The 263,824-nt window shown below is 34.1% G+C and overlaps 1 protein-coding gene and 1 long non-coding RNA gene across 2 annotated transcripts; one reads left to right on the forward strand and one right to left on the reverse strand.

Annotated features, from left to right (window-relative positions):
- The first annotated feature begins 64,260 nt into the window (after positions 1-64,260).
- On the forward strand, positions 64,261-238,873 carry LOC123556058 (uncharacterized). Its single transcript, XM_053524194.1, has 13 exons — positions 64,261-64,635; positions 96,244-96,413; positions 164,850-165,036; positions 166,173-166,376; positions 170,358-170,585; positions 170,953-170,967; positions 197,886-198,092; positions 206,928-207,006; positions 207,376-207,530; positions 220,197-220,436; positions 237,721-237,888; positions 238,210-238,389; positions 238,860-238,873. Exons 1-13 carry the CDS (start codon positions 64,593-64,595, stop codon positions 238,871-238,873), a joined length of 1,890 nt encoding a protein of 629 aa, XP_053380169.1. The 5' UTR covers positions 64,261-64,592.
- LOC128549040 (uncharacterized) lies at positions 172,884-177,254 on the reverse strand. Its single transcript, XR_008367443.1, has 5 exons — positions 177,029-177,254; positions 175,907-176,025; positions 175,243-175,385; positions 174,770-174,866; positions 172,884-174,324 (listed from the first exon to the last, which is right to left on the reverse strand). It is a non-coding gene; the product is annotated as an uncharacterized LOC128549040 (long non-coding RNA).
- Positions 238,874-263,824: the final 24,951 nt, after the last annotated feature.

A 263,824-nucleotide genomic window follows, 5' to 3' on the forward strand; every position in this document is an offset into this window, starting at 1 on the left:
AAACTGAAAAATAAAAGAAATATAAGTTAAAATATTTCCGAGACTAAACATAAAAGGTGCACTGAGAAGTAGCGAGTATTATGTACTTTTCTAACAAGGCTTTTAGTAGGGGTATGAATCACAATTAGTGATAGCTCTAGATTCATTTTTAAGTCTTAGAACAGTTGTTGTTATTACACGAAACAACTGATAAAGTCATGTGACCTAAGACTAGAAATGAGCCGCGCCATGAGAAAACCAACATAGTGGCTTTGCGACCAGAATGGATCCAGACCAGCCTGCGCATCCGCGCAGTCTGGTCAGGATCCATGCTGTTCGCTAACAGTTTCTCCAATTCCAATAGGCTTTAAAAGCGAACAGTATGGAGCCTGACCAGACTGCGCGGATGCGCAGGCTGGTCTGGATCCATGCTGGTCGCAAAGCCACTATGTTGGTTTTCTCATGGCGCGGCTCAAATAATGATGAGATGACAAAGGAATGTAAAAATATTATATGGATTTACATTATTATTCAAGGCATATGATAGACTCTATCTTCGGTCAGGCTATACATGTTTTAAAGAGACTTAGATATTTAAATCTTACTTGCTGTATCATATCTTATTCCCTTAAAGCTCTTTGTCATCCTTATTTAAGGAAAGCTTACATAAATTATATTATAATTTAAAAGAGATATATACTTTTAAATTTAGAATAAGCATTTAAGATAATGTAATTGAGTTATTGATACAAAGTGCTTTCATGCCTTAAATGCTTGCTTATTCTAAACAAGTGAAGCCTCACGTGTTTTAGGGTGTCACATGTTTAGAATAATTATTACGAGTGAAAGCTGATGTTCTTTTGCAGTGTATAGTCATAATTATCGTTCAAAAACGTTTGTTGTATTTTCTGTCTATTGATCTTTTGTCTAAGTACATGTTAACTACCTGCTGCGATATTACTTTAAGTGACAGCTATTCAAAATTAGACATTTTGATTCCCAGAACTAATGTCTAAATCACTGCTCGAACATTACAAACCAGAGTAGAGTCTTGTGTACCTCAATAAGTTTCAAAAGATAAAGTTAAAAAGAAACACACTTTTGAAAAGGCTAATTTCCCGCTGTTTTACGACTTAAATTGATTGCTAGCACAAGTTTTGTAAACCTTTGTATTGAATTGTATAAAGTATAATACGAAACAAGAGTATGCAACTGCTGTACTTCAAGTTTGACTCAAAGGTTAATTGAGCTTATTGTTATATCATTTGTTATCATTTATATAGTATGGATTTAGAATCTTCCTGTTTTGTACAACATAGTCGCTGCGTTATGAAACTGTTTTGTAAATTGCTTGGATTAGACGGTAATAAAAATGCTGATTATTTTATTTCATATCTTGTCTCAAAGGCGTATGAATATAATACATGTATATGTGTGTCTACACGAATATCAGATTTCAAGCTTTATCCGATTCTTGCATGGGAAAGAATGAAATAAGTAATTGAGCCGCGCCATGAGAAAACCAACAAAGTGGCTTTGCGACCAGCATGGATCCAGACCAGCCTGCGCATCCGCGCAGTCTGGTCAGGATCCATGCTGTTCGCTAACGGTTTCTCTAATTAGATTAGACTATGAAAGCGGACAGCATGGATCCTGACCAGACTGCGTGGATGCGCAGGCTGGTCTTGATCCATGCTGGTCGCAAAGTCACTATGTTTGTTTTCTCATGGCGCGGCTCAATTATGGAAAAGTCTCGTATAGATTAATCAAACTATACAACAAAAATGTATGATGGATATCAATGAATTAATGCCAAACGTTTGCTAGTCATTAATGTATTAAGTCCTTTAAATGGTTTTCCGTGTCTATGAAAGGTTCAACTTAAGAGTATATTTCTCCGCCATTCTCCTATTACATTGAGAGAAGAGTCTTCTCACTAAGAGGTGAAGGCCACATATCGCAAAGTTGGCCAACCACAAATAGAAACTGTAGTGTGGAGAGGAAAGAAACAGAAGGGTTGGTTCAAATACCCGTAAACATGTACAGATATAATAGAGAGATATTATGAAAGATATAAAACAAATGGGGATGGAATAAAACGCGGGAAGAGGAAAAGGTAAGTAAAACGGGTGGGCATAAAAATGGGCTAGGACTCAAAGGGGCCGAGAGATGTAATTGGAAGTACAACATATCAAATGAAATGGACAAAAAGCAAGTTGAAAATATAAGTACCGCCTTGGAACGGTTAAAACTTGCGTAAAGGAGAGTGGGGCTTTCAAGCGTTAAGAATTTACAATTCTTCCATTCTTACACTTACCCTTTGTTCAACGTTTTGAACAAGTCAATGTGAATAAAATAAAGTCCCTCTGAGATCAGCCATCACATTATTGACAACATACCAGATGGTATAAAGTAAAGCATTAGTTAAACGTGATCTTAAAAGGATGATGTGGTGCCGCATTGGGATAAGATATTATCAAATTATTTGTGTTCTCTTTTTTTTCTACAACCGCCTTAGTCATAGCACTTGTAACCCCATGCCGGTAGGTTTTCAAAAAAACAACAGCATATTTTAGTGTATTTTTATGCACCCGATAGTGGGCATATCAAAATCGCACTATCCGTCCGTGTGTGTGTGTGTGTGTGTGTGGTTGTGTGTATGTGCTTGCGTGCGTGCGTGCGTGCGTGCGAATTCTTGTCCGGGCTGTAACTCTGACATCCATAAATGGATTATAAAATAACAAATAACGTGGCATAAATGTTCACCATAATGAGACCCAGACCCCTAGCTCTAAGGGCAAGGTCAAACTTAGAGGTTCAAGGTTGACAGGGTCTGTTTCGTGTCCGGTCCATAACTGCGGTCCATAATTCTGTCATCCATGAAAGGAGCATAAATCTTTACCATAATAAGACGATGTGTCATGGGCAAAACCTAGACCCCTAGATCCGAGGTCAATGTCACACTTAGAAAACAAATGTCAACATGGTCTGTTTCTCGCCCGGTTCATAACTCTGCCATTCAGCAAGGGATTTTGAAATTACATGGCATAAATGTTCACAAAATCCAGAACCCTAGATCTAAGGTCAATGTCACACTTAGAGTTTAAAGGTTAACATGGTCTGTTTCTTGTCCGGTTCATAACTCTGCCATCGATGAAGGGATTTTAAAATTACTTCGCATAAGTGTTCCCTATAATGAGATGACGTGTCATGGACAAGACCTAGAACCCTAGCTAAAAGGTCAAGGTCACACTTAGAAGTTAACAGTTAACATGGTCTGTTTCTTGTCTGGTCCTTAACTCTGCCATTTATCAAGGGATTTGAAAATAATTTTACACAAATGTTAACCATATTGAGAGGGTGTGTCACGCTTACGACCCGGGTCTCTCAGGTCAAGGTCAATGACACAAAATGATTCATCCCATATACAATTCTGGCATATTTTGCGCAGACAATTGTAGCATTCTTGTGCACGCTTCGGGGGCATTTGTCATTAATAGTGACATCTCTTGTTATTTGAAAACAATACCAGACTTGTAGATATCATCGATCTTTTTTCAATATTTTGTACGACATTTCAGACCGTCGGTTTTCATCTGCAATCGGCCGTATTCGAAATATATTTTGATATGCTTTATAATAAAATCAAGAAATAACATAATTATGATTGATGCATAAGATCATGTTGAAGGAGGATAAATTCTACATTACTTGCTTTTTAATCGCCGATTGAAAATTTTCAAAATGGCGGCGGTGATACAACAGCGCGACACGTGGGATGACCTGCTATTTTATCGATTTGAGTTTTTGGTGTCATTTGATAAACATATTCATGATATTACTGACAGAATCGTTAAATAAAACGCTAGGGTCGGCGGGTTTAACCTGGTAGGGTCGGGTTACCCGAAACAATAAGTTTTAGGCCTTATCACGTACGACGATTCACGCTTGAAACAAAGGATTACATTGTGTATATGCCAGTCACTTAATAAGAATTCAAAGCAACCGATTATTCGAATATATTCGAATATTGCAAACCGAATATTCGAATATTGATTTCCGTATTCGTTCCCATCCCTAAAAATGGTCTTTCTTTTATTTATTTGGAAGGAATAATAAATAGGAGAAAGAAATTACTGCCGTATCCAATCAAAACGTCATAACAGTCATATTATAAGTGAAAAATCTGGTTTATTTTAATGTAAAATAAAAGATACTATTATTATTTTTATTCACAAGTACTGTCTTTTTCGCGTATAGCTATTAAAATATAATTATCCTGCTCCGGGTAATGTGAAATCTGTCCTCAAAGTTACCCGAAGACCAATTTCAATTTCTCCAGGTAATTGTTTATACGTCTCGGAGTCACCCAAAGGAATTGCGTCAAGTGATGTCAAGTGACTCGGAAACAAAAGAAACCAATACAGGTGTGTATTTCGCTAACTGGATTTCATCTCGAGTCATTCCGAAGAATTCCTTCGAGTGACTCCGCATAAATCTTCGGAGTAAGATAGCGAAATTCCTTGACGGAAAATGGCTGACTCGCAGAAATGTCGAGTCGGAGCCTTGGTACCCATTTAAGCCATCCTCCGAGGATCGAGTAGAACGTGTTTTCCGCCTGAGCTGATCTGTATGCTGTTAGTTTTATTTTTATGCCGCTTTTTTTAAATATCGACCAATTTAAGATGGCCGACATCCAGACTTTAAAATAGCGTTTTTAATACCACCCAGTTTGAGTTTTCCACTTTCATTGCTAAGTTATAGTAGTACATACTTTGTATTAACATACCAAATTTGTATCTATCATTGTAAGTTTGAGTTTTGATGCTTTTGTTTGTGCTCTATTTCAAACATTTGATAATGTCGAAAATAGTTTAGAAGCAGTCCTCCTAAAGCATGGAATAGCGTTCTTAGATGCGATAAAAATAAAACTGGACTATTTAGTTTTCTTGCGGATAAAACAAAACCTATCACTAATGGTGATGAATATCCCCAGACAGCAGCTTATTGTCAGAGGAACAGGGGTATTGAAAATATGATTCATTTGTATATTTTAAAGTGAGAAAATATACAAAGATGTACAAAACATGTTGTGTAAAACTGTATTAGATCTCCAAATTTCATTGCTGTACCTTAAAAAGAAGAAAGTAGGTCAAAATCAAGGTCACTGAAAGTCAGTTTTGAGATGTGTGTTCAAAACTGTACACGTGGTCCAAATGTTATGGCAATATCTTAAAAAAAAGGAAGAAAGTAAGTCAGTAGGTCAAGGTCATAGTATAAGGACCATGTAATCTGCTTATTAATCTTGTCTTTTGCCAGTTTCTGTGATATGCAGGCTCCATAACCACAGACCTTCTCTCTAAATTCCAGTTTGTTTAGTTTTGCCCATTGTTTACTCGTTTAGGGCACAGCCATTTTTTTTTATCTGGGGATCATATGCCGCTTCTCATGGAATTGCACTCTTTTATCATTGAAGGTTCTATGTGCACCGCCGTATGAATACATCTGCGGATATCTCTAAATTACATTCTGGTACTTATAACATGTGTAAATGTTGAGTTCTGCTCAACCCGGGCTAGAGGGTGTGGACGGTAGCTTGCATTTGCACTACAGTTCATGAACATGCTCAATCAAACCGAGCCTGCAACATTTTCGTTTATGTCGTGTTGGGTGACCTGTGTTTTTCCACGTTTTTATTTTATTATATCAAGAAGGGTCACCAACTAGTTGTACTTAACAGCATATGAAATATGTTATAAAATTATTGAAGTTTTTCCAATATAAATCTTAACAAATAAAGAAATAAAGAGCCATTACTTAGTGAAAACTCATTCAGATAACACGTGCTTCGCACATGCATAACTACACTTTGTACCGATGATAATAATAACAAGATTTGGTTTAAACAATATTTATTAATCAAATAGCATTTAATTACAATTCATATTTACAAAAGCTAGGGATCGAGTAGAAAACTAATAAGCTTTTTAAGAAACTCTTTCCCGACAAGGTTTGATGAAAGTCTGACATACAATGACTGAGAAGTAGCGTGGACAAAATTGTTCCATGTACATATGAAGAAAAAAATTAAAGGGCCATAGATATGTAAAATATGATTTAAATGGAACATGTTTTGCACTTGTACAACTTTACTTGGTACCAATGATAATTACAAGGTTTGATAAAAGTCTCGCATATGATGACCCAGAAATAGCCCGGACAATTTTTTCCCAAATACATACAAAGAAAGAATTAATAAAGGGTCATAACTAAGTGAAAAATCATCCAAATAGAGACCGCTTCACACATGCATAACTAGGCTTGGTACTGGTAATAATGACAAGGTTTGATTAAAACTGGCAAATAATTACTGAGAAATAGCCTAGACAAATTCCTTTCACAGAAGGACGGACGGACCGGAATCCAGTATAGCCTCCAGATACTAGTATCTAGGGGTATAATCATAACCGCGCAAACCAATAAAATGATTATAGCAACAAAAATTGCCGATATTGCTTGCAATTTAGATATATGCTCCATGTAATCACGAAGAAGCCGACACTCGTAAATGTTTATTCATGCAAAGCATGCCTCATTGATAGAAAACTGAAAAATTACAATTGTGAGTTAGTTCTTGCTATAGCAGTGTACCCTGATTTGAATATTGATGCTTTGTGGCTAGCTTTTAGATTTTCTTCCGATTCATAATGTTTATAGATCACTTGATACTCGTTCAAATGCATTGCCATATTTTCATGCTTTTACCGGTTGCGACACTGTTTCTGCATTTGTCAGCAAGGGTAAGAAATCTGCATGGTAGGTATGGAATGTGTGTAAAACAGCTACTGAACTTGTGAAGTATTCCGTAGTCTCAGCGCTGCCAAAGTCACAACAACTAAGTCGGAAATGGATACATTAGAATTTATTTAGTTATTTTGTATGATCGATCAAACACGACATGCAATGTGGATGAAGCTCGACTTGATTTGTTTGCCCGGAAACAAAGAGCGTATAATGCGATTCCACCAACAAAAGGTGTTCTGAAAAACACATTAAACGAGATTTTTTTCAGGTAGGTCAAGTCTGGGGTCAGGCAACTGTTACCATGCAGCAACTGCCACCTCCGTCAATCTGGGGATGGCTGAAGTAGAACAATGTGTGGATCCTTAATTGGACGAAGTTGTCTGCTGTAGCTGAATGCAGCCAGGAGCTTCAAAAGTGTGGCTGCAAAAGGATTTTTTGTACTAGAAATTGCAAGTGCCACCGCTCAGGTCTGTTATACACAGCACATTGTTCTTGCAACTGTCAAGAAAATGACTAAATGCAGAATATGCATTTCTTTTTGCTCCGGTTAGAATACGATTTCCGATGCGTCAGTTTCATGGGTATATATAGTAAATCAACAGTTGCAGTTTCTTAAGATTTGCATTATAAGAACATACTGCTCTCGACTGTGCAAGTGCTCTAGCTGCTCTATTTCTTTACCTTTCGTGGTTTATAAGACAGATTTTCTAACGATGTTAATTTATTGCATTGAATGTAATCTGGTTGGTGATGAGCTTCAGATTTAACCATTGTTCGAAGAAAAACTGTAAGTTATAAAAACTAAGTGTTGAGATGTCTACGCCCATGAGAGTAGACTTACAAAATTGATTACAAATTAAAAGAATATGCATACTACAGATTGGTATTGTGTTCTTAAATGAAACGATAGTGTATAGATAAAAAAAATGTTATCATTTTATTGTGTTACATGCTTACCTCAAATAAAGTATTGAAAAATATATTAAAATGGCGGCTATTTTATTTTAGTGGCGGCCTTCTTGAAAATGACAATTTCAAGTAGGTCTTGATCTTATGTTAAAGTGCCAGGTAGTAACTATTCTGTAAATCTGATGCTTGAATCATCAACTGAAGTATTTTTGCAATATCCCGCTCCATTAATACAAGCAACATATAAAATGCACACATATACAAAATATGTATATTAATATGTCACAACTTTTGTCTTAGGCATACCTTTATGACATACTGAATCATAGCATACAATGTATCAAAACTGATCAATATCAAAGAAGACAAAATATATAAGAAAATGTTTCAAGAAAATTCGGTAAAAATACGCCTAGGTAGGATTAGAACCTACAACCTTGTTGTCGGCTTTTGGATAATTCTAATATATCTACATGTATGAGACAACCTCCCTAGCAACTACACCAATGGCCCGATCACGATCAACAGTTCAATTTCAAACTTTATATTAATGATAAAGGCCAAAACATAACGAACTGGGTGACAAGAGTTAAACGACTACTTGTAAAGCTAGGTTTTGAGACACACCGCATGTTTGGTGTTCAGCCCTTTTACAGTTGGACGCTACGCTTTCCTCTTTGATTGTGTCTGACGGAACAGGTGGAGGACTCTACGACAGGTAGTTCTTAAATCCGACTGGGACTGAGCTATTTTAATTTCTGTCTTCTTGCCTGTTTCGTCAGGCCCTTAAGGGTGTTTCTCTTGTTGCCCTGTCTTCTGCAAAGGCATTGAGTACATGCGTTTTAGGTTCATAAGGATGGCTTTTTATATAAATATACAATAATTTTTTTGTGTTTTACATAACATGCCTTCTGTTGCCATTGCGTATGTTAGGGTTTCACCTGGCGGGTATAACTTTTATTTACACTGTCCTATGACTTTGGAACATGGTGGGGGTAAGAGTAAGCATAAAGGTTAGGTGCACCATAAACCGGTTTAAGCTCCCGGTGGCGGTTTTGGCAGTGACCGGTCCTAGGCGGTGCCCCACTGTGTTCCTTTACTTGTTCGTTTTGTCCTAGTGTGTTTGCTTTGTGTTGGAGTATGTGTTGGGTGTGTTTGCTTTGTGTGTGCGTGTGTGTGTGTGTGTGTAAACATAGCCAACTGGGTAATTTCGTATGAACACACACCAGCAAACCGGGGATACGCCACGAACCGGGGAATTCCCCAGTTCAATCTAACAATGCCACGTTAATCCTTACCTTGAAATTAGTCATCTCTCGAAATCTGAGCCTATTCTGAGCGATTAAAATTTATTCCCCGGTTTGCAGGTTCTAGTCATACAGATATCTCACACACAATTATAATTTTATCAGAGTGTGTATCCTTCGCAATTTTCTGTAGTTCCCCAGTTAACCTGTATACAATTCGTAGTACATATACACCAAGGTTTAAATCATTATCACTGATTAAAAACATGTTTTCGTCATTTTAAGCTCATGGGTGAAATAAAAATGTTGATCATTAATTAATTACCAATTATATATGTTTTCACCTTCACAAGACGATATTATATATCTATGTTTCTTAATATCGGCTTATCGTTTCACCAGTTTACTGTTATTGTCATGTTAATAAAATGTTTGATAACAGAGTTATTGAATTGAAAATATTGTAATATTCAGGAGCATCATTTAAAATGTACAGTTTATTTATGATATATCAATATATATTCATTTTACAAACTTTCAACTTCAAGCGGTGCTTATATATGCATTGCTTTTTTCCGGAAATATCTGTCAGTATTAGGTCTATAAAGAATTCACAACGGTTAATGCAATATGTTAACAGATGGCACCACTACAGCTATATTTCAAAGTCTATAGTTGTTAAAAAGACCGTTTGAACCCGCTCAAAGAAAAGCAATATGAACGTATTGAACAATTTTTGTTCGAATTAATATACTTTTTCCACTTTTTTGGCATTTTGTTAACTCTTCTAAATCCTTGATATCATATATTTCTTTATTTACATTTCGTTAAATCTTCTAAATTATTGATACCATTTATTTCTTCATTTTAAATTTACTTATGGTAATTCATTCGGTATACAAACGGCCTATACCGATAAACTGAAATTTACGACTTTCAACTTCAATCCGGCATGAATACTTATTTTCAATGAACTTGCTAAGTATTATTTATAGGGTGCAGGTATGGGCACCCGAGCAGTTACTGGTATTTCAGCGGGATTCACACGGTTCCTGTGCCCTGTTTGGTGATTATGTGTGATTTCATAATTAAGCCAATTCTTTTTAAATTCTTCAACATTTCAAACCTTCATCTATATATCAAACAATTGAGTGGTATTTATCAATTCAATAAAAGCTATCGAATAATCTTAATTATTTCCTGTATAGGTACAGCAGTACTTTAAGATTTTTCGAAATAAAATAAACTTTACACTAAATTTCTAGCGAAAAAAAAAAAGGTTGTCGGCCAAATCAGTTCTTTTTATTTTGCCATATAACACTACTGATTGAACAATACTTGTTTATTCACAAAGCCAGTACCTTAGTTTTTTTGAAATGCAATAATTATATTTTTTCAGCTATGTTTTATTCATGTATTCTGTAAATATGCGCACTAACTTATATTTGTCTTCACCAAATAGCGGTTACTTCGAGTAAAATGTTGATTTTTACATTGCATACGTTGCATTTTAATAACGTTTAAATTAGGGTCTCGGGTTTATTCATCTTCAGCCGACATAGGTGCTTATTATTGTTAAAGGCCAAAGTTTGCATGTCTCTCAAGGCTTCCTTTTGGTTAAGAGAAAGTAATAAGTTGCATACCTCCAACTTCACTCCAACAGTTTAGCATTGAAATACAGAGTTTTTTGTCTCCCAAAGGTAAAGTAGATACTAATACCTCTCAAATTACTGTCCTGCATTTGCAAAACGGCTACATTTTTTTATGTCATTACCTCCTACGATGTTTATATAATCAGCTGTCTAATAGTAATGCAATTATTTATGTCAACAGCAATAAATACTGCAAAGCCGAGATATTTTAACACAGTTTCATTTATGAAGTATTTGTCAAATTTAGAGACCACATAAATCATAACACTAGTACATTATCTGATTGATATTATCTACCACACATCAAAGAAAAGGTCATAAGGATCTGACTCTAGTACGTTGTTAATACGGTTTAAATAAACCTAGATCATAGCTAACTCGTGCGATTATCTTAACACGGAACTTGCATGCTATTTTTCGCGCAGTTTTTGTTCAGTTATCGCCATGTATAGAAATTTATGTTATAAAAATGTTTCAACAAAGCATAGGCTACGAAATGTGTTGTACATGTCCGAAATGTTTGTAGTTTACGACGGCTCTAATAAAATAGTAATGCTGCGGCTGCACGGGTTTATTAACATTTGTCAAAATATAAAGATCGTGAGACATCAATTAAACACATGGAAAACAACAAAACAATTCTAGTTTATATTCTTATGCAAAAGAAAAAAACAACAAAAAAGAAACACACACACACACACACACACACACACACACACACACACACACACACACACGCACAAACATAATAAAATTTGATGTTCACGTTACTGACAGATATATCCTGTAGACAAATTTGTCACCAGGACATGCAACTTGAAGCAGATTATTTTAATACTTATAGTTCTACAAAACAGTCTATTATTTGCTGTATTTTAATAAGCATCTTACCTTTGTAAACTATCCCTTTTAGAATTATTTTATTTATTATAATGTTTGTCGAGGTCATTGATATATCAAGTGTTATCATTGACGGTCTCGTATAATTATACGTAAAGTATGAAATCTCAAAGTCTCAGTGCGCTACACATACCAAGGGTAATGTTTACAATACATAATGCTCATTGACCAAAAGGAGAATTTTTCCTGCCACTTACATTCCTATCTTTCAACTATAAGTATGAATATGGCATACAATTATCTGCACATGATATTTGTTTCAACTTCAGGTCCGTAGAATGTATATTGCGGTAGCACTTAATGTCGTATTTTTGGAAACGAAGAGCGAAAATGACTGGTGATTGAACTGACAGTGCTAATGAAAAAAAAAACAATAACAGTAATCTACTGATGAGTTCCCAAGGTGTCAGAAAATGCAATATGTTATGCATTGAATGAATTCCGATATCTTCATAACTTATGACACATGCACTTATCGTTAATGGAAACTTGAAAACAGAAATGTTATTGCCGGGGCTGTGACAAAAAAGGATTTTTATTGAATAGAAGGCTTTCAAATACACAACGACATGATTCATTGTTACATATAAGATTATTTCATACTTTATTCATGTAACTGACCAACACAAAATAAGACATTTCCCTATTCGATGACACACTAACGCTGTATTTATTATGAGTGCAAGTACATTTATTTTAGTTTTGAAAGTGGCATACATATGCTTTACTGGTATTATTAGCATTGAAATATTTCTTTTTTCTGGGAAACACAAATATATCAAAATCATGAAAATACTTATGACATAAAAGTTTAGATAAAACAAAAACAATATCAAATGCATTTAAAATACCTATGGCTGATTCATTCTACTCTTCCTTGATCAGAATGATTTTACACGAGCATTACTACATGAAAGTGTTATATACGTCTGCATTTGATAGAAAATACTTATATACTTTGTATTGCGGTAAATTCAGCTGTTTCTTCAGTTGTCATTCTCCTACCTTTGTAATTAAAATATATATACGTTTTCGTGATTGAAACTCTAGTAACTATTGCTTGCAATTAAATCAATTACAAAAAGGAAACTCGTCACAAAATTTGGAAAAGGATTTTCTCAGAGTGGGATCCGAACCTATGACCCTCACAAATTCTGAAAGATTAACTGTGTAAAGTAAACGTACTAGTGAAGCCTGGTTTTCTAAACATAAGATAGAAACAATAACGTCTTATACGAAAATATATTGGTAACCAAAAATGCTGTTTGTTTGATTCTTTGTTAATTTTAACTGCGATTTTGTCAGGCAAGAAATAACGATTTTCATGCAAAAATCAGGGATTGCGTATCATTGCGGAGGTTGAATGAACGATTTCCCGATATTTGATTCTTGCTTCCACATATCAAACCTGAAATTTTACTTTGCAAATGTAGGGATAATACACGTTTTTTGTGTATTAACGCCTGCAGAAGCCCTTGGGATATGTTTGTGACCGAGACCGAAGGTGGAAGCAAACGTGTATTGTCGCTATTCTTGCATAAAAAACATTACACGACGACTAAATGCATTGTTTTCATATGTGATGACTTGACGATTCCGGTACATTTTTTATTTACCATTCTTGTTGTTCTTGGAAACTGTAAACATGTTTTAAATATCCATAACCGGGGCACATAACAACGTTAACAACACTACTAAAAGCGTGATTTGACGGTTTTTGAGCATCTTATTTTTATTTTTAGTTATTACAAACGTTACATTACACATAATTTTGCATATAACTTAAAAATTTGATAAACAGGAACACAATTATTTTGAGTACGAACAAACAGAGTACGGATGAGTACGAAGCTAGTGACTAGCTTTCAAGGTTTATTATATGAATTCTGCGAAAAATCAGGTAAAACAAACCGACTCATACTAACAAAAATCATTAATATAATACCTAAAAACGGGCAATAGCACAAGTTACACGCGATACTTATTTATTCACAGTTATTTACAATAACTGAACAGACGCTTTGTAAAGGGAGTAAACTCTAAGAGAAGCTAGTGCGTACATTGATGGGGGCAGTACGTTTGGGGTTGGAAACTGATACAGCTAAACATACTACGGATTACATTGTATCTATAATGCTACAAGAAGAGGTTATTATGGAAAAAACAAGATGCAGATGCCAAATATCAGTCTGCGCAGAAATACATACATACGTCCCTGGCAAAGCATTTCAAAAATAAAAATCATGTATTAACAGCACGTGAATTGCCTTGTTTGCACACGATTTTTCTCCCGTTTATACATGGGCGGATCCAGTGAAAAAAGTAGTTTAATGCAAGAATATGCGCAAAAGTCTTTTTCTAAGAAAATCAACTTTTCGTTAGTCTGTTACCTGATAAAAATAAATGCTTTGTCACTGTTATTCTTCCTGATTTAAGGTTATATGCTATCTTATTCAAATTAATTACCTCGATATCTCTATTGTTTTCGTCTTAATTTTAACGCAAATTTGTCGTCACTCTCAGCGAGGGTCATGGGTTCATATCCTACCCTGGGAACGTCATTTTTTACCATTTTGTAATACCTTACTTTTTGAAAGTTATCATGATTAAATAGCAAACGGCACTAGAGTTTAAATCCATATAATGTATACAATGTACAAAGTATATACAGTTGTATAATAATACAATATTTCAAAGGTAGGAACACAACAACTAAAAACTATGTTTAATATTACCCCGATTGGGAGATAATCTCAGTGGTAAGTTGCCTGATATTTTTTGTTGAACTCGAATATACATGATTTCCTTAAATCCGAATGATTTTTTTAGGAACCACTAATATGTTTGACTGTTAATACTGTCTTTGGAACGAGTAGAATACAACTGCAAATGGTAGCATGTTGGTCTACAATATTGTGTCTGTAAATCAGTTCTTTTTTTTTAGAAAGAATTGAAGGAGAATGTATCTGCTTAGCACAGCTTTGTGAATGCCTTATGGAAAATTTTAGTTAAAACATGAAGAAGGAACTACAATACTTAATATCGAAGTTCAACAATTCTTGTAAGCAATGCAAAATGACTGAAACATGAAAATGATACAAACAGATACTGTTCTGTGCTATAGTATATCTCTGCATCATGCATCTAGATCGTTCTTTGATTGTTCTATGTCTTTTCATAAACAGTTATTTTAATGTAAACATCTGACATTTTTGATTAAATGTCGAAGGATTGACGTACTACAATTACTTACAAATAGAATATAGATTTTCCTCTATTGACTGACCGCCACTGTGTTCGGGTGGTTAGGGTCGCTTACTTAAAATCACTGTAATCTCTCACTGATTAAGGGGCATGGGATCGATCCCTGCAACCGACCGTATCACTTCATGTAAGGAAGATGACAGTTTCTTACGGAGGATGGGTACTAGTAGCGGATCTTTCCAGGAACGATTGTTGGGTAAACTGCCCGCTTGACATAACTGAAACACTGTTTAAAAATGGCGTTAAACCCATCAAATCAAATTAAATCCACCGCCTGACTTACTCATATATATGTTATGTAACAGGTGCTTCCGCATACACCATTTTAATAGCTAGTTCCTCGTTTCAGCTATACACACGCACCCGTTTAGTTATACACTTGTACCTCATTTAGTCTTTACACTAATTCCCCGTTTTGTTGAAACACATAATTCCACATTTTGTCGATACACAAACCCCCGGTTTGTTACACATTCACCTCAGTTGGTTTAAACACAACATTCTCCGTTTTGAATGTGAAAAAAAACCTCATTACTTCACAATTGAAGATAGCTTTACTCTTAAGCCTCGGATAATTTAAAAATGGTAAGAATAAGAGTTGATAGAAATATGATGACTGTAGCTACAGTAATAAAGAAGTTCCCAGTTGGTATGTTTATAACTTAAATCCCCGATTGGTTGCGTTTACATGTATGTGTGTGTGTGTGTTTGTGTTGGTCGTGTGCGCTGTCACGTAACATAACACAAACACGACACGAGTCTGAACGTTTTTGATGTTTATTTACACAGTAGAATATTTCGTACATAACTTTCATAATTCATTTTGTAACTTCTTAAGTCTTAACAAATGTCATATCTAAAGCCTAACTTAATCTTAATATCTACGAGACCCATTTCCGAGGTCTCAGTCCAGCCGGACTCCTAAGCCCTTCTGACCAACCGAAATATCTAAACAATATAAGCAATACTTTAACATCAGTCTGACAACTTGACGTATAAAACGTGTGGGTTTGATATAATAAACAATTACATAAATGCACCAACAATATATCAACTTGACAGGTGTGTAGCTGGTTTACAAACAATAAAATAATCTTTCATTATTTTACAGCGCGTCCGCGTGCTTGGTTAACGTTTGGGGAGGCTGCGTTTTTGGAACGTGGCTTTCCTTGTTGGATATTTATCCTTGATTTTTAAACATGTATGGCTAAATCAAAGTTTGATTCCAAAGAAGTGAATAAGAGGCATTTGGCTGACTGAATTTAATAACAGATTTGTAGATTGGACAAGAGTTTTATTCTTCAGAAAAACAGTTAGCTTCTATAGATGTTATCATTATCCGTAAAAATAGAATATCTGCATCACCTGTTCAATCTGGTAGATGGAGACAGCCTGTCTGTGTCCCTTTTAATTGATTGCAACGTTCTAATGGACGAATACCATTTTGTGCTTGTATGTAACATCAATGTATTTGTATAGGTTTGCGTGGCACTTATAAACAGTGACCCTCACCGCTGTTTTCATGAATCATGTAGCATCAAATCGTAATAATGAAATGAATGAACTAGCACGTAGAAAAATGCTATTCAAATATTCCAAATTAAAATATAACCACAAAGTCACCGCGTCTGAACGTTCAAATGCAGTATGGATAATCATATTTAAGTTGAGCACAACAACACTAATGCATCAAGCACATCACGATCCGATAATTCTATGATACAAAATTCATTCCAAATAAACAGTTATATCAATTCTGTATTTACTATATTCTTCAAGAATTGTAAAGGTGTACTTACGTTTTTAAAGGTGCAACACTATATTCTTCAAGAATTTTAATAGTGCACCTTTTTAAAGGTGTAACATTGTTAAAACAAAAATGTATGTCCTTTACTAAAAGATTATACCTTAATATATTTTAAGATAGCTGTATTATTTTTAAGGGTAGCAGTTTCCAGTCAGCAATCTGCATATATTTTAAGGTATTGATATTAATATTTAAAGTAGCAGTCCTAAGGCAGTGAGTTTTATATATTTTTAATAGATAACGAAAATAAAGTAAAATAAGGTGAAATACATCCTTAGCCAGCACTACAGACACTATCTTTCGGTTTAGCCTGTCCTGGAACAACCTAAGCATATATGACATTATACATTCCTTGTGAAAATGAACTGGTGCCTTAAGCATGTTTTATTCAGCTGAAACACTCGGCACTCTAATGTCACATATTCCAATTACAATCAGCACACCAGACATCACTGACTAAAGAGAAGACACAAATAAAAGATAATAGAATATTCTATTAAAAGATTTAAGTTTTTTTATTTATTTTCAATTTCTATGTTTTGGGATAATTGCAGTAAAAATTCTATCTATATTGTTTATTTTTTTAGTATAGGCAATAACAGTTGATATTACTATCTATAATTTTAGTTTGTCTTGAAAATAAAACAGGGGGAAGTGTTGTCATAAAACGATCTATATTATTTAGTTTCTTTTAGTGTAGACTGTGCTTTTTCATTTTTTAATTTCCGTTTGTATGGGCAATAATAGTTCAAATTACTATCTAAATTTTTTTGTTTCTCTTGAAAATAAAACAGGGGGAGTGCTAGTCTATAAAACGATTCTCAGGCAGAAAGTTCTTTTACATAAGTTATTGATTAATACAAGCCCGTTTCCTTCACCTATTTATTATCAAGGAGCTATTAAATCAGCAGCGGGCGACTTTAATCAATCATTTATCTTTACACCCAGAAGCCATGAAAAATTTTTAGCCTTGTGTTCAGACACTATGAAAACTTAAATACCAGTCTGCTTTATTAGAATACATATACATTAAATCGAAGGACTGGTTAAATTGGTTATAAATGAAATGGCACATACCTCTGAACAGTTTTCAATGACATTTTTACTTCTAAATTTCTATATCATGACGCACAGTTCGTTTCTATAATGTATCCTTTCTTGGCGGATTATAGCCGAACATGACTACACTATGGCGCAGTGTTCACAGGGGCAGCATGCAAATTTCACAGTCTAAATGGATATTTCTAAAGAAAATTCGATTATAATTATTGTAAAAAATAGCAATGAAATCATAATAATACTATGCAATTCATAATACTTTACATAAACTTGATCGAGTTGAGTTGAGTTGAGTCACAGCCTAAAACTTGGCCGATTGAACGCTTCGTCGGTATCGTCTACTTCCGGTAGGATCTCTCAGGTAAAAACACTCAGGAATGTTTATGAATTATGTCTATGTCTCATTTTGAAAGTGATCATTTATATCGTCTGCTTCGTTCACCGGAAGGCACGGACTGTAGCTTTCCTGCCGTACCACAACCGTATTTTAGTTTGAGTAAAGTGTATACTAACCTAGGGGTCTATATAAAATTTTACAAATTATCATAAGTAACTGACCAACATGATCAGAATGCCGGCTGATGTAAAAAGTTATATTGTCTGTATTAGAAAATTTAGCTATACATGTAGTAGTTATGACGATACTGGATCTGGTACTCTAACTGCCCATTTTCATCTATCACTCGACTGTCACTCGACTTTCGAATTGTGACGATAATCGATAGATACTGGTGAAAAACTATATAGGATTTAAGAGAATAGAGATTTTAAAATTTCACCATAGTCACAAGAATATGCAACTATTTAATTAATAAATTGTAAAATATCAGCATTCGGATATAGTGATTGTACCTACATTATTGCCTCTAGAGACTGTATATCTACTAAAATCATGCCTATCATATGACACTTCCTACCTGAACAAAAACTGGAAACTAAAAAGGCGTTGGGGCGGGGGGGGGGGGGGGGTGTTAATAGAAAAAAAACATTACTAGTAGAAAATCTAAGAAGGAGACCAAAAATGAACACTGAAAATTCTAGGAATTGGCATGATGTAGACTAAAAATATCATAGTGAATTCACTAAAAATTCAAGAAATGCTTTACCCGTGATTTAATAAATATCAATTCTCAGGTAGAAAGCTTTATACATATGTTTTTTGTTAATACAGGCCCACTCCCCCAGCGAAAAACATTTTATTTTGTTATCACCAAGAGATTACGCGGGACTTTAATAACATTGTATGTATTTGTATAGGTTGGCGTGGCACTTATAAACAGTGACCCTCACCGCTGTATTCATGAATCATCTAGCATCAAGTCGTAATAATGAAATGAATGAACTAGCACGCAGAAAAGTGCTATTCAAATATTCCAAATTGAAATGTAACCACAAAGTCACTGCATCCGAACGCGTTTAATATATCATGAAATGTTACTGGAACCATCCTAGTAATATTAAATCTATTGCTTTAATGACAACTGAAAATGTATCAGAAATACAAATTCTAAGTTTGTTTTATTATTATAAACTTCTGCGGCTGTACACGTGTAACGATTGTTTCCTGCTAAACGTATATAGAATGCTTTGAAACTTATATGTTTCATAGTATTTTTTAATATAATCAGCTATAACTATGGATCAGTTGTTTATGATAATGATTTAGCTGATTGAAACTCCTGACCTGTTTGTTTAACTTATGCTGTAGATTTTCGTTTCAGTAGGACACACAAGCACCTTTTTATAGTACTTTTACATAAGATTTTGACTCATTGGGGTTTTATTTTCTTTCTTTTAAAGAGAAAATCCCTTTATGTCACTTTAAATATATTTTGGAGTTTTCACTAGTGTAAAATGGCCACTGTAATCGAGAGCAATATTGTATGTTTTATTATACTAGTTTGCAAAACACTGCCTCTCCCTAGCGAGATGTCATATGAAAGTGTGCTTCATTTATGTTTCGATCTTTTTAAATGTTGCCTGATTTCAACAACCAATTGAAACAAGATCATAAATCCTACTGCAGCGTAACTTGTGCAAATACACATGCTATTTCGACATCTTGCCATGTTTTGAAATGTTTTCATTACAATGTTACATGGTGCTTTGTCAATGAGTTTTGAGGGTATGGTACAGACATACATTCTTCTTCTTCTTCTTCTTCTGTTTAATAGACATAAGATCACTTGTACGTATTATTTTGTGAACAAGCTATATGTTATGAATCAAATGCTATCAAATAGGTTTTCTTAATGGGCAAATTCAATTGATTGTGTGTATGAAATGAATTAGCTTGCATGATTCAGTCTTTGAAATAAGCGTTTTTGTTACTTTATTAAAACTATTTTCATTTATGAAACCATACAAATATACATATACAAGTCGAGTAACTGCAGATTCGAAGGAAAACAATGACCCGTCGGGTCTCGAACATTATTTTTTTCTCGAATCCACAGTTACGCATGGTTTCTTCTGTTCATAGTTATTGAAGTTCTCCTTGCAGTTAGATATAAGTAATATTTGCGGTCGTTTATGACCATTTGGTGGCTATTATACGAGAGTTATGCCGTTAAGTAAACACCGATGTTTTCCTATCTGGGTATATTTAATATCTAGTTATTTTTTGTATCTTGGTCTCAATTTTGGTACAAATTTTCAACTAGAAGTTGGCATTAAACTATGCCTATCTCAGGTTTTGCCTCGGCGGGTTTAAAATAGTCCAAAAAGTTGCGTAATTATTACCTAGTAGGGAAACGTCGGGAAAGTACCCAGAATCACAAGCTGGGACTTAGTGTTCATCGAGCTTTATGTTACTTGAAGACCTGCAATTTTCCCCTTTGCATTATTTTAGAAATAAGTGAATCAGGTTAAATATCATTTTATGATATTTTAAATTTATTTTATATCAACAATTCTTAAATGGATATCAAACATTTATTTAAAAATATCAATAGTTTTTAATCTTATTTGTATTTCTTTATGTGACACCGTTCGTTTCTTTGTTTGTAAAGTAAACGTCTATGAAGACGTGCATGCAGTTTACAGTTGTTTGGCACAGAAACAGAAGAAAATCGACACCTCATGTACATAACTTGTAATGCATAACGGTCAATTCTTCCTCGTCCACAATGCATTACTCTATTTTACCATTAGAAAAGACAAGAAAGTGTGAGTTACATTGGAAAATGAAATTGTCACAGTTTAAGCTTTAAATTCATGTGCGCATTATGTGTTTTCGATTTTATATCAATATAAAAGACAAACAAGAGGGTCATTGACCCTACAGCGCTCAGCTGTGTACAAGGCTTAAAGTGTGCTTGTATAAGTACAGAGTTATGTTTCTTCTATGTTTACCTAAATTACATACATGTCACACACACTTTTGAACCTAGGGCAATAATTTGAACAATTACGGTAGACATTACAAATCTGATATCACACTCCAAATATCAATTGATTCAGAGAAGAAGATTTTCAAAGTTTCTAATATAAAAGCCTACAGTAAATACATGTCAGATACAGGGGTGTGGCCATCTGTTGACCTTAGGGCAATAATTTGGAGAAGTATGGTATACACAAAGGGAAAAGTGACCACGCCCCCTGGCAGATATTTTTTTTGACGAATCAAAATATTTTGAACAATCTTGGTAGTACGTCACACAAGAACGATTTGTGTAGAATTATTTTAAAATCGGGCCAGCAGTTTCACACAAGAAGATGTTTAAAGTTTCCACTATATACATATAAGGAAAAGTGACCACGTCCTCTGGCGGCCATGTTTTGGACAAATCAAAATAATTTGAACACTCTTGGTAGAGGGTTACACAAGGACCATTTGTGAAAAATTATTCTAAAATCGAGCAGCGGTTTCACTCAAGAAGAATTTTTTTTAAGTTTCCGCTATATAGATATTGGGAAAAGTAACCACGGCCACTGGCGGCCATGTTCTTTGACAAATCAATATAATTTGAACAATCGTGGTAGAGAGTGACATAAGGACCATTTGTGTGAAATTATTTCAAAATCGGACCATTGGTTCAGGTGGAGATGTCGTTTGAAGATGTTTCTAGTTTTAGCTCTGGCGGCCCCTATGTACAACCAAGCTGAACCGTTTGAACAACTTTCGTAGAGGACCATCCAAGAAACTTCCACGCTAAGTTTCATCAAAATCCATTCAGTGGTTATGGAGGAGATGTCTTTTAAACACAATTGTTGACGACGGACGGACGCACGCACGCAAGCACGCATGCACTCACGTACGCACGACGGACACAGCATGTCACAATAGCTCACCATGAGCATTTCTCAGGTGAGCTAAAAATAAATGTCAGGCGCGTCAAAAAGTGAATAGTCATAATTCATTTCTTCCACTTGACTTGTAACGGCTATGGCACGTGGGGATAAACCCTTTCGAACGAAAACTAACAAATAAACGAAACATTCGAAATAAAAAGGATCATCACTTAAGGTTGATTGAAGCATGCAAAAACAGAAAGACATTCCGTTATTATCAACAGAGTTATAGTTATATTTGTACAGTTCAGCAACAAAGAGTACTATATTTCTAAAAAGCTTGAAAAGTAAAGGCCATTTCACATATACACCAAACCGAAACCTATCAAAAAAGGGAATTTATTATGAGCAATGGGTCATTTCACATATACGCCGACACCGAACCGAAACGTAATCAAATGTTATTTGCACAGTCTGAAAGCGTAAATAAAAGATATAAATTCTTGTAATTCCATGGGAGGAAATTTTAAAGGTCATATTTGATAAGAGATAAATACTTTCAGTCAGAAAGGCACAGCAAAATATTTTAGGATAATGAAACAGTAAATTGTTATTGCTGCTAGCAATTATTTCATCACGGAAATACCACTCAAATGTCAAGCGTATACATGGCATATGAATTCAGCAACATATTGCTATGTTTATTTAAAAGCTGTGAGGAGAGACCCTCCTGACCCTTACGGAAGGAAGGGGGTTACCCCTTATTGTACCTATCCCAACTCAGAGCTACGCATCTCGCAGATGAAGCCTTTACCCTCAGCTTCCCCCCTTTCCTAAATCAATAATTTCTGGATCCGTGTTTGCCCCTTACAATAAATTGACCTCTATTATCACAAACATTTATCAGAATAATGATGAATCATATTTGTCTTCGTTTAACTCAAGACCTTGGGAGTTTAACTCGCCTTGTTGTTGGCAATATTTTATAAGTTAAAAGTTTTGGATCTGTTTTTTATGTATATTTGATATATTCTCAGTGTCTATTTGTAGCAGTGAGCATAATGCCCAACTTTATAGTGCTGCCTCACTGGAATATTACCGTAGACACGTGACTTGATATCTCACCCAGTCACATCATATTGACACAGGGCTGACCAGTCCTAGTACTATCCTCTTAATGCTGAGCGCCAAGAGAGGAAGCTACTAGTACCATTTTTACGTCTTTTGTATGACGCGACGCAGGCCAGGGATCGAACCCACGACTCCCGCACTCGAAGTGGACGCTTTACCACTAGGCTACCGAGACGGTTGAGCATTGTAAGGACATAAAAATAAGTCAACGGTGACAATATAAATTTGTCGACTATCAAGTCTATGACCATTTATTTATGATAAGTCAACGTCGTTATTAATCAGCACATCACTAACAGTACCTGTAATTGTTCATTTTCGTTTGAATAATCAACAGCTTAGGAACTTGCGCTCTATAGATGGCCCCTATTTTTGAGGTCACTATGTTAAAGATCAGAGGGACATTGAGACTTAAAACATTTTCTGATCAACACCTAAAGTATACTTTAGCCTGTGGCCGCCAAACTTCTTTGGTTGTTGATGTACCTTGTAATTTGGGGTCATTGGGTCAGAACACAAGGTAAAAGTGCTCTTAAGGTTGAAAATCATTTCCTTATCAATAACCGGACACACAGCAGTAAAGTTCAATAGTTGATACATTGTTTTCATAAGATGACTAAATTGTCTCAATTGTCAAGGTAATACTGTTTCTGAGACTGAAAATTACATAATATACCATCATTGGGACACGTGTTTTGCATACAGTTATTGTCTAATAATTTGTTTTGCTACATATATATCATGTTATGAACTTCCTATGTACACAATTAACATTTTATTTCCGCAGTTTTTATTAACGATTAATTAATTTCCTGATTTGTTTAAATGTCAGACGCAGTGTTTAGTGTTTTATGGTTATTTCAATAAGTAGCATGATTAACACCATAAATTTGAATAATTGTTTCCTGCCTGAAATATTAATTATTATAATATATATCCAATACAGAGTTTCCACAATTTTATTATCATAGCATCTTTGTTTGTGCCGTGTGGCGGACGTAAAAATTCTCCCCGTACATTCAGTCAGATGTGTTATATTTCGATCTATTCAGATCTTTTAAAAAGACATTTGTGTTGTGTTAGTGATGCTGTTTATCTTTTCAGCTTGAACATTTCGGCTTGGGTGGTTCCAATACTCCCACATTCGTAGATTTGAGTATTGTTTAATCGCTCCTTTGATATGTGCCTTCATTTCAATTTCGCCTTTTGGCAGTATCTGTGATAAGCAGACTCCATAACCTCAGATCCACTCTCTAAATTCCATTTTGTTTAATTTGGCCAACTATTTTTGTGCGTCATTGAAAATTCAACGTACATCGCCGTATGAACATACTTGGGGATGTCTCTAAACTGTTTAAGCTCTTCTAAAATTTGTTTGAGTTCTGCTCATCACGGGGCTAGAGGGCATGGACGGTAGCACGCAGTTCCCCTACCGTCCATGTTCAGGCTCGATCAAATCGAACCTGCACCATTTTGTCGTGTTGGGTGGCCTGTGGAGTTTCGGCTTCTTTCCATTTTTTTCAATCTTATATAGTTTTTTTTTTAAAATCTGCATTGCCAGTTCATGGGCGGATCCAGCGGGGGGTTGGGTTGGGGGGCGTCAGGGGTCGGGGGGAGGGGGTCCCCCCAAACACCTAGAATTTTCAAAGGTAATGGTGAAAATTTTTATTAGACACAGTGATATGTCGAAAGATTCATTATAGTAGGGTGACTTTCTGGCTTTAAAAAATATGAACCTGGACCAAATATATACCAAAATGTTTGTAGAAGTCTGAAGTATATGAAACCACCGGCATAAATCAGCATAAATGATGGCGTTCTGAGAAATCCAAGAAGGCGTCCAAGATGGCCGCCAAAACATAAAAATATCATTTTTTCAGCTTTGTGGACCCCAGTGTTGCACTTAATGTTTTTAATTATGTTTTATGTCCTTATATGCACGGAAAACATTGGAATTACATTATTTAGTTGGATTTATATATATTGCTGTAAATGTTGCAAAAAGGTAGAAAGTTGTTCCCTCGGAATTGGCTGAATTTAAGGTATTGGGTGTTATTTTTAACAGCAGGTAAAAGGATATGACAAAATGTATTTGTATTTATGCTCAAATATGAAATGTAACATTCAAATTATAAAAATATATACATAGAGTTAGAAAAAAGAGATTTTTTTAAAATTCATAATCTTTTATAAGTGGGTGGGGTAATTTGACATGAATTTTAGAAATAAATGTAAATGGTTAATATGACAAGAAGCTGACATTTCCTATCAGCTCCAAGCACTGTTTGTATATATAATGTTGAAAACATGTTGTATTTGGGCAAGAAGAATGTGTACAATGTTATGTAGAATCCAAGGTGGCTTTCAAAATGGCCAAATATTTCACTAAAAATAGCCAGACTTACAATGTAAGAGCACTGAGCAGATGTTGTATTATCTTTTCTGACTTAAGTCACCTTTTCTTAACCTACACATGTTTTTATTGTTATAAACACATTAAGCGTTAATATATATAAATAAGAGCTTACATAAGTTTAACTTCAAATATTTACCTACCAGTATTTATGGAACAAACTGGGCTGTGCCTTGTTTGATCAAGAGTAACTCGTTTGCAAGTTGTCCTATGAAATAACACGAAGAATAGCTGATCATTGGGAATGGAAGAAACTGGTAAGTAGTATTGATCTTATATGTCCATATCTGTTTCATTTACTATCATTTTAACACTTATTTTGTTGCTGCAACAAATTTTGTTGGCTACCAATAATATTTTCGGGTAGGACCAGATTGTTGAGGTACAAATAGTCACATCACCGGTTAATGTTTGGAAACGGGAACATTCAAATGAATAAATATAAACAATATAGAAATACACAAAATTAAAACTAATAAAGCCTAAAAAGGGTAAATGTATAAGAAAATATTTTACAATTATTGTTCCTGATAGATTTTACAATGAAACACAATGTAATAAAATATTGAAACCCAAAATGTAAACAGTGTAATCAGTCTCAAAAATGGGGTTAAAACAAGCAGACAAGTCAAAAATACTTTCATGAATTACAACTGTGTACAACTGAATAATTTGTTTAGGGCAATGACTTCGTTAATTCAAAGGTTGTCAGTATAGGAGGGATCGCCCTGACGTCACGCATCAACACCTGTTTATCTGGTAATGGGCAAAACAAAACATTTTTACATCGTTTGTGTATGGAATCGGAACTTTTAATTTTTAATAACTTTTTCGTTCATTTGTGGAGAGGAAATGTATTCAAGACTGTTGGCCATCAATGCCCTCAAGAAAGAAAAATTTGAAAATGCTCCTGTACCACTTAGTTTGTTTTCTGATGATGGAGACATGGTGTCAACGAAGAAGTCTGATTTTAGTGAGAGGCTAGAGAAGCTTGCTGGTTCTGATTTCATTGCCCCAAGTGTTTCTGAGCCTGACTGTATTGTTTTGGATGCTATGGCTATTGTTCAAATGCTACAACCTTCTAAAGATCAAAAACAGACATACATTCAGATGGCTTCTTGGTTTTGGAGCTATATCCTTAAAAGCAGTTTGCATTGTAAACAGGTTCATGTTGTCTTTGACCGATATTTGACAGATAGCTTGAAGTCCAAGACACGCCGGAAACGTGGCAACGCTAGTACCATTGCGCCAGTTGCTATGCAGATGTTGATTCCTGACTGGAAGAAAGTCTTGACTAGCAGCAAAAGCAAGGATCAGTTAATAAAGCTGTATACAAGATATTTGACAGAAAATTTTCATATTCTGCTTGAGACAGATAAAGTTTTTTTGTGTTTCTGGTGGTATGGATGAAAAAACCCTACGAGTCTGTTGTAGTGCTGATTCTTTTGTTTATCTAATTGAATCAAGTCAGGAAGAAGCTGATGGTAGGATGATATTACACTTGGCATATGCATCCAGTCTTGGCACCAGGAAGGCCGTTGTTTTAGTCCAAACACAGACGTTTTGGTTCTGTTAACTCATCACTTCAGTAGTCTTAATATTGACACAATCTTTCTCAAAACTGGTCGAAGATCTACACATATACTAATCCATGTAATGGTTGCAAAGTTGTTGCCAGCCCAACACGATATCTTGTTACCTGTATACTGTGTTATAGGATGTGACACATGTTCCTCAATGTATGGTGTGGGTAAGAAGAGGGCATTCAAGGTACTGCTGAAATATACAGAACAACTTCATGATCTCTCCAGTCTTGGTAGTGCACAATGTTTGTCTTCCGAGTCTATGTCTGCTACAACTGCTTTTGTGGGGTACCTTAATGGGTCTTCAAACTGTCCGTCTTTGAATTCCTTGCGTTCTCGAAAAGAAGCGGGTGAAACCAAGAAAGCTACCTCCAACTGAGGACCGCTTTATGTTGCATTTACTCCGCTGTACTTATCAGATACTCATTTGGAGAAATGCAGCAAATAAAAATTTTAGTTTGCTAAACCAATTCGATTTTGGTTTCATGTTTGATCCAGATACTGGTCTATATAGCCCATACATGATGTCTCAGCCTGCAGCAGCACCCGAACTCTTACGTGGCCTAGTGTGTCTATGTAAAGATTTTTGCTCTAATGACTGCATTTGCACAAGAAATGAGCAGCCATGTACACATGCCTGTGAATGTAAAGGCTGCATTGACAACACAGATACATGCCAAAACGTGTTTACAATATTAGCTTTTGGTGCAACTGATGACTGTTAGACTTATAAATTAAAACTGTTCCTTGTAGTCTTATCCTAGGCTACTGTTTACCGTTAAAGCAAACTTTAAGTTTGCCATTTATCTAACTTTGTGTTATTCAGTTACACTACATTACATGTAGTCAGTAATACAGTTCTACAGAACTGATAATGCAAGTATATCCAAAATTCAATGAATTTATTTTATTTTAAGCAATTATAGACTCGTCGCGATTGTGTTGGATTAATGAAAGGTTACATATATTTTATAACCTTAGAAATACCACAAGGGGCGTGTATCAATAAATCGATACACCAGTACGGTACTGTAAAGTAACAAAAGGACCATGATGACCCTGTATCGTTCATCTGGCCTACTGACCTAGTTTTTGACCCCAAATGACCCAGTGTCGGATATAACCTAAAGATCAAGACAAACATTCTTACCAAGTTGCATATAGATTGAGTCAAAACTGTTGCCTTATAGAGTGTTCTCAAACTTTTCCTTTGTTTTGACCATGTGACCTAGTTTTTGACCCAAAATGACCCAGATGACTGGACCATCAAGACATAATCCAGATTCAAACCTGACCTATAGATCATCAAGACAAACATTCTGACCAAATTTCATAAAGATTGAGTCTTGAGTGTTCACAAGATTTGCCTTAGATCTAGCCTACTGGCCTAGTTTATGATTCCACATGACCCAGTTTCAAACCTAACCAAGACATCATCAAGACAAACATTTTGACCAAGTTCCATTAAGATTGAATCAAAATTGTGGCCTCTAAAGTGTTCACAAGCTTTTCCTTTGATTTGACCAGGTGACCTAGCTTTTGACTAACATAACCCAGATTCAAACTTGACCTAGAAATCATTAGGACAAACATACTGACCAAGTTTCATAAATATTGGGTCACAACTGTGGCCTCTAGAGTGTTCACAAGCTTTTCCTTTGATCTGGCCTAGTGACCTAGTTTTTAATTTCACACAACCCAGTTTCAATCTTGGCCTAGAAATCATTAGGACAAACATACTGCCCAAGTTTCATAAATATTGGGTCACAACTGTGGCCTCTAGAGCGTTCACAAGCTTTTCCTTTGATATGGCCTAGTGACCTAGTTTTTAATCCCATAAAATCAAGTTTTTAACCTGACCTAGAAATCATCAAGACAAACATTCTGACCAAGCTTCATAAAGATTGAATCAAAGTTGTGGCCTTTAAAGTGTTCACAAGCTTTTCCTTTGATCTTATCTACTAACCTAATTTTAACCCCACATGACCCAGATTCGAACTTGAACTAGAAATCATTATGACAAACATTCTGACCAAGTTTCATAAATATTGGGTCATAACTGTGGCCTCTAGAGTGTTCACAAGCTTTTCCTTTGATCTGGCCTACTGACCTAGTTTTTGATCCCACACAGCCCAGTTTCAAACTTGGCCTAGAAATCATCAAGACAAACATTCTGACCAAGTTTCATAAAGATTGGGTCACAAATGTCCTCTAGAGTGTTCACAAGGCAAATGTTGACGCAAGACGGACGCTGACAGACGACGGACAATGACCTGTCATAATAGCTCACCTTGAGCATTTTGTGCTCTGGTGAGCTAAAAACACATGTCAGTGTACCCCATCCGTTTATAAAAGCTTATAAAAGTATAGAAATATCTGTTTTCTATCCAATATGAACAAATTCTGTTAAATACAATATGTTTCAATACTTTTATGTCATAAAGTCCAATTGCCACTCATATGAATGAAATTTAGCCTTATATTGGACAATTTTCAGTGTAAGTGGCAGCCATTTTGGAAGCCATCCTTGATTTTCGTTTTCAGATAGTACATTCTTTTTGCCTAAATGTAGCATGAATGTACTATTTTATGCACACAGAGCAATCAAAGATAACAGGTAAAGTTTAATAAATAGTTCAAAAATATATATGTACCGCTGTACGCATTTATAATGTAAAACGCATGAAAAATTACCCCACCCACCTATGAAAGCTTATTGATTCAGATTCAAGTATTTAACCTCTTTTCTTATGTCATGTAACTAATTTTATTACCTGAAGGTTACAGTTGATTTCCAAGCACAAATTCATTCAAATTTCGTAACCTCCTTTGTTCTGCTGTTAAAAACGCCACCCCATACCCTAAATTTAACCATTTTATGGGAACATTTTGTCTATTTTTTGGCAATATTAATAGAAAATTCACAAAATTTACCATTAAATGGTCATATCAATGTGTATTCTTGCATATTCAAGACATAAAAATTAATTAAAATCATTATATACAAGAAAGGGGTCAATAAAATTGCAAAAAAATTATATTTTTAATTTTTGGCAGCCATCTTGGACGCCATCTTGGATTTCTCAGAATGCCACCACTTATGCAAATTTATGCCGGTAGTTTCGGAAACTTCAGTCTATTACGAACATTTTGGTATATAACTTATCTTGTTGTACGTGGGGTCCGGGTAACTTTAAAAATAAAGTCTTTTTGACTCGATTGTCACCCAACTATTAAGACAGGCAACAGAGGCTTTTTCAGTCAAGTTTTTTTGTTTAGGACATGGGCATAAATGTATATGAATTATACTGGATCTACACAAATAAAACCCAATAAAATAAAATAAAGTAATAAATAGATAGTTTCTAAAAGTGGAGACCTACTCGTGGTTAGAACTTGTAACGTTTGAGACCAAACGTCAAACATCCACATCGATAATGGCAATACATGATTTATATTATTTTTTAATAACCCTTTAGAAGTCGGCGAGCCATTGGCAGGGGGCTTAAACTTAGTCAAGGCCAATGATGAATTATTCATCCTTTTTCATCCGTACCCCCACTATGCTCGTTTTCATATCATAGGAATATTAAAAAAAAATATTGGATTTCTAATTGTCAAAGTGATGATTACATTTTTGAAGGGATTCAGATTCTTGTATTTGACTCTAAAACGCTCGAACTTCGCTCTCCGTTGACCCCGAAAAACAAAACTGTTTTTCGGGGGAGGCCCCCGTACCCCCACCAGCAAGAGGGAGATACCCCCTCCCGCACCTACCCCCATCTAGACCCCCAGGAAAAAATCCTGATTCCGCCCCTGCAGTTGTATGAATTTATTGTTGGTGTTTGTATGAAAGTGGATCATCAAGTTTATGTCATCGAGTTGACCTAAGATGCTCAAGATCACATCGGTCATGGTCATTGCATGATTTCTATTGAATCTTTAATCAGTGAGTCAAAGATCAATGTCATAGTAACTGATAGTACAAAAACCATTTCCGCTCAATATCTTGAGAACTCATTAACCTAAGAGTCTTTATCTTGGCAGGCATATTTCTCATGAATGGGTCCTAAGTTTTCAATGTAAGTTCTGACAACTGACCTTAAAATATTATTTTTGACAAATTTTCTCCGTTCTGGATTGATTTGCAATTAACCCATCTTACACTAGCAGAAAAGATATAATAACATTCGCTTTAAAGGAACAAACTACTGCTGGTCTTGGACGTGGCAATAATTTTAGTGTAGTATTTTTCATATTTATCAATATTTTGAAGTTGTGGTATTTGGTCAACAGCAAAGCGTGACTCTAATAAATATATACATTAAAAATCTTTTTGTTTTGAGAGTTTGTTGTTTTGCCATACTGCTCAAAATAAAGACTTTGTTCCTTTAAAAATGGCCGCCAATTTTAATTTGCCACGCCAATATGTGGCAAAAACAGCAAGTACTTCTGTACACGCTATCTTAAAAATTCTTTCGCAAAAGTAAAGTACTTCAAATTCTGATGCACGCCATACTTTTCAATTTGATTTTATGCCAAGAACAAAGTAGCAGGCAACATTAAAAACTTAACTTTCCCATGGGAAATGCTATTTTCCCATAGGAATGCGGTCTTTTCCCATGGGAAATCCACTTTCCCATGGGAAAATAACTTTCCCATGGGAAGAACATGTTATAAATTTTCCCATGGGAAAGTGGATTTCCCATGGGAATTTCCCATGGGAAATATATTTGTTTCTTAAAAAGATAAATCATTATCTTTTAAACTTATTCTACACCAGGCACATCATAACATGACTTTGGAAAAAGTTATTTGTCATTTTATTATTTTACAGATTTTCCCATGGGAAACCGTTCCCATATTTCGGCCATGGGAGGACGTTCCTATGGGAATCATTTCCTATGGGAAATATTTCCGATGGGAAGACTTTTAGATTATTCCCATGGGAAATATTTCCGACGGGATTGAATTCCGGTGGGAATATTTAATATAAAATAAGTCATGTGTATAATTTTCCACAGAAAAATACTTTATAAGAAACTGAATATTCTAAACTGAATAATACATTTTTAGATATGGAAGTCTTCGATACTATCGTTTAAATTGGCATCAAATGGGAAATAGAGTATGTCAAATGGGAAATAGAGTATGGTCATGTGTCTTCTACAGGCGATATTTCTTTTCACATTTACTTACTGCAAAATTACATCTAAACCACACTGCTGTGATTTGGAGTTACTTCTCGTACTAACCTAATAATGCTGGACACGTTTGAGTCTATCTTTGCGGCCAGTGTAAATCTTGATCAACTTGCACATCCGTGCAGTCTGATCATGATCTGCACTGTTCGCCATTCAGTCGGTATCCTTTTGTAAGCACCCCTTTAACAGTTAATTGCATTGTCCTAAGTGAAAGATGGACAAGTTCGTTATAGAAATTCAGCGGGGTAAGGGCTAAAATAGAGTTTAATATTCTCTCTCTTCCTTCTAATGCCATAAAATCTCCAAAGCGAATAAAACAAACACTAGCTTTAATTTAAATCCCAAATTCATACTCATATTCATTATGCATATTTCCTATAACCCCTTTTAGTGTTTAGCATACAATAAAAACACTGTAAAACTTTAAAACAAAAACAAAAAAAAAAAAAAAACTGACATAGGCTCTATTGAGTATCATCCTTCATCAAACTCGTGTTCAAATTATTTTGATCGTAGTAGTGCCCGAGTCTGCACTGTGACAGGGTCGTGCAACAGTCACGATTAAAACAAATCCACATTAATGCTGGTTTGCTGTCATTATCACATATCAAAATATAAGTATCTATATTTATACGCAGATGGTGTACTGAATTAAATCTAAAAAGAAATTGCTAATTTAAAATCTTCTATTAAATATGTGTTGCTATTATAATCCGAAACATACTTATTTCGTTCGCAAAAGTATTTTTATCTCTAAATAACACGGAGTACTTTTTTTCGGAGATTACATATAATAACTTGTATCGAAAAAAAATCTAATTCTCAATATTTACGCCCAATAAAGAATCAATGTATTCCTAATATCGAGGCTTCACAATCAGTCTCGAATTCTTATATATTTATAAGAAATGAAGCTCAGCAAATTCGGCCGAGTTTTGGTAGTGACAAAATGCGTTGCAAGGGTACATATGATTAGTTAAGGACCATTGAAACGTATTTTGGTAGGGATTTTTTTTACATCAGGGGCTGTGCTCATTTTTACATAATGCACAAAAGAGAGAGATAAAAGGAGGGAATGTCTTTTATAAAAATGGTGGGGGAGGGGGTTTGGAGTTCCCCTGCCGAGATATAGTTTTCGTATAAAAACAACCAAAATGTAGATTCCTGGGCGTTTGAAAAGGGCTTCCTATGCAATAACATTGTATTATTTTGTTGTTTTAATGTGCTATTGTTGTCGGAGGGATAACCCACCGAGAGTTTTAAAGCACGAAAATGTTGAATTCTGTAAAACGAAGTATAACTGTGAGAATGACACGTGGGTCCTCCACCTAGGTTTTTTTTTTTTTAAAAAATCCTACATAAACATAAATGGTGAATTCTGTGCGTGTTTTAGGGGTCTTAGATAAATATTTCTTACACACCGGACTGGCGTTTCCGGTGATTTCACCCATGCCGGCAACGATGTAACTCATTGCAGAGTTGGAGCGGTCTTCTGCGCATGCCCGAAAGTGAATATCAGTTGTAGCGCACGGCAAAAATATGCATAGTTTTGCATGTCCGCACGCATTGAGTGTACAATATGCATAAAATACTGACTAAAGGTTAGGGTTAGTATCAGCATGGTTACAAAATATATACATTTAAGATATTTTTCGTTCAAAAATAGTTAATCCAGTATGAACCGGAGTCTGTAATTTATACCGGCGCTCCAAGTCTGCATTGGGTCACAGTCTGCCGGCAAAACCTATCTGGCACCCCCATGCCAGATGAGTCTCGTGCTGTTAATGACAACCAAAAATACGAAAAAAGCAGGTACCTTGATAGTTTCTCTCCATTCCTTATAGTATATTTCTTGATTCAAAATACGTTGGTTTACCGTAAGAACATAACGTTACGCAACAAACGATAAAACTAAACTGGAACTTTGTTACTAGTATTCTGCGTAACGCAAAACATCATGACGTCACTTCTGCTTACGGACGTTAATTTCCCGCGCTTTGTGTTCATTCTCTACTATAAGAAATAGTGCTGCGTAGGCCTAAGTATTTCTACATGTTATTTGTAAAATACGGTATGCAAGGAAAATAATCTGCCAGAATAAAATGCTAGAATGTATACGATATGCAAGCCTCATTACCGCCCAATGCGCAGGTGCCCTCGGGACGGATATTTCTATCCGATTCGTAAACACATGACTGATATTATTATTCCGACACAAAAAGATTTTTTTTCTCTTTAAAGGCGATGGGTTTCGAGAGTCCACCACAAATATCTTTCAAACACAACGTATAAGAATGGTAGAATGTACCGGGGGCTTACTCGAATAATTTTCCAAAAACTGAATTCTCCGACGTTAGATTTAGATTTTTATTTTGGTGTATACATGCGAGTGGTGTTCTGGGGTCCTCCCCGGAAAACGCATGGAAATGGTGGGTTCTGTGTGTTAAGATGGGTTAGAAATATATCATTTACTCTGAACTGAAGCTTCCTCTGCAAAAAGGTATACAATGTCATGTATCATATTTTTTATCTACATATATAAATGCGAATGATTTTCTATAAATATTTATCGCGGAATTTGGTTTTTTCTTCATTTGTATACGACGTATTATGAGAACACCTGCGGCGGGCGGGTTGCTCGAAAGGTTGTTCACTATCTAACTTGAGCAGTTCTTATCCAGTGTTCACCCACTAAACTTGGTCAGAATGTTCACATCTCGGGCAAGCTCGATAATCAGCCGGATTGTCTAGTAGTTCTGGAGGTACACCCCTTTAATTGCTTAAAATTGCAAGTATTGACAACGTCCGCTCTTTAACTTGAGCAGTTCGTATCCAATATCCACCAAACTTGGTCAGGATGCTGATTTGCAATATATCTCGGCCAAGATCGATAACTAGTCAGATCATCTCAGTAGCTCTGGAGCTATACCACTCGAATAACTCAAAATTGCGAATGATGACAGTTTCCGCTCTCTTACTTGAGCAGTTCTTTTGTCCAATGTTCACCTGACTTGGTAATAATATTTATGGGCATAATATCTCGCGCAAGTTTAATGACCGGCAGCAAAAAGCACTTTCCTTTAGCTTTTGATAGTTCTAATGTGTGTTTGTGATTCTTCCTGCATTACGGGCGTATTTTGTGACAGTTTCGCACTCTGGTTTGAGTCTGTGAAAATTGACAAGCCTGTTTCACTAAGTAAATTGTGGTGAACAGTTGTGCCAAGTTCCTTCAGTATTTCTCGTTGTATGTCAAAGTTAGATTTGCTTTGACCTCTCTCACGTGTGTTCCTTTCGGACTGAATTAGGGTCGTTATATTTTCAAGGTCAAAAGGCCAAGGTCGGATGAGCGACTAAGTTCCATCATGACTCTCTTTGAAATAATATTGTCCATTCGTCACAAAATATTCTTTTTGTAAATCATGAGATTATTATTAATATCGTTTTGCGTTGGATGTTTATATATCCAACGTATTTTGGTACTATATTTTTGTAAAGTACCAAACTGCGTTGAGTGAAACGCATTTTGGTAGTGATTACCAAAACTCGGCCGAATTTCGGTAGCGACTACCAAAATGCGTTGCTACCATTTTGAGGTGCAACAAAGCACTGTAGCAAGTCTAGAGACCATCGGTTAGATGATATGAGATGAAATTCCCCGAGACCGTAACGTCCGCATATAGTTATTCTTCTTTGTTGTCTGCATATACCGAGGCATTTTTTTTCGATGTTTTTCGGTTTAGGTTTATGTACTATCCGGAGACTGGTTGTCTGCAAGAACAGCACAGCACCATGAATCAGTCACAGATATTCCTAAATCGTGCCAACATGTTTTCGTAATGAAAACTGTATATATGCAACAGAAAAAACAAACAAACACCTTTTTAAAAAAAGTAAGGAAGTGTAAAGGATGTCAAGTTTCTGCGCCGAGTGCAAACAATACTAAAAATCCTAATGACAGTGCGGGAACGCGGTGAATGACGTCACCGTCACACCAGCTGCCCGTAAATTTTGCAAAGTATGTAACAAGGATGATACCACTAAATGTTAAATGTTTCGAGCGATGTTTCACTTTCTTATGAGTGGCGAATATATAAAAGATAAATTCCCATTCTAGGCGGTGTCTTAATTCATATAAAGGGATGAAAATCCCGAGACGGTAACGTCCGTATATAGTTATTCATCTTTGTTGTCTGCATATACTGAGGCAATTTTTAGATGTTTTTTCCGGTTCCGGTTTAAGTACAGTCCGCAGACTGGTTATCTGCATGAGAAACAGGGCACCCCGGATCAGTTCAATAAATTCATAAAACGTGCCAACAAGATTCTTTTGGCTGCGACTAAAAACAAATCTGGTGCGCCTGTGATATATTACAGACTCCGGTATCAGATCTAAACCGGATTCAAGCAATATAAACAAAAAATATCTTAGATTTTATATTTTGTAACCATAGTGATAGTAATTGTAACCTTTAGACAGTATGTTGTGCGTATTATATTCTAAATGGGTGCGGACATGCAAAGAATTGCGCAATTTTGCCGCGCTCCAATTGGAGGTATGTGTACCGTAAGGGTTGACACAGCATGTATGGCTAATGAATTTCATGGGTTTGAGCCCATATTCGCCAGTCCTTTTAAATAAAGATAGGACAGAAAACACACTTAGACCCTGTACTTATGAAGACATCGCTATGACACTATGATCATACACTGCCACAACTATATCTATATCTTTTTACTGATCGAACTGACAATTATCTTCGCGGGGAATCGAAGTCGTGTCCCCTTGAATGAAAGGCCAGTGTGTTAAAGACTAGACCACAGATCCAATGTTTATCAGTCCGATGTAACGGTAATTTCTTTAGTCATCTTGTATGTAGCAAACGTTGGTTTGGCAGTGGTGCTGGGTAATCGCGTGCCTAGTACCTCGTTCTGCGGGCCTGTAATATTCGCATATATTTGTGACAGCGAAGTTTCCTGTGGAGTTCCGCAGGAAACATACCTGAAAAGAGCTCTGGACATACAGATGGGCGGACATAGCGATGCTCCCTGATTTCTTTCAATAAAATCATTTATACCGTATTACCTAGGCATAATTTCACATAGCGCATCATCATCCATAAGTAAGCTCTATACGTGACGATCATGCCTTTTCGACGCATAGAGCTTATCTCGCATGTAAGCTCTATGCGTCACGGTTTGACGCATAGAGCTCACATTTAAGCTCTATGCGCTGTAAGCCCACTGCGGTTCCCTTCCTGACTTACACATAAGACACAAAGATAAAGACTGCCACTGTCCGTGAACTACGTCTATACTCAACTTATCTACGTTTTATAAACTTTAAAACCATTATAATATATCAAAAAAAAAAAACAACATTTATAAGAACAACTTATTTACGACCGACTAGTAGTATTGCCAGTACACAAGTTTATTTAATATACATATCGATAAATTTGCTTACTCTATATACTTAAACCATCCTATGTACTTTGACGGTATCGTTTTTATTCTATGTTTTTAAATTGTTGCCATTCTGTCAATGTTTAATGTTTTTCTATTCTGTCTTTTATATGCATTTTCCAGCAAAAAGTCTAATTTTTATGATCGTAGCGGTATAGATTGATTTACTCATAAAACAAGATAGCTATTTACGATCGCGCTGTATGAAATTTTACAAGTAAATTAATTGCAAATCGACCGTTTTTATGCAATTTTGCTTTCTTTTACGTTAATATATTACTAAAAATGCCATAGGACTCGAGCTATATGTATTTTACTGACACATATACTGTACCACTGCGCATGACCACCGGAAGGCGATGGTAGGATGGTGAAAATGCGATGGTACGATGGTGATAACGCGATGGTACGATGGTGAAAATGCGATGGTACGATGATGAAAACGCGATGACACGATGGTGAAAACAAGATGGTATGATGATGAAAACGCGATGGTACGATAGTGAAAACGCGATAGTACGATGATGAAAACGCGATATTACATAGACATTTCACCATCGTACCATCGCGATTTCATCATCGTGCCATCGCGTTTTCACCATCATACCATTGTTGTTTCATCATCGTACCATCGTGCATCGCGGTTTAGTATTAGATAAAACGTCACGATTGTCCAAACGGAACACCGTATTTTATAAACAACTTTATAAAAGTCCGATACTTTTCCATACACAGGTTTATTTTTAGATTACACGCCACGCCTATGACATATCGATAAATATGTTACTCTATGCACTTTACTGTTCGCATTATAGTTAACAATTTCGCTTTACTGTACGTTTTTAAATTGATGGCATTTTTTCATTATTAAAGATTTTTCTATTCTGGTTTTTGCCTTTTCCAGCCAAAAGTCTCAATTAAATGATCGCAGTAGTTTTAAGTTATTTACTTTTAAAACATAATAACTAGAGATAGGCCCTAAAATTTTCAATGATAGAATTACATTAAATAAAGTCTAGAAATTAATTTCCAAGTCCTTGAAATAACCAAAAATGATTTCACAAATGTGAAGTTTATGATAGTTTTGTTAATATCAATAACAGAAGTTTTAATTTTTAATTTAAAGTTGTGATCCACAAAGAATGACAACTCTTGCCTTGGGCTAGTACTTATAAGTAGAGATCTATTAGTTTATTTCCCTTGCAATTACACAATTAAGTGGAAAATGAAAACTGTTTAAGACACAATATCATACTTTTTTGCACAACAAAATCATTAAGGATTTATTCATTTGTGTTTGATTTACCCCTCAAGACATGGTTCCTATGATTCTGTCAACTTACATATGGTAAAATATTAACTTTTAACAAGCCAATAATAAAACATAGTACCAGTAGGTAAATAATAGTGCAGATAATACAGTTTTGCTTGTATCAAAATGTCACAATAGATCCACTTTTGTAATACAGAACACCTGGTAGGATTAGTAAAGGTGCAATTATATTGATCTCTATTTCCTATGCCTATAATAACTATTTACGATCGCGCTGTATGAAGTTTTCCCGGTAATTTTACTGCAATCGGCCGTTTTTTATGTAATTTTGTTTAATTTAATGTTTATATCTTAATGAAAATGCCCTGATATTCTAGCTATATTTGTCCTTTATCAATGCTAAAAGTTTGAAGCAAATTTGTTGAATAATAAAAGCTCTACACGCGTTTCCTGTGTACGGGACACCTAAATTTCGAGATATAATTTTTAGCTAAAATTTACCTGTTTACCTGTTGCATGCTTACAGTTGCCTGTCGTCGTCTGCTTGTTTACTACACGTCATCCCTACTGGATTTACTACTAGTTTATCCTATGGTGGCCTTTTACTTATACCTGTTACTTCGGTCTGCATGTTGTTTATCTCACCATATGTCCCTAACATTATTATATATACAAATGATGGCCTAACTTTATTTTAAATAATATTTACTATCTGTGGTTACTTCTTGATTACTATTATTACATGTTAAAATTGTGTAAAATTTGGTTAAAATTGTTAAAACTAGCTAAAATTTGATCAAATCAGAGTCGGCCTATGCTGAAGAACGAAAACACAAAGACTCTTATTTCTGATTTTTCTTGTGCCTAAAGTTTTAAAATTTTGATATAAAATTATATTTAAAACTAATGTAGTAAAACCACGTGACCATCATTGCCGAAATGTAAAGTGGGTGCAAGGAAATGTCTCTTAGTTTTAAAATTGTAGTCTAAAATTATCCTTAAAATGGCTTAAAATTACGTATGTTTTCTTTAATTTTCTTTTTTTGAAAATTATTCTAGTTTAAAGATTTTAAGTGATAGTTAGAGTAAAGGTCTTTAAGCTATTTATTATAAAACAATATAAGAAATACATGTATATATACATTTATTATAAAATAAATAATATAAGATAAATTATTAAAATATATAATAATAAAAACCTCTTTCGGACTTTTCACGCTACGCTCTATTAATAATCAGCTCCTGTTACTATGTTTAATATGTGAATAGATAAGTAAACAAAAATTTAAGAGATAAGATTTATTGCAGATAGACACATTATCATTAAAGCGATGTGAAGACGCCAATTTCAAGAAAGTGTTAAAGCTATTACCACGGCCGCAGGGTCTAGCGTCCCAAGTTTCTCGCAGTCTGTGCTCCTCTGCATTCTACTGGTGAGTTGTTGACATACCTAATCGTGTTAATCATGTGACGTATGACATGAAGATCTCTCCGGACCAACTCAATCCCACAGAATTCCATTCGGCAGATTAAATTTCCTTTAAACGCGCATTTGAGTTGGGAATTTCATATGAGCGGATCAATCTTTTTTTTAATTATATTAGAAAGAAAGTAGTTAACGAATCTAAAACTCAAAACTATGTTTTAGAGAGTAGGTCAAAACTGCTTCCGTTAGGTTTTGAATAAGTGGACAAAATCTCACCTATATCGTATTTCTTTCTTTTTCTAATTTTAAGGTGTTATCAGTAGTCGCACAGTGAGGTTTAAAGGCACTGGCACCAGACCTTACCGCAAAAAAAAAGAACATATTAGGTATCAGGAAGTTAATGCTATATTTCTTAAGGCACCATCGAAACTTTTTACTGGCACACTATTGTTATGGAATACACGAGGATTGATTGTTATTTCTAATATTTTCATTGAAAATTGAAAAGCGTTTGTGACATAAACCGCTTATTTATGATATTAAACGGTCGTTCCGAGTTTATTGGAAGATTTTGTTGCCGCTGAGGGCCGGATTCCCAATTTCATCCTTCCTGGACACCATTTTTAGATGAAATGAATTTGATATAGGTGTATTGTTTTTATGCTTTATAAAGATCAAAAAGATATTTTGTCTGCCTTTGTCAGATTATGGAGAGGAGATGATAGTCCTGGAGAATTTATACACCCCACCTTCCGCAAAAGAAATATATACTTAAGTCATATCGTTTATCTGTTATCATTTTTATTTTATTTTATTTTATTTTATTGAAAAATGAACTTGAACATATTCACAATTTCGTTTCGAAGTGTATATGTCGAATACTGAAAAATAATTGTAAGTTATTATTTAAAGATTTACACTAAAAATTGAACTGGAATCTCATCTTAAAGGCCTAGATTCACTACTATATAAGTGTCCCCCCCCCCCCCCAATCCAATATACAACTCCCATCTTATCTGCTGCTTATCAGCGATTATGTAATAGCAACTGATTAGAGGGCAATTAGCACAGCAGGGACACTAACTAGACCATGAAGATGTGTGCAGTGGAGTTGAAAGAAGTTAATTTTTCTTCATAATAATTATTATTTTGATATTTTGTAGATGATAATAACTATCACTTTAATGTTATAATAATGAAAATAATAATAATAGAAATAATCATAATCATAATAATTATTATTATTATATTATCATTAGTATATTATTATATTACATATAGGATGATAGATACAGTAATAATATTGAAAATAATAATGATAATAAAACACAAGTACAGTGAAAACTTCCGAGTTCTTTGTACTGACAAACAATATTTTTCGATTTGGAAATTGATTTTCATGTATTCATGTAATCAACATTATTTGAATATAAAATTGTGTTCCATCTATACTCGATTTTCATTTTCAGTATGTTGCCTAAAGGGACTTTTATCATGCTTTGCTTTGTAACTTTGAAATTCACATTCTGTTTTTTCAATTTATACAAATGTTATATATAGTATTCTGCAAGCTTTAGATGAGTGAAAGTCACATTTTTTCAGAAATATCACAATTCTCCAGACAGAATTTGAAAAAATAAAACTTGCATATTTCTTTAAGTAAGTTCCTCATTATTTCATTATTGTGAAAATAAGTTTCTGATTATTTTATTATTGTGTTTGATCAACAAATATTTTTCTTTACATAGAAATGCCAAAAAAAAACTAGTATAACTTTAAAAGTTATCAATTATTCATTAATTTAAAATAAATTACATCTTTTCCCCTTCTCACTAATAGATACACTTGTAAGGTAGACTGACTCTCCAATAAACACTGACCCTTGTTTATTGGAGTCATACTGTGATGGTCATTAGCCCCCAACTGTGCTGGTGAAGACAAAAATCCCTTGGCCCACTGCCAAAATCTAGGCCTTTAAATTTAAAAGCCATATAGCATGTATAAGTACACCGAAGCCGGTATGGAAGATAAGATCAAGCCTGCGCTAATTAGAGGACCCTCAATTTTCATTATACAACATGATCACAAGCACCGCATGCGGTATAGCACTTTGAACTTCTTTTTGACCGGATATTGGCGGCCTGTCAGCCACAGGGCGCCTGTTCGAAATTAAACAGTTTTGCAAAATGCGAAACAAGGATTCGTTCGTTGTTTTTTTTTTATTTGTGTGTGTACTACATATACCTTTTCATTCGTTCTTTATAAAAAATTTCTGCGTGCTTATCTGTTCCCTTTAGTTTAAACAATATTTTATTCAGTATAATTACAGTTGTTACAATAATATATATAGCAACATTAAGGATTGAGTAGGAAGCTATATTAGCTTTTTTAAAAACTCTCTCCTATCTGTTCCCTTTATTCTCAACGGAATGAAATACAATTGTTTTAAATTTCTAGACGATACGCACTCAGACGGTAGTAAAGACTCTGAATATTTGATGTGTCTATAAGGTTGACAAAATCCTGCTGCTCCACCCCGTATTTAGTTATCAGAAAAACACTAGATTTAGAAACTATCAACACAGTTGTAAAATGATAATTTTCATTGAGAGGTGGTTATCACTTTTGCAACAGACTGAAATTAAAATGATTAGGAAAAATGACAGATCAGTAATAAATGGCGGGAGGTTGTGGGAGGTGGTATGTGGGGTAAGGGTGGGAAGATGTGTTTGTGTGTGTGTGTGTTACGGTGCCGTCGTAAGCATTTTCCGTTTCATATTGAACTTTCAGTTTTTCCAATAATCGGTATTATCGATTTTTGACACATTAAATAAAGAAGGATAAATTCGATTTATTCGTTATATCTTTTAAATGGTTTAAAATAACGAATTTGCTTCGGCGGCAATAGTTGATTTAATCTTTCCTCTAAATGATGATATAATTTTAAAAATTGTAAGTTTATTATTTCACTTACCTTTTGAACCATTTATGTTACCACCCTTTATTTTCCATTGAAGTCAATAGTAAAAGTCTAATTTTGGACAAAATTTAGGGCCATTTTAATTGATATATCGCTCAAAATAAGGAAAACAGAAAAAATAATCGTTTTTGCTTCGGTGATGTTGCAAAGAAAACTTAGTGCTCGACTCAACTGTGTATAAATAAAGTTAATATTTTCATTATTTCGCTTACCTTTTGTGCTTTTATACAATCACTATTACTTTTAAAATTGAGACTCGGATCGGCTCAGAAATTTCCGAAGTTTCCCGAATGCGAGAGGTAATATCTAAGCAGACGACACGTTTAATTTAAACCAGTACACTTTGTGATCTAAAGATAAATGTCTATGTCCGAGTCATTTAATGTTTTAGATCATCATTATTTATCAGTTATTAGCTCTTTTTTTATAGACTGATTTAAACTTGTTGAAAACAAAACGTCTTATCATCACATATTTCGGCTGAAAGAAGGAACAATAGATATACACAGGATTTTTAGTGAAAAAAATTGCACCTACAAGGATGAAGTTGTGTGTTCTTAAAAGAAAGTGTCACTTTGATTATTTTATTTGTTTTCTTTAGACCTTCAAAATATCACCCATGGACATATAATTATATTTGAACCGTTTCATTAGCATGTTCACATGTACATTAGAATCTCCACAGAGATCAAAAATGATAATGTGTTTAGCAGACATCTATTTAAATTATCAATTATAAACCAAAGAGCAATAAAATGATATAATATAACAATGTACATTGTAATATAATACTGTATTTTATAGTTCTTTGTTTAAACAAACTATTCTTGCTTTCCGAATCGGGCGTATAATTATGTATCTGATGAATTTTAAGATATTGTGTAAATTATCCATTTTTCAAACAACATACTTAACAAATCAATAATTTTTCATTTTCAATTTATTGTTTTGTCAAAATTGTTGAAATATTTAGATATTCCAAACAGGTACAATAAATCAAACACAATTTTGCGTACGCATTAATTGTTACTTAATTAGTGACTTTTATTACCTTTTGCGGAAATAATCTAGAAACCATATTAGGGGGTAATAAATTGTAATGATGGGGACTGATAGCGGGTATTTTGCAGCTTTATGACACTGTACACAATAAACATGTTTCGTTGAAAGAAAGGAAACATTTAATTGCAGCAATAAAATAAAAATCCATAAAATAGTAATCAATCAATCAATCAATCAATAGTTTATTTGGCAAAACATATACAATGTTCATCGCCAGTACTGTATGGTGGTGTTAAACAATTATAAAGAATATGAGAAAAGCATGAATATACATGTATAGACATACAAACATACAGGTGATAGGTATAAATTGTAATACAAGTACACAATTGCAATTTAACCTCTTAAAGCAAATGCTTTATAAATATATTTCGCTTACTTATTAACAATACCACTCTGGCAATTACTTAACAGAGTTTTAAACTTATTCAAATTAGGCCAATGACAATAATAGTTTGGTAGACAGGTATTTCGTAAATCTCTATAAAATGGACACACTAACAAAAAGTGATATTCATTCTCAATTGTATTCATGTTACACCTTGTACATAATCTAAGATTTCTGTCTATATTTCTATGCCTTCCTTCTTCTATAAGTAAATTGTGAGCTGAACATCTGAATCTAGACAATGCATTTCTGTAATTATTGTTCTTAACACATGACAAATACTTTTCAACTTGGAAATCGGTTTTAAACATACAATATGTTACAAGTTTAGGTAGGTTTCTAAGATCTGAAAACCACTGCTGTAAGAACTGGTCATATAAACACCTTATAACATTTTGTATTTGCGTATTTGACACTGATACATTATTCCATAAATATGAAAATCCTGTGTCATCTAGTAGCTTTTTTACATCTTTAGACCACTTATTTGTATAATTACCATTTTCATCACGTAAATTAAATAATTTATACATAACTGAGTCTGTATTTTTTATGACTTTAAACCAGTATTTTACAATTCTAACTTTTCGAATAACACTCATTGGAACTCGTCCAAATTCACCATATATCGTAGTATTAGTTGTTTGTTGTCTTACTTGTAAAGTTTGTTTAAGAAATTTCATATGTAACCTTTCAATATCCGGGGCTTTATGAAAGCCCCAAACTTCACATCCATAATTTACAATTGAAGCTATCATCGAATCAAAAAACTTAACTTTCTCAGATACATCGAAAGAAACAACATCAAACAATGAGTTAAGAGAAAATAAAGCTTTCATTGCCTGTTGAGATAAGGATTTCTGAGCCTGATAATAACAACCATTAGAAGACAAAGTTACTCCAAGATATGTAAAATCGTAATGTTTTATTTACTTAAACAAATTATGCTTTTCGCCGGCTACTTCAATTTTAGAGTTTAATAATACCTCGCAACGAATAAAGATTATTAAATAATATGCTCATGTTAAATTATATAATGTGAAGTAACACAATCCTACTGCAAAGGAGTAAATGACAGAATTGTGTCAAATCTAAAGTCACTGGCTTCCAGATTTAGGCTAAAAATGATTTTTCTTTAAAAGTGAATATATGATGAACATATAAAGACGAGTTTTTGTTTCTTGACTATCTTAAAAATGTCAAAAAAGTGTTATGATTATAAGGCAGTTTACCTCCGGTATCGCGTTACAAACACCTTTCATTTCTAAATGCAACTTATTCTTATATGTTTCCATAAATTATGAAAAAAAGAATAGTAATTTTCTGATATATATGAAAAAAATTCTCTTTTTTAAGTTCGCACGATCTATCGGCATATAAATATTGCTTTTCTATAGTTTTTTTTTGACACTTTAATTAAAACATGAAAAAGAAAGCGTTTAAACCAACGGTATAATCAATAAATGATGAAACTGAAGCTAAAACCTGACAAATCTTCATTTTTCAACGCAGACAGTTTATACATGTGCTTTTATCAATTAAAAAAGAAAAAGAAGAATTATTCAAGTTATGTTTTCATAGAATAAAATGCGCTTTATACAGATAACGAAAAAGAAGGAGGTAGATAATGTGTTTTTAATAATTTAATATCTATAGTTACTTTAGTTATAGCACAAAGAGAGAGAGAAACGTGGCTTCAGTAAGACCTTTTTGCCTACATATTTACAGATGTTTTTCTACCACCAGTAAACAAGTGATCATTGAGCCATTAATTAGATATAGCTTAAGGCAATAAATATCGATTTTATTGAAAACATGGTTTATGGACCCCCGCTAAATTTCGGAGATGGACGTAAATGTACGGAAGATAACGATCAAAGTTACAAGATTATCGATTTTTTCAGCAAGGCTTACCAGCGGTCGCGTTTAGTACAGAAAGTTCGATATGTCTCTTATACGTCTTCATGAAGGACGAAAAGTTTTATTTCTTCTGTTGAAGAATACGCTTTTGCATTTCATAGATTCTAAAATATCTAATTATCGTAGTTACACAATGAAGTTACATGGTTACATAATGATTATATGTATTATAAAATAACATCTGGCTTAATATAAACTTGAATTCAATCCCGCATTCAAGATTTAAAAAAAAAATCCTGAAGAATGAATCTTTTATGAAGAATTTAAAGTGTGCATGGGAATATTTGACATATAAGAAATTTCAAACTTTGCTGTTGGAAAATGTTTGAGAAGAGAATATCCTTCAGGGTGTTGTTATACTGGATGCGCACTTTTTTAGGAATAATGTGTGAACATTTTACCAATATATTTATAATTTTGAAGAAATTGTCAGGGAAAAACTCATTTCTTGCTTTATTCTGATTTCATAGGTTGTTGATACAGATTCTGTTTGTCTGGGGAAGTTATAAAGAATTTAAACTATAGCCTTTAAACAAAAGGTTTAGAAAGTTGGAAATGCAAAAACTAAAAAAAATGGTTGCATAGCAACTGTTTTCTACACATATAAACAAGTCATTAAAACGGCTCAATTTCTCTCTGTTTTGAACCAATTTGAATGATGCACATACAGGGCAAGTTACATCGACATAATATATAAAACTGGTTGTATCATTTCATTCATTCATTGTATCAATTCATTCAAACACTATTTCGAATACATAAATTTTGGTTGGAATTTCGGCCGTATTAAATATATTTCCTCCCTTGTATACCTCAAATTCTCCCAATTGTCGCCGAAATTCCAAAATACAACGTGATGTCTGGCATCTGTCTGTGCTAATGATAGATCAGCTACAATTGCACTATATGAATTGTAAATTTAGGTTATTAAAAATGATGTGTTTGATAATTATGATTTTTCTCCATTCAAATGCTTCAATATAGAAAACATGTAAATATATAAATCTAATATTTATTGAAAATAAGAAATAAGGAATTTATACTGCCGACGGCGAACTTCGGCGGAGCAAACGAAAACTAGTAATGTTTTAAATACAGCCGATATCATGTCTGTCTTTTCTTAGTGTAATATTAATGTTTAATTTTATGCTACATATTTTCATATTTTAATAGTGGCAAGCCGAGAAACGGATCACACATTTTGAAAATTAATCTTAATCTATTGTTATTTTATACCCGTATCAGTCCTGTGAACAAAACTTATTCAAGGACGGGAAGAAAAGTCACCGGTCATCTAATATGTCAAGGTTTCCATATTTGTATATACATGCACTATATTTAATCTTAGGAAACTTAATTATGTTCACACAAACGCCTGGTTGTTAAAAATATGTATTTTAAAATAGTAGAATTAGCTGGTCTAGTCTAGCTCCTAGACCATGGTATTTCTTCTTATTATTATTTTAAATTGTGGATGTAGCCAGTCTATATCCTATGTTCAGTATCATATATAATACAATCAGTTCTCTTTGAAAATCTCTAAAATAGACATACATTTGTCACTATAACTAAAACAAGGGAAAATTTACAAAAGTTGAAATTTTGCGACAAATTCTTTATTATCTGTTTATTGGTTTACCGTGGGTCTGTAATTAAAAATCGACAAGTTTCATGTTCTATTCGGACTAACGCTTAGCCTCGGAATAATGTTTGACAATTTCTAACAATTGCTTTCTTCTTGAAATTGTTGAAACTCCGAAACTCAATCACCAATATATTTATATTAGCGCGAATTTAGTGGGAATGAAGATTTTCGGTACAATAATTGTATATTATTTTTGATTGATTCCGATAATACAACTTTTTAAAACTTAATCTCACAAAGCAATACGGCATTCTTCGAACTTAAATACAGCTTACGCGCACATGACTTTCAGTGAAAACTAGAGAATGCACAAATTGCTTAGAAAGAATATTGCCAATACTGTGTACGTAAAGAAAGAAATGACATGGATGCGACAGAAAAAGCAAACAAACTTAGCACCGCTCTCTGATTTGATTTTTTTGTATAATATATGTTATATAAATGGCATGCTTTATAACAACATTAATTGAAAATCATTTATTTTCTTCAATTAAAATTCTGAGACATGAGGTTAAATAGCATTGCAGTTATATGCGCCTTCCACAGTGCGACTTAATATATCACAGAATTACCGACATTTTTTCATCATCTGCGTGCCTCGGGGCAATACATACCTTTTAAAAAAAATGTAACGATCTCGGAGATGCGACAGAGATAGATCACAGAATATTGGCAAGAGCCCATCGCAAATGTACACTCGTTTACTTTTCTTTTTGTTGTTTCCATGCTCTAATTGTCTGCCGGTATTTTTAGTTAAATATGAAGGCGATAATTGAAAACTGCAAGAATGCAATGTACAAGTCTTCAGCAAAATGTTGAGTAAGTTGCGCCCTTATGAAAGTATGTCGTTATATCATTTATATATATTCAATTTAATATGGACAGCTAAAAACGAGAAGTACTACACAACAAATCAATAAACGAGCACATGTTTGAGGATTTCAGGAGTTCTGATATCATATTACTTTCTAGCTCGGCTCTTATTTTATTAAAAAATGAATTGTCGAATTTGGTAATATTTGTAGATTATTAACCCGAAAATTATCTTAAATGAATAAGAAATAGTATGTCGTCCTTAAATCTTTATATCCACTACCTGAGGATGTTCATTATTGCTATAAATTTATCAATTTTTGAAGTAGCTGGAGTATCATTTCTCTCCGGTATTGATATTTCATAGATCTAAGCGGTGTCTATTCACGTATTATAATAAGATGATCGTGTCACATATGATGTAACAAAAGTATTATACAAAGTCTTCTGTAATACCTGGAAATCACGCTCTCGTTTTGATCTCGCGAGATATAGGCTGGCGGTGCTGTGCGAACTTACTGATTTGCAAAGTATATCATAATTCTTTATCTTGTATTCTACGCTTTAGAATAAATTTAAAATGCTTGAGAAGGCCATTAGTAATTCGAAACACCGTATCAGTATTATATATGTATTAAACTAGTATATATATATATATCAAATTGTCACTTATATTTCTGTATAGAAAAGCGTACGCATTTTAAGATATTTGAATAATGTACTATTTTATCATGCTGCACGTATGAAAAAAAAAACATAAATAAACTATTCGACTTTAATTATCTAATTTAATAAGGACGAAGTGCAGCAAGCTAAAACATTTTTTTTTTCAGCTAAGCAACTTTATCACCATGAATGAGTTGTCATATTGGATGCATTCTTTTTTTCTCCGTAACAAATTTTAAGTCCATTTATCCTCTTTTTGAAAGAGTTTATTAGAAACGGTGTAAATAGCGCATTGTAATGATTAAAATGTTCGAGCCTTGTACCGGGTCTAAAAAATGCGTGTTCATTTTCATTTTTTCGAATTAATAAGTTTTGAAAGCTATGGTTCGAGAATGTATGACTGCAATCAAGGACGTTAATATATACGTCAATTTTTGTCTTTGCGATTTTGTTATATCCCATAAAGTAATAAAAAAGTATCGTTCTAAAAACCAAACCAATTCCTTTATTAACCTTTTAACATAGTCATGAATATTATTGTGTGATCGAATCCAGTTATATAGTTAATATAATGTTGGAAAACGGCGTTCAACTCCAAACAATGATGTGATAAATATTTTGCAGCAAATATGGCATGTATTTTACACATAGATAACTATTCAATAAATCATATTTTCCCTTTTGTTTAGTAAATTAACATAAATGAAATATTCAATATACATTGCACAATTTGCATACAATGTGAAGTCAGCCCCTGCCATGATCAGTGGGCCAAAACCGTCTCTAACTTGTCATTGGTCTAAACGTTTAAAGGGCGGGTACTAACCCCCAGTATCTTATAAGAATATTGATTTTCTATAGTGGGCGGGCTTAAGAGCTACCAATATTTATCGATTTGCGCATAATTTATCGGATATTAGAGGTACCGAAAGAGTTTCAATTGTCATAGTTTTAATCGCTATCTTTTTAAATTAGATCAATCTTTAGGATATATTTCTGTTTAGAAATATTATTTTACGGCTTTTATATACGTTATATACGTTATAAATGATATAGTAAGGAAAATTCATAATTTATGTATTAAGTTAACTTCTATGTTCTCTTTTAACATTTTTAATAATACTAGTAGTAGTTGTAGTAATAATAATAATAATAATAATAATAATAATAATAATAATAATATCATCATCATCATCATCATCATCATCATCATAATATCTTTATTTATATATGGTAGCACATGAAGATAAAAATAAGTACAAAGTACAAATCATCCATCTTATTTTTAGATATGGCCGTCTGAATAATGACAACAACCCAATACAATTTATATATCACATAACCTAATTAAAATCACATTCATTCTTAGATAAATACCGCTTAAACTAGATATTGCCTTTAAGTATCCATTTATGTAATTTCCATTTATGCAATCAATACGTCAGGCATAATTATATTATAATGGTCTAGTTATAATTCAGCTGATATTAACATAGAGATTCTTTAGACGGTCAACTGTAAAATATACTTTTCATATCTATTTTCTAATGTTGGAGCGAATTACATTTGATATCTAATTCAGAATGTGTATTTTTGTTTTACATGGTTTTCAGATGCGATTTTAAAGTTGCACATCGAAATGTCCGCATAGTACCGCCTACTGTTACCAGACTCTCAAGATTCCGGACGACAACGATTTTTTTTTTTGCATTTTAAAATGTGATTCAAATGCAAGTTCAAAGGAGCGAACTCACTGGGATTTCTACGGACTAATACACAATCAGTAAAAAATGTTTTTCTGAGTCAATGTTTTAAAAACATATCAATACTGAACATTTCTTATACGTACCATTTTTGTATGAAGAGAGTCACATAGGAAAATAAAAATGTCGCTGAACTATTAAGAAAGGAAAAACATGTAAAATGACCGGTTTATATACAACTGATGTGACGATAGTTTGGCATTTCAGATAATGAAATAGAATGCTATGGTATTGATGTAAAGGGTAACTGTAAACGTTAATTTACTTTTTATAGCTTGAAAATTAAGAATATATTTATCGATTATCGATCTGCAGTTACAGAAGTATCACTCAAAATGAACACGATGTACTACCACATGCTTGGAATCAAATACTGACACTAAAACGTTAAGGAAAGACTCATTTTATAGGATGCTTTCCAGGTCCGGTTCCAGAAAAATTAAGGGCGCCAGCATATCATCGGCGGGATATGAAAGGGTACCCCAATGGCCAACTCCCTCCTGAATTCATTTGAAACTAAGTATTAAATGGTTGCTCCTGGTGCATTTGGATCTCAATTTTAAGTGCAACACTAATGATTATACTTATCCCCCACCCTCAAACGACTGGGGTAGGGGGAGGACACGAGCCTTCTGGGACCGGCCCTGGATCCGAATCTGTTTTCAATGAATGCCATTTTTCGTAAACTCGGCTCATTACTTTTTACGTCTATGCCTTTTCTCAAATATTCTATAGATCTAAATGACATTATATAAATATCATATGGCAGCGTGTGTGACATTGATATTATCAACCCGAGAACAGAATGTCACCCGAGGCGAAAGCCGAGTGGTGACATTCTGTTTCGAGGGTTGACAATATCAATGTCACACACGCTGCCATATGATATTTATTTTATTATACCGGACAAAATTAAGCACATAACTTTTTAAAAAAAAAATGTGTTTAATTCATTTAATTAAACAGTTTCATCTTAAGCGCGGTAATCGCCTGTGTACACATTTAATATAGTGACATCATTACTATATGACATTGTGTACAAGGGGGGCAATCATTTGACTAAAAACCTGAAGCAGTTATTTGCCTTTATATGACATTCAAAATATCAGTGTGGTCACATGACCTGACAGTCACTCCGGCTTGGTCACATGTCAAAAATGTTGAAAATGTTTCTGATAGTCAAAATATCTCTTTTTCTGGTAATGGGATTTTACCATTGTAGATAAAATTGAGGTATAATAATATCACTTGCCTCTCGCATCTGTCACGATCATTAACCTTATGAAAGAAAGTGTTATCCGAGTGTTGTTAGAAGAGATTAATACTCACTCATTGAACGTACACATGCATTAAATGCACACTACAAAGTTAGCTTAAACCGAACGCTAACCTTATTCACAGTAGAATATATATCAGGATCTTACATTCGTGCCTTTGTAAGACGGGGTAATGCTCGGTTTTCCATTCCACACTGTCCCGAAGGTTGGGAAAACAGCTATCGTACGAAAACAGCAGATATGTTACGAAAACAGACATGTTAGATCATTTATCTATCTCTTTATACTGCCTCACACCTCTCGCGAGTATTATGGGCAGGGTGCGTGTCGGTGATTAGTACAGAATAAAAGAATAAAAACTGAAAGACAGTTCTTTCAGCAATAGTAAGAATGTGAAAGTGATGGATGCTGTTAAAATGTTAAAAAGGATAGAGTAAAAGGATTAAAACAATTGCAGTTTACTTAGTAACTGAGCTGGGCCACTGCCTGTTTGAAGGACTCAAGGTCAGGCATGGTTGCAATATTTGGTGGTAACCCGTTCCACAAGACTGCAGTGTGGGGGGAAAAGGAATATTTCAAGTACTAGTAATCTGAATTGACTTGGACCTGACGAAGGCTTAAGGGATGCATGTGCCTAGTAAACCTGGTAGGGGCCTGTAAGTAATTGGGGAGGGAGACCTGTGTATGTGGTGACCATGCACATGAGGCATATTCAAGCTGCGGTCTGACCAATGTTTTGTATGCTAGAGTTTTGATGCTTTCATGTTTCATGTTTCGTTTTGATGTTACGTTTGATGAAAGCTAGTTTTCTGTTTGCATTTGTTGTGATTCTTGAGATATGTGTGTTTTTCTTGCCTTCCATGTTAACTGATATTATTAATAGATCTATAGCTAATGACGTCATAATAGTGCCAGTGCTATGTGACCTCACCAAAGTGCACGCTATTTCAGACAAAGTTTTTCCCTAGGGAAAGACAGGAATAGAATCTCTCTATCCCTGGCACGTGCTCGAACAAATGTATACTTTCCCTGCTAGGAAGGCAAAGAATAAAGAATCTTACATGCCCATCTGTGTTAGACGGGGTTTTCAGTACCAGAGGGACAGTGTAGAATGGAAAACCGAGCGTTAGCGAGGTTTTTTATCCAAGCTGTCCCGAGGGTTGGGGAAACAGCTGTCTTATACAGGCAACATGTTAGATAATTTTTCTTGCCTATCACGTTCAAAATAGATCGTGGAGACAAGTGGATTTAGATATTTTCTGATAGCTTTCATTTATATAGTTTTGTGACATCACAATAGTGCCAGTACTATGTGACGTCACCCTAGTGCGCGCTATTTCAGACAAGAGTTTTCCCTAGGGAAAGACAGGAATATCTGTCCCCGGCGCGTGCCCGGACAAATGTATACTTTCCCCTCTAGGTAGGCAAGAACACACATTCTATGCGTGCGTACTTACCGTGGTATGTTTAAGATATGTATTTATTTTGTTTATAAATTTAAGCATCGTCAACGTGAAAAAACAACGCAGATATTCCTGCGTATTTATTAAAATTTAATGACGTTGAGGTAGAGTGTATTCATTTACAATGTACTAGTATTTTGCGCTTTATGCCAGAATATCGTTAGCGCATGTTCATTTCGTTTTATAACATCTTCAGAATCCCTCGGAAGCAGAAAAATGCTTACATGTGATAAGAATAATCTTCCCGCATAGAATTTATTAAACTCATAAAATGCTTGGCAGAGCTTCTCATCTTATCATTTTATTCAACTCGTGCAATAAAGTCATGTGACAGGACACTCATGTAATATCCTCTACAGTGTATATAATTGCACGTGTATTTTGAAATGTGCGCACACGCAAATCAGATTTCGACCTAGATTGTACACTAAAGTTATGTATAGGCAGTCTGTTAATTCAGTCGTCCTCTCTTGTTGCAAGACGGACTGACAAAATATGATATATATGACCTGTATTTCTGGCTCATATGCCTATGTCTTCAACTTCCTTTCAGTTTTCACTAGTTTTTGTAACTAGTTTTATGAATATATCGAGTGCACGGATGCTATTCGTGAGTACTCCAGAAAAATACAGTTGGGATCATGTATATGTTTATTTAGCGGGAAACATATAAAACTATATTTAAATTCTCCTGTGACAGGTCTTTCATAAAATGAAATAATTTCATGAAATCGTCAACAAATGTAGAAATTCTCCATATACCCCTATAGAAAATTTGTATCTTTTAACGTAAACGATTTGTATATTTTAGCGAGCCTAAAATGTTGTATCATTTAGCGTTAGTTTTGTATATTTTAGCGAGACTCGATTTTGTATCATTTAGCCTTGATTGTATCATGTAGTGTCAGTTTTGTATCGTTTAACGTCAGTTGTTTCATTTAGCGAAGTTGTATCATTTTGCGTTCCCACACCCCTTTCGTTTAGTGTCGATTCCTTGTCCAAAATGAAATTAACAGCAAGTCGAAAGATTTCCTGCTGCCAGAAATTATATAGACATATCCATGTTCACGTGCACCAACATTTTAACGCACGGGTGGACAGGTGGACATATTATTTTTAAACGTGCACGCACATTCTTACTGCACTAGATATACGAGTTTACTTATACATTAATAAGTGTACGCGTAAATTTATATCTACACACGCGTATAATTTAACGCGCGCATGCGAAATTCTATGTGCTTGTATATATATATACGTGTGCGCATATACATGTTCCATAATGGGCGTTTAATTTTATGCATGCACGCTTTATTCTGAGTGCTTGTATATTTGCAAATATGCATGCACATATGAACGTACACGAGTAAATTAATATATAAGTATGTACCTACACATTTGCAATTACACATACATTTTTATTGATGGTTTGACGTCGTGTGAATGAAATAAAGCCATAAATAAACTAGTGTAATACAGTTCTGACGTCAGCGTCATTTTAATTCGGATTTACTTGGTCGCTCGTAGATATTCTAGCATAAAACATGTGTTAACAGAGAGATTCACGTGCTGTTATAAAACATTCTAATATATGCACATTCCGTGGTAAAGCGCTAAGGTATTACGGCCCATAACGGATTTATATTTCAATGGAAATAACGTCAACGTGAAAAAAATCAATAGATATCCCTCCGCATTTCATTGAAATTAAATTACGTTGAGGTAGAGTTTATATATTCATTCTGCATTCGTTTATGCGCTTTATGCTTAAATAGTTTTAACTCATGTCCATTTCGTGTAATAACATCTTTAGATCCCCTCGGGATTCTGCATATGTTGCAACACGAAAAACATGCGTTTTTCCCTACAAGAAAGAAGAAGAAATTTTGATGTTTCAGCATAATAAATCTTGCCTGTGATAAAAATTCTTCCCATAGAGCCTTTCATTTTATTATTTTATTCAAATTGTGTAATTAAGGGTGCTATAGTTATCTGAATACATGTTTTATACTTAAAATGACATTAACCAATCTAATGTACTAAACTTGTTGCAGTGATTTAGACTGAACGCCGAACACCATGTCTTTGTTGTAGGTATGGGTTCGAATATAGTATTCAAAACAATATAATATGATACGTATTAATTGAATTATAATTGCTAAAAATCATCATGGGTTCGAACCTACACGTTATGCACTGTGCATTCTTTGTTAGATTTTCTAAAGTGAATCATCAGCCGAGATGATCCGACTACCAGATCAATCTTAGTATATGAACTCGCCCAAAAGGTCATTTTTGAAAGTGAAAGTGTATTTTACCCCAATAGAAAATTTATATCTTTAAGCGTCAACGATTTGTTTTATTTAGCAAGCCTAAAAAGGATTAAATTTATAACACTTCCGCTTTTAGACACAATGTCTATAATCAAATCGTCATGGAGAAGAAACTGCGGATGGCGCCTCGCCCGAGGACCGATCTCACGACCACGCGATCTGTAGATTTGCACTGTCACTTTTGAACTAAGCAGGCTGGCTACATTTTTTTGCATAACTCTTCACTAGGGAAAAAATTCATACAGAAAATATTTCCTATTGGAACGCATTCCCATGGGAAACGCTTCCCTTGGGAACAGTTTCCTACAGGAAAGCATTCCCATGGGAAACTTTTCCCAAGGGAACAATTTCCTATGGGATTCCCAAAGGAATTCTTTCCCATGGGACAACTAAATTATCTTTTTTTCAAACAAATAAACTAGCCAGTGCTATAAAAGTATTTTTATAAAACAGGTATGATGTTTTTCTAATAGTTTATATAAAAATAAAAAAATAAGGTTTTCCCATGGGAAATTCCGATGGGAAAGATTTCCCAAATGTTTCCCATGGGAAAACACCGTCCCATGGGAAAGCCATTTTCCCATGAGAAATGCCCGTTTCCCATAAGAAATCGGCCATTTCCCATGGGAAACAGAATATTATAATAGCAATAATTATTAAAATAATAAGACTAGAATGATGAAAGTTGTTGGCTGCTATATGGTAGATATGGGCTATCATTTAGTACCATTTAAAAGTTCAAAGCTTTTGTAGAAGTACTTGACGTTTTTGCCAATTATTGTCCGTGGCAAATAAAAATTGGCGGCCATTTAAAGCGAATGTGTTTATATCTTTTCTGCTAGTGTAAGATGGCTTAATTGCAAATCAATCCAGAACGGGAAAAATTTGTCAAAAATAATTTTTTAAGGTCAGTTGTCAGAACTTGAAAACTTCTTAAAATTGTACAAATGTACCTGTATCTGTAAGTAAAGTTAATTGTGTTTAGTAAATTGTGTAAAGGGACTATATAATCAACTAACTGTATTTTTGTGTAACCTTTTAACAAAACGTTTTCCAATACATGTTTAAGTTCCACCGAGAATTGACCACTTAATAATACTTGTAAATTTTTTTATTTTTCCTGGCTTTTTCAAAATTCTACCCATCTAGCAGAAAAATATCATAGACATATTCACTTTAACCAATATGTGCATAATACTGCTTAATTTTAAATCAGCTTACACTTTTCAATGATCCCCAGACTCATTCTCGCCGGACCTGAACCCAGGACCTTCCCATCAATGTTTACCCACAACAAAAAATTGTTTTAAAGTCATCCCCACAACAACATAACATGCATAAAGTGAAATAAATCGATGATAAATGTATTTATGAGCGTGAAAATTGAATGGATTTCTTAATTAGCAAGTGATAAATCATAGTTAACAACATAAAGGCCTGAGAAGGGTTTAGATACGTTAAAATAGAGAAAAAAGTGAAGGTCTTTCAAAATATTACCACAATCAGCCAACTGGTGCCTTCAATAACTGTTTTGTTCTTAAATCTATTTAGCCAATGATTGATGCTGATTAAAGTTAAAACATAGCTCTCTGGACTGGCCATGTTGAAATTAAGAGAAAACTGCAAAAATAAAGTTACACTTACAAAGTTTTCAGAAAATTCTCGACAAAAAAAAACGTCATTTTCCGCCATTTTGACTCCCACAACAACACCTCACATAAAGACTCCCACAACAACACTTTACGTTCAACCCCCTGTACAAAGCCATTGACAGTAGAGGAACACTTTGAGGTCAGCCGGTCAAAGGTCTTGGTCACAGGGACAGTACAAGAAATTTTAATGACATCTTTACCTACGACATCCAGCCCGCCCGCTTAGCTCAGTAGGTAAGAGCGTTGGTCTACGGATCTCGGGGTCGCGAGTTCGATCCTCGGGCGGGGCGTATGTTCTCCGCAACTATTTTATCAACGACATTGCGTCTGAAATCATTAGTCCTCCACCTCTGATTCATCATGTGGGGAAGTTGGCAGTTACTTGCGGAGAACAGGTTTGTACTGGTTCAGAATCCAGGAAAACTGGTTAGGTTAACTGCCCGCCATTACATGACTGAAATACTGTTGAAAAAGGCGTTAAACCCAAAACAAACAAACAAAACCTACGACATCCCTTGGCAAGCAAATTAATCATGTGTAGTAAATGACCCATAGTGAGTTGAGGTCCGCGGGTATAGGAGTAAGTTTACATTGACCGTTAGTTAAAAGAACATTCACAATGGAACCAGTCATGGTCACTTTCGTGCGAAGTGGTCTGATGGGCGTATTGTGTGATAGTGGTAGTCACCCGTCCGTCTGTTTGCAATTTAGTTTCCGCTCAATAAAAAGTCCTTATCTCAAAGGTCAAGGTCGCATATGTTTGTCAAGTGTCATGTCAGATCTGGTCCGAACCATAACTGTAATATGCAGAAAGCAAATTTTTTATTTAGCAGAAATGTTTGTCTGAATAAGACAGTGTTGTGTGCTACTTAAGGTCCATGTCCCAAAGGTCAATGTCACACTTGGGGGTCATAGGTAGTTTTAGGGCTTGTCTTGACCAGCCTTAACGTTGAATAAAGCATTTTTTTCATTCGCAAGAAATGTTTGCATCAATAAGAGGGAGTGTCGTGTGCAAACCCCAAGTTCGTATCTCAGATGTTCAATTTACACTCAGGGTCAAAGATTAGTTAAGTGCTTGAACGCACCGTTACGTGCCTAAAACAGTCACTTTTTTGTCAGAAATGATATGATGTCGTGTACTTAGGGATCAAACGTCATTTTAGGGCTTGTCCGGGCGGTAACTTGGACGAGCAGGGAACGATATTTTTTCATTTCGCAGAAATGTTTATTTTCTTGAGAGGAGTGTTTTGCAAACCCTAGGTCCCTATCTCAAACCCCAATGTTACACTGGGGATTAGGGGTCAAACGTCATGTCAGATCCGTTCGGTACCGTAACTTTTTTTCATGGAGCTTTTATAATTTGGCTGGAGAGTTGAGTCATTAAGGCGGTGTTTCCCTTTGGCTATTAATATTCAAGTGTTTTATAACATGTGTATACACTCAAGATAAGCGGACTGTCAATTGGCGAAACGAGTGTCATTTATCATTATTTCACGGCCTGTAAACACTGGCTCGTCCTCTTTGAGGAGATGAATTGAAAAAAGAGCCAACGATACTTCCGAGGCGGCGCTAATGACCGGAACTTTAAGCAGAATGTAAACAAAGAAGAAGGGTGAGTTGATTGTTTCCTTTCTCAGTTAAATGTAAGGCCCTATTTAAAAAAATAGCCAATGTAGTTCCATTCAGAAATGATTATACTTTTTATATATGCAGGCCATTTTGCAAGGTAAATGCATTCCTTGACGTGAGAACTTTTGAAAGTTGGAAAATGGGGCAAGTTCGAACCAAAAGTGGAGATTTACCAATATATTTCGCCCTAATTTACACAAATAAGAGTAGACATACATTGTACCAATTTTTCTCATAATGGTATGTTACATTTGAATTATTTATGTGTTTTAACGGCGGGTTTTACCCCTCTATGCTCAATTTTGGCTAAGAGGAGGAGCCAAAGCCTTGGAGGAGGCGCAAAAGTCCAGAGTGGGAGCCACTGACCAGTTCTTTTCCTGGGTGATTAACACTCGTATATGGCGTTTTCGTTCTCGCATTGTAATATCTATTCCGTTTTAATGTTTGTAATTTGATGCTTGAAATTGTATTATACTACCCAAATGCACATACTCTACCTAAAATAACAAGAGCTGTCCGTAAGACAGCGCATTCGACTTTTCTCAGTGCTTGACTCTGAATTAGAGCTTTGTCAGTAAAACTTTATTAAACTTTAACCAAAACAATCTAAGTTAGGAAGGGCATAACTCCATCAAAATTCAAATCAGTGTTATAGAGATTGATTCTCCTGGTGTAGACTTTGATAGTAAATAACTATCTTAAGTTTCAAGTCAATAGCTTTGATAGTAACAGAGATAATTGACTTTATAAATAAAACCAACGCCGACGTCAACGCCGGTGAGAGTGCAATAGCTCTACTTTTTCGAGCTAAAATATGTGTATGTATCAATGCAACGGCTACACAGTTTAATGATAAATGGTCAATTTTAATGTAAATGTTTGAAAGGAATCGCAAAGAAAGGATTCTCACTTCTGTATGATATTAATTACTTTTGCTCGTTCCAGATGGCTCTGTTTAAAGGCAAACGTAGGAAAGGGTTATCATTAACAAAGAAAAAGAACGACGTAACATACAATTGTAAAAGAAGTGAAAATAAAACACAGCAAAGCACATCAAATTTACACGAACACTTTAGAAATGTAACCACGAGCACCCCAAATAAAAAGAAGCGCAAGAGAACGGCTGTCACCAGCATTAAAGTGAATACATTCAGATCTCCTTTGCACCAACAAATGTAAAGTATTATCGCCGATTGTTCGCTTGTACAATACACACATCAGGACCGGAAATGGTAATACTTCTTGCGGAAATGATGGCTATTTATTCTGCAAGGCCATTAATCAGCTTAGTGTATCTGTAAATTAAGCAAAACAGTTGTGCAATTTGACATTTGGTTTTATACTTGCTACTAAGTAAAATATTTGATTAAACTTTGAACAGCTATTTCTGGGTGCATACATGGCGCTAAATACAACGTCCACGTGACGTAAACATAATATCGTTTTGACGATTTAAGCATTGCTAGTCATGTTAGAATGTACACTTTATTTATAAAACTCCCTCGATATTTTTGCTAATATGTTTTTTTTTTTATCTTTTAAGTATATTTATGTCTTTTCTAATTCATTGAGAAACAAATGTTTTAAGAATTTATTTGAAAGCATAAATAAAATCGATTAAGGTAGTGATACTATATGATTTAAATATAAGAAATGATATTTTTCGGTATTCCTCAGAATAGGATCGGTAAATCAATGAATCGCGCTAGCTGGAAATTAAGTATCAACATACATGTTTCCTTACAAACGTTTTTTAAGTAAAATTAGAAAACTGTATTATAATTCTGTAACTGTAAGCTCAGTAACGGTCAATACCCATTTTTACTGTGTAGCATTAATTAAAAACAAAGTCTGACAGCAAATATTGCCTCAACAGATGCCATCATATTTACAAACTCCCAGTACTAAATAATAACTCAATATGACTTTGACTGCAGAACGACTGACAAACGGACAAGGATAAGACAAACCCTATATAAAACGTGCGGTTCGACGGGGGAATAAATATCTAACGTTTTCAGTTTCATTGTTATCGTCAGAATATCTGGGAGAAGTATTTTGAGTGTTAGCATTTTCATATATATGTAATCGAACTTAGTAATTTACAAGTAAACAAAAATATTTATTTAACATTTGTAAGTACCCAGTGAAGCACATACTGCAATTGCATTTCAAGACTACTAAAAAGTTAACACTAACTATTAAAAATTTCAAAATGCGTTGGACACGAAAACCGCTGTGCATTAGGAAATGTCCCTTTCATAAAAAATATCATAATTATACAACTTATAACGCCATGATAGCCTATCATTAGACAAGTGAAAAAGAAAAAAAGAAGAGCAAATATCTCACAATACATTCTAAGAAAATGAATAGGATGTTGTTACAATATCATCCATCAGATGTTTGTCACAATCAAAGGGAACCATGATAAAGCTCTGGTATGTGAGAATTAATGATACATTAAAAAAAATCTCAATTTCATGGTGCTTTGGCTCCCACTCCGGTTCTTAGCGCCTCCTCTGCGTCGATGGCTCCTCCACATGGTGTTAAATGGACATGTACGGGATAAACACGCTAGTAAACCACATAAATCATGCAGTACCAATATATGCTTTTCAGCAAGATTGATGCAGTGACTAAAAAATCTTAAATTTGTGTAAATTAGGGCGAAATATATGGGAAAATGTCTACTTTTGGTTTGGTCTTGCTCTATTTTCTAACTTTCAAAAGTTCTCACGTCAAGGAATGCATTTACCTTGCAAAATGGCCTGCATATATAAAAAGTATAATCATTTCTGAGTGGAACTACATTGGCTGTTTTTGAAATAGGGCCTTACATTTATCTGAGAAAGGAAATAATCAACTCACCCTTCTTTTTTGTTTACATTCTGCATAAAGTTCCGGTCATTAGCGCCGCCTCGGAAGTATCATTGGCTCTTTTTTCAACTCATCTCCTCAAAGAGGACGAGCCAGTGTTTACTGGCCGTGTATTTAGTGGACAAATGTTATATACTGCCCTGTTATAAAACTGAATTATCTTAAACTTGGATATGGTTCTTTACAACAAAAAGGTAAAAACAATAAACGGAATGATATTACAATGAGGTACATGTAGTCGCATTGTTCTTCAAAGCTTCCCACACAGATCTTCGAATCGTGGGGTCGTGAGTTCAATTCCCGGGCGATGCGTATTTTCTCCGTGACGATTTGATGAAAGACATTGTGTCTGAAATACCGGTAGATCATCATCCATCCGTGATTCATGTGTAAAAGTTGGCAGTTACTTGTGGAAAACAGGTTAGTACAGAATCCAGGAACACTGGTTTGATTAACTTCCAGCCGTTACATAACTGAAATATTGTTGAAAACGGCGCTTAAAACCCGAAAGAAAATATCAAGATAAAAAGAAAGAATATGGCTTTATCGTAATTGAAAAATATATATTACTTTTAAACTTTTAAATCTGATCTGGAGCCCGATTTTTTCCAGCGATTTTTGAGCTAGAGTTTTTTTTTTCAACATGTTGAAGCAAGTATTTTTTTCTTAACAATCTCAGGTGTTCCCGAGAATATCAAATTGGTCGACTCTTTATGCAAGGACCGGTCAGAACAAAGGGAAAAGTTGTTATGACAAGTACAGAGTAGCAACATGCAGCTTAAAAAATAAAAGTGAAGTGTAGATTTCCCGTAAGCACAGGGCACCCAAAACGCAGCCAGAGGATACTCGTTCAGTTATTACATAATCGTTCTTACTCTATATTGATATACATAGATAAGTAAGTAGTAAAAGATCATTAGCTTTGCATCGACAAATATGGACTCGTTCTTTTGCGGAATAACATTACGTTCCTAATGTGGCGCAATATTTCCACTACAGAACTCCAGCATAGCTTTTGATAAAAGACAAGTACCTATAACAATGAAAATTGGACCAAATATGTTGATATAGACAACATGCAGTCAGTCATAAAGCAGAAATCATATCAACTTCTTTCAATTCTAAAGGTAGATGAAAATTAGAGTTTGGTTACCGTTCAGGTTTGAACATTACTTTAATATGTTATGATACAATGTATGAACGATGGTAGACATTCCGTACTAGGTTATATCAGTGTAAAAGTTTTAAACTGGATTTACCCCACTGTGTACTTCTATTTTTATTTCCCCTTTTTGTCTTCGTTTAAGACGTGACACACAGTTTTGCTACTGGCTGGGACCAGAGGTTTATATTGTAAACATATTTGTTTGGCGATTCCGAGCGTGAATCGAATGAGGGTCATTTACTAAGTCAGCGCATAGCACTTGCTTGAGTAACGACGACTATACCAACTGCACAACGTCGAGTGCCAGTTTATACAGAAGAAAGGAAATTTACGCGAAACAGCCTATGTGCATTATGTGCAGGAGTCACTTGCAACGTTTTCCCACGATCGACCGCAATCTTTTACACTAGTAGCATGCGCAGTCGCTATTGTGCACTTACTTGTTAAAGATCAATTTAAAACTGGTAGTATGTAGAGGAAAATGTTATATTCGGAAATATTGAATTATGGTTAAAATTTATGTCATATTTTCAGTGTAAATAAATTGTTTGAGTTTTGTATGGTAAAAGACTAGACTAAGTGCTGATTTCATGTGCAGAAATCGAAAAAATGAGGGATATACTCACCATAGCAATCACTTTGCTATATATAGGTAAAATATACTATATATTCACCAATGTAAATAAAAAACACTATTTATTAAAGAAATGAATGTATATTCTGCATAATATCCTGTGCATACATAAAACTAAGACACATTTGATTTTCTTTGTAATTTTACACATAGTCATGCGGCCCTTACGGGAGGAACTCTCAGAATGAACAGTTTTACATGGGTATGCAACATATCGTGCATGTGCTATATCAATGTGATTTTCACTAATTTAAATGTGGATGTACTTACTTTTATAATCAAACATTAGTTGAACTAAAGGCTGTTGTTTAAGGTGATTTTCTTGCTCCTCTTTTTTATTTTAATTTGCACAGTCACATTCTGCTGTGGTCAGGGGAAAGCTAAAATTGCGATAGAATTATAAATCATTAACTTAGAACAATTTCGGGGACGAATAGGGTATTACACGTATATGGCTCTTCACTGCATACCATTTTTTCTGGTCGACGAGTTGTTTTCACGATGAAATAAAATAAAATAACGGTTTCATAATACTAAATTTTGAGACAGCCTATATATTAATTGCTAAACTGACATAATATACTAATAGAAGTAAACAAGCAACTACTTTTTCTGGCAAATATTTCATTCTTGCAACTTGTGCATTTTGATATACGAGGGATGTTCGAAATGAATTGCTTATTTCTATCTAGAGACTTCAAATTTCAAGTTAGCCCAAAAGGGCTCATTTCATGCCCTCGAAGTACTCCCCGTGGCTAGAAATGCAAAGTTTCAGCCGATGTATCCACTTCTTGGAGGCGTCACGGTACGCTGATTTGGGCACATTAATAAGGTACTGATGAATGGCAGATCCAAGTGCCTGTCGGGACTGGTATTTCCGCCCAGCAAGGAATGATTTCAATTTCGGAAACAAAAGAAATCACATGGGGCAAGGTCTGGGGAATACGGGGGGTGAGGCAAAACAGTTACTTTTTCTTTCTTCAAAAACGCCGTAACTATTGCGGAGGTATGAGCGGGGGCATTGTCATGTAGAAGACGGACATGTTTAAAACCAGTGGCAGGGCGTCGTTTCTGATAATACTTTTTCAGTTTCTTCAGTACTACGTCTTTGTAGTACTTTCCGGTGATGCTTTTGCCCTTTTTCACCGGCACTTTTATTGCGACTCCTTCACCAGAGAAGAAGATTGCATACAAAACCTTCTTTGCAGTCAAAGCACGTTTGGCAATTATTGGGCGTTTGCTGTGTTTAGTGGCCCAGATCTTATTGCTAACCTTTCTGACGGGCTCAAAATAATGGACCCAGGTTTCATCACCTGTGACGACTGCTTTTTGTCATATTTTGGAAACATTTGAAGCAGCTTTTTGGCCACTTTAACCCGTTGCCTCTTTTGCTCATCAGTCAACAGATGTGGCACCCATCTAGCAGAAATCTTTCTGACTTTCAAATGCTTCTTCAAAATAAGGTGAACCGTTGATAGTGATATGCCTACCTTTCGTGCAATATCACGAACTGTAAATCTGGCATCTCCTTCAATGATTTCCTTTATTTTGGAAACGATTTCTTTACGAGATGCAGATTTTGGCCTACCTGATTTCGGTGCATTTTTGATGGACTACACCAGACTCAAATTTCTTTTTCCACCGCCGAACTGTGTCATAAGACACACAAGAAGGTCCATAAGCAGTAGAAAGTTCAGTCATCAGCTGCTTCAAAGACCAACCAAGTTTTGAGCGAGCTTTGATGTAAGCCCGTATTTCATCTTTCTTGTCGACGATTCTACCAACCATTTTTACTACAGTGGTCAATGATTGCCTGTATTCAAATGGCAAATTTTATGTCTTACACTTAGTCTATCATGTATTGTGTAGGTATTGAATAACCCTATACAGGTAGGTATTGGTTTTTATCGTGCCCCACGTGGATATCGAGCTAGAGGACAATAAGCAATTCATATCGAACACCACTCGTATATTTATCATTATCATTTAATGTCATCAAATTGTGACATGTGTACGTGGAGCTCATGCTGTAGTTCAATTTAATACAAAATCAATAGAATGTAAATAAAATCAAATGCCTATGGATGCAAAAGTAAAATGTGAACCACCATTTCGGCAAAAGTGTCAATCTTTTCAGCACAATTTAATATTCATCCAATTGTCTGCTCGCCGCCATTGATGTCATACATTGGTTAAAGTTCTGCATACAAGTTAATGTCTTATTAACTACTATATCTGCTCGATTGAAATTTCACACAATGCTTCTTTTTCATCAAACCTTCTGAAATAACCTAATTAGATAACTATAATAAACTGAATACAAACTGTGTACCTTTTTGGACATATTTCTTTTTTTAACGTACTTAATGTACAAAAAGAACTCATGGTTGAAATTATTCAGATCATGGCCCTTATTTGACTATTTTTTAAAAAAGATTTAATTTTGAATGCAAGTTGTTATCATTACCTTAATAAACATCTGAATTTTAATAAAATAAATAAACCATACAACTTGCCCAGTTATGTTCGATATTGAAACTTAGAAGTTGTCTAATAATTGCGCTGTTTTGTGGACAAAATACAAAAAGTGGAAAATCGAAGAAGTTTTGTTATTAAAATCATTATCAACTTTCATTCATAGGCTTTTACTGAAGTATTGGTACAAATAAGCATTCCGCTATTTCTTTACGGTGGAGTCAACGAAATCATACCGCACAGACTGCAATAAAAGAAACCTCGCGTGACATAAATACGTCACGTGATACACGATAGCGTTTGCTACGTAAAAAGCTTTTTCCTACGACTGTCGAACTACAGTATATCCGAATATAATCAATCGGAATAAAAATTTCACGTGCGGTAATTTACAATGGCTCCACATAGGTCATATATCAATTGTCACAAAAATATGTATATTGCATTTTTACAGTTTGAGTGTATTTGTATAGCATGATGTCAGACATAAACCCAAAGTACGAATATTCATTAGGAAAAGCCAAGTTCGGATAACGTACCACCCGGTCAAACAGTAGCGCCCATAACAGTCTATCTGCGGATGTGTACATGAAACAAAATACATGTATATAGACAAGTTTCAAGTTTCAAGTTTATTGATAAAATTCATGGCCCATAGACATAAGGGCATGTGACATGCACGACATATACCACAATGTAGCATAGTAATATCAGATGGCAAGACAATTATTTTATAACCAAATAAGTTGTGCAATATCAGTGTGACATTTACTCAAATGGACACACTCACTTCGAAAATGAGATGTGGTTTTAAGCTGAAAATCCAGTTGCATTCGATCTATTGACCTCCAGGCTGAGTGGGCTTAACCATAATTTCCCTGATACAAATCACCTATCTAATTTCGTTAAGAATAACATTGAGTTGTCTCTTTGACTAGCTGAAGCAAGTGTTCGGATTGCTGTTGCGGGTTAATACCACTTAAAATAGAGATTTACCCTAAGCCCTACACAACGGAAACAATCTGTTTGTAGAGTGAAATTGTTTAGTGAACGCCGTTTGACAATCCTAATCCTGTCCAAGTTACATCAGTGCAATAGAAAAGCAAGCTACAGTCCCTGGCTCGCGGATTTTGCTTTTTTCGCGTTACCACCGGCACAAATATTTACCCTGAGTGGAAAATGGCGATGTTTTCTTCACATTGAATAACTGCTGAGGACTGATAAATCGCGATGATTTTGTAAGACCCCGCGGTTTATTATAGATAAAGTATCCACGGCGACTCGCGATGTAAAATCTCAGCGGGTCGCGCTGAATTGCGATGGATCGCGGTGAATCACCGGGAGTCATCGCGAAATCCAGGTATGATTTGCTAAGGCGCATATTTATACATATAACGAATGATATTAATATAAACTATTTGCAACCGCGTTTATTGCAGAACAATCTTAAAAACTAATTAATGTGGCTTTACATAATTTTACTTTAATTTGTCAAATACACTTTTGATAGCTTTATGCAATAATATTAAAACTGATAATTTTACTTCAATCACGAAAACGAAGACTATAATAGGAATTAAATAAAAGCCGCACCGTTATTTCAAATCTAGTCTAATTCCTTTAAATTGGTTTGCTACAATTATACTTGGTATATAAAAGTATTATTTTCATATGAATATAAAGAACGTTCTGCGTTGGGTTTTTTTAGTTACAATTAAAAAAATCACACACTACGAATTGATAAAAAATATTCAATAGTGTATCTAGACTTAACATTTAATAGATTCTTATGTATACAAATTTAACGAATATATATTTTATCAAGCTAAATTTGAACACCAATTAAATTTTTACACCGGCTATACTACACTGGTAATACATAATATCCAGGTTATAAAAAATAGAACGTGTGAGTCATTATTGTTGATGATAATTTTAGAAACATACTTCAAATGTTTAACAAATATATAATAAGAAAAACGTTCTTTTCATACCACGGGTATTATTTATAATAAACGTGATCATATATCGGCTAGAGTTGGCTAAAAAGACAATATAACGCCTGCTTGTAGCTTGCGCGTTTTAAAAGGAATACCTAGCACATAAAGAAACTTCAGATTTTTCTTCTTCATACAAAAACAAAGAGTTTATGCGCCAAATTAAAGGGTTACCTTCGTAATTTTTATTTTAATATAATAATAAGAGAAGAAAAACTGTTAGGCATTTTTTGTATTACATTCCTTTATTTCAAAACTTTCTTTATCTTTTTTCTATCTTAAATATATACATGTATCTAGCGGAATGTCACATTACATTCACCGATATAATTTTAAAAGCTCTTATATTGAGCGCGTAGACTGTTCGTATTGCAGTTTTACGGAAGTTTATACTGACCCCCCCCCCCCCCCCCAATGTACATTCATAGTAGATGAATTCTCATACCCTTAAATATTATATTTATGTACTTCTTAAATTTTGAGAGTTTATATATATTATTTTTATTATATGTTTGTATTTCTTTGTAGTTAAATAAAATATTTAAAAACTGTCAGTTTTTTAGAGAACGATTCTTATAACATGTTTGATTTTATGAGAATATATCTATTGCGAATAATTCAAAGGTATTTTCTATAATAAGAACTATTTAAAATAAATTTTGAGAACGGTTTATTTATTTTTTAATAACTGCGCATTTCAAAGAAATTTATTTCCTGATTAGATAAAAAGAATAATTGAAAGATACTTAAACTATAAACGTCCCCCATCAATTACTTGAGTTTATTTATAAAACGAATAGAATGGGTTAGAAATATAAAAATGTATGAATGAAAAAATTTTTAAGCCGTTAATGCAGGAGATTATTGTCTTGAATTTATAATGTTTTTATCAAATTAAATAACAGTTTAGGATATACATAGCTTTGTAGGGCTTTTTCGTATGCTCGGTAATCGTTGCATTCACTTTCTAATCACAGCATGGAAGGGATACTGGGTAAGTTTTGATATTCTTTTTACTTTTCATATGTTTGATTTGAGCAAACAGCAAAACTGTTCTAAAGCAACTAGCATTTAGGTCGGTCTCTCTGTCGGCGCACTTAAAACAAAGTGTTTGAGAATTGAACCTGGCAGAAGATAAAGTCGTGTTTTGAGAGTGATACTTTGGTCAAGATCCACTGATTGGGTGTTGTTATCATTTATTGTTTGAGACAAGTAATTGATATTTAAATGTAACCTAAAATGCACAAACAGATTCTGAAAATTAATGTTGATGGCCTTATCAAATTCAGTCATGTTGTAAAACTTATTATCCTAGTAGCAGCGTCAGTCCGGTTTCTTCTGCATAATCCTGGCAATTATGTTACTAATAGCTGTAGCAGGTATTGATGAGCCTTTTTACTAGCTATGTGCGTCTATGATGTAAAGTAATTTATTTCTCATCTTATGGCTTTTTATTTTCCATTTCTTTTAAAATATAATGCATTGTTTGATAATAAATAAATCTAAAAATGGAGACCGTATTGGACACTACACATCGAATTCCAGACCTAAAATACATCTAACAAAATCATGTGCTTTAATCCCAAGTTTGATGTACACGATTCGCGATTCTGGAAGTAATCATAAACGTACAGTGAAAATACATTAAAGTCATCAATCTGCCTGTCTAAATCTTACGATTTTTAAATATTTACAATTGACTGATGAGACTTTCAACCTGTGTTTTCTTTCATTGCAGAATGATTTTCCGAATTTTCACCGTGACCATGTCAGTACCGCAGAACTTGTAAAGTACTACCACAAGAACAATGTATATGTATAAACAGAACAAAATACGAGCATTTTTTTTTATAATATGGCATGACAGAAACATAAGTAAGACAGGACTGAGGCGACTAATTAGACAGCCAGGGCAAACCCCAGTCACCGCATACTTGAAAATCAGGAAGCTTCACGAAAAAGGGTTTTTTGTAATGCTGGATTAAAGTAATATGGAAATGCAAAATGTTAACCATGAATATGAGCCACACAGAGCTCTCTCCGGGTCTCCTTAAACTAAGGGATATCGAAGGAATGTAATTTAACATTCGATCCCAGGCTGCGTATTCGTAGATGTGCTTGTTATGAGCATTGTTGCAACATACATTTAATTTCAAAGACATTTTGAACAAATGGCGTTAGCATTTTACAGATCGAAAATGATCTGTGCAGACAATTAAGTATTAAGTTAATGTAATATTTTCTCGTGACGTCCATCTGGTGATTTAAATGTTATATCATAACAATAACTCTCGTTACAGGTAAACAAATATGTACTGTTCACTTGCATAAATTTGAGATTAAAACTGCATTGCAATTTATTGAATTTATTATCTGGCATTTTATTTTGCACTATTCAGTGGTATGTTGTATTTTGTTCTTTATGTTAAGAAATAGAAAAAGGCTAAAATACATTTTAAAGGGTGGGGTATTTTAAAAAAACCCAAAATCTCCTAAACAGGGGGTAACTTAATTTTTTTTCGATTTTGGGTTTTAACATAGCATTGGGCATTTTACCTTTTTTTCAAATTAAAAAAAAAGATTATTTATGAGTCGAATTCCGTGCTGATTATACAAAAAAAAATAATTGTATATGCTTAAGAACAAATCATACACATTAAGAGGAGTTTTGAATATTGATTGGGAAATAAAATAAAATACAAAAAATGTCGTGAGTTCTTTATTTTGTCACAAAAGTTTTGATCAGCTTTTTGGGGTTTTATAAGGGGTACACTGATTCAATAAAATTTGATGTGAGAAAAAAAACCCTATCCGACCGTCTCAAATTCTGCTATATTGTCCATTTCAAAGGCAGTCTAGACTGATCACAACTCAGTTTACACCCCTGGCATATCACACTGCAAACATAATTTAAACCACGTTGTTCCAACCTATGCATTGATCTTCCACCTAATGATCACATAATTTGTTCTGTATTCCACCATCATGTAATGAGCTTGTTAACTAAAGTTTACGAGTGCAAATTAAGAGGCAAAACTTTTTTTGAAGTTCGGCTCTCTTTGACCTTGACCTTTAACCGTTTGACCTCAAAATATTTATCTGCCTTGATAGCTCAGTGGTAGAGCGCCCTCTTTGAGTCTTTGAGTGTGAGAGGTTGTTGAGACTTGTTTTAGGTGGAATACAGCAATCATTGTTTACATTACACCAAATACATAAAAAGTAATACCAGCAATTCCACTGATTGTCGCGCACCATTTTAAAGGGGAACTCTCTTTTCTCATACTTTCACGGCAATCAAGAAAGAGGTGTCGAGAGTGATCAAGTTGCACAAACATTTTTTTTTTCTTTTGTTGGATTTAACGTCGCACCGACACATGATAGGTCATACGGCGACTTTCCAGCTTTAATGGTGGAGGAAGACCCCAGGTGCCCCTCTGTGCATTATTTCATCACGAGCGGGCACCTGGGTAGAACCACCGACCTTCCGTAAGACAGCTGGATGGCCTACCTCACTTGAAGAATTCAACGCCCCGAGTGAGGCTCGGACCCACATTGATGAGGGGGCAAAAACTTATATAACAATAGTTTCCCAGATATACTATAAACACAACGTTTAGCACACCTAAATGTAGGTCCCAAAAAATTCATTTCTGTCAAGCTTTTATTTTGTCCATAAAAAGACAAAAAGTGCACAAAACTTTAACAAAACCCGAACACATTTATAAAAAAAGCAATTTATTTAATTTCTTTTAGCTCACTTTACATATATCTGTCGAAAGTTTAGAGTATTTAAGACACATCAGAGAGTTTTTATATGAATATAAGCAAACATTTTTCCTACCATCAAAATTTCTTTAAACTTTGTGTACTGACTGAGAATCAAGATAAAAATGGAAATATTTTTTTTTAAATCATAGGTACCGGGGCTCGATCTTAAATTATCTGTTCTTGAAAATTAATTATTTTTTTCAGTATTTCCCGTCTTTCAAGGGCAGACAATTCATTACCAAGACTGGATACCCATGATTTGTTTTTTTTTTTTATATTCTGATTTTGATTTGACTTTCTTTTAAATAAACACAATTTAAAAAAGAAAAATCTGTCCTAAAGAAACCTTTTCCAATGACATATAGACACTGTGACAAATGTTCTTGACCATGAAAGTGACAAAAAGATACCTCAAATCCTTGTCTTTACCATGGACCACATTTCTTTAAACTTTGTTAACTAAATGAAAATGATGACTTTAATAGTTATATACGTTAAAATGCACATGTCCCTTGCTTTAATTTTGCATTATCTGCATTATCTAAATATCGTGGGCTGAGCGCGAAACTATTGTAACTGTATATAAATAAAGAACAAGATACAATAGTTTCGCGCTCAGCCCTCGATATTCCCGTTTCAAACTTGTTTCTCGGTCAGTTAACAAAGTTAAAATATATCCTGTCTGTAGGAAAATTGTTTATCTATATACATAGAGAAAACTGTCAAATGGGCCTTTAATCAGGTGTTGCTAAACTTTAGTGTTTTATATATCTAGCATTCATCTATGGTCTCTCTATAACCGCATCATTCAAATTTGCCTAAGCTGAAATATACTATCAAATTTACCTCTCCTGAACCCCCAGCCCTCTACATAAAAACAGTATTTGTATCTCTCAAATGTTTTTTGCTCTCAAGGGTTTTTACTGTACTCATAAAGGCATATTGAGGCTATGAAGTCTAAAATTATAGGTTCAACAGTCTAATTGCATATAGTGGTAACCATTTTCACATTTTCCATGTTTAAAGTTGTTTCCAGGATCTATCTAAGACAAAAGAGCTTTGGAAGTCTAAGGTAAAATCTAAATAGTTATCTAATTAGGAGTACACTCATATCAGTTTCAAAGTTTAGGGTTTTTGTGGCCTTGACCTTTAATCCCCACATGTTTAAACAGTCACTGCTCCTTTGAAATTTTTAAAGGCTCTTCCTCAAATGATCTCGCAAGGTTTCAATAATTCAAATAATAAATGAAGATGTCACATGCCCAAAAGCATAGTCAACTATTTTTACAATGTCAAGGGTACATTAGTTTGTTGTTAAGCTCAGTTTTCCTAAGGAGACACGATTGTTTGCTGATCACGTGAAGTTTGATGTAAGGCAATAGATAAATGGCTGCGCTTCCTTGCAAACGAATATAAAATTAGCTATTTTTGCAATAACACATAGATATAACTTGGACGATAATACAATCTGAGTGGTTTGGAAAAGAACCAGTTTTTTAAAGGAGCAAAGATCTTTTACCAAGCCGTGACAAAGTTTGATATAAATTATATCAGAACCTTCTACAGTGTCCACAAGCTCGATATAAGCCATGTATGTTATTTCAGAGGCAAAGGTAATTTCTTTGACATTAGGTCCCCCCAGGAAGGATATAATATTGGCAATGCTCTCCTAGTCAGCATTTAGGCAGACACATAGTTATTTGCTTCTGTATTTTTTTTTTTTTTTTTTTTTTTTTTTTTTTTTTATTTGGGATTTAACGTCGCATCGACACATGATAGGTCATATGGCGACTTTCCAGCTTTAATGTTGGAGGAAGACCCCAGGTGCCCCTCCGTATGACCTCTAGTATTGTGATCGCTTGTGCCAAGTGCTTTCAAAATCCCTTCATGGGTGTAGAATGCATAGCTCTAACATGAAACGATGTAGAAGTTAACAATTGCCTCATGGTGAGCTTGACTTAATGCCAGACACCCGGAATATGAGTTCTGCATATCGTTAAGATATGCTGACTCCTACACCAATCATGGTGGCTCACAAATCAACATTCTCATCTACTACATAAGCCCAAAGAATTTGCAGAGACCAGTAATCATGAGACTTTTGAAAATTCTAAGTGAGACGGTGCTTAAGTTATAAAGGAGAAACCATTTTCCAATTTTCAGGTCCTTGTGGTCAGAACCTTTGACCTAATTTCCCCGATATCGATACCGATCATCCACTGATAAAGAAAGAAAAGACTATGAAGTTTTAAGGTCTATAGTAGTGAATTGGTTCTCAAACTGTTAATTGGAAACAATTTTCAATGTTTCAGGTCCCAGTGGCCAGGACCTTTAACCCAGTGATCTCACTGTTGAAAGAGTCCATCTACAGATCAAGTCCAATAAGGTTATAAAGTTTGAAGGTCGTTTGTGAAAAGATTCTTAGGTTATTGAAGTGGAAACCATTTTCAATGTATCAGATCCATGTGACTTTTACCACAGTACAAGTGACACTGATATTAATAGCAGTTCTCTACTGACCAAGTACAATAAATCTATGAAGTTTAAAGATCCCATGTGGAACGGTTACCAAATTACTGAGTGGAAGCATTTTTGATATTTGGGTAACTGTAACCTTAACAACTGACGCAGTAACCCTGATATCGACAGGGGTCATATGCATATTAGCTGCAATATGTCTATGAATTTTGAAAGTCCTCGGTGAAATGGTTCTCAGGTTATTGAGCGAAAACCATTCTCAATGTTTTAGGTTCATGTGACCTTGAACTTTGACCTAGAGGCCCTGATATCCACTATGTTCATCTACTGATCAAGAGCAGTAAGTCTGTGATGTGTGAATATCATATCTACAACGCTCTTTCAGTTATTTACTAAACTTATTTTCAATTTTCTGGTTCCTGTGCCCCTGACCATGACCCAATGACTCCAAAGTCAATAGGGTCATCTATGAATCAAGGTTAGTAAGTATGTGGAGTTTCAATGTCCTAGGTCAGTGTGTCCTCGGGTTATTGATCGGAAATGAAGTGTGATGACGGACGGACTGACAGATGGATGGACATTGCAAAACAGTATGCCTCACCCAAATCCCACAGATTGGGGTAGACATAAATAATTCCTTTGCAACCTCCAACCATCTACAGATAAAGGTCATTCGTCTGTCAGGTGTTTAGTAAATCCTACCTGTAATGTTGGACTGGTACAACATACAAAATTGGTGGTTCATTGTAGTGAAAATAACGAAAGCTCTAATTCCGGTAAAATGGGTGGATAAAAATTCGTTCCTTTATGATCATTTGCACATATAACCTCATCATCTGTGAATGTTTGAAATAAATCTGCCTTAAAGTGTATGAGGAGTTCGACACACAGTAATGTGTGTCGGACAAATGGACGTACAGATAGACAGAAGGATGGACGGACAGACAGACGGACGGCCCTAAGGAAAATACAATATGTCTCCCCAAGAATGAGGGGTTGGGGAGAGAGAGACATAATCCCTACAAAGATGTTCGGGTTAAGTTCTGGAGAAGGAAGTTTCAATAGGATAAAAGCAATGTCCCTGCGCTTTTCACAGAGAACAATAACGCTAAAACCAATTATGGGATACGGCTGTTCCTTTTGATAACTGAGATAATCTGAATAATGTTCCAGTTGTGTTCATGTTTTGGTTGACCCAAATAAAGAATGAACATGCTAAAATGTCCACAAGACAAAAAGACAAAATATGATGGGAACGGATCATCTTAAGCAGTGCTAAGACAAGCTAAAAATATGAATGATTCATTTCATAATATAATTCAACAGATGTGGAAAAGACTGTAGGCTCATCATTAAATTCCGTGTTGCAGATAAAGAATGACAAATGCAAAAAAAAAATGAAACAAATTTATTTCACTAAATTTATCAATGTTTTCAGTTACCAAATACATTGTAAGTAAACGAAACTCATAATCACATTCACATATGCCATTTCATAAAACATAAGAAAATTTACAATCCAGTAATACTTAATCACTTGTGTTTAAAAAAGGGAAAGTCTTTATTTTTCAGAAGACAAAAAAATTCGGTGCTATATTTTAGCAATATTCACTAAATATGAATGATGTATGAAATTGCAAATTAATTCTCTGTGTTGATATTATATTGAAATAAGTAAGAATGACCCTAAATTTTGGGGACAACCCTTTTATATTAACATACTGCTAGGTCAAAATTTTAGTTCACCAAATAATAGATGAGCCTATTTTGCCATTCGATACAATACACTGAAATGACTTTGAACTTTAACAGTAACATGTGCATATTCATGTGTTATTCATTTAAAAACTTTAATGAACTAAACTACTTTCGGGCTTTTACTTCTTGTCTCTGACAAAAGTAAGTAAAACTGTACAAACTTTAAATGTCAAAGGAGTTTTAAACAATTCTGTGGAACATAAACTGCACATTTCTAAGGAACATCAATAACACATTTTGTAGAATATAAACAGCACATTATGTGGAACATCAATTGCCCCCAAGAATCAATAGTTGTTTAAACATTATTAAAGTCTTTGAAAATTGAGCGCACTTTATCGATATTTTCTATGTAGTGAGGGCATTTGCTTCCATTACACTTTAGATGCAAGGCAACGTGTATACCCACATGAAACATTGAAGGGTCCCTGTCATAGCAGATCATGCATTGTCCGGTCTCGTTGACATCTGAAGTTAGAAATGAAAATCAATAAGATCAAATAAGAGTTTCAGACTTTCACTACATATCATATATATTTTTTAGTTAGTTAAACGACCTGTTTCAACAATCTTTCAGTCTAATAAATGTGGTTACTGCAGCTCCTAAGCCGGGCCCAGGAGAGGAAAAACTTCAAATCAACACATAGTTCGACAGCATTGTCAGGTCGTTCTCCTCACTCTCGGCAGTTTTATTAATTTACCTCTGAGTCTTTTTGGGGAGGTTACGCCGTATTTCAGTCATGTAACGGCGGCAGTAAACCTAAACAATGTTCCTGGATTCTTTACCATTACAAACCTGTTCTCCGCAAGTAACTGCCAACTTCCTCACATGAATTATCTGAGGTGGAGGACAAATGATTTCAAACACAATGTCTGTTATCAAATCGTCACGGAGAACATACGCCCCGCCCCGGGATCGAACTCGCGACCCTGCGATCCGTAGAACAACGCTCTTCGTACTGAGCTTAGCGGGTGGGTTTATTACCTCTGAGTCAGGAATTTTAATTTGACTCAATTTTCTTGAGTTTGTGTTTTGTCACTTTGTCAGTAAAATCAGGAACTCGTGATAATAAATTTTTAAAATCTTAATAAAACAAACTCTGTCTATACATACTCCCTTTAATATACAGCATCATCTCGCAGAAAACCAAAAGTTTCTCTAAAACTAGTCAGATAAAATGAGAAAATAGAAAATAAACCTGCAATGTCTCTACTTCGCAATCTTCGTCTGCCATAGTGCACGTCGACTGGAGAGTTCCTTTGTTAACCGCTACGAAATAAATAATCGTACTTTTTCTCAGTTTTAAATATACGTCATATAAATTATACGAATTTTTGTTCGAAAAGATATCATCCCGCATATAATTCAATATTTCTTTGAAAAATTATGTTACAGTATATTAATGAAATCGTCTTTTTTATTTATATATATAACAATTTACAATTGTATATATCATGCAATATATAAACAGGTCATTTAACTTGACTTATAAATTATATAAAACGTTATTTTTTTAAAGATCTATATTAAATAAAGAGAGGTCAGTATACTATTCCGTACAGTTTAAAGCAACTGCATTCATATCATTAATCTAAAAGAGGTTCATTGATATATATGCGATTTATCTTCCCTTTTCATTCATATTTACTATCGTCAGTTTTTGGCATTTCTTGTACAGGTGAAACTCAATAATCTGATTTTAACCTGTTGTGTTATATTTCAATAACTATGCATGATTGTACGTTTATCATAATTATATTTAACAATTCGTTTGTAGGTTTTTTATATTTATAAATAAAAACATCAATTTCACTGATATGATATTTTTTTCATTATATTATTATTATGCTTCTGAAGAAATATTTGGTTTTCACTATATTTAGATATTTACTTTTAAAATAATACGGCGACAATGAAAAACAAACTAAACATATTGGAAATGGTAAGACAAAGAAAACATTATTTTATATAAAGATAGTTGTTATCAAATCTTGTCAGTAGATAAATTTTATATTACGGCTATACGTATAACTGATATAATCTATGACAAATATGTTTGAAATTATTATTATAAGGCAGTGGCTACGATTACGGTACCGTAATCCTAGCCTCCGATTCTAGGATTACGGAAGTTCCATATTCCTGGACACATCTATGAGGATAGGCTAGGATTACGGAAGTACTTGAGAGACATCAATTGTATGTTAGGGCATGCATAAATGTTATTGTAAACTTACTTATTTCACTTAAAATAGCGTGTTTTTTATGCCTGCCCTATTATTTCGTGTTATCAATCAGCCATTTCGGGTCAGTGTAATCTTAATGAAACAGGCGAAATCAACACCCGTATACATACGTTTTTCTTTCCAAAACACACTATTTTTTTTTTTTTTGAAAATTGGCAGACAAACGAAGAATTATATATATATTCTTAATAACTTAATAATAGCTAAAAATCATTTTTAAAGATATTCATTACTTAAATTTTTAGCACACTAGAGCACAAAGTGCTCAAGGTGAGCTATTGTGACCGGTCATTGTCCGGCGTCCATCGGCGTGCGTCGTGTGTCGTCCGTCGTGCGTCGTCCGTCAACATTTGCCTTGTGAACACTCTAGAGACCACATTTTTGACCCAATCTTTATGAAACTTGGTCAGAATGTTTGCCTTGATGATCTCTAGGTAAAGTTTGAAACCGGGTCATGTGGGGTCGAAAACTAGGTCAGTTGGTCAGATCAAAGGAAAAGCTTGTGAACACCCTAGAGACCACATTTTTGACCCAATCTTTATGAAACCTGGTCAGAATGTTATTCTTGATGACTTCTAGAGAAAGTTTGAAACAGGGTCATGTGAAATTAAAAACTAGGTCAGTAGGTCAGATCAAAGGAAAAGCTTGTGAACACTCTAGAGACCACATTTGTGTTTTAATCTTTATGAAACTTAACCAAACTGTTTGTCTTGATGATTTCTAGGTCAAGTTCGAAACTGGGTTATGTGGGTTCAAAAACTAAGTCAGTAGGTCAGATCAAAGGAAAAGCTTGTGAACATTCTAGAGACCACATTTTTGACCCAATCTGCATGAAACTTAGTCAGAATATTAGTCTTTATGATTTGTAGGTCAAGTTTGAAACTGGGTCATGTGAGGTCAAAAACTAGGTCAGTAGATCAGATCAAAGGAAAAGGTTGTGAACACACTAGAGACCACATTTTTGACCTAATCTTTATGAAACTTTGTCAGAACGTTAGACTTAATGATCTCTAGGTCAAGTTCGAAACTGGGTTATGTGGGGTCAAAAACTAGGTCAGTACATCAGATCAAAGAAATAGCTTGTGAACACTTTAAAGACCACATTTGTGATCTAATCTTTATGAAACTTGATCAGTATGTTAGTATTGACGATCTCTAGGTTAATTGCGAATCTGGGTCATGTTGGGTCAAAAACTAGGTCAGTAGGTCAGAACAGTGGAAAAGCTTTTTAACACTCCTAAGGCCACAGTTGTGACCTAATATTTATGAAACTTAGTCAGAAAGTTTGGCTTGATGATTTCTAGGTCAAGTTTCAATCTGGGTTATGTGGGGTCAAAAACCAGGTCAGTAGGCCAGATCAACTCTGGTGAGCGATGTATAGGGCCATCTTGGCTCTCTTGTTTATGATTTGATTTTGCCTGTCACTTTAGATTTCCATGCATATAGAATCGGGCAAAATCAACACCCGTATACGTTTCTGTGTTTCGTTTTCGCTATTTTAGGTGAAAGAATGTAAGTTCACAACATCATTTATGCATGTCTTAACATATATTTGATGCCCCTTAAATACTTCCGTAATCCTAGCCTATCCTCATAGGTGTGTCTAGAAATACGGAACTTCCGTAATCTTAGAATCGGAGGCTAGGATTACGGTACCGTAATCGTAGCCACTGCCTTATTATTAAAAGTGATGAAAAACCATTTACTTTTCATTTTTCCTCTAAATAATTAATGCTAAACTTCCTGTCAGTTTACATGTATATGCATTCTGCACGCACTGTATATAGCATTTATATAGACATTTTCTTACCTTTAAATCGCGGTGGTCCACCGCAATTCACCGGGAACCACCGGCACTTCACCGCGATGCGCTGCGATACACCGCAATCGATTTATTGGTTTTGGTCGCGGTGTAAGCTGTTAAATATATTACGGGGATGCAGGAAAAAACGCGCATCCCCGCAGCTCATAAAAGTGTCCGCGCCAGGGTCCAATCGCGGGGAAGCACGGACTTTGAAAAATCCGCGAGCCAGGGACTGTATCTATGTTACCTGCTATACGTGATAACACAGGCATGCATCTAACAGTCCTGAAATTGTTTTCTTTGATTTTCTCATATTTCTAGATATTTCTCCCATACTTTGACGCATATATACTGGTGTATTCACTTAGAGATGTTTTGGATCCAGTGCGATTGAAAAACAGATTAATGGCGACATATACCAATCTGTTCCGTAATGACTTAAGTTCATTCTAAGCCATGTCACCAGTCAGAATTCTGCGACTGGACCGAATCATGACGTCATCAAAACGGTGGCCATTTTTAAAATTAAATCTATCATCATCTTCGAATAATTGATCCGAGTTTATTTCTTTTTTATGCTAAAAGGGAGGCTTTTTGTAGTTTACAACGTGCACTTACATAATTATTTAGCATTAAGCTGTTTTGAATTAAAGGAACGCCATTTATACAATATTTAAGATATATTATGCCCAAATTTCATATTTGAATATATGAACAATTATCGCATATTATTCATGGAATGATAAAATAAACATGTTTGTTTTGTGAGTATGAAAGGTAGTGAGTTATGTTTAAATACAGTAACTACACACTAATTAATGTGTAAATACGCACAGTATGAATATGTTATGCCACTAAAAATCTGGATGTTTGTTCACAATAAACGGTTGTAACTTTATAGATATTTAATGATGATAGCAGTATACACAGTTAGTTTATATATTTACCCAAGGTAAAGATGTTTAATAAGGATTTTCCAGATTTAGATCAATACGCGATGATGAAAAAAGATGATGATAGTACATTCTTTAAAGGGGCGTAAAATAAAACAAAAGCTTTTGTGAAGTAATTTCTATGCGTCATAGTAATTAAATGTAAATTAAAAAAAATCGAAACCTGTTGATATTATTCAATGATAATAGTTTCCCATAACTGAAAACAGTAATAAAAATGGATTAGAAAGACTTAAGACCAAAACACCAACACCTCGCAGGGACTTGAACTCAAGGCCCTTCAAAAATGTTTATTAATATATTATAAAACAATTCTACAATTTGACCTTCACGTATTTTTCTGAATGAGTGAACTCTTTTCTTTCTAGTGATATCTTGTCTTGCTACTCAACGCAGATGGACACAACAAAAGAATAAAAGAACTATATCTAATACATCTTTCACATTTAGAACTTACTTTCTACTTTCGTTGTAGTTGTTGTAACATTCATATATCTTTGCTATTGAACCATTCAAATTGATGTGTCGCGAAACCCTGCAACCATGAAATATTGCTCTTCCGTAAAATATACACAACATTCAATTAATACTTACATGATGTCTTTGGAACATTTACTATCGTGTCAGAAATGTTTCAGTATCAGTATACAACACATCAATAAATTTGATTCTATTTTGTTTTATAAGATTTAACTTCTGTCTGTTAATATCTTCTTTGTAACATTGTTTTAAATATCACTGTTTAACACCTGTAAAGATATATCAAAATGTCTGATCACAATAAGCCCCAATAGCATAACATTGGAAACAATGTATGATATGCTCGAACGGTGGCAAATTGTATCCTTGCACATATGCAACAATTTTCTACCATTCGAGAACTCATTTAATATCATGATCGTGATTTCTTCGACAAACATTGACTTTGCATCTTGGTAAAGATATTGTGATAGAGCCGCGGCAAAGGAGCACAATGGATCGGTCTAAAATCAGATACGAAACGATTATTGTGCTAAAGCAATAGAGTCAAATGTGACTGAAAAAAAAAACGCCCTAAGTAATACCTAGAATGATCCTTTTAGGAAAAAAAACTTATTTGTTTCCTGTCAAGAAAGGCAATATCGCAAATATTAGTTGTTGAAAGAGGCCAATGGTCTGTGGGTGAAAAATTATGGCAATCATAACGTCTCACTATATTTCAGAAACGTCTATATTAGGCAATAAACACAAAATATGCCAAGTTATTGTCGATGAAAAATACATAGCAATTCTAGTGTTTGGACGGAAACGTTCACATTTAAGATCTTTCATCAACAGCTAAATTCCTCAGGAGAAAAAGGTTACTCATCCCTCAGGCTGGTACATTAGATGATTCTTGGTCCTTCCAAAGTGAAAATTTGAACATTTCTTGGGCAGAATTATTCTCTTTCAGCTCGTCACAGAATCTTGTATGCTCGACCCTTACATGTACACATACATCTACAAACCTACTCCTGGACCAGTTATTCGTGGTCATCACTTATAACATTTACAGGTTGCAGTCGGTGTATTACACATTAAACATCAAGAAGTACAGAACTAAAATGCTTCTTACACGGGTTATATATTTAATTCGACTAAGTTTAGACTATTAGAATCAGGAAGATAATAATAAGCAACCGCTCTCTAATAAAGGTGCCTGTATTCCAAGAAACTTGAATGACCGCCATATGTTCTTTATGTCGTTGACAATTATCATTTAAAAAAAGACAATTTCGATAGTAAGAATTATGTCATTAGAACTGTTATGAAAATCCTCCAAAAATGTTATTAAATGTTGTACCAGCCCTCGACCACTGATAAAATTATCCATAATCTTTTAAGGGTATTCCGAATGCCAGACAATGGCAAATGTTTGATCACCGGTTGTGATACCCATCATGAAAAGTTTCCTTTGCATAGACTGGGCTTAAATGACAGGCGTATTCTAAAATGACGGTAACAATCGAAATTATAGACTTTGGAAAGTTGATTGTTAAATGTCTCCATTATCATCCAAAGAAGTTTTGAGATCCTATGGAAACTATTAATCCTTAAATTCTGAAAGGTTTCCATCAATATAAAACTTATCTACCGGGAACGAAACGTTCGAAGAAAGGTCGGAATTCTAATCATTGCATTTAGTTAAGTGTGGATATTTAAAATAATTGTGTAGTTCAACGCGATACGAATGATGGGCCAGCAAATTGGTATATGATAATGTTGATGTGTAGCAGAGAATGAGCTTTGTTCCATAAAATGCTACATAACTATCGCAATTGGAAAGTGTACATAACATTGCGATAGTTTAAAGCACACATAAAAAATAATATGTTGAAATATAGTGGATGGGGTAAGATATACTTTGAAAACTTCGCTTTATTTGTTTATATACTTCAATATGGTTAACACATTGACAATAAATATTCTAGAATGGAAAACCAAAGATAGTAAAATAAAGTTTTGCTGTGTAACTTCAATAAATTATAAAATTCGCTAAGTTATAATTTCAAACTCGGCCACCATTTTGATGACGTCATAGATCGGTCCAGTCGCGGAACTTGGGCTTGCAACATGTCATTTTATGACCTACTGACATGGTCTAACAGTTTGGTATATGTCGCCATTAATCATTTCTTTCCGATCGCATGGGAATCCCTTTCTGAATACACTATTTCCAGCAACAGTTTTCTCAACAAATTTTACGAAATTTTATGAAATGCTGTGGATTTTAACAATTTAATAAAATAGTCTTCTGTTTGTTGAGTTGACAAATTCTACCAAAAATGTCACACTTCTCCCCCGTGCAAGTTTTGCCTGAGATAATAGAGAGTTTGAGATTTCAACCTTAGCCTTCCCCTTCAACGTCTCTTGCAAAGTTAACGTATGAAGTTGAAGTTAGATTAAAATTCCTTGAGATTTCAATATTTAGAATGTACTTTACTTCTTTTTATCCGCCCTTTCAATTTATCCGTAATTATGATCGTTTTTATGTGCATTTTGACATCAACGGTATACAACGGTATCGGCACACCGAGTTTCAAGACCGAGTTTCTTTATAAAATGTAAGAATAAAAAGGGGGGATTGACCCTCAACGCCCTTCTGCCAGGCTCTGGGTACGTGCATGTAAAGAATGGAGTTATCCCATACGGCTTACAGGAAACTTCTCGCATCATGATGCCATAGATCTGAAATTGTCTGATACTTCAGAAGAATTTTCCGTCTTACTAGTACCATTTTATGTTTATAATTAAAACGCAACTGTCGTATAAAGTGTCAGACAGAAGCGGATTGTTTTTATCTGGAAGTGAAAATAAAATGTTCCACCAAATGATAATTGCGCCTAATTATTTATTTTTCAAGTAAAATGACATTCTTGGCATGTGCCTCCATCCAGGTTTCAGTCTTTGATGCCAAGTATGTGAACAGAGTAGATGAAAAAAGACTAAAAATTTGACTTTCGTGATTTCACATCTCACGTTCAAAACTTCACTTCATACGTCAAAAAAGCCCTTCTAGTATTATCAAAATCGCCGGGGGACACAATTATGAGGTAGACGTTAAAGTTTGAAAAAAATCTCAATGCTTCTCAAAATCAGTTGATTACTTCTTGTTTCTAGGTTCAATTCAATAGATTTAGTTAAAACTATTAGCCATACAAAACTCCATTATTCTAATACTTATTGATAGTGTTTCGCATCAAATTTAGTCTTATTATACATATGGATAACCGAATAACTTAATAAGCAGAAATCCTGAAAAAAAGCTTTTTATTTCACATATTAAGAAAGAGAATAAAATCTGGAAAGTAGTCTTAGGCTTACTTGATATTACATGGAAAACATTAGTAGCAACGTCTGATATAAATAAAATACACGCATATCGGTGACGTGTTACCCAAAATATATATGAGGGACGTTGAAGGGGAAGGCGAAGGTTGAAATCTCAAACTCTCTACTATGTGCATAGCCACCTACGCTTACAATAAAGTTTTAGCGGCGTTGTCTATATTTATTTTTCAGATACTTTACCCAGGATCTTTTTTTCTGCTCAAATAACTCTTTTTCAGAAAATGATATCAGAAATATTTTTTCAGACTGCGTACTTTGATAAGATTAAAAAGATAGTGCCTACTTGAAGATTGTGCTTTCAGTTACAATGCCTACGTAAAATGTTACAAAAGTTTCTCTCAGAAATATTCACGTGAATAATTTAATTTATTTATTTTGTTGGATTTAACGTCGCACCGACACAATTATAGGGCTTATGGCTACTTTTCATCTTAAATGGAGTAGGAAGACACTAGGTGCCCATCCCTGTATTATTTCTCCACGAGCGGGCACCAGGGTATAACCACCGACCTTTTGTTAGCCAGCTGGATGACTTCCTAACATGAAGCCTCGAGTGAGTCTTGAACCCACTTTGATGGGGGGCAAGTGATTTGAAGTCAGCGACCTTAACCACTGGAACACGGAGGTCCCTTCATATGAATAAAGAAATCCGTATAGGTTATACACTATCACAAAATTGATCATGCAATAGAACTTTTTTAATGTTGTATTGGAACAGTATGTATACTTATGCATATCAATTAAAAGTTCAGCTTTTACTCTATAACAGAGATGCAAATACCATGAAAAGTATAAAATGGTAAGTCATGACCAGGTATATATACTAAACATATTGTGAAGTTTTCCGATATAATTACTACCTATTATTTATCCCCCCGCCAAAGGCGAAGGGGATATTAGAAATGCTCTCCGTCCGTCCGTCCGTGCGTCCGTTTGTCCGTCCGCAACGATCATTGTCCGGAGCATAACTCCAAAAGTACTGGAGGGATTTTCTTCAAACTTCATACACTGATAGAACACATTGGGAGGAAGTGCAGTGTGCAAGAACACTAACTCTACCTTGCCTATTTTTTGAGTTATTCCCCTTTATCATATTTTCTTAAAACATTTTGTCCGGAGCATAACTCCAAAAGTACTGGAGGGATTTTCTTCAACCTTCATACACTGATAGAACACATTGGGAGAAAGTGCAGTGTGCAAGAATAATAACTCTACCTTGCCTATTTTTTGAGTTATTCCCCTTTATCATATTTTCTTTAAAAAATTTGTCCGGAGCATAACTCCAAAAGTACTGGAGGGATTTTCTTCAAACTTTATACACTGATAGAACACATTGGGAGGAAGTGCAGTGTGCAAGAACAATAACTCTGCCTTGCCTATTTTTTGAGTTATTCCCCTTTATCATATTTTCTTAAAAAAATTTGTCCGGGGCATATCTTCTTCATGCATGGAGGGATTTCGATATATCTTGGCACAAATGTTTACCACCACGAGGCGGAGTGTCATGCGCAAGAACCAGGTCCCTAGGTCTAAGGTCAAGGTCACACTTAGAGGTCAAAGGATACAAGAATAGAAACCTTGTCCGGAGCATTTCTTCTTCATGCATAGAGGGATTTTGATATAACTTGGCACAAATGTTCACCACCACGAGACGGAGTGTCATGCGCAAGATCCAGGTCACTAGGTAGGCATAAGGTCAAGGTCACACTTAGAGGCCAAATGTCAGATACAAGAATGACTTTGTCCGAAGCATTTCTTCTTCATGCATGGAGGGATTTTGATGTAACTTGGCACAATTATACACCATCATGAGACGAAGTGTCATGAGCAGTTCCCTTCTTTAGAATTAGTTCCCTTTGTTGTTACTTGAAATAGCTTTTATTGTAACTTTTTCATTACTAGTCGTAAGGAAAAATCGAGACCACTTTTCTGTAGTACAGCAAGCATGCTAAATCTAATTTTGAGGTGTATTTTGACCAATCTCTACCTGATAAAGATTTTTGTGTGGACTTGCAATTCCATTTGCAAATACAGCTGCTAGAGTAAAGAAATTTGCTTTGACGGGCATATATTGTGACATTCTGGCACTCTTGTTCCCTGTTAGCTTTCCATTCCTTCTTTTTACAGTAGCCATATATAGAAAAACATCATAGCTATACTGTTCATGAAAATTAACAAAATTTAGCAGTAAACCACCTCACTACTGACTTATTCTTTCTTCCACATTTTAAAACCCCTGATGCGGACCACAACTAAACGGTTCTTCAAAGCTTTTCCCAAAATTAATACTTTCAGACACTAACTTGCCAGGAACTTTAGACTTCAGTTATAATATGCCCGGAGGGGGGATTAGCCATGTGTAACATGGCTCTTGTTTGATTATGAAATAAGTGAAAACTTAACCCCCTTTTAGACTTACAGCAGCTATTCCTTAGTAAAAATAACAATAACAAGCATTTAAACAGTAAAATTTTTCCACAAACATTAGAATGTTCTTATCAGTTATTCGACAATAAGATCTCCCCATACTGATACCTCTTTAATTCCATTTGTATTAGAATGTCTGTCACTCACCCGAACCTTAACACATGTCAACTTGCTGTCGTGAAGATTTCATAAACAGTGTAAAAGTAATACATCTATATTATATGCATTACTTAATTTAAAGGTTCATGTTATTAAATCCCTAGTTACCCCACCCCCCTCCCCCCAATCCTTTGCCAAATACGCAAGCGTGACAAACATTACAAAAGAAGACAGAAGTCCCATCATATTAACCCCACTCTGACAAAATACTCCAAGGCCTTTAAATATAGCACCAAAAAGCAAATGCTTATCGGTTCTATTTGGAATCAGTTACTTTCGATGGCGATTCCCTGTCAGGCAGAAACAATATATTCATGAATAACTCCGAAAACTGTGGTGAAGATCCTCTGAAAGGCAAGGATCTTTCTCATACTGACCCTGTCGAAGAAGCAAATATATTCAATATCCAGTTTGAAGCATTATACCACTCCGTTTGAAACAGTTGTTTAAAAAATAATTTGATCCATATTAACAACTAAGATACCTGGGATTTGGCATAAATCTTTGCAATGGACAAAGACAATTTTGTCTTCATCAGCGCAGTTTAGGGCTTATGTCTTTCACAGTATGGGTCTAGTAAATAGAGGTCATTGTTAATTAGAAAAATAGTCAACTGTATAACTGTATCAATCAATAAGAGGAAACAGTGTATCAAACAGAGTATTAACAAAGTTTTATTTAAGAAACATGTGATAACTATAGATTTTATATCTTTTTTATCTTGTACCTTTTATTGAAAGAAAACTGATTGTTGTTTAAACACAACAATTTAAATTATAATAAAAAATATTTAGGAATATATTACAAATTTAACCATAATTCCAGGTATATTTTAAATTGTAGGAGTTGAGCACAAATTCAAATTTGACATGCATTTCCACTACTATCTACGAACAGGCTCAATCAAACCGAGCCTGCAACATTTTCGTTTTTGTTGTGTTGAGCGACCTGTGGAGTTTCCACTTTCCTATTTAAAAAAAATGACATTCATACATCAATTTTTTTATTTAATTTAAATTACTGCTTGCTGAATAGTTTAAAGAATAATTGTCTAAGACTAAAACACCGTGTACATTGAAGAGTTATAACATAAAGCATGAAAAAAGGTACACTTTATGCTACTTATTATAAAATCGAAAATTCAACAGATGAAACACAATAATTTGATTTTATTTGATTATGATAATTATACCTCAATCTCAGTGATTGCACTTTTATGATAAAGTCATTTTACAATTTTACAGAGAGAGAGAGAGAGAAATAAGATAACTGTCACTGGTATGGCCTTTTTCATTCAATAATTATTAAAGGAAACTAAAGGCCTTTCTTAAAAATCTATCGCACACGTTTTCATGAGCAAGCGGGTACCCCTACTCTGCTTATTGCCCTTCGATTAACTACTATTACATTATTGCTGATAAGCACCTGATAAGGCTTGAGTTAATGGATTGGGAAAGGGGAACTTAAGGTAATATGCGCCACCTAACGAATTTCAACGGACTGTTATGAAATTTTGCCAAATTAAATTTGACGCTATTTCCGATTGACTGGTATTTTTTCCAGTTCTCTGTTATTCTCCATTTTACAGCTGTAAATCTTCAAACATGACCACAAACGTCATTTTTTCAGCAAAGCAAAAATACGGGAATAAAAACTTTATTTTCAAGTTTGCATTAAAATTATCTCTCCAATGAGATATAATTTGTCAAGTTTATTTCGACGTCACATTGGAGGCAAACGATTTATCAATGCAAAACACGCAAGACTGACGTCGAGCTTCACCCAAAAATTTGCCAGATTAAAAAAAACTGCCAGATAGTTTTTTGAATAAATTTGAACAAGCGTGCAAAATTTCAATCGCTATCGATTTAGTAAAAGAACAATGGTGGTCACCGTTTTAGATTTCGCTCTATTTACCGTGGTGCTTCTCCTACCCCCAGTAAAAGTGACGACGTTTTTATACTTATTTTCTGAATGTCTGTTAGTTTAAATTCAGTTTCTGTTTCGTTTGGTGGGTATAATGAAATAATATCACAATAATGATAAAATGAAGACGTTATTTGATTATATTCTTCAAACAGATGAATGTTTTCGAGAAAATGTACTATACATCACAAACAGACATGCTTTATTATAGACAAAACATTTGCCCAAGTGACTGTGCAATCTGTTTAACAGTTCTTTCTGAGATGAAAGGAAAAGATTTTACGTTGTTCTTTTTTGAAGTACTTAACACCAGTTTTGCCTATTTAGTTAACATGTATTCGCCGAGTTAATTTTTGAAATGCATGTATATAAAATTCAATGGAACACCAGCAAGTGAATACCAAACTACAATAATAAAATAAAAAGTTCGAACTCTAGTATTGAGTGCACAGTTACTGATTCCATCCTCATATAGAAACAGTTAACAGTAATTTAGATTACGCACACAGTAATCTAATGAGGAAAGAAAAGAATTTGTCCCATAAGTTTATTTAAGGTCTTATGAATCACATGTACCTCCAAGACGTTCACACTGCATACTTTCACCCGTGGTACTTGACGCGCATATACATTAATCCGTGATCAAAATGCATACATGTAATTTTTTGTTTGAAGAGAATGATAATAAAACGATATTTATCTTTTGATTCATATTGAGTACTTTAACAAAATACTTGATTTGTTTATATATCCGACAAAAAATGTTACAAACAACACCGAAGACAGTTTGCACTTGATATCAGACGTTGGTTCGTACATGTGCTATATATATATCCCGACAAAAATGATATGATAAATCCCTGCTGGAAATCATGCAGTTAATTGACCAAAATACTCACAAAACGTTAGTATGGCTTTATATATAAATATATTTATTAATTTAATTGTATACTACAGTCATCTTTTACAAAGTCTCCATTTTATTTTCTGACCAAATTTTCTTAAATAAACTATCAACTGTGCACATGCTTTCAATACCTTTAAAATGAGACATTTAAAATTGTGGTATGTCTATTGTTTGAACCTACGTCTGTAACAATTTAGAAGACGATCTTAACTTTAATATTTTGAGATGTTTAATTGACAGAAATTGAACAGTCACTGTTACAGTAGTATGAATGACATAAGCAAACAAAACATAAAAAGAATGTGTAAGAATAAAGAATCAGTCTTTTTATTTCCCAACTACACTTTTAGCCCAGATAATCTATTGTTTTAATAGGACCTATGTAAACACTGCACTCATTCATCGAAATAACTGCATTTGTATTAAGAACGCACCGTCATCTGCGTTTTCTTATATACCATTGCATTTTTTTCTACACACAAACTGGCCAACTGCACTTCCGACGAGGAAGCTCGAACTTTTACCCGTTTCCTCTCCAGCTACCGGCTTGTGCATACAAGTCACGTGTAGTATTATTTTCTATAATGGTTCCTTTTGTCCCTAGCATGCGTTCGACGGAATACCAAAGGAAGATAAAATACACAGACAAGGGTATATCCAGTACCGGCATGAATCTTACCTGGTAATTATCATTTCCGTGAACATAAATATAAATCGAAGTCTTAGATGAACACAAAAATATTAGGTAATAGAATCTCTTAAAGATTGACTACAAACATTTTGTTTAGAATTTTAACATTTGATTTGTGTATCTAACTGTGCTTGTTTGTAAGATCATATTCATTTTTCTGCTAATGTTTTAGCATTTCGACAAATATTGTTAATGTTCTCAAATTTAAATAAAGTTTGTTTAAGAATTGAAGCTGTAACTACACATAAGGAATCAGCGTACGCCCAGTGAATACAACTTTTGGCTAGAATGTACTTTACCGATACGAATTTCCTGTTTCAATGAAAGGACTGTTTGTATTTCTGTGTCCTGTATATGAGAGCATTTTCTCGAAATCATTTATTTATTTCAATATTTGCCTGAAATAATATCTTCGTTTTATCATTACAGCAATTAGTATCATTATATCCACCAATAGAAAAAGAAACTGAATTTAAATTAATGAAAATTTACGAAATAAATATAAAAAACGTCGTCATTGTTACTGGGGGTAGAGGAAGCGCCACGGTAAATAGAGCAAACTCTAAAACGGTGACCCCCATTTTTTTTTACGGAATCAATAGTGAATGGAATTTTGCACGCTTGTTCAAATTTATTTTAAAAAATTATCTGGCAGTTTTTTTAATATAGGCGTCTTTACGCAAAATTGTGGGTGAAGCTCGACGTCTGTTTTGCCTGTTTTGCGTTGATTAATCTTTGCCTCAAATGTGACGTCGAAATAAACTTGACAAATTATATATCATTAGAGAGATAATTTTAATACAAACTTGAAAATAAAGATTTTTTTGCCGTATTTTTGTTGTATATAAAAACGCTACTTTAAAAACCTTTCAAGTATGTCATTTTGCGCTCTGCTGAAAAAAATGACAGTAGTGGGCATGTTTGAAGATTTACAGGTGCAAAATGAAGAATAACTGTGAACTGGAAAAAATACCAGTCAATCGGAAATATCGTCAAATTTAATTTGACCAAATTTCATAACAGTCCTTTGAAAAACGTTAGGTGGCGCATATTACCTTAAAGAGTAGTGGATCTAGGCCTTTAAAGAGTTACACTATTAGGTATCATCAATCCTAACTTATTTTTTAAAACATTTCCCTTGAAACAGGTATTGTTCTCCAGACTGCAAAAGTGCAGTCGTTGCTCCCATTTATAAGAAAGGTCCAAAGTCCAGACCAATAACTGTAGGCTAATCTCTCTCACCTGCATTGTTTCCAAAATCATGGAGCACATTTTGATTTTAAATAATATGATAAAAATGCCTGTTGAGCTAGTAGTACCAGCATGGATTTCGATCAAAACATAGCTGCGAAACTCATCTTTTCAGCTTTGACAACACTGAAAGTGGTAAACAAACAGATGTTTTTGTTATGAATTTTAGTAAGGCTTTGAAGACAAGGTTGGTCACAATAAACTACTAAGTAATGCACACACTTGTACAGCTGGGAGTCAACCCTCTAGTATCACGATGATTAAAGTCATTTCTGAAGGACCACACTCTTACGACTGCCCTTCATATTCTCTATATGTCCTATCTTGGGTTCCCTAAGGCTCCGTTCTCGGCCGTTCCTTTTTTCTATCCTACATAAACGATCTTCCTGACTCTATAAAAAGCAAAACCACGCTGTTTCTCGATGATACTACAGTATATCTGAAAGTCACACTCCAAACCCTTACAAAATGATCTGCATGCTCCTGAACAGTGGGAACAGAAAGTGAATTCAGTCCTGATAAGTGTGATATGTTGCGCATAAGTAGAAAAGAGAACCCATATATTTCCCCCTACGTTCTGCATGGCACCACTGAATTACAAATCACCGATTGTGCTAAATACATTGAGGTGACAATCTCTAAAGATCTAAACCGGTCACCCAATATCAATAATATTACATCCAGAGGAATTAAATCTGTCCGAGTCATCAGAAGAAATGTCAAGACAAGCAAGAAGAGATTTTAAAACAAAGGCTTATAACATCTACCTCCGCCCCTCAATTAGAATATTGTTCAACATTCTTTTTTTTTGAAACCCATGGAATATTCCAAAACTAACAAACTTGAAATGATTAGATTGGCAGCAACAAACAATGTCTGTAACAATTATGACTACACAAGCAGTGTTTCCCTACATGATAAATAACTGGCAAAGCCTAGAACAACACCTTCAACAAACCTCTTTGATTGTATTCTGCCAAACCAAATACAGTCAAGTCCATGTAGACGTCACCTCACCCCTACCAGGAACATAAACTACCTAATTCCACATTTACGCACACAATACTATTCCAATTCCTTTTTCCAAGAACACTTTGTGGAATATCATCCCAAGCAATATGCAGTCCACTCCTAGCCTTTGTCTATTAGTTGAGTAACTGATAAGGGATTTAAGGTACTTCGTTTGCTTTTAACACTGTAGCCTTTGTGCTCTCTTAACTTTGCACTTCGTGATATTTCTCTTACTTTTAACAACTGTTCACTTGACTTGTAACTCTGCCGTATAATTAGCAGTGAATTTGCAGTGTATTCTACAGGTGTAGATGTGGATCAAAGGCTTACAAGAGGCGAAATTTCTGTCGCTGCTGATCTTCAGCCTGAAATCAAGCAGTCAACATTCAACTTCCTTCTATAGCTTTGTTTATTTCATGGTTGTTGTTCGTACTTCCATTCTTTTATCCTAAATACAGACGATCATATTATTTCGGCAATATCTTTTGCAAGATTATAAACCCCTTTTGAAAACGTCTTTCGTGTTAAATGTAGTTGATAATGATTTTTTTAATAATCATGATGCATGTCATACGTGTGAAAATATCAGTTGTATTCTTCACTTGCGTGGAATGAGACAATACATGTATGAAATTCTCTCCACCACTTCAATAAAGATATAAATGTACAGATACCTGCACGAACACGAAGACATAGGCTCAAAGAAATTTAGATATATCATAGAAGTATTTAACAATTTTACAATATAGATATTGTAACGTCACGACATTGTGACACTATGAAACAATTCCCATTAAAATTACAAAACATAAAGAAGAAAACTCGTTTGTTTAAAATGTAAGATCAAAAAATGTTTCACTCGTGAACGTCATGTATTATATGAAAATTTGCATCTGGTGTTGACTCAGAGAACGATTTTTCTATTTATAAGCAGAAAAATATCCTGTATACATTAACGGCGCGTACATTGATGTCATGTTTTATGTCAGTTATAGTAAGCTAATCGAAAATAAAAAAAAAACATGTAAGAGTTAGCTCGCTGTATACAAATATTTGACTTAGAAGTATTGTTTCTTAATTATACAAAATGTAAAGCCATTGTTGCGTAAATTTGGCGTAATTGTCAATTTTTCAACAGACTTTAGAATTTGCCGCTCTTTTTAAATCTTGCATAGATTACACACATACACGTTCATGTTTGCCACGACATAGGCAAAAAGCCTCATTTAAACCGATAAAGTAGTCACTGACTCATGTTGAAAGTAACTTCAAGCTGAATACGAGAATTTCAAATCGTTCATGGGTTCATAAAGATTCATAAAATATGATGTAATTTTGAAGCATTAATTTTGTCACCCGCTTCATTCAAAAGTTGATTATATGCTAAATGTTAGTATAAAAACACCACTGTACATATCAATACAATACGCGCGCACATATATTAGTAAAAAGACCTCTGCGCACGTATCAATCTATGTCAAACCTATATCTTTCCACTACTGTTTCTTTTTGGTGCGGGTCAACTTTACGATTCATGCTGTCTGGCTCTGTTTAGGATGATCTATGCTTCAGGAAATCTACCCTAACGCTTTATTGTTTGATATGTATGATAAGAAGACATGTTAACTAACTTAGATATGTCTTTGGGGGATTTTATTATGACATTTTGAATAAGAAAGACCAATCGTTTGTCATTCTAGAACATATGACATACCATTCTTATATTTTCATGATTATGTGCTGATAAAATATTATATTAGTTTCAAGAGAGATAGTTCGATTAAAAAATTATAGTAAATGTTAGTTATTTTCGATACGTTATTTTTCTTCTTTCTTATACGTACAACAGAAGACTAACAACATTCATGGTTCTCATTGATTATTAGTATGTCATATCATTTTAGGTGGTTTGATTAACGGACAATTGAGCAATGAATCGAATGTGGAATACATATATAATGAATCTACAATAACGACTTTCGGCACAGAACAAACACATAGATGGATAATAGAATACCCAACTGGACGTTTTGTGAGGATCGTCTTCACAAATGTATCACTGGAAAAAAATCAGGTATACTTGGTTAAAAAGTTTGTCTTCGAAGTATTTCATATAGTACTTTGCAGGGGGTGGGGCTATAAAGGAAACAATTTGTCTCGTCCGTCCCCGTCCCGTATCGTCCCATCTAAAGAATCAATAAACATATATTGAAACTTACACTTTGTTTGTAGGATTACACGCCAAGTACAAATACTAGGTCCCATAATTCTGACTTTTGTTTGACAAAATTATCTGCAATTGTCACATGGAATATTTCATTGATATGTCTTTCAATATTTCTTATACCTATTCATGCATTTCATTTAAATCTCACATACATGTTTGATCAGATAGACTTCAAAAAAGGTTGAAAAGATCACAAGGCATTTTTTATATATAAGACCCCATAATCAAGACATTCATTTTGTCAAAATAACATTCCTTTTTGCACTTGGGCAATGTCCCTAAAATACTTTTTCACTCGATAAAATGTATTCATCTTCACACGATGAGGGATCAAAGTGAAATAAACACAACTTAGGTCAAGTTCCCTATAATCTCTGTTTTTGATCTTGACAAAATCATTTCCAAATGGACTTTCAACGCAAAATTATTATTTTCCTTAACTATCTCTGAAACCAAACAAATCCTTAAAAGGTTAAAGGGTTATTTCCTTTAAAACAAATGAGACGCGCCTTGAGAAAACCAATATAGTGCGTTTGCGACCGGCATATGATCTAGACAAGCCTGTGCATCCGCACAGTAAGGTCAGGATCCATGCTGTTCGCTTTAAAAGCCTATTGTAATTTGAGAAACGTTAGCGAACAGCATGGATCCTGACCAGACGCGCGGAAGCACATGCTGGTCCGGATCCATGCTGGTTGCAAACGCAATAGCAGGTTTTTCTCATGAGGTGGGTCATATGCATTTTTTTAATATGGGATAATTTACAATTATATGCACCTCAAGCCCAAGTTCAATATATGTTAAATTTAAAAAAAAAGAACTACCCCCCCGGTTTGGGCTTCCAATGTGGTTATTATTTCGTTGTAGTTTTATATAAACTTGTTGGCTAATGAGGAAGTTGACATAATAAATCCCATTACTTTGTCTGCTATTGATACCAGTATTGTACTTTTACACATTCCCCCCATGTTTTATATAGTCCGTAAGAGGAATTGAAAGGCACAATGGCCATAACCCTTCCTAAATGAGATAAATTAAAAAATAGCTTTGGCATTACTAAATAGAATTTAATAAGACTAAACCATCGAAAGATAAGTGAACTTAACAAATCTTATATATTATTTTTATACAAACTTGTCTCCCTTTCACTGCGAAAAAAGAGTTAATATACGGGAGTGTACGGAATCCCGTATATTACCCGTATACGGGAAGAAATACGGGAAAACTAAAATACGGGCGTGTACGGGGCTTGTATTTTAAAAGTCCGTATACAAATTAAATACGGATTTCCGTATACTATGAAGTACGGAATTTAGTATACGAAAACCCCGTTATTATTGAAATAGGGGAAATTCAAAAAAGGTTTATTCTGATCGTATACAACACCATATTTCCCGTATATATCTGGTGTACGAGAATACATAAATCCGTATATTACGAAAATACGGGACGTATATTTCCCTTTATATGTTTCATATACAACCCCGTATTTTTCCCGTATATTCTGGATATACGGGATATTTTATAGTTTGTATATTTCGAAAATAAAGGGATTAAATTTCTCGTATATTCTTTGTATACAACTCCGTATATTTCCCGTAATGCCGGAAATACGGATTTAAATAATTTGTATATTTCGAAAATACGGGACGTTAGTCCCGTATAGTTTCATATACAACCCCGTATATTTCCCGATATTCTGGATATACCGGATATGAATATTTGTATATTTCGAAATACAGGGATTAAATTTCCCGTATATTCTTCGTATACAACTCCGTATATTTCCCGTATATCCCGGAAATACTTTGATTTTAAAAAATTTGTTATTTTCGAAAATACGGCACGAATATGTCCCGTATATGCTTGGTGTACAACTCGTATATTTCCCGTATATCCCCAGAAATACGGGATTTAAATAATTTGTTTATTTTAAAAATACGGGACAATTATTTCCCGTAATATTCTTTGTATACAACTCCGTATATTTCCCGTAATATTCTGGATATGGGGGGTATGTATAGTTTGTTATATTTTGAAAATACAGGATTAAATTTCACGTATATTCTTCGTATACAACTCCGTATATTTCCCGTAATATGCCGGAAATACGGGATTTAAATATTTGTATATTTCGAAAATACGGGACGTATATGCCCGTATATGCTTGGTATACAACTCCGTATATTTCCCGTATATGCCGGAAATACGGGGTTTAAATAGCTAACAACTGCGAACGTGATATCTATCACATGCGAACGTGTCAGCTAAGATAGTTTTTACGTGCGCACGTGTTAATCAACACATTCGCACGTGGTATCTAACATGAGCGAATGTGGTGCTAACACGTGTGCACGTGATAAATAAATGTTCCCTATGTCCCCTCTATTCCACTGTAGTATACATGTGGCAGACTATTTATTTCTCGTGGATGTAGGGTCCTTTAGTATTGACCTACACATGTGAATATTTCGTATATTTTCCATAAATTCATTTTCAATGTCCAAACATAAATAGCGAAAAAAATATTACATATATAATTCTTAGTTGAATTATACTATCGCATGTGCAGGTACTGGGCGGCAAAGCTTTTTAGCTGCCAATATAAGGGTAGGGGGTTTCGATTTTTTGGCCATACCTTTTTCCCCCAAATTTATTTGCAGACTTTAAACTTATTTGTCAAACCACCGTGATATTTATGGTCCATTTAAATTAAAATTATCATATTCACCCTTTTGTAAAAAAGTCAATTATTTAAAATATTCTAGACAAAAAAAAAGGGACACATTACCAGTCACAAGCGTACTAAAATAAATACTTCAAGAGAAAAAATAAAATTTATAAAGATAAAACAGGTAGCGATAACATCACATTACTTTACTTCAAAGCAATGATAACCGTGGTAACGCGGATGGCGTGACACTGATTGACTGTATAAAATACAAATATTGCTTAAAATTAACGAAAACGCTCGAAAAATATTGGCAAAGATTAATGAGTGTCTTTCATTAAATCAAATGATATAAGCATTTACACTGATTTACCCATCTCCATGAAAATAAACTGTACATATAATTTCTGCGAACAGTTTTACTGCAACATTAATTGATAATAATTGTATGCATATTAACTAAATCATATAGATAGCCCATGTACCCTAAGCCTGGTAATCCAGTCTGACAATTAGCGCAAATTAATTGGGATCTTTAATGCATAGATATTAGGTATCCAATCAGTTGGGAACACGCTTCGTCACGCTTCGCGCGTTCATATCCAGAAGCGATAACATCTGGCTCAAATGACCGCACGCGATAATCTGTATATTGCATATTTCAGAGGGAAAGGAAGTCACGAGTAAGTACTTATTTGTTTTATATGTTTTAATTTTTAATAAACTGATTTTTTTTTGTGACAAACCAGACCATGAATTATATTTCAATTAATCGGAAACACGGGTTGCTTTTTATTGCTTTAACAAATTCAGAAGCGTCAAAAAGGTCAGTTTAATTTTGTAATCTTAATATAAAAAAGAAATTCAGAATAGCCGTTAAATAGTTCATTCATTCATTCATTCGATTGATCATTTCTTCACAACTAATCATTTAACTATTATTTCATTCATTCTTTCATCCGATAGTCTACAAGGATTCAGTCACCAAATGTTGATGTTGCAAGTGTTTAAAATAAAAAAAAAAATATCGTGCAAAATCATTTGAGAATACCATTGGGGTTAAACGAGATTAAAGTTGAAAGGCAAAAACAACTCCAGATAAAAGTTTTATTTCGTAGATGCTAGGTAGCCGAGGCTACTTTAAGAATGAATAAGGCGGCACGCACGTTCATTCATTCGATTAAACTGGAATCTCGGAAAAGCATTAATAAAGTTAATAATTACAATCTTTTTTTTTAGAAAATGGGTACCGGTAATCGACAAAATAACGTTTTTTTCTAGATGGCACTTTTGCAAAAAAATTACAACATCTCTTGCCTCTGTCTAGAGAAAAAATGTTTTTCTCTGCAAAAATATCAGTGTCGTATGAAGAAATTAATCATTACAGATTATTTTATCTCTACAGATTTTGTAAGTCTATGTAAGCGGTTGTCATGCGTTTTTTTTTTCAAAGTATTATATAACAAAAGGTTGGTAATAATAAAAATTTAAAATTATGTAAATTTGATTATTAACCCTGAAAGTTACAAGAATTTTATAGTGACCTAAAATACAACATACTATAGATCTTTTTTCATTTACCAATTTTTAGTAACATCTTTAAAACCGATAAAGCGGGAGAACAAATAATCCAATTTTTGTCGATTTCCGTACAAGTTGTTGTTGTTGTACACGGGGGTGGGGGTGGGTGAATCGTAACTAATTAGCTTTGGTCATTATAAATTTTTACTGGTGCATTACAGGCAAACGGTTTTACTAACGATGTACTTGAATGAAGTTTAAATCAATATTAAAGTGAAAATGCGGAACAAGTCGAATATGTATATAATACTTATTTATTTTTCAAATAAAAGTAATATTTAGTAATATGAATATGGTATCTAACATATTTAAAATCTTACATATATACACCTAAAACAAACATTTACTTTCAGGACCATACTTGTACAAACAATAAGTAATTGCTCAGCTTTGGGCTGTTATTTTAAATCGATTTTCAACGGACCATTTTGACATTTTAACAAATTAAAGTTGACGATATTTCCGATTGACTGGTATTTTTTTTAGTTCTGTGTTTTACTCCATTTTACAGCTGTAAATCTTCAAATATGACCACACACGTCTTTTATTTTTTCAGCAGGGCGCAAAATAACACTGACCGGATATTTTTTATCCCCAGGCAATATTGTAATACAAAATGAAATTTAAAGGGTGATTAAACATTTGACACAATTAAATTATCTTATTTTTAGTGTAACTGTATGCAATCTTGGGGTTAAAATAAATTTAAGAAATAACGCAATGTTTAAACGAATACTAAAAAAAGGCACTGGCCTCCAGATCGTCCGACAAGAACAGAAAAAAAATATATAATTGAGCCGTGCCATGAAAAACCCAACATAGTCTTAGTTTTCGACCCAATGGATCAAGACCAACCTGCGCATCCACGCAGTCTGCTCAGGGTCCTTTCTGTTCACTACAGTTTTTTCTAATTCTAATAGGCTTTGAAAGCGAACAGCATGGATCCTGACCAGACTGCACGGATGCGCAGGCTGGTCTCGATCCATGCTGGTCGCAAACCCACTATGTTGGTTTTCTCATGGCACGGCATTATAAATTTTTTTAGATATATGGATATTAATGGTGTAAATTATGCTACGTATACTGACATACCATAATGTTGCGGAAACACTAGAATTAGATGTTTTTACTAATTTTTACGATAAAAATTGTATATTTAACGCGCATTAAAAAACTAAACCCCCCTTGCGTTATAATTGGTAACGACGTGGGAAACTTCTTTATTGCCGCTGCGGTCAGGTTCGTTTCCCGGGGCGACCATCTTTTTTCTATATATGACATTTTTTTTTTTTATAGAAACAAAATGATTCCTATTTAAGTTTCATAATGTGACAACTTCAGCTTAAAAGGTATCCTTGATGAATGATAATTGTGCTTTTTAACTGAACCTCCTTTCAAAATTTTACTCCGTAGATGTTATTTGTAGAATTTTATCGTCAAAACATATCCTGTGCATTTAAGGAATATTGATTAAGGAATATTAAAGCCTGTTTGCCTGGGGTCTATATATTTCGAAAAAAACTGTGAGAACAATAAACATCTCGCGGGAAGGTCTATCTTTGCATGTCGCCGTTTTCTGTTTCTCTAGCCAGGGCCCGTCACGTGCACGAAAGACATGCGCTCGTGCAAAACCCAAACATTCTGAAACAAAGTGGTCATTTATTAGGAATGAAATCGAGTATGTCCCGTAAAATTTGATCTCAAACATTCAAACAAACTAGTACCATTTCTTTCATTTTACCACGAACAGACATGTATACACTGTTACATAATTATTATCGAATATTCGGCAACTCTAATATGAAATAATGTAAATTATATTGATACCCTGATATTATTTACTGTATTTTAGTTTTGGTTAATCTATGAGATTGGATAATTTTAAATCCAGATTTACAGATGCATTATATTTTATTTGAACATGATAAAGAGATGGGACGTTTATGATGAATATTTTACTTGTTTTAAGATATTATACTGACCGCGAGATTGGAAATTTTTGGAAACTCTTCAGATTGTTTTTAAACCCAAAAAATTAAAACGTTTTAGAGGCAAATATTCGTCAGAACTTGTTCAGTCACAAGTTTAAAGAGATTTTTTGAATATTAAATTAAAAAAAGCAGCTTAAAAAACGCGACTGTTATGCATTTTCATCAGTCAAGTTCGTCAAAATCCCGGGGAACCACGGTAGACCTCTGTATGCGAGAATGCGTTATGTCACTCTGATATATTTTATCCAAACTGTACAAAAGATTTATTGTGCATTTTGAATAAGTTCTAACAAGGAGGATTGCGTAATGGCGGACAGGTTAAGGAACACTAATTTAGCATAGTTTACGTTAACACTAGCGTTGGTTTAAATTATAAACCCCGGCTGTAGTTTTGACATTTTGGTAGGAATAAAATGGGGAAGTGTTTTTTAGATCCCATTACCGCACTTTTATGTGCTTTTGAAGTTTGTGACAGGTACAATCTTCTTGAAAAAAGTCTTCCCCGTATTTATGTTATTACTGTATGTAGTTTTTTAAGACAATCGATCAAACGAGGTGAGGATTGACCGGACAACGTGTGGGCGGCACTATGAACACCATGCATTTATATTAAATATAATTTGGGAGATATAATGTAACGTAATATAACCATAAAATGCAAATAAAACACTACATTTGATAATTGTATTAAAAATCAAGGCACGTTTAATGATATCTAATTTCTTTTTCGCGACGAAATGAGTATGGGCGTTCTGACACTTAATGATGTCGTCATCCCTGCCACATGTCATTTTATTCGTCCATAATTTTCACATCATTTAATAGATATAATTATCAGTAAACTATGAATTGCAAGAGTCCATTTTTTTTATAACTTTAATGGGGTGCATTTTTTTTATTCCAGGTTGACACAAGGTTGTTTACTGGAATCAGAAAACGGGACACTATTTATTTTTACTATAGAGAATATACTTTTTGTGTGAAGTTTCTACTAGTTTGATCAACAATTTCAGACAGACAGCCCGGATGAGTCATTCGTTCTCATTTACATTCGTAACACACCAGATAAAACTTATACTTATTGAGATCAGGAAACTGAAATTTCCATGTGGGTTTATCATTTTGTAACCTGCTTACATATCGTGTTCCAGTAAAAGAACCAACATGCGTCTTTTTTAAAGTACATCTTCGGACATTAGGAGGGGTGTACTGCTCTTTTTAGAAGACGGCAAATCGAAAAGCCTATAGCGGTAATCAGCATTCATGGGAATAACGAAAACATGTACAGACAATAGTAAAAGAAGTGATACTCGACTGATTTGTTGAGTCAACCGCGCAGAATTAAATGTGCGAATACACTCCCGTATATTGACCCTTTTTTCGCAGTGATACGGGCCAGGTTTTTCCCCGTTTATGCAAGATATGCAGAGTATACAGATTCCATATTTGTGTCACATTTAGACTGAATTTGGTTTTCGTATTCGGGGAATTCACGGACCAGTATTTCTAAAAGATACATTTACCAGACTTTTCCCGTATATGCATGTGTAGTATACAAATCCCGTATTTTTCTTTTATGTGAACTGATTTTGTATATGGGCACACACTGAAAGATGACAAAATGAATGTCGTGATACCTACAGCAGAATACGGTATGTTAGAAAAAAGCAAGACAAAGACAGGGTATGAGAAAAAAAATCATATTGTTATTAATTGGAGACATGTCAGATTAAACTACCATTTTATTCAACTTAAATACTTTTTAAATCATTTTTTCAAACGGTTTATGAATCATTTTCATTCTTGTCCAAATGAAATAAGCAGAATTAAAATGTGAGTAATCAATAACATCAAACATTTCTTAATATTATTTGTTCATTTCTAATTGAAAAACTAGCAATTCGCACATTTAATTCTGCGCGGTTGACTCAACAAATCAGTCGAGTATCACTTCTTTTACTATTGTCTGTACATGTTTTCGTTATTCCCATGAATGCTGATTACCGCTATAGGCTTTTCGATTTGCCGTCTTCTAAAAAGAGCAGTATACCCCTCCTAATGTCCGAAGATGTACTTTAAAAAGACGCATGTTGGTTCTGTACCGGAACACGATATGTAAGCAGGTTACAAATGATGAACCACATGGAAATATTCATTTTCCTGATCTCAATAGGTATAAGCTTTTATCTGTTGTTACGAATGTCACTGAGAACGAATGGCTCATCCGGGCTGTCTGTCTGCATCTGTTGATAAAACTAGTAGAAACTTCACACATAAGTATATTCTCTATCGTGAAAATAAATAGTCGTCCCGTTTTCTGATTCCAGTAAACAACTGTTGTGTCAACCTGGAATAAAAAAAATGCACGCATTAAAAGTTATAAAAAATGGACTCTTGCAATTCATAGATACTGATAATTATATCTTTTAAATGATGTGAAAATTATGACGAATAAAATGACATGTGGGCAGGGATGACGACATCATTAAGTGTCAGAACGCCCATACTCATTTCGTCGCGAAAAGAAATTAGATATCATTAAACGTGCCTGTTGATATTTAATACAAGTTATCTATGTAGTGTTTTATTTGCATTTTATGGTTATATTACGTTAAAATCTATCTCCCAAATTATATTTAATATAAAATGCATGGTGTTCATAGTGCCGTCACACGTTGTCCAGTCAACCCTCACCTCATTTTGATGGATTGTCTTCAAACTGACATACAGTAATAACATAAATACGGGAGAGACTTTTTTCAAGAGGGATTTTACCTGTCACAAAACTTCAAAAGCACATAAAGTGCGGTAATGGGATCTAAATAACACTTCCCCATTTTATTCCAAAATGTCAAAACTACAGCCACGGTATAATTTAAACCAACGCTAGTGTTAACGTAAACTATGCTAAATTAGTGTTCCTTAACCTGTCCGCCATTACGCAATCCTCCGTGTTAGAACATTCAAAATGCACAATAAATCTTTTGTAAATGAACAATTCCCGCCCGAGGTTGAGGAGCGCCGTCGAAAACTCTACCCAGTGATGCGCAAACTCAAAAAAAGAAAAAAATCGTAATAACGAGGAAAAAAACAGATGTATCCTGGTTCGTGACAAACTTTATGTGAATGGTAGGATGTATGACCCTGACACAAATACCCTGAAAAATCCTAAACGACCATTCAATAACGCAGAAGTAAACGAAAACGCATATGCAATAGGATATCCATACGAGAATCGTGACACACGGAACAATTCAAATCGTGCAAACGCATATGACCCCCGCATAACACGAGAAGACAGTCCCAAATCGAGCAGAAATGCCTCCCACGGACGTGAGCAACAGAGACAGCCCATTGATTTCAGGACCCCCAATAGATTTAGCGCGTTTAATAGAGAACGCTCTGAATCTGCACAAAGAAACAAGCAAAAAGCTCGATCTCCACTAGGGGAAACTTACGTCAAAAGACTTCATGTCGAAAAAGAGCACGAAGTGATAATTGCTTAATTATGGGTGCCTCAAATCCACCATCTGATCAAACTGCACTGAAATTGTTGTCACCCCAGACGGGGCCTCAATCGAGCATACAAAAGTCAACCTGAAAATTGTATGGATGAAAGCATAAATGCAAATTCAAATGCACCTGGTCACTAGGCCAGGCAGGGAGAACGCGGTATTGAGAACAATAGGATTAGTGGAAGTAGACAGAGTAACTTTGAAGAAAATAACTTCTCACGATTAAACTCCGAAATGTAGGCCAAACAAAATACTTTTCTATTTTATCATTAAACGTCTGTGGTTTAGTATCCAAACAAAATACTCCAGAATTCAATTCTTTGATACAAAATATGATGTTATTGGGCTTCAAGAAACAAAGACTGATTCGCTCGATACTGTTATTCTGGAAAACTTTAAATTATATTTTAAACATAGAAAAAAGATTGCCAATAGAAAATCAGGTGGTATTTGTGTAGCCTATAAAAGTAACCTTGAACCACTTATTTCTTTTGTTGATACCAACTGTCCTTTGTGCAATGGTTCGTGATTCCTAATAAACTAATAAAAAAGGAGATATAATGTATGGTGTGGTATACGTGCCACTCGAAAACTCTATATTCGCTGTCGATGATCCGTTTAATGAAATACAGGCAGAATTAGATACATTTGCAAACAGGTACGAACATATCTGTTTATTCGGCGACTGGAATTCCAGAACAAAACGTCTCCAAGAATATGTTGAACCAGATTATGATATTTTTCACGAGAATGACATGACCGATTTATTTAATGAACTATCACATGAAGCAAATGTATTTCTTGGTACAAATGTATACCAAGAAAGAAATAACGAAGACAAGTCTGTGAATATTACGGCAATAAACTTATGGATTTTCCCTAAAATACAATAACATGTATTTTACTCAATGGACGGATAATGGTGCCCGCACTGGTGTGGTAACCAGCAAAAATGTTAGTACCATAGACTTATTTGTCAGTACAACTAGTATGTTTAAGTTGATCTCCAAGTTAAATGTGTTAGATTTTTGTCTCTTGTATTCCGATGCTCATAATCCTGTTGAAATTATTTTTGAGTATGGAGATGCTATAATCCGAAATATACAGGAGAGTACAAATCAAAAACCTAAGTTATGGATGAAAACCAAAAACAAGATTTTATTTCTAATATTGATGTTGGTAGTGTAAACAAAATATATGAAGAATTATGTCAGATTGAAAATGATAATACATGTACTCAGGAAATTGTTAACAAAATAGTAACAGATATATGTTGTGTATTTAGTAATAGTGTTGAAAATGCTTTGTTAGAAACATTGTTAAAGATAAGCCAAGTGGTACTAGAAGGAAAACTAATTCTATGCCAAGGTGGTTCAATGCTGATTGTAAAACAGCACGGCGTAATTTTCACCGAGCAAAATATCTGTATAAATTACGGAAAAATGAATTACATAAGCAAAATTTGAAATCTTGCAGTAGATTATATAAAAAATCTATGAATGAAAATCATAAAAAATTCAAAAGGTCAAATGTAGAAAAACTAAAACAATTGAAAAAATCAAGCCCTAGAGAGAAATTGGGAAAAATTTTTGAATGGTGGCAAGAAAAATGTTGTTGCCCCCACAGTTAAAAGATATGTACGATTTTTTCAAAAATGTTAACATTAGTAGTAATGGTGAAGATATGCCACCAGATAATGACATGCCAAATATACATACTATCAATAATGATATGCTTAACAGAGAAATATCAATTGAAGAAATTGAATTTGCTGTGAAAGCGCCTAAAAAATAATAAAGCATGTGGCTTAGATGAAGTTTTGAATGAACATATAAAAACACTCTATACCTATTTTGAAACATGTATACTATAAGCTTTTCAATATTGTTTTTAACCATGGTATTGTACCTGATTGTTGGACGTTGGTATAATTAACCCGATATTTAAAAACAAGGGTGATGTTACTGAACCCAGCAATTATAGACCAATAACGATACTTAGTTGCTTGGTAAATTGTTTACGTCTATATTAAATATACGCTTAAAAAAATTTGCAGAGGCAAATGAGCTTATAAATCAGTATCAAGCAGGATTTAGAAAGGGATATTCCACCGTTGATAATATGTACGTACTTAAAATGCTTATCGATTTACTGCATAATTCTGGGAAAGAAGCTTTTTTGTGCATTCATAGATTTGAAAAGTGCTTTTGATACTATATATAGGCCAAAATTGTGGACAAAACTCAGTCATTATAATAAACTGGAAAGTTTTTAAATGTTGTTAAAAATATTTATAATAATGCTAAAAATGTGTGTGTGTAAATGGTGAAAATCGGAATTTTTTCCATGCACCATTGGTGTAAGACAGGGTGAAAATCTGTCACCTCTTTTGTTTTCATTCTATCTCAACGATCTACATGAATATTTTGAAAGCAGAACAGTGCACAAGGAGTTACTCTAAATAATGAACTGATTGGTTTAGTTAAATTATTTGTTATTCTGTATGCAGACGACACTGTTATAGTATCAGAGTCGGCTATTGATTTACAAAATGCTATTAATTTATATGAATGTTATTGCTATATATATACATCCAAAACGAAGTTATTGTATTTTCCAAAGGAAGACCCTTACAGTATAATTTTACTTATAAGAATGAGATTTTAGAAAATTGTTGAAGAATACAAAATATTTGGGTATATCATTTAGTAGAAGCGGTTGTTTTTCTAAGGCAAAACAGCATATTGCAAACCAAGCTACCAAAGCTATGTATTGTCTATTAAAAAAGCAAAAAACCTACAATTACCTATAGATATGCAGATAGATTTATTGATAAACTTGTTAAACCTATTTTATTGTATGGTTGTGAATGTTGGGGTTATGGTAATAATAATGTTCTTGAAAAAATACAACTGAAATATCTTAAACATATATTGGGTCTGAAATCAAGTACACCCAATTGCATTGTATACGGTGAAACTGGTGTTAAACCATTAAGTATTGATATAGATACCAGGATGGTTAGCTTTTGGTCTAAACTTGTTGTACCTAATGCTTTTAAGTTGTCTTGTTCCCTATACTTTATAGTACTTAGCAATTTTAATAAATGTGCAAATGTTAATAGGCAGACATTTCAATGGATCAAACATATCCGTGATATATTTGTTAAATGTGGTTTACTTAATGTGTGGACTAATCAAGAATTTCCCAACCACAAATGGTTGATTGCATGCGTCAAACAGAAGTTGTCCGATCTATTTTTGAATGAATGGTATTCCCACCATCAATAATTCAAGTAAATGTAAAAAATTATCGATTGTTTAAAGAAAAATTCCAGTTTGAACCTTACTTAGTTAATACACCTCATAACTTACTTAGATATGTAATTAAATTTAGAACGCGTAATAACAGACTCCCGGTTGAAACGGGAAGCTGGAATGGAACAGAACTTCACTTACTAAATGTACACTGTGTAATTGTATAGGAGTATAGTGTGATGAATATCACTATTTGTTAGAATGTAAGGAACTGTCTGTATTAAGAAGAAGATTACTAGAAAGACAAAATTTAAGACGCCCAAATATTATGCTGTTTAAATCTATTATGAACATCAACACAAAACTTTTTGATAAATATAGACATTTTGTATGTTTGTAAAGGAAATTATTATGAAATTTCATAACAGGTAAATTTTAGGAACTATATGTATTATGCAAAGTTTGAATTGTTTTCAATGCACTAACTGGTTTTATTAATTCGTCTCTGTTAGAAACGCCACCTGTTATCTATCGGGCCATTTTGTATTTGATATTTCTATGGAGAAGTAATATACATTGAAGTTTATAAATACATGTTGACTACTATTAAAAACGTATCTCCCTCCTTTGTACAAAACGAGACACGTACATGTTTACATATCTTTTATATATTATAATATGTATATTTGTTATAGCTCATATTGTCATGTACTACATAAATTGAGTATTGAATAAACTTGAAACTTGAGTATACGTAGCATAATTATACACCATTAATATCCATATATCTAAAAAAATATAATGCCGTGCCATGAGAAAACCAATATAGTGGGTTTGCGACCAGCATGGATCGAGACCAGCCTGCGCATCCGTGCAGTCTGGTCAGGATCCATGCTGTTCGCTTTCAAAGCCTATTAGAATTAGAAAAACTGTTAGCGAACAGCATGGATCCTGAGCAGACTGCGCGGATGCGCAGGTTGGTCTCGATCCATGCTGGCCGAAAACTAAGATCATGTTGGTTTTCTCATGGCACGGTTCAATTATATATTTTTTTTCTGTTCTTGTCGGACGATCTGGAGGCCAGTGCCTTTTTTTCGTATTCGTTTAAACATTGCGTTATTTCTTAAATTTATTTTAACCCCAAGATTGCATACAGTTACACTAAAAACAAGATAATTTAATTGTGTCAAATGTTTAATCACCCTTTAAGTTTCATTGTGTATTACAATATTGCCTGGGGATAAGAAATATCCGGTGAGTGTTGTTTCAAGCTGGGTCATGAAAATATGTTAACCCACTTACTACAAGTGATAGGTACTTTAAATTTTATGGTTTTATGGTTAACCTGTTAAGTACATCATTTTGCGCCCTGCTGAAAAAAAAAGACGTTTGTGGTCATATTTGAAGATTTACAGCTCTAAAATGGAGTAAAACAGAGAACTGAAAAAATACCAGTCAATCGGTCAATCGGAAATATCGTCAACTTTAATTTGTTAAAATGTCAGAATGGTCCGTTGAAAATCGATTTAAAATAACAGACTAAGCTGAGCAATTACTTATTGTTTGTACATGTATGGTCCTGAAAGTAAATGTTTGTTTTAGATGTATAATATGTAACGATTTTAAATATGTTAGATACCATATTCATATTACTAATAATTATATACCTATAAAAATTCTGTAAAAAATCGGCTTGTATACCACAATTAAATCTGAACAGACAGACATAAATTCCGTGTTGTACCTTTTAAATTCCGTATTGTACCTTCCGTATTGTATGCTGCCGGACTATTTTCATTAATATGCATGACCCAACACATTTCTATAAATAGCGCACATAAAAACTTCACTAAGTTTCATTTAATATCGATAAACATTGAAGATTTCGTTCAAGAACAAAACAAGAATCAAAATGGTAAAGGTATATAATAAAAGGGTCATTATAACAGTAGCTAGATCTGGGACTTTGTATTCGGCTCTCGTGGATTTTGCAAGGTCGGATCACACTCGGCGCTTGTGCGCCTCGTGAGATCCGATCTGGCAACATCCACTCGAGCCGAATACTGCATCCCAGATCAAGCTACTGTTTTAATAACCCTATTATATTACTTTTATTTGACAATAAATAAAGTATTATATACATATTCGACTTGTTCCGCATTTCACTTTAATATTAATTTAAACTTCATTCAAGTACATCGTTAGTAAACCGTTTGCCTGTAAATGCATCAGATAAAAAATTTTAATGACCAAAGCTATTAGTTATCGATTCACCCACCCCCGTGTTACAACAACAACACTTTGTACGGAAAACGACAAATGGATTATTTGTTCTCCCGCTTTATCGGTTTTAAGATGTTACTAAAAATTGGTAATGCAAAAGATCTATAGTATGTATGTATTTTAGGTCACTATAAAATTCTTATAACTTTCAGATTAATAATCAAATTCTACATAATATAAATTTTTATTATTACCAACCTTTTTTATATAATACTTTGAAAAAAAAAAATAAGCATGACAACCGCTTACATTGACTTACAAAGTCTGTAGAGATAAAATAATCTGTAATAGTATTAATTTCTTCATACTGACACTGATATTTTCGCAGAGAAAAACATTTTCTCTCTAGACAGAGGCAAGAGATGTTGTAATTTTTTGCAAAAGTGCCATCTAGAAAAAGGCGTTATTTTGTCAGATTACCGGTACCCATTTTCTAAAAATAAAAGATTGTAATTATTAACTTTATTAATGCTTTTCCGAGATTCCAGTTTTAATCGAATGAATGAACGTGCGTGCCGCCTTATTCATTCTTAAAGCTAGCCTCGGCTACCTAGCTTCTACGAAATAAAACTTCTATCTGGAGTTGTTTTTGTCCTTTCAACTTTAATCTCGTTTAACCCCAATGGTATTCATCAAATGACTTTTGCACGATATTTTTTTTTTATTTCAAACACTTGCAACATCAACATTTGGTGACTGACATCCTTGTAGACTATCGGATGAAAGAATGAATGAAATAATAGTTAAATGATTAGTTGTGAAGAAATGATCAATCGAATGAATGAATGAATGAACTATTTAACGGCTATTCTGAATTTCTTTTTTATATTAAGATGACCTTTTTGACGCTTTTGAATTTGTAAAGCAATAAAAAGCGACCCGTGTTTCCGATTAATTGAAATATAATTCATGGTCTGGTTTGTCACACAAAAAAATCAGTTTATTAAAAATTAAAACATATAAATCAAATAAGTACTTACTCGTGACTTCCTTTCCCTCTGAAATATGCAATATACAGATTATCGCGTGCGGTCACTTGAGCCAGATGTTATCGCTTCGATATATGAACGCGCGAAGCGTGACGAAGCGTGTTCCCAACTGATTGGATACCTAATATCTATGCATTAAAGATCCCAATTAATTTGCGCTAATTTGTGTTAATTGGCATTCATCGAGTTTCTGATATTGTCAATTTGCAGGTAGAAAAATGTTAGAAATTGTCAGATGGATTACCAGGCTTAGGGTACATGGGCTATCTATCTGATTTAGTTAATATGCATACAATTATTATCAATTAATGTTGCAGTAAAACTGTTCGGCAGAAATTATATGTACAGTTTATTTTCGTGGAGATGGGTAAATCAGTGTAAATGCTTATATCATTTGATTTAATGAAAGACACTCATTAATCTTTGCCAATATTTTTCGAGCGTTTTCGTTAATTTTAAGCAATATTTGTATTTTATACAGTCAATCAGTGTCACGCCATCCACGTTACCACGGTTATAATTGCTTTAAAGTAAAGTAATGTGATGTTATCGCTACCTGTTTTATCTTTATAATTTTTTTTTTCTCTTAAAGTATTTAATTTTTAGTACGCTTGTGACTGGTAATGTGTCTTTCTTTTTGTCTAGAATATTTTAAATAATTGACTTTTTTACAACGGGTGAATGTGATAACTTTTAATAAATGGACCATAATATCACGGTGCGTTTGACAAATAGTGGAAAGTCTGCAAATAAATTTAGGGGAAAGGTATGGCCAAAACTCAAACCCACTACCCTGATATTGGCAGCTAAACGCTTTGCCGCCCAGCTACCTGCACATGCGATAGTATATTATCAACTAAGAATTATATATGTAATATTTGTATCGCTATTTATGTTTGGACATTGAAAATGAATTTATGGAAATATACGAAATATTCACATGTGCTAGGTCAATACTAAAGGACCTTACATCCACGAGAAATAAAATAGTCTGCCACAGTGTATACTACACTGGAATAGAGGGGACACAGGAAACATTTTATTTATCACGTGCACACGTGTTAGCACCACATTCGCACATGTTAGATACCACGTGCGAATGTGTTGATTAACAAGTGCGCACGTAATAACTATCTTAGCTAACACGTTCGCATGTGATAGCTATCACGTTCGCAGTTGTTAGCTGACACGTGCGAACGTGAAATATTACCAACGAAACTAATCGAGATATGAGCCTTTTTTCAAAAACAAGAAACACTTACTTCGTAAATTACAGCTAACTATAAATAACACTTCCTTATGAAAGACATCCATTTAGAAAAATCGTAGATCTTTCACGCTTTTTCATTGATCAGCTAACACGTGCGCACATGTTAGTTATCACATGGTCACATGGTAGTATAACGTGCTGTCACTTGCGCACGTAATAGTTATCATCCGCGCACGTGTGAATTACCACATACGCACGTGGTAGCTAACACGTGACCACAGAAAAAATAAAATATTTCCTATGTCCTCGCTATGCCACCGTACTATACATAGAACATCTGCAGAATTACTTCGAAACAAAAGTCAACGGATATGAAAATATTTTTCGCTTAATGATTTATAATTAAGTAACAGTTGAAAAGTGAACATTGAACAAAAAGGTATAAAATACATATTTTATAGCTCTTTGAATTATATTAATTTAAAACTGAATGACTTCGGTAGATTATTTGCTTTCTTTATTACCAAAATGCTATGTTATCTACATGTTGGTTTAAAGATTCGACCCACCTGGAGTGGGTTCCGTGGTCGAGTGGTTTAGATCGATGACTTCAAACCAGTTGCCCCTCACCGATGCGGGTTCAAGCCTCACTCAGAGTGTTAAAATTCTCCATGTGAGGAAGACATTAAGCAGGTGCTCGCTCGTCACGATGAAATAATGCACGTTAGGGCACCTGGGGTATTCCTCCACCAAGAAAACAGGAAAGTCGCTAAAGGACCAGTAAGTGTGTCAGCGCAACGTTAATCCCAACAAAAATACAAAAAACGACCTACTCGGTTGGTAGCAGACGATACTGTATTAAATCGAACGAAAGGCGTTTGTTCGAATCTTTGGACGCAGACACATTATATCGATTATTTTTCGTCTGTAAAAATATTAGAATTGATTTCATAAGTAAAGTATCAATACATGTCTTATATACTTTTTCAGTACAAAATATAAATGGATTAGTTCCTCTTTTTTTTCTATAAATATTTGCATTGTATGCACAAGCGTTGGAAATGTGCAGAAAAAGAGTTAATTTATGCTTGCATTAGATTTTTACAATGGCGATGATCCACGGATGTATTTATCACTACAAATAAATAGGGATGAATTGATTAATCCTTTTCTTTTCTCAGTTGGCTATTTAGATTAAATGTTAAAATAAATCGGGAACGCGCTAGATGAAATGATGGATTCATTCATGTTTGATTTTAAATTTATACCTGTTTTGGTCCGTGAATGTTTTTTTCAGTTCATGTCATATTAGTATTAAACATTTTTTTCTTTCAATATTGGCATTCATTCTACATACACGTACAAGTTCGAAAACATGCAACACGTTTGACCTTTGAAATGGCCGGAGAATATAATTTTCACTACACATATTGATTGCATCCCGTATTTTTTAAATATATAAATTATTTAAACCCCGTATTTCCGGCATATACGGGAAATATACGGAGTTGTATACCAAGCATATACGGACATATACGTCCCGTATTTTCGAAATATACAAAGTATTTAAATCCCGTATTTCCGGCATATACGGGAAATCTACGGAGTTGTATACGAAGAATATACGGGAAATTTAATCCCTGTATTTTCAAAATATACAAACTATACATACCCCGTATATCCAGAATATACGGGAAATATACGGAGTTGTATACAAAGAATATACGGGAAATATAAGTCCCGTATTTTTAAAATATACAAATTATTTAAATCCCGTATTTCTGGCATATACGGGAAATATACGGGGTTGTACACCAAGCATATACGGGACATATACGTGCCGTATTTTCGAAATATACAAATTATTTAAATCCCGTATTTCCGGCATATACGGGAAATCTACGGAGTTGTATACGAAGAATATACGGGAAATTTAATCCCTGTATTTTCGAAATATACAAACTATACATATCCCGTATATCCAGAATATACGGGAAATATACGGGGTTGTATATGAAACATATACGGGACATATACGTCCCGTATTTTCGAAATATACAAATTATTTAAATCCCGTAATTCCGGCATATACGGGAAATATACGGAGTTGTATACAAAAAATGTACGGGAAATTTAATCCCTGTATTTCGAAATATACAAAACTATACATATCCCGTATATCCAGAATATACGGGAAATATACGGGTTGTATATGAAAACATATACGGGAAATATACGTCCCGTATTTTAGTAATATACGGATTTATGTATTCCCGTACACCGACATATACGGGAATATACGGTGTTGTATACGATCAGAATAACCCTTTTTAGAATTTCCCGTATTTCAATAATATACGGGGTATCGTATACTAAGAATTCCGATTTCATAGTATACGGGAATCCGTATTTTATTAGTATAGGACTTTTAAATATACAAGCCCGTACACGCCCGTATTTTGTTTTCCCGTATTTCTTCCGTATACGGGTAATATACGGGATTCCGTACACTCCCGTATATTAACTCTTTTTTCGCAGTGTATATCAAAACTACAGGTTCGTATATCCCCGTATATCAGATGCAAATACATTCCGTATATGACACAAGTACGGGATCCGTATTTTGCATATACCATGCATATACGGGACTAGTCCGTAGCCCCTATAGTAAAAAATACAGTTTCGTATTTTCCCGTATATGACACAAGTAAAGGGATACGTATATTGCGTATACCATGCATATACGGGACTAGTCCGTAGCCCGTATATCAAAAAGTACAGTTTCGTATATGCCCCGTATATGACAAAAGTACGGGATCCGTATACTTAGTATATCATGCGTATACGGAAAAAATCCGAAGCCCGTATATTAGAAAATACAAGTCCGTATATGTCCCGTATATTAGATGCAATCACAGTCCGTATATGACAAAAATACGGGATCCGTGTACTATGTATATCATGCGTATACGGAAAAAATCCGAAGCCCGTATATTAGAAAATACAAGTCCGTATATGCCCCGTATATTAGATGCAATCACAGTCCGTATATGACAAAAATACGGGATCCGTATACTACGTATATTCGGAAATACAGGCTCGTATACGTGTTCCGTATATTCTAAAATACGGAAAGTATACGGGAAAAAAAGTCTCAAGACCATTCGAATACATGAAAATGAACTTATGTTAAACGCAGGACACGAATAAACACCATTTCTAGGATTTTTTTTTAAAGTTCGTATATTACATATATACGGGAAATACACATTTATGTATATTCGGCGTATACGGGATCCCGTATATGCATGACAAATGTACGGACTTCCCGTATACTAGATGTTCCGAATACGGGATCGTATATTAGGTCCGTATATTTGTAATATACATCCCGTATACTCCCGTATTTTCGAAATATACGGGACCGTACCACTCCCGTATATTGACACTTTTTTCGCAAATTTCCAATGCATTAACTGTATTAAAGGAAAATACATTATTCCACTGAAATAAATTTTGTTATAACTTTATACAATGATACATGTCATTAATAGGAATTGAAATTCAGTTACAATAAATTTTCACTGAACAATGATAAAGTTAGCTGCACTTGTATTTCTTAAAACCTCTAACCTTTAATTTGACTTTACAATGTGAATATGGACAATGAACTGAAAGGAAGAACTGAAGAACCATAACTGTCATGATTTTTGTTGTTGCGTAAAAATGCATTTGTAAAATAATCTCTCAGATGAACATAAAAGGTGCAGCGAATAGTATTGTAAGATGCAGTGAGTTTGTTTATTACCATTAAAACATTTTCCAACAAGGCTTTTGGTGGGGTATGAGTCACATTTAATGATTGCTCTGATTTGTTCATTATGTTTTATTCTATTCAATCTTTTTCAGTCAGCTCACAGAACACTTAAGCAGGTCTTTGTGTTTGGATAATGTTTTTTCTAAAATGGATTTGATTAAATCAATTTTTGCAAACCTCAAGTCATACTAAAGAATGTGGCCATACAATGATTCGTACGCTTTGTTCTTGCTAAAACACTTATCTGAAAAAAAAAAATCAACCTCAATCAAGTTTTATAATGACAGTCTATGGGAAACACAATTTTTATGACCTTTCGCATTATAGAACGATTTTAATGACACTTCTCAGAGTTATAAATTAACATATTTTCATTCATATATCTAAATTAAAAGATGTACATTACGTAATATACTATAGTCCGATGAAGACTGTAGATTTTGCCACTACCTTTGCGCAGTGACTTCTCTCACCTGGCAAAATAATAACGGTCTAGAGAAATTTTGCGTATTTATCTTTTATGTGTGTTGATAAATGAAACCTGAGTATTACAGAAAACGGACGTGACTGAGTACGTGATTGAAAACGTTCCAGATGGCGATGTATGAAATAAGATACCCATTAGCACGATTGCGTTATACATGTATCTGTGTGTTAAACGGAGAACACGCATTAAATATTAATATTATCTGTTAATTTACTTATGCAACAACGTTTTACATTTTAATATCTAGTTTAAATCGGGTTGGTCCAGCTTGATTTATATAATTTTGAACCGCTTATTTGCATCAAAGGCGGATTGAATAAAACTTCAACAAGTAATATGTTCTCCTGATTTATTCTTGTCTATACCAAACCGGAAGTAAGAAATATTCCCCCTACCCAATTACAACAGAATTAAATGAAATTCTACACATGTATGAATAAAAAACTTCCATATTTGCACTATATATATTTCAATGTTATTTAAGTAGAAATAAGCGACGGATAATCTCATATATCTTCATTGTTAATCTAGAATTGAAATCAGAGTCGATAATTTAAAAACTAATTCAATTATTCGTTATGGACAATTTATATTAAATTTTATTGCATGTCGAGTCTGGGTTCTTACGCCCTGGGTTGGAGAGTACTTGTGGGTCATCTGCCTGTAAAGGCACGCAAAGCGCACTAAGAATTTGTCGTAAGACAAGAGAAGAAAAAGTGGCTTCTACTACCATGTTTTCTATTTAACTGAAGTGCATAATTCCATATTTCCAAGCGAATGAAATACAAATATGATATGAAATGAAAGACAAATGGATAATACAATGAATGAAATCAACAATTACCTGTAAAGGCACGCAAAGCGCACTAAGAATTTGTCGTAAGACAAGAGAAGAAAAATGGCTTCTACTACCATGTATTCTTTTTAAACTGAAGTGCGCAGGCGTGACATAGGAGTGCGGGAAAGTCAAATATGTTTGAGGCCCGTCACCATGGTTAATTAATATGAAAATGAAAATGACAGATGAATGAATGTATTGGAAATGTATAGGAATATTGGAAATATGGGATATAAGACATTTACAGTGACAACACAAAAAGGGCAATACATAAATCATACAATAGACAGATACAAAAAAAAAGTGGGTATCTGACCCTGCGACAATACTCCCCCTCTTAGGGAAATGTGTCTCGACATTTTAAATTCTCATTTTAAACTATACCTTTAAGAGCAGTAATTCTAATATGAAGGTACAGCTGTAAAGCTTAAAACTACCTATCTAGTTCTAACTACTGATGTAATTTCTAAATACTTGCTAGAAAAATACTTGTAAAGTAATACTACTCAAAAAGAAAAAAATGAAGCAGACGTCAGCCCCCAAGCGTGATAATTGTACCCGGTGCAAAATTTCACAGAACATAATATATTTCAATATGCTGTTAAGCACATTTTCACAATAGGCGAGCTCAACCTATTTAATGTGAAAACAGTGTTAATAACAGATAACTGTAAAATTAAGGCTATCCAGGCAATGCATCTTTGCATTACCAGATAAATAATTACAAATATTCAGGATGCACAAAATGACCAAAAATACATGTACATGGTCAACTCTCATGTACACAAATTCATTCGACGCATTATATATTTACATGAAAATTTACAATTCCAAAATCGATCCATAAAACATTCCTGGTCACTGTAAAATACTCTGAAAAAGAAGTGAACTATTCCATTTTAAAACTAACTTAAATGCCAATCATCTGATGTCATCCATTTTGGCTTAGCCCTAGTTCTGACTGCCCTTGGCTGAAATGGCTGTGCTGCAGGATTCAAAGACCTAAAGCAGGTATGACATATTTGTTAGTATTTTTTGAAAACAGGGTCCTTCTGAGTATTATTAGAATTTGAAAGAAAAAGGTAGAAAATTTGATGGTCCGACGAGTTATCTGTTGGCTTTGCCCCTTTAAAGAAAAATAGAGCAAACTCTAAAAGGGTGACCCCCATTTTTTTTTAACGGAATCAATAGTGAATGAATTTTGCACGCTTGTTCAAATTTATTTTAAAAAATTATCTGGCAGTTTTTTTAATATAGGCGTCTTTACGCAAAATTGGGGGTGAAGCTCGACTCTGTTTGCCTGTTTTGCGTTGATTAATCTTTGCCTCAAATGTGACGTCGAAATAAACTTGACAATTATATATCATTAGAGAGATAATTTTAATACAAACTTGAAATAAAGATTTTTTGCCGTATTTTTGTTGTATATAAAAACGCTACTTTTAAAACCTTTCAAGTATGTCATTTTGCGCTCGCTGAAAAAAATGACAGGTGGGCATGTTGAAGATTTTACAGGTCAAAATGAAAATAACTGTGAACTGGAAAAAATACCATCAATCGGAAATATCGTAAATTTTAATTTACCAAATTTCATAACATCCTTTGAAAAACGTTAGTGGCGCATATTACCTTAAAGAGTAGTGGATCTGGGCCTTAAAGATTACACTATTAGGTATCATCAACCCCTAACTTATTTTTAAAACATTTCCTTAAACAGGTATTTTCCCAGACTGCAAAATTGCAGTCGTTTCTCCCATTTAAAAGAAAGGTCCAAAGTCCAGACCAATAACTGTAGGCTAATCTCTCTCACCTGCATTTTTTCCAAATCATGGAGCACATTTTGATTTTAAATAATATGATAAAAATGCCTGTTGAGCTAGTAGTACCAGCATGGTTTTTCGATCAAAACATAGCTGCAAAACTCATCTTTTCAGCTTTGACAACACTGAAAGTGGTAAAAAAACAGATGTTTTTGTTATGAATTTTAGTAAGGCTTTGAAGACAAGGTTGGTCACAATAAACTACTAAGTAATGCACACACTTGTACAGCTGGGAGTCAACCCTCTAGTATCACGATGATTAAAGTCATTTCTAAAGGACCAAAACTCTTACACTGCCCTTCAATTCTCTATTGCCTATCTTGGTTCCCTAAGGCCCGTTCTCGGCCGTTCCTTTTTTTCTATCCTACATAAACGATCTTCCTGCCTCTATAAAAAGAAAAACCACGCTGTTTCTCGATATACTACAGTATATCTAAAGTCACACTCCAAACCCTTACAAAATGATCTGCATGCTCCGGAACAGTGGGAACAGAAAGTGAATTCAGTCCTGATAAGTGTGATAGGGTTGCGCATAAAGTAAAAAGAGAACCATATATTTTCCCCCTACGTTTCTGCAGGGCACCACTGAATTACAATCACCGATTGTGCTAAATACATTGGGGTGACAATCTCTAAGATCTAAACCTCACCCAATATCAATAATATTACTCCAAGAATTAAATCTGTTCCGATCATCAGAAGAAATTCAAACAACAAGAAGAGATTTAAAACAAAGGCTTATAACATCTACCTCCGCCCCTAATTAGAAATTTGTTCAACATTCTTTTTTTGAAACCATGGAATATTCCAAAACTAACAAACTTGAAAAGATTAATTGCAAACAAACAATGTCTGTAACAATTATGACTACACAACAGTGTTTCCCTACATGATAAAAACTGGCAAAGCCTAGAACAACACCTTTCAACAAACCCTCTTTGATGTATTCTGCCAAACCAAATACAGTCAATCCATGTAACGTCACCTCACCCCTACCAGGAACATAAACTACCAATTCCACATTTACGCACACATACTATTCCAATTCCTTTTCCAAGAACACTTTGTGGAATATCACCCAAGCAATATGCAGTCCACCCCTACCTTTGTCTATTAGTTGAGAAACTATAAGGGATTTAAGGTACTTCGTTTGCTTTAACACTGTAGCCTTGTGCTCTCTTAACTTTGCACTTCGTGATATTTCTCTTACTTTAACAACTGTTCACTTGACTTGTAACTCTGCCGTATAATTAGCAGTGAATTTGCAGTGTATTCTACAGGTTAGATGTGGATAAAAGGGCTTACAAGAGCAAATTTCTGTCGCTGCGGATCTTCCCAGCCTGAAATCAAGCAGTAAAACTTCAACTTCCTTCTATAGCTTTGTTTATTTCAGGTTGTTGTTCGACTTCCATTTTTTTATCCTAAATACAGACGATCATATTATTTCGGGAATATCTTTTGCAAGATTATAAACCCCTTTTTAAACTCCTTTTCGTTTAAATGTATTGATAATGATTTTTTAAAAATCAGATGCATGTCATACGTGTGAAAATATCATTGTATTTTTTCACTTGCGTGGAATGAGACAATACATGTATAAATTCTCTCCACCACTTCAATAAAGATATAAATGTACAGATACCTGCACGAAACACGAAGACATAGGGTCAAAGAAATTAGAATATCATAAATATTTAACAATTTTACAATATAGATATTAACGTCACGACATTGTGACACTATGAAACAATTCCCATTAAATTACAAAACATAAAGAAGAAAACTCGTTTTTTTTAAAATGTAAGATCAAAAAATGTTTCACTCGTGAACGTCATGTATTATATAAAATTTGCATCTGGTGTTGACTCAGAGAACGATTTTTCTATTTATAAGCAGAAAAATATCCTGTATACATTAACGGCGCGTACATTGATGTCATGTTTTATGTCGTTAAGTAAGCTAATCGAAAATAAAAAAAAAACATGTAAGAGTTAAACTCGCTGTATACAAATATTTTACTTTGAAGTATTGTTTTCTTAATTAACAAAATGTAAAGCCATTGTTGCGTAAATTTGGCGTAATTGTCAATTTTTCAACAGACTTTAGAATTTGCCGCTCTTTTTAAATCTTGCATAATTACACACATACACGTCATGTTTGCCACGACATAGGGAAAAAGCCTCATTTAAACCGATAAAATAGTCACTGACTCATGTTGAAAGTAACTTCCCAAACTGAATACGAGAATTTCAAATCGTTTATGGGTTCATAAAGATTCATAAAATTGATGTAATTGAAGCATTAATTTTTGTCACCCCCTTCATTCAAAAGTTGATTATATGCTAAATGTTAGTATAAAAACACCACTGTACATATCAATACAATACCCCGCCACATAATTAGTAAAAAGACCTCTGCGCACGTATCAATCTATGTCAAACCTATATCTTTCCACTACTGTTTCTTTTGGTGCGGTCAACTTTACGATTCATGCTGTCTGGCTCTGTTTAGGATGATCTATGCTTCAGGAAATCTACCCCAACGCTTTATTGTTTGATATGTATGATAAGAAGACATGTTAACTAACTTAGATATGTCTTTGGGGGTTTTTATTATGACATTTTGAAAAAGAAAACCAATCGTTTTTCATTCTAAACATATGACATACCATTCTTATATTTTTATGATATGTGCTGATAAAATATTTTATTAGTTTCAAGAGAGATAGTTCATTAAAAAATTATAAAAAATGTTAGTTATTTTTGATACGTTTTTTTCTTCTTTCTTATACGTACAAAAGAAGACTAACAACATTCATGGTTCTCATTGATTATTAGTTGTCATATCATTTTATAGGTGGTTTGATTAACGGACAATTGAGCAATGAAACGAATGTGGGAAAACATATATAATGAATCTACAATAACGCTTTCGGCACAGAACAAACACATAGATGGGTAATAGAATACCCAACTGGACGTTTTGTGAGATCGTCTTCACAAAAGTATCACTGGAAAAAAATCAGGGATACTTTGGGTTAAAAAGTTTGTCTTCGAAGTATTTCATATAGTACTTTGCAGGGGTGGGCCCATAAGGAAACAATTTTTTCTCGTCCGTCCCCGTCCCGTATCGCCCATCTAAAGAACAATAAACATATATTGAAACTTCACTTTGTTTGTAGGATTACACGCCAATACAAATACTAGGTCCCATAATCTGACTTTTGTTTGACAAAATTATCTGCAATTGTCACATGGAATAAATTTTATTGATATGTCTTTTTCATATTTCTTATACCTATTCATGCATTTCATTTAAATCTCACATACATGTTTTATCAGATAGACTTCAAAAAAGGTTGAAAAGATCACAAGGGATTTTTTATATATAAGACCCCATAATCAAGAAAATTCATTTGTCAAAATTTCATTCCTTTTTGCACTTGGGCAATGTCCCTAAAATACTTTTTCACTCGATAAAATGTATTCATCTTCACACGAATGAGGGATCAAATGAAATAAACACAACTTAGGGCAAGTTCCCTATAATCTCTGTTTTTGAAACTTGACAAAATCATTTCCAAATGGACTTTCAACGCAAATTATTATTTTCCTTAACTATCTCTGGAAACCAAACAAATCCTTAAAAGGTTAAAGGGTTATTTCCTTTAAAACAAATGAGACGCGCCTTGAGAAAACCAATATAGTGCGTTTGCGACCGGCATATGATCTAGACAAGCCTGTGCATCCGCACAGTAAGGTCAGGATCCATGCTGTTCGCTTTCAAAGCCTATTGTAATTTGAGAAACTGTTAGCGAACAGCATGGATCCTGACCAGACTGCGCGGATGCACATGCTGGTCCGGATCCATGCTGGTTGCAAACGCACTATGCAGGTTTTCTCATGAGGTGGGTCATATGCATCTTTTAATATGGGATAATTATACAATTATATGCACCTCAAGTCAAGTTCAATATATGTTAAATTTAAAAAAAAAGAACTACCTCCCCGGTTTGGGCTTCCAATGTGGTTATTATTTCGTTGTAGTTTTATATAAACTTGTTGGCTAATGAGGAAGTTGACATAATAAATCCCATTACTTTGTCTGCTATTGATACCAGTATTGTACTTTTACACATTCCCCCCATTTTTATATATGTCCGTAAGAGGAATTGAAAGGCACAATGGCCATAACCCTTTCCTGAATGATGATAAATTAAAAAATAGCTTTGGCATTACTGAATAGAATTTAATAAGACTAAACACATCGAAAGATAAGTGAACTTAACAAATCTTATATATTATTTTTATACAAACTTGTCTCCCTTTCACTGCGAAAAAAGTTAATATACGGAGGGGTACGAATCCCGTATATTACCCGTATATCGGAAGAAATACGGGAAAACTAAAATACGGCGTGTACGGGCTTGTATATTAAAAGTCCGTATACTAATAAAATGGGGGGGGTTTCCGTAACTATGAAGTAGGGAATTCTTAGTATACGATACCCCTATATTATTGAAATACGGAAAATTTCTAAAAAGGGTTATTCTGTCGTATACAACACCATATATTCCCGTATATTCTGGTGTACGAGAATACATAAATCCGTATTTTACGAAAATACGGGACGTATATTTCCCGTATATGTTTCATATACAACCCCGTATATTTCCCGTATATTCTGGATATAGGGGATATGTATATTTTTGTTATTTCAAAAATACAGGGATTAAATTTCTCGTATATTCTTGTATACAACCCCGTATATTTCCCGTATATGCCGGAAATACGGGATTAAATAATTTGTATATTTCGAAAATACGGGACGTAATAGTCCCGTAATGTTTCATATACAACCCCCGTATATTTCCCGTATATTCTGGAAAATACCGATATGAAAGTTTGTAAAATTTCGAAAATACAGGATTAAATTTCCCGTATATTCTTCGTATACAACTCCGTATATTTCCCGTATATGCCGAAATACGTGATTTAATAATTTGTATATTTCGAAATACGGCACGAATATGTCCCGTATATGTTTGGGTGTACAACTCCGTATATTTCCCGTATATGCCAAAATACGGGATTTAATAATTTGTTTTTTTTAAATAGGGGACAATTTATTTCCCTATATTCTTTGTATACAACTCCGTATATTTCCCGTATATTCTGGATATACGGGGTATGTATAGTTTGTATATTTTGAAAATACGGGTTTTTAAAATTTCACGTAATTCTTCGTATACAACTCCGTATATTTCCCGTATATGCCGGAAATACGATTTAAATATTGTATATTTCGAAAATACGGACGTATATGTCCGAAATATGTTTGGGTATACAACTCCGTATATTTCCCGAAATATGCCGGAAATACTGGGTTTAAATACGTAACAACTGCGAACTAAATATCTATCACATGCGAACGTGTCAGCTAAGATAGTTTTTACGTGCGCACGTTTATCAACACATTCGCACTGGTAACCCTAACATGAGCGAATGTGGTGCTAACACGTGTGCACGTGATAAATAATGTTTCCTATGTCCCCTCTATCCACGTAGTATACCTGTGGCAGACTATTTTATTTCTCGTGGGATGTAGGTCCTTTAGTATTGACCTAGCACATGTGAATATTCGTATATTTCCATAAATTCATTTTCAATTCCAAACATAAATAGCGATACAATATTACATATAAATTCTTAGTTGATATTATACTATCGCATTGCAGGTAGCTGGGCGGCAAAGCGTTTAGCTGCCAATAAAAGGGGTATGGTTCGAGTTTTTGGCCATACCTTTTCCCATAAATTTATTTGCAACTTTCAACTTATTTGTAAAACCGCACCGTGATATTTATGGTCCATTTATTAAAAGTTATCATATTCACCCGTTGTAAAAAGTCAATTATTTAAAATATTCTAACAAAAGAAGACACATTACCCAGTCACAAGCGTACTAAAAAAAAAATCTTCCAGAGAAAAATAAAATTTATAAAGATAAACAGGTACGATAACATCACATTACTTTACTTCAAAGCAATGATAACCGTGGTAACGCGATGCGTACACTGTTTGACTGTATAAAATACAAATTTTGCTTAAAATTAACGAAACGCTCGAAAAATATTGGCAAAGTTTAATGAGGTCTTTCATTAAATCAAATGATATAAGCATTTACACTGATTTACCCTCTCCATGAAAATAACTGTACATAAATTTCTGCGAACAGTTTACTGCAACATTAATTGATAAAAATTGTATGCATATTAACTAAATCATATAGATAGCCCATGTACCCTAAGCCTGGTAATCCAGTCTGACAATTAGCGCAAATTAATTGGGATCTTTAATGCATAGATATTAGGTATCCAATCAGTTGGGAACACGCTTCGTCACGCTTCGCGCGTTCATACCCAGAAGCGATAACATCTGGCTCAAATGACCGCACGCGATAATCGTATTTTGCATTTTTCAGAGGAAAGGAAGTCACGATAAGTACTTATTTTTTTTTAAAATGTTTAATTTTTAATAAACTATTTTTTTTGTGAAAAACCAACCATGAATTATTTTTCAATTAATGGGAAAACAGGGGTTGTTTTTTTATTGTTTTAAAACAAATCAAACGTCAAAAGGTCATTTTTAATTTTGTAATCTTAATATAAAAAAGAAATTCAGAATAGCCGTTAAATAGTTCATTCATTCATTCATTCGAATGATCATTTCTTCACAACTAATCATTTAACTATTATTTCATTCTTCTTTCATCCGATAGTCAAACAAGGATGTCATCCCAAATGTTGATGTTGCAAGTGTTTGAAATAAAAAAAAAAATATCGTGCAAAAATCATTTGATGAATACCATTGGGGTTAAACGAGTTTAAAGTTGAAAGGACAAAAACAACTCCAGATAAAGTTTATTTCGTAGATGCTAGGTAGCCGAGGCTAGCTTTAAGAATGAATAAGGCGGCACGCACGTTCATTCATTCGTTTAAAACTGGAATCTCGGAAAAGCATTAATAAAGTTAATAATTAAAATCTTTTTTTTTTAAAAAATGGTACCGGTAATCTGACAAAATAACGCTTTTTTCTAGATGGCACTTTTTGCAAAAAAATTACAACATCCTTGCTCTGTCTAAGAGAAAATGTTTTCTCTGCGAAAATATCAGTGTCAGTATGAAAAATTAATACTATTACAGATTTTTTTTATCTCTACAAATTTGTAAGTCTATGAAAGCGGTTGTCATGCGTTTTTTTTTTCAAAGTATTATATAACAAAAGGTTGGAAATAAAAAAAATTTATATTATGTAGAATTTGATTATTAATCTGAAAGTTACAAGAATTTTATAGTGACCAAAAATACATACATACTATAGATCTTTGCATTACCAATTTTTAGTAACATCTTTAAAACCGATAAAGCGGAGAAAAAATTTAATCCAATTTTTGTCGATTTCCGTACAAAGTGTTGTTGTTGTAACACGGGGGGGGTTGGGGTGAATCGATAACTAATAGCTTTGGTCATTAAATTTTTATCTGGTGCATTTACGGGCAAACGGTTTACTAACGATGTACTTGAATGAATTTTTAAATCAATTTTAAAGTGAAATGGGGAACAGTCGAATAGTTATAATACTTTATTTTTTGTCAAATAAAAGTAATATTTAGAAAATATGAATATGGATTCAACATTTTTAAAAATCGTTACATATTATACACCTAAAACAACATTTACTTTCAGACCATACTTTACAAACAATAAGTAATTGCTCAGCTTGGTCTGTTATTTTAAATCGATTTTCACGACCATTTTGACATTTAACAATTAAAGTTGACGAATTTTCCGATTGACTGGTATTTTTTCAGTTCCCGTGTTGCTCCATTTTACACGTAAATCTTCAAATATGCCACACACGTCTTTTATTTTTTCAGCAGGGGCGCAAATAACACTGACCGATATTTTTTTTTCCCCAGGCAATATTGTAAACAAAATGAAATTTAAAGGGATTAAAACATTTGACACAATAAATTATCTTATTTTTAGTGTAACTGTTTCAAACTTTGGGGTTAAAATAAATTTAAGAAATAACGCATTGTTTAAACGAATACTAAAAAAAGGCACTGGCCTCCATCGCCGACAAGAACAGAAAAAAAATATATAATTGAGCCGTGCCCTGAAAAACCAACATAGTCTTAGTTTTCGACCAGCATGGATCAAGACCAACCTCGCACCACGCAGTCTGCTCAGATCCATGCTGTTCACTAACAGTTTTTTTTAATTCTAATAGCTTTGAAAGCGAACAGCATGGATCCTGACCAGACTGCTCGATGCGCAGCTGGTCTCGATCCATGCTGGCCGCAAACCCACTATGTTGGTTTTCTCATGCACGGCATTATTTTTTTAGATATATGGATATTAATGGTGTTAATTATGCTACGTATACTGACATACCCCTAAAGTTGCGGAAACACATGAATTAGATGTTTTAACTAATTTTTACGATAAAATTGATATTTAACGCGCATTAAACACTAAACCCTCCCTTGCGTTATAATTGGTAACGACAGTGGGAAACTCTTTATTGCCGCTGCGGCAGGGTTCGTTTCCCGGCGCGACCTCTTTTTTTCTATATATGACATTTTTTAATAGTTTATAGAAACAAAATGATTCCCATTTTTTAAATTTCATAATGTGACAACTTCAGCTTAAAAGGTATCCTTGAACTGATAATTGTGCTTTTTAAAATTTAACCTCCTTTTAATATTTTTCTCCGTAGATGTTATTTTAGAATTTTATCGTCAAGCATATCCTGTGCATTTAAGGAAAATTGATTAAGGAAAATTAAAGCCTGTTTGCCTGGGGTCTATATATTTCAAAAAAAAACTGTGAGAACAAAAAACATCTCGCGGGAAGGTCTATCTTTGCATGTCTGCCGTTTTTTCTGTTACTCTAGCCAGGCCTGTTTTACGTGCACGAATAGACATCGCCCCGTGCAAAACCAATCATTCTGAAACAAAGTGGTCATTTATTAGGAATGAAATCGAGTAAAGTCTGTAAATTCGATCTTTCAAACATTTATCAAACTAGTACCATTTCTTTCATTTTACCACAGAACAGACATGTAACACTGTTACATATTATTATCGAATATTCGGCAACTCTAATAAAGAAATAATGTAAATTTATATTGATACCCTGATATTATTTTTTGTATTTTATTTAGTTAAACTATGAGATTTGGATAAATTTTAAATCCAATTTACAGATGCATTATATTTATTTGAACATATAAAGAGATGGACGTTTATGATGAATATTTTTTCTTGTCTAAGAATATTATACTGACCGCGAGATTGGAAATTCTGGAAACTCTTCAGATTGTTTAACCAAATATTAAAACGTTTAAGGCAAATATATCGTTCAGAACTTGTTTCATTCACAAAGTTTAAAGAGATGTTTGAAATATTAAATAAAAAAAGCAGCTTAACACGCGACTGTTATGCATTCTCATCATCAGATTTCGTCAAAACCCGGGAAACCACGGTAGACCTCTGGTATGCGAGAATGCTGTTTATTTCACTCTGATATATTTTATCCAACTGTACAAAAGATTTATTGTGCATTTGAAAAAAGTTCTAACAAGGAGGATTGCTAATGGCGGGCAGGGTTTAAAGGGAAAACTAATTTACTAGTTTACGGTTAACACTACTTGGTTTAAATTATACCGCGGCTGTAGTTTGACATTTTGGTAGGATAAAATGGGAAATGTTATTTAGATCCTTACCGCACTTTATGTGCTTTTGAAGTTTGTGACAGGGACAATCCTCTTTAAAAAGTCTCTCCCTTTATTTATTACTGTATTCAGTTTGAAGACAATCGATCAAAACGAGGGAGGTTACCGGACAACGTGTGACGGCCACTAGAACCCCATGCATTTTATATTAAATATAATTTGGGAGATATAATGTAACGTAATTAACCATAAAATGCAAAAAAAACCACTACATAATAACTTGTATAAATATCAACAGGCACGTTTAATGATATCTAATTTCTTTTCGCGACGAAAAGATTGGGCGTTCTGACACTTAATGCGTCTCCTGCCCACATGTCTTTTATTCGTCATAATTTTCACATCATTTAAAGATATAATTTTCATATCTATGATTGCAAGATCCATTTTTTATAACTTTTAATGCGTGCATTTTTTTTTATTCCAGGTTGACACAAGTTGTTTACTGGAATCAGAAAACGGGACGACTATTTATTTTCACTATAAGAATATACTTATGTGGAAGTTTCTACTAGTTTTTATCAACAGATGCAGACAACAGCCCGATGAGTCATTCGTTCTCATTGACATTTGTAACAACAAAAAAACTTATACTTATTGAGATCAGAAACTGAAATTTCCATGTGGTTCATCATTTGTAACCTGCTTACATATCGTGTCCAGTACAGAACCCAAAATGCGTCTTTTTAAGTACTCTTCGGACATTTGAGGGGTGTACTGCTCTTTTTAGAAACGGCAATCGAAAAGCCTATACGGTAATCAGCATTCAGGGAATAACGAAAACATGTACAGACAATAGTAAAAGAATTTATACTCCCACTGATTTGTTGAGTCAACCGCGCAGAATTAAATTGCGAATACACTCCCGTATATTGACCCTTTTTCGCATGATACGGGCCAGGTTTTCCCCGTTTTATGCAAGATATGCAGAGTATACAGATTCCATATTTGTGTCACATTAGACTGAATTTGGGTTTTCGTTTCGGGAATTTTACGGACCATATTTTTAAAAAATACATTTACCAGACTTTTCCCGTATATGCATGTGTAGTATACAAAACCCGTATTTTTCTTTTATGTGAACTGATTTTGTATAGGCACACACTGAAAATGACAAAATGAATGTCGGTGATACCTACACAGAATAACGGTATGTTAGAAAAAAGCAAGACAAAACAGGGTATGAGAAAAAATCATATTGTTATTAATGGGGGACATGTCAGTTAAACCCACCATTTTATTTAACTTAATACTTTTAAATCAGTTTTTTCAACGGTTATGAATCATTTTCATTTCTTTTTCCAATGAAATAAGCAGAATTTAAAAAGTGGTAAAACAAAAACATCAAACATTCTTAATATTATTATGTTCATTTCTAATTGAAAAACTACAAATTTGCACATTTAATTTTGCGCGGTTACTCAACAAATCAGTCGAGTATCACTTCTTTTACTATTGTCTGTACATGTTTCGTTATTCCCATGAATGCTGATTACCGGGTATAAAGGGTTTTCGATTGCCGTCTTCTAAAATGAGCAGTATAACCCCTCCTAAGTCCGAAGATTACTTTAAAAAACGCATGTTGGTCTGTACCGGGAAAACGATATGTAAGCAGGGTTACAAATGATGAACCACATGGAAATATTATTTTCCTGATCTCAATAGGTATAAACTTTTTTGTTTACAATGTCACTGAGAACGAATTTCTCTCCGGGCTGTCTGTCTCATCTGTTGATAAACTATAAAACTTCACACATAAGTATATTCTCTATCGGGGAAAATAAATATCGTCCCGTTTTCTGATTCCAGTAAACAACTGTTGTGTCACCTGGAATAAAAAAAATGCACGCATTAAAAGTTATAAAAAATGACTCTTGCAATTCATAATACTGATAATATCTTTTAAATGATGTGAAAATTATGACGAATAAAATACATGTGGGCAGGATGACGACATCATTAAGTGTCAAACGCCATACTCATTTCGTCGCGAAAAGAAAAATTTGATATCATTAAAAGTGCCTGTTGATATTTTAAAACAATTTTTCTAAAGTAGTGTTTTTTTGCATTTTATGGTATATTACGTTAAAATCTATCTCCAAATTATATTTAATATAAAATGCATGGGGTTCATAGTGCCGTCACACTTGTCCAGTCAACCCTCACCTCATTTTGATGGTTGTCTTCAAACTGACATACAGTTAAAAACATAAATACGGAGAGACTTTTTTTAAAGAGGATTTTACCTGTCACAAAACTTCAAAAGCAATAAAGTGCGGTAATGGACTAAATAACACTTCCCCATTTTATTCCAAATGTCAAAACTACAGCCACGGTATAATTAAACCAACCTAGTGTTAACGTAAACTAGCTAAATTTTGTTCCTTAACCTGTCCGCCATTTCGCAATCCTCCGTGTTAGAACATTCAAAATGCACAAAAAATCTTTTGTAAAGAACATTCCCCCCAGGTTTAGGCGCCGTCGAAACTCTACCCATGATGCGCAAACATCAAAAAAAAAAAAAATCGTAATAACGAGGGAAAAAAAAAGATGTATCCTGGTTCGTGACAAACTTTTTGTGAATGGTGGGTGTATGACCCTGACACAAATACCCGAAAAATCCCAAAAGACCATTCAAAAACGCGAATTAAACGAAAACCATATGCAATAGGATATCCATACGAGAATCGTGACACACGGAACAATTCAAATCGTCAAACGCTATACCCCCCGCATAAACACGAGAAGACAGTCCCCAAATCGACAGAAAATGCCCCCCCACGGACGTGAGAAACAAGACAGCCCATTGTTTCAGGACCCCCAATAGATTTAGCGCGTTTAATAGAGAACGCTCTGAATCTGCACAAAGAAACAAGCAAAAAGCTCGATCTCCACTAGAGGAAACTTACGTCAAAAAACTTCATGTCGAAAAGAGCACGAAAGTGAAATTGCTTAATTATGGTGCCTCAAATCCACCATCTGATCAAACTGCACTGAAATTGTTTGTCACCCCAACGGGGCTCAATCGAGCATACTAAGTCAACCTGAAAATTGTATGATAAAGCATAAATGCAAATTCAAATCACCTGGTCCACTAGGCCAGCAGGAGAACGCGGTATTGAAACAATAGGATTAGTGGAAGTAACAGAGTAACTTTGAAAAATAACTTCTCACGATTAAAATCCGAAAATGTAGGGCCAAACAAAAAACTTTTCTATTTTATCATTAAACGTCTGTGGGTTTTAAGTATCCAAAAAAAAACTCCAGAATTCAATTCTTTGATACAAAAATATATGTTATTGGGCTTCAAGAAACAAAGACTGATTCGCTCGATACTGTTATTCTGGAAAAATTAAATTATATTTTAAACTAGAAAAAAGATTGCCAATAAAAATCAGGGGGTATTTGTGTAGCCTATAAAGTAACCTTGAAACCCCACTTATTTCTTTTTTGATCCCAAACTGCCCCTTTGTCAATGGTTCGTGATTCCTAATAAACAACAAAAAAAGGAATAAAATGTAGGGTTTTGTATACTGCCACTCAAACCTATATTCGCTGTCGATGTTTCCTTTTAATGAAATACGGGCAGAATTAGATACTTTTGGGCAAACGGGGAAACAAAACATATCTGTTTTTTTTGGGGCGACGGGAAATTCCCCAAAAAAAACTCTCCAAAAATTTATGTTAAAACCAGTTTAAATAATTTTTTTTCACGAGAATGACATGACCCGATTTATTTAATGAACAACACATAAACCCAAATGTATTTTTTGGGTAAAACAAAACCAAGAAAGAAATAACGAAGCAAGTCGTGAATAAAAACGGCAAAAAAACTTATGGATTTTCTAAAATACAATAACATGAAATATACTCAAGGAGGGACAAAGGGTTACCGCACGGGTGTGAAACCAGCAAAAATGTTATTTACCATAACTTATTTGCCGTAAAACTAAAATGTTTAAGTTGATCCCAAAGGGTTAAATGGTTATTTTTTTTGGTCTTTTGGAAATTCCGATGCTCATAACCCCTGTTGAAATTTTTTTTTGATATGGAAAACATAAATCCGAAATATACGGGAGAGTACAAATAAAAAACCCAAAATTTAAATGGGATAAAAAACCAAAAAAAAAGATTTATTTCTAATATTGATGTTGGTAGTGTATCCCCAAAAATAATAAAAAAAATTATGTAAATTTGGGAAAAATGATAATACATGTACTCAAAAAATTGTTAACAAAATAGTAACAGATATATTTTTGGGGATTTAGAAATAGTTTTAAAAATTTAGCTTTTTTAAAACATTTTAAAAAGATAACCAAGGGAAACTAAAAGGGAAAAACTAATTCTATCCAAGGGGGTTTCAATGCGATTGTAAAACACACGGCGTAATTTTAAACCGAGAAAAATATCTGTATAAAAAAAGGGAAAAAAGGAATTACAAAGAAAAAATTTTTAAAACTTGCAGTAGATTATAAAAAAATCTATGAATGAAAATCAAAAAAATTCAAAAGGTCAAATGTAGAAAAAAAAAAAAAATTTAAAAAAAATCAACCCCTAGAGAGTTTTGGGAAAATTTTGAATGGGGGGAAAAAGAAAAATGTTGTTCCCGGGCACATTTAAAAAATATGTACGATTTTTAAAAAAGGAAACCCATTAGAAATAAGGTGAAGATATGCCCCCAATAATGAAAATGCCAAATATACATACTATCAATAATAAATTGCTAACGAGAAATATCAATTGAAGAAATTGAATTTGCTGTAAAAAGCGCTAAAAAAAATAAAAAGTCCTTAGATAAATTTTTTGAAAAAACATAAAAAACACCCCTAAAACCTATTTTGAAACAGGGATACTAAACCCTTTTCAATATTTTTTAAAAACCCCGGGTTTTTGTAAAACTAAATTTTTGGGACATTGGTTTTAATTTAACCCAAATTTTTTAAAAACAAGGGGATTTTTACTAAACCCCACAAAAAATAGCCCCAATAACAAACCCTTTATTGTTTTGGGAAAATTTTTTTCGTCTTTTATTAAATATACGCTTAAAAAAATTTGCAGAGGCAAATGAGCTTAAAAATCTACCCAAAGCGGATTTAAAAAGGGATTTTCCACCTTTTTGGAAATATTACGTATTTAAAAAATGTTTATCAAATTTACTGCATAATTCTAAAAAAGAAGTTTTTTTGTGCATTCATAATTTAAAAATGTTTTTGATACTAAAATGGGCCAAAAATTTTGGGGAAAAAACCCTCGGGTCATTATAATATAACGGGAAATTTTTTAAAATGTTGTTAAAAATTTTTATAAAAATGCAAAAAACATGTTGTGTGTAAATGTAAAAAAATCGGAATTTTTTCCATGCCCATTGGAAAAACCCGGGTGAAAAACGTCACCTCTTTTTGTTTTCATTCTATCCAACGATTAAAATGAAAAATTTGAAAGCAAAACAGTGCAAAAGGGGTTTACTCTAAAAAAAGAACGATTTTTTAATTAAAAAATTTTTTAAAATTCCGGGATCAGACGACACTTTTATAGAACCCAAGTCGCTATTAAATTACAAAATGCTTTTAAATTTTTAAAAGAATGTTTTTGCTATTTTATATACACCCAAAAACCCGAAGTTTTTGTTTTTTTCCAAGGAAGCCCCTTTAAAGGGTTAAAATTTTTAAACTTAAAAATGAGTTTTTTTAGAAATTGTTAAGAATACAAATATTTGGGTATATATTTAGTAGAAGCGTTTTTTTTCCCCTAAGGAAAAAAACAGCATTTTGAAAACCCAAGCTACCAAAGCTATTATTGCCTTTTAAAAAAAAGAAAAAAAAACCTAAAATTTCCCAAAAAGAAAATCAGATAGTTTTAATTTGATAAACTTTTAAACCTATTTTTTTATGGTTGTGAATTTGGGGGGTTAGGGAAATAATAATGTTCTTGAAAAAATACAACGAAATATTTTTAAACATATATTGGTCTAAAATCAATTACACCCAATTCCCAATTTTTATAGGTGAACTGTTTTAAACCATTAAGTATTGATATAAACCAGGTGGTTAGTTTTTTGGCCTAAACTTGTTGAAACCAAATGTTTTTAAATTGTCTTTTTTCCCTTTACTTTATAGTCCCTTAGAAAATTTTAAAAAATGTGCAAATTTTAATGGGCCAACTTTTAAATGGATCAAACATACCGTGATATATTTTTTTAAATGGGGTTTATTTAATGTGGGGAATTTAATCAAGAATTTCCCAACCCAAAAATTTTTTGATTGCATGCCCCAAACCCAAAAGTGTTCCGATCATTTTGAATGAAGGGGTTTTTTTACCTTTTTTTTTTTTTAAAAATTTTTTTTTTTTTTTTAATTTTAAGTAAATTTTTTTTTTTTTTTAAAAAAAAAAATTTTTTTTTTCATTTTTTTTTTTTTTTTTTAAAAAAAGGAATTTTTTTAAAGTTTTTTTTTTTTTTTTCCAAAATTTTTTTTTTTTTTTTTTTTTTGAAAACCTTTTAAAAAAACTTTTTTTTTTTTAAATTTTTTTTTTTAAACCACCTCAAAAAACCGAAAATTAAAAATTATATGAAAAAAATTAAATTTAGAACCCCCGCCGAAATTTAAAAAAACCCAAAAAATCCCGTTGAAACGGGAAGCGGGAAATGGAACAGAACTTCACTTACGAAAATTGACACTGTGTAATTTTTAAAGGGAAAGTAAAAGGGATGAAAAAATCACTATTTTGTTAAATGAAAGGGAAAACCCCCCTGTAAAAAAAAAATTACTAGAAAGAAAAAAATTTTAAGACCCCCCAAAAATTATGCTTTTTTTAAACAATTTAAATGAACATAAACCCCAAAACATTTTGATAAATATAACATTTTTGTATTTTGAAAAGGGAAATTTTTTTTAAAATTTTCATAACAGGAAAATTTTTTTGGAAACAAAAGTATTATGCAAAGTTTGAATTTTTCAATCACTAACTGGTTTTTTTAATTCGCCCTCTGTTAAAAACGCCCCCCTTTTAAACTATCGGCCATTTTGTATTTAAATATTTCTATGGAAAGTAATAAACATTGAATTTTATAAATACATTTTGACACTATTTAAAAACGAAACCTCCCCCTTTGTAAAAACAACACGAACAGTTTACATATCTTTTATAAAATTAAAAAATATGAAATTTTTGTTATAGCCATATTGTCATGTACTACAAAAATTTTAAAGTTTTAAATAAACTTGAAATTTTAGTACCCGTAGCTTTTTTAATACACCTTTAAAATATCCATATATCTAAAAAAATAATAATGCCGTGAAGAAAAACCCAATATAGGGGTTTGCGACCAGCAGGGATCGAGACCACCTGCCCATCCTGCATCTGGCAGATCCATGTTTGTTCGCTTTCAAAGCCTATTAGAATTAAAAAAAACTGTTAGCGAACAAAAGGATCCTGAGCAGACTTTCGCAAAATGCGCGGGGTTGGTCTCGACCCATCGGGCCGAAAACAAGATCAGGGGGTTTTTTTCCCTCAGGGCACGGTTAAATTTATATATTTTTTTTTGTTCTTGCGACGATCTGGGGGCCCCATCCCTTTTTTTTTTTTCTTATTCGTTTAAACATTGCGTTATTTTTTAAATTTTATTTTAACCCCAAAAATTGCATACATTACACAAAAAACAAGAAAATTTTTAATTTGTCAAAGGGTTTAAAATCACCCTTTAAGTTTCATTGTGTTTTTAAAATTTTACCGGGGGATAAGAAATACCGGGTGAGTGTTTTTTTAAAAGCGGGGCCCCATGAAATCTTTAACCCTTTTTCTAAAAATAAGGTACTTTAAATTTTAGGGGTTTTTGGGGAAAACCTTTAAGTCCCACCCTTTTTGCCCCTCCTAAAAAAAAAAAAACGTTTGTGGTCATATTTGAAGATTTTACACCTAAAAGGATAAAACAAGAACTAAAAAATCCCAATAAATTGGGCCCAAGGGAAAATTTATCGCCCAACTTTAATTTTTTTAAAAAGGGCAAATGGTCCTTAAAAAATCGTTTTAAAATAACAAGACAAAGCTAAAGAAATTTACTTATTTTTTGGGAACATGTTGGTCCCAAAAAGTAAATTTTTTTGTTTTAGATGTATAAAAATGAACGTTTTTAAATATGTTAGATCCCCTATCAAAATTCCCAATAATTATTACCTTTTAAAAATTCTGTAAAAAATGGGGCCTTGTATCCCACAATTAAATCTGAACAGACAGACATAAATTCCGGGTTTTCCTTTTTTAAAATTTCCCTTTTGTACCTTCCGTATTTTTTAAGCGCCCGGGCTATTTTCATTAATATGCAAGACCCAACACATTTCTATAAATTTGGGGCACATAAAAACTTCACTAAAGTTTTATTAATATCGTTTAAAAATTGAAAAATTTCGTTCAAAAACAAAACAAGAATCAAAATGTAAAGGTAATAAAAAAAAGGGGCATTATAACAGAAACTAGGGTCTGGGGCTTTGTATTTGGCTCTCGTGGATTTTGCAAGGTCGGAAACACACTCGGGGCTGTGCGCCTCGGAATCCGATCTGGCAACATCCACTCGGCCGAATACTCATCCCAGATCAAAACTACTGTTTTTAAAAACCCTTTATATTACTTTTATTTGCAATAAATAAAGTAAAATAAACAAATTCGACTTGTTTTTCCCCATTTCCCTTTAATAATTTAATTTTTTAAACCCTTTATTCAAGTACATCGTAGTAAACCGGTTTTCCTTAAAAGCATCAGATAAAAAATTTTTAAAGACCAAAACATTAGTTTTTTCATTCACCCCCCACCCCCGTGTTTTCAAAAAACAACCCTTTGTACCGGGAAAACGACAAATTGGATTAAATTTTTTCTCCCCGCTTTAAACGGTTTTAAAGATGTTTTCAAAAAAAATTGGGGGGAAATTTGGGGGAAAAGTTCCAAAGTTTTGTATGTATTTTAGGTTTCAAAAAAATAAAATTCAATAAACCCATATTTAAAACCCCCCAACCCTAAAAAAAAAATTACCAAAACCCCCAAAAAAAAAAAAAAAAGCATGGGCCCAACCCCCCTTCAACCCCAAAATCTGAAGAATAAAAAATCGTAAGTATTTAAAAAAAAAAACCGACACGGTTTTCCGGCAAGAAATTTAACCCCCTTTTCTCCCACCCTGGCCCCCAAGGGAAAATTTTTTTAATTTTTGCAAAAGGCCACTAAAAAATTATTTGTCAATTCCCGGTTTCCCCAAAACTAAAAAAAAAAGAGTAACAAACCCCCAAAAACCCCACCAAAACCCTTTTTTCAAAACAGAATGAAAAATAAAAAAAAAAAAAAAAAAAAAAAGAAAAAAAAAAAAAAAAATTAAAAAAAAAAAAACTGCCTCCCCTTAATTTCCTTCCAAAAGCTCCCCCGGGAAACCCCAGCCCCCCTTACCCCCAAAAAAACTTCATCCCGGAAAATTTTTTTGGTTTTTCCCTTTAAAAAAAAATTAAAAATTTTGGGGGAAACCCCAATTATTTATAAATACCCCCCCCTTTTGCCCCCCCATATTTTTTTTAAACCCCAAACCCCCCCGCAAACCCCCGCCCAAAACCCCCTTTGGTTACCTGACCCCCCCTCCCCCTTTTCCCCATCCCCCCAAAAGAATTTAATAAATAAGTTAAAAGAAATTTAAGGTATCCCTTTCCCCCCAATAACCCCCCCAATGTAAAACCCCCTTAACCCCCCCCTAAATTCCCCCGAAAATTTTTCTTTTTAAAAAATTAAAAAAATACCTTTTGACCCCCCCCTTTTAAAAAAGGAAAAAGGCCCAATAAAAAAACAAAACCCCCCCCCCCCTGTTTCCCAAAATTAAAAATAATTCCCCGGCCCGGGTTTGCCACACAAAAAACCCAGGTTTTTTTAAAAATCTCAAAACTTAAAAACAATTTTAAAATACTTCTTTTTGGGGTTCCCTTTTCCTCTAAAATTCCCTTATCAATTTAACCGGCCCCCTGCGGTTTTACTTGAGCCCCAGAAACCCCCCAAAAGAAATGCCTAGCCCGGAACCAAACCGTTTCCCCCAAAAGGGGAACCCAAAAACTACCCAAAAAAATTTTTAAAGAGCCCAAAATTTCGCTAAATTTTTGGGTTAAAATTCCCCCCCTTCCTTTCCCCCCCTTTCTGATTTTTCCAAAAAGGGGGAAAAATTTAAAATTAGTTTTCAATTTATTACCCGCCCTTTTAAACCCCTGGTAAACCCATTTTTTTTTAGCAACCCCCCTTAATCTTATGGCCCCAAAAACCCTTCCCCCGAAATTATTGAAATTTATTTGGGGGGAATTGGTTTTCCCTTCCCCCAAATTGCCCCCCCCTCTTTATTTAAGAAAGACAATCAAATCTTTCCCAAAAAAATTTTTCCCCCCCCCGGGGGGGGTTTTCTTATTTTTAACCCAAAAAGTAAAAATTTTAAAATACCCCCTCCCAATCACCCCGGGTCCCCCCCACCCCATCCCCGGAAACCCCCTTAAAGCTTTAAAAGGTAAAAGTAATTTTTGTTATCGCCGAAACCCTTTTTATCCCAAAAAATTTTTTCCCCCCCAAAATTATTTAATTTTTTTCCTTTTGACCCCCCGTAAGGGGGGGATGTTCTTTCCCCTTTTTTCCCAAAAATTTTTAAATTAATTGGCCCCCCCCCCTTTTTTCCCCCCCGGCCCCCCCCCAATTGTAAATTTAATTAAAGGGGGCAAAAATCCGGGCCCGTTTGACCCCAATGGGGGGAAAGGTCTGCCCCCCAAAAAGATTTTGGGGAAAGGGGGGGGCCCCAAACCCAAAATTTCCCTTGGATTTGGCCCCCGGCCCAAACCTTTGCCCCGCCCCCCGGGGACACAATTATTACCCCCCCAAAATTTTTAATGGGTTTAGTGATCCCTTATTTAGTTTGGACAAAAATGGAAAGGAAATATTTAAATAAACACTAACAAACTAAAACCCTTTAAACCCCCCCAGAAAATAAAAAAGCCCCCATTATTTCCCCCCCACCCCGGAATTAGAAGGGGGCACCCCCGGAAACTATTATTTTTCCCCCCCGTTCCCCCCCAAAAAAAAAACAAAACCCATTCCCTGTTAAACCCCCGGTCGAATGTGTTAAAACCCCCAATGCCACTAAAATTAACTATCTTATCCAACCCCCCCTTCCCCAATTGTGAAGGCTTTTCACGGCCCCAAGGGCCCCCAAAACCCCTTTCAAAATAAATTTTTAACCCAACCCCAAACTAAACCCCCCAAAAAAATGAGCCTTTTTTAAAACCCCCCCAAAAAACACTTTTCTTTGTAAAAACACAAAAAAAATAAAAACTTTTCCTAAAGAAAGCCTTTCCCTTTAAAAAATCGTAGATCTTTCAAAACGCTTTTTCCCTTTGATCCCAAAAACGCCACATGTTAGTTATCACATGGTCACATGGTAAAAAACGTGCTGTCACTTGCGCACGGGAAAAAATTAAAACATCCGCGCAAAGGGAATTTTCCACAAACCACTGGGAGCTAACCAGGACCCCCCGAAAAAAATAAAATTTTTCCTAGTCCTCGCTATGGGCCCCCGTAACTATACATAGAACATCGCAGAATTACTTCGAAAAAAAAGTCAACGGATAGAAAATATTTTCCCCTTAAGATTTAAATAAATAAAAAATTTGAAAAGGAAAATTAACAAAAAGGGAAAAAATTTCAAAATTTTTTTAAAACCCTTTGAATTATATTAATTTAAAACTGATTGACCGGGGGAGAAATTTTTTTGCTTTCTTTTTTACCCAAAAAGCTATGTTAAAATACATGTTGGGTTTAAAATTCGACCCACCTGGGGTGGGTTCCGTGGTCGAGGGTTAGAACGATACTTCCCAAAACCCGTTTTCCCTCAAACCCAAGCGGGGTTTTAAACCTCACCAAGTGTTAAAAAATTTTCCATGTAGGAAAAACATTAAGCGGGCTCGCTCTCAAAATGAAATAATGCAAAGGAAAGGGGACCTGGGGGTTTTCCCCCACCAAGAAACCCGGGAAATTTGCTAAAGGAAACCAAATAAGTGGTCAGCGCAAAATTAATCCCCAAAAAAAATTAAAAAAAAGACCTACCCCGGTTGGTACAGACAAAACTGTATTAAATCGAACGAAAGGGGTTTTTTCGAAACTTTTGGGCGCCCGACACCCTTATATCGATTTTTTTTCGGCTGTAAAAATATTTGAAAATTTATTTTATAAGTAAAGTATCAATACAGTCTTTTTTTACTTTTTCAGTACAAAATAAAAAGGGGTTAGTTCCTCTTTTTTTTTTTTATAAATATTTTGGGATTGTATGCCCAACCCTTGGGAAAAGTGGGAGAAAAAGAGTTTTAATTTTTTGCTTGCATTAAAATTTTTTAAAAATGGGGGATGGGTCCCAAAGGATTTTAAATTTATCACTACAAATAAATAGGGGAAATTTTAAGTTTAAACCTTTTTTTTTCTCTCATTGGGGTATTTAGATTAAATGGGTTTAAAAAAATCGGGGAAACCCCTAATAAATGATGGATTATTCATGTTTGATTTTAAATTTATAAAAAGTTTTTTGGGCCGTGAATGTTTTTTTTAGGGTTTCCCTGTCAAAATTAGTATTAAACATTTTTTTTTTTTTAATATTGGGATTCATTCTAAAAAACACGTAAAAATTCGGGAAAAAAAAGCAACACGTTTTTTCCTTTTAAAAAAACCCCGGGGAATTAAAAAATTTTTACTAAAACAAATTGATTTCATCCCGTATTTTTTAAATAATAAATAAAATTTTAAAACCCCCTATTTTTCCCGGATAACGGGAAAAACGGAGTTGTATTTCCAACATATACGGACATATCCCTCCCTTTTTTTCGAAATATTCCCCAAAATAATTTTAAAACCCGTATTTCCGGCATATACGGAAATCACGGGGTTTTAAAACGAAGAAAATACGGGAAAAATTTAACCCCCTTTTTTTCCCAAAAAATACAAAACTATACAAAAACCCCCTAATATCCAGAATAAACGGGAAAAATAAACGGATTGAAAACAAAAATATAACGGGGAAAAATAAGTCCCCTATTTTTAAAAAAATCCCAATTTTTTTAAATCCCGCTTTCTGGCATAACGGGGAAAAATACGGGGGGGGACACCAAGCATATACGGGAAAATAAAAAGGGCCGGGTTTTCGAAAATATACAAAATTTTTTAAAAACCCGTTTCCGGCAAATACGGAAATCTACGGGGTTGTATACGAAGAATATCCGGGAAATTTAATCCCTGTATTTTCGAAATATACAAACTATACATATCCCGTATATCCAGAATATACGGGAAATATACGGGGTTGTATATGAAACATATACGGGACATATACGTCCCGTATTTTCGAAATATACAAATTATTTAAATCCCGTAATTCCGGCATATACGGGAAATATACGGAGTTGTATACAAAGAATGTACGGGAAATTTAATCCCTGTATTTTCGAAATATACAAACTATACATATCCCGTATATCCAGAATATACGGGAAATATACGGGGTTGTATATGAAACATATACGGGAAATATACGTCCCGTATTTTAGTAATATACGGATTTATGTATTCCCGTACACCAGACATATACGGGAATATACGGTGTTGTATACGATCAGAATAACCCTTTTTAGAATTTCCCGTATTTCAATAATATACGGGGTATCGTATACTAAGAATTCCGTATTTCATAGTATACGGAAATCCGTATTTTATTAGTATACGGACTTTTAAATATACAAGCCCCGTACACGCCCGTATTTTAGTTTTCCCGTATTTCTTCCCGTATACGGGTAATATACGGGATTCCGTACACTCCCGTATATTAACTCTTTTTTCGCAGTGTATATCAAAAACTACAGGTTCGTATATCCCCGTATATCAGATGCAAATACATTCCGTATATGACACAAGTACGGGATCCGTATTTTGCATATACCATGCATATACGGGACTAGTCCGTAGCCCGTATAGTAAAAAATACAGTTTCGTATTTTCCCCGTATATGACACAAGTACGGGATACGTATATTGCGTATACCATGCATATACGGGACTAGTCCGTAGCCCGTATATCAAAAAGTACAGTTTCGTATATGCCCCGTATATGACAAAAGTACGGGATCCGTATACTTAGTATATCATGCGTATACGGAAAAAATCCGAAGCCCGTATATTAGAAAATACAAGTCCGTATATGTCCCGTATATTAGATGCAATCACAGTCCGTATATGACAAAAATACGGGATCCGTGTACTATGTATATCATGCGTATACGGAAAAAATCCGAAGCCCGTATATTAGAAAATACAAGTCCGTATATGCCCCGTATATTAGATGCAATCACAGTCCGTATATGACAAAAATACGGGATCCGTATACTACGTATATTCGGAATATACAGGCTCGTATACGTGTTCCGTATATTCTAAAATACGGAAAGTATACGGGAAAAAAAGTCTCAAGACCATTCGAATACATGAAAATGAAACTTATGTTAAAGCAGGACACGAATAAACACCATTTCTAGGGATTTTTTTTTAAAGTTCGTATATTACATATATACGGGAAATACACATTTATGTATATTCGGCGTATACGGGATCCCGTATATGCATGACAAATGTACGGACTTCCCGTATACTAGATGTTCCGAATACGGGATCGTATATTAGGTCCGTATATTTGTAATATACATCCCGTATACTCCCGTATTTTCGAAATATACGGGACCGTACACTCCCGTATATTGACACTTTTTTCGCAAATTTCCAAATGCATTAACTGTATTAAAGAAAATTACATTATTCCACTGAATAAATTTTGTTATAACTTTATACAATGATACATGTCATTAATAGGAATTGAAATTCAGTTACAATAAATTTTCACTGAACAATGATAAAGTTAGCTGCACTTGTATTTCTTAAAAACCTCTAACCTTTAATTTGACTTTACAATGTGAATATGGACAATGAACTGAAAGGAAGAACTGAAGAACCATAACTGTCATGATTTTTTGTTGTTGCGTAAAAATGCATTTTGTAAAATAATCTCTCAGACTGAACATAAAAGGTGCAGCGAATAGTATTGTAAGATGCAGTGAGTATTGTTTATTACCATTAAAACATTTTCCAACAAGGCTTTTGGTGGGGTATGAGTCACATTTAATGATTGCTCTGATTTGTTCATTATGTTTTATTCTATTCAATCTTTTTCAGTCAGCTCACAGAACACTTAAAGCAGGTCTTTGTGTTTGGATAATTGTTTTTTCTAAAATGGATTTGATTAAATCAATTTTTGCAAAACCTCAAGTCATACTAAAAGAATGTGGCCAATACAATGATTCGTACGCTTTGTTCTTGCTAAAACACTTATCTGAAAAAAAAAAATCAACCTCAATCAAGTTTTATAATGACAGTCTATGGGAAACACAATTTTTATGACCTTTTCGCATTATAGAACGATTTTAATGACACTTCTCAGAGTTATAAATTAACATATTTTCATTCATATATCTAAATTAAAAAGATGTACATTACGTAATATACTATAGTCCGATGAAGACTGTAGATTTTGCCACTACCCTTTGCGCAGTGACTTCTCTCACCTGGCAAAATAATAACGGTCTAGAGAAATTTTGCGTATTTATCTTTTTATGTGTGTTGAATAAATGAAACCTGAGTATTACAGAAAACGGACGTGACTGAGTACGTGATTGAAAACGTTCCAGATGGCGATGTATGAAATAAGATACCCATTAGCACGATTGCGTATACATGTATCTGTGTGTTAAAACGGAGAACACGCATTAAATATTAATATTATCTGTTAATTTACTTAATGCAACAACGTTTTACATTTTAATATCTAGTTTAAATCTGGGTTGGTCCAGCTTGATTTATATAATTTTGACACCGGCTTATTTGCATCAAAGGCGGATTGAATAAAACTTCAACAAGTAATATGTTCTCCTGATTTATTTCTTGTCTATACCAAACCGGAAGTAAGAAATATTCCCGTACCCAATTACAACAGAATTAAATGAAATTCTACACATGTATGAATAAAAAACTTCCATATTTGCACTATATATATTTCAATGTTATTTAAGTAGAAATAAGCGACGGATAATCTCATATATCTTCATTGTTAATCTAGAATTGAAATCAGAGTCGATAATTTAAAAACTAATTCAATTATTCGTTATGGACAATTTATATTAAAATTTTATTGCAATGTCGTAGTCTGGGTTCTTACGCCCTGGGTTGGAGAGTACTTGTGGGTCATCTGCCTGTAAAGGCACGCAAAGCGGCACTAAGAATTTGTCGTAAGACAAGAGAAGAAAAATGGCTTCTACTACCATGTATTTCTATTTACTGAAGTGCATAATTCCATATTTCCAAGCGAATGCAATACAAATATGATATGAAATGAAAGACAAATGGATAATACAATGAATGAAATCAACAATTACCTGTAAAGGCACGCAAAGCGGCACTAAGAATTTGTCGTAAGACAAGAGAAGAAAAATGGCTTCTACTACCATGTATTTCTATTTACTGAAGTGCGCATGCGTGACATAGGAGTGCGGGAAAGTCAAATATGTTTGAGGCCCGTCACCATGGTTAATTAATATGAAAATGAAAATGACAGATGAATGAATGTATTGGAAATGTATAGGAATATTGGAAATATGGGATGATAAGACATTTAACAGTGACAACACAAAAGGACAATACATAAATCATACAATAGACAGATACAAAAATAAAGTGGGTATCTGACCCTGCGACATACTCCCCCTCTTAGGGAAATGTCGTCTCGACATTTTAAATTCTCATTTCAATCTATACCTTTAAGAGCAGTAATTCTAATATGAAGGTACAGCTGTAAAGCTTAAAAACTACCTATCTAGTTCTAACTACTGATGGTAATTTCTACATACTTGCTAGAAAAAATACTTGTAAAAGTAATACTACTCAAAAAGAAAAAATGAAGCAGACGTCAGCCCACAAGCTGTGATAATTGTACACTCGGTGCAAAATTTCACAGAACATAATATATTTCAATATGCTGTTAGCACATTTCACAATAGGCGAGCTCAACCTATTTAATGTGAATACAGTGTTAATAACAGATAACTGTAAAATTAAGGCTATCCAGGCAATGCATCTTTGCATTACACAGATAAATAATTACAAATATTCAAGGATGCACAAAATGACCAAAAATACATGTACATGGTCAACTCTCATGTACACAAATTCATTCGACGCATTATATATTTACATGAAATCACAATTCCAAAATCTGATCCATAAAACATTCCTGGTCACTGTAAAAATACTCTGAAAAAGAAGTGAACTATTCCATTTTAAAACTAACTTAAATGCCAATCATCTGATGTCATCCATTTTGGCTTAGCCCTAGTTCTGACTGCCCTTGGCTGAAATGGCTGTGCTGCAGGATTCAAAGACCTAAGAGCAGGTATGACATATTTGTTAGTATTTGTTGAAACAGGGTCCTTCTGAGTATTATTAGAATCTGAAAAAGAAACATGGTTAGAACAATTTGATGGATCCAGTACAGAGTTATCTGTTGGCTGATCTGGTTCCTGATTGTCCAACACTTGCTGTTCAGAGCCTGGAATATCAGAATTACCTGAAACATTTTTTACAGAGGAAGTAGTAGTTTGTTTGGAAGCAGGGATTTGTAAGGGGATACCCATAAATGGGAGGAGGAGGTTGCGATGGAGTAGTCTAGGATGACTTTGGCCATGTTCCCGTTTCACACTATATACCGGGAGATCTGGATTGGGCTGATCAACAACTACATGGACGTCTCTCTCCCACTATCGGCAAGCTTGTTCTTACCCCTGATGCCGACATTACGAACAAGAACCCTATCTCCAACTTCCAACTTTGCTTCTCTGACACGGAGATCATACCTCTTCTTGTGTCGACGTCCTTGTTTCCTTGCTTCTCTGGAGGCCACTTTGTAGGCGAAATGGAGCCTACTCTTCAAACCGGAGACATAACTGGACTTGTCTTTGGTGTCACCTCTGTCTGGCTCAATCCCTAAAACCGCGTCTATGGCTAGCCTGGGATGACGACCAAACATCAGGAAATGAGGGGTGAAACCAGTGGAGTCATGTCTGGTTGAGTTGAAGGCGTGGACCATGGTTGGGAGATGTGCCTTCCAGTTAGACTTCTTCTCCTCCTCAAGCGTGCCAAGCATGTTGAGTAGAGTCTCGTTGAACCTCTCTGGCATTCCATTCCCTTGAGGGTGGTATGGTGTGGTCCTCGTCTTCTCCACACCTGCCAGTTTGCAGAGTTCTCGGATAACATCACTCTCAAAATTCCTCCCTTGGTCGCTGTGAAGTCTACTAGGGAAACCATAATGGGAAATGAAAGAGTCGAACAGAAGTTTAGCAGTAGTATGGGCTGTCTGGTTTTTAGATGGTAAAGCCTGAGAAAAACGAGTGAAATGGTCGGTAATGACAAGAATATTCTCAAAACCACCAGAAGACATCTCAAGAGAAAGGAAGTCCATACAGACAAGTTCCATTGGGTAATGGGACTTGACAGAAACAAGTTTGGCAGCATTTCTATCTAAAGTTTTCTGCGAATACACCTTGAGCAATTACGGATACGGTGCTCAACAAACTGGTCCATTTGGGGCCAATAAAAACGAGACTTCAGCAAGCTGATAGTTCGATCCCGGCCCTGATGACCAGCTTCATCATGGAGGCCATGGAAAACTTTATCATAGAAACACTCTGGCAAAATCAACTGTTGGACATCAAAACCACTCATAGAGCCTTTCCTGTAAAGAACACCGTCTTTAAAAAACAGAGAATTCCATTCCCGCAAGTACCTTCTAACAGTCATTGGTTCACTTGCTCTCTGGCGTTCAGTTAACCTGTGACCGGCCCTGAAAATCTCAATTACTCTAGAAATGGCAGGATCCTTAGCCTGTCCCTCCTTCCAATCAACTGCTTGGAAACTGGTGCCAACTGAAATGTCATCTGGAGGGTTATCTCTAAGTACCTGTTGTGCAAAAGAAACACATTCCATGGCAGGTAATGCCTCAGAGACAGAAGAATGAGCCTGCAAAAGAGCTTTGATGGCATCTGAAAACAAAATAGTGTCATTGGTGTCTGGTTTGGGAAGCCTGGAAAGAGCATCAGCATCCAAATTCTGTTTTCCAGAGCGATAGTGGATCTGGATGTCATATGCAGACAAAGCAGCTAACCACCTGTGACTCATGGTATCTAACTTTGCCGTTGAAAAGACATAAGTTAAAGGGTTGTTGTCTGTATGGACTTTTACAAAATTACCATAGAGATAATCATGAAACTTATCACAGATGGACCATTTAAGGGCTAAAAACTCTAACTTGTGCGCAGGGTAATTGCGCTCATTCCCTCGTAACCCTCTGCTGGCGTAGGCAACAACACGCTCCTTGCCATTATGCTCCTGGTAGAGAACTGCACCTAAACCACTGCAACTGGCATCTACGTTCAAAATAAAAGGTTTAGAGTAGTCAGCATATGCCAAGACGGGAGGTGATGTCAGTTTGTCAATCAATAATCTGAAAGCATCCTGTTGTTTCTGACCCCATGTCCAAGGTGCAGTAGGTTTGGACGATTTAGCCTTCTTGTTGGTAGGGTGACCAACTAGGAGGTCATTTAATGGTTTGACTATCTGGGAAAATCCAGGGACAAAACGACGGTAATACCCAGCAAAACTCAGAAAGCTTCTAAGTTCCTTGATACTTGTAGGGACTGGCCACTCCTTCAAAACCTTGAGCTTGTCTGGATCTGTCTCGACTCCATTTCTGCTTACAACATGGCCAAGGTATTTCACCTGAGTTTAGAAGAACTCACACTTAGAACCTTTCAGCTTCAAACCAGCCTTTTCCAAGCGTTGGAATACAGCTTCAAGACGGCGGAAGTGAGAGTCTATAGTGTCAGAAAAGATGATGATATCATCGAGATAGATAAGACAGTCTTTAAGGTGCAGCTCGCCCATGCAGCGCTCCATTAGACGTTGGAAAGTGGCTGGGGCATTTGTAAGTCCAAATCCCATGCGGTTACATTCAAAAAAACCTAAGGGACCAACCTGGAAAGCGGTTTTCTTCTTGTCCTCTTCCTTCATGGCAACCTGCCAATAACCAGAGCGTAGAGAACCAACCAAAGAATCAATAGTTTCCTCAATCCGGGGTAAGGCGTAGGCATCTTTTACGGTCCGACTGTTCAATTTTCTGTAGTCGATACAGAACCGTAGAGAGCCGTCCTTCTTCCGGACTAAGACTATATTGGAAGAAAAGGGACTCTGTGATGGTCTGATGGCATCTGCTTCCAACATGTCCTTCAAGTGCTCTCTAACTTCCTCGAACATGCCTGGCGGTATCCTACGATATGGTTCCTTAAAAGGAGTGGAATCAGACAGTTTAATCTCATGTTCGACCAAGTTGGTACAACCTAGATCAGTAGGACCTGAAGAAAAGATGTGTTTCCAATTACTGAGAAAAGTTCTAGCCCGATCACGTTGATCGTTGGAAAGAGTATCAGAGGGAATAGAAATACCAAGATCATCAAGAGATTTTTTTTGGTTGTGACTCTTGGAAGTATGACCTTCTAAAGGATCAATGGTTCGAACCACCGCAACATCCTGGAGATTACAAAGTGTAGATCTCGGAAAAATAGACAACGGCCGTGCCGTAATGTTACAAATACGCACCGGTATCCTAGAAAAAGAAGTACCGGGAGTGACTTTAACAAGTCTAGGACAGATGTTCAAAGTACAGGAATCATTCGCTTCTGTTACACCTGCAGTCATGTTTCCTGCTGACCGTGCTTTTCCGGTAATGGTTGTAGTCTCAAAGGGTTTCACGACAATAACTTTCTCATTCATGGATGTAACTGGTACAATATGATCTCCGGCCAGAGAAGCAAAGGCATTTTGCAATGCAGCAGGAAAACCTGAAACACCTGAAGATCTTACATGAGTGACAACATTTGTGCCCACTATCATTGGGACAGAAGAAGAATAACTTGTATCTGGGACAATCAACACTGGGACTGAAAATGGAGAGAGATCAACATCAGGGATGGAAATGTCTAATACACTATACCCAGCATAAGGTACCTTGGAACCATTAGCCCCTGTAATATCAAGGCTAAAATCAGATAAATCATGTAACTGCGGTTTAGGTACAAGAGAAGAGAAACTAGATTGGGAAAGCGTAGTAACCATTGACCCAGTATCAATTAATGCTCCCACTCTCTTACCATTTACAATAATAACTGTCTCATTTGAATGTCCAACAAAGGGCACAGAACTAGGGCTAATACTACCATGGCCGTCTATCTGCCCTGCGATAGAGGCCCTTTCAAGTTTAAAGTACCATCCTTCTTGTCATCAGAGGTGTTTGTACTATCTGCACTACTCTGAGTACCTACTTCTCTCCTATTATCTCTATTTCTCCAAGGTGGTCTTCTCTCTCTTTGACTTCTCTTGATATCTTTTACTTCCTTATCTAATTCACCCAACTTACTCTCCATCCTGTTCATCTGTTTTGTCAGGGCTTCTATCTGTTGGAGTACCTTGCTTTCTACTGATGCTACAAACTGCTTTGCTTCTGCTACATTTGCTTTACCTTCCTCCTTATCTGTGACCTTTACTTCTGATTTGTGCTCTGCCTTACTTACCTTCTGTGTTCTTAAATCTTCTTCAATTCCTCTAAGTTCTCTCCTAAGGGTATTAAAATCTATTACCTTTTCAAATAAATACCTTGACACATTCTTTAATTCCTGGTCCCTAAGCCCTGACCATAACCTACTTCTTAACATCTCATTTCTACTAAATCTATCTAACATTTCCGGAACACGACTCAACAAACGTTCCAACCTTAAACTATAATCTGCAACACTCTCACCTTCTCTTTGGCTTTCACTGTAAAACATCTCCTTCAACTTCTCAACAGGTCTAACATTTCCATATACACCCTCTAACTCTACTAATATATCACTGACCGAAGCAGACTCACCAAGATGTAAAAGAACTCCTCTCGCAGCACCTTTTAAAGAGCGACGCATCGCTTCTCTAATTACATGAGTAGGGTACACACCTTCATTTATCAAACAGTTGACATCATATTTCCAGATCTCAAACTCTGAAACACCATCTCCTGAAAACTCAGTAAGTTTGGGCATTTTTACTGAACTAGGTAGTCTTTCACGTTCAGGAGGGTAATCAGGTGGTAAGGGAGGTCTAGGCGGGACATACTGGTCATCATATGGCAATGAATTTAAAGGATCTAATCTTGGAGTGGGAGGTAGAAAGGATTGTGACAAAGACTGATTCTGATACTTGGGCATATCAGACACAAAGAAGCCATCATCTAATGCCGAAACAACCGGCGACCTCGTAGATGGTGTTTGCAAATCATCTTCAGCTCTAAATTCTGTATTAAATGAAACAGAAAGAGGTTCTCCCATAGTATGTCTCCGACGATATATCCTCTCAGGTGTAGGGGTTCCATGCTCTCTGAGAAATGGAGCAAAGGTACTGGACAAAATAGGGTTAGGCCCAGCTGCAGTAGGTGGAACATAAACATTCCCAACTGAGGTACTAGGTTTACTAATACCGGGAGGATAGACTGGAGTATCACCCGTGTGCGTTGCAGAAGGGTCTGGTTGCACAGGAAAAATCTTATATTTCCCAGTGCGTAACAACTCTTGGATATATTGCTCCTTCGCCTTTTCCTGAACAGAAGGCAAATCCATGGTAGACATTGTGTTTTAAAAAAAATTGTATATACACAAAATCTGAGAACACAATTGAAATAAATGTAGAACAATTAATGTCTACACTGGTACACCATACACTGTAGAGCTTAAATGGTTACTCTATGACACCATACAAAATTTCTAAAAATATATTTCAATTTTTTTTTTTCAAAATTGAAAACACGTTACATAAAATTCGGGTTTATCAACAGGTACACCTATGTCTTTACTGGTACACCATACTATAACAGACACTGTACACACATGAACCTTAATTTCAAAACTGAAAATCTGTTACATAAAATTCGGGTTTATGAACAGGTACACTAATGTCTTTACTGGTACACCATACACTCATGAGTTTCTATTGTTATTCACAGCTTCCGTAGTATCAATCACTTGAGAGTACTAAGAAATCATATACACAACTGAAATGGTCAAAACACTACACCATACATTTATTGCTTCACAATGGCAACTATTGTACACCGTATAATATGAAGGACACAATCAAGTGCTATTCCTTTTTCAAAACATGAACACAAGGTATTCAAACCCGAAAATCAGAATTTGCATAGATGTCCACAATGTACACCATACATTTCTAAAAAAATTTTTTCGGAAATTCTGGATAAGAATCTACAAATATATATACTATCGCAATAGTACAACACCTGTAAATTCAATTCTCTGAATAAGTTTCAGAAAATTTTGATAAAGCAACACAACATTGGACTTTATTTTATTTCATACAATTTCAAATTTCAAGTTACCTCTCCTTGTTCGTTCTTGAACACCACACACACTGCTTCAATGAAACTTCTTTTCTTCGGAAAAATAACTGTCAATCCAGAGTTATGACCGCAATCTTTCACTTTTCACAAAAAGTGACAATTGTACTAAAATTCCGAAAATTCAGGTTTTGCAAAACACTCTGTAGCTCAAATACTTCTCAATACTTATGTCAGAATTACTTTTTCAAAGTAAATCTAACATAAAAAATATAACAAGTGGCTACCATTTTCAAGCAAGCAAAACTGTTCCTTCAAAAATACCAAATATATTTTCTCAGAATATGAATTTGGTACTGTCTGTCCCCTTTACCAATAAAATTCTTCACCAAGTGTACAACATACCACAAATTCACCAACTGAATTTTGTTACCACTTAATTTCAAAGCACAAAACTAACCTATGATCTAATACTAAACACTACCATTCTGTCTAACTGCTACTTAAAGGTATGATTTTACAGAATCCAAAATATAAAGGAAAAGAGCCAGATTTTTCCTTGCTTTTTTTTTTTTTTTTTTTTTTTTTTTTTTTTTTCAGTCAGACACCATCATGGATGATAAATGGGATACACACACAAATAAATTTCACATATTTCAGGGATTTATAGGAATACCCGTCTGGCTACCAATAAGCCGGCTTTCAACAGGCTATGTATACAATTATGCTCTTTAAAAGATTTTTTTTTTTTTTTTATAAGGCCAGTAGATTTAATAACTGATGAATAGATGAAATGTTAGTAAAGGTTAGATTTGCTCACCAACACCATGCTAAGTGAAATGTAACCCTTGTTCCAGTTGTTACTCTGCTGTGAATTCTGTGAATTACAGTGGACCGGTCATCTTTGTAGTATGATTCTCAATTTCTAACAGTTCAAAAAAGGGTACACAGTGGAATTATCACTGTGACAAAATCCAACCTGAAAAAAACAGTAAATGTTTAAAATACACTGTCAAAAATGTACAAAACACAAAAACACAACTGGTAACTGCTGTAAAAATACATTTCTATCAATAAAACTGATGAATTTTCAAATCAAGACACTTTTAAATCCTTAAATACACTGAAAATAGCTGTCACTTCTAAATTTATGGACTGTCAAAACTAGCTGTCAAATTTCAAAGTCTATTTTCCTTTTCATTTCCACAAATCCTGGTCAAAACTCACTTTGATGGTATGCATCCTGTTGAAACTGGTTCATTTTATTTATTTGGATCCAACTTTTTTACTAAATATTATGTTTTGTGCACTAAATTATTAAAATGTTCATATTCAGAGCTCTAAGAAAAAAAAGTAGGGAAATCCCATGTTTACAAATGACGTCACTCTCTGGGAAACTCGGCTGACAACATTCGCACCCTGAATACTCGACCCATGATGTTCGTACTACACTCCTTACCAAAACGGTACACTGGCCACCAATGTCGTAGTCTGGGTTCTTACGCCCTGGGTTGGAGAGTACTTGTGAGTCATCTGCCTGTAAAGGCACGCAAAGCGGCACTAAGAATTTGTCGTAAGACAAGAGAAGAAAAATGGCTTCTACTACCATGTATTTCTATTTACTGAAGTGCATAATTCCATATTTCCAAGCGAATGCAATACAAATATGATATGAAATGAAAGACAAATGGATAATACAATGAATGAAATCAACAATTACCTGTAAAGGCACGCAAAGCGGCACTAAGAATTTGTCGTAAGACAAGAGAAGAAAAATGGCTTCTACTACCATGTATTTCTATTTACTGAAGTGCGCATGCGTGACATAGGAGTGCGGGAAAGTCAAATATGTTTGAGGCCCGTCACCATGGTTAATTAATATGAAAATGAAAATTACAGATGAATGAATGTATTGGAAATGTATAGGAATATTGGAAATATGGGATGCTAAGACATTTAACAGTGACAACACAAAAGGACAATGCATAAATCATACAATAGACAGATACAAAAATAAAGTGGGTATCTGACCCTGCGACAGCAACATTTCATGCTAGATACTGAGCTTTATATATATAGATATTTAGGCAAAAACATATAGTCTGGATCATTCATTATATCACAGTTTACTCTCCATATATATGTGACAGAGCATGAGATTTTGGGTCCAAATGCAATTTTGGTCAAAAATAGGATTTTGGGCTAATCTGACAGACTGACCCGTTCTGAGTAAAAATCTTCAATTTGACAACAAAAATCAGCCGTTGTCATGGAGATATTACCATTTTTCGGACACCATGTTTTTGTCTAACTGTATCAAAATTGATGCAGTATATCTTAATAATGACTCCATATTTAAATAATATCAAGATGAAATACATGATAAAATAACAAAGGCAACAGGCAATTAATGGATTGTATTTCTTTTTGTCTCTTTCTTTCATGTAGTATAAAAAATATTTATGTTCCAAAAACCGTTTCTATAGCAACCTTGCTGTTTAACCTCTTTTTTTAACAGTACCTTGATGAATCTAGCAATAAACTACATAGAATGTGGAATAAATACACAATTAACTTTTTCTAGTGTGCATTCAGTTTACCGACAACTGTTTTATGACATTCTTTAGAACAAAATACAGACTTTATTTGATATCAAATTAGACAACATCCCCAAAACGAGGACATTTATCTTATTGTTATAGACACCTTATCTATTAAACAGTAAGAAAGAAAATCAGGCAAGAAAATATAATAATTAGACTTTTATTATCAACTGTGAGTTTGCTAAAATTTTAGAAGACTTAGTTATACTGATCAGTGAATCATTACCATGGCAACGATGTGGTATTTTCTTACAAAAATACTAACATTACCATGGCAACAATGTGGTATTTTCTTACAAAAATACTAACATATTTGGCAATTTCTTTGTAATAAATTGAATGTTAGAAGTGTTTTTCCATATATTTACATCAAAAGTTGTCTGTTTTTCTTTTCTTATTTAAAAGTAATAAAGTAGACATCATTCCATGAAAATTAATGTAATATGGTTTGCGAAATACATAATTTTCAAATACACCTCTCTCAGTTACAACTATTGCCATTTTATGGCAGACTTGTGTAATAACATAGTGCTTTGTTGATGCAGTTATTACATATGAAAATATATTCACTAACATAATACAGCTTAACATATATCACATATAAACAAGAAAGATGTTGTTTACATATGATGATATCCAAAATAATTTAAAAGTTAAATTAATGTTACCATGGCAACAATGCACTATTTTCTTGAAATAGTAGTTTTTTGTAAATTTTCCAGAAAGAATCAGAACATTCATTTAGCATCTGTTCAGTATACATTTGTTTTACACCACAAATGGTCAATTATGATCATTTATAAAAAACAAACATCATTTTATGTAATATTACTTGTCTTTGAGAACTACATATTTTCCTGATATGCCTACCTGCATTACAGCTCTGCCATTTTACGGCAGATTTGTGTTATGACATGTTTTGTTGATGCAATGGTTACAAATAAAAGATATTTTCTTGCAGAACATAGTCTGATTAGCAGAATATAAACAAGACACATGCTGTTTACATAATCAAACAAATCTAAATTTAAGTCAAATTCGTGTTACCATGGCAACTCACAATGTTTTGCAAAAAAAAAAAATAGCTATTTCTGCAGAGGTCATGCCATGTAAAAATATCTTTTAACACAATTATAACCATGGATTTATATGATTAATTCTTGAAATAAGATATATTGTATTCAGCCAGTAACAGATATTTTCTGCTATACTGGTAGTTTTCTGTTATGGCCATTTCAGGAAATATCCTTCCTACACTCACACTGGCAACTTTGAAGGCCGTTTTGATTGTAAAAATGTTTCCTCCAAAGGTTGTGCTTTAATGTCACACATGTTGTAGTTTTGAAACAACTAGGATTCATTCAACAGACATACATGTCTTAGTATTTCATGCATGCAGTTTTGGAAAATTTATAAGTTAAATTTTGTACTGTTAGAACAATTAGGATAGTGCCTCTCAAACAACTTCACAGCTGTCATGACATCAAAACACTTTATAAAATACTTTTACCCAATATTTCTCACAGTTGACTAAGTTTTACTTTTTCTTGAAACACATTTTGTAATTTGAACTAGAATTTTTTACTTTTTCAGGTCATGAGGGCAGGAAACATGACCTTGTGCAACATGGAGTTATTTGCTCATATCAGTATTTGTGACATGCACTCTATTCCACAGGCATGATTTCAGCTGGATGATCAGCAGAACATATTTATTCCTTCTGTTTCATTCCCATTTACATATTCATAGTTCTTTCATCACTGCAAAACAAAAATTCATCAACATTAGAACTTTATTTTAATAAGATTAGTATAAGGTTACAGAATATAAGACTGTAAAGTATATTTTTAAGCTTAAGAGAGTCTTTTTGTTAAAAGCTGAATGAAAGCAGATTTGATAAGTATAAACTCATCCAAGAATCATACAGTATTCAAGCAGAAAAAGTAGCTTTTCAAGAATACATAAACTAGCTAAGATTCTGACAGACTAGACATACAAGTCATGCAATCAAACTTAATGTAAACACAAATACTGTAAAAATAATTTTGAAAATATGAAAAAATACATACAATATATATTCAATTATTGTATATTATTACTTATTTACTTCTTAATATATTACACATAGTTGTTGAATGGGTCTATAATCAAAATCATTTCTCTTAAAATGTTATGAATGAAATAGATCATTTATGTTTATGCTACTTTAATGTCTTTATCTTTCTTAGAATAGCAGTATAGTAAATGTAAAAAAAAATGTATGAAGAAATTTACAAACCCCCATAAAATCCAGCTTATGGTGTATAGACCTTCCTGGAAAATCATTTCACTGTTTAAGGTCATTGTATCAAGCCAAACAATCCACAGTGGTTGATCTGTAAAATGAAAAAATACTGAAAAAGGCTGAAATGTGAGATGAAAATGCCCTGGGCAGTTAGCTCAGTACATATTTAGCACAAAGACTTCTATAAAAAGAGTAATAGGTTTGAATTCCTGGCAAGACTTTCAAAACAAAATGTTTCTAAAGTTTATTTATTTTACTAAGTGGTTTTCAGTCACTTGCCAAGAACAGTACAAAATGGTGAGGAATCCAGAAATAATGGCCAAGTGAACAGTATGCAAATTTAACATGAAAAACTTTGGAAAAAACTGTCTCTTTCCAAGTATGTATGGACTGATTTGACATTACATGTAAGAAATTAGTGGTTGAAGCTGACAATAGATGTGTTTCAACTATTCCTGATCAGTCACTTTCATGGCATTGCTATATAAAATGATCAGGGCTTTAACTTGTGTACTGTTGTAATTTTGTCTGGCACCAGAGTCACAAGGTCTTCATGTAATTGTCTTGCAAACTGATTCTACTGAATACTTCTTGTAATTGTTTTGCCCTTAAGGGTGTTTCTCTTGTTGCTCTGTCTTCTGAAAAGGCATTGAGTACATACGTTTTTGGTTCTTAAGGTTTGCTTTTTATATATTTATACACGAGCATTTTTGTGTTTTACATGCCATGCCTTTTTGTTTCCATTACGTGTGTAAAAGATTCACCTGGAGGGGATTACTTTTATTTACACTGTCCCGTGTCTTTGGAACATGGTGGGGGTAAGAGTGAGGTTGGGTGCGCACCATAAACCGGTTTAAGCTCCCGAGTGGTGTTTTTGCCACTGACCGTTCCAAGGCGATGCCCCACTGTGTTCCTTTGTTTGTTCGTTTTGTCCTGATGTGTTGGCTTTGTGTGTGTGTGTGTTCCTTTGTTTGTTTGTTTTGTCCTAATGTGTTGGCTGTGTGTGTGTTTGTGTGTGTGTGTGTGTGTGTGTGTGTGTGTGTGTGTGTGTGTGTGGTGCACGCGTCTGCGTGCTGTGGGTTTCGTTTTGAGGAGGCTGCGTTTTTGGTGCGTGGCATTCCCTGTTTGATATTTGTCTTTGTTTTTTTTTTTTGCATACAGGTTCTACTGAATAAGAGTCAAAACCGATTAAAAAAGTTGAATTCATGGCAGATTTAGTAAATAAAATATAGCCTTACTCTACAATATATTGACACTTGTAAATAAAATGTTAACTGCGCTACATCGAATCTGTCATAAGTGTCAAATCCGGGAAATTTTTGGAAAAGATATCGGACAAAACTGTCGATATGAACTCAAATAATATTTTTAACACAACATATCGCTTAAATACTTAGTAAATACTTACCTTGAGATTAGCTAACTGTCATTCTTTATACAATCGAAATAAATCATCAAGTAATTGTTTTGGTAGTTTCATTTTCTCCGCGACCTTCGATGTTTACAAATGGCGTGTCGATTCAAAGGGCGATAAATTATCAATCATTTGTAAACACGTGGTAACGTCCACCATTTTTTTTTGTGACGTAACTTTAATCGATGTTTTCTCAAATGACGTAACGCCGAATTTGGACCCAAAATGTCATGGTGCGTCACATATAGTCTTATTATATATGACTCTTAAATATTATATATAAAGTAAATATAAAAGTAAAACACTTAGTCTGTCTCGCAGTTGGGATAACAAATGTTTTTCGCAATTTTTCACAAATAATATCTGTAATTACTTGCAGATTTGATAAAATGTCACTTTTGTTTCATAATTTCTCTTCCAAAGACTTGATCAAACCGTATCTACTTTTGTTTTGCTTCCGTTGGTAATATAATTTTCCACAAGGTTTATATTTGTTTGTTTTGTCCTTTGGTGTTTCATTTTCTGTGTTGTGTGCGAGGGTTGTTCGTGTGTGTCTTTGGGAAGGCTGCGTGATTTGAACGTGGCTTTCCCTGTTTGATATTCTTCCTTGTTTTTTATGTCTTATAAGCATATGTGTATATTTCTTCAATATAATGCAAGTAGCACAGTTTATTGATAATCAGTGGCATCCAATAATAAATAAGAATTGTTTCTTTCCTTACTTTGAGGTGTGTACGTAGACATTCATAACTTATATTTTTGTATAATTTGATGACAGCTTAGAATTTATGATTTCATTCATGTTAAAATGTGAACTGAATAAAACTAAACGTATATTGTTTCGTCCCATCCATGTTTAATACCAGTAATATGTAATTTAAAGTATTTTTCTAGAAAGAGCATCAACGTAAACATTTTGCTTCTACTTTCCGCATGAAATGCACAAAAGGACAAAATAATTAAGGAGAAGTTTGTATTTGTCTTAGAGTTCCAATGAACAAGCATTAATAAGATATGGTTTTGGTTATAAAGGATTCCAGTCTACCTACATAACAATGAAGTCTTATGGGAGTTTGATAAAACTTAAAAATGATTTAATTAGAAGATTTACGAAGGCATTTGTACCCGAAATAGATTATATAAGAAAAGTCAACTACATAACATTCTGGAAATCACTTTACTCGCATAAGAGACTGTATTTCTTCAAATATCAATAAACCAGTAAATAACACGCAACATGATAAAACAATCTGCCTAGTTTAACGCTTAGCATTACGTTTTGAGAAAAAAAATCAAACAACACCAAATCGTAGAAAGAAAGATTTGTTTCAGATGAAAATTGAACAGCCTGTAAAACATGTATATTACTCTACGAAACAAGTGTCAGTGTACTGATATAAACATTGAATTCCGGAAAAGGACTGCATAAAGAGGCCACACTTCCGGACAGTTAAACGCCTTTAAAACTAACCGTTCACAAAGAACTGTTACATATTTTCGTTTTGATGCATTTGCAATAACGTACCAGTGTTGAAATTGCACATAATTAGTTGGAATGCAGCTTTCAGAAATTGTTTATTCTTATTTCTTTACAAATGACTTCATTTTTTAAGGGGGACATTTTTTCAGAATATCTTAAGTATCCATCGTCCGGGACTGTCCGACAGAAGATGTAATGGTTAGGTAAAACATTGGTAAAGATGTTGTTCGTTTATCAAATATTTCTGTGTTTTGATGATATACTCCTAAACCTTTAAGTATTTGTGGTGTAATATGTACATTCCTTTGTTATTTATTCATAGTTTAGATAGCAATGTTTTCTCACGATACTTATAGGGAATCGATCCTATTGATTTTCGCCGCTAAGCGTTCCTTCTACGGTAACATGCGATATACCACCAAATGAGACATGTACTTTCGAATTGAAAAAATGTGTACTTCTGGCACGTGCACAGAGCGTCTGACTTCGGATACGCATTTTCCTTGTGCCTGATAAGCGTCCACATAACTTGTCCGAACTGCAACGTCTTGCACATCAGTACAAATATGGAATACCTCTCCGGAGATAATGCCTATCCAAGAGGCGAAAATTACCTGTAAAACAATACATTACCGGCAGTGTTGTGTTTATTAAAAAATCTACCTTTGAATTGATGGGGAATAGCGGCGAAAATCGAACCGATCCCTTAACGAGTAACATACCAAGTGAGATATATACTATCGAATTAAAAACATGTGTCCTTCAACACTGTCATTAGAGAGTTCTTTTCAATTTTTATGGGATGAGTTGAAGTCGGATCGATTCTCGATTGAGGCAGTGGCTTATTTCATATAATTGTCTTGGGTGTTTCGAGATCGAATTAACTTTTAAAGAAAGAATGTCACTACTGATATGTGAGACATGAATACACAGATTTGCGAATATATACAAATATTGAACCAGTACGAATGTGTAGTACTATTCGGGCGTGTTTATAAAGCAGCATCGAAACTAATCTAATTGGATTAGTGGACTTCCTGTGGCATGTGCGTGCTCGTATATATATATATATAATTTTGTGATATAATGATGGGACCCAAATAAACACTTAATACTTGAATGTTGAAATAAAAAAAAACTATATGAACTCGCTGTCAATATACATATATAATAAACATTAAATACTTGTATGTTAAATAAAAAAAAAACGATATGAACTCGCTGTTAATTAATTGGCCGGAAATAACTTCTTTTTTGGTTTAATATTCAACATTAATTTTGTAATACAGAATCTTTTCTAAGCGTTTAAGAAATGTGAAATGAAACTAGAAATTAAGCTCATATCTTGATAAGAATTTAAAATCTGATTTAAAATGTTTGAAAGCCATAATCATAACAGCAAAAGCTGTTTGAAAATTGCCATTACGTTCGCAATTGACTGATCCATTATGGTGCAGTGTGCCTTATGCGCAATAATCATAATGGCCTCAGGTAACCCGAACGTAAGCACGTTCAGACGTAATGTAGCAACGTAATTATGCCTGGTGAAAGTGTGCCGAGATTTTATTCAGCTCGATTTGGAAATAATGATTACATCCTTGATGAAAAATGCAATGCAAATTATCCTTAAATATTTGTGAAAATATGTAAAACGAAAACACCAAGACAAATATGAAGCAAAGGTATTATAAAAAAGGTTTAAAAGGGCTGGTGTGTGCCCTCTAGTCATAATGACACTCCTAATTTCATAATGGTTTCCGGGCTAAAACACTCGGGCAATTTGGCTCTAGACATGCCACCGTGGCAAGGAGGCACAACAAAGTCGTATATTATCCTCTAAGTAATTTTCGTTATATAATTATGTAGTTTTTAGATAATGCCGATGTACGAACGTGAAAAAGATAATTTGATGAAGCGATTGCTATTAAATTATACATTATTTTGTTGTTATAATGTTGTTAAAGTATTAACCATTGTAATATAAATAATATAACTGTATGTCCGCATTATATCATAACTCTGGATGAAAGCATCTGGTATATATTGATTTATCTTATTTAAATGTTTGTGAGGCGTTGCTAAGCATAATGTAATTTTATTCTGAAAAGGTATTTCATTTTTTCGTTTTGCAAAGATTGTACGTCACTCAAAGCTTTAGTCTTAGAACTACTTATAATCAACATAATAAAGCATCCAAAAGACCTAAAAGAAATTTTTTAGAACAACTACAAAATTCGTTGCTGCGTGGATAGTTTTAAGGAAAACGGCGTTCCTGTATTTAAAATATATTGTTTTTGTTGGGTTTAACGCCGCACCGACACAATCATAAGTCATATGGCGAGTTTCTAGCTTTGACGGCGGAGGAAGACCTCGGGTTCCCCATCCATGCATTAATTCATCACGGGCCTGTACCTGGGTAGAACCACTGACCTACAGTAAGCCAGCTGGATTGTTTCGTCACATGAAGAATTCAATGCTCCGAGTGATACTGGAACACGCATTTTAGAGGGGCAAGTGATTTGAAGTAAGCGACCTTAACCACGGAGGACCTCCTATATTTAGAAGTGGTACAGGTAACATTTAAGTTATTTGTTTACATTTAATAAACAATTATAGACATGAAAAAGTTAGTGAAACGCATAGTTTGCAGATTTCTATTTAACATAAAAATCTTGTCATAGGATTGCTCCGACAAAATACTCATTAGCAGAACCACTAACAATACAAGAGCGCAAACGATTGATCATCGTTACAACCAGAGAATATTTGTTGTCGAAACGAGTGAGACATACTTGACCATGACCTTCTCGCCGTGTCAAATGCAAAGAAACACGAGTAGGGGATTTCGAGCAATAATTACAAAACAAGGTAAAATATATTTACTTGTAAAAGTTCATTTACTGAAGAATGTGGTAACCAAGTCATTATGGAAAGACCACTGCAATTTCTTAACATTCTCTTTAAATGTTTTAGCTACTGGAAACATTGTAAACTATGTACTTTGCCTTTTCCCTTTTTATAAAATCTTAAAATAATATATTTATTGTTAATGATAACATTTTTAACACTGTGTTTATATATAAAGAGCTTGAAAAGCATGTGCCGCGTAGTCGCATAATTCGCATTTCCACTCCAATGCATTTTCCCCTATTATTCAAACAAATATTAAAGAAAGTATTATTTCCAAGGCTAAAGTAGTTTATGACATGACAAAATAGTAGGGCATATATAATATATGCCTACTGCAATATGTAAAAGATTTTGCAACGTTTGCAAAGATGTGTATACATTTCCATACATCCAAAAACGTCATGAGAGAGTTTTAAAATTCGGTGGATTGGCAAATAACAATAATCAAACTTAGAGGCAGTAGAATACCGTTGCTTTAAGGCGGGCTATTCTTTTAAAAGAAAAATAAATGACGTATCGAAAATTGTCCACACGTTTCAGTCAAAAGTCGTATGCATTTGCTTTGCACTTGTCTATTTTTCTAAAACAATCGGCCATCGACTTTATATTCTTACAATCAATAAAATATTGAAACTAGTACCGGAAAATTTCAACATTCATTGAATATGAATCGTGTTGATAATTTGTCATAATGTGTTCACATTCGTGCAATAAAGATATTACTGTTATTATTACTATTATTTATATCGAAATATCAACGAAACGCATTCCAAGGTTGATCATTGATTTCAACTCATTTAGATTTGAAGATTGAACACTGCTTAAGCCGGTGCTAGGGGGCGTGGGCAGTGTTGCATTTTCCATTACTGCTCATGAACAAACTCAATCAAACCGAGTCTGCAATTTTCACTGTTTGCCTTGTTCTCGGTGCTTCCGAGGGATCTACTTTCCAGATTTTAATTAGTTGTTAAAGGAAGAAAGACTGCCAAAAAAAACTCGTAAATAGTTATATTTTACTTACAATTGGTATTTATATTAGACGTTAAGCATTCATAAATAATTAAAACAGAACATTATCTATTATACCATTTAAGACGTTCCTGCGTGTGTTGCGAAAAGTTCTGTTGAGACTTGGATTGATGGAATTCGTACATGTAACAGACCGACGATGATGCTCACTTCAATGTCGATATTAAACTTCCCATTTCTGCACAGAAAAGAAGAGTGGGAGATAAGGGTTGGTCACCACCATACCATTCAGTTACATTTTATTGAATTCTACATCGAATGTCGCCCGGGTAAGTCAATGTACGTTTTCAGAATATAAATAATTGTAAAGTAAATTAGTGGCCTCCGTGATCAAGTGGTTTAGGTCGCTGACTTCAAATCAATTGCCCCCTACCGATTTGGGTTCGAGTCTCACTTGGGCGTTGAATTTTTCTTGTTAGGAACCCATCCACCAGGTTTACGGAAGATTGGTGGTTCTACCCAGGTGCCCGCTCGTGATCAAATAATGCATAGAGGGGCACATGAGATCTTCCTTCAACATCAAACCTGGAAAGTCGCCATATGACCTATAATTGTGTCGATGCGACAAAACAAGATGAAAAAATATAAAGTAAATATCTTTGCTAACAGCTAAATAACAGTTGCCTGATTTCGCCGCCCAAATTGTAAGTATAAGAGAAATGGAAAATAAATTTATTTGGACAATGTCAATTAAAAACAAATGATTTAGATAAAAGAAAGTGATATATGACCCAGGCATGTGGCTTTTATGTCTTGAGCAATAAAACTGGCCCAGTTGCTGATGCGCCTATGTATCTGATTAGATTAGGAACTATGTTTATTATATTCCTATGTTAAACCTATATATTCAATACATTTACTTTTCCTCTTTCCTCTGGCTGCTTTGCCTTAATGTACCACTGATTTTGAATGATTAAATTCCGAGCTTAGTAATATGAGGGATTACCCAATGTTTAAAGCTAATTGCATAGAACTGATGGTGTTCAGTAACAGTGTAAACTCTTTATGCTGGAACTGTACTTCCCTGGTCTATTTCCGTCACACGAAGTCTTTGAAAAAAAAACGAATCATATCGTATGAATATTAGCCCTATGTGTCTCTTTTAGGTAAAGCTGCAGTCTTATTTCTTGAGGAGCAGCCCATATATGCTATCATCTAACCATCCAACAACCCTAAAGGTATATCTGATATGCCTTGGTTCCATACTTATCCAGTAATACTGTATTTCTTATTTCTATAGCCTTGGACTCCCTAACAGCTCTGAGAGAATCCATCCTTCGTAACGAATTATAGATAAGAGTTGTGTTGGATTTTCTCTGCAATGCTTTAGCAATCGAATACCATAAAGGTATACCATTACATCTTCTATGCCCTGGTCATATACGAAACCTTGAATATGGATGGTATCTAACATTTGCAAATAAGATTTTCTTGCTGAACCATAAACAATACAACAGTAATCTAGCTTAGATCTAATTAAAGCCCTATTAAGTCTTAATAAAAACATGAGATCGACTCCACAATCAGTATCTGAATTTACCTTTAAAAAATCAATGACTTTAGATATTTGGCTTTCAAGTATTTCATATGAGGCACAAAGGAAAGTTTTTTTCTCAAAGATAACACCAAGAAAATCTGCTTCGTCAACAACGGGTATTTTTGTACCATTTAGAAAAAGCTTAGGGTCACAATGATGTTTCCGTAATTGACAAAAGTGGACAGTTTTCGATTGGGAAAATTTAAACCCATTTCCCTTTATTCAGTTGTAATTGGCGGTCAATTGTACGCATATTTTTGAACTATAACATATAAAAATCGTAAATATATAATGAACAGTCTGTCCCTGATAACAAACATTTGACAATATTAATTTTGATGCTAAAAGGAGTGATAGATAAAATAGAACCTTGTGGAACTCCCTGTTCTTGCTCAAAAGAGTCAGAAAGGGTATCACCAACACGTACTTTAAAACTTCGATCAGATAAAAGTTGTGATATAAATGTTTGAGGACGACCATTTAAACCTCATTCGTTAAGATCATTCATAATACCATATTTCCATATAGTGTCATAAGCTTTTCCTAAATCGAAAAAGACAGACACCAGATGCTCTTTTTTAATAAATGCATCACGAATAAAATTTTCCAGGCGAACAAGATGATCAGTTGTGCTGCGTTGTTTGCGAAAGCTGCTTTGATAGATTTTAATTAATCCTTGCGATTCGAGATACCAAATTAGTCTAGAATGGATCATACGTTCTAGAGTTTTACATAAACAGCTAGTTAGGGCTATCGGCATATGATTACTTGGGTTCGCGCCATCTTTTCCGGGTTTTGTATGGGAATAACAATAGCTTCTCTCCAGGAGTCTGGAAAAATACCAGTTTTCCATGAAGTATTGTAGATTTCCAGGAGAAGGTCTGATTTATTAGCAAGAAGGAACACTTAAATAAAGGCAAGCTGAGAACAGAGGCCAGTCTTTGTATTCCTGTTGACAGCCTTTAATTACACGTGTCTGTACAAGATTTCTTTGCATTTAGTGAAATACTATCGGTTTCAAATATCTAATAGTTTCGTGAGGCGTCTCCTCGACAAACGTCGGGGTGCTTGCCCTTAATGTTGTTTAGGATCTAAAGCCTACCAATGGTGTTTAACAGATGGGCCGATGGTCTATTGGTAACACGCTTGACTGTCAATCCAGAGGTCCGGGGTTCGACGCACATACACACACATACAAAGCAAACACACGAGGACAAAACAAACAAATAAAGGAACACAATGGGGCACCGCCTTGAACGGTCAGTGGCAAAACACCACAGGGGAGCTTTAACCGGTTTATGGTGCGTTCCCAACCTCACTCTTAACCCCACTATGTTCCAAGGACACGGGACAGTGTAAATAAAAGTAATCCCCGTTGTTTACTTCATTGAAATATGATCACCGTGCGTCGGGTTCATGTAAGTGACTGTTTTCAAGGAGGCATACCGTCTGATCACAATTCCGTTGAATTTGCAATGACATTAGTAGAAAGACTGCAAATCATGAATTGATTGTGTATTTCTTGCTTTACTTCATTAACGTATACAAAAGCTAGATACAAAGTCTACGTTATTTTTAACAGCCCTCGTATATTTATTAGTGTTTATTGGTCTTGAGATTTGAACGGACTTGTTATTTATGTCTATTTACAGTTTTTCTATCACAAACAAATACATACATTCTGTCAGTAAAAAGTAACACTGTAATCTCTTGTGATTTAGTTCGCTTGCTGCCACATTGCTAGTCCAAATAATTAGACCAAAAAAGTCTTTTAACGTTCAATATTCTGACATTTTTCATTTTTACTATTTTTTTTTCGGCGTTTAAATATATATTATCAATTAAAATCAGTGTAGCATATTTTTGACTTTGCACACATTATAGTCAGTTATAGTGAGTTAACATTGTATCCAGATGAAGAGAAATACATTTGCTTCAGTATTTCGAGGTTAAAAGGAACCAAAACCCAATATCATCCAGGAAATTTTGCTTCTTTCTTTGCACTTGAACGCTTACATTTGCCGTGTTACCACTGTGATCCTAAATTGATATACCAATTTAATTGAAGGTCTAGACGAAAAATTATTTCCAGTTAAATAAAGTCGTTATATAGATTTTTTTCATACTTTCATATTTTTAATTCATATTCCTACCTTTTAAAAAGGAATGCTTAACATTTTTCTTTTCTCTGTATGGCATGAAAGAAGATAAATTTTGTTCAAAGATGAGTATGATATGCAAATCATGTTTACGTCTTATTTTCATTTAAATTTCGATGTAGCCACTCTTTCAGAGTCCTACATGCCAAGTCGTTGATATATTTAATCGCCAGTTATACAGGGTTATTGCGAGAAGAACCCACCTTGATGCAGAAAGCCGCCAAATACATAATTATTGTAGGGTAGAAATGTTTTAAGTAAAAAAAAAACAACAACAAAAAAAAAAAAAACAACAACCAAACACACACACACAAAGGTTGTCTATTAACACAACACAGCACAATATCATTTGTTCTTTAACATCACAAAAAATGAACTGAAAAATTGGTCATCTCTTAGCAGATATAGTCTCTCGAGAAAGTTTGAATGTATATTATACCGCACTCTTTATCTTTCCTGTTACAATGTATGTCATGTTTTTAAAATAATTTTTGAACAAATGTCAGTCTGGTATCATATTTCTAAATTTTGTATATACCGTATTTTTGTTATAGGGAATCAACGCACCAAGTTTGTGATCATAGAAAACATATTGGATGAGGAAAATATGTTTTGCAACTCAGACATTCCAAATTATGCCATAAAATCGAAGACAGAACACATTGGTGTAATATTCCATAAAAACGGATATGATTCGGAAATCAGAACGGAAGGATTTCGGCTCCAATACTCAGCTGTAAACCATTCATTAGCTGATATCACAGATATGGTGTTTGACGAAGGTATAATAAAATATAACTTGAATAGTTTTGTAGTTTCTAAAGCAACTTCGAACCCAACATACAAATTAGAGACACTACGTTTCTGTTATGTACATTTATCTGAATGAGTGGTAAGTTTCCAAAAAGCAAATAGTGAATGCTAAATTTATGATGAATTTCTGTTAAGGTATAATGTAAGAAAGTGAAGAAATTTAATTTATCTGTCATTATCGAAACTAAAGAGGCTGACACTTTTCACTGAACGTTTTGAAGATGTAAAATTAAATAGATATTTCAGCAATCATATCATGTAAATAAAATAAAAATTAAAAAAATATTTGGGCGATACAAATTAACAGAAAAAAAATGAAACGTTTTATCTTTACAGGTTACTTTACGAAGGGTAAGTACACATATCCCTTAGTCATTGTTTCTTTGAAATGCAGATTTAACATTATAGTATATATCGTGTCGGTTTTTGGTAAACAGATCAAAGTTTGCGAGTAGTACATTTTGTTTGTTAACTGTACATAATTATATTTTCAGATTATTTCAAGAAAATAATAACTTTTTAATTGCTTACATACTTATGTACTTTATTCATTTTTACAATCACTAACAAAAAACTTCGTTATACATTTGTACGATCACTGAATTGAAACTATTTTTAACGTTTGAATTAAGAAATGAGCCAAAGATGTTTTATTTTTATTTTTATTTTGGTATAAATGCATGGGCTTGCTTTAAGTTTGTTGCCGAAGGTCTCCACAAGCATTTGATTCTGTAAACAAGCAATCGATTTTATACACAAGAAATGCGTCTGGATTTCGTACACAAATTGAAATATCTTGTGCCACGATTCATACATAAGAACTGTGGTTGCCTATGTTATTTGTATTGATCCAGTGTTGACTAAAGTGAAATTTTAATTCACGTAAAAAGATACGATCGTCAACTGAAAGGTGGTTCTAAGATTAGGAAACGATCTAACATGAACTGTCAATTGGCGAGCGACGTTTAGTAAAATGAGAGCGTATGGCCAACAACAAAAACATGTTTTTCAATGTAGTTTGAGGATTGCAATTATTTTAGTGCACCTGCAAAGTTTAAATTGATTAAATTGGTTAAGGCTAACCTGTAATTTATTAACAATATAAGATCTAAGTCTTAATCGTCATACATTTTCCACTCTGTTCCTTTCATGAGTATTTGTGCGATTTAGTTTATCAATGAAATACATTAACCGGCATTTCTATGGTCTTTTGACCAGGTCAAATATGTATACACTCACCATCTCGTGACCTGGTCATCTTTGGCATGTTATTTAACGAGTCGATCAAGTATTTTTTGTTTGTTTGTTTGTTTGTTTGTTTTGGGATTAACGCCATTTTTCAACAGTATTTCAGTCATGTAACGGCGGGCAGTTAACCTAACCAGTGTTCATGGGTTTTGTACCAGTACAAACCTGTTCTCCACAAGTAACTGCCAACTTTCCCTCATGAAACAAAGGTGGAGGACGAATGATTGCAGACACAATGTCCTTTATCAAATTGTCACGCAGAATATACGCCCCGCCCGGGGATCGAAATCACATCCCCGCAATCTGTAAACCAACGCTCTCCCTATTGAGCTAAGCGGGCGGGCTGTGGTCAAGTAAGGTGAGGCTAATAATATCGATGTCTTTATGTCTGGACCGTTTAAGGTCACAAACATCTTACAAATCCATCTTATCGCAGTGTTGCGGCGCCCACTATTTTGTTAGACACCTGTAATGTCAACACGTTACTTCAAGCCACCTGTTTGCGTCAGTGTTTCTTTTAAATTTATTAGTTTGGAACTATTTATGTTTTAATCAGACTGTTTAAATCATTAACGTTTCATTCAATTAAACTTTTACACATGGAGATATATATATATATATATATATATATATATATATATATATATAGAGAGAGAGAGAGAGAGAGAGAGAGAGAGAGACCCGTTTGTTTCACTATATCAAATACTTGTTTCTGCCAACCAGGTTAGAAGAAAAATGATTGTGTGCAAATGTTAAAGCAGAAAAGGTGCTGTTTCGGATTTGCACGAGTAAGAGGTATTCACATGTCAACCGGGTGGTTTAGCGCAGAAAACAAAATACTTAGGCTTTATTTTAAGTCAGAAAGGTATGAAACCTGATCCGGAGAAAGTAAAAACAATATGTGAGCTGCCCGCGTCATGATGTGTTCGTAAAGGGCTTGGTTCACTTATAGGTTAAAATGGCACAACATCAAATGTTGTTGAAATATTATTATAATGAATGATCAACAACTCAGAATGCAAAATCTCATATTTTAATTCATTTGAAATTGTGCTGTTGCCATGGCAACCGATTGATTTTCTTTATGGAAACACGAAAATCTCTTATAACAATTACATCAGAACGTATAATTAACATTCAGATATGCTAAGATATAACCCTAAGCAACGCCTATAATTTGAGGCAAAAAAATATATGGTTGCCATGGAAACGGAGATAAAAATGAGAATATTTGCTATGTCTGTTTTTTATGGAATAAAACAATTTAGGTCATTCTTTAAGAAAAATAACATATGTAATTTGTTTGTGAAGATCATTATTCATAAATAATACAATATATTTCTGTTGCTATGGTTACAATGGAGTTGCAGTATATGCTTCAATGAGACAACAATGACGTTTTTGCTAAGTTATTGTAGAACACTTTCAGCATTTACCATTACATGTAAAAAATTAAAAAAAATGCACCACTGAAAAGTGTTCTTCAAACAATGTTTTTTTTTCAAGACATAATATAGAACAACAGAAAAATGTTTCCATGGTTACGCAGTTAATTCCGTAAACATAATACTACATAATCTCATTTAACACACATTAATAGTTTAAGAAAACTGCCTTATTAAATGTCTTGATCATATTAAAAGAGTTAGATGATACTAATGGCAATAATATATAATTAGGCATACAAAAACTAAATTGTTTCCACAATAATCCAATGTATGTTTTACAAATTATACATATATTGTGCTTTCAAGACAGGTTAAATTAATTGTTCATGAAAAGGGAAAATAAACATGATACTGCCGACAGAAATGATTGCATGCAGTTTGAATACAGCAGAAAATATCCGTAGATCTATATAATCCAACTGTCGTAATGAAAAAAATGTACATTACTGCCATATATGTTACAATTATTGTTGAAAAATCTTCCAGTGTTTTAGATGAATTTCACATTTATACTGTGTTCAGCCTTACATGTATATAGTGAGTCAATATTTAACAAATGCATAGCACTGTTGACACCATAAAGTTGTTAATTCAATGTTTACATAAACTATATGTATCATTTGTTTTTTTCAAATATATGGAATTTGGGTCTAGTACATCTTCAAAAAATCAAAAACACTTTCAAATTAATCAAAATTTCAGAGCTCTTTCTCTGTATTACTTTAAATGTTAAACACTTTTTTCCATTCATTCTTCGTTTTAAATGACTTGAATTATCAATTTTAATGGCTTTGACACTGCTGGTATTGAGCATACATTGCTGCTGCTGCAAAGGGGCGCTATTTCATTATACAGGTACCACTGTCGACTGGCATCCAGCTCAGGAATGGTAATACGGTTGGTGAATTTGCCTGTCATGCCAACCCTCTGCCTAAAATATTAATCTCCGTCTCTGTGTTGAAGTTATAATCCTTCAAGAATACTATCTATACCAGGTCATGCAGAAGACATTCTGTAATGATAAATGTATCAAATATTTAAGACAAAGAACACATAACCTTTTCATCAATCCTGAACAACAGCATTCCAAAAGACATCCCACACACAATTACATTAAATAACATTTTAGAATTTTATTACAGTAATAACTTCTTTTCATGAAAAATTCAACCATCGCACATATTCTACATCAAGTAAGGCCATGATTTTGATCTCATTTTAACAAATAGTTCTTTAACCTGGTTAAGAAAAAAACAGTTACTTTATTAGAATTATGTTATTTCTGATTAACTTGCTTGCAGTGAGCTAGACACTCTTTAACAACACAAACATAAACAGAAACTGTGGTATTTTAATATAAGTGGCCTCTTTACAGACATGATCTCTGCAGCAAGTTTTATCAATACTTGATTATTAATAAAAACATAATTGATTAAAGAGGCTCAAGCCAAATATACCTAAACATGTACAGGACTGAATTCTGTATGCCGGGCCTCAGTCAGGTTGTACTCCAAGTCATCATGTAGACCCATCATAACAAGCCACATTCCATAGCTAAAATAACGGGTATATTTAAACAATAAATTCTTAAACAAAAACTTCTAAGTAGCGATAGTGAGTCCTTAGAATATAACATAGCATCACTTTATTAAAACAAATAAATGCCAGCTACACAGTTTATTTTCTTACATACACACCTAAGTCTTAATACAGTATGTTGGGTAAGTATGCAATATTCAAATTGTAATTCAATGTTTATCAGTGGAGATATTATTTTTCATTTAGATAAAATTATGCACATTATATATATATAAACTGGAAACTAGTGACTTTCCTAACTGAAGTGTATGAACACACTGTAAAATTAAATATTTCAACATCTAATTCTGTGTGCTTAATAAATATTTCTTTATTTATTGGGAATTCTTACCTTATTACAACACTTTTCTTATTTTGTCCACTATAACTGGCCATATGTAATGAAACATTCTTTTCTCCTTAGCCATGATGCTTGAAGTGATGGTGGACCATAGATACCACACTGTTTGCTCCTCTTCCAACAGCAGTACTGTACTTTTCATACAAAAACAAGAACAATTTATAAGAAATGTATTAAATTCTCATCAAAAATGGAGTGAATCAACACTGACCAAACAGTTCATCCTTTCTTATAAACATTGCTTAACATTAACTTGTATTTATCAAAATTTAATTGAATTCCAATTCACAGTGCTTATGATATAGCATCTTTATTATAAAGCAATGAAGTATTTTCAACCCAATTTCAGGGATTTACAGAAAGTTCAGTGAAAAAAAAAACCCACAGAAATTAGTAATATCAAGTCTTAACAAAACATAACTTCCTTTAGATCATTTTACTTGACAAAATTTCTGCAAAGGTGTCACTATAATTCCAATGTAAAATATGCACTGCAGGCCTGAAGCTTTTATTCATAGAGTCATGATTTGTCTGAAGACTATGGAATTTAATTAAGTGATATATGGAATTTCATAGTTAAAATTGATATTGAAAAAGTGCATTTGAGGATACTGACACTGATATGAATGTAAACACTAACTTCAAAATCTTATACCTGCATGAGGATTCACAGAAATACAAGGGCCCTACTTGCTGAGCATAGTATGGGGTCAATACTTGTTGAGCACTCAAAACTGCAGTGAGCCTTTATATTTCTTACTGCTGGAGATTATCCTGAAAAATATAAAAAAAGAATTTCTCATTTATTTAGTAGCCTATCAGCATGCTGTCTACCAGTAATGGCAGTAGTGAGAATGAAAAAAAGTAGTTTTTATTGTAATTTGCATGTAGAATTTTTAAGAAATTTTTAAGAGGTCTATTTTAGTTCCTATATTTACAACAAAAAGTGACAATTTAAAACACCACTTTTCCTGTGTTATTGTACTATAATTTTCAATTTTCATAGATTCCACTGTGCATAATGACCATGTAATTATTAAATTGTTCACATCTGTGACAGTTTAAACAATGTACAATATCTTGTAATATTGGGCTATTCCAGAAAATATCCACCCTTCCCTGTGAAAGCAATTTTTTTGGTACAACCAGAGAGGAGGGGAGGGAGTGGGTGGGGGGGGGGGGGGGGGGGTATTTGGAGGGATCCTATTGGGAGGAAGGGGAGGGGGGGTATTTGAGGTAACCGGGGTGTGGAAGGGGGAGGGGGGATATTTTTCTGAAATAACCCGAGAGGAGGGTAGGGGGGTATTTGGAGGGATCCTATTGGGAGGAAGGGGAGGGGGTATTTTCAGGTAACCGGGGTGTGGAAGGGGGAGAGGGGGGTAAAATGTCTCCAGGAGGTAATTTTCGCCGAAAAAAACTGCTTCCACAGTTGGGGGGGGGGGGGGGGGGCATTTTTTCTGGAATAGCCCATTCCTGTTCATCAGTTCATTTACCTCTTTACAATTTCTAGATAGAAAGTTTCATACAGAATGTAGGCCTACTTAACATAGTAGATGCCCGACTGTCTTGGCTACAAGTATATTCTGCCATCATGAAAACTTACAAATACACAGGAAAGATATTAAAAGTATTTGACAGCAGACAGTCGAATCGAAATGTCAACACTGCTATTTTTCGCTGCAAAGTTGTATCTTCGATAAGTCAACAAACGAAGCGGTCTGTCCATTTTGTTTTGCCTCCAATTACGAATAAATTTATAATGAAAATTAACACTTACCATAACAATTATTAAATCCGCCATGCACTTTAAATATCCGCGTATATTCAGAGCAATAACTGCATGTATTCTCTGACCCAGTTTCAGACATGTATCCACCGATAATGGCGTGTTGATTTCAAAGGGAAACAATTCGCTAATTCACTCATTAGGTTTGTGATATTTCACTAAATGTTGAAACGTTTAAACTTAAAAATCTTCGTCCGATATTATATTGATTTTAACACTAGCTCTAATGGCTGTTGCTTGAAAAAACAAATTAATGAAAACAAATATCTAATTAAGTGACGTCAACTTCAACGTCATTTTACCGAAATCGAGGCTTGTGTAATTTCGGATAAAAATGTGTCTCTGAGACGGACGTTTTCTTCGTTTTTGAATATGGCGGCATTGCTCACCAGCGATGATTTTTGCACTTTTTGTTGGTTTTTAATGTACGAAGTAGTGGTTAAAATATTAAGACTGGTAAAGGATGCCGCCAAGGCGAAAATCATAAATAAAGTCTCAAATTTCATGGAAAATTCACATTTTTTTGGAAAGTGGGGCATGTTTGGAGTAATATATAAACACAACAACACATTATTTTTCAAAGTTTATTACTTATATATGAAGCATTGTGTTTACTTGTTACGAACAGCATATGTATCAATGTAGAATAAGTAATGTATAATATGGCTTAATTCGGTGCCATTTACGTACATTAGTGAACCAAGCCCTTTCGTGCTGTTTTAGGGAGGAGTGGTAACTTTAGATGCGCAATTCTCAGGTTCTAACGCATGACTGAACCCCTACGCTAAATTTAATTGGAGGAAGGAATGAAAAAAAATGTTACTAGACATTGAAAGATAACCTTAGCACTATTCCGTACCTCGCTTAATCTAGCGTTACAAAACGTTATGCAATATATACCGACAGCAGCGGTACAACTTTAGACCCTGCCAAATATGCCCTGTGAAAGGCCAATACATTTCCTGTCTCATAAATTGAGCCGCTCCCAGCAGCGATGGTCGATCATAGAGAAGGAGGCCTTTTTCATTAAGATATTTCCTCGAGCACTTTGATACATTCATAAGAAACGCTCCAGTGATCTGCCGGACTGACCACAAACCGCCCGTGCACACCAGTTGCCAATAAGAAAGCTCAAATGTAGGCGTTGGCTATTTCAGGTTATGATGTGAAAATTGAATACATCAGTGGGCGCAAAACACATGTACTGACATGTTGTCTCGCATGACACACCCTCCTCTTAACCTTGAGAAAGAGACGACAATTTACCGCTGTGATGACATTGATAATAATACATTCAAGGTCAACGTCATACACAAAAATTTTATCAACCCTAAATAGTTTGTTAGCTTTGTCCCTAATCCGCATGAGGATGTTACAAAACCAGTTTTGGCATGTCCAATAAGCAATTCAAGGACAAATCGTTTATCCAGATTAAAAACAGTTACGAGTTCATCTCCCGGCCAGACCTAAACAGATATGTCGCTTTGGACGATATCCTTTATTATATATCAGACCCAGACAGTTAACCCATTCTTAAGTTATGCATAAACTCCCATGTAAATACAGCTGTACTTTACAAATATCAAGAGTAAGGTCACCAGGGGGCAGATATATGTTATGTCTCTATCAAGCGGAAATATTTCTGGTCCAACTTGTACAAACATGTACTTAAATATATTTCGAAGTGTGATGTTTTTCAAATAAGATTACAAAACACACAAAATACTGGACAGAGATATACCAAACTACCCCTTTTCTAAAGAAAATGTAGACAGAGCAGGCTCACTACCTCAGACAATGGCTTGAAATATATATATATACTAGCCTTTGTGGAATGGCTCACAGGTTATGCTGAAGTGTTCCCAATCAAGAATAAGACTGCAGTAACGGTTGCCCAAATAGATTGAGGAGATTTTCCCTAGATTCTTTTTTTTTTTTGGTTGTGTTTAACGTCGCACCGACACATTTTAGGTCATATGGCGACTTTCCTTCCAGCTTCGATGGTGGAGGAAGACCCCAGGTGTCCCTCCGTGCGTTATTTCATCACGAGCGGGCACCTGGGTAGAACCACCGACCTTCCGTAAGCCAGCTGGATGGCCTCCTTACATGAAGAATTCAACGCCTCGAGTGAGGCTCGAAGCCACATCGATGAGGAGCAATTCATTTGCAGTCAGCTACCTTAACCATTCGGCCACGGAGCCCCCGTTTCCCTAGATACGGCGCAGTGAGGACACTTCTTAATTTGTGAATAAAGTATAAATACTAAAGAATTAAACATACCAAAGACTGAAACTAGTTTTTATTCACGAACCGCAGAACCACAATCGTGAGATATAGGTTTACACGCTGCTGTTGCAAGGCATCGCTTCAGCCCTTGTGAAACCACAGGGTTTTTCCAGTTTTTTCACATGTATGGTCGTGACCCTTAGTTATCCGTAGACAACTTTCTTTGCCTGTACAGGCGATATATGGGTGAAAAAGAACACACAGTCGCCTTCGAGTTACAACATAAAACATTCAGGGTTACCTATCAAAACATGAAAAAGACCAAGAAAAGAATAACAGGCAAAATATGTCAACCGTTATGCCTCAGAGATAACATCAGATGTAGTCCACACAGTATTTCTAAAGGATAATTCCAGGAAAAGTAAGCTTGTTCGTAGGTACACCCCGTACTCCCCTCATCGTTAAGGAAAAGACACCTCTCCCCTTTGTATCCGACTCAGTTCTATATCAGAACCCATAAAAATAAATTGACAAAATCTTTCAGATTAAGAACCTACTTAACGCCCTACTTAAATTATTGTATGGAGGCTAATTGGACTTTACTGGATTTTTATTACTATACTATATACATAGAGTCTATATATATACAGTCCACATAATTATGCATACCTGTGTGCGTAAAATTACAATGTCTGAATTTTTCACTGTTTGCCTTGTTCTCGGTGCTTCCGAGGGATCTACTTTTCAGATTTTATTTATATGATGTTTTTTTGTGTATTTATGATATTTTATTTGCCCCACAGGTCAAAATAAGACAATGACGTTTATGTACATGAGAGTATATAGCCATACAATAATCAATGTATATTGTAAAGGTCAACGTTTACTTCGATGTATAAATTTTATACTGTATGTTATGGTGTTCATTACATAATGCGAATTATGCTGAATTATGCTGAACTTATGAAGACGGTCGCAGACCGTTTCCGATATAGTGGTGGCTTAAATTTATTTAACCTACTGGAGTTCTCTACTGTACGTTGGTGAAATCGTGAAACCAATTAGCTGACAAACAATTTATTGTCGTTCAAGTCATCATTATGTTTATTCAGATAAATATTATACTTTTGCTTGTCACATTTCCCGAGGCCAACACTATCACCTTAAGAGATAACGTGGTGTTAATGAAAAATAATCAGGTTACTTTCATCCGAAGTGCATGGAAAATAGCACTCACTCTAGACCTAGATCCCTGTAACCAGTTTATCTCTAATATTTCAGAAGATGCTGATAAGATTGATAGGAGCTTTACGCAAACAGTACTGAAGTATAATTCTCTCAAGACGAATCTCAGTTTTATTCTCACAATAAAAAGTTTAGAACAGGAGCTGTCTTGGCTGAAATATACTTACTAAATTTGTGTGCTAAATTCAATAGCAATACATTCATCAGAATTAAAAGATTCCTGATTCCAATCATTGGCTCTTTGTTTCATCGACTCTTTGACGTAAGTGCGTAAGTACGGATGATTATATAAATGCTATAAGGCGGACTGTTGTAAAATTAGCAGGGACGCAAAGAAAAATACTGCATGTACTTGATGAAAACTTGACATTACTGAATGTTACAACACAGGACGTGACCAAAACAGGAAAACAACCAATCATATCTTCGCGTCCATGGACGTTTTACTTTCTGATTTGGATAATTTTGAACAAAATGTTTACAAAGAATAAGTTAAATTCACAAAATTTTTACAGACTTGTTTAGAGATATCAAACCTAATTCCAATGTATGTCAAGTAGTACAATTTTGTACGAGCATATTGAGGTACAATCAGATATTATGAGCCAGTTTCTCTCACATCGATACTCTCCGAAATTTAATCTAGTCTACGCCCATGCTAAAGTTGCCACACGATGAAAGAAGCGAACTTGGCTATACTATCAAAAATGATGTGTACAGGCGCGTTAGTGGCAAACAAAATTACTATTGTACCTCCCCCGAACAACGGAGTAACGGGGTATACTGGTTTCAGCTTGACTGTCTGTATGTCCGTCTGTCCGTATGTCTGTAGACGAAATATTGCGCGAACCAACTCTCCTCATCCCCTTGACACAATTTAATGAAACTTCACACACGTGATCAGTAACAACAGTAGTTGTGCATGGTGCATGTTATAGGTTCTTTCAGAAAAAAGAAATGCAGAGTTACGGGACTTTGATTTTTGTTATTTTACTATGAGGAAGCCATCCAGCTGGCTTACGGAAGGTCGGTGGTTCTACCTAAGTGCCTGCTCGTGATGAAATAATGCACGGAGGGACACCTGGGGCCCATAATTGTTTCGGTGCGACTTTAAACCCAATAAAAAAAATTGTTACTATACTTTTACATAGACTCTGCATATGCAATCTTGTACATGCTTAATCTCCTGAAGCCATGCATACTATGTAATGAAATTTCACTCAAGTGACCAGTAGTAACCCTTATTGTGCATGGTGCATGCTAGGTTTCTTCAGATAAAAATTCTGCACAGTGATGGGACTTAGTTTTTTTGTCAATATACTATATGCATACAGTCTGTAATATTGTGCGCGCCTAATTTCACGAACCCTTTGAGATACTTTAATGAAACTTTACCCAAGTGATCAGAACCAACCGTAGCTGTGCACGGTTTACGTTACGTTCCTGAAGATAAATATTCTGCAGTTTTATGGGACTTAGTTATTTGTTACTATGCCCTATATATAGAGTGTGTATATGCAATCTTGTGCGCGCATAATCTCCCGAACCATTGCATACAGTTTAATGAAACAAGTGATCAGTACCAATCTTACTTGTGCATGGTACATGTTAGGTTCTTTCAGAAAAAAATTCTGCAGAGTTATGGGACTTGTCTTTTGTTACTATACTATATGCATAGAGTCTATGAACTTACAGTTCACATAATCATGCAATCTTGTGTGCGTCAAATTGCAATGTACTGATTCAGCGCGTGCGGGGCTACATTCATCACCTTCAGTTATAGCTGTAGTAATTTCACACTGTTCCTCTTTTTACTTCAAGTTTTCAGTGCTGACATTTTGTGGGGTGACTTTGCATTAAAGCTACCAAACTTCATAGAAACAAGAACTACCTGAACACCTGAAAAGCCTACCAAAAGATTCCTTTATTAATGGATCAGCAAAGGACAAAGTTCACTTAAGCCTTATATGGCCTATGCAATTTTGAAAATTTTCAAATTGGCTAAAATTTGAACAACTTTATATTGTTTGCTACCAGAATGTTTATCATTTGTAAGGGATTAAGTTTTTCATAAAAATATTTATCATTTTGTTCAACATGAATCACTGAATATTGCTGAAAATGGTCAATTTTTGCGATATTTAGGTCACATAGAAATATTTTTAGTAGTGAGCACACTCAAGGACCACAAAAAAATTTTGACCATAGGTCCAGCTTCTTTCACAGAATTTATGGTCATTTTTTGATTGTGGTCGACAGCTGTGCTCGTAGTGAAAATTTCAGATTTGTTTAAAAATTCTGTTAAAAACTGAAGGTTTCCCATACCCATAATGGTACACGTATTTTTATTTATGTCAAACAAGTTCTTCTATAATGAATATATAGTAAATTGTATTGTGTTATTTGATAAAACAATACTTCTTGATGAAAGAAAACATGTTCTTTACTACATTTAGAAACTTTCAGTTTTTAAGCCATTTTGAGGCAAAAGTGAACCGTTTTACAAAATACGTTATAAGAACTTGTGGTATTATATGATTTGAATTTTGAACAAGTGAAATGCTTGTGCATATATGCAATGGCTATGCCATGTAATTAATGTTAGTCGGCGATCTCTTACTACATGAACTTGTGTTTCTTTCGCAGTTTACGAAGTCAACATTACGATGCATTTAATACGATACATTAGTTATCTGGACAATATTAACAATTACATGCTACAAAAATAGCGAATCTGACCGTTTTCTCAACTATGGTCAAACTTCCACATGATATCTCCGAGAAAACACAAAATACTGACCGCTTACAGAACTGTGGTGAAACTTACACATGATATATCTAAGCAAACTGATGTTATAACATCAAATTGGAACTTAAAACCAAGGTCACGAGAACTGTAAACGCTTGTGTTGGATATATTGGAGGGATATATGGCAAGGCTGAGAGTGTATAAACCCTAAGTCCTGGTCAAATTGGGCTCCAACAGGGCACCGCCAGCGTGACGTTGCGGGACACAGAAGAAGACAAAAATAAACAAAAGAAAGAAAGAAATCGCGTGTATTTCATGATTTTCATTTAGATACTCTCTCATTTAATGACTTGAAGATATCCTTCCACGTAACACACTGTCAAGATAAAAGGCGAGCTTGCTCAAGTAACTCTTCAGTTATATTGAGAAGTCGTCATGAGACTTACATAGAAGGTTAACGGTCACAAAATCTAGCAAAATATCGATAATGGGTAAGACTGATTACGTACCATCAGAGTAATAATCTATGAATTCGTCTGAATTGTCTTAATTTAACATTGTTAACACATTACCAGCAACGTTTCTTGGGCAATCTTGATAATACCGGATTACAATATTTCTCTTCATAAACTCTAGGTCAAGGTTCAAGCTTGCTTTTCTGTATTTAAAAACTATGTTACTAGATCCAATCATAGAAAACTTGCCTGATGGAAATGAAATTTTATCATTTTCTTTTTATTCGTAAACAAAAGCTATACTCAGTTCAAAAATGGGCCACCCTGTATCGCTAACTCGGTCACTGAATCAAATATAAAAAAAATCTTGTCAATACTACGCCAAACAATCTGTCTGAAATACAGGAAGCCTAGTCAGAATGTTTGTCTTTATGAATTCTAGTTAAGTTTGAACTGACTCATCTTGCTTAAAAATACTAGGTGAGTTGGTACCAACTTAAACAAGTGCCATCTCATGCCAGAACAATTGTCTGTTGATCTTTACCGTTTCAATAACATTCTTACTACCATATGAGATAAAAATTGTTCTGTAATGCAATAGCATATTTATTCCACTTCTGTTTTCATAATAAGACTTAATGTAAAAAATATTCGTTTGCATGGCACTACCTAAAATATGCTCACATAAATGAAAGCATGAGCTCCACATGCACAGATGACAACGCAAAAGAAGATTTTCAATATGACCAAAAAAGTCGCCAAGAAAATGGAGTTGCCTTTCTGAGTAAGTTATAAAATGTTGTAATATATATCTAAGTACCTTGTTCAATTTATGAAAATGATATTTATTTCAAGAGTTTAAACTGCAAATACAGCAATTTTCTATACAATATTACATAAATGAAGAAAATTAATGGTAAATAGAACACAATGCCTGTATCATACACACAAAAAATATAATTAAATTTCGATTAATGACTACATATTTCATAGTTGTGCACTTAAAGAGACAGTCTGCGCTCTGTTAGTCAGTACATCAAAGCTTCAAGACCATAGCTCTTTTATCTTTCAAGTTTTTAATGACTCTATATGTATACTCGTCATAACATTACGGTAATTCTCATACAAAACATATTCCCAAGTTTTATGTTTATTTGGTCCATTTCGTGTCTGGTTCATAGGTCGTGTCAGTTATCGTAGGATTTTAAATAACTTGTCATCAATATTTTATCAAAACAGGGCTTGTCGCACGCGAGGTGTACAAAACTAGGTCCAATGTTAACATTGTCTTTCATCAAGAGATTACAAGACTTTGGTATAAATATTTAACAAAACATGTCTTAGAATCAATTTCCTCCTTGGGGTGAAGACTTCTTTCATGTGGAAAAGCGTGGGGTCTTCTCACATGAAAAAGCTAGAAAGACGCCATAAGACTTAAACTTGAAATAATAATATCACATAATGAACTGACAATATTTAGCATTAAACAATGCATAATGATATTTTACTTAATATAATAATTTAACTTAACCGGAAGATAGTTTCTGCACGTAAAATCAATGCGATAAGTGGTGTCTAGAGGAGTCGTTAAGGTCGCTTACTTTGAAATCGAAACGGAGTTAACCGTGGAACATGACTGTCATGACATTCATGAATAATTCTAAGAAAACGAGAAAATGTCTGCAAAGTAGCAAATTATAACAGTAGTTGGTGCAGAAGCATGGTTGTTAAGGAGAGTCTGCATTAATCAAGCCAAACGTGAAACAACAATACCCGGTACATGTATCACCCAAAACCCAGAAATTGACCTAAAAGGACCAAAGCTTGTGAAATCCATATTACACGAAAAGCATGTTAACGTTAACTTCAAATACAAAAAGGAGCAAAAATTAGAGATACGGAGCAAATGCACATAACTCAACGAAATAATAACATTTTTTCGCGATTTCCGTGACAATTTTCTTGTCAGTAAGATGGGCGGCTGCGTTCTTTGATCGCGGCATTTCCTGTCGGACGTTTGTCCTTGTTTTCCAAACAACAATGGCCGTTCAGTCAATCACCAAAGAATGTGCATGTCAAAAACAGTATAATACTGATTGCTTTTTGTTTGAAGTTGCATCAATACAATTTCATATCGGATGGCAACTTTCCCGCTTCTGATGATAGAGGAAGACCCCAGGTATTCTCCGGACATTATTTCAGGTATGGACGGTCACCAAGGTAGCAAGAAAAAAAATCTACACCCAAACAATGTTTCAAAGCCATAGTAAAGAGGGAAAATTAATTCGAATCATCATTTTTTATCACTCGGCCAAATACGGCTTTTAAATAGCGATGAACTGATAACTATTTAAAAACGTGTCATGTGATTCCACTGCCAAATATCACATTACTGAATGGAGTATAGAAGTTCTGTGAGGCCGTCAAAAGGTAAATTGATATAGGATGTAAATGAAGGAGTCGATATTACAGTTCAGTATCAACTGCAAATCTTGCAACCTAAAAGTAATAAATGACACCCGCACTTGTACTGATGACATGATATCAGTTATCAAAATTAATTGTGAATGCGTTAGAAAAGTAAGGGATGAAACGAACCTCCATGTATATAGCCTCAATCTAAAATTTATCACAAACATTTGATTATGTTGTTTCGGATGACTTTGATGTAGTGGCTGTCATTTAAACATCGCTTGTTAGTGTAGTATTTGCAAAACGTTTATTGGCAAACTTGTTCCGAAAGACCATTTGATTAAACATATATCCCGTTACGCAAAGAGGCGTGGTATGGGTATATCTCTTAAACATATGCTAGACATTACACTACGCGTCATTGACTCTATACGTGACAAAGACTTCAAACACTTCGATGAAGAGATAATTTCAACTTGCCCAACCTGTATTTGGATGTCCCTCAAGCGTCATCATACGATGCCAATATTTCACAACTTATTTGCAAAAGCTTTCTCAAAATTAAAGATGTTACTGATATAAACCGTCATATTACCAAAAAGTTATAACAACACAGTTTCCGATATCATCAACTGCAGAAAAAAATCACTACATTATACTAAAAAATAGTCCGAAATTTTAAAGAAAAATAACACAGACCTTCAAAAAGTCTTACACACCCAGCATACTACAGGGATGTAGTTCGGAACATTAAACATAATGTTTATTGTAAATAAATATTTGTAAAATATGTAAAACAGTTCATCAGACAGGATACAATGAAAAAATTGTTAAGGACTATGTTATTTTGACAATGAAAAATTCCTATGTGAAACTGAGATTGTCGTAACAACACGAGAAATGCGCGGGGATCAAAGAGAAACTAATAATGATGAAACAATGTATCTCCGAGAAAATTATAAAGTATCAATGATACTCGAAAGAATGTCCCAACAGTGTACTGGAAGAAAATGTATAGAAGTTTTCGGGGTAGGTATTTGGTACCGTAAGTTTCTCATATGTATACAGCGTATATATTCATCAATCAAGGATATGTCAGTGTAAATGAGCTGAGCGCTAGTTTTCTAAGAAAACGTCGTTAAGCTGTGTTACACAAATCATACGTTCACCGATTTTTAGCTCACTTGAGCACGAAGTGCTCAAAGGTGAGCTTTTGTGATCGCCCTGTGTCCGTCGGTCCGTCGTCCGTCAGACGTCCGTCCGTCGTCAACAATTTGACTGTTAACACTCTAGATGTCACAATTTAGGTTCAATTTTAATGAAACTTGGTCAGAATGTTACCCTTAATAAGGTCTTGGAGGAATTTGTTTTTGGGTCATCTGAGGTTAAAAAGTAGGTCACTAGGTCAAATCAAAAGAAAAGCTTGTTAACACTGTAGAGGCCACATTTATGACCATATTTTAATGAAACTTGGTCATAATGTTAATCGTGATGATCTTTAAATCAATAGGTCAGGTGAGCAATACAGGGCCTTCATGGCCCTCTTGTTTACAAAAATATGTCCGCCATATCTTCTTCAGTGACCGAAATATAAGGAGTATTTTACCTTAGAACTCCTCAATGTATAGTGCGATTCACTCTCTAATCTAAATAAAGCATCACTTTTTATAATATCCCACTGTCCGATCACTCACAATTACAAAATAAAACCAATGTGTCATCAAAATTATCACTTTACACGGCTTCACGGAGATCACGGCCTATTAACATTAAATTTGTAAACATGCGCCAACCAAACAAATGATAAATATATGTTTTACTTTAAGTAATTTTCTGATATTCTTACGTTTAGGCAACCGAATTTTATCCACAGAAATAACGAAGAAGTTATGCAATATAGTTTTAGTTAAACTTTTGGACCTATCTTTTTCTCCAGCCCAACAACATACATGTATGTGTGACATAATCGGCTTGTCCTCGAAATCAGTGTCAAAGGTTACTAGAACATAGATACAATAAATAAACAATCGCTTACTGTGTTTCTGTAAGTCCCAAAAGATGAAACGGCTCGTGTTTATACATTCATATATATTCCGTATCGGAAACATTGACACAGTTCGATCATTTCCACGAACATGTAAACATTTACTTTTATTCCTTTATTTACATTTCAAGCATGACGATTCATAAATTTGTTCAAATGTAGTGCTTTCCGAACCTCAAGGTGTGTAAACTTTTGTAATTAAAAGTATGGTGTATTCGACAAACCATTTGTAATTTCTGACGGTAAATATCATTGAGACTATCATTTATGTTATCGAAATTTGATTGAATATATAAGTTTAATACTTGCAAAAGAAAAACGTAGACATAAGTGTTCAATTCACAGGATATAAAAACCAGCGTGAACATTTCATAATGGTTAATATTTCAAACCTTACTTCTATAGATGCCTCCGTGGCCGAATGGCCGTGGTCGCTGATTTCGAATTCCTTGCCACCGACGTGGGATCGAGACTTCCCTTTAGGTGTAAAATTCATTACGTAACCTTATCGAAGGTTGGTGTCTCTATCTAGGTACTCGCCCAAGCCCGAAAAATGTATGGATGGGCACCTGGAGTCTTTCCCGACCAACAAAACCCGGAAAAAGTTAATTGTGTCGTTTCGATGTTACTCTATACCCAACAAAATAGAATAGATAAACATTATTCCGGTTTTTATTTGTTTGTTTGTATATTCGTTATATTTTATATAAATGGATATGGGGTATTTGTTTGTTTCAGTGTAAAGTAAAAATATAGTATTACAATTATACATCAACAGTGAACGTCGCATACATATTTTCACGAGGGGTTAATGCTTTGATGTTACATGTAAAACAAACATATCCCGTCTGTATAAAGGTAAAGGTCTTGCATATTATAGTGTCACCCTTATTGAAAGGGACAGCCAATTTGGCTTATGAGACACCTTTATTGTGCTTGTCAATTACATCCCAACTCCTACCACTATGCCAGGCGCCATGCGGATAGATGTCTGTAACCATTCATTTAACTAGCTCGCGGCTGACGAACCGGCCTTTTCGGAACGAGTCCCATGACCCCAGTGCAAAATCATCCATGCTAATAATACATACGATGGGTTTGCTTTCTCACTCTCTAACATTTCCGAAACGATCTGTTTGATTTTTATCATAGAGTTCTAGTTTAGTTTTCACCTTTAATTAAAGGGTAAGGAAAGCAAAAATGGCTGATAATGGAGGCAGATATTTTAGTGTGTTAATGACGTCATTTACACACTGCTGAATAATTTATTTAGCAAATAACCTTTAAAAAGACTAATTCTCTTATGTCTCTTGAGTATAATGTGTAAACATGATATTTTCTTTCATAAAGCTGGAAAAAATAGAAAAAATATTTTACAGTAATAAGTAAATTCTGTTAAAATACGTATCTAAAACTCTAATTAATCCGCCATTTTGTTGTTTGTTGCCAGGGAAACAAAATGGCTGCCATTTTGACCAAACATTTAAATGCTCATAACTGTCTCATTTTTACTCCAATTTGGAAAAGTCCTTTACTTTTTAAATGATTTAAGAAAGCAAAGCTGACAAAATTAACATTAGAACAACGTTCTTTTCCCTTTCAAGCAAAAGGCTTTTTTTAATTAATGTAATTTTAAACTTAAACTTTGAAGTTGAGTAGGTTGTAGAATTCTCTAGATCAAGCGTATTTTTATTACCGTGATATTCCTTCTGTTGTCAATCATTATCTACACAGATGTACTGTAAAAATGCTTTTAAACCAAAGTGGAAAATATTAGGTACTTGAAAATGCAGCTTTCTAAAAGGCCAGTGATTAGAATTCTCGATATTATTTGTCGAGCATACGCTTGTAAATGAATAATATTATTACAAAATTAATAATGCTATTTCTTTTGGTGCACTTTGCGGACTTACGATAAATGTATATATTAATTTGAGCAGTACACTCCCTTTAAATGCGCATTACGTAAGCGCTCAGGCCCTTCTCGCACACCATACCTATAGTTCGGACTTCTTTAATATGTAAAGGCATGTGCACAGAAATGACAATATTACCGACACCTGGTTAACTGTAATGTGTTTTTTAGAAAAGTAATAATTGGAAATAGAAAAATAGCTCTCAGGTCAGTTACACGGATAGTTCAGCTTTATAATATATGTTATACTTTTTAGCATTTATGCTTGATGATATAGAATACTTACCCAGAAAATTGTGACCCGAACATACTGAAAACTTTTCAGCACGGCATGGTTTTAATGTATTGTCACATTGGAATAAAATATGTTTTACAGTAATTTCGAAATTCCTTTGAAATAATATCATGTATTGTACTATTTAATTGACCTGTCAAAACATGTTTCCGGCTTTCATGTTAATCTTATATAGGCTCGAACAGAATATAATGAAAGCCGGGTCCATTTTTTGACAGGTCAAATAAATTGGACAAACCCGCACCCACCTAATTCAGAATTTCAAAATAACATAGGTCTTAAGCACAGTGTATGTTTCGTGACTGACACGTCTGCAATTAATCGCTACGCTTTCTTCCTTGATGGTGCGATTAATAATAAATCCTAAGACTATGTTATGTTTTATTCCTAAATTATTTAAAAAAAAAAAAAAACGGACGGAGAGACTGGACTTTGTTTTATAACTTGCTTAGTCGTGTCCTTAAAAGTTACGCTCTTGGTGATCTGTTGTTGAATACATTGGTGTATTTATACCATAGATTGGCCCTATTCATATGTTTACTTTATATCATCTGGCATTTTGTCACTAGAGTATGATCTTCTCTCAGCGGAAAGTAATTTTATATACACTGTCTTGTCTAACTTGTCAATAGGGTTAGTGTGTGGTGGGCATGCCCTAAAGCGTATGTTTAAACTCCAGTTTCCTCTATACTGACCGCCCGCCACAAGGCGGTACCAATTTTTTAAACTTGGTTCTATTTCGTTTCGTATTTATGTTACGTATACTATCTTGTTTCATAATGGTGTTTCTTTACTTTTCCCTCATCGCCCCTTGCATGTATACGTATTTTTGCGCTGCTATGGTTTGTAGGGACACGTTTCCTGAGCGTGGCTGTCATTGTTGAACATTCATCGTTACTTTTCCCCACTTTTTGTTTTAAGTAACACCAACACTTTTATCTACCCCTTACCCATTCTTGTATTTCAAATTAAAATTTAAATTGTATTAAAATTACTTTTCGATGGAATTTTGAAACAGCCCGTCTGCTATATTTTTCCGCTACACATTCGTTTCGTTGCGGGCCTAATTTGCAATGCAGGGCTCTGTCTGGACTTTTAAAGACATTTTTTAAGAACTGCTTGACCTAAACATCGAAATGAACTCGTTCAGAAAATTAATTGTTGTTGTTTACGCAAATGTTAGGGACACTAGACATACAGAACGCAACTAGCACGTTTTGATACTAAACTAGTCTTCATTTATATAAGAATTATTACGTAGTCTTCATCGGTACGTACGATGGTCAGCTAAAACATTTATGCCGAATGTCTCATTGATACGCGAGGTTCATTCCCACCATTTTTTTTACATCTAACAACGAAATAACTTACAGTCTGGATAATAAATATTTTATATGTTGATTGATTATAACACCATATTTAGTTTATTTTTTTCGCCACGAGTTCAAATATTATTTTGAACCACTTATCAAAGTTATAATATATACATGAAGTTTAAAACATTACTTTTATATTAAGATGCAGATTTTATTTGACTGTATTACATTAAATGTAACAAATAAAAAGTTCATGTATGTAATACAGTTTCTACGTTTCTAAGACGGCGCAATGACATAAAGAATTGAAATATATAATGGTTCAAAGATAGTTTCCCAACAAATACCCATTTGTGACAAGAATCTTTGATTTCTGCAAATAAAGCAATAATGCAGTAGAAATCTCACCGCATTTGAAATCTGCAGACAGACTTTTCTGTGGTTTTCAAAACAGAAATCAAATCGTTGGAAGGGCAGGAACAGCTTACGATGTTACGATCTCTGTAACCGAGGGGACACTGTTCTATCACTCATCAAATCTGTAATACATAAATGTAGATATGTTACCTTATTCATAAGCTTATTTATAACTACCAATACTTGAGTGTTTCTACGGTGCCCCTAAAGTGACATGTTACGCACTTTTTTTCCACTTAGGTAATGTGAGACTTTTTTTTATTTCGTTTTAACGAAATCATTTCGTTTAAACGAAATAACTATTTCGTTAAAAGTTACGCTCTTGGTGGTCGTGTCCTTAAAAGTTACGCTCTTGGTGATCTGTTGTTGAATACATTGGTGTATTTATACCATAGATTGACCCTATTCATATGTTTACTTTATATCATCTGGCATTTTGTCACTAGAGTATGATCTTCTCTCTCAGCGGAAAGTAATAAACGAAATAAAAAAAGTCTCACATTACCTAAGTGGAAAAAAAGTGCGTAACATGTCACTTTAGGGGCACCGTATGTTTCCAACACAAAATATGCATTTATGTAAATGACAATGCATAACATTTTTTATTTTAAAATTTTCGTTTCGTCTTACAGCAGCAAACAAGTCAAACATTTATTTTACAGTATATTATATCTAAGCATAATAATATTGATTTTATTTACATGTTTAATCTTAACATTTGTTTCAAGGGTCGATATATTTTCTTCGAATGAATAAAAATGGAAGGTACAAAGGTAAAATTTAGTCAAATCAAACGGACAAAACTTTACTTTTGATTTATGATTTAATGTTTCCATTTTGTTAAACAGTAAATATAGTATCAATCATTTAACAGGTCAGTTGTTTTAGAAAAAATAAGTAATTATTCTAAACAAATACGTCTGGTAGTTTACAGACTTCACTAATTCAACTTATATCTGATCACTCGATTGGGTCAATTTCAATAACATGTAATACCCAATGTTTTCGACGTTTATATTTATAATTAAACTCCCTGTGATGTCTACGTGAGATAAAAATCTGGTTTAAACGAGTTGAATATATAAGAGCAAATAGAGCCACATACCACAAAGTAGGTTGATAGATACTGTTATAGCTGACGAAGTGCTTCAAAAACCGGTTAAGATGATGCTTTTTGTTTTCTTTTTTTCAATGAAAACATTATAGAAAGAATAAAGAAACACTACATATGATATGACCAGGTCTAGATCTGAATTGTCTTGACCAATGTGTTTTTGCGACTCTTGGCATTATCCTAAAGTTTGTGTATGTGCTTTTATATACTAAATGGACTAAAATAATATATAGATATAATTGTAAATATTTGGATGAAATGATGGTAACTATATTTTTGAATTTGGAAACGAAACTTTGGAGAACTTTATAATTATAAGTGTAACAATAGAAAGTATATTGAACAAAATATTGTGTAACAAAATTCAATAAACATATGTCACGTAAATCCATCTTGTATTCACCTGTTGCCCAATGATGCGTGGTGTATGTTTCGACTTACTTTAAAAGAATACAGAAGCGTAAAAGGGACATAAATTTTCTTTTTCGGAGGAGCTAATATGTGAGTATCAATATTGAAAATGGGGATTGATATTGAAACATACAGATGTCGAACTGGTCTATTCTGTAGCGGATGTAAACGGATTGTGGTAGAAAACACCTCTCAAAACAGAAACAGAAATATAATGCATACTCTAATTGTTCAGATATTCACTGTCGTGTCTTTGCATCATGTTTTGTAATAATCATTATGCTTTTGGGGAGTTTAGGTCTGCTATCGGTGATACACTTCAGAGGGAATTATATTGATGAACTGCCTTTAAACGTTATAATAACCCCGTGCCAAGATGGGGTCAGTAGTCGATTTGTGAAATATATTAGGTTTATAACGATGTCATCAGATGTTTGTCCCCAGTCAGAATCACTATATTCTGTATATATGCAGAGGTGACTACTTTTATCCTCTGATATTGAGCTGAAACCCAGCAAATACTTGATGCAATTAACGAATCAAACCAAAAAATCAATCAGCTGAGAAATGAAGTTTTGGCTGTCAAAACTGATATAGTGGATGTAAAAAAAAATCAAGTGTTTCAAAGCTCTACACATTTTTATAATAATTTGAACATTTTATCCTGGAATATATGTGGTTTCGTAGAATTTGACTTTATTGAGTAAAAAGCTATCTAAAAATATTTGGTATTACCTGTCTGAAAGTTGGGTCATTGATACAGATTTAAGCCAGTATTATTTGAATAACTATACTTGTTGCCAAAAATGTCTAAAAAGGTGGCAGAACTATGGGCGGTGTTATAGTTTATATCAAAAGTACCCTTTCAGCACTATTTAGCAGTATTCATAAACGTTATGAATATGGAATAATTTTTCGCTTTAAAAAATCTTTTAACTTAGGGGTAGATGTTGTTTTTGCGTGTTTATATTTACCTCCTGAGAATTCGCCTTTTATAACAATGAAACGGGAGTGTTTTGAGAGCATTATTGTTGACAATGCAAACATTTTTGAAAATTATGAATTGCTGATTGGTGGCGATTTAAACGAAAGGACAGGGCATTTATCAGATAGTGAGTCCGTAAATGAATTTATTCCTGAACTGCAGGAATATATTGATATTTTCAATGATAATGTTGGAATTCCTCGAAAAAACTATCGATGACGTTTTCAATAAATTTGGCCAGAAATTAATAGAATTTTGTAAAAGTTATTCTATGTTTCTCATTAATGGCAAATTTGGGGGTAATAGTAGAGATTTTATGTATATTAGTATGCGTGGATGCAGTGTTATTGATTATTTTATTTGTACTAGAAATATTTTGATAAGATATCTCACAATTAAATAACTTCTAGGTATAAAAGTGATCATTTACCATTTATTATGTGCTTGCAAATGAATATTTCTGAGAATATGTTTTCATAAAACGATACTTTGTAAATTTCGTAAAAGTAAATGTATTTAAGATCTTAATCCTTATATTGACTGCATAAGAGAATATAAATATGTATGTAAACTGAAGAAGAAGAGGTAAAATGCCTCCTGCCCGAGACTCAAAATTATTTTGGAGAAACCTTAAGAAACATACTAGCAATAAGGAGTGTACTCCTGATATAACATCTGAACAATGGTATGATCATTTAAGGAACGTCTTCAGTAGTATTGTTGATATACATTTTAATGCTGAATTTGAAGATGACCATGTATTAGATGATATTGAAGACACCTTATTTTATAGTGAAATATCCGATGAGGAGATCCTTGAAGCTGTAAAGTGTATTAACCCTAATAAATCTTCGGTCGGTAATTTAATAGCAGAACATTTTATTTATGGTATACATATTTTATTACCCTTTATTAGGAAACTTTTCAATATACTTTATAAGTCAGGTGAATTTCGTTCTAACTGGACTACATCAATGATAGTTCCACTACATAAAAAGCCAAGTTAATAACACTGATAATTACAGGGGTATTGTACTTATAGATATTCGTAGTAAATTGTATATAAGCATATTAACTACACTCGAAACTTAATAACACTGATAATTACAGGGGTATTGTACTTATAGATATTTTTAGTAAATTGTATATAAGCATATTAACTACACGTGTAACTTTTTAACCTGAGGCACTTTCTAAAATTACTGAGGCTCAGACAGGGTTTCGTTCTGGGTATCTACCATTGACAATCTATGTATGAAAAGGAAAAACACGTGTGTGTCGCTTTTGTAGATTTCAAGAAGACCTTTGATTCTATAAATCCACCGGGAAATCAAGGGCGTGTAAGATGTAATAACACAAACTATTAATACAGATACTTTTGAATGTCATTCTAGGTTGAGAAAGGGCTGTAAACTTAGCTGTTTATTTATAAATGAATAAGATTCCTTTATAAGAATGCATGTAACACATGGAGTACAAATAGCACAAGGCGAAGTTGAAATATTTCTTTTGATGTTTGCTGATGATGTAAGATTAATTTCTCTGACACCATTGGTGGATTGCAGTCTCAGCTAAATTCTTTACATCGGTATTATCTGGAATGAAAATGGTGGTCAGCTCTCTAGAAGGGAAAAGTGGTTTTATAACGATAAACCTATTGAAACTACAAATACTTTTACGCATGTTGGTCTATATTTTACTTGTAAATTATCATTGATTCAAATGTCTGAACAAATGCTACAAAAGCCCAAAATGTATTAGTAATGCTTTTGAAAAAAATATGTATAATTTACTACCAATGTCACATAAAACATGTTTCAAGATTTCTGACTCGAAGGTATGTCCAATTTTGTTATACAGGTCAGATACATGGGGCTTGGAAGTTAGGAATTGTATTGAACGGGTGCATATAAAAGATTCATGCAATGCAGCTGTCATGGGTGATTGCGATAGATAGATAGATAGATAGATAATATTACAGCTGGTGTTATTAGATTAAAAGATCAATATAAGCAAAGTTGGAGTAATGAATGTTTGAAAATAGGAAGTTATTGTTATACAGAAACTTTAAAAGCAGTTTTGATTTTGAAATATACCTAGATTGTATATTGATATTGTGAAATTCAGGCGTAGTATTGCAGCATTTAGGTCTTCCTCTCATCAACTTGAGAAAGGAAGACATATTGGAATATCAAGAGATAATCGTTTTTTTGTACACTGCGATAACATAATTGAGTGCCAATCTACGAAAATCTACGTTTAAAATACATGCCTGAAGAATACTGGGAACATGCAAGTTTACATAAGTTTAATATGCTAATGTCATGTAAAAATGAAGATATGTTACGTAATTTAGCCATGTTTATATATTATGCTTTTAAGCTTCGATCTGAAATAACAGTTTAGATATGTAAATATATCAATATATTATTGTTATTTGATAAAGTATGTGTCATTGTATGTATTACTTAATTACATAATGAACATTCTAACATGCTGTCATGACAATTCGATGAATTGTATATTTGTATATTTAAATTAATTAACCAAACATTGTTACAGACCCCTTTGATTCTCACATCTCAGTAAGTCGGGTTCGGATAGAGCAAGTTTATACTTTCGGGGTTTAAATTCCTGGGCAACTACAAAAAACTCTGGTAGGCCATTGGGCTACAGGCCAGATTATAAATTTGTCGGACACTCTAAGAGGTGACCACCGTCGTTTTCTCAAAATACTTAACGCAAATTATCCCCTAACATGTTTAAATAAAACATAACGAAAATATGAGAAACGGAAACTTGTAAGAGAACGTCCTGCCTCCTGTTGGAACGATGTGCAAGCAACTATATGAATGCAGTTTATAATTAAAGTCATGTTGGAAAATAGTTTGCAGTAGGTACTGTAAAGTATATGCTGTTTGTGCAGTATCTTTTGAGGAATATGAAATTATTTTGGACTTTCTTGGGGCATTAAGTTTTAAAATTACAGTTGAATAAACATTTTAGACAGTAACAATACTTGGCCTAACTGTAAACACGAAAACAATTCTTTGCTTGTTGCTGTATTATGTCAATAAAATTCAGATAGTAAAATTATTTGTAAAAAAATATCGTGATATCAAGTAGCATACTAAACTGCGTTTTATTCATACAGAACATTTTCTTCTGCCACAGCCAATCTGCTTACACAGGTTTACACTGTAGTAAAGATATAGCTATATTTCGTATTTCATTTCATTTGTTCACACCTTACTCTCTTTACAGTGTGTTCAAAAACCTTTATGAGATGTTACAGTGTATTTTCTCTGTGGAATGCACGCAGTTGGGATTTGGCAAACAACTACTGCAAGCGGCGGGGTCTTAGGCTTGTTTCTGTACAGTCAAAATACGAAATGCAGTACATCAACTATGTACTACGGGATCGCATGTACATAGAAAAAAAGTTTGATAAGAATCCTACGGCATATATTGGTGAGTTACAAATTACACGTTACAAAATTTCTAACCGGCAACTTTCGACTCGACAATATTGACTTTAGAGCAATCTGACTTAAGTACTTGATCTTCTAAACGAAGATCTGAGAACGACCTATTCACATACGTCTTCTGTATCTTTTTGGATTTCCAGTATTGCTATTTTTATCATGACCAATCAGACGACTTGTTCGAATGCCAAAAAGTAAGAAAAATCTGCAGTCAATCCAGGGCTCGAACCCGGGACCCCTCGCTTACAAAGCAAGTGGCCTACCGACTGAGCTAACCGGCTATCTCACACATTGCGACATAAGAATTGTAAATATCAAAAGTCAAGGCTACAGGTAGATTTGCAAAATGTTGTAAGTTAAGCTCTGACTGGCTAGCGAAAGGGTCGTCAGAACGAGGCTATGAATAGGTCGTTCTCAGATCCTATGCGTAGCGTAATAGGAGATGTGCTTTAGTCAGATTGGACTTTAGAGTATCCATGCTTCTTTTAAAGACCCATCAAAACCAAATGTCATTCTGATAATACAGGCACAGTACAGCTATACTAGTAGGTGACAAGCTGAAAATGTAGGCCTTTACTGAATTTATATGATTTCATAACTTCACATGAAAATGTATTCAGTCAATCTCTTTTCAATATAGTTTTAAAATATATACACTGTAGAAAGTGTGGCTAAAACTTAACTAATATGTCAAGTACTGTACATACTGCTATTGTAACATTAATTCAATAATTCAATTCATAAATTGTAAAGACATTAAATACATTGTCTTGGCCTAATATATGTCCATTGTCAATTCATAAGTAGATAAGCCCGCCCGCTTAGCTCAGTAGGTAGAGCGTCGGTCTACGGATCGCGGGGTCGTGAGTTCGATCCTCGGGCGGGGCGTATGTTCTCCGTGACTATTTGATAGACGACATTGTGTCTCAAATCATTAGTCCTCAACCTCTGATTCATTTGGGGAAGTTGGCAGTTACTTGCGGAGAACAGGTTTGTACTGGTACAGAATCCAGGAGCACTGGTTAGGTTAACTGCACATGACTGAAATACTGTTGAAAAAACGGCGTTAAACCCACAACAAACAAACATAAGTAGATAACAGTAAGTAGATAATATACATTTCTCGAGATTTTCATGCAAATTATAAATAATTACAATCATGGAAATACAAAAATTACCTTTGTCCTGTGGTGGATTTTTAAGAAAAAATAAATAGCAGGACCATGTATGTATCAATAGATTGAAACAGGTTATACGTCTGCGGAATTATTTCACGGGAGCGTGATTCGAGTGAATTAAACTCGCGGCGTATAATAAAATCGTTTGTTGCGCTGTATTAATGATTCTACTATGTATTATTTCCATTCTAATAAGTCTTTTATATAAACAAATAGATGGAGTAAGGAAGAACTATATCATGACACATGTATGGCACCAAATACTTTAGATCAAAATAAGGGAAGTAACACGTCCAGAGTGTGTAGACCTCTAGTGAGTTATTCTCTGTGCCTAATAATCGGTACAGTGTGTAGTTACGTTTGGAAACGTTCTGTTATATCACTGCTTTTAATGATGGTGTTTCTATCAATACTAATATCTGTAGTACTTTATTAATTAGTTATTATCATTTTTTTAATTACAATTGTTATAACTGTCGAAAACTTCCAGTGGGTTTGAAATGCATTGGCACATTTACATTCTGAAAACTACTGAAACATGTACATTGTTTGTATCTACATGTCCTTTTTGCACTAACCCGAGAATTGCGAGCGTTTAAGTAGAGTCTGGGATGCCTGATGTCATTCAGTGTGCTGGGAGACATGCGTCTGTTATACACAAATGCCATAAATGCATGATCAAATTTGATTAATTATGATAATATTTTGCGTCCTTTTTGCTTTGGTTTCTTGTAAATTATTAAGTCTGTAATTTTTTTAATATCCAATATTATGTAATCAACCTTTAAAGAAAAGTAACTACAATATATATCTATATAAACATTTTTAAAGCCGTAGTTTAATGATTCACTTATCATTACTTAAGTTATGAAGCGGCAAGTGCTTTGCCTATTTTCAGTAGCAGTGCCAGTGACCCCATGTGTCTTCAATGCAATCTTATTCCTCGTATTGATATAAACTTCCTATAGGCAAAGTTTCATTTCATTCACTTTATCTTAATTTAAATTATTGACATGACACTGTTTTGTATGCTCCCCGAAGTGGAAGTATATAGTCGCCGCTTCGTCCGTCCGTCCGTCCCGCATTTCTTGTCCGGAGTATTTTCAGCAACCACTGGTTAAAATATAGCCTATCTTCATAGAAAGCTTTGAAATCTAGAGGAGATGCGCACGTTGTCTTCATGTTAATGCCCACTAATTATTCAACGGTAGTATACTATAGCAAAATTCGTGTCCGGAGAATTTCTCAGCAACCACCGGTTGGAATTAGGTAACACTTTATAGGAAGCTTCATTTTTACAAGGCGATATGTATATTATCTTCTAGATCCGGTCGGATAATTTTTAACCGAGTTATTGCACTTTGAGTATTCAACAGTACTATATTTTAGAACAATTCTTTTTCGGGGTATTTCTCAGTAACCACTGATTGGAATTTAGCCATACTTCATAGGAAGCTTTTCTATCAAGAGGAGAAGCGCATATTGTCCTCGTGGTTCAGTCGGATGAGTTTTCACCGAGTTATTGCCGTTTGATTATTCAACAGTAGTATACTTTAGTGCAATTCTTGTCCGTAGTATTTCTCAGCAACCACCGTTTGAAATTTAGTGAATTTTCATGGTAAGCTTAGTAAACTATAGCGCTATCATAATCAGGAGTATTTGCAGCATCCAATGCCTGGAATTCAGCAATTCATAAGATGCTTCACTCTCAAGAGGGAGGAGGTGCACATATTTTCTTCGTTATTCGTTTGAATGAGTTTTCAATGAGGTATTGCCCTTTGATCATTCAACATCAGTAAACTATGTGGCTAGTCAGTAGTTCCACTTTTGTTCTTTGAATATGCAAATTTCGGGGAGCATCGATCGGTTTTACCGATATATCTTATTTAATAATAATGTTATCGATCGTATAGTATTTTCGTCCTTTTTAGTAACATTGACTTTGATCCCACTTATCTCATATGAAATTCGAGTCTTGGTATTGATATGACTTTGATATGTGTTAAGTTTTATTTCATACAGTATATATTAAGTTGAGTAATTGAATGAACACTGCTCCCTAATAAGGGAAACCATGAATGTTACCCAGACCCTTACGCAATCCAAACCTCTATCTGCTAATATTATTATGCGAATATAATAAGATCGAAGTCATTCGCCCACAAAATCGTATTTGGAAATTTAATGACCAGGGTTTTTTGTTTTAAATACCTGGTTGAAAAGACGCTAACTTATTGGTAAGGTCCCTGAATGATAAACAAGAGGACATGCATCAATGCAATAGCACCCAAAGAGATGTTTGTCTTTGCAAAGCCTCCGTGATCAAGACCACGTGACTGATAGTCGATTCGACACGGTATGTGACGTTTATCTACCTTAGCACATCGATCTTTGTAATTCAATGATTGATTGCAAGGTTTTTTTTGTACATCAGTTGCATTCAGGGCGTGTAAATATTGTTGCATGTCTTATCACGGAAGAAAAATAATGTAAATTGTAGCATCCGGATCCGAAAAAAAGTCAAGATGAGATTAAAATCTTCTGAGATGTAAATATCTTATATGTATATAACTGTTTCCTATCTGGTACGAACCTATCTCGTTAGGGGCATCTGGGCCCGTGTGGTTAAAGTGGTCCCTACCTTCAAGGCTCGAGCCACCAAAAATGAATAAATTTTATCAACTTCTTCATGTTAAAAGGCTACACACTGTTTTGATACCACGTGGGTTCGTTTCACCGTATTCGGTCTATTTAGATTATCATACAGTTACTATTCTAATCGAACACAATGTTGCGAGTCCTTGTGCTATTTTCTGTGACATTTAATGAAATTGTCATCAGGACATTCTTTTCATATACATGAAATGAAGTATACTTGTACTGCCATTGCATTGGCTGCTCTTTTTGCAATTTGTGATGGTGTAACTTTTGTCCCGTAGAAATTGATTATACATAAGGCAAGATTTATTTATTCTCTCACATATTTTAACTGCCTAAAAGCACCAAGCTTTTATGATAAAACTAGTGTATGAATACTGTATGTGGAAGTGTGATCTAATTATGTTTTTATTTCTTTAAATGTTGCCTGATTTCGGTGATTAATTTGTAGATAATGTCAACAACCAACTAAAATAAAATCTTGCCATAAAATGAAATGAATAAAATTATTCTATTGCAGCGTAACTTGCACATGCTATCTCGTCATCTAACCATGCGTTGCAATGTTTTTCATATTATGTTATTTTGATGCTTTTACAATAACTCTTTATGAGAGCTTTAGTACAAATAAACGCTGTACTTCTTCTCTAAGAGGTTAATACCTTTAAAAATCACTTCTTATTCTCTATTGGATACATGCTGTTAGAAACTGAACAAGGTCTGCAAATTTATTTCCAAAATTAACTGTAGAAAATAACAAACCTATCACTGCAATGCAGTTTATATCGAGCCAGTAAAGGATGAACCTCTTTGTGCATGTCATGCACACAAATGTCAACGTTAATTAGATAAACGAAACAACAACAAAAGTGTTAGAGAATTTCGAGGAAGACATAATATGTAATTATCCTTTTATTATATATTAAACATTTTAATAACTAAACGCTGCGGTACTGTCTAAAATGAAAAATGAGTCTATATTAAAATGTAAAGCATATGTATGGAGTTATATTGTTATTGAAATTCCTGGTGTAAACGTGGTCATTTAAACGTTTTTGTAAAATATATCTAACTAAAAGAATCTTGAAAGAAACGATCAAGTATACCCATGAGTCGAAGCTGATTTTACTTACTATTCATGCTGAAACTTCACTATGCAGGGGTAATCTCAAACTCGTGCGTAAACAAGGGAGAACTGAATGACTGAATGTCAGAAAATGCATTGTAAGCTCTAGATTACGACAAGCTAGGATGTTTCATAGAAGAAAATCAACTTACCAGAGTTTGATGGTATAAATCAATGTACAGCAGGTGCGAGTGACGTACGTACCTACCCTCACCGTTTGTGATATTGCTGGTAGTATTTTGAATTTCGTTGATTTTATAAGCAACTTTGAAATGTTATTGCGTTTAAAATGACAGTTGAAAAAAATAAGTCTTTACCGCTTTAATACTGTAAGCTGTTCATTAACAAACATATATATTTTAGTAAATCAGTATCTGTTTGCAAATTTGAAAGGTAACATTAATTTGCATATCATTAAAACTGCGGGGCATATGATACCTTGTATCAAATGTTTTCGACTACAGCACATTTTTCAGTGAACCGGAAGTTTACATGCTCCTTGTGTAACATATAAAATGTTCAACCTATATACACCATGTCGAATATTTATCAGCTGACGACATTTCTCTTTGTAAACAGCAATACATACTTTTATGTGTCAATATAAACTGACAATTCTAACATTTGATATGTCCAAAATGTTTATAATTGCGGTGAAAGTGTGATTATCGATAAGAAAACATTTCAATGCCAAACCAAAAGGAATATAATTATGTTTAGCGTCCTCGGGAGAGTAGGTTTTCTGCTGTTTGAACGAAAAAGCACCATTTCATTTCTGATCATGTTAAAACAATTAAACATTTAGAAGATGTAGGCATTTAAGGTTGTTTTTCAGTTCGTGTGGTTTCTTTTATAAAGTACTACTTATATTTGATGTAAATTTACTTAAAAAGGGTACTAAATTTCTTTGCTTAAGATACATATGTTGTTAAAACTCGGGTATGATTTTAAAGTGGGTAAATAATTTAGTAAATGTCAGAAAAACGCTTTATTGAAAAAGCTGAAAAAGGTTTTATTATGATTCTAGCCATTTACTTCATCAATGTTTGATGTGTTGTTAATTAGTAGTTTGTATTTTATGTCATTTTATCAAACAAATTATTTTTTGTGTGTAAGATCCCGTAGGTACGAAACTTAAATCTGGTGTTTTACCAACACTTTGGGTTTTTTCTGCTTGATAGGTAGGTTTTGAAAAAATGATGAAAACACTTTACATAGATCTTATTTGGTACGGCTTTATCTGACATTGTCATTGACTATTCGGAAATACAAATGTAATTTTCATGTTACCTTACACGAATTATAGCGTTCATATATTTTAACATTAGTTAATTTGTCACACACTGACATACGGGCCTCAAATTATCTTTAAAAGAAAGACAGGTTATTGCGTCATCTTTCTGTAATTTTTGTTATTGAAGTAAATGTCAGATTTCACGTTTAGAATTACATGCAGATATTTTGCATTTAGTAACTTAGATCTCCATGCAAATTTCATTAAATTCGGTTCAGTAATAAGGAAGTTATTAATTTAGGAACTTCAGCAATTTGTATTTTATTCCCTAAACCACTGTAACGGGCCTTAAATTGTAAACTTTATTTTCGCTGGTGAAGAGTCAATTTCACGGCTCTGTCGTGATTCACGTGCAGAAGTCAATATTTTGGCAGGACAAAAAAAAAACAAAAAAAAAAAAAAAAACAAAAATCGACAAGTCTAGATATGCATATCGCACACCACATTGCCGACTGACAGAATAAAGCAAGAAGTTTATTTGTTAGATTTTGTATTATTTTTGAGTTGTGAATCGTTTTGCAAATTTTCAGCTCACCTGACGTCCGTCGACTTTCTGTCGCCTGTCGTCTGTCAACATTTAGCTTGTGTATGTGATAAAGGCTGTTTTCTATTCAACTGATCTTCATGAAATTGGTCAGAATGATTACCCTGATAAAATCTAGGCCGAGTTCGAAAATGGGTCGTCTGGGGTAGAAAACTAGGTCAGATCAAAGAAAAACCTTGTGTATGCGATAGAGGCTGTATTTTCAGTTGAATCTCATGAATTAGAGTCAGAATAATTACCTTGAAGAAATCTAGGCCAAGTTTGAAAATGGGTCATCTGGGGTCAAAAACTAGGTCACTAGGTCAAATCAAAGAAAACAATTTTGTATGCGATAAAGGCTGTATTTTTCAACTGAGCATCATAAAATTTTGTCAGAATAATTGCCTTGACAAAATCTAGGCAAGGTTGAAAATGGTATATCAGAAGTCAAAAACTAGGTCAAATAAAAGAAAAACATTGTGTATGCAATAGAGGCTGTATTTTTCAATTGATCTTCATGAAATTTGGTCGGAATGATTGCCTTGATGAAATCTAGGTTGCGTTTGTATATGAGACATATGAGATCAAGAACTAGGTCACTCTGTCAAATTATAGAAAAATCTTGTGTATGCGATAGAGATTGTATTTTTCAAATGTTTTCATAAAATTTTGTCAGAATGTTGCCTTGGTGGAATCTAGGTCGAGTTTGAATATGGGTCATCCGGGGTCAAAAATAGCTCACTAGGTCAAATCAAAGAAAAAACTTGTGTATGCGATAGAGGCTGTATTTTCAATTGATTTTCATGAAATTTAGTCAGAATGATTGCCTTGATGGAATTCAGATCGAATTAGAATATGGGTCATCTGGTGTCAAAAACTGGGTCACTAGGTCAAATCAAAGAGAAACCTTGCAAAAAAAAATTGTGTATGCGAAATAAGCTGTATTTTTCAGTTGATCTTATAAAGATTAGTCGGAATGATTGCCTTGATAAAATCTGGATCAAGTTTGAATATGGGCCATCTAGGGTAAAAGACTAGGTCACAAGGTTATATCTATGAAAATACTTGTTTAAAATCAAGAGACCACATTTTTAGTTCAATCTTAATGAAAATTGGCCAAAATATTTGTTTCTATGAATTCACTAGGTCAAACATGTTTACACTGTTATGGTTTGTTTCTCAGGTGAGCGACCTAAGGCCATCTTGGTCCCCTTGTTGTTTTTTCTAAATAATTTTGTAAAAAGGTTTACTTTTCGGCAAGCAATTATCTTGTCGTGAGTTTTTAGGCTAATTTAATCAAACTTTCTAACTATTGTAAATTATTTATTTCGAAAGAGGATTCTAGGGTGTTTCATTTGTATGAGGTATCAAATTTGTATTGAAAGTTGTTCCAAAACTAATAACTTCCTTATTAATGAACCGAATTTGATGAAATTTACATGGACATCTTAGTTATCAAATGTAGAAAATCATGCATGGGATTCTAAACATGAAATTTGATATTTATCTCAATATCTCAAATATTCACAGAAAAATGATGCAATAACCAGTCTTTCTAGTATAGATACTTAGAGGCCCGTATGTCAGTTTATGATATAATTAATATTATAATCAACAATATGCACACAATTCGGTTGTACACGTTCAAAGTATACATGTGAAACCTCAATCGTTGAGTCCTTAACACATACATTAACGTGCTGGGTATACAAATGTAGTTGTAATATAACATTCAATTCGAAGGTTTATCTACTTTTATCTAATTTTATTGAGCGGCTTAAAATTGAGCGGCTTGACATACTTGTATGGCAAAATTATAAATAATTTGAAAGTTTTTGTTGTATAGATTGCTAATGTACACGAATAGTATACATGTATTCCTAAATAGATACTGATGTTAATCTGAACAAATCAAATCTTGTGTTGCATAATTAGTTTAGGTTTTTATAATATTCTTCGTTGGCGTTAACTTCGAGATAATGATATTTTCAAAACTGCTCAAGTTCACTCTTGTCCCTTGATACTGATATATTTTGATTCAGGCCTGAGATATTACAACGATAAAAAGGGAGAAAAGAAATACATCTGGGAGAATACTTCGCCGGTTACATTCTCTGCTTGGTATGTTAGATGGTATTCTTAAAGATTTAAAGTGCAAAAATAGCGAGGTATATATATGTAGCAATCATTTCAAGAAGTATGACCTATCTATATTAGCGCGTCGTTTTATGGAGGAACAATACTTCGGAATAACTATTCTAGTTGTATGAATCCTTGACGATATGTGGAAATTAGAAAAAATCAATGAAAGTGTTAAAATATTTACATTGACTCATTTTATATATCACAACCGCAAAAACTTCTTTAAATTTGTAAAGAAACTTCATTCAAGAATCGTCTTCAGCATTAATACCATTTAAAAATTATGCATGACTTCTAATCATCTGCGTGTTTACAAGTATACAGCCAATGTCAAACGATTCGCTTCAGGAGACAAGGACATCCCAAAACAGGCAAACATTGCACTCAAACAAACTTTCTGTACAATGAAGAGGATACCTGGGAATCTGAAGATTGTACCTATGAAGAGGCTACATTGTTTGTGTGTATGTCTCCAATTGAAGGCATCAATGATTTAATGTTGGGTAAGAAATAACATTTTATTCCAAAGATTATTAAAATTTAGTTTCTTAGTTTTGTATCAAGAGATATGCACGAGCTCTGAAGCGAAAATAATGGATGAGTTTAGAGGCGCAATATTATGCCGATAAAGAACGAGTGCATATGTGCCGATGCAAGCCTAATAACGTTATTACATTTAAATATTATGATGTAATAATTTAATACCGTTGCAAATAAATATACTTTGATATCTCGAACTCGCTTGTCTCCAGTTGTCGGTTATGTCGGAGACCTTTTGAAGTCCCATCTTTTTCCTTTCTAAAGTATGTTTTTTTGACTCCGTTTAGGAAACATTCTGCAGACTGCGATTCCGATTATTTGACGCAACTTTTAAATCACATTAATAAAATTTCTATGAATTTACCTATATGCGAAACACGCCTGACTAACAGCGAAAATGTGATTTTCTTTCGCAAATTTGAACATGTTTCGATTCAATAATTGGTGCTTGTCACATTTTAAGAAGTGTAAAGTTAATTGGCATTGTTGCATAACAACGCTTCAACAAAAAATAGTTGAAAAAAATGCCTCGATTAGATATGAATAAAGTTCGATAACGATTTTAAGAAAAAGAGCAAATTGTTTGAAAAGTTTGGATTTCGAAGAAATGGTGCTTCGCGAATTAATTATCGACTTTTCTGTTGATTTCCTTTTTTTTTGCAAATACATGCCACAGATTCTGAACTTACATAAATTACAACACTAGCTCCATGTGTACATTGGAAAAAGGTCATTCTTCCAGTATCATAACACACCACAATGTTAGATCGGATTTATGAATACTGATAAGTGTATAACAAGATATTTGTAGACAAGTTGCAATACTGAAATATTTGCCATAAATGGATGTTCCGTTTTCACTTATCCTGAGTGCAGTGTTATATCGCACAGTCCTCAGTTTCACTATTTTGTCTAACTACTTCCGCTTACACTAGATTCGCCTCGGTTGGGGGAAGTTATCTTCTTAATTTGGATAGTGTCTCAACGGTAAAGAGCTATTTTAAATATCTTTCTCTTATTATCCTGTGTTACTCCATTGTGTTTCTCAGTATCCTCCAAACACACCCATTATATCCCTTCTCAGTCACCATTACACCCCGACCTACATACCCGCCCATCCCAGAAAATAAAACAATAAAAACGCCAAATTCAACCCAGATTTTTTTTCTTTAATTTTCTATTTCATGCAATTTTTATCTTAGTACACACGTAGTCCATTTCACGCACCGTTACACAAGAGTATATTTTAGCTTATTTTATTGCATATTATTTCCTACTACCTTCCATACATGCACCTTGAACAAACCATAACAGCTATACTCTATATATCAATATTGTTTCCTGGTATCCCCTATTCAAACAAGCCTTTTATACATGTATCATTAGTATATTTCAATAATGGAAACTTAAAATAAAAACATGATTTTATGTTTTGTTATAGAACTTTCACAGTTCACTTTTTCCCTTTGAATTCTTTTTTAAAATATAATGCATTAAAAATAGTTCTAAAAAAATCAAACTATATACAGCCATATAGTCTGGTGGTTTTTGCCCCTGAACAAAGTTAATGAGGGCCGGGATATTAATACTTGTAGAAATGACCATATTAAAGTTTTGACATCCCCGCTTCTTCTTGGTGCTGTCTCCAAAAATATATAACATTTATATGTAAATTATAGAGGTCAACAGGTAATGTGTTAAAACTGGCATTTAACATAACAATTACCATGAATACATATACCTTTAGACCAAAGTACTTTTAAAAATATATGATCAAATTTCAAAAATTATTAAATGACTAAAACATAATTTCATTCATTTCACTACCTCACCTCTTTGTAAAATGTCACAAAATACACACAAAAGCTGTGTTTTTAGAAAATGGTTAAATATGACAAAAATAATGAATTCTCTTTTTAGATACGGCACGAAGTGCTCAAGGATGAGCTATTGTGGTCAGCGATTGTCCGTCGTCCGTCGTCGTCCGTCAGCATTTTCCTTTAAACAACATCTTCTCCAAAACCACCAGGCCACTTTTGATGAAATCTCACAGGGATGTTTCTTGGATGGTTATCTTTAAAAAATGTTCACAGAATTGAATTTCCATTTAGAACTCTGGTTGCTATAGCAGCAGAAAGGAAATACTTTAAACATCTTCTTGTCCAAAACAACAAGTCTTAGGGCTTTGATATCTGGTATGTTGCATCATCTAGTAGTCCTCTACCAAGAATTTTCAAATCATCCCCCTGTGGTCAAATATGGTCTCGCCCTTGGGTAACATAATTTATATTGACTTATATAGGGAAACACCTTGAAAATCTTCTTGTACAAACCTCAGGGCCTAGTGCTTTGATATTTGGCATGTAGCATAATCTAGTGGTCCTTTACCGAAATTTTTTAAATTATCTCCCTAGGAGCAAACATGGCTCCACCCTGGTGGTCATATGGTTTATTTAGATTTATATAGGGAAAAAAAGGGAGAATCTTCTGGTCCAAAACCACAGGGCCTACCAAGTTTGTTCAAATGATATCACTAGGGTCAAATATGGCCCCGCCCTGGGGTCACATGGTTTGTATAGACTTATATAGGGAAAATTTTGAAAATCTTCTTGTACGAAACCACCTGGTCTGGGACTTTTATATTTGATATGTAGCATCGTATAGTAGCCCTTTACCAAGATTGTTAAAATTATCCCCGGGGTTAAAAACGGCCCCGGCCCGGGAGGCACATTGTTTAAATAGACTTGTTTATGGAAAAATTTGTCTAACACTGCAGTGCATAGAGCTTTGATATTTGGTGTTCATCATGTGCAGCAATCAGAATTCACGTCGAATGACCTTGGCCTACTGACTGCTGTCCTGGTTTTCAAATTACAGTGATAAGATGTAAACCTTTACCTTGACTTATTGACCTGATTCCTCTAATTAATGGTACCATTTGTACACCTTTGTTCAGGCAGAGTTAAATAACTACCTTGGATACCATTGACCTTAACCTTGACCTACTTTCATGTTATGAAAGGTACAGTGATGACATTTTGACTGTATACTATATGTACAGTTTTGCAACTGCTTTTGAAACAATGTTCAGTATTTACATTTGTTGACCTTGATCCTGACCACTTGGCCTTATCTGTAAGCAAAAGCAATGACATTCTGACCAATGGTACATTTTTCCATTTTTGTTTGTCTATTTTGAATAAATTTGGTGCAAAAGAGCACCACAAGTCACTACTTTAGGCAGAAACTGCTACGCTTCATTTTTCGAATTTGTGTCGTTCATATCTCAAAATGTATTTGACCCAGAGGCATCAAACCTCACATGATTGTTATTCAGCATGAGAAGCTATGCACCTGGGATTTTAATTTGGATCTCACAAAGTCAAACCAGAGTTATTGCCCTTGACTTAATCAAGAATACGCATAAAAAGGGCCAAGGTTTGTGTCGCATGTATCTCATAAAGTGTTTAACCCAGTATTATGAAACATTACAGGAATATTATTCACCATGTGAAGTTGTGCATCTGGTGTTTTGTTAGAGATATTACTCAGTCAGACCAGTATTATGGCCCTTGACTTACTAAAAATATGCATAAAAAGACATAACAATTGTGTCGCCTATGTCTAAAGAAGTATACAACGTATGGTCTTGAAACACTACAGGAATATTATTCAGTATGTAAAGCTGTGCACCTGGGATTTTGTTCCGAATTTTTTATCAGTCAGACCAGAGTTGTGGCCCTTGATTGTCAAAAATTTGCATAAATGGGACAGAAGTTTGTGTCACATTTTTCTCAAAAATTACTTGACTTACAGTCATAAAACATTAAGGGATTGTTATATCGCGTGTAAAGTTGTACACATGGTGTTCTGTTTGGGATTTCACTCAGCCAGATTGTAGTTATGGTCCTTGACTTAGTGAAAAATACACATAAAGTGCTTGTGTTGCATATATCTTAAGAAATTCACCTAGTGTCATGAAACCATGTAGGAATATTATCTAGCATGTGGATGTGTGCACCTGAGATTTTTGTGATTTTTTTTTCACTCAGCTGCCCTGAAGTGCAACTGTCGCGTTGTGTTGAATCTAATTTTACAATTGTGCCATTTTATACTGTAGTATAAAAAAGTACGTTATCAGTTCATATTATCAACATAAAATTTATTTCACACAGATAAAGGCAAAGGTGGGCAAGAATATATTTGTTTTTATACTGATAACTGTATCGATCAAATTATAAAAAAAAGATACTGTATACCTACGCTATGGTACTTGTAGTTTTCAGTGCTAGCGTTATGGAACATTCTTAGAACAAAATTGCATATTGCTTTGTGACACATGCAAGCCACTATCGGACAAACTGACATCAACATTTTTACAACTGAAAATACGTCATTCTTACATGCCCATGTTTCTAAAGGGTATGCGTATGGTTACATCGTTCCTTGTCCATTTGTCTACGATATTCATATTGCTACCCGTATGGTTACATCGTTCCTTGTCCATTTGTCTACGATATTCAAATTGTTACCCGTATGGTTACATCGTTCCTTGTCCTTTTGTCTACGATATTCATATTGCTACCCGTATGGTTACATTGGGCCTTGTCCATCTGTCTACCATATTCATATTGCTACCCGTATGGTTACGTCGTTCCCTGTCCATTTGTCTACGATATTCATATTGCTACCATCGTTCCCTGTCCATTTGTCTACGATATTCATATTGCTACCCGTATGGTTACGTCGGGCCTTCTTTGGCATCTTTGGTCATGCTGCAATGTAACATGCCACATTCGGTGTATTGGATTGTGGTAAACTCACATGTTCTTTCTCCATGTGTCTATGTTGTATATGTACTGATGATATGAACAGAAGTGGTTCCTGGACGGGATGAATGTGTGCACTCGTGCGCGTGAACAGTTTATTCTCCAAAGTTTAAGAGCACAGAGTGCAGCATAGCTCTAATCATAATGAGGTTACCATAATACCCATATCTCATTATGGCAGCAGGGGGCGCTTTTTTCTTCGTGCTCGGAAGCTTCCGCTAAACTACGGAAAAATACGACTGGTGGCTATTTACTTTCCATTGAAAACGTCCCTTCAAATCGTGAGTTATGTTATGTAAATGTATTGCAACGTATTTCAGACAGCAGGTTTCTGTGGTGCAGTGGATACAGTAACTTTGTGGTCGTGAGTTCGAACCCAGCTGACGGCACTAATTTTTTTTAATTTGTTTTCGGTTTCTTTTAAGTATAATTATAACACGATTTCTATTGGTTTGTTGAACGTATTTGTTTTATTCAGCTGTAAGAAAATGAACACAAGGATGAAACATCTGGTAATGACCAACCGAACTATTTGTTTTTTACTTATAATAAATGGGTTTATATAGTTTAAACGTGTTTCCTACAACAAGTTTACAAAACACCTTTTCACATAACTGTAAAATCACATTATAAGGTATACGTAAACATCAGTTTTGTGCGTGTATGAATAATATTAAAACGTAAGCCGTCATTAAACATCTGCACGTATTGTGTATTGGCTCGATATGCTGAATTTCGAAAGTGATGGGTCTTGATTGGGCTAGATATGGACTTTAGCGGACTGAAAATTACTCATTTAAAGGGAATGTTTGTGTCTACATACATTTCTCTTTGTACGTATCAATAAGTTTTGAGTTTTTGAATATTGCCGATGATGAGTCTAATACTTGAAACATGTTATTCTTTACCCCACCCCCAAAACACGCACACACACGCACACCGACTATTTAGCATTGAATTTCATTTGGCTGCCACGAAACAAATTATATGATGGGTCAATTCTCTGAGGGGCACCTGCCGTGGGGTATTCTCCCACCACTAAAAGGAAGCTTCCATATTTCATATACACAGGGCGATAATAATTTGAAAACTATTCAGTCTAAGTTGCAGTTCTTGAACTTTGTAATTCCTCTTTTTGCTATCTATCATTGTAGGGAGCCTTATTATTATTTATTCAATAGATGTCTTATTGCCATCTATATCATAACACTTTTTTTCACATTTCCTTTATTACTTTAAAAGTAACTAGAAGGTGCGAACTCAAGTACAATAAAGGAGATAATTCAAAACTAATTAGAGATTAGTTCGTATACCCTGTACTTTATCACTTACTTTCTTTAAATTCCTTTTAGATGTCGCAATTATCAAATGATAAAAAATTTAAAAAAAATAATAAGTACAAAATTTGAGAACATTTAAATATTATTAAAGAATGAGTAATGGTTCTCGTGTTCAGCAATTTCTCTCATTACATGTAGTTTCTTTAAATTTTAATCGTTCGGGCAAAAATTTTAAGTTTTTAAAACTATTTAAGACGGAGTTTTGTGGTAAGCATTACCTTCGTTGCTATATTCCGCTTATCAAATTAAACTTCAACTAGCAATGGCCTAGTAGCTCGGTGGACAAATTTTGGAACCGACGAACACAGTTGCAAATCTGTATGCATTCTTGAAAGTGTTAGTACTAAGTTACTTAATGACGTCGGGAAGGCGTTATTGTACAAAGGTTAATTCACTTGATGATGTTTCCACTTTTGCATTTGAAAGGTTTAAGTACATATTTGAGATCAAAGAATCTGGTGTTAAAAATTGTCTTTTTTTTTCTTGTAACATCTATTCATGAAGTAAAGAGAAAGATGCAAAGTTTGTTTTCGGTTACTTAGTACTGCCTGGTTTTAGATTTGAGCATGAGTTAAGGAATTACCAGTAAGTAGCAGTCATCTTTATTTTAATTACTCATTCTATCAACATGAACAGATAGTATACAAATATATATGGAAACACATTTAAATTCTTTCTAGGGAGTTTTCGTTTCACCGAAACACACTTTAGTGAATAAAATATATAGAAACTAGTCATGCTAGAATTGAAATGTAATATAAAATAGAACGTTTTAAGCTGTACATTCTTCTTCTTCTACATAAATTCTTTCAAATCCTACCTAAATACCAACAAACCCAAAACATAAAAGGATAAAACATCATGATAAAGACTCATGTAAGGTTTCATCAATTTATATCAAATACCCTTCCAGCTAGGCGCGTCACAAACTTCGGACAGACGGACGGACGGACGGAGGGATGCACGCACGGTCGGACGCAAGGACAAGACCAAATCTATATGCCCCCACCACTCATTGGGGGCGGTACAAAAATGTGTGTTCAAAGCAAACCAGATGAAAATTTACGAATACACATTTCTGACAAAGGCATATCAGCGGATCCTGCGAAAGTCGATGCAGCTAAAATGGCTACAAGACCAACAAACGTGTCTGAAGTACGGTCCTTTCTTGGGATGACGAACTATGTTCACCAGGATTATACCTGATTATTCTACAATTACAGAACCATTAATAAAATTAACTAAAAAATATGTAAAATTTGAATGGTTAGAATCGCAAGAAAGTGCAATTCAACAAGTGAAACTGGCTCTTACAAATGATTACGGTGTTGGCTTATTGCGATAAAATAATAACCAAGAAATAAAATCATCGCATATTCGAGTAGAGCTTTAACACCAGTGGAACAGCTAAACGGTCAAACTGAACGCGAAGCTTTGGGTATTGTCGTCGGAATCGAGCATTTTGAACTCTTATCTCTTCGGAAAGTCTTTAAAACTTAATACAGATAACAAGAGCCGTTAGACGCAATACTAGTATTTATTAACCCAAAAGAAAACCAACCACTTGAATTAAGAGTATTATTATCGTTGAATATGATTTTCACGCGTAGTACAAAAAAGGCAGTTCAAATCCCGCTGACTACATGTCGCGTCATCCTTTAGAAACACTGACATGGAATGTATTCATTCAAGTTTCGCAGAGGGCGAGCTATGTTTATTTTGCAATAGAAACTGCGGTACCGAAAGCCATAAAATTACAAGAAGTAGCATCTGCAACTTGTGCTGACAAATTACTGCAGAAAGTAATATATGTCAATGCAAACAACTGGGGTAAAAAACAAATACGTAGAAAAAAAATACTACTGCTTTTTCCGGTTTCGAGATGAGTTAACCGTGGTTCGTATCGACTTCAATACTATTTTATTACGAGACACACGCGTTGTAATTCCTGAGAAATAAACCAAAAATGATAGATATCGCGCATGAATCACATTCAGGAATTGTAAAATGTAAACAATTGTTAAGAGACAAAGTTTGTTTCCCGTACATTGATGAAAAAGTTGAACACTGAAAAAGTGTATACCGTATTTATCCTGCATCCGAAAAATCCTATAGAGCCGATTACATTATGTGAGCTACGAAAGAAAGTGAGGGACGAAGTAAGTGTAGACTTTTACGCGGACCCTTTGTCATCACATGAATACCTAATTTATTACACAAATTCATTTTTATTGTATTGACAACACCAATAAGCACTTTTGAAGGTCTCATCAATTCGGTTTACCGCTTTAGAGAACATCCATCTTGAGGTTGCTGAAAAATAAAAACAATTAGAGTGTTTTAGCATTACATTCCTCCGAGTTTTATGCATGCTTGCATTTTATGAAAGACAGTATACATAGATGAAATGGGGCACTGCTTAAAAGATAAATCTAAAATTGGTTATGGAGAAGAAATTTTAACCTAGACCAGCTTTATCTTAAATCTTTATATCAAACAACAACAACAAAATCTTATTTTGCATGCGTTAAAATAGAAGTTTACAGTTCAAAATATCCCAGAGCAGTTCATGGTTGGCGAATATTTCCTAGTGGCGGGAATATACGACGCTATTTACTGGTTATTCCAGTCTGATGCTCTTTAGTTTGTGTCTTCCACCAACATATATGTCATTCGTGGCTCTTTCGAGAAATAATACATCATGCTTCACACAGTACATAAACTTAAAAAAAAAGCGGTAAAAGCTAAAAACACCCCTTCCGGATCCGTTGTATCTGGATCTGGTTTTCAAACTTATTTGCGCATCTTAAGGAAATGAAAAAGAAGAGAAACCAAAAATGAAATGAACCTGCTTGATTTATTTGATCAATAATGATGAATTTGTCTAAAATTTAGTACCTATTAATTAAATGATCCGAAGCAATTTACTAGGTATATAAAAATACTTGTGACCCAAAACTGATACTACATACGGAATTTGAACATCGCACGTCCCGGCATAAAAATATATCATTTTTAAGTTGATGCACTGAACTGGCTATTCTGGTAGATCATGACATGAATATACTATCACTTTAGACTCCTTACAGTTTAACTCAGCGCCGGGTTATAGTGATGAGTACAGCCAGTCTACCTACCCCTCTGACCCGTGACATTCCGTGCAAAGCATAGTTGTAAATACATGTACACTACTGACTAGTGCACAAATTGAACCAGCTAGAGCTAATGCGGCTTAATATATTATGTTATTATTAAGTTATTAAGCATAATTATATCTATTTCATGAATTTTAACAAAAACATTTGATAATTTTAGGTTTTTATTTATTTTTCAATAACTCCCTTACATCTTTAAACGATGTTTCAGCAAATAACTTTTTATTTACACTACTGTAACAGTAAATTCTTTCACTTTTATGCCTCCGAAGGTGGGCATATTAAAATCGCACTGTCCGTCCGTCCGACCGTAACTTTGCATATTCTTGTCCGGGCTGTAACTCTGCCATCAATGAAGGGATTTTGAAATAGCTTGGCATACATATTTATCTTAATGAAACGACGTTTCATGCGTAAGACACAGACCCCTAGCTACAAGGTCAATGTCACACTTAGAAGTCAAATATTAATAGGGTCTGTTTCGTGTCCGGTTCGTATATATGCCATTCATCAAGGGATTTTGAAATTACTTTGCATAAATGTTTATCATAATAAAACGTCATGTCATGCGCAAGACCCTGACCCCTAACTCTAAGGTCAAGGTCACATTTAGAGTTCAAGTTTTAACAGGGTCTGTTTTTTTTTTGGTCCGGTCCATAACTCTGCCATCCATGAAGGGATTTTGAAATATCTTCACATCTTCACATGTTAACCATAATTAGGCAATGTGTCATGCGCAAGACCCCGATCCCTAGCTCAAAGGTCAAGGTCATATTTAGAAGTCAAATGTTAATAGGATCTTTTTCGTGTCCGGTATATAACTCTGTCATCCATGAAGGGATTTTGAAACAACTTGGCATAAATGTTTACCATAATGAGACAATGTGTTACGCCCAAGACCCAGACCTGTAGCTCCAAGATCAAGGTCACACTTAAAAGTCAAGTCGAAGGTTAATAGGGTCTGTTTCATGTCCGGTTCGTAACTCTCTGCCATTCATCAAGGAATTTCAAAATTACTTGGCATAAATATTCCCCATAACGAGAAAACGTGTCATGCACAACAACCAGACCCCTAACTCTAAGGTCAAAGTCAAATTTAGAGGTTAAAGGTTAAATGGTATGTTTCTTGTCCGTTCCATAACTCTTCCACGGTTGAAGAGATTTTGAAATTACTGGGCATAAACGTTCCCTATACTGAAATGACCAGTCAGACGCAAAGCCAAGACCCCTACCTTCAAGGTCAAGGTCACACTTAGAAGTCAAAGGTTAACATCGTATGTTTCTTGTCCGTTCAAAAACTCATTCATCAAAGGATGATAAAATTACTTGTCACAATTCTTCCCTATAATGAGTTGGTGTGTCATGCTCAAGACCCAGACGCCTAGCTCCAAGGTCAAGGTTACCTTCGGAGAACTTTTTTTATCTGGTCACTAAATGATTCATACCTTAATTATTCTGGCATATTTTGTGCAGACAACTGTAGCATTCTTGGGCACACTTCGGGGGCATTTGTCACTCTTCTTTGAGGTTCAATTTTAAATACCTAGTATATCTTGAGAGTTATATATTATACTTGTTTATTTTTCTCTATAAAATGTCAAGGTCAGTAGTGGCTGTTAGTCAAGTTATTTTAAAGACGCACCACAAAATAACTGTAATCTTTTGTATTTCCATGATGGCAATTATACATTTTTGCATGGAGAAAATGAGAAATAACAAGAGTCTAGTTGCAATTTGACAGTGACATATATAAGGCTAAGACAATGTATTTAATGTCTAAATATATTATTGAATTAATGTAGTAGTAGGCATGGTACTTCATGCATTAAAGTGAGTTTAGACCACACTTTGTTTCTACAGTATAAGATAGTTATTATTCTATGTTTATAAAACTATTCTGAGAAGAGAATGACTGAATATGTTTGCAGACTGAAGTTGTGAAAACAGGGCCTAAATTGTCCTCCTGTCATCCTGTAGAATAATTGTATTATACCAGTATTACCAGAATTATTTTCACCAAGTTCATGTGGGAGAAAAAAGTAGGTCACTAGGTCGTGGTTTGTCTTTAACACTTCTAGTAATTTCTTGAATACCGATGGTTAAAAATAAATACTATAGCCTATTTATTGACGGTTAATGCGAATACGATAATGTTACACACCGATAGCCACGCGAGAACTACATGCAGATATAGACTTGTCATGGACGTCCTTTGGCGCTTCGTTCTTCATGTTCTTCTGTGTCCGACCCGAGATAGAATCGCCCTAACGATACGAACAAGGCCCAAGAACATTGTTCTCGGGTCAAAATTTCACACCACCACGTAATCGGGAGGACCGTGAATAATGCGAGAACAATATGATAGAATAAGTTGATGACCAGATAAAATATTATTTGAATGAAGAAATTACACTACTTTTGTATAAATGTTGGTTTACCCCCGTCGATAGTGTAAACAAGTGCCGTAAACAAGGCTGTAAAACTCCACTTCCGGTTCCCGGGGTTAGAGCGTTTTACTGGAGAGACGTGATCTGACTCGACTCAATTCCACACGGGGAATAAACGCCCAAGGACGCCCGTCATAGTACGCTACTGTGGGAAATATAAAGTTGTAATATTGGACTGGGAATTCATAGCATGTACTACATACGTAATTTGAACATCGCACGTCTCGGCATAAAAATATCATTTTTTAAGTTGATGCACTGAACTGGCTATTCTGGTAGATACTACATACGGAATTTATACATCGCACGTCTCGGCATAAAATATCATTTAAAAAAAAACTTACCTTATCAGGAATTAAGAAATTAAGACATCATAAAACATCTGTAATACTGTGCATGGTTAATTTTTAAGAAAGGGAATACACTCTCATAGACATGTGTAATTATTGTACAATCTATGCAATATGTCTGCAATTACTGCCATTAAACTAGAACTATAATCAAAGAAAATTGAATAAGAATAACTTTAATATCTCGGCGACGCAAGGAACGGCACTAAGCTGGAAAATATCAATGATGCATATTCACTGAAACAAAATGCATTACATGTGTCTGATATTTATTCTATATAAGGTATTTGATCGTCGCACATTTTGAATTCGAGAAAGAAAATTGTACCTGTGCAACGCTATTACTTTGCACAGCGTTTTGGATACTTACCTATTTCTGACAGTCATAGAAATTCTAATAATTTGCGTATAGCACTAATTTTTGTCAACTTAAATTGCAGTTGAAAATTGCAAAGAATTTATAAATGAATCAAACAAACTTAATACTTTTTGTTATTGCATTAATTAGAGAACGTTCCAAACTGTGACGACAATCGTCTGCCGCCGATCAACGTAACGTATTCTGGAAACGTCTGTCAAAGATGGAACATGCTAACAGAAGCGGCTAAGCAGGATTTCGAGGCAAGGTTTAATGATCAAGACACTCCAAATAGCAGTTCAAACTACTGCCTTGATCCATCTCTTTCGGGGATATTTGGATGTTATATCGAAGGCCTTAACAATACATGGGAACCTTGTCTGTTTCAACGTGAGTTTTCTTACCTATCACATACTATAGAACAATGATTCAGACTGTATTGTTCGTTAAGAGAAATTATCAAGGGCATGCATTTGTATAGCAAGTATTGTAAAGGTTAAGACATAATTTCCTAGTATCGTATGAGGGTCCTTCAAAAAGTTCTGTCACTAATGGGCTTCCATAGTTTTATCTTAGGTATTTTTTATAACGCTTCATTGCACTTGAATGGTATATCCAATAGCTAACGATATCCGTTAATTCGTGCAAATTGCTTTTCAAATGGCCGAGTTATTTCAAATTGAAATACATGCAGTCATACACACTCATCAATTTACTTGTCATATTGTAAAAAGGACGAAAAGACTGAAATTCGTAGCTATATTAAATGACGCATTAAGCCCGATATAGATTCAAAGCAGATATTTGATGAAGTGTGGTATATATGGACCTCAGACCATTTCAATGCGCACAGTTTTTAGGCGGGTTGAAGCTTTTAAAGCTGGGAAATTATCTGTCGAAGTTGATACCCGTTCCGGTAGGCCTAAAACCTCTTTACCAAGGAAAATATAGCTGCTGTAAAAATTGTGGTCGAACAGGATGCGCGATTGTCTGTGAAAGATCATTTGCTCACTGAGGAGCTAAACAAAATAACGCCTTAAATGTACCCAGGAACTGTTGAAATCATACAAGGGCTATCATAGTCGGATTATTTCTAACTTGCTAACAGGTGAAGAAACCACGTTTGAGCCACAGAGAAGGGCTAATAAAAAGCAATGGAAGCGTAAAGATCCAAAACGGCCCTGTATTTCAAGAGAACCATTGTTCGTTGTTTTACAATAAGACACGTCCAAGCTTTTTTGGCTTCTGAAAAGGTGAAAGTTGTAAACCATCCACCTTATTCACCTGACTTGAGTCCCTGTGACAATTTTTTATTTCCAAGGCTTAAGAAATGCTTTCTGGAAAGAAATATAAGTCCGGAAGTTCTATTGGCAGCACCATTTATCAGTGTCTCAAACAGATATCAAAATAAGACTATTTATCTGCTTTTCGCGATAAGGAAAAAAGGTTACAAAAAAGGTTACAAAAATGTGTTTCAGTAAAGGGGGAATACTTTGAAGGTTTGTCATAAAATAATTCTGATAAAACGTAGCACTTAAGTAATCCGAACACAATGACAGAACCTTTTGCAGGACCCTCGTATTTAAGGTTCTTCAGAATAGTATTATTTCACCTAATATGATTTTATTATTATTGTGACTAAGCATCAAACGAAGGTAAAGAAAAGTAAAAACAGTTTACGTGTTTCATTGGACTCTGTTTGAAACACCTTAGTAGTGAGTATTATGATGGGGCAAAAACAGTTTGACCCCATTTTGATCCTTGCCTTTAAACCAAACTGACCACTGCTAACCAATTCAAAAAACAGGTTTTAACAACTTACCGTGAAAACCTCTGGTTTGATGGATGTAAGTCCCTGGCAGCTGAAAGCTCACACAAATTAAACACTTCTGCCAAACTTCTGCCAAATTTCTGCCACGAAGGCAGCAATGTGTTAGTGTCTGCCACGAAGGCAGCAATGTGTCAGTGCCTGCCACTTTGACGAAAATTTGGCAAAACTTTGGCAGGTTACTTTAAATTGACAAAACCTTACCAATTAACAAAATTGAGAACAAAATCTAAAGTAGCGTAGAATATATTAGAAATAATTAACTATAAAATGTACTACCTGTAATATTACTTCCGAATTCCTTATTTATATACTAACTATTATACCGCAGTTAAACAGACGATTTATTATCGCATTACTTTTATCAGCTGTTACTTGCATATATATTTTGTAAAAGAAAGGAAATTTACTGATAGTATAAATCCTCAATATGTTACAACAAAAAGTGGAAGACTTATGTTAAGAGCTCAGTGTGCATCCTGCGGTAATATAAAAACACAGTTTGTGAAACGTTCTGGAGCAGCGAAGCTCGCCGGAGCAGCAAAGCGGCGGCAAGCCACCGGGGATCAAGATCAACTCGTCGGAGGAGCATTTGATATTCATAAAGCAATGTTACCTTTGTTACCTAGGAAAGGTTTAACACTACCAGGCTTCCGCTATTGTGGCCCTGGAAATCCTTTAGATAATGGGCCTCCTGTCAATGAACTGGACGTAGTATGCAAGGCCCATAATTTTTGTTATGATACTAATACAAATAAAAACTAATGAGATAAAAAAAAATGTTATCTAATTTAAAGAACACTAAATCAAAATCTGTTGGAGAAAAGATAGCTAAACATTTAGTTGTAAAACATGCAATTAATATGAAATATAAACTTGGACTTGGACGTAGGTCCTCGGGAGCAGGAAGCTCACTCGGGCAAAAACAAAAATAATAAAAAAACGGAAAAAGGGGACAGAGTATTTACTTGGACGTAAGTCCTTGGGAGCTAAAAGCTCACTCGAAAAGACTCCCGAAATAACATGGAGTGATGAATTAGCAGAAGAATTACATAAACCAATTAAACGAAAATTTATGAAACGAAGAGTGATAGTTAGTGATATTGATGATACTTGGTCTGCTGGTTTAGTCGATATGCAAGCTTTTTCAAAATATAATAAAGGTGTGAAGTACTTGATAAGCGTTATTGACGTGTTTAGCAAATATGCTTTGGTTATTCCAATAAAGAATAAAACTGGAGAATCTGTTACTGACGCATTTAATAAAATAATTTCTGAAGGTAGAACACCTACAAATTTATGGGTAGATGAAGGAAAAGAATTTTAAAATAAAAAGTTTGAATCATTTTTGAATAAAAATAAGATTAACATGTATCATACATTTAATAAAGAAAAAGCTGTAGTAATCGAAAGATTAATAGAAGTTTAAAAAGAATAATGTGGAAATATTTTACAGCAAATAATACCTACACTTATTTAGAAAATTTACAGGATATGGTTGATAAATATAACAAAAGAAAACATTCTAGTATACAAATGACACCGACTGAAGCCAGTAAATACTTAAATAAAGGTACTGTTTACTTTAATTTATACGGCAATTTAAAGATACCAAAGAGTAAACCGAAGTTTAAAATTGGTGATCGGGTTCGCTTAAGCAAACCTAAACGACATTTTGAAAAAGGATATACATCAAACTGGACAGAGGAAATATTTATAATTTATGGAATTGATAACACAAATCCCATAACATGTACTATTAAAGATTTGAATAATGAAATAATTCAGGGTTCATTTTATGAGCAAGAGCTTTTACCTACTAAACAAGAGTTTTTCAGAATAGAAAAAGTTATTAGACGAGACTATAAGAAAAAACAAGCTTTAGTAAAGTGGAAAGGTTATAGTGAAAAATTTTATAGCTGGATTCCGTTTAGTGAACGGGAAGAAATTTAATATTTTAATTTAAATTTAAAAAAATATTTTATATAAATGAGTAATAAAAATCTAATTTCTGATGGAATAGAAACAATAGATCAATTAAAAGACCACTTGACTGAACCTCCTGCTGCTTACAGAAAAAGTTTTGTGGAAGAGTAAATACAGGATTACAAATTACAGCAAGTATTTTTGGTTGCTCGGCTGCATTAGCACTTGTTCCAGCTATTCCTATATTTGTAGCAGTTGCTGGCGCTGTTCCATCAGTAATTACTAAATTTATTAATAAACTAAAAGTTAAAGACAAGAAAACTATTTTAAAATATCACCACAAAATAAAACAACTAATAACAAAAGCACAAATTGCAGCTGCAGCTGTTCATGCCCCTAATGATCCTGGAAAAGTAAAAGAAGAAGAGAAAAATGTTATTCAAGATATTTTTACAATACTTTTAGAAATGCAGAAAGAAAAAATAACCTATTCAATGCCTCTTGAAATGTATATGAAGGAATTTAAACTTAACGGATATAGAAATAAAAAAGAAGAAGAGTTGTATTAAATTTAGATTGCTGAATTTATTTTTTACGTGCGTTTTTTAAAGATTTTTTTCTATAAGTATATTATATAAATGGTAAATAGAAAGGTAGATAGAATGATTATGCCAACATTATCTAGCACTTTAGGAGAAATAATGAATGAAGATAGAAATTCATATAAAAAACTACTAAAAAGAAGAAACGTTATAAAATCAAAACTTGAGATCAAATAGTTAGCGATGATTATAAAAGATATGTGATTGATTAATTACAAAATGTTATAGATCCTTATCTTTTTGCCCTAGACCAAATAATCATCGAAACAACCCTAAAAGAGTTATTGCAACCGATAGTGACACTAATGAAGAAAAAATATATAGAAGCACTTACGCAGTACTTAAAGACCTTGATATTCACTGCGGAATGACAAAACAAAACATGCAAATAAAAACATTTCTGCAAATCATGTTTACTAAATTTTTCTCAAGAAAGAATATTAAATGAACATATTCCAAATTGTTTAGCTATTAATGGTATTCAAGCTGTAAAATTGCCAAAAGGGGGAAGTAAAATACATTTTAAAAATTATCATAAAGGCTTAGTAGTACCTTTTGTAATTTATGCTGATTTTGAATCAATAACTAGAAAAATATCTACTGCTCTTTGCCGTCACCTGAATTTTCATTTACTGAACCATTTCAAAAACATATAGATTGTGGTTACGGATATAAAGTTGTTTGTTGTTATGACGATAAATATACTAAACCAACACAAGTTTACAGAGGTCCTAATGCAGTTTATAAGTTTATTGAAAAAATGCTTGAGGAAGAGGAATATTGTAAGGAAATATTTAATGAAAACTTTAACAAAGATTTGAAAATGTCTAAAAAAGATGAAGCTTTATTTAAAAAACAAACCTCTTGTCATATTTGTGGAAAAGAATATAAGGAAAATGAAAATCCAGTAGGAGATCATTGTCCTATAACAGGAAAATTTAGGGGAAGTGCTCACTCAGAATGTAATATTAGTTTTAGATTAACACACAAAATTCCTGTTATTTTTCATAATTTAAGAGGTTATGATGGTCATTTTATTATGCAACAAATAGGAAAATTTAAAAAAAGAAATATATGTTATTCCTAATAATATGTAAAGATATATGGCATTTATGGTAAGTGATTTGATTTTTATAGATAGTTTTCAATTTATGCCTCAACCATTGGATAACTTAGTCAAAAATATTCCAGAATTTAAGTATACATCTCAAGAATTTAAAAATGAAAAAATTGAATTATTAAAAACAAAAGGTATTTATCCATATGATTACATGGATTCATTTAATAAATTTAAAGAAATTACCTCCTAAAGAAGAGTTTTATTCAATTTTATACGAAACACACATATCTGACAACGAATATGAACATGCTAAAAATGTTTGGAATAAATTTGAAATAAAAACAATGGGAGAATATCATGATCTATTTAAAAACTGACGTATTACTTTTAGCTGATGTTTTTGAAAATTTTAGAAAACTGTTTTTGGAATATTATAAACTTGACCCTTGTCGATACTTTAGTAGTCCTGGTTTAGCTTGGGATGCAATGTTAAAAATGACTGGAATAAATTTGGATTTAATACCTGATATTGATATGTATCTTTTTATTGAAAAGGGACTGGGAGGAGGAATAAGTTATATAGCTAATCGTTACAGCAAAGCAAACAATAAATATATGAAAAACTATAATCCAAAATTTAAATCTAAATACATTATGTATCTCGACGCCAAAAATCTTTACGGTTGAGCCATGTGTCGACCTTTACCCTCTGGAAATTTTAAATGGGTCACTTTAAAACAATACAAGAAATTCATTGCAAAAGGTAAAACTAACTTTATAATTGAATGTGATCTTGAATATCCAAAAAAATTACATGATCTTCACAATGACTATCCCTTAGCTCCTGAAAAGATACTCATTCAAGATCACTGGCTTTCAAATTATAGTAAAAATATTAAAAAAGAATTTGAAATAGGAAAAAGTAATGTAAAACAATTAGTTCCAACTTTAATGAAAAAACAAAACTATGTTGTTCATTTTAAAAATCTTGAACTTTATGCACAATTAGGATTAAAAGTAACAGAAATACACAGAATATTAACTTTTGATGAAAGTCCTTGGTTAAAAGGATATATTGATTTTAATACTGAAGAAAGATCTAAAGCAAAGAATTCTTTTGAAAAAGACTTTTCTCGAACTCATGAACAACTCTGTATTCGGTAAGACGATGGAGAATTTACGCAAAAGAATCACTATTAAATTAACACATGATGAAAATATTTTATTGAAGTATATAGCAAAACCTTCATTTGTTTGTTCAACAATGTTTAATACGAATTTGTTTGGTATTCATAGAATAAAATAAAGTTTATTATTAAACAGACCTTGTTATGTTGGAATGTGCATTCTAGATTTATCAAAATATTTAATGTATGATTTTCATTATAATTACATTAAGGAAAAGTATAAAGATTCAGCAAAGCTTTTATTTACTGACATTGATTCATTATGTTATGAAATAAAAACCAAAGATGCATCTGAGGATTTTTATGAAGATTCAGAACTGTTTGATAATAGTGATTATGATAGTAATTCAAAATTTTATTTCGATAATAATAAAAAATTAATTGGAAAATTCAAAGATGAGGCTGCCGGCATTCTCATTGTTGAATTTGTTGAATTAAGAAATAAAATGTATTATTATTATTATTATTATTATTATTATACCAGATTTATATAGCGCCCTTTTCACGTTCAAATGCGCTTAACATAGTTCAAATGCAGCCACACAGGGCGCATAATTCATCCTCTACTAGTACAGACAAAGAGCGATCTGACCAGACGGACAGAGTGTGACAAAGCCCCCACGACAGAGAGATCAGAAATCAGATACAGGCTTGTCCGGCTAACTTAGCCTAGCTCGTTGCGAATAGACAGCCTGGTTCTTTAACGTGCCCAGTGTATAGCACTGATACACGCAAGGATTGCCTGGGTTCCTGACCAGTACACCTCTAGTTGGGTGGGAAACACAGAAAATCGTTTCTGAAAATTCCCGAGAAGCTGCCGGGGATCGAACCCCGGACCTCAGGATTGGAAGGCCAGTGTGCAAACCATTGAGCTATCCATCCACCACATATTCATATTTATTTAGAAAATGAGTCAACATTAACAAAAATGTGAAGGAATTAAAAAAACATGTTGTTAAGAAAACAATAGTTCATGAAAATTACAAAGATACTTTGTTTAATTCAACCCAAATTAACTATACCTTTAAGGTTATTCGTTCTGATAAGCACAATCTTTCCAGTTATGTTATAAAGAAAACATCTCTATCATGTTATGACGATAAAAGATATATTCTTGATAATGGTATTAATACATTAGCTTATGGAGCGTCAGCTCCTTATGAGCTTTAGCTCAGCCCAATTACAGAACCATAAATTGTTAATTGAATATTCTTAACGTTTAAACCATCTATATAAATAACTGAGTTTGTTTGAAATTGATCAGCATAATTAATAGAAATAGAATCATTTTTTTTCTGTTATTTTTTTGCATTGTAACTTTGAAGAATTTTATTGTCTTTGTTTTTTAATTCCAATTTAACATCTCCTTTATCTAATTTAATTGCATCTCTAAGAAAAATTAAAATGAAATCTTGTTTAATTGTTACATTATTACCATTTTGAACTAAACCAGGACTAGCATTACCAACTTTCAATTGAAATAATTCAGCAGCATATTCTGTTAGATGTTAAAAACAATGGAGTTTTTTTTATTATTATTTGCCGTTCTATTTTATTTACTTTTTCATTTATATTATTGAATATTCCCATTATATAAAAAAACACAGTAATTAATTAACCAGACAGAATCTGATATAACTTCCTGGTTTTACAGTATATTGAATTCCTGGCATCAATGTTATTTTAATCATTCCAAGATGAATTGCAAACATCATTCCTTTGCTTAGATTAATTTCAATTTTCTTGGAAACATTGAATTTGATCTCACGCCCAACTGAATCGGACCCATGCCACCATGAAAAAGAGATATCAACATTACAACATTACTATGCTTGAGGGGGGGGGGGTCGAACCGACGATAATGTTGGCTTCAATTATGTAATCTCCATCCTGTTGGACTAGAAATGCACTCTGTTCCTTTCCTCCTTTATAACGGGTAAATTTATGATCTGTTTTAATAAAACTTTTATAATCTGTAATCTTATTAACTCGTATTCCAAATAATGCAAATAAATTTGAGGTATTGAATACCTTTTGTTGTAACTGCTTATCTTCAATATCATATCTTTCTCCTATAATATAATCTACATGTAGTATACTTCACGTCTTACTTTTTCTAGTTCTTCTTCTATTGCTTTATATTTATTTTCATGTTCAAGAATTACTTCAGCTAAATCATCAACTCGTTTTCTTGTAGCAACTTCAGAAGCAGACATATTATAAACAGTACTTTTTGTTTAAGCTAATCGCGTTTCTTGTTTCTGAAAAAGCATTTTTTAATTTTGTAATTTCTTCTGCATTAGTGGAAATTGCTTCAGCATTAGAGGTAATCAATTCTCCTCGTTTAACTGATTTTCTAACAACAAAGTCCAGATCATTTTTATTTTTTTTCAATTTTAGCATTAAATGCGTTAATATATTTTTGTAATATTTCTGTAAGTGTAATTAATTCCGCGTACTTTAAATTGTGACGTGTGTCGACAATACTAACAAAGTCCCGAAGTTTTTTCTTAAATTTTAGAATTAAACACTTTTTTAAGATTATCTAATGCTATATCATGATCATCACCTCTTTGTGCTGCCTTTTCAAGTTCAGATTTATATTCTGCAATTTTATTTGAAAATGTGTCTAACAAATCTTGTTTGTTTTTTGTTATGTCAGTATTTAGTTTATTTATTTCTGTTCTGATTTCAAACTGATACATATTTTGTAACTTTTACTCGGCTTCAATAATCTTGTCTTTTAGTTCTTCATGTTTAATCATACTATCTTTCAATTCCTGAACTAGATTGTATATTATTTCAAAATTGGTTCTGAATACTTCTTTCATCTAAATATATCTGTCAAATTAGATTTCTCTTCAAGTTCTTTAATAGAATCAACCATAGCTTTAATTTCTTTTTCAATTTTACCTTGTAATTCAATTATTAATAATGAATTGTTTTTAAAGTCTTTTTTTTTAATTCTTTAATATTCTTTACTTCTTCTTCTAGTTTCTGTTTAATACTTTTAGTGTCTTCAAGATGATAGTCTTCTATTACACTTTGTGTTTTTTTTAAATACAAACCGTCTTGAAACTGCATCACTGGGTTTATCTGGATTTCCTAGGTTGATTATTTCATTACCTCCCATATCTAATGGTCTGTTCATTGTGTTATCAAGCTCCTTATTTTTATGAAGATACGAGTCCATGTCCTTTTTAAGTTTTTTTTAATTGTTTTCTAGTGGCATAATCACTTAAATCAATATCAAATTTAACTTTACTTATACTGTCTGGTTGATTAGTTTGTTTTACATCATTAAAAACTCCCATTATATAATTATCATATAATTTTCGTAAAGTTTTTTCTTGAAAACTTCCTTGGTTTGTCAACATTATAAGAAATCATATTTTTGGTTTGTTGCATTAGCAAAAGAATCGTAATCTACATTTTGTTCATTACAAATTATATTATTTTTCCTTTTACATGGACTTTCAAACAAAATGTAATGTGAACAGCTGATTCGAATATCTTTTGGTGTTTTATAGTAAGACTGACTTAAATAAATAACAACAGTTTTTGTAACGTCCTTGAATAAAGTATTTTGTTATCTCATTCTGAACATTTTTTCTTCACATATATAATCATCAAATATTACTACTTTTTGTTTTTCAGATTCAAGATCATTAACATCATCTTTTTCTTTACTAGAATATTAAAGTATTTCATTTGGATCTACTTCAATTTTTTTCTGCAATTTCATTTAAATAGTCTATTAAATCCTGATATTTAGACTGTTCTAGGTTGTTAGCATACACGTAACTTTTATTATAATATATAAGAGGTTCTCGAAGCATATGCATTAGTGTATTTGTTTTCCCCGACCCGGAACATCCACATATTAACATTCTAAAACATGAATCTGGCATAAAACGATATTGCTTAATTTGCTTAAAGTTATTAGATATATCACTTTTTTATCATAATTAGGAATTTCCATTATATAATAATATTACATTATCTTACATGATCTTACATTATTATATAAATGCTAGCAAAACTTAAAGAAATGAGAGAAATGAACAACCTAGTTGAACAAAAAGTAAGAGCTAAAAGAGAAGAAATAATGAGAGAAAAAATAAGAAACGCTACTGGTCGGGAAATGTAAAGTGAAATTTATAAACCAATTACAGAAGGAATAGAAAGTCAAAAAGAAAAATTATCAAGACAATTAAAAGCATTGCCTGGAATTAAAGAACAATTAGAATCACTCGGTGATGAAATAACAGACATGCAAACATATCAAGGTTTACCACAGCTATTCCCAGAACCGCAACCAATTACAGGGTCTCCTGGAAAAGTTGAAAAATCCAAAAGACAACAAGAATATATACCAATAGATTGGGGAGATGAACCTGTTAGATGGATACCTGGAGATAAATTAAAAGAATAAGAAGATTATGGAAGAGAAAAGATGGGAATAACCGAAAAACCGGTTCCAACAACTGATATAATTAAAGAATCTCTGGATTATGAAACAACTGATGAATCAGAAGAATCAGAACAAGAATTGGAAGCGAATATAGATATAAATATCAATAAAGATGTATTATCAGAATGGAAATTACCCACATTATCAGAATTAGCAAAAACGATAAAAACTATTGGAAAAAAACAAGTAAAGAGGTTACCAAGCATTTAAAGAAGTGTACTCGTAATATAAATAAATATAGAGAAGAAGAACCAGATGAAATAATTGGATTTTCAAATGCAGAACCTATGGCTGCAGGTGAGTATGTTTCGGAGTTAAAATTAGACAGAGAAAATCTTAAAAGATACGGTAAACGCTTATCAAATATGATTAAAGAATCAGATATATGTGGAAAGGGAATAAGATATCATAATCGAAAACAAAGTTTTCCTGAAAATCCATATAAAGTTTCACCAAATGGACAATATGGTAATTATGTCTCCCCCCTCTGGGGGAGACATATTGCTTTTGCCCTGTCCGTCCGTCCGTCCTTCCGTCAGTCCGTCCGTCCGTACGTCACACTTCATTTCCGGGCAATAACTGGAGAACCATTTGACCTAGAACCTTCAAACTTCATAGGGTTGTAGGGCTGCTGGAGTAGACGAACCTTCTTGTTTTTGGGGTCACTCCGTCAAAGGTCAAGGTCACAGGGGCCTGAACATTGAAAACAATTTCCGATCAATAACTAAAGAACCACTTGACCCAGAATGTTGAAACTTCATAGGATGATTGGTCATGAAGAGAAGATGAATCTTGTTGATTTTGGGATCACTCCGTCAAAGGTCAAGGTCACAGGGGCCTGAACATGGAAAACCATTTCCGATCAATAACTAGAGAACCACTTGACCCAGAATGTTGAAACTTCATAGGATGATTGGTCATGAAGAGAAGATGAACCTTATTGATTTTGGGATCACTCCGTCAAAGGTCAAGGTCACAGGGGCCTGAACATTGAAAACCATTTCCGATCAATAACTAGAGAACCACTTGACCCAGAATGTTGAAACTTCATAGGATGATTGATCATGAAGAGTAGATGATCCCTATTGATTTTGAGGTCACTCCGTCAAAGATCAAGGTCACAGGGGCCTGAACATTGAAAACAATTTCCGATCAATAACTAGAGAACCACTTGACCCAAAATGTTGCAACTTCATAGGGTGATTGATCATGAAGAGTAGATGACCTCTGTCGATTTTGGGATCACTCCGTCAAAGGTCAAGGTCACAGGGGCCTGAACATTGAAAACCATTTCCGATCAATAACTAGAGAACCACTTGACCCAGAATGTTGAAACTTAATAGGATGATTGATCATGCAGAGTAGATGACCCCTAACGATTTTAGGGTCACTCTGTTAAAGGTCAAGGTCACAGGGGCCCGAACATTGAAAACCGTTTCCGGTCAGTAACTTAAGAACCACTTGACCCAGAATGATGAAACTTCATAGGATGATTGGTCATGCAGAGTAGATGACCCCTAGCGATTTTAGGGTCACTCTGTTAAAGGTCAAGGTCACAGGGGCCTTAACATGGAAAACCATTTCTAATCAATAACATGAGAACCTCTCAACCCAGAATGTTGAAACTTCATAGGATGATTGTTCATGCAGAGTAAATGACCCCTATTGTTTTTGGGGTCACTCCGTTAAAGGTCAAGGTCACCGTGGCCTGAACATTGATAACAAGTTCCGATCAATAACTTGAGAACCACTTGACCCAGAATGTTGAAACTTCATAGGATGATTGAACATGCAGAGTAGATGACCCCTATTGATTTTGGGGTTAGTCTATTAAAGGTCAAGGTCACAGTGGCCTGTTCATGTAAAATCATTTTTTGAAAATAACTTGAGAACCACTTGACCTACAATGTTGAAACTTAATAGGATGATTGGACATGCAGAGTAGATGACCACAATTTATTTTGAGTTCACTTGATCAAAGGTCAAGGTCACAGGAGCCTGAACAGTAACTTGAGAACCACTAGGCCAAGAGTGTTGAAATTTAGCGGGATGACTGGACATGCCAAGTAGATGATCCCTATTGCAGCCAACCATCAGTGTCTCTTTGACTTTCGCTCTTGAACCCTATTGACTTCTTGCCTATAGGACTTTGCATTGGGGGAGACATGCGCTTTTTTACAAAAGCATTTTATAGTTTAATTATTGATCTTAATAAACTCTATGGTCAAAATAAATTGATTGCTAAAAATAAAAACTCTAGAAAAGAAGTAATTAACGTTATGATAGATAATGATTTAATTGATTTAATTAATAAAAGATATAAAAATAATAAAACACATTCAATACTCTCTAGAAAAATATTTTAAAAGATTAACAGAAATATCAGGATTACCTATCAATAAAAGATCTATGAAATTTAAAAAACTAATTAGGGGTCAAGGTTATGACGTTTGTCCATGTAATCCAGAAGAACTGGTTAAAGACTTAGAACATATTTGTGGTTCAATTGATGCTGGAAATAATAATGAAGAACAAAAAAATGAAGGTATTAGCATAATTGATGAACTATTAAAATAAATAAATTGTCACCAGAACAACATGAAATGTTATATAAAAATTATTTTTCTTGAATAATTAAATGGAACAAAAAATTGTGTTAAGTTCTGAAGCTGTTAAAAACGATAATAAAGCGATTTTACAGTCAGATTCAGTTGTTCTTTAATTTTAGATAAGATAAAAATAAAACTTATGCTGTTGGTTTGGATAGTATTTACACTATGACTTACTCTTGGCAGAATATTAGTGATGAATATGACAATAGAAGAATTCGTTATAGTAATGATAAAGAATGGAAAGATAATATATCTACAAATGGTTCTTACAGTTATACGGACATTAATAATTATATCAGGGAAACACTAATAAGCAATGGTGATTTTGAATTTGATAAATCAGACATTGCTCCAATAAGTTTGGAATTTGATTTAAGTAGCTATAAAATCTTAATTTCAATTCATGATAATTTTATGTTGGATTTAAGAATGTCAAATTTGCATACATTGCTTGGATTTGAGAAAAAAGCTTTGAGAAATACTGAATGGGGAACTAAGATACTAAATATAACTAACTATGTGGATACAATTTACATTCATTGTGATCTTATTGATAAGTCACTTGTTCATGGTAATTTTAGTGATATTATCTATGCTTTAAGTACTGCATATTTAACAAGAGCTTATCTGTTTACAAAAGATCCAAACAGAGTCGGATATTCTGAAATTAATAAATATGTTATAAATTCAATTAGAATATATATTACAGATGTATTTGGTAGAATAATTAATTTTATTTGAGTTGAAACAAGTTTTACACTAATTTTAAAAGAAATATAAATATATAATGTACAAAAATGTTTATGACAAAATTAAAGGAATATTTATTAATGTTAATGCTCAAACCGGAGAAGAAATTATACAAGGTTCAGGTATCTTTGACACATTAACAAAATTGTTTTCATCTTTTGTTGCATCTTCAATTGATAGTGCTGAAAGAAAGCCCTGTCCCGGAAACTGCAGGAAAAAACTGCCCTTGAAAGTGGAACAAAAAAGATTGGAACGGAAGTCGGGAATTTAGCTGCTGATAAAATTACAGAAAAAAATTAAAGTTTTAAAAAACCCGCTCAGGCTCGTAATGACGTAAAAACACCTGTTCATGGTGATTTAATTGTTAAGGAATTACAGAAAAAAAATAGTAAAAATAATTAGGAGGATATTGATATAAGGATAAATAAATTATTGTCAGGATCTGGAGCGGACCTTGGTCCCCTGATGTCTGCAGCAGCTTCAACTCGGCGTAAAAGTATTAACAGATTATTTTTTAAAAAATAAAATAATATATAATATACATGTTTAGAACAAAACAGTATTGTGAAAGATACGAACTAACTCCTATTCAGTTAAATACACCTTTAATTTCTGTCTTGGGAAATAATGTTAAACAACAAAAAAATTAATTACAATTAATGATAGAAGTTCATATTTTGTTTGGTTTAATGGTTATTTTGAAGTAAGTTTTAAAGTTAATAAACTTGCTAATGGCAAATATTATGCTGATGGAGATCAAATTGCTTTAATTAATAATGCAGCTTCAATAATTGATCAGTTAATAATTAAACAAAATGGAAACATTGTCTATGATTGTAATTATTTATTCAAGGTAATAAATGTAAAAAATTTAGTTGAACTATCTAGGGATTATGCAGAATCAACTGGAACAAACGAATTTATTTATTTAGATGATACCGATAGTGCTGAAAGTAGGGATGGCCAAGCCGGATTTAATAAAGGTTTTGCTGTTAGAAAGGGATTAATCCAGGGTGGTAATAATGTAAATGCTAAAATTCCGTTAAATAATTATTCATTTTTTCAGGGTTTGGAACAAAACATGTTACCCCCAAGTCAAATTCAAATAATATTACAATTAACAAATGATGATGAATTAATTTACAGAGCTAATGATGCTGATGCAGGTAGAGTAATTGTAACTAAATTAATTTTATGGGTTCCACGTTTAATTTCTAATCTATATGGAATTAATTTAATTTCTGAAAGATATATGAAAGCAACAAGATGGAAATACCTCAGAGAAATGATAACACAGTCAACAGATACACAACAGATTATTTGTTTGTTTGTTTGTTTTGGGTTTAACGCCGTTTTTCAACAGTATTACAGTCATGTAACGGCGGGCAGTTAACACAACAGATTAATATGACTTTTAGAATTACAGCTGGTGTAACAAAACCTGAACATGTGTTTGTTTATTTACAACGACCTGATAAAAGTAATTCACAAGAACATAATCCACATTTATTAGATACATTTAAAGCTAATGCAGCAGATAATGATTGCTGGCTGGAATCTTGCCGTCTTGAAGTTGGTAATAGTGTTTTTTTATCCCGAAACGCAATATACAAGTATATCAAGAATTTATGATGATGTTCTTAATTATTTTCATAAAAAAATTAATAAGAGCACTGGAAGTCTCTTAAATTTATCAAATTTAAAAAAAAAATGGATTTGTTCATTTTAACTTAGAATTTAAAAAGGAAGGAATAACAGAAGATCCTAAGCATACTACATTACACTAACGTTTTAATACACTTCCTACTGCAAGATATCGTGTTTACGCAATTGTATTGTATGAAGAAACAGTTGAAATAAATACTATTGGAAATGAACTTGTTATTGTGTAAATAAAATATATATAAAATATATAATGACATCAAATTATATTGAATATTAAGTAAATTTAACAGATGCAAAAAAGAAAATCTTAGCGAAAGCTTACAACAACAAAATTCGACACACGTTTAGATTAAAATATGAACAATTTCGTAGAAACTTTCCTTTGCTTTTAACAAAAACACATATTTATCAAATTGAAAAGGAATAAGAAGGGATTAGAAATTACAATTTCAAAAAAAAACAAATGTCCAGTCAAGGTCAAAATGGCGGATTTTTGGGAGCTTTGTCTGGTCTGTTAGGTCGAACATTACTTCCGGTAGCTGCAAAAATAGCTGCAAAAATATTAGGACCGTTAGGCGGGGACGCTTTGTTTGGTCTTGCTAGTACTGGTGTTAGTAAAATACTTGGAAATGGTATTATTTCGGTAGCTAATGATAAAAGAAATATGATATCACTATATCTTACACCTAATCAAAGAAAACAATTAAGGGGAACTGGTGTAATAAGGGACAAGGTCAGGGTATACAAATTGATCCTCAACGGAGACCTTACAGACGAATTCCTATTGTAAAAAAATTAAATTTATAAACAAACCAATATCTAACTTTGAAATTGAACAATGGGTAAAACAAAACAAACAAAAAAACTTTAGGGGTGTATTTAGTAGAAATAATCTACCGAAAACAAAAGGACCAAAGACAAAGTCTTCGGTTGAATGTGGAATAATCAATTTAGATAATTCTATCGGACCCGGAACACACTGGGTTTGTTATGTAAATAAAATATACTTTGACCCATTTGGACTTCCTCCACCAAAAGAAGTAATTAGTTATATTCCGGATGTAAAATACAATAACATACAATATCAAGACAAAACAAGTGTATTGTGTGGTTATTATTGTTTATTTTTCATAAAAATGTTACAAGATGGTATAAACATTTATAATTTATTGTTTAAAATACTAAAAATAACAATGTAAAACAAAATGAACAATTATAAATTATTTTAATAAAAAAGGTTAAAAACTATTGTTTTTTTTTCAGTACGAGTTTAAATCTAACAATGTAGTTACTTATTAAAAATAAAACCAATACCTTTATACTTTATCAGTTAAAACAACCTGCCAAAGTTTTGCCAAAGTGTTGTCAAAGTGGCAGACACGGACACATTGCTGCTTTCGTGGCAGGCACTAAGTTGTTAAAACATGTGTTTTTTTTAATTGGTCAGCAGTGGTCAGTTTGGTTTAAAGGCAAGGGTCAAAATGGGGTCAAACTGTTTCCGCCCTATCATAATACTCACTACTCACTTTAGTGATTGAAAATAATGTAATTTTTTTTTTGTACTTTTCAGTCAATGAACCACCTATAGAAGAAAGACATTCTGGAAACAATCGAAGCATTAAGAGCCTTCCATTTGTATGCCGCAACGGGTCAAAAATATCTTTGCTTAAACAATGTGACTGGTCGTTTTACTGTAATGGTACCTCGGATGAAATTTCATGCTTTTACCAGGCAAAAGGTCTGTCGAGCAATATATACAAACTAAATGAGATCAGTTAATGAAATATAGATTAAAAAATATACCACTAGAAATGGTTATGCAACTGATAATATGTATTTTAATCAATGTTTTAGAAGCGAGAGTATTTTCCGAAGAGTATATTTATAACAACAAGCCTTCAAGGGAGACAAATATGGTTCAAACCAAAAATACGTTTATGGTGAAACAGATAATAGTACGAATATTATTTATCGCTGTATTCAAGTAAATAGAACATTAAGCAGAATATGACCCTGTAAATAACGTCAATGAAAGATCAATTCATTTTTATAACTTTAGGTCATCGTCTTATAAGCACAAACCAATCAAACGTAATAGACCGTCTACCTTCACGGCTAGTGAAAGGGTCATACTATCGTTGCGAAAGCATGGAATGGATATCCATTTTGTCTAAATGTGATGGTGTTATAGACTGCATTGACGCATCTGATGAGCTTCATTGTGAAAGAATAAATAAAGGTAAAGCAGATAACTTTATTTATAAGATATGGCTTCGTCAATGACCTTTCTGTGTAGTTTTTAGATTATTAATTGAAAAAGATTTTAGACAAGTCAGTTTCTGTAACCGGCATACCAACTCTGCTGTTACAGTAGTTCTTTACAATGTTTACAAGTTGAAACTATTTTATAGTCTTAAAATTGAATATCTTTAGATATTTTTGTTTGTTTGTTTGTTTGTTTTTGGTAATCTTCATTTTTATGCTTCCCGAATGTAAAGCCGCTTCGTCTGTCCGTCCGTCCGTCCCACATTTCTTTTCCGGTGTATTTCTCAGCAACCACTAGTTGAAATTTAGCGAATTTTCACTATCACGAGAAGGTGCACATATTGTCTTCGTGTTCCGCTCGGATGATTTTGCACAGACTCGTTGCCCTTTGATTATTCAACAGTAGTTTACTATAGTACAAGTTTTTTTCGGAATATTTTTCAGCAACCGCTGGTTGAAATTTAGCCATACTTCATAGGAAGCTTAACTATTAACAGGAAATGCGCATGTTGTCTTCGAGGTTTGGCTCGATGATTTTTCACCGAGTTATTGCCCTTTGATTATTGAACAATAGTATACTATAGTACCATTCTTGTTCGGAATATTTCTCTGCAACTACTGTTTGGAATTTAAAATATCTTCTTAGGAAGCTTCACTCTCAATAGGAGATACGCATATTATTGCCATTTGATTACTCGACAATATTATACTATAGTATGGAATTTAGCCATACTTCATAGGAAGGTTCATCATCAAGAGGAAATGTGCATATTGTCATCGTGTTCTGGTCGGATTGTTTTCACCAAGTTATTGCCCTTTGATTATTCATTAGTTGTATACTATTGTACAATTCTTGTTCGTAATATATGTCAGCAATCACTGGTTGTAATTTAGCCATAGGAAGCTTTAATATCAAAAGGAAATGCGCATATTATCTTCTTGTTTTGGTTAGATGGCTTTTCACCGAGTTATTCTTTTTATTTTTTTTATTTTTTTTTTTTGGATTATTCAACGTTAGTTAACTTTAGCGCTATCATAGTCAGGAGTATTTCTAAGCAACTACTGCCTGGAATTCAGCGGAAATTCATAAGATACTTCACGCTTAAGAGGAGGTGCGCATATTTTCTCCACGTGTTGTCTCCATACAGGCATGTATTGAGCTAAATTTAAGAGTTATGAGGCGATTAGAGTGTCGTTGTGACCCTTGTATTTTTTTTGTTGGATTTAACGTCGCACCGACACATGATAGGTCATATGGCGACTTTCCAGCTTTAATGGTGGAGGAAGACCCCAGGTGCCCCTCCGTGCATTATTTCATCACGAGCGGGCACCTGGGTAGAACCACCGACCTTCCGTAAGCCAGCTGGATGGCTTCCTCACATGAAGAATTCAACGCCCCGAGTGAGGCTCGAACCCACATCGATGAGGGGCAAGTGAGCGACCTTAACCACTCGGCCACGGAGGCCCTTGTATCTATTCACATTTTCATTTTCTTTACATTTTGTCGTCATTTGATCATTGTATGTAGTTGATTAATGTAAGTGCTAGTATGCAAATATGAAATTCACGTTTTCATTTTCTTCACATTTTATCTTCACTTCATCATTTTATTTAGTTGACTTCGTAGGCATTCGGCACATTTGTTTGGTCAATAATGATGTATTATGTGACAATAAATCAATAGACAGTCCAGCACCCATTTACTAAATATTAATTAATTAGATAAAGCTTTCAGTTCGGCAGTGCTGCATTTTACGGCGCCGTTTGGTCCACGCTCTGTCATTTTTCAACCAAAACCGATATGGCCTGATATCTGCATGCGAACAACATCTATATGTTATTGTTCATTTCTGAGAAATAAGTTCCTAAAAACTGACAAAATTTGACAAATTTCAGAAACGATCGTGGCGACGCGACTGTCACGACTAAGCAGCCATACAAAAGCTTCTACAAATAAAATAGAACCATGTGCATGTACGTTATAACAAACACTTATAATTTACAAAAGCCTCTTTTACCTGGCATGCGCCTTGTGAACGTAATTTGACTTTGTTTAAATATTGTTCATTTTGCTTTTTTGTGACCATCGGAACGTTTTATTTAGGTTATTTTTACATTCGATAAAGATTTGCAAGGAAGCATAACCTGATAAATTTTAGTATTTATTATAGATTACACGCACAAGATTGTATTTTATTTGTAGAAGCTTTTGAATGACTGTTTGATCGTGACATTCTCACCGCCACGATCATTTCTGACTGATGCAATTGTACTGTCATTGAACAACCGCAAGAAACATACTAACGAAAGCTTGAAGTTCAGTAAAAAATAAAAAAGAAGGATATACATTTTTTGTACTTGTACATCTAATAAATATTCATTTATTGCAAAAGTCTTTGCCAGCCTCCTGTGTTCAGACGAGAAGATCTTTTTAAAGTTTGGTTCGAAATTGAAGAAATGATTGAACACAATTTATAGCTAACAAAATATCAATACCAAAATACTTATTCACGGGTGGTAAACGCGTAATCCAATACTTGCTGGGAATACGCTTAAAATGTGTTGCGCGACGTCCGGTGATGGTTTTGCGCGTAAACATGACGAAATTCAGGTAGGTGAAGTGATATTTTTGCGCGGTATGACACAATTAGGAATGTACTCGCAAAAAGCAAAATGCTATTCGACATAAATACGATAAAACATCATACGTGCGAAATATTTGGTTTGAAATTTATGATTCGGTCATATCATCAGAAAAACTCTGGTGACACGAAGCGTGAAAATGTTTGAAATCGACAAAAATGCCAGTTTCTGATCTCATGCGCCTTATCTGAGGACATCTGATGCTTCTAATGATAAATCAGCTGTAGCAAATACCATATTTATTTGCTCCAAATCGTGCGTATGGGGCGCTAATTGACAAAAAAAAATTCATCGGGAATAGGGTTGCGCCCCGGGAATGGAGTTGCTCGTATATATTATATTGTCAAACTTTTTTTAAGTCAAACGTCAATTCAGTACTAATATTGACCAAATGCCATTCCCTGCATTTTCACAAATCTGATATTTCATGGTTAGGGAGTGCAGTTAGTGAAGATTCTCTACATTTCTGGACATTTTATGTCGAGTATTGTTGATGCAAAAATCAAGATGTCTTTTCTGCTGAACTGTTTCTTCACAGGTCGCGCGTATAGTAACAGCAATAACAGGGAGAGCGCAGATCTACGTGTCGCACGGTCGTGCGAGTTCGATCCTCAGGCGAGGGTATAGTTTTCGCTGTGATTAGAGGCATAATATCTGAAATAATTTATCATCCACCTTTGATTCATAATGAGAAGTTTAAATTTAAGGAAAACATGTTACTACGACTGCCGAACCACTGGTTAAGTAAACTACGCACCCAAACATAACTGAGATACAGTTGAAAACGGCGCCTAACCCGAAAAACCAATATCCTGTTTCCTGCTGTTGTGTCGATTACGACCCCTTGAGTCAACTTTTACACTGCCGCCTGCGTTGATTGTATCTTGTTGCAAACACGGCTTTGGGGAACGTTTGTCTTTCGTCGTTCAATAGATAATCTTTATGTGTACTTTCAGCCTAGCATTGGCCGTAAACTGCAAAGGACGCTGGCTACAAATGTGTTGTCTTGACAAAATAAATATATAAATAAAGGCAAGACAAATGACAGCGTAAAACCTATTAGGATTGAAAAATGTCTATGGAGCCTGCATATCACAGGAACTGTCAAAAGACAAAATTAAAAAGCAGGCACCATATCAATGGGGTGATTATACAATATACAATACCCAAGGCTATGAAAGTAGCCCCGGGTTGAGCAGAACTCAACATTTACACATGCTAAAAGTACAAAAAGCAATTTAGAGACATCCGCAGATGTATTCAAACGGCGGTGAACATGGAACCTTCAATGATACACGGATTGTGGCGTGTAATTCCATGAAATGCGGCGTTTGGTCCCCAGATGAAGTAATAGGTTTGCCCCAAACGAGAAAACAATGGGCAGAACTAAACAAACTGTAATTTAGAAAGGGGATCTGAGGTTATGGAGCCTGCATATCACAGGAACTGTCAAAAGACAAAATTAAAAAGCAGGCACCATATCAATGGGGTGATTATACAATATACAATACCCAAGGCTATGAAAGTGGGAGTATTGGAACCACCCAGGTCGAAACGGTCATACTGAGAAACTAAACAGTACCATTAACACAACATAAAAGTCGTGCTGGACGATCTGAGAAGATCGAAATATAACAGCCCTGATTGAATGTACGGGGAGACATTTTTCGGCCGCCACACGGCACAAACAACGCTGCTATGATAATAAAATAGAAAAAGTTGAAACTTCACAGGTCGCTCAACACGACAAATACGAAAATGTTGCAGGCTCGGTTTGATTGAGCCTGTTCGTGGACGGTAGTGGAAATACATGCTACCGTCCACGCCCTCTAGCCCCGGGTTGAGCAGAACTCAACATTTACACATGTTAAAAGTACAAAAAGCAATTTAGAGACATCCGCAGATGTATTCAAACGGCGGTGAACATGGAACCTTCAATGATACACGGATTGTGGCGTGTAATTCCATGAAAAGCGGCGTTTGGTCCCCAGATGAAGTAATAGGTTTGCCCCAAACGAGAAAACAATGGGCAGAACTAAACAAACTGTAATTTAGAAAAGGGGATCTGAGGTTATGGAGCCTGCATATCACAGGAACTGTCAAAAGACAAAATTAAAAAGCAGGCACCATATCAATGGGGTGATTATACAATATACAATACCCAAGGCTATGAAAGTGGGAGTATTGGAACCACCCAGGCCGAAACGGTCATACTGAGAAACTAAACAGTACCATTTACACAACATAAAAGTCGTGCTGAACGATCTGAGAAGATCGAAATATAACAGCCCTGATTGAATGTACGGGGAGACATTTTTCGGCCGCCACACGGCACAAACAACGCTGCTATGATAATAAAATAGAAAAAGTTGAAACTTCACAGGTCGCTCAACACGACAAATACGAAAATGTTGCAGGCTCGGTTTGATTGAGCCTGTTCGTGGACGGTAGTGGAAATACATGCTACCGTCCACGCCCTCCAGCCTCGGGTTGAGCAGAACTCAACATTTACACATGCTAAAAGTACAAAAAGCAATTTAGAGACATCCACAGATGTATTCAAACGGCGGTGAACATGGAACCTTCAATGATACACGGGTTGTGGCGTGTAATTCCATGAAAAGCGGCGTTTGGCCCCCAGATGAAGTAATAGGTTTGCCCCAAACGAGAAAACAATGGGCAGAACTAAACAAACTGTAATTTAGAAAGGAGATCTGAGGTTACGGAGCCTGCATATCACAGGAACTGTCAAAAGACAAAATTAAAAAGCAGGCACCATATCAATGGGGTGATTATACAAAACCCAAGGCTATGAAAGTGGGAGTATTGGAACCACCCAGGCCGAAACGGTCATGCTGAGAAACTAAACAGTACCAATAACACAACATAAAAGTCGTGCTGAACGATCTGAGAAGATCGAAATATAACGGCCCTGATTGAATGTACGGGGAGACTTTTTACCCCACCTACCTCGATATTGTATATATTGATATGAAACACCATCTCCGGAAGTTGCGCAACCCATTTTAAGCGTATTCCCAGCGGAGATTGGACTGCGCGTTTACCACCATTTTTATTACTGTAAAATTTATTATGGAATCCTGTCTTTTTCATATCTTACTATCGCCCATCACCCTACAACCAAAGCTCAAAAGTACGATAGCAATGATAGGATAATATAATTACAGGGTTGCGATGCAATAGTAGGCTTGTGGGCAGTGATAGAATGATTTTAGGGTAGATAGACTGGAAAATAGGATGGCATTATCGCCATCTTATTATTCTACTATTTATATGATCGCTTGTTAATCTGTCGCGGTCTATCAAAAAGGTAACTATTGGTTTATCAGTGGTGGCTGATTTAGGACATTTCCTTAAGTTGAGTTGGCTTGGGGGCGGTTCTTTGTGTCGTTCTGGCGCATAAGCCAACACGACATAATAAGTGTTTTAATGTTTGGTGTGTTGTTTTGGTGAGCCTGTCAAAAGAAACTGACAACGCATCATAAAGAAACATAGGACGTGACAGACGGAAATATTTATTTTCGTATTTAACAGTGTTTGAATGGAGGCCCGAAGGGCATACTCGAAAATAGAGTTTTACGGTAACGTGAGTAAACGTTCACACGATGGATTCTAAAACTTTCACTGGAAGTTAACAAGGCGCACCTGTTGGCGAGAAAGTATTTCTTTGTAGTAAAGAAAAAACGCTATCCGGTTGCTCAAAGTTATTTATCACTTAAAAGGCCCCCAAGAGAGGTTTCCAGCTTGATGGTAAATAATTGCAGTTTTAAAGATAAAATCTAGAAAGAAATTGGAAAAGCGTGCCATTATTATTCTTAAGTAAACGCGGCGAATGGCAAACGGCGTCACGGTATAATCGGCTCCAAACGCATATCCGGCGATTTACGACAGTCGTAACTATAAGAAATTTCAAGGGTTTTAAAATCATTTGGTTGCAATAAATTATTGTACATAAGTCAATTGTCAACAATTTTGCAAAATTTCAGGTTTTTAGAATGGTTTCTTATTTCTATTAATTGTTTTCGAGGGACAGCTGTAAGTACTCAAAAAAAACGTCAATTTCTGTTATAATGTCCCTGATGCGAAACAGAGGTGTTGGAATCAGGATTTAGTCAACTTTCCGAAAAGATCTCAATTCATTGAAGCAATTTTCACGAAGTGCGATTTTATCATTATGGGTTAGAAGGTACTACATATGTCTCCACTACTATTTTCAATGTAAAAATAACAATATATAACGTCTCTATCAGTAGTTCCACCCTTTCAATTCTTGCGAGAATGCCATAACGGAGTGAAACCAAGGTCACGTGACTGAGGCATGTGATAAAATATTACGTAAGTAGTCATTAGAAGGTACCTTCTTTAACTTCTATTTTACCCAGCAGCTTCGACACAAACTTGGAAGAATATAGAATCATTCACAGACATTTTTTGTACACTTAATTATAATAAAACCTATATCCGGCACGAAAATGACTTTTACTAGGCGACCAAATGGCACTATATACTGATATGGACTATATTCGAGTGGACCAAAGAGGCATAACCGGCGAAATACTACCTTCGTTCCTTATGTGAAAAGTTTTTTTTTTTAAAAAGTATTCAATATTTACACATACGTGCATATCATCAATGAATACAATTTGTCACGCTCCGGTGGTTTTGCCCTAATCTTCAGAACATTATATGAGATAATTGCAATGAAATTTCAACTAAATAGTTTCAGCAAATTCTACTTCTGTTTACATTGACATTTTATTCACCTTTTTATCAATTCTAATTTTTACTGCTTCAACCCTGTTCGTTACACGCCTGTTTACAGAAAAGGTCAATATTTACATGTTTTATAAGCAAAAGTGCTTGATTCATTAAAGTTCGTCAATATCCAGTAATTTTACTAAATACCAAACATATACATTTATTGCGTCGGTATCTAAAAGACATATATTTGTACAAACTATTGTTAGAATTAAACAAAAGGAAAAAATGTAGTTATCACAAGTAAAATTCAAATCGTCACTGGTAAAGTTTCATCAAAACCGGCCTATAATTTGTAATTCATGCAGCGATGGGTTCTACCTCAGAATTGTAATATTATTGTATATTACGCACGAATCATTAAAAAATCCTCTTCTACAAAATGCACAATCCTTCGGCTAATCGCTTACACTAATATACTTTTTAAATCTCTGTTATCATGTCTCACAATTCAGCAGAGACAGTTAAGTCTTTTTAACAGATCGGAATGTTAAATAGATCTAGAGGATACATTGAATATATAGAAATAGTTTGCGTTAAGGGATATAATTAAATTCAGAAGAGCAGACTTCTTCAAACGTGCGATCCGCGAGGATACAAGTTTGCATTATAAATTACTATAGGCAGAGATAATTTATACGAACGTACATATTTTCCACTTGCCAAAACGTTCGCACTGCTCGAAATTGCTTGTTATGACATATTTTGAATTCCGATTATGACTAAAATACAATTATATCGTGCAATTTAGCTGAGCCAGTAAAAATGATTAAATGCAATCAGTTTTTCCTTTAAAGGCCGACTTTGGTTGTCCAGGGAAACTTTTGGATGATTGGCACATATCATTAACACCTTGTGGGTTGAGGCAATAAAGTTAACAAATTTTCTTGGTATAAATTACAGGGATTGATAACATCTGTAGGAATTTCTGTGGTTAGCTCAGGTCATCTCAGGACATTAAAGCACTCTGGATTTTGCAATAAAAGATGAGAGATAGGAGGAAAGAATTTAGATAAAAAAATTATATCAGTACTGTAATTTTAATATAACAGATTATAATTGTACGATTCTTACAATCATCAGTTCCATTTTATTCAATTTCTTCAAATATTCACATATAGATATATTAATACTAGATATTTACATACTGATATATTAATACTAGATATTTACATATTGATATATTAATACTAGATATTTACATATAGATATATTAATACTGATTACATATAACATTGTAATGCAACATTCAAATAAAAGATCAATATAGATCTTAGATATTAACAAAAATCAGTATCACTAAATCATAGCCTTCATTTTGCAAGTGACAAACCCCAATATAAAACTCAGTGAATATAATTCTAGTTCTGTAATCTGCTTGAAAAGAAAATGCTAACTTTCACTGAATACCATAACATATTCATTATGTCTAATTCAGAAATAAGATATACTTCATGCTTATAAATTATAATTGTTAGTCTTTCAGATAATAGATTGATTAATTTATGTAACTAAATTCACAAAGTTATTTTCTGACATCACGGTGGACACCAAACATTTATTTTATTTTATAACCATTTATATAAAGATAAGACATGTATTCCTTTATTCATTGTCACTTTCTTCATCATAATGGTCTATCCCATTGAAATTCCTGTCGGCTGCACCAATACCATGGACATCTTGACCATCCCGTTTTATGTTTATAAGAAGTTGCCATATTTCAGAGACAAAACTGTATGTTTTCTTTTTATATTTCTTTTTACCAAGTGATCTCCTGTTATGTTCTATTTGTTCTCTATTGTATCTAGACGTAAACGGTCTGTCAACATGTTCATTCCAGCTAAGAACAGCAAGATTTATTCTCGTTTTGTACGATGTTTCTTTGTAGTGTATACGTTTATCGAGATAAACTAAACAACTATTGTTAAAACTTTCAACATAAAAAGTATCTTTAGAGAGGACATAATCTTGTGCGTATTTGTACAGTGTTAGTGAATGCAGGAATTCCATCAAAAGTCTGACTGCAACTGGGCTTCTGAGAATGATAAAATCTGGTATATAGCCATTCGTTTTACACTCAGACTCTCCTGGACAGTTGTCATGATTATTTTGAAAGTGCATCACACAGTTGTCTATAGAAGCACGAAGAGAATCTGGATTCCCTCCACACGTGTCAAGTGCATAATATAAATGATTTCGCACACGCGCGGCCTTGTCTGCCAATTCAGGATGCCATGTAACACCAGCATTTTTCTGTGCACCTGAACAGAGTTTTTCATTCCTTGTGACACTGGTTTGGTCGCATGCCACCTTTCGTTGCAGTTTTGAACATTATTCTTATTGCGTATTGTTTTATTTACAGATAAGTTTCTATCATGTGTGTGAATATGTACATTTACATCATTTCTTTCAAAATCTCTATACATTTGTTCGCATCCAAGTTTTTCATGTTTCTGAGTTGAACGCTCTTGTTGTTTGGTAATATGTTGAATGTTTATCACTTTATGTGTATACAATCCAAGTGCAACATGATCAGTGTGATAACTGTTCTTTCTACAATGATGTCGAGCATCTGTCATGATAGTAATACCTTTTTCATTTTTGTCCTTTGCAATTTGCACTTCATCTAATAAAGCATACTGCACGGATTCTCGAGCTAACACACTTATGATAGCAGAAAATGTCAATGATGACTGTATCCTAAAATGGTCAGTCAAAACACCAATATCCCCAAATTCACAAAATCGTTCGTACTGAACAGTGGTCATTCCTGAACATAAATAAGCCATCATCACACGGTAATTAATCAGATAATTTTTTTCAAGTACAGAAGAAGAGTTCCAAATCAAAATGTGGCCGTCTGCACATTCCCATTTTAATTCAGCTACATGTCCTGTTTGAGCTAATCCTACTGGCAGTAAAGAATGTTCACATGTTATGTGATGAGTTGAAACTTCATCAACTAAGTCTAATAAGCACTTGTATTCACAAATAAACATCCCATGTTTTGAATTTCCTAATAAATTTTCTTTACTTGTTTCATGCTCTGTACGTGAAGCGGCAACTTTGCTTGATTTCATACTCTCGTTTGTTTTATTGTTTAATAAATACTGAAAAACATCTTTTGTCGTTTTCAAATTATTCTGTTGTTTCAAAGTGTTCAGTTTTTCTTCAAATTCAAGTTTTTCAGATTCATTTGTAAACACAATCTCAAATTGTTTCCTTGGCTTAGAATAGTGGTACTGTTTGATAGATCCATCACTTAGTCGTTTGCGTCTTGTTACGCCTTTGAAATCATTTTCATTTATACATACATTTGTAATATCCTTCAAACTCATACTTGCAGTATTTAATATTATCCAGTATAGGTAAAACTTCCAGAGAGCGATTGTCTAAGAATTAATACTTGTATTCATTTATTTATTTAGGAAAGAACTCAGTGCTAGACTTCTGTCAAACTAGAATTTCAAATTTCCTTCCAAATATTTTATCTGCAAGCCGATTGGTCAAAGTGTTATACATGTAGTTACATGTCCACATTGACCAGGCTGAAAAGTTCATTTCGAAAAAGATCTTACTGCATAATGGCCACAAGATTTGTAACACTTGAACTGACCTCAGAACAAACTGATGCCATAAAAACATTATTTCTGCAAAATAACTGGAGTTACTGTGAAGTAAAATCTGAAGGTAAGAACCTATTTTGTTGACATTTGATAATGATATATTACTGTTTATATTGATATTTTATAAAGTATAAAATGAAAGAAATAAAATAATGATTATATAATATAATATATGTTTTGGAAGGTTGTAAATTTTATTTAAAAAGTCATGCTTACTAAATGTATGCTTTATTTTTGTCCTGAAGGTAAAAGCATAACCCGCAAAAGGAAAAAGACAATGTGTGCATCTACTGCAGAAGCATCAATTTCTTCCTATGGACAAGCTACAGATGACAAAGATCAAAGAGAACCGAATCATGACCCAGATCCAGAAGACCCAAATAATGACTCAGATCCTAGTGATGGCAATGATGATTCGAAATGCATTCACTGCTACATGAGCCCATGTGTCACAGTTTCACAGATTCATTTAGGCGGAGAAGGACAAGAACCCTCTGAATACAACCCTCCAATTCGGAAAAGTATTTACAAACGGTTTTGGAGAGTTATCGATAATTTAGGTGGATGGAAATTACTGCCTTATCAAAACAAAAAACGAGAACTTGCGCAGCGTCAGAATGTTGTTTACTGTAAACGTGAAGTAATGCCTGAATGTGTGTTATTATTTACAAGAGGATTATATCCGAACCCTGATGGACAACCATATATGGGCCATAAATGGGAGTGATGTGTGTCTGTCTGTATGTCTGTCATGAAACGATTGAGACTGCAATAATGTTGATATGTATTTTATAAAAATTGAATGCTTGGCAAACTTCTTTTTCAATATTGCTGGAATACATCGCAATACATCAGGAAGCACAAATGTGTAAAAAAAACTGTCATTTGAACTGATCAATTAAACTACTAATATTCTTGTTTTTTTAATAAAGAATTCAAAACATAATTATTGCTTTTGCTTTGATGTATTTATTTCTGCAATTAAAAAAATAAATAAAAGACACAACGTATTTGTGCGAAAATAATCAGGTTCAAAGTGTATTTCTTGTTTTGATTAAAAGATTTTCAATGAAATAGCCAGGCTATGTTTATCATACATTCAATACATTCAGAGGAATCTAATTCCTTGAAACTTGGACATTTCACACCCTACTGGAGATAATACTTGTGGTCAGTCTGCAGGGTCAGTGAGCTATTAGTTAGCAATAAACGTCAATCATCCAAAAGTTTCCCTGGACAACCAAAGTCGGCCTTTAACATAGTCGCTTTGACTAAGAGTTTATACAGACGGAAAATGTAGGATTTTCAAACAGAATAGTGATGCAGATGTTTGTTAACGTAGTCTGAAACTGACTGATTTGATTAAACGCCCTTTTCTATATAATGACATATATAATGGCGCTGTACACTTAATTCACAAACCTTAAAAATATAAATGATGGAATGAAAAAATTTACAAAAAGTTAAAAACTAACACTTACTGCTATCGCTTATAAAACGATTATCATTATTTTTAAACAATACCATCAAGTCTCTAAAATACAGTGTCTTATGATTTGTTTTGAATGTATCAAATGATTTAGTTTTGCGTAATGCTAACTGCAGTTAATTCCACAGTTTTGGATCAATAGTACAGAATTTGCTGACGATCTCAAGGAACATACTCTGAAAGCAGTTTAAATACATAGGTGCTCTGCCAATGTGACAGTTATGCATGAAAAAAGGCATCTTAAACTCAATCATTGATTTCACCGGCAACCAGGCTTGTTTGGAACTGAAAAGTTCCTCCTGTTAAGGACAAGTTTTACACACATGTTTTGAATATGTTGCATCATACGCACCTCACCGTTAGCTAAACCATACAGAATGACATTGCAGTAATCCAGATGTGAAATAACTGGAGAAAAAAACTAAAATTTCAGTGGCTGTTTTGGTTAAATATTTCCAGATGTTCTTAATTCATATGTAATTCAACATGGCTATACGACATTAAATTTTGTGATTTACATGATTTTTAAAGTTCAAGGTTTCACCAAGAAATGCACCAAGATATCTAATTGAGCTTTCACATTTGATCATCACCAGCAATTTTAATCGAATTTGTAAAACATTTCTTGAACTGAGGTCTGCTACCAAACATAATAAATTCAGTTTTTAAAATGTTCATTTTCAATTTGTTTCTATTCTCGAATCATTGATTGTAACTGCGTACCGTTCGAGGTCTGCAAAAAAGCATAGGTGAGATACAGTCACGGACAAAGGCAACTGGGCATACTGCATTCAAGCTGGTGGTCTGATGAATATACATTGTTGATATTAACCTTACAAGTACGAGGCTACCCATTGAGGAGCTGCTTCACAGACACCATACTGTGCTTTAAGGACATCTAGTAGGATGTCGTGGTCGACAGTGTCAAATGCCGCCTTGAGTCAAATCATTTACCAAGCGAAGCAGCGCAGATTCACAGGAGTGGTATTTCCTATATGCAGACTGGTTCTTAGGCAAAATACTGTTTTGATTTACATGACTATTTAATATGTAAAGGAAATATTTCTGAATTAGCATTTACAGAAATGATAAGTTACTTTCTGGACGATAGTTCAAAGCTCTAGTCCAAGACTTGCTTTTTTAGCAAAAGTCTTACATCAGCTTGTTTGTATTTCACAGGAAAAAAACTTTGTTGTAATAAGAGATTTACCAATTCAGTGATACTAAGAAAAAGTTCGTCTTACAAGTGATTTCAGAATACGTGTTGGCAAAACATCTAGATCTGAAGCACTAATGAGTTTTTTTTTCACTTCATCTTGAGTCAGTTCAGTAAATTTGTCTTAATTTTGTACATTCCTTACCTGAGTTTCAAAGTTTTGGTATTCACTTAAGGATTGACGTATTTTTGAGATTTTTACCATGATAAATTTAGCAATTTTTTTCGGTCAATGAATTATTAGACTCTCCGTGAGGCAGTGGATTTTCAGATTTGGTACTGTTAGTTCAGATACTAATCCATACAGAGTCTTGGAATCACCATTAGCGTTCTGTATCTTTTCACTGAGTGTGTTCGTTTGATTTCAAAATTGTATTCGTTTCTTACTGCTTTGTACGACTCAAACTGATCTGTTATACCGTAACGCCTCCATGTACGCTCAAACTTTCTAACTTGTTGTTTTAAATGTTGCAATTTTACATTGAACCATGTCTTGGATGCTCTATGAAATATAGTTTTCTCTTTTAGAGGAAGTGCTTATTCAGGCCATCCTCTATTTCCAATTCAAACTCATTTACAAACTTGCTGATATTCTGAGAATCAAATTTATTGCTCTTAGGTCACTGGAAACTTCTAATTTGTTCAAACTTTAGAAGTTTCTAAATGATACGCTCTTACTAATAATAGTCTCATTTTTAACATCAAGGAGAACCTTAACAACACAGTGATAAGATACAAATGGCTCCCATTCCTCTACACGAACACCATTAAGTGACTCAGTTATGACTAGATCCAAGCTATATCCTCCTGAGTACTGAAATCAATATGCTGTTCCAGGCCTATTGCTATGAGGGAGTCCTTGAAGTTAGTAATAGCACTGTTCTCACTGTTAATATGCATTTTGAAATCACCCATTATAAGTAAATTTTCATAATGTAGTAAAATGTTTTCGGTGAAGTCAAAGAAAGAATTCAACAACGAACTGGTTACCAGTCGATAGAGACGGGGTCTATACACAACCACTACGTGTATGGTCAAATTTTTGAAAACGATTTTCCGAATACGATATTCAAAGTAACAGTCGTGAGTTACCCTTCGCATATTGATCGTGTTTCTACAAGTTCTACAAGTGATCGCAACACCACCACCTCTTTGATTTTTTCTATCAGTAACACAGTTTAAAAATATTCTTATTCAAGTCAAAAGTTTCAAACTGATGTTGTTTCTCGTCCGAGTACCAAGTTTCAGTCAAAAGAGCAAAATCTATTTTCTTATCCCTGAGGTAATGGCCCACAAAATTATATTTGTTCACAACAGATCTACAGCTCAGAGTAATGCTTATATTTTGTACTGATTAAATTTCTTAGGGTATAACAATTTTTTAAAGTTCAGACCATTTTGTTTATAAATTATTTTACATTTACCACCCCATATTCTTCGTTCCTGTATATCAAATATCCAATAATTGATCTCTAGTGTAGGTATTCTTTATAGGTGAACGACAGGAAACGTCTGATGTAATTTCATGAAGAATATTATCAAAAAAATTACTTGATGCAAGCCACTTAATCACTGAAGATACAGCAACATATAATCACTGAAAGATGCAAAGCGCATTCAAATCCATTATTTCCAATTTTCAGCATAATCTCCACACAAATAACTTAGTTATTATGGTAAGATTCAAGAGCGACGAAAACACGTCGCCTCATACAGTGACAGTCGAATACTTACTTTTAACATTATAAGTTCTAGGGGTTTAGGTATGTCGTATGAAACACATGCTTTATAAAGAGAATATGCGTTGAAGTTAAATAGAATCATTATGATGAATATATGCACTTTTTCCTTGAAATTACAGGTAGTTGATGGAAATGATATTTTTGAGTGTAATGCTAGGTAAAATTAATTATTCATCAATTGTTTATACCTTTTAAGCCGCTGACAAATTATTTTACCTTATATGCTATTTCTGAACTAAAAGTCAGTAGACATTCTCATTTATAAGGTCGCATATCAGGGGTAGAGGGTGAAAGGGTGGAGGATGGCGGAGACTGGTGAAGTAAATACATATATGCAAATTTATCTAGAGTGTATATGATCTTATATTTTTAGAAAGGTCTTTTAAATAAAATGTATTGACCATCATCAATTGTTGAACACGGCATACGGCTAAGGGGTTATTGTTTTCTACATTAAGTAGTCCTTCTTTGAGGGAACTGTAGATCAGCTGGAGTATTTAATATTTCTCGAACAAGTCAACAATTTCAAAGCGTAAGGTTCACATATAAGAAACAGATCGGACATTCTTTGTTGGAGACTTGGTTCTGAAAAGGATTAGAAAACAAGGGCGTTGTAAAGATGTTGATGACTGTACAATAAAAGGTGCAACAACACTTCAGCTGTCAAAGAAAAAATAAAATGTATTGACTTAAATTGATATAAAACCCGTTGTTTTATACACTGGCGGAAACGACGTTGTGAGCGGGAGATCTCATTACGCAACCTGTGAGAAACTACGTGAAATTATCTTTTTACTTCAAAGTTACGAATGCAAAGTTTACATCTGCACAGTAAGCCCAAGGAGTAATGTTGATGTTAAGATTCTAAATGACGCACTCAAAGAGCTGTGTGAAAAACTCGACATTGAATGTATTGAAAATTACTGTTCGTTTGTTTTCGGGGACGGGCGCACGATAGAACATCGTTACCAGCGGGACGGTGTTCACCTTAACCAAAATGGTACATGTACTCTGTTGTACAACATAATCAAGGTCATTAGAATATTTTTCTGCTGTAAACCATCGTCGTTCACCAATGACTGAAGGTTCAACGTTCAGGTCCCCGAAAATCAGAGACAGAACTCTGGACAGTGGCCAAAGTACGGTTATGGTATAAGACCAAATAATAAATATCGATATTATCATATCCAATACTAGAAGCATGCGAGCAGTGCTTGTACATCATATCTCTGTTATCTACAGAAAACAGTCTTGATTACCTGACACGGATATGTGAGGAATATAATACCTTGTCTCGTACTTGTAATGATTGTCTAGAAAATTCTTTTCCCTTCAAATTTGTCATATCGAATAACTCAAACTTACTGTGCGTACCTTGCTTAATTCCCCTTGCACGTGCGAATTAAACAATGCAATTCGAGCTGACCTAGACGTATGTGATTCACATGGTAAGAAACATGTACTAATATCTGATAGTTCAACTATCTTATGTTATGGAAAATCTATTCCAAATTTGCTACAACCACACATAAAAGCCACCATCAACCCTCTGATAAAGGTACTCTATCCACCAATAAACTGAATTCCTTTAGTTTTCATAATAAATGTTTCAATGTGGTCTCACTTAATATTCATCATGTAATTCCTAAACTGAGATAAATATGATTCTTAATGAAAATTCCATACATTTTCCATGATTGCGTGAAACATTCCTCACAAATGATGTTAATACTAAAGAGCTTCTCTTTGATGGCTACAGTATTGAACGTTAAGACATATTAAGAAAACTAAGCGGTGGGTGAGTAGAAGACATAAAGGAAATTGTATGATAGCTCGGTGTTTTTTCTTAACAAATTTGGTGCAGGTAATTCGTGTACACTGAGTACAGGGTGCGGTAACTAAAAGTGTGCAGGTATTTAATACCCGCACGCTAATTACCGCATGGTGGATAGGAAAGTATGCCAGCGTGTTTGGAACAGTAGACAGCGAAGTGTATTTTATTGATTTTCTGCTCTAGCACTGGTTTATTTTACCTGGGCTTTACACATTTGTGAGGCAAGGATTTTTAGTATTCACTGAATTGCTGTATATGGCAATGTGGAACGCCTACAACTACCATATATGGATGGCTAATTGGCTATGATACAAAACAGAAACAACATTTAAACTCTCGGATAGAAGATTTATACTCGGGGGCTACGCCCCCTCCTACAAATTGTTTACCCTCCAGTTTCAATGCTCTTTCTATTACATGTACCCTTTTCTCGTTTATTAGACCTAGAAATTGATAATTTGGAGTCTTATTATAAACAAGTGTCTTTACAAAACAGTAGGCCCATTTTTCTTAACTTCACATACAAGTCCCCGAATTCGTTACAAAATCGGATTGATTCATATGAAATGCAAATGAATAAGGCAATTTGCAAAATCCAAGAAGTGCATTGACTTGGTGATTTTAATTTTGATTTTTCTCCAGATGCAGACTTTAATAATGCCAATTGGTCGTCAGTAATAGATCCCCTAGATTAATACAAGTGATAAACAACAAGAAAAATCACCAAGTCAAGCAATAACCTAATTGATCATATACTAGCGGAAAAAGAGAAACTGTGCATGGGTATAATTTGTTATAACTTAGGAGGTATATAAGAAATTGCAAAAAAAATCAACAGAGTTTTATCTGACCTCTATTTAACACCAGCTCAGTCGATATGGTAATTGCATCAGCAGCGTTTTAGATAGAGATCAGTTTTCAGAGACGTTCTCTAAACAAAGTTCAGCTGATCAATACCGTGTATGTCCACCATTAGAATCGATGCATGCTTGGCAACGACGCCTCATTGATGCGGCAAGTGTGCTGAAAAATGCCTGGGGAATACCATTCTAGATTCTCACAAGCGCACGTGACAGGTCAGGTAACGTCAACGGCTGATTTTGGAGGCCACGTAAGAGACGCTGCAACTCATCCCACATGTGTTCTATAGGCGACAAATCCGGTGACGTTGCAGGACAGGCCACACATTCACATTGTTCTGGATCAAGAAGTCGGTGACGACCCGCGCTACGTGCGGGCGAGCGTTATCATGCTGCAGCGTGGCGTTACGTTGCTGCACAAATGGAAGGACGTGAGGCCGTATGATTTCGTCACGGTATCTGATGCCTGTAAGTGGTCCGTCCACAATCGCAAGAGCTGTTCTGCCACGGGATGAGATGCCACCCCACACCATGACACTACCTCCGCCGAATGGACGTCTTTGAATCACACAACTGTCATGGAAACGTTCACCTATACGACGGTACACTCTAGAACGACCATCGCTGCTGTCGAGATGAAACCTTGACTCATCCGTGAATAAAACATGTGCACAGTGCTGTTGCGTGAAGTGTATGTCTCGTCTACACTAGGCAAAACGTGCTACACGATGACGTTGCAGGAGAACAGGACGTATGGCTGGACGTCATGGACGTATGCCTCGTTCACGCAATCGATTACGTACCGTTCGGGGACTAATTCTTCTAAGGCCAGGAATACTTCTAGCCGTCAAAGTAGCAGTTCTGAGTTGTTCACGGAGATGAACAACCCGGATTTACGTATCATTACGATTAGACGTTATGCGTGGACGTCCTGACCAAGGCCGGTCTCTGGTGGTCCCAAACTGTTGGTACCGTCTCCACAAGGCGTCTACAGTATTTCGGTGCACACCAAATTGTCTGGCAACGTCAGTATGACGTACACCAGCTTCGATCATGCCTACGGCGCAGCATCTGTCAGTTTCATTCCACCTTGTCATGGTGTATCAAAGACGTTTTTCAAAATTATCCTAGTTTTGTGTCTTACAGGTATCAACACTATGCTTTTACAAAGGTTTAGGCGACAAGCGTGTTTGCGATTGACTGCTGCCCGAAAAAAAAACGTGAAAACGAAGACATTTGCCAAACAGACAAACTACCCATGCAACTCATGCACTGACCAGTGTAAATGACCGAGAGGGCTACACAGCTTACCTGTGTAATGTTTCAAGCTTTGATTTATAAAACTGAGCGATACATGAACATTTTACACATGCACAGTTTCTTTTTTCTGCTAGTATATTAACACAACTTGTCTAGATACTAGTAAAAGATTTCAGTACGATTACTGACCATTGGTGATAGCGATCATTTTTCGGTGTGTGTTTTCTATAAATTCTAAATTTGTACTTACAAACCAAGCACATGACAAGACTTAACTTATAAAAAGACAATTTCAACCGCAGTGGTACAATGATAACATTGAAGATGCTAGTATATAAAGAGACCGATATAAATATTTTATCGACTTTACAAATTATAAGCTCTGGTGTTACAAGGTAAATTCACTTATTCACTCTGCTAAATCGAATTTTTAAAACAACGCTATGTCAATTGGAACACACTCAAACATTTCATGGAAACAGATAGAAGTGTTTACATTGAATGATAAAGACAAAGCTATATCTTTTCCTAGTAACATAAAATCGAAAGATCGTAGCACATTAAGTGATCAAGTGGAGACAGTAAATGCTTTGAATGGTCATTTTATAAACATTGCAAATATTTTATTTTTGAGCCACTGGAAACTATGTTAAATAACAAATTAAAAGATGATCAATTTAATATTGATTATATTACGCCGTTTGAAAAAAAAAAAAGATAATTGAATCTCTGAGCAGTAACAAAGCTACCGGCTCAGATGGTATTGGCCCGAGAATAATCAAACTTCGCTTCGACACTGTAACTGTTGCAAAAGCTATCATCATGAAAAGCAACATTCAGTATGTTTTTTTCTTTTTTTTTCAGACAAACTTATAAAAACTTGCGTGCCCCAAATATTTATCATTGGGCCTCTGCTCTTTTGATATATATAATCGATCTTTCATTGGTTATCGAAAATTCAAACATTGACATGTACGCTGATGATTCTACGATGCATGTATGCGACCATAACGTACATCTGATATTGAAAGAAAATTGCAAGTTGGTATTACTGAAGTTAATAATTGATGCTCGTCTAACAATATGTCCATCCCTCCGAAAAAGACAACTAGTATATCAACTGGTACTAACAAGACATTAAATAAAGTAAGAAACCTAAATGTAACTCTAAATAATAAATGCATTCAAAATGTATCGTGTCAAAACTTGTTATGTGTTTACACTGATAAAAAATTAAGTCAATGTCTTAAAAATGTGTGTGAAAAAATATGCACTCTAAACTATATCTGTTTATTACAGAATAGCTAAATATCTAAGTGCTAATATGAAGAATATGTTTTATAATTTTTTATAACTTCTGCATTTTACCGATATTTGACTACGAATCAATTCTTCATGTGAGGAAGCCATCCAGCTGGCTTACGGAAGGTCGGTGGTTCTACCCAGGTGCCCGATCGTGATGAAATAATGCATGGAGGGGCACCTGGGGTCTTCCTCCATCATTAAAGCTGGAAAGTCGCCATATGACCTATAATGTGTCGTGTGTCGGTGCGACGTTATATCCAAAAAAAATGCTAAATCAATACTTACGTAAAACTGTCTCTTATTTAATAAAAAGTAGAGATTCACTATGTTAACATGCGTTTATCTTCATTTACAAGTCTGCTCTATAGAATGACTGTGACATTTTTATCTATATGTGTATATTGTTTTGTGTTTGCTAGCTGACCTCATTGAACATAAGATTTGTATGTTATGTATAAAACTTAATGAGATTTACCTTCTTTAAATAAAGAATTTATTATTTTTCTTATTATTATTATTATTATTATTATTATCATTGTTATTATTATTATTATTATAAATGTGTTACTGTTTTAATTTGTCTTGTCGCCGTTGAATTTGTCTATGATTTCCATGTAAATATTTATCATGTGCACACCCATGTATACACTGATGTAGGGTTTCATTGTCTTTGCTCGTTACGCCTTTTGGATAATTGTTCTTCTTTTGTTGTATTTTAATGCTACTGTTAAATCGCAATCGTTTTTGTTTATCTGTACGGAAATAACCGCTTTACAAAAACATAAATATCTACCTTCTTGCTTTCCTGTAGTAAAATTATATCAGAAGCAATAAGGTTCGCACAGAAAACTATAGTATATATCAATATTGTTTTCTTGTTGAATGTAACAGAGTGTGGTGAAAACGAGTTCTCGTGTGGTGATGGTAACTGTATACATATAAGTAAAGTCTGCGACCTCATTTCCGACTGCTCTGACTCGAAAGACGAGTTTTGCGGTAAGTAAAACCTTTCATGAATTAAAAGAGTAGTAGTTTCTTCGCACTGTAGTTAATAATATATAGATCACTTGTTAAACACTATAGAGCAAAGGAACAAGCAATTTCTTAAAAAATACTTCAGGTCCCTTAAAATAAAATGTTAAATTGATAAACATGTATGTACATAAACACGTTTCTTAAATTCTTCCAAATTCTAATAATTCATTAATTGTAATGAAACAAGCGTATAATATACACAAGGTACAATCTCAAATCTCGTCGTGTTCATTTAAGACATTTTCTTAATACAACGTACAATACATATTTCAATATCCGCTAAAATGGTGTATTTAGATCGCACTTAATTATTTACCTTAGCATGAATGCATATTTTGAAACGTTTTATTCACTTTAAAGAATGTTTTGAGGTCCAAATTAACAGGGGTGGAACTTTGGAAAAGCACATATTGCTCTTCTCCCCTTTCACATATATAGCACCCACTATCCTAAAAATCACTGACCTGAGTTTTACACATGGAAAAAACTACTGGCTATACAAATTTATATCAATAAACATAAAAAAGGTTCCTACTACCATCCCTAAAGAGCTAAAAGTTTAACCTTAAAAAGCTCTAGACTGTTAACTTAGCAGTTCAGTAAATTAAACAGTTATACACAATTTCCTAGGCTGTAGGCCTAATGAGATTCTGTTAGGTTAAAAAATTTCACAGTCCAAGCTTTTCAGCTTGAAGCAGTTATTATCTAATTTAGTGACTGGTTTCTATAATAATAATTTATGTAAAATTGTTGATAAAGTACGTTTTAAATGAATAACAGAAATTATTCAAATACGTTTTACTCTTCATCTTGGTGTAGATGTAAATCTATACCGTACTTTCTTCTGTTTGGAATATTTGTCGAGTTTTCACAAGTCGAGATTAACCCTTAATGCAGTCTAGAACATAACAAACTTATATTGCATTCAGATATCATGGATTATCATTAATCAAAATAATTTCAATAATAGAACATGAACTTTCTAAAATAGATCCATAATTCCAGATATTTGCAGCCACTTCTTTATTTTTTAATGGAGCTTTGGTGATTTTTCATGGGAGCTCTGACTTTTAGGTACCACCTAATTTCATATTAGTTTGCTTGGTAGCGACAATTTAGGAATCTACTATAAATAAAGTATTACATCAGAATTACTGACACGTCATGATGACATCATCCATTACTCAGTGAGGGAAAATGATAACACAAATACTGAATAAGCTTGAAAACTAATCAGAAGTTTGCGTAACTTCCTAAACCAGCATTTTGCAAAGTGATCTAAATATCAAAGTTAGAAAAATGACAAAAGGACTGACAAAGATGACAATCAGACTTATGAATTTTTAGAAATCTAATTAAAATAAAAGAACGAAGTTTAAGTTTCAACAAAGCTTTTTTTCCTGTGAAATACAAATAAGCTGATGTAAGACTTTTGCTAAAAAAGCAAGTCTTGGACTAGAGCTTTGAACTATCGTCCGGTGAGTAACTTATCATTTCTGTAAAAGCTAATTGAGAAATATTTCCTTTACAGATTAAATAGTCATGTAAATCAAAACAGTATTTTGCCTAAGAACCAGTCTGCATATCGGAAATGCCACTCCTGTGAATCTGCGCTGCTTCGGTTGGTTAATGATCTTCTAAGTGGTATGGAGAAAAACAGAAATTCACGACCGATATTGCAATTGACTCAAAGCGGCATTTGACACTGTCGACCACGACATTCTGCTAGATGTAGCAGACCTCAGTTCAAGAAATATTTTACACATTCGATTAAAATTGCTGGTGATGATATCAAATGTGAAAGCTCAATTAGATATCTTGGTGCATTTCTTGATAAAACCTTGAACTTTAAAGATCATGTAAATCACAAATGTCGTATAGCCATGTTGAATTACCTACGAATTAAGAACATCCGAAAATATTTAACCAAAGCAGCCACTGAAATTTTAGTTTTGTCTCTAGTTATTTCACATCTGGATTACTGCAATGTCATTCTGTATGGTGTAGCTAACGGTGAGGTGCGTATGATGCAACATATTCAAAACATGTGTGCAAAACTTGTACTTAACAGGAGGAACTTTGACAGTTCCAAACAAGCCTGGTTGCCGGTGAAAGCAAGGATTGAGTTTAAGATCCTGTCACATTGGCAGAGCACCTATGTATTTAAACTGCTTTCAGAGCATGTTCCTAGTAGACAAGGTTTGAGATCGTCAGAAAATTCTGCACTATTGGTCCAAAACTGTGGAATGAACTGCAATTAGCATTACGCAAAACTAAATAACTAGATACATTCAAAACGAATCTTAAGACAATGTATTTTAGAGAATTAATGGCATTGTTTAAAAAAAATGATAATTGTTTTATAAGCGATAATAGTAAGTGTTAGTTTTTAAATTTTTGTGAAATTTTACATTTCATCATTTATCATTTTAAATTTGTGAATTAAGTGTACAACGCCATTATATATGTCATTATAAAGAAAACGGCGTTTAATCAAATCAGTCAGTTTCAGTATAAGTTAATAAACATCTGCATCACTATTCTGTTTGAAAACCCTACATTTTCCGTCTGTATAAACTCTTTAGTCAAAGCGACTATGCATTTAATCATTTTTTACAGGCTCAGCTAAATTGCACAATATAATTGTATTTTAGTCATAATCGGAATTTAAAATATGTCATTACAAGCAATTTCGCGCAGTGCGAAAGTTTTGGCAAGTGGAAAATATGTACATTCGTATAAATTCTCTCTGCCTATAATAATTTATAATGCGAACTTGTATCCTCGCGGATCGCGCGTTTGAAGAAGTCTGCACTTCTGAATTTAATTATATCCCTTAATGCAAACTATCTCTATATATTCAATGTATCCTCTAGATCCAGTTAACTTTCAGAGAGAGAAAATATAGCTTCTTTGGTCCCGATCAGTTAAAAAGACTAAAATGTCATTACTGATTTGTGAGACATTATAACAGAGATTTATAAAGTATATTAGTGTAGGTTATAAGCCGAAAGATTGTGCACTTTGTAGAGGAGGTTCTTTTTAAAAAAAAGATTCGTGCGTATTATATAATAATATTGCAATTCTGAGGTAGAACCCATCGCTGCATGAAGTATTTAACAAATTATAGGCCGGTTTTGATGAAACTTTACCGGTGACGATTTGAATTGTACTTGTTATAACTATATTTTTATCTTTTGTTTAATTCTAACAATAGTTTGTACAAATATATGTCTTTTAAATACCGACGCAATAAATGTGTATGTTTGGTGTTTATTGTAAAATTACTGGATACTGACGAACTTTAATGAATCAAGCACTTTTGCATATAAAACATGTAAATATTGACCTATTTTGTAAAAAGGCATGTAAAGAGCAAGGCTGAAGCAGTGAAAATTAGAATTGATAAAAAGGTGAATAAAATGTCAATGTAGACATAAGTAGAATTTGCTGAAACTATTTAGTTGAAAATTTCATTGCAATTCTCTCATATAATGTTCTGAAAGTTATGGCAAAACCACCGGACCGTGACAAATTGTATTCATTGATAATATGCACGTATGTGTAAATATTGAATACTTTAAAAAAAACTTTTCACATAAGGAACGAAGGTAGTA

The sequence above is a fragment of the Mercenaria mercenaria genome, chromosome 15 (assembly GCF_021730395.1).
Source record: "Mercenaria mercenaria strain notata chromosome 15, MADL_Memer_1, whole genome shotgun sequence".
NCBI classification, from domain to species: Eukaryota; Metazoa; Mollusca; class Bivalvia; order Venerida; family Veneridae; genus Mercenaria; species Mercenaria mercenaria.

What these genes read in the sequence shown, in the direction of transcription:
- LOC123556058 (XM_053524194.1), top strand. Translation starts at nt 64,593, where the DNA reads ATGAGGGATATACTCACCATAGCAATCACTTTGCTATATATAG. An exon ending in AATCACTTTGCTATATATAG is followed by an intron (nt 64,636 to 96,243) that starts GTAAAATATACT and finishes ATATCATTTTAG; the next exon opens with GTGGTTTGATTAACGGACAA. An exon ending in GGAACCTTGTCTGTTTCAAC is followed by an intron (nt 220,437 to 237,720) that starts GTGAGTTTTCTT and finishes TGTACTTTTCAG; the next exon opens with TCAATGAACCACCTATAGAA.